Consider the following 288,358-nt stretch of genomic DNA (forward strand, 5'->3'; position numbering starts at 1 on the left):
TCATTTAAAAATTCAGCTGTGGATTTTTATATTGTCACCACAGATAAAGTTTGTTCAATAGGTTACTCGGTATTTTGTTTCATGTGAATATCCTAACAGGTATACTGCATGGCTAAACATTCCTTTACAAATTATTGATCACATTGTTTACTTTTACTTTGTAGCCTTTCAAGGACAAAATATGCTTAGTTAAGATTTTTTAAATTCTTCTTTGAACAGTGGGATAGATACTTTTGTTTTACCTATAACACACTTGGTTATTATGCACGTGCTTTAACATATTGCATCTAACACTTTGAAGATACCCTACACTTAGAATTATTTTTTTTAAATTTCCCCCCAGTTTTGGCATAACCCATCATAACATTTGGTTTACCAGTTCATAACTAAATATATTTGACTTATTTTCTTTATTGCCAATGATACAAATTTGTAAAATTTCTACAAGCCAGTGTTCCAAACCATAGATGAGTCAACACTATGGTTTTACCTTTATTAGCCTGGATCTGTTCTTAAAATATAATTATTAGCAGTTTTTATCTTTATCCTTGTGTTTGCAAATCGATGTGTGTCCTTATTAACATGACTGGTCTTATACTAGTCAATAAAACTTGAACCTTTAGCAAAATTTCTTTTACCGTCCAACTATTACCAAGCCTCATACCTATTTCAGTAAGTAAATTCAGGGAATTATAAATTGCTAACTTATTACTTCTTCCACACTTCAATACTTCTTCTCTAAAAAGTTTTCTGAGAATAAGAAATAACATGCAAGTTAAGGAGTTTGGGCAATTTTATAGTGTTATGAAGCTGTGTGAGCCTGCATTTAAAAATTCTCTCAATAGCTATTCCCTTTTCTTGTCTTCTCAAATTGTGACCCATTTTACTTTGTCTATGTGGACATAAATCAAACTAAGTAAAATCTTGCTTCCTTGTAATAAAGATATGCATCTATTTTTGATGGCAAAATAAACACAATACTTCATGCTAGTAATTTAACTTGAAATTGGAATATGATATGATTACCTAAAATTGCATATGAATAAATTTGGGATATAATGTGCCTTCAGGGAATAGTATGTTTTCTGCCAATATCAAATTTAAGTACCAAGAATGGATGCGAAGTGATATAAAATTTGAGTCTTTTCTATATCTTGTTTTCCTCTACTAGAATATCAGCATTTTTTTTCTTACTTATCTTTATATCATCAGCATGGAGCACAGAACTTGAACCTAAGCAACAAGAAAAAAGTGAATATTTATTAAGCATTGCATAGGATAATGATTAGGGGACTCTGGCAGTGACTTACTAGATGTAGAATTTAAGAATATTACTGAATATTTCTTTGTGTTAAATTTGTCACCTGCAAAATGACAATAATAAGAGAACCTCCATCAAACAATTGAGAGGGAATTTAGAGAAATGGCCCAAGTGAATTATTGAGTAGAGGATTAGCATATCGAAATTTTTCAAACTATACCTGATGTAATTATTCTGCAGCTGAAAAAATACTAGAAAGTTTACATGTACCAGTTTATTTACTCCTTATAACAAATCTCTGCAAGGTAAATAAACAAAGTAAATGTACACCTAATATGATACAGGACCAGAAATTAACCAAAGAAGGCTAGCCCCAAAGCCCGGACTGTAATAACTATATTTCATCCCTGTATAATGTAACTGACAAATTAAATGACTAAATGGGTACAGAATTATAAGATTCTTCATGATGAAAAACTAGAATCCATTTGTACCAACAACACATATTTATTTAATGCCCACTTCATGTTAAGCATAGGGTTAAGGAAGGCAGATGTAACTACAATTTATTTTGGAAGATGCAAATCCATAAACCTAAAGCTGCCAACCACAGTTTTTCCCTCCCCTAGGGTCCTGGTGACAAAGGAGACATACAAAGTCAAAGAGATATCAATATATAAGCTTTATCAATGGCCATCTATCAAGAAAAGAATTCGAAAATGAAGCTGGGACTAATACTTTCCACTTCAAAATCAAACCACATGCCTAGTTCTAGATGGATTAGTAAGATAATGGTGGATCTCCCCCAAGTATCTCCAGAAGGATCTCTCGTTAGTGGGAGGCACAGCAGACCCAGAGCACTTACTGTATAAAAGTTTAAAGAAAAAGAAAAAAAAAAAAAAACACTGCATGGGAAAAATCACTCTAAAGATGGTAAATACCAGTTAAGTTGTGTATCTTTCTTACCTTGGGAAAGTGAAAATGGAGGATGCATAGAGAAAACATACATGATTTCCCCAATGATGCTTTCAATGAGAAGTGTGGCAATATCTGATGCGTGTTCTATGGAAATGTGAAAAAAAGAAATAATATTCATTGTTAACTATAAGTTAAAACTTATGTATCATTTTTTCCAGTTGTTTTTTGCCCCCCCCCCAATCAGATATGATGTTCTTTATGTTACACGAATCAGAAGGTATAAAACATATGATCATTCCATGATTCAGGAAGTTAATTTGGTTGGTGGCTTCAGTTGCTAAAAACCTGATTCCTGGAATGTGAAGTTGCTTTTTCCCTATGACCAGCAAACAGTCTGTGAATTAACTTTAGCATGCTGTGAAGAGTGATTTCCTCACTAATATTTGACCTAAATTTTTTAAGCGCTTATTCATGTTAATTTCCTAAATCACTTATTTCATTAGTTTTTGCAAAATGGTGATTTTGCTAATTTGATTTTGCTTCTGCATTCATTAGCTGATAATATTCTGCAAAGAAAAATTTAGTCTAAACAGAACATATCCTTTAAAAACCATAAGCATGAAAGTAAGCCAAAAAACAACTGCACACATACTTAAGTACATTTGATGGTAAAAAAAAAAAAAAAATATTTGTACATTTCAAACTAAAAAAAAATTACCTATTTACTGTTGCTAGCCTTTCCTCAAATTCATTCTTTTAAATTATCTAAATTTAGTGCATGTTCTTTGTATAATAGATCCTATAGACTTATGTATATAATCAAAATAAAATCCACAGATGACTTCATATTCCTCACACAAATAGCCACATGTATATTTATAAGTCAGGCAGTATAAGTCTTGAGACAAGATGTATTTTGAAACATTCCAAGTAACATCATTTTAAAGGATCAATCTTAAAATGTTATAGATCTTCAAATAATTGTGCCTTAAAATCCTGCTGTGGTTAATTATCTCCAGGGAGTGTGTTTATTATTTTAGAAGCATCTGGAGAAAAGAATTAGAAAGGAAAAAATAACTTTCTGAAACCTACTTTGTATCAAAATCATTTTGACAGATTCAGGCTACCTACAGACTCAATTCACCTGAAAGGCAATGATATATTTATGTCAACTGTAATATAAGCAAATAATCAGCAGTGAAGCTTAGAAGAGTTACAGGAAAATATAATTTTTGGTGTACAATTTTCTTACATCAAGTAATGTGAAACTTTCTTAATACATAAGAAAAATTGGAGTGATATTGAAAGTTAGCAAAATTAAAGATATATTTGCATAGTTAATGAGATATTACAATAGTGTTTCAATCCAACTTAAAAAATTTTTTTTAATCTTTATTTTTGATAGACACAGAGAGAGAGAGAGACAGTGCAAGAAAGGGAGGAACAGAGAGAGAGGGAGACACAGAACCTGAAGTAGGCTCCAGGCTCTAAGCTCAGCATAGAGCCTGATGTGGGGCTCGAACTCATGAACCATGAGATCATGACCTGAGCTGAAGTTGGATGTTTAACCAACTGAGCCACCCAGGAGCCCCTCAATCCAACTTTTTAAGCTTCAGCAAGTTATGACTATCAAAAAACACTACTTATCTTTTTGAGGCATATAACATGATCCTATGAGCATTATATAAATTTAGCCCATTTGTAGAGTATTTACACATATTACCTGATAGTTCAATGATACTTTAATCATATTTTAAAAAATTTCTTTGGGCATATATTTTATTAAAATGAGCTACTATCTAACTTAACAATGACAATCTAATAAATATTAATTAGATATCACTATCCAAAAGAAAGAAAGAAAGAAAGAAAGAAAGAAAGAAAGAAAGAAAGAAAGAGAGAAAAGAAAGTGCCACAGAGGCTACAAAAGTAAACTAAATTATGGCAATGAAAGTTGCCAATCCGTAAAGGATAAATGGGATCTCCACACATCTGTAGGAAAACAAGTACATGAATAATGCATATTCTTATAAACAAAATACATGAATACTAAACAAATTATTCTAATTACATCCAAGTTTCTCAATGTTGGAGTGAGAGATTACAGATAAGCTTCAATGATCAAGTGGTAATAGATTAGTACTGAAGACATCAATATCAATTCGGGTTAATATACGCGCAGATTGATACGTGGAAAATATTTATGGATGTGTGTATTTTCACAGGTTAGCATACACATGTATATTTCCTCATGTAGGAAGCCAAGAAGCAATGACACCCCAGCAACAGAAAGCATATCTGGTCCATAGAATTTTGTTTCTGATATCATTCTCTGTTGAAAGAAACCAGGGCTTTTAGAAAAATGGCTGATTCCAGGACTGAAGCAAGGAATATACAATATAAGCTTGGAGTATATTTCAGTGACATAAATTAAGGAAGTATTTACTGAAACATACATATATATATATATATATATATGAGTATATATATATATATATGAGTATATATATATATGAGTACATATATATATATGAATATACATACATGCATATACATGTACATATATACATATATATATGAATGGCAAAAAAACAAGAAAGAGTTGCAAAAGGCCAAAGCTGGGCAATTGGTATTGGACTGTAATCCAAAGTACAAAGTCAATATCTACGAACCTATACTGATATAAGTAAATAATTGATAAATAAGTAAATAATATGAGTGAATGCACAAATCTCCTGCGTAGAATAATTTTAAATAATTTATGGGAAGTGGCTTTTAACTTCGCTCTCATTAAGGGTTGGCTGCATACAATAGCTTCTTTCCAAAGTGTACTGTATGGTAAGGGAGAAAAAAAAGAATAACTTTAGAAAAGGAAATTCTAATAAATTCAGTCAGGTGAGATCAAGAATATATATCCACAGCAAAAAAGTCACGTTGATTGTGTATACTTTTTTTTAGTTTATTTATTTTGAGTGAGAAATAGAGGGCAAGCAAGGGAGGGACAGAGAGGGAGAAAGAGAATCCCAAGAAAGCTGTGCACTGTCAGTGTAGAGCCCCATGCTGGGCTTGAACTCACAAACTGCCAGATCATGACCTGAGCTGAAACCAAGAGTCCCACGCTTAACCGACTGAGCCATTCAGGTGTCCCGATTGTGTATACTTTCGATATAATGTAATAAGAAAGGAATTATACTTCTGTGTTTTTTTTTTCTCAGCAACCCATAAACCAAGTTTAATCATGAGAAAAAGCATAGGACTAATCCGTTTCAGCTACAGACTACAAAATACCTATCCAGTACTCATCAAATTGTCAAAGTCATTGAAAACAAAGAAAGCCTTAGAGACTATCACATCCAAGAGGGGTCTAAGGAGACTTGATGCCTAACTGTAATTTGGTACGTTCTGGAATCCTGACACAGCAAAATGACATTATAAAATAATTAAGAAAATCTGAAAAAGTATGGACTTTAGCTAATAATTGTCAAGCAGGGTGTCATGCACCAGTTGTTGATTCCAAGGGAGGACTCAAAGAACATGGAAAATATCAAAGATCAACACTGTGGCAACTACCAGAAATAAAAGTCTAAAACTGCTGCCCATGGCATCTTGGTATCAGCATCATCAAGGAAAACACAGCATAATCAAACACTGGATAGAACAAGGCTTTATTTATATAGAGAAGAGACAGAGCAAGACCAGATTCAATAGGGGCTGGGTCCCCTGGGACCAGTGATCTCTCTTGTACCCAATTCAAGGCAATGAGTCTATGTGTACCTCTCTCTTGCTGCAGTGGAACGATCCTAATCCTTTTCTGTGGCATCTAAAAATATTGAAACCTGGGGGCATATTTGAGGGCCACTGATATTTTTGTTTTAGCAGAAGGAAGGGATATACCCTGAGCCTGAAACAGAAGAGATATTCCCATACAAGGTGATAAGTCCAGCACAGACTATGTTGTCTCTTTATCTCTTGGTAAGGAAGTGTGCCAGGCCCAAGGACCATTTTTACACAGCCAGTGAAGGTTGAAAAACTGCAAGCATGAGACTGCTTTCTCCAACAATAAAAATATATTGATATTAGTTCATTGATTGTAACAAATATGCCATACTAGTATAAACTGTCAATATTTAGGAAATTGGGTTTGGAATATACAGGAGCTCTCTGTATATTGAGACTAGCCAGTACCCTAAATTGTTTAAGTTAACTCCTTAAAATGAATCTTTTTCTTTTTCTGTGCGTGTGTGTGTGTGTGTGTGTGTGTATAATCTCCAGCCTAATATACATCTTAATATCTATGTATCTATCTACCTACCTACCTACCTATCTTTCCTCTCTCCATCTACCTATCTTTCCTATTGTCTTATTTGTTCTGTTTCTCTGGAGAACCTTTTCTGATACAAAGAATACTAATATTGTTATTCTCTAGTTTGCTGTGGTGTGTGCATATTATGGGATATTCTAATTCTGCAATCCCTGTATCCTTGAGAACCAGGAAACACAGTGTGGAAATAAGGAGACACAGATTCGATATAGAAGAGTTTCAGTAAAAGCCCTGTAGTTTAGTATTTCAATTGAAACTGTATGAACACACAAAATTATGTGTAGCGGGGGTGTGGGTGTGGGTTTGGGTGTGTGTGTATTATATATTTTCCTATATGTAACCACTGAGAATAACTAAAAATGTTGACCAGCATAGTAGCAATGAGCATTCCTAGTGGTCTAATTCTGGTCATAACATGACATCTCATACTTTAAAAATGTAGTGCTTTTTAGAGAAATGAATAATTCCAGTTCTGGGCAAAAATAAATGTATAAGATTAGCCTGAGTTTCCTGTTAAATCAGATATCAAATAGCTATTAATGTTTACTGAGATACTGTCAAAGGCTGGAAAGCCAGCTTGAAAAGGTTTCTGCTGTCAAAGAACAGCATTTGACCCCATTAGGAATAACATTTGCAATGCATTAAAATCTATCAAGTATGTTCAAATTTATGAGTTTACAATGATATTAAAGTATTTTAAAATCTCTATAGGATAATAGGCTACCTTTACAGTATCTTCAATATAGAAAATAAAACACACAAAGAAATAAAATAAAATAATTATACTGTCTTTTCTTTGATATATACCACTACGTAACCAAAGAGTAGAAAAGGGTAGGTGATTATTTATAAAATTATTCCATATGGGGTGCCTGAGTGGCTCAGTCGGTTAAGCGTCCGACTCCGGCTCAGGTCATGATCTCACGGCCTGTGAGTTCAAGCCCCGCGTCAGGCTCTGTGCTGACAGCTCGGAGTTTGGAGCCTGCTTTGGATTCTGTGTCTCTTCCTCTCTCTGCTCCTCCCATGCTCATGCTCTGTCTCTCTCTGTCAATAATAAATAAACATTAAAAAATTAAAAAAATAAATAAAATTATCCCATATGTAAATAAAAATATGTGATAGGATTAGAATATTACAAATTGTCAACCTCCAACAAATTAATGGATCTAGCAATGAACATCAATGTCTTCTAATACTGTGTTCACCTCATTAAAATTCATTAAACTATTTTTTATTTTGTATATTTTTCTTGTATCTGTGTTTTATTAATAATAAAAAAGGTTAACACTAAAGAATATAGTACCATGTTAGTGATTATATCAATTATCTCATTAATTTATTAAAAATTGACTTATTTAAAGGAGACACTTTATACCTTTACATAATTGCAGGGCAGAGATATTTTATGCCCCTCTAATTATTTGAGTTTCACTAGGGAATGTTCCATTAAACATTTTTAAAATCTTCATTTGCAATTATAAAATTTTAAAGCATACTTTTTATTCTTAACTATTAATTTAACTCTCTTCTGTAACTTAGTGTAATTTCTAGGTTCACTTTTTCTGCATTGACTGAGTATTAAATTATTCACCATAAATACCATTTCTATGACAGAATATTTTGGTTTGGACCTACCTATCATCCTAAATTCCTTTTTGGAAATATCTCCTATACGCCCACTCTTGCAGGTTATATGAGCAAACAGTGTCTCCCTCTGTGGCACCAAGCTTAGGACATGTCATCCACATTTAGCCAAGGCAAGAATGAAATCCTCGTATCCAGAGTGTTTTTACTGGTGGAACACCACATAACACAGTATTAGTAAATGCATATAGCACTAGCTCCTGGTCACAGTGGTTATTTCAAGAGTAGACATATTACCTACTTTGTAAGCAAAGTAAACATGATGATTATATGATAATACTAAAATAAAAGCTCTCTTATTCTGCTAGCTTGATACCTAGGAGATTTAGGATTGGGTCTGAGGGCAGAAATTCTGTCATCACTTGATGCTGGAGAAAAACCATTATGAATAGAAACATGAGATAAAAAAAAAAAGCACACTATTTCTGATGACGGTGTTTGACATCCAGATTAAGACAGAACTGATGACAGTTCTTGGCTTTTCATTTAAATAATATGGTAATTGCCTTTTTTGAGTAAGTCAATTTGAGTTGGGTTTTGTGACAATTGCACTATTATATTTGCCATGTTCCATTCAAGTAATGGCATGTCCAAATAACATAATTATTTGCTATGACAGTTGTCCTTGAATGTGTTCGAACATATCAGAGAAAATTGATAAAAATGTTTACTTAAAATATTTTGTCAAACACTGTGGTAGATAAATAAAATTTGACAAGATCACTGTTACATTTAGAATCCTACGTCTTTGTTCATTTCTTTTAAAAGGCTTATCAGGGCACCTGGGCGACTCAGTCGGTTAAGCATCTGACTCTTAATTTCGGCTCAGGTCATGATCTCACAGTTGTGAGATCATGTTCCAGGCTCAGCATGGAGCCTGCTTGGGATTCTCTTTCTCCCTCTCTCTCTGCCCCTCCCCACTACTTAAAATAAATAAATAAACATCTAAATAAAATAAAATAAAATTAAATTAAATAAAAGGCTTATAATCTTTACTATGTGAAGTACATAACACCAGATATAAGACATGTGATCCATGTGGGACCAATTTAAGACTGAAGGGATATAACAGGAAGACATAAACAGTTGAAGAAGATAATATTTGGTTCAAGAACTTTTTGGTCATACACACACACACACACACACACACACACATACACACACACACGTTTTATGAAAATGTTAGGTTTGAAATCGTTACTTGCCTACTTCTTTCCTTTGATTATCTTACCTCTTCCTCTTCTACTACTACCCTGAATACAACCTAAAATCCAATCTCTATGCACACTGGGTACAGAACCATATAGCTTTGACTGGGCTCCCTAGAAGCAGGAGTTGGAACTCAGGAGTTGGAAATTCCTTCAAAAGCTTTAGACGGACACTCTCAGAAGACAGGGAGTGAATGAAACAGGATAGATCAAGGGTGGACAAACTAAGTAAAATTTAGTTCTTAGCTGGGGATTAGTTCGCCTGAATCACTTGAAGTTTTGGAGCACAATTGTACCACAGCCTTACTCCTTCTTGAAAGCAAGGGGGAAGAGATGCTCACCCTATGCCTCACTCAGCCGCTGGTTGAAAACGTCTGCCCCCAGTAGCAGGGGTGAATGTAGCTTCCAGGGGGGAAAGCACTTGGCAAGGCACAAGACCAATTCACTGGAGAAAAGGTAGCTGTGAAATGGTGTGAACCAACACTTGTAGCAATTAGGGACAGATATTATCATCAAAGTGGATCTAGCAAGGCATCCTCAGTGTCCAGGTCTCCATGTCCACGCAGGTTACTACAATTGCAGGAATGCTCTGTCTCCCACCTAGGCTGCCTATCACAGACTGTTGTGCCAGAGAAAGCTGGGCACTGCTAATTTGTTGCTTACACAGCACTTTGACTATGTCTTTATGATCACTTATTGCGGTATAATATAGTAACTTGCTTACAAGGTGTCTTCTCCAGTCTGAAAATTAATTAAAGATAGTAATTAAGTCTGTAATCTCTATTTCCCCAATGCCCAACACAGCGATGTAATCATATGTTATTATTGATTGCACATATGTTAATTTTTAATTGGTTGAAGTTGCTGACAAAACAACAAAGACAAAGCTGAAATTTTGGATACATAGACCAATTGATATAGAATGCTTTTTAGAGGTGACTCTCTGAGAGTAAGTAAACCATTGACCACACAGGCGACCTGGAAGTTCCTTTAACTCTCAGTTTCTTAATGTGAGAAACAAGGATGATAAATATTGCTACAGATCTGTTTCTAGGACTAATTGAGATAATGTGTATAATTGATATAAATGTATGTAATGTACAATGAGTAGTGAATAGTAAGTATTGAACATATGCCAGGTATTATGTAGCTTGCATTTCCAATGATTTTGCTAAAAACCATAAATGATTGTAAGAAAATTTTAATGTCTCAAACTCATGATGAAATTTAATGCTTTAAGTATTTTTTAAAGAGTGAAGAAAAGAAGGGGAAAGGATGAATTTGATATTTTCTGTATCTGTGTTTTATTAGATATTTGAATTTGTGGTACATGACAGAATATATCATAGATATTGCTGTTCTTTCCTGCAGCTACTGGTATCCTTCAGATATATACATATCCTCTCATTGCTGAGGCTAGAATTTGTCCTGGCTGAGGTCAGTTTAATTCATTAATGTCATCATGTTATTGGTCCCTAAAGGAGAATTTCACATTTTAATCTCAAATAGCTCTCTCAGTTTATAAAAGATATTTGAGGGGTGACAGAAAACATGAAAAATAACAAAGACATAACTCCTGCAGCTTTCTTAATTAATTTGATTTCTTTAATCAATTATTCCACAAGATTGTGTTCACTACAGCAATGATTCACTCTGCTAGAGAATTAGCAAAGACCATCCTATTGTTGCTGAGATGGTTTTTGATTGTTGTTTGTTGTAACCTAAAAATGTGTTTTCAAGAAATAAAGGCTCCTGATCCTGAATTATGTCAAGAATATTTCAATTAAAAAAATAATAATAATAAAAAAGGGGCACCTGGGTGGCTCAGTCGGTTGAGCGTCCGACTTCGGCTCAGGTCACGATCTTGCGGTCCGTGAGTTCGAGCCCCGTGTCGGGCTCTGGGCTGATGGCTCAGAACCTGGAACCTGCTTCCGATTCTGTGTCTCCCTCTCTCTCTGCCCCTCCCCCGTTCATGCTCTGTCTCTCTCTGTCTCAAAAATAAATAAATGTTAAAAAAAAATTTAAAAAAAAGAATATTTCAAGATATTGATTATTAGAATACATTGTCACTCTTCTGAAATCTTTACTAAGGAACGTTGTTAGAAATTGAAATATCTAATCACAGATAAAAAGATTATATTACAATTTGTTTTTATGCCTATTTTCATCTGCTTTATTCTTCTTTTTGGCTTTATTCTTTCTTTGTAACTTCTTATTAATCAAAATTTGAGAATATGTGGATTAAAGATGTGATTGATATGTGGAATTCAGAGAATGTTAAGCACTGCTCTCATTTTCTGTTTTTACTAAAAGCTCTGAATGAATTAAACATAGAGTAAAAAAATGTGTTGGATTGAAACATGGTTGGTTTAAAATACTGTAATGTATGTCTGTGTGCATGAACTCTATCAAAGAGCAGAAATGTAGAAAGACCACCAACAATGGAGCTTGGACAAAAATGCATGTCTTTAAGTTGGGTCTCTATATCTTACTTTTCCTTGATTACTATTGAATATCTAGTATATAGAAGAGAGCTTGGCTCTGAGAAGTTGCTTGTTGAATGCTTGTCAACTGATTGACTCACAGATTGACCTAATACGATACGCTTTCATGTAAATAAAAATTAAAAATGTAGAAAAACCATACACTGGTTTTTAACCTGTTAGTCTATTTAGATTTTCATAAATCCATTGTCTAATGCTTTTGTGAAACATGTCAATCTTTGTTTTGGCCTTTTGCAAACTTCAAGGTTAATTGTGCATGGCAAAAAAAAATTTTTTTTTATTCATTCATTTATTTACTCAATCTGGTGACAAATACTTAGTGAATCCTTATTACTTGTCTGAGACTATGATAAATATGGAGTGAAAGATAACAGAATTCTAAATATATACAACAAAAATAGAAGACTATCAAACATTAATAGGCAACATATAAAAATTGAAAACTAATACAGATAATTCAGGTCTACTAACTGATGACTTCCATTACATGACCATGTACGCTACAGTATTAATATCATAAAAGGGTTAAAGAAGGCAGAGCCAACGATGTCACAAATGTTCTAATCCTACCTTCAAAATGCAACAAGCAGAATGGATGTTGTAGAATAGCTTCCGAGAGCTCATTTCTATTCTTGTTTCTCACCTACATAATTCAATGAAATAAAGCACTCTAAAACAGCAGGTATTGAAAGGTGTTTTTAAAGGTCCAGTCATCACAGGTGCATACAATTAAAATACTGAATTCACCAATTTTGGCCCATCCTCCAAATTCTACTTCTCAATTCTCAGAGTTCATATTGTATATCTATCCTACATTGTTTTTGAATACTTTTTATTTCCCAGGTTCTGTTCTGGGAAATATTTCCTAGGCACGTTATGAACAAGATCTATAAAGTTTTTGCTCTCAGGCAACTTGTATTTTAATTGGGAAGACAAAATAAATCTAAAATTAAAACAATCTGAGGCCAGAATGAGTGCTGTAGAGAAAAATGCAGGAAAGCAGTCAATAGTGGAAAGGCTACTTTAGACAGCAGGGATGGCTTGGTAAGGAACCAACATTTAAGGAAAGTCCTAAATGATGTGAATGGGGGCATTGCTTGCTAGGAACATAGTGTTTATAGGCCCTCAAGTGGAAATGAACTTGAAATAAAATAGACACAGGAAAAATGCCCCATTGTGCAAAAGAAGGGAGCCTTGGGGAGAGAAGGAAATAGGAACAACAGTTATCTTGGCTATTGCTAGACCACCATTTATTTGCCTTTTATAAATGAGGCAAGCCTTAAAAACATTATAATATTCTTCCCCTTTCTTTGTCAACCCCAGCATTTTCCCCTTAAATAACAAGTCTATTCCCAAATAGCCCAAAATTTGGGGCTTCTTTTTTCACTGGTCCAATTAGCCCTAAGACCTAGTCAGACACATGGGAAGTCTAAAGCTACTCCTGGATCAAGAAATTACTCTTTCTGAGGGATTTAAAATTTAGTAATGCATAAATCAATGCTTCTCTGGACAGAGAATGTATATTGATATATTTACATTTATATTGATTCCAGTCAATATAAAATTATGTATAAACAGCTCACTTTAAAATAAAATGCCCTACCCCTCTGATCCTTGCAGTAAGATAATGTAGATTTCACTTCCCTTCTTTAAGAGGGGGAAATTATTAAACGTCTGTTAGAGAAATTTTCTAAGCTTATGCTTTTCATCTTCCAAGTGAGATGGTCACAATGGAGCTTCAGATAATATTCTGTAGGAGGCAGAAGAAGACTTCCATTTCTCTGACCACATTCCCAAGAGAGAGTTTTCAGTTAATTATTGAAAATAGAGTCCTTATTCTTCTGTATACTCACAAACTAGAAAAATCTTTGACCATCCTATCATTTGGTCTTTGTTCTTGAAAGATATCCACAAAACATTCACGGTCATGATACTGACACTGTAAGAGTAAATACAAAAAGAAAAAAAATCCAGCTGGAAATAAAGGAAGAGACCCCAACTTTACCCTCACATCCCTTTGCTTATTTACTTTAGAACATTTAAAAATGTAAGTTTTTTCTTTGTGAAATGTATGTAAATCTTTTTAAAAGCAAAATCAGCATCTCCTCAGTTTTAAGACCAAGAAATGTCCTTCTGAAGGACCTGGGAACCTTCTTTTTTTAAACCCAAACATCAAAGCAGATGGCATCCCTATCTACCACTTTCTGTGGGAAGGTAGGTGCCTAACTTTAGTGGGCACCTTCATCCAAACTGCAAAACTACCTTCTGTCACTAAGATAAAAGAAGTTCGGAGCACCTGGGTGGCTCAGTCAGTTGAACAACTGACTCAAGATTTTGATTCAGGTCATAATCTCACAGTAGCGAGATAAAGCCCCACATCTGGCTCCTCTCTGGACATGGAGACTGCTTAGGATTCTCTCTTGCCCTCTACCTCTGCCCCTCCCCCTTCTTTCTCTCTCTCTGTCTCTGAAAAGAGAGAGAGAGAGAGAGAGATTTGTTCTTTCTGGATAAAGCCACTTAGCTCAGAGAGATTCACCCTTATTACCAGCTAGCATTCAGATACACTAGGTGCTATTATTTATATTAGATTTATATTGAGTACACACACATATGTAAAGAGTTGTATGTGCTTAGCTATAAAAGAGTATGATTTCTTTCAGTGTCTGCAATTTCTTAGCACATTGCCTCAGATGTACATCATATTATGGTTTAGTGCTTATCCAACAATAAAACTGCTTTCTTTCTCTTCTGACTTGTTGGCCAGGTTTTCTGGGTTAGGAAAAGACTTTGGTTTTCAGTATATTTCTCCAACAATTCATAGACCACAGATCTGGAGCCAGGGCTAAGATTGAGAAGTTCTGTGGTATTTGGGACTAACAAAGCAGGAGCTGACAGATATTCAAAGAAAAAACAGTCATCAAGTTGAGGAAAGGTATTATAAGAGTGTGAATCTGAAGGTGCCAACACCGGTTCAGGAACTGAGAAATGAATCAGAGATATAATGATGCATTCCAAACTGTGATTTGAAGACTGCACATAAGGAGCTGTAGCAGGGGGACGGCGACTTCAGCTGTGACGAAGAGTGTGGATATTGCTCAGAACATGGTTGAGGCTCTTCTGGGATCTTGCACCTAGTGAAAGCAAAGTCCTTCTTATTTAAATTTTTTTTCCAGGAATAAAGGCCTTTATGTCCATATACTTTTCACACTATGCCAGGGAGAGAGAATTCAAAATTCCAAGATAGGCTCCCAAAGAACTCTCTCTGTTAAATAAGCAAATCTTTGAGTTGATCATTTTATTTTATTTTTTCAAATTGAAAAAATTAAGATAAATTCAGCCAGTGGAAATAGATTTGAAAGTTTATAGTTTTTCTTCTTTCCCCTGACTTTATGTTGGCAAAGAGAAGGCAAGCAAGTATGTGGACATTTCAAACATGTAATCAGTATTTTTCTTGCCATTTTTCCTTTGCTGTAAGGGGCTTAAAATGTAAGTCCTTTAAATTAATAACCTCAAGGGACTTCCACAAAATCAATGTATAAACCACATATTTTTTTTTTCGGAGGGAAAGCAATTATTACCGACATTTATGTCAGAAGAATAGACTTGTGTTCCAGGTTTCTATGGATGGGATTATAAATTCTAAAGGAATATTCTCAAACCATAATACCTCAATTGGCTGTGTATCCTTATTGGCAAGAGAACCACACAATGTAGCCAAAGTCTGGGAAGATCAACAAAAACAGAGAGAGCAAGCAGGTCAAAAAATAAATAGGATTTGTTGTCTAACAGCAGGGAGAATTTGTGCTACTCTCTGGCTGATGTTCCCTGATGTATGAGCAGACACAAATTCCCAGGTGTGTGTGTGTGTGTGTGTGTGTGTGTGTTGTTTCTTTTCTCCACCAGTAAGAATTAAGCCATAGTTGTCCTTATTCATAATAGTTCTACAGGACTGGGATTTCTTGAGGTTTGCAATTAAAAGTGTGACAGGAGATATAATTTGAATAGAAAAAATAACTTTTATTTTCATGTGTGTGTATGCATATGCATATAGTATTTATTTTCTTAAAAGTCAAATAATTCAAAGTTGTACTTAATCCAAGCTCATTATAATTATTTCTATATCTGTCTTGCATACTAAAGAAACAATTTAAATTTCCATTCTTATTTCTAACATCTCATGAAGTAAAAAAATAATAATAATTCAGATTGCTCTAAATGACTTTGACTTTTTCATAATGTGAATATCTTGTATGTATGTTCAATTACCTTATTTTGCATAAATATGACATAATTAAACTTTATTGCTTATAATTTACACCATGGTTAATCATAGCTGAAAGGCCATGCTTGCATTCCACACAGTGCTTTAAAATAAAATGCCTTTCCAAATGAACAAATGTTCAGTATTAATAATTGCATTTGGAAGTGCTTTTATCCAAAACTACTTGTATGATTATTCTAGAAATAGTCAACGTCAGAAAGTGGCGTTTTAATGGATAAATTACTTTCTATAATAGCAAACCATTTACTTAGTGGAATAGAGAAGATTTGGGAAAGTAACTCCCCATCAATAAGTACAACTTTTGCATGTAAATTTGTATATTACAGAAAAAAACCTTGCCATGTTTTTTTCCTTTTAAATAATTGACCGCTTTAGTTTTATATCTCAACATTTTTAAAACATGAAAGTATTTATTAGCAAACAGCTGCACATCTGACGCACTTAAAAATAAGTAAATAATGTGGGTCATGATCACATTTCATTGAAGTATAAATTTGTCATTTGGCAATTTATCTATCCATTATGGAAAAGATACCAAAATAAAATAATGTTATTAATGAAACATTTTTTTGGTTTTTTTTCTGGAATATATGAAAAAATCTGTAGCATACTCGGTTTTAAAGGTATCATGATGTTCATCAAAACGCAAATTTACTTTCTGTAGGCAAGTGGTCAGCTTGTGGTTGCTGCTGAGGAAAGACAAACCTCGGGGAGATGACCAAGCCTTCTCTACCACCGCTTCCCTGCACTGACCCTAGTTTGCAGATAGCAGGACCTCAGGCTAAATCAGCACTGCCCTACTCTCCTATAGTAAGCTAAGGAGGGTAGAGTCAGGAAAACACACACACACACTAATTATTAAACAAAGATAATTGAGTATTGGTGATTGGCTAAACATAACACAGAATTGAAAGGAAAAAGGGAACACTGAAGTATCTGCAGGTTACCCTGGGGCTGTGGAAAAGGAAGGATCTGCATGGCCAGATCTAGAACTGGGGAGGAAGGGCCCTGGGACATAGGATTGGGACCCAGACCTCTGATAAGAGCAGCTGGGTGGTGCCGGTGCCTCTGAAGGGATGTGATGACGAGAGGCCTGGCAGGGCACCAGGAAGCTGAGCCTGGAACCAGTGGCCACTTCCAAGGTAAAAGATTATTGCTATGGCGACACTGACAAAAACCCAAAGCATAAAGGGAGGGAGCCTGCCTTGTCCCCTCCTCCTCTCTTCTAGTCACCATCTATTGTTCCTACTTCAAACCCTGAGGAAGAGCCAGCAGACAAAGGAGGTGTCAGCCCGCTGGTCCCAGCCTAGTATCAGAAGGGAACATTTAAAAGGGTGGGTTTGAAAGAAAGAGGGGTCACTTAATTAGCTCTATTTGTACCTTCCATGAAAATAGATCACCAGAGGGAGTTCCATGCTATAGTCTCAATGTTATATATTTTTGGAAGTGGGAAAGGATTTAAATTGGCTTTCCTAATTCCACTCGCCGCCTTGGGCTGTGGCAAGTCATTTGGCTAAATTGGAATGCACAGACCCAGTTGAATGCCAACAAAGGCAATCCTAAAGCAGTGAGTGGATTCATCAGGACACAGTGTCAGCACCACTAGGAGCAAAGGTCAAACACAGACTGACATCTGAAAGAAAGAAAAAAAGAAGGAAGGAAGGGAGGAAGGGAGGAAGGAAGCAAGAGAGAGAGAGAAAGAAAGAAAGAAAGAAAGAAAGAAAGAAAGAAAGAAAGAAAGAAAGAAAAACATCGGGTGCACAGAGACTAAAACTATCCAATAAGCTGAATGAGCTTGACAGTGGACTCATCCCTAGATCCCACAAAAAGAGGCTGTAACCCTCTTAATTTCAGTCTTGTAAGACCCAGAGCAGGAAGATATTGAATGAATGTTGTTTTAAGCCACTAAACTGGTAGTAATTTGTTAGAGCAGGCATAGAAACCTAATACAAAGGGCCATCAAGGGTGGTACATTTGCCCCAAGCTGGCTTCTTCTTATCACTTTGGAAAGTTCTAAATTTCGAGAAAAGGAAGAGAAACCTCTACTGTAGCTAGCAGTGCAGTAGGCACCCTTGAATTGCAATCTAGCATGTCCCTTCAGAATGAAAAGCTGAACAAGTCAGGCCCCACTATGCCTCTCTTCTGGGCATGGGACATTCTCGCACCCAGCAGTGAATCCATTCTAGTAAAAAGAAGACCAGGGATAAAACCTATTTCCCTCTTACCCTGAAGTGACTATATTCTCTAACTTATGTACACCAGAAACTAACAAACAAATAAACAAAGAGTTGTGTGCTTGCCAGACATCTCTGGGTGGGCCTGCTTGGAAAGAAAGCTCAGAGTCTATTATTCCTAGACCTAGGTAGTACTTTGATAAATAAATCTTCCTTTGAGCACTATGAAAAGGCATTACTTTTGGCCAAGTGATGGTAGATATAGTTATTTTTGGGGTCCTGGATTTTTTTTAAAAAAATTAATGTTTATTTATTTTTGAGAGAGAGAGCGAGAGTGAGTGGGGGAGGGACAGACAGAGAAGGAAACACAGAATCCAAAGAGGGCTTCAGTCTCCCAGCTGGTAGCACAGAGACTGATGCGGAGCTTGAACTCACAAACTGTGAGATCATGACCTGAGCCGAAGTTGGATGCTCAACTGACTAGATAACTTTATTAGATTGTGATTGATGGTCATCTAATAAATATTGTATTTGTTAGGAACATTTGATATCTGATATGAACACTGGGTGTAAATCAAGCCCAGTGCAGGCATACAGACCTTCTGGCTGGGCACATTCCATGAACTCCCACCGACAGGTTTCATAACTATATTTGAGGTGCATTGCCAGGTACCTGCTATAGTTAAACAACAACAACAACAACAACAACAACAACAACAACTTGTCCAGATTATGTAGTTGAAATAAGACAAAAGAAAGTATTTAGTCTTCTCACAAAAGATTTAATAAATGCAGCGGTCTTGTGTGAAACTATTTAATTAGACATCACTGAAGCTTGGATCTCCTCTGTGGAATATCAAAGTTGAAACAGTGAACTAGCCACTGCCACACCGGCAAGGGCTGATGTCATAACTGTGACTGAACAGACTGCTGCCATTATGGTACCTGGTATGAAGCCACGGGCTTTGCCAGCACTTTTGTGTGTGTGCTCTTCCAAAAAAAGATAAGGATCAATTGGCTTCCATGTAGCAAGGCCTGAGATATATCTGGACACTCCTTTCACAAAGTTATTTGAGTTATTCTGCAATATTTCATCAGTGGATCAGACATGTTTTAACACAATATGAGCTACTGATAGGTGTTGAAATGTTCCTTTGCATTGAAGATACTGTGTTGGTGACTCCCACTGAGGAAATTGCTCACCCTGCAGTGATTAAAGGTAGTCGGGCCGTGAATGAGGAGGAAATGCAGAGCTCTGATGTACCAATGTCTCCTATTGTGACTTGAACATGGCATATCCTACTAGGGGCCAACCCAGATCCCTAAGGCCTTGGTCAGTTTTGTTGTTGTTGTTTTTAATGTTTTATTTATTTTTAAGACAGAGAGAGACAGAACATGAGTGGGGATGGGGCAGAGAGAGAGGGAGACAGAATCTGAAGCAGGCTCCAGGTTCTGAGCTGTCAGCACAGAGCCCGACGCGGGGCTCGAACTCACGAACTGTGAGATCATGACCTGGGCCAAAGTCGGACGCTCAACCGACTGAGCCACCCAGGTGCCCCATGGCCTTGGTCAGTTTTAATGAGAGGTGGCAATGCACTCATGAGTCACAGAACTCGTATCACTCACCGCATTACCTAAACTAGTGGTACAAAAGGAACTTGCCTATGAAACTTGTCAGCTATCCAGGGGAATGCTGTGGCAATTTGCCATGAAGATAATAAATATCTGATTGTACATAACACTGGGTACTCTTCATGATGGGTGAAAATTTAGATCCAGGTCTTGAATGTGAAAAATGCTAGCTTGAGAATTGGCAAAACACATATTTACATAGATGCATGGATCGTCACTATTAATGGCTTTGGCTCTCTGATGAGGCCATTGGACACCACAATAGTGGTGAGTAAATACATAGTGATACAATGTGCATATAACTTACACTTCCCCTCACTTGCTCTCATTCTCACTCCATCTCTTTGTCTATCCATCTATATCAATATTCTATCCCTTTACCTACCTACCTACCCCCCCCATCTATCCATCTATCTAACTAACAAACTAACTTGTATTCTCACGCAAAGAGCAACCCCATTTAAAGGAAAGTGGTGTGAATCAGCATATGTCCTCATCATTTCTACTATAGGTTGGTGAATTTGTGCTCAACATCATTACAGTAATTGAATTATCACAAAGAACTATAAAGTTTGTCCTATTTGTCACCCGGGTATACCAGGGTCTATGCAGAGGAATTCTACAGGAACCGTTTTCAGCTCTTTGTTAGTTATACACACGCATCCCCACTCTACCTGGTCTGAGTTCCCAGGTGTCAGGGGTGTGGAATTATAAGATATTTAGAAGATAAAGCGAACCTTCCCTTTTGTTCCTTTTTCATGCCAAACTTTAATTCCTAATATTCTAATTTTTATAACAGCTCCTGACACAATCAGTACTTCATAAGATCTGGGAACAAGCCAGGACTTCTTCCTAATGCACTGGTGGCATTCTTCTCTATCAAAGAGCTACCAGATACATGCATACTTGACTAAGCTCTCAAACAACACCCAACCTGTATGCCCATCAAAGGAAGTATCAACCCTAGACAGATATTGATGTTATCTTGAGCTAAACTGTGGTGCTCTGTGCCCCCAGGACTTGTTTTCTTCTATAGATGGCAGACACTTCCCTGCCTCTCCTTTGAGTCTGAATGAGATTAATGCTGTGGAAAAAATGGTAAAATCTTTTTGACACTGACCAAAAGACCAAACAGTTAGTAATGCATCTCCTTTCACTCTCTGTTGCTAGCACTGTGGCCTCCCTGGAGCTGTCAGGGACACAGGCTTTCGCAATGTAATCATTCCTCATTTGGTAGGTAGTTATAAAAGCCCAGTGTGTGATCTGAGATTCAAGGGACACCCCATGGGAAGTTTGCTGATCAGACAGCCTGGTTCTTTATTGAGAAGCAGACAAGCATTAGTTCTTTGTCCAGATTGTATTAGCCCTGGACTCTTTATGGCTCTCCAGGAAAGAGTATCTGAAGTGTCCAAATATTTATACTACTTTTCAGTCAATACCTTAGCCTAAATTGAGCTCTCAATGCAATCTCTGGAGGAGCAGTTCAGATGACTCCAGATATTCCAATCTTAGCCTTGGTGTGGTAGATTTTATAATATGTTTGCGATCTATCAGATTATGCATTATCTCCTTCAGCCATCCCAGCAGATGTTGAAGCTCCTATGAAAGTCCAAGTGACTATGGTTTAAGACTGGTTTACATTTAAAGGAAAATGTCTGGACTGAATCAGCATATATACCCATATTTAATTCTCAGACTTCACTTAGCTTGTATTTCATAAGAATTTAAGAACTGGCCACAGAGTAGAGTAGAAAAGTCCTTGGGATGAATGGTTCTGCACCTTCATTCCCCTTCCCTTCCCATGTAGTCTGACACAGAGCTGCTTACCTTCATGGAACTAGATTTTAGATTAACATCTAGAATTCTGGCTGATATCAACAAGAGTATACAAATCTTTTCTGCTGAGCTATGGATTTGTTTTCTAGGTCTGAGTCCTCTTGGCATATCTCTTGTTAAATATATATATATATGTGTATATATATATATATATATATACGTATATATATATATAATATATATATAATGTTCCCTACTCTATTTTAGGATAGTCTACACCTATAGCAAGCTATTCCCAGGTAGGATATCCTGTAGTAGAATGAGTCTGCTGTCCCAAGAAGTATGTAGCTCAAGGGACACTGTGTGCTCACATTGTCTATGAGTTTTTAAACACTTTGTCATAAGTGATTTGGGTCAATGTAATAACAATTATACAAAATCTCCATGATTGTGAGGAAGGACGTGGCAGCATATTCTCATTTTCCATTTAGATTATGAGTACCTTGAATTCTAAAGTAGAATTTTATATCTCCTGTAATCTAGAAATGTCCATGCATAAACTGTTTGTAATAGGTATTTCTGGATGAAAATTCTAAATTCATGAGTCATTTACTTAAATTTTCAAAAAATTAAATCTTGTCTCTACAACCTGATTGTATGTACTATTGAAACAGAGACGTTATTTACATCTTAATAATTTCCTGGAATCAACTACCTCAGCTTTAAAGATAGTGGATAATAGGGGTGACTGGGTGGCTCATTCGGTTAAGCATCCAGCTCTTGATTTCAGCTCAGGTTGTGATGTGAGCTTGAGCCCTGCATCGAGCTCTGAGCTGAGTGCAAGCCTGCTTGAGATTCTGTCTCTTGTCTCTCTCTCTTCCCTCCCCTCTACCTCTTTCTCCAAAAATAAATAAACTTTAAAAAAATAAATAAAGCTAGTAGATAATAAATTTATGTTTGTTGAAAGGTTCATGGATTTACCTGTATATTGAACATGTTAAATGTATTAATAGTAGAGTTCGAATATTCTGAGCAATGTATTTATTTGGGGATATATGACATATATCCCTCACACGCACATATATGCAATATATACATATATTCCTTATACAGACAAATGGAATGTACATTGATAATGCAATAAAAAAATCTCTCATATCACTCATTCAGAGTCTCTGTATCCTTTCTTGTTACCATACTTTCTGCTTGTGTCCAGAAATTCCAGAATAAACTATATATTCTACCCATAAATATTATTTTATCCAAATAGTAGCATATAGGCACATTTTCTGCATTTTCCCACTTATTACTGACATATAGCTTTCATTCCATAGGAGTACATATAAAGGTTCAAGTTGCTTCACTCTACTTTTAGTAGGTATGTAATATCTATTTTGTATTTCTCATGAGTGTTTGTGTATACGTGGAAGTGAATTAAATAGACAAAATCCCCACTACCATGAAACTAGCAATCTAGTTAGGAGAGACAGTCATCTAATAAATACATAATAACAAATATATAGTATATTTGATAGTAGTAAGTTATATTCAGACAGAAACGGAAAGGTAAAAGGAGTGTTAAGATATGGTGGGGGAGGGAGTGGGTTTGTTAGTTTCCACCAAAGAACTACTAAAGGTTTCAGTGAGAAGATGACATTGGCAGAGGTTCAAAAGGGATGAAGAAGTGAGCTGTGTTGCTTTCGAAAGGCTTGCACCTTGAAGAATGAGAAACGCAGGTATGGAATGCTGAAAATGTCCCAGCTGAAGCTAGGAGAGGGGAATAGCTGGGACACAGTGCAGGAGAGGATTCTGGTAGGTCAAGTCTAAGAATATACTGGAACCAGCTCAATTAGCAGTTATTGGCTTTTCCACTGAGAGATAAGAGGAGTAATGGAGTCTTGAGTGGGTTTACATTAGAAAAATATCCTGATCTTACTTCACATTCACAGGGACACTGTGCATTCTATGTTAAGAAAAGGTAACATAAGGGTGAGGAAAGAAGCAGAGAGAGTAGGTGGAAAGCAACTTTAGAACTCCCAGAAGAGAAATGGTGGTGGCTTGATAGAGTGGTATCAGTAGCGATAGGGATAATTGGTCATTATCTGTATGTATTTTGCAATTAAAACCAACAAGAAGTAATGATGGATGGGACATGGTAAGTGAGAAGTAAAACAAGAGTCAAGGAAGATCCCACAATTTCCATCCAAAGTAATGGGAAGGAAGGACTTGTGAGGGAGATAAGAAGCTCTATTTAGGGTCTGTGAAGTTCAATATGACTATCAGTTACTCATATAAACTAGGGAAAAATGGTAGTGAAAGCATGAGTGTGGTAAGAAAGAATACATACAAAGTCTGTGGGTTGAGGCATAGCAGAAGGAATGAACTAAAAAGAAAAGAGTGATTGGAAAGGAAGATTGGAAAGGAAATGGAGATTATTGGGGTTTACAGTTATTGGTTTGACTAAGTTACTACAGTTACAGTTTGATTAAGTCATCACTGTGGTTGCTGGTATTTGTGTCAAGTGTAACATCAATGGAGGAGATGAGTCTAAAAACTGGAAGAGAGGCCATTTGAGGAATCATTTTGAAATCAATAAAACATATGAAATAATTAATACAAAATTAAAAATTTAGTTGAATAATACAGCCCTAACTATAGTTTACAATGCAATTGATATAGGGAAAGAATATAGTTGTGTATTGAATTCTAAATGTAGTTAAGAGGGCAAAAATACTGTAGTTTTCAAAGTAGTGTTTTCTGAAAATTAAAGTATAAGGATGGCTTACTTATTTTTTTTTTATTTTTTCCCCTTTCAAGATGTCATTTTCACATTTTGGCATTATGCAAGCACATACTTGTCATTTCTATCTGAAGAGCAGAAGTTCTGATTTCTTCATGGTAATCAACCATGGTCTTACAGTAGCTGAGATTTTTTTAAGTTGTTCAAATGAGGCCTTTTGCTTTTACTATGCCCATCAGTTAACACAGCATCCCGCCTTTCAGGACTGCTTCCATCAAAGGGCAGTTTAATAACATCCGTAATATTTTCATTACCCAAACTTTTATGCATCATTCATTTTACCCCTTTTCTTATTATATTTTAAATACTCTAATTAAACTCCTCTGTAGTGATCATTTAAATGCGTCCTATTTATACACATGCATACACATATGAACACGCACGTAAAAGTTGTGCCCACCCACACCACCCTTCTCCAGTTTTAATATGTTCCTTTATGATAAGGATCCTATCCATTTCTATCAAATTATACAATACAGTTTCCTATTGCAGCTGTGACAAATTAACACATTCTTAGAGGCTTAAAACAACACATATTTATTACCTCACAGTTCTGTAACATAGAAGTCCTGTTTGTCTCATTGGTTCTGCTGGTTTCTCCCCTTAAGGTTGTAAAAGAGGAAAACTGGAACAAAGTGTCAATATCTGCCCACTGGGCTCTTAATAGGAGACTCTGGAAAGAATCTGATTCCATTGACTCCGATTATTGCCAAAATCCAGTGCCTTAAAGGGTATTACTGAGATCTCCATTATTTGGCTGGCTGTCGGGGGTGGGGAGAGGTTACCCTCTGCTCTTGGATGCCTTTCTGGTCATTGCATGTGGTCCTCTACACTTGGAATATTTATGAATTCCACATTTGCTGTATTTCTTCTGCCCCAAGTTGGAGAAAGTTCTCTGGCCTCTGATTAGATTGGGCCCACCTGGATAACCCAGAACGAGCTCTCTATTTTTAGACTTATAACCCAAATTACCTCCACAAAGTCCCTTTTGTGATGTAATGTCATATATTTTCAGGTTCCAGGGATTAAGATATGGACATCTTTGGGGACCATACCCTTCAGAACAGCTTTCAGCTTCATCTTTGGTATTTCATGTTTGATTAGCAACTTCTGCACTCTTCACCAACTCCATTGTGAAAGCCGTCGTGATTAGCTTGAATCTAACTAAACTTTGAAATGCCCACCTTTCTATCTATATCTATATCTATATCTATATCTATATCTATATCTATATCTATATCTATCTATCTATCATCTATCTATCTATATATTTCTCTTCCTTTCCAAGTCTTCATGCTATTAACCTCTTCTCTGTCTATTCCTGCACTGCTCACCCTAATAATTTTCATTGGCTATAGGAATTGTGCCTTCTTATAAAACATTTACTCTTCAAAATATACAATGAAGTCCAGAATCCACATTTGCCTATTACCACTTTTTTTAAAATATATTTTATATTTTATATTGTCAAATTGGCCTATTTCCCTTTCATGGAGGCAGGACATTTAATCCCATCTTGATTCAGTTAAGAGAAGGTCTACACTTGAAATACTTTCTAGCTATGCACACTATCATCCTTTTAAGTCAGTGATCCTGTAGACATTCTCTGTGCCAAACATTGTCAATACTTTGGGTAACATCATGACTTTTTTTCAATTCTAAACTAAATACATTCACATTTCCTTAACTGCTTTCCAAAGTGTGATTTACAGAAAAGTTGCAGAATGTGGCACCAGATGTGTGGGACCCAGAGAAGGATTATAGAACAAACTGCTCTGCATGTGGGACCTGGGGGCAAACAGCAGATCCCTCCATGCTTTTAAGAAGGCCTCCCACAGAGGTCACTGTGAAGACTACATTGGAAATACACATTAAGAAAACTTTACAACCTGGGGCGCCTGGGTGGCTCAGGCGGTTGAGTGTCTGACTTTGGCTCAGGTCATGATCTTGCACTTCCTGAGCTAGAGCCACGTGTCGGGCTCTGTGCTGACAGCTCGGAGCCTGGAGCCTGCTCCCTTTCTCTCTGTCCCTCCCCTGCTCACGCTCTCCCTTCAGCCTGCTCCCTTTCCCTCTGTCCCTCCCCTGTTCACGCTCTACCTCTGTCTCTTAAAAATATATAAATGTTGAAAAAAATTTAAAAAAAAAGGAAACTTTACAACCTAAAAATTACAGGAGCCTTTTCAATAGTTACATTACCTCTTTACTAGAAATCCTAAACCCAGATTCTATCCAGTTTGACAGACTGAAAATGAGAATAACTATTTTTTCAATTATAGATAACCCATATTTTAAAAAATATTTAGACAACAAAGACAAGTAGTATGAACATGACACAACCATCCTTAATATTTTGATGAGTATACATGTGTATAGATATACATGTTTATGCACATGCATGTATATGTGAATATATGAATATGTATATACTCATGAATATATGTGTCTATATATGCATATACACACATACATGTATACATAGGTAGGTATATATTTATATTATATATTCAAATGTGCACATACATATACACATAGCATGCATATTTTATTTTCATTTAGCATGATGTATAATTTTTAAAATTAGTAGCTGTTGTGGCAATATTCTTTAGCAATACGTTCTGAGACAAGTTGCTGTACTTATTGGCTGAAGCCTCATGCCTGCCTGTAACTATTTTGTAGAAATGCACTTTCAGGGGCAATGTATATATTATTTTTAAAAATGTTTTTATTTACTTTTGAGAGAGAAAGAGTGGGAGAGAGGGGAGGAGGGGCAGAGAGAGAGGGAGGCAGAGGCTCTGAATCAGACTCCACCCTGACAGCAGAGAACCCAGTGCTAGGCTCCGTGTCACAAATGTGAGACCATGACCTGATCCAAAGCTGGACACTTAACTGACTGAGCCATCCAGGTGCCCCTGTACATTTTAAAGCTGTAAATTAATTCCTAACATCTTTTTGATGATCTCACTTTAGGAGTCGAGGAAAGAAGATATTATTTTAGTTTGTTTATTAACTGTGAGACCTCCAAGTGGGAAAAGGCAGCATATTTCTAAAAGGACCAAGTGTCATGAGCACAAGAATGTTGAAGTCTTTAGTGTGGTTAAATATTATCTCATCACATTCCTCAATTATAAGTACACCCTTAGTTATAATTAGCAGATCTTCTGAGTAAAGAAACCAATAGAAATCATTCTCCATTTAAAAAATAATTTATCTTACATGAAAAAAAATAATCATGAAAGAAAATTTACTAATTACCAAATTCATCCAAAAAGATAGTAAAAGAATATTAGTGAAAATCCTATCCCTATAAAATTACCACTGCAACAATTTGGTGACTTTAATTTCAGATTCTCTCTCCCTCCCTTCCTCCCTTCCTCCCTTTCTCCATCTCCCTCCCTCCCCCTCTCTCTCTCTCTTTCTCTCTCTTTCTCTCTCTCTTCCTATCAAGTTAGCTTCTGTTGTCACATTTCTATGTCTGTCTCTGACTCTCCTATTTCCCCTCTGTAAGGACCCTTGTGATACCTTAGGCCAGCCATGTAATTCGGAACCTTTCCATCCCCAGATCCTTAACTGAATTATTAATCACTGTTTCAACGTCCTTTTAGCCATATGAGGTAAAATATTCACAGGGTCTGGGGACTAGGATGTAAGCATATTGAGAGGGCCATCGTTCTCTCTAGCACAGGGTCTGCACAGGAATAATCTGTAAAGATGGCATTTTATGTCATAGTGATCAATCTCTAGAGTCAGATTTCAAATCTTACTGTTACCATTTAATAACTATATTAATTTTGGTTATATAAGGCTATATGAGCTTCAATTTCCACTCTGTTCTCATTTATAAAATTTTAAAAAATAATTTCAGAAACATAGTATAATACCTTAATCACAGCAAACTATTGTTATTATTAACCAGAAGCTGAAGTATTCCTATTTTAGTAACTTGGATTTATAAATACTTAATTTATACCATCTATATGGGTGTGTTATAAAGAAAGAACAGTTCTTTCAGAATTCCCCCCCGCCCACCAGGTATCAGCCACTAATTATTTGGAGTTAATTTATTAAATGAAATATTTGGCATAGGTGCGCTAAAGAACCTTCACAGGATTCACAGAAAATGAACAAAGGCAAGAAACTGTCTCTCTTATGTTCTCCCTTTTTTTTAATTTTTAATTTTTGCTATATAATATATTACATATAGGTGATAATGTATTTTCTTCTTTATTCCAGGCCAGGTTTGAGAATAAAAGTGAGGATTATTAGAATTATGCTAAGAAAAGAGATGCAAACCAGGATATTTTGTTACTTTAATTAAATAAAAATAAAATCATATTAAATGATGTCATTCATCCTGTCAATATACAATTTTTAGTGCATATTAATGCACCTGCTGAAAAAACAGAAAAATTCAACTATAGGTTTATCTTGCAATGACTATATATTTGAGGGATTTTATGTTTGCCAAGATGTCTAATGTACAGAGTAGCCTTAATTGACAATCCTATACTTTCCACCACTTTTGTTATTCAAGATATTTCCATGTAACTCTTGTCACTTTTGATCTTGTGTGTCATAATATTCAATCCTGAAATTTATGTTTATTAAGTGAATTAAATAGTAGTGTCTCTATGTCCCTATGATATATATTAAATAGGACACAAAGTTATTGATCTTATCAAGAAATTGAAAAAGCCTATGCATTGTGTATTGTAATAATGGGTATATTTTGAATCTCAAATGGCCATAAGTTTTTTATTCACATTACGGTAGCAGAATCAAAAATACTAAAAATGTCCTAGGTATATGATGTAATGCATAATTTTTTCCAGTGATTTGTGGCAACTCTAATTTATGAATATGTGGACTTTGCCTGGCTTTGTATCAAGATAAAGAAAATGACTTAGTGTAAACAAATTTGAAGAAAAAATACTTTTAACAATTTAAAACACAACAAAATAGATATTATTTATTGGGCCTCTCTCAAAGAGCAACATTTGTCAATTATTCTCTTCTCCAAATTAGTATATATTGGATAAAAATATAATGAAATTTGAGTGTACATATAGAATACAGTTATTTTAGATTGTAATTTAAAAATTAAAACAGTAAAAAGTTGGCATTAATCTAAAGATTGTTTTTCTTGAAAATATATGTAGCTGTTATATACTGAGCTGGATTTTTTTGAACAAGCATATCAAACTTTAAAAAATATCATAAGGACTATTTTTTTCTTCTGAAACATAATGGTTCATGTCTCTGACAGGTAGTCTCTGAGCTTTCCAAGGGCTAGAGCTATGCTTTAAGGCTTTTGTTTCCAATAAACAAGCACAATGCTTACATCATAAAGGTTTATACATAATAAATAAATGAATTTTAGGTATCTACAATTATTCTGCTTAAGAAAACCTTAGGCTATGCTGTTTCGGGGACAGCGGTCTAAGCCAGGGATTTTTGATGTTGGCCCAGAGCTCCAGCAAAAACAGTTTTCTGAATTGAATCTAAATGCTCCCTTGGAAAGATGTGAGGATGTAATCTGCTTAGGTGTTGAGATTCAAATCCACATTTGATAAAGCATTTTGAAAATTTACATGTAAAATCCTCAAATAAATCTGCTATTACATTATCATTCCCAATATAGAAGTCACTTGAAGAAACACATTCATTTCCATGATTTCTCCTATAAATCCAAAGATTTCAGTTATACATCAAGATTTTTATACTTTGTGAACACTATCTATGAGGCAAATTCATTTTTATTAAAAGACAAATCAATAAAATAGTTAAAAACTAGATGACATTTAATTAACAATAATTCCAATTTATATATGCTGTATAATAAATATGACAGATCACCTGTTTTTTAAAATCTTAATTGTATTTTTAAGAGATGCTACTAAACACATCCTTGGTTTTTCATTTTTCTTCATCATCTCTCCCTTTGCTTTAATATGTCTAACAGTCTCTCCAACATAAACATTGGAGAAACACATGTAATTTTTTTTATCTTGTGTTAGTGTTTTGTTACCTGTTATCTCCCTTGATTGACATCTTTGACTTTTTCTCTTACACCAATATACCAGTTATGGTTGCCTCTAACTCAAAATACATCCAGATCCTTCCAGTTCTCATTTCTTTCACTGTTAGTACTACGGCTCAAGCCAACAACATCCCTAGTTTATACCACTTCCAAAGCCTTCTCACTGGTTCCCTTCCTTTTGCACTTCTCCCTATAGTTAGCTGTCTACAAAGCGGCCAGGGTGATTGTTTTAAAACATCACATGGTAATATATATGTATCTGCCAAAACCATACAATGGCTACTTAGCTCACTTAAAGTAGAACCAGAAGTCTTACCATTCCCCCAGAATCATTAAGTGATTTAGCCCCACCCTATTTTTTGGAATGCTCTTCACTAATCCCGATTTATGATGACTAATCTGCTCTCTACTTCTCTTGGCAGCAGACCTAGGTCCTGATCTCCTAATGACCACCCAATAAAGGTCATTATACAGGCATGAGAGCATCACATTCTCCATAAAGTGGGAGACACAATGTTGGGTACAAAATCTTCTCCATTGGTCTCTTGTGCAGTGGGTGTGACCGCATGACCGCCATTGTAATGTGTCTTACCTCCTGTCAGAGTCCCTAAGAGTGTCTAGGAATACTTCTCCAATTCTGGGAGATGCAGGAGAGAAACATCAAAGGAAAAGACTTCAAAAGGGAAGGACTGGAGAAGGTGAAAGGCCTTAGGACTTGTTTACACAGCTGAATGAGGCTGCTGTTTCCTAAGGAATGCCTAGAGCCATTAACATTGCCCAGGGCTGGATCTTCCTTCACACTTGACCCTTCTTAGTGTTATAGAAACCAATTAACTTGAAATTCAACCTTGAAAAGCTAAACCATTACATTGATTAACACACTTGCTTAGCTGACTTTATGCACATAGTCTTTAGCAATTATCCTAATGAAAAGAAGCTTCATTCTGGAGTCCGGGGCCTCATTCCGACTGGAGTATGAGGACCTTCACTTAACTGTACTTTGTGGACTCATGTTTTGCAACTCCGGACATACTCCCTGCAACACTTTTTCTCTTCTTATAGTTGGCATGAAAGGACAACAAGGAGCACTGATCTCACATTAACAATTATTATGTAAGTATGAGATGACCTCTTACTGTGTTGGAGATAAATTTGTTTCTACAAATTTGACCATCCTTTTGTTTCCCTTTGCCTGTTACTTATTTATCATTTCTATTTTCATCCTTAATTTGTTAATTTGTTTAAGTTTTCTTATCAATAGCATAGTAGTATTCTTTTTAATATAGTCTGAGAGTCTGAGAGTATCTTTTAGAGGGTGATCTTATTTATTTCAAGTTTTCACAATAATTGTTACAGTTAATAATTTAAACTTATTTACCATTGGATGTACACTGTATTTCTTATGTATTCTCCTTACTTACCTTTTTTATATATTTTTAGTTTCTTCAATTTCTTATTCATTAGGGTATTTTTAAATGTGTAATGTCTACCTATTTTCCATAGCACTATTGTTACCTTTCTCTATATTGAAGGGTAGCAGAAGGTCTCACCCCAAAATATGACTACAGGAATTCAGAACATGCCACTTCAAAATATACCACTTTAATAGATTGATTATTTTGAGTTCTAGGTACTTGAACAACAGAAAATGCAATGAGAACCTTTCTCTAAATTCCCCTTATCTGCCTAAAGACAGGTTCCACAAAAGGAACTCAATTGTCATAAATACCCTCCCAGGACTTTCAGCAACCAGGGAAGGTCAACTCCACATAGAAGAGCAATCTAGAAGTTTATACCACATCTAGATAATCTTTCCCACAAGCTATCATGTCTTCTACCTATTCTACTAAGGGCCCATTCTTCTTTCATAAAAATTACTTACTCTCCCCGCAAAAGGCCTACATCTGCTCTCCCTTTTATTATTAGAATGGTATTTAAACCTGAATTCTAATGCATGTCAGGGAGTCACTCATTTTCCTCTGTGTATCTCTCACATATACATGAGGAGTACATGTTAACAATCTCATCTGTTTTTCTCTTGCTAATCAGTCCTTTGTTACGGAGTTCTCAGCCAAGACTCAGAAGGGTAGAGGGAAAATCATTTTTCCTCCCTTTCAATATGGACGCATAATTTTCTACTAATATCTGAAATGAAAATATTATTTTAAAGATGCACTGTTTCTTCCTCTGCACTGTCCTTTATCTTGTTTGGAATGAGAGTCATTTAAAATGTGGCCATTGTATCTGGAATTCACGTACTTCTCTACTTCTTTCCATCAAGGAGACATTAGAATTACTTTACATATAACAAGCTCTGCCTCCAAGCTTTAGGTTTTGCTGAGAAGATTTATTATTTCTAGGTCTAGACCATGGCTGGGAATTTTTTTTTTTCTGTAAAGGGCCAAAGAGTAAATATTTCTGGGTTTGAGGAGCATACTGTTTCTGTCACCACTATGCACATCTGTTGCAGTAGATGTGAAAACAGCCACGGATAATACATAAATGAAGGGGCATGGCTTAGTCTCAATAGAAGGTTACTGATAAAAACAGGAAGTGCACAGGATTGGTTTGCTGACTCCTGGTCGAGATTAGTAATAGAATTTTTCCAACAGTGTATCTCTTCATTCTCAAGACTTCTTATCATTTAATCACACATTCCCCCTCTCTCTGCTTCCATCCGAATTTATCATGAGCGTCTTCCCAGTCACTGTTTCTGCATTCTCCTTCTCAAAGTTTCAATCCTGGAATGTTTATATGGTTTCAGTCATACCTCAAATATTTTCCTCAGTTAAGATAAGGTGTAGGGGCACCTGGGTGGCTCAGCTGGTTAAGCGTCTAGCTTCAGCTCAGGTCATGATCTTGCGGTTTGTGAGTTCTAGCCCCTTGTCGGGTTCTGCCCTGACAGCTGGGAGATTGCAGCCTGCTTCAGATTCTGTGTTTCCCCCTCCATCTGCACCACCCACCGTGCTCTGACTCTCCCTCTCTCTCTCAAAAATAAATAAACATTTAAAAAAAGAATAGCTATTCTCAACTAAATAAGTAAATTAATAAATAAAAGATAAGGTGTGATATGTCACTGGGTTTTTTTGGATTATGAAAATACTTTTACTTTTTCTCATTTGTAAATTGAATTATAGGTCACTATAGAATGATTGATTTGGGATTCTTTTCTCTCCAGATTTCTTCTCCGTGACTTTTATCTTTCACTCAGTGGTCTCAGTGGTCCAATGCCAGTCTGTTTTTTTCCCCTCACAGGTAACTTTTTTCTTGATGCTGATTTGTAAGAAATTTCTCTTTAACCTTAGAATTCAAGATTTTTATCAACATATGTCTTTTTTGATGAATCATGCATGAAACTAGATAATCCTTTCAACATAGATCAGGTTTTCACAATGGGAAATTATTTTCTGTCATTCATGACATCATTACCTCTTGATTGTATTTAATTTGTCTCTTTTAAGAATATCACTCACAATATGGGTCCACAGTGTTTATCCCCTAGTTTTCTTATCTTTTCAGCATGATCTCCCAATTAGGAGTTTTACTCAGTGCTTCAAGATTCTTTTCCCATTTGATTTTTACAGGCACCAAAAAGCCTCAATTTACGTACTTATTGAAACAAATATATTTTTAACATATTATTTCCAGGTTTTATGATTCACTTGGATGTTCTTATATATTTTATTATTTTTTTATTGTTTTCAATTTAATTTTATTTATTTTTATTTTTTAACTGACCCAGGTGCCCTTATATGTTTTCTTCTTATTATTATTATTTCTTGTTCAAAATATCATCAGTGTCTTCTATATGTTCTTATTGGAAGTGAACTGTTTCCTGAGTCTTACTTGTCTTTCCATTCTGTTGTGGCTGAACAACATTATTATGCAAGTTAGGAAAGCATAACTTAGCCCTTCGAAGTCTGCCTGTCAAGAGGAGTGGGTTCCAACTGTGCACCTACATTCTAAAAGCTCGGAGTTTTCTCATGCACAAATATACTTCTGAAGGGATGCAAATTTTCATTACCTTGATGGTAGCAATATTTTCATCATGTATATCTATGTCAAGACTTTAAATTGTACTCTTGAGACATGTGTCATTTGTATTATACATAAAATAAGAGTTTTTAGAAAAATAAGGAGTATTTTTTTTTCAAAAATTATAGTTACAGCATCTGTTATACAAATAGTAAGTGGTGGAGATGCCAGTAATGACTAGGAGACCTATCCTGGCAGTGCTGAGGCTTACATATGGCCCGGAGTGTTGCTCAACAACAGTGAAGTCCACACTCAACTGTTTATGCTGGCCGTCTATACTCAGAATACCAACACAGGAAATTTCTTTAGCAGGTAACCAGGTGACAGATGTATGAAATGAAGTGTGCCCTGAAGTGTGTGTGTGTGTGTGTGTGTGTGTGTGTGTGTGTGTGTGTGTATTTAGCCCAGTTTATGTGAAGGTACCCAGAGCATTTGACAATCCCCTGTTACTCTTATCTTTGTGAGACAGCATTTACCATTTTATCTCCATGACCAAGAATCTCTGGTCTCAGATCCTGCACAGACACACCCCTGCCTCTTTCACCTCCCTAATACCTCTCCCTGCCTCCCCATCATATTAGTCAAGGTCTTAGGGAGAGGATTTTCTGGTTAACATTTTGATTAATTAAATTTATTTTTGTCTCTTCCTCAAGGTCATGCAAACTTTTGCAAATATTAATTAGCTGACTTGTATTTTCAACTCCCATACTAGAATGATTTGCATATGAAAGTAGACAGGCACTCCCATCTTTAAAATAGGAATAGTAGTGCCCGCCTTATCAGTTCTCAAAAATTGTTATATAAAACAAAAATGAGATTTAAAAGGATAGTGATTTTAAAACTGTAAAATAAGATTTAAACACTTTCAGGCATTTATTCTACTTTATTAAAGTTTATTAATTTCAAGGCAAAGGGAAAAAGAGCAAGTGGGGGAGGGGCAGAGAGCGATGGAGAGAGAGAATTGCAAGCAGGCAAGGCCTGTCAGTGTGGAGCTTGACACAAGGGCTTGATGTCACAAATCATGAGATCATGACCTGAACTGAAAGGAAGAGTCAGATGTTTAACTGACTGAGGCACCCAGGAGCTCCACAAGCAGGAATTTATATAGATGTTGCAAATTGTTGATGTACTAGGCAATATGAGGCTAGATTATAAAACACAAGACTATGATCTGCATTTTGTTTGTACTAATTTATTGGCATGGAATATGCTTTTCTCAGAAGAAATGAAACTTCTAAATAGAATATCTTGAGTAACTGAAGATATTAAAGATACTATTAAGGGAATGCCATATAATATATAAAAACTTCATTTAAAAAGGTATTTGAAAAAAAGAATAAGGAAAAATTTTGGAGGGTCAGGAATACTTTTTAAAATCTTGCTAATGCTTTTTTAATCTTTTCAAGTCAGGAGAACAGCACATGTAGTTTTAAATTACATTCATTTTTCCAGAAACAGGTAATCCCTATCATCTTAACTCTCTCTTGCCTGTCAAGACATGTCACACTGCTTTTTAACAGTAAAGCAAAGATGATCTGTCCATAGCTATCAATTTTTATCCCATAAGTATTCACAAAGAAAAATGTATTTTTCTAAGAACTCACAGATTAGTCCTGAATCGAATTGCCATTTCCTACAAGCCCTATGAAATTTTATGGTTTTAAAAAATGAAACAATTTCAACCACTAGAAAGAAAATCATGTATCTATCTGAATCTTCTAAGGTGAAAATACATCGTCTCTGTAAAGAGTTTGTTATCCTTTTCACAGAAAAAGAAACTTTTCGTGTTAAGATGATGATGAAAACACAGGGCTGGTACACCTGCAAGAGATCAGAGGCAGAAAATACTTTTATTTTTATTTCTATGTTCTGAGATAAAGAATATAGTTTCAATCTGATGATTTCTTTCACATATTAGAGACAATCATGTTACTGTCTTCATCCTTTTTTTATTGTCCCTAAAATGTTTAAATGAGCCAAAATGTTAGCCAGATTAAGAAAAATAAAATGTACTTTCAGTTACCTAAAAGAGAAAATGTTGGTATGAAACAGAATGTTGTAAGATTCCAAATGGAAACTCTCTTCAAAGTGCTTGCTGTGTGAATACCTATTATATTTTATCCAACATGGTTCCATTGAACCATGAATTTTATAGAAAATATATCTATACATCTGTATCTACCCATCTATGTCTGTATGCTTATCTATCTATCTAATCTATCATCTATCTATCCAAATAACATTTCAATAATTTTCATGATTTTGCTTTTCATTTTTAATTTATTTCTTTGTACAGATTCTCCTTTCTTTTCAGAAAAAAATTATGATATCTATATAATGTACTTTTGGAAACATAACTCTATTTTAAAACCTTTATATTTTTAATGTTATTTATTTTTGAAAGATAGAGAGAGAGAGCACATGCACACACGAGCAGAGGAGGTGCAGAGAGAGAGAATCCCAGGCAGGCTCCTCGCTGTAAGCACGGAGTCCCATGCCATGAGATCATGACTTGAGCCAAAATCAGGAATAGGAGGCTTAACTGACTTGAGCCACACAGTACTCCACATTTTATTTTATTTTATTTTTTAAAGTTTTATTTATTTTTAAGACAGAGAGACAGAGCATGAGTGGGGAGGGGCAGACAGAATCTGAAGCAGGCTCCAGGCTCTGAGCTGTCAGCACAGAGCCCGATGCAGGGCTCAAACTCACGAACTGTGAGATCATGACCTGAGCTGAAGTTGGACGCTTAGCCAACTGAGCCACCCAGGTGCCCCAAGTACTCCTCATTTTAAAACATTTAAATTGTATTCTAGTATTTTGATTCCTACAGAACTAGATAGATTTTTCATGTCCTTCAGAATTTTTCTCTAATTCTTTCAAATGTTTGTGGGAATTGAGACTCTAAATTCCTAAGGATCAAACAGTTTGAAAGAAGTGATATCATGAGATAATAAAAGAGTCTCCGGGAGATACTTAAAGATGGAATTAATGTGAACTGTATATAAACTGCTGTCACCAATGAACTTGCCTCCTGGCTATGAATTTTCATACATATCATGTTCCCTGCAAACTTGTGAATTGTCACTCAACTAAATATACACATACATGTGTATATGTGTATGTATGTGTATGTGCACATGCCATACATATGTGGATGTACACATGCATATCCATAATGGCAATAAAAGAAGGTTTTATGCATATTTAAAGATTTTTAAAAAGCATTGTTAATCATTTTATCTTGAATGTCTTGAAGCATGTCAAAACCATAATGGGATTTCCTGTGGAACAGCCTCCAGAATAGGGTATAGTGGCATGGGAAGCTTCACTACATATATCCTAACACTACTTCGGTATGTGCAATAAAATCTGTGTATCTTTACTATAAAGACATGTTGCCTCCACTCGATGTTGTCCCTCTCAGAAGTTTCAACATTTCTTTACTGACAAGGTACAGAAAAAGGGGAGCTGAAGAGTCACTTTTAATGTACTGCGATCTTGAGAAGATGTTTCATGCTTACAAATTCCCAGGGCAGAGTTTGGTGAGGCAACACAAATGTCTTATACAAAAGTTTTTCCCTACACCAAAACAAGAACTAAAAATAAAATTGTCTGTGAACCCAATGTTTTAGGTAACTTGTATGGTTCTCATTCTTTATACTACAGAGGCACATAAAGTTCACACTAGATTAAATCTCACCTTAGAAGTGCCCGGAATCTTATTTAGCACTAGGGCCATGGAATAAGTTTGGTACACCCCAATTACAAGGGAGACTACTCTATCTTTGTCTCTAATCTGGGGCTTGCATAATGTCTCATGAAAACCCTTTTCTAAAACAACTTTTATTTCTTGTTTATATGTTCCCTAGGTTGAGAGTTATTAAACTTCCATTTAACAAACAAACAAAAATACGGTCATTGGCAGGCATTAAAACACACCATGGCGAAATATCATGGAACTTGGTGAGTTCAATGACCTGCCATTCAGTTTTCCTGTCTTCCCGGTATTGATTTTTTTGTTTTGTTCTATTTTGTTTTCATTTTTCGTTGGTGTTTTTTAAACTTCGTATTAGGGGACTTGTGCATTACATCCCACCGGTTTCTTTTTTCCCCTATTGAATAGGAACTATTTGTATTTTTCCCCACATATTTACAACTAATGCTGTAATTTGCATATTTTTCATTTTTTTGTTCACAGATAAATACTAGCTAACCCTTTTGATTATTATTAATATTAGCCCATTAAATATGTATCCATCTTTATTGCTTTAGAAGGGAGTGGTGCTCAGGGTGCTCTTGGTGGCGCTAACTGCTCCCTCTTCACCATCACAGGATCCTGTCTGTGCAGGACAGTGTTGGCTCTGTGAATGGCAGCCAAGCGCAGATCTGGGCAGTAGTTGTTCTTGCAGATCACGTGCTTGATGCGGCTGAAGGGGGCGGAGGCATTCTCGTGGTTGGTGGTCCGCACATAGCAGGTGATAGGTTTCGCTGGCCGGATCACTTCTTCATGACCACCACTACATCTTTAACTCGGGCCCATTGCTCCATGCCCACAGTCTTTCTGTGAATCCGCTCGTTTTAGCGGAAGAGGTCGCGAGCCTTCAGGTTTTGGGGTGTGGTGCTTGTATGTCTGCTTGTTCCTCTTGACTAGAAAGCTGGGGCTGTTCTGCATTGATGCGCAGACTTTTTAAGTAAGAGGCAAAATAGAACTTGAGCGGTAAGTAATCTTCAAAATCATCTAATCCCTGTTCTACATATTCTATTTCATGGTGCCCTAAAGCTAGGGTATTTTAGATGTAAAAGTTCCACTAAAGGTAGTTATTGAGGAAAGGATTTTTGCATTTCGGTAGCTTAAAACGTCTGAGTAAACCATTTGATATCTTCTGATTTTCTTATTGTACCATTAAGAAACTTGAAGACTCCTGAGTTTTGTAAATCATTGGTCTCTGTCTCATTTATAGCCACTTACTAGCAGAAGTTTTTGTCACAAAAAATAATAAAAGAACAGTTACTAATATTCTTATGTAGAGTAAATTGAATATTGACATATCGTCTGGTTCCTAGCAAGCAGATATATTTAATTTTTTGAAGAAATGATCATTTTATTTCAATTTCACTTTTATGTGTATATAACCAAGCATTTATGTGCCTAACTGTTGCTAAAAGCCAAAATATAAATTCACTGAAGCAAACACATTTTTCACTTTTACTATTTGGAATCAAATTGAAAATTTCTTGGCGCATCATTAAATATACATTATATGCAGGCCAATATTCAGAATTTCCACAATAGCAACTAGGAGGTAGTCCTTAAATGTGTACAATGTAAACTGTCCATTTGCAATAAAATAATGTTAGTCTTATAAATGGAGGATAATGTCAAGACCTGAACCAGTAGCAAGAATTAGGAAGAATTGTATAAATGTAACTGCGATTTCTTGCTGTCTACTTTTCTAATTGTCAAACACGTATTCTATTTATTGTGGACATCCATTTAACCATGCCTCATTTTTTTTTTTTTAGATTTTTGAGTCATGAGTATGTGAGTTTGTGTGTGTACCATAATTGCTACAAAAGAAGCTACCAAGCATAATTTAAAAGATTTTGTATGAAGCACTTTTAAACATAGTTCAAAAAATATTTGGCTGTCATGACTGGTTATTACAACACAAATCATGTGTTGGCCTATAGCTGTTGAAATCCCTAGCTGCTGAATGTCCTAGAAATTAAATTATATTTTTCTTTTTCTGCACTCTAAAGAATTTGAGTCTGATCTCTGAGGTTAAATCACTTTTTTGACCTCAAAGATCTTTCAAGAAGTATTCATAAGAAGCTGTCTCTGGAGCCTTCCACTTTAAGGTAACAAATGATCTTTACTGTGTAGCTAGTGGGGTAAAAAAAAAAAGGCAAGAAAAAGTTTCTCTAATAGAATTTAAGCTCACATGAATTAGATTCCTTTTACCAAATGTTTGTCTTTTATTCATTTTATTTATAACAATTGTATAATTTCTTAGCAAAATAAAATAATAGTAGTCCATACTTTAATACCTCGGAAAGATATGGGATTACACTTGAAGTAGTAACCTTAGCTGGTAGGAGAAATAAATGTCTCTTCCCTGCTTTCATAAAAAGAGGTTTCGCTTCAACACCCATGAGCTTGATTTCAAACAGTTACTTCTCTGGACAAAGATGATCTGAGTCTTCTGTTAAGTGTTAACATGTCTTAATTAGTTACAACTAGTTTTTTGCAAGTTCTGCATGTAGGCAAATTTGTCTGTCTTTTTCTTCCCTATATACATGTGGTAAGTGATAATCTTGGTAAAAAGATCTATTCTGCAAATTTAATTTTTCCCTCTAATTTTCCAAAGATGTAGACTGGAAGTGTGATTATATTTTTTCTATCACACTAGATAATTTTAAACCTAAGTTTAATAAGTAATATAGGTGATATTAGGGTTTACTATTTTTTTTTTCATATTTTTAACTAATTCTATATTTGATTAGGGAAGTGGTCTGCTTCTTCTTCACTGGGTCCAATCACAGACATTTATCATCATAATAATGAAATATTTACTTAATTATTCATAAGCTTTATGGTAAAGTTTAAATGTTTTTGGTTTTGTTTTTTTAGAGAGAGAGCCAGTGTGAGTAGGGTGAGGCAGAGGGAGAGGGAGAGAGTCTTAAGTGGGCTCCATGCCCAACACAGAGCTGGACATGGGGCTCAATCTCACTACCATGAGATCCTGACCTGAGCAGAAAGCAAGAGTCAGACATTTAACCGGGGCTCCTGGGTGGCTCAGTCAGTTAAGTGTCCAACTTTGGCTCAGGTCATGATCTCACGGTGCGTGGGTTTGAGCCGTGCATCAGGCTCTGTGCTGACAGCTCAGAGCCTGGAGCCTGCTTTGGATTCTGTCTCTCTGTCTCTCTGTCTCTCTCTCTCTCTCTCTCTCTCTCTCTCAAAAATACGTAAACATTAAAAAAAAATTTTTTTAGAGTCAGACATTTAACCAGCTGAGCCACCCAGGTGTCTGTATGGTCAGTTTTAAATTACATAAACCTATTCTCGTTTACTCTTAAAAACACTGGGTAAAACGTTTGCTGAACTTTTCTTTTCTTTTCTTTCTTTTTTTTTTTTTTTTTTGGTTTATTTTTGAGAGAGAGAAAGAGAGAGAGAGAGAGAATGAGCAGGGGAGGGGCAGAGAGAGAGGGAGACACAGAATCCGAAGCAGGCTCCAGGCTCTGGCAGGACAGAGCCTGACGCGGGGCTCGAACTCATGAACTGAGAGATCATGACCTGAGCTGAAGTCGGACGCTTAACCGACTGAGCCACCCAGGCGCCCCTGAACTTTTATTTTCTTAGAAAAATGTAAATGTCATAATACTTTAAGTAATTTTATTTTATTTTTTCTTATTTACACATAATGACTCTTCTTTTTGTAGATTTAAACAAGAACAAAAATCATGGAAAGTTCTAAGAGGATTCTGGGACTTGGTTCACATACTGTAAAAGAACATGAAGTCAGTAGACACAGCAATGGCTAGGTAAAGCTTTTCTGACGCAAATATGACAAACATTTGTAAATGTAACTAAGTATATAGTAAGTATATATAAACACTTGTGAACTATGAGGCTAGAGTAACAAATATGATATAAAAAATCTACTGAGACAGTCTAAAAGCTTCCCAAATCCTATTTGCTTAAAGAGAATTCAGGTGGAGTAGCAGACTATTTTTACCAAAGGGGCTGCTACTAAGTCAGTCTTCTGAAGGTTGTTAGGAAAAATGCCGGATAGTAGTCAAGGGAATACGTCTGGTGAATTATGTATTTTTAATTTGGTACACGTGAAATATAAACTATATGTGCATGTTTATTTGTGTGTGTATCTGTGTGTATCTGTGTGTGTATGTGTGTGTATTTGTGCGTGTATATGCACTATAAAATGAGACAACTCTATCAAATCCCCTTGACATTTAAATTTAAGAAGTAAGGGTGCAAATGATTAGGAGAAAAATAAATAATGACAATGATTTTTTTTAAATGCTGACTTTGACAGGGGTGCCTGGGTGGCTCAGTTGGTTGAGCTTCTGACTTCAGCTCAGGTCATCTCACGGCTCGTGAGTTCGAGCCCCACGTTGGGCTCTGTGCTGACAGCTCAGAGCCTGGAGCCTGCTTCGGTTTCTGTGTCTCCTCTCTCTCTGCTCCTAACCCACTCACGTTCTGTCTCTGTCTCAAAAATAAATAGACATTAAAAAAAAAATTAAATGCTGACTTTGACTATATAGAGCACAAAACAACACTACTACTACTAATAAAATCAATAAATCAATAAATAATAAACGAGCTGTCAAAGCAGGTCCTGTCTCTTGAGGGCAGCATGGTACTTTCTTACTGACTGGCACTCAGTTGGGCTTAAGACATCCATTTGCCAAGCACTGGCCTTCCAAAAATATGGATGAACCTCATCATTTTATCGTAGTTCAGCATACATCACTGAGGCTCAATGTGTTTTTTCCAAAAAGAGCACCACAGTTTTGGCTTTCCTGCTTTCCCCAGTGTGTGTAAATCTATCAGATTAGGGGCTTGTATTGAATTCTCCATTATGAAAGAGCAAAAAATAATGACAAAAGGAGACAAAAACCTTCTCAGCGTGCCAGCTGTTGATGGTGATTGCCCTCTCTAGGTCCTCATGCAGCCACATGGCCCCAGTGCATTCTGGAGGTGTGGTGCAGGTAGGCAGTTTTTTATCTTTGAGCTGTCGATGTTCAGTTCTTTGGCTGCGATATACCAATCGGTTTGGACTGCTTATGTGGCAAACATAGAAATTTTGCTTCTGGAAATCGGGTCTCGACATTGATATCTAATTTACCACCTATTTGGGGAAATTCAGAATTTCACTTTATGGATAGTTTTCATAGTTTACACCTGTATTGATCATGACTTATGGAAACCAAAATAAGACTATGGGCCCACTTGTTTTGCTCATTATGTAAAGCTAAGAAGGTGTTCATTGGAGTTTCTTTATTCTTGTTTAACATGGGTTATGATAATCAAAATCTCTATACCAGGAAAACACTGACTTAGCAGATACGCAAACTGCTTAAATAACATAGAAAACAATGTCCCTTAATGAAAAATTATATCTAGGGGCACCTGGGTGTCTCAGTCAGTTAAGCGAATGACTCTGATTTCGGCTCAGGTCTTAATCTCATAGTTCTTCAGTTGGAGTCTGGTGTTGTGCTCTGCACTGACAGTGCGAAACCTGCTTTGGATTCTCTTTCCCTCTCTCTCTGCCCCTCCCCCCTTTCCCCTTCCAAAATAATAAAAAAAAAAAATATATATCTAAATCTGTATGAAGTAGAAGAGGATATTAAAATGAAAGTTTGAAGTGTAGCACAATAAATGGTTTGAGGTGATGCGATAGAGACTATAAGAAGTATTCCAATATTTTTCAAAATTTTGCTTTATTATTAAAACTCCTGAAGCTATGCTAGGTTACAATTTTTTAGCTTCCCTTTCTTTTAGACATAATCACATAAACAGGTTCTAGTAAATGAGATGAATGAAGAACTGGAATGGTGTCAAGTTGTGGAAGAGGTCCTAAAGGAAGGAATTATGTTCTCTTCCTTCCTTTTTTCTCCTCACTGTTGGATTTCCAGATGCTCACTCCCTAGAGTCCTCATGTGGTCAGAAGGCCAAAGTGCAATGTGGAGGTGTTACACTGGCATTCATTTCTAGACTCAGGTTTTTTATACTGAAGGCTAATGAGGCTATATTATGTTGCTAATGGAACTGAGAGATGAAAGAAACCTAGATCTTTGGGGCATTGTAGAAATTGACTAGTGACCTTGTGACATTTTACAAGAGTTATGCCACAGGTCTTCAGCTACCATTTAATGCTTCTGGCAGATTGCAGTACTTACTAAATTTTCTCCCAGCTAAGGGCCCTTTATAAACCGTCCAACCAGCCTCTCTCTGTCTTTCTCTCTCTCTCTCTCTCTCTCTCTCTCTCTCTCCCTCCCCCCACCGCCCCCAACTTGTCTTTCCAAAGTTCTTTAGCCCTGATGAAAGCTGAGAACTGTCTTTATTTTATTCCTTCTACCTTTTCTGAAACCCTTCATCCAAGTTTCTATGGTTGAGTAAAGGATCTGGACATTTTTGAAAATACTTTCCAACAATTCTTTTTGCCACTTTATATCTCTTAAAGGGTTAATTTGGGTCTGGAAACTAATTTAAAAGCTAATTTTGGTGAATTTATTATCAGCTGGTATTAGCCAAATATACATTAGCTCCTAGATAACATTATAACATTTAAATCATCCTTCTGTTCATTAAAAGTAAAGGTCAGATTAATAGTGTGAACATTTCAGGCAACGTGGGTTATCAGTAGCAAAAAGGGTTCCATTCCAGCATGGAGGTGGCTGCATCCTCTTCCATGTATAAGTGTGGAACCACCATAAAGCAGGTGCACATTACTACACAATGTTAAATATCTTGCAAAAACATACATCATTTGCCTCTCACCTCAGAAACAGATACCATTACTCTACAAGCATTGAATTCTCATACTTCATATATACACTGTTGACTGGTACTAAGTGAAAAGTCAAAGAGAACAGGTTCCAATCTGACAGCCCAGATGATAGGAGAAATAGTCAGTTTACTGTGACAAAGTAGGCAGTTCTAACATAAATAGCTCCCAGCTATGCTTTGGAAGGAATATTTCCCATAGATGACTCTGTGGAAACCTCTGTGACAAGCTGTTATATCTTTTACAAATCTGCCAGCTACTTTTTATGAGCTTCAGTAGCTCTTTATGACTATAATAAAAGGAAAGTAGCAGCCATGTGTGTATCCAATGGTCCCCAAAGCAGGCATCCTTATACAGAAAATGTAATGAGATCTTTGGATGTTCTTTCCCTTCTGCTGGCTGGATGCTATCTTGACTCTTCTTTCCAAACCATTCCATTGTTACTGTAATAAAAATAGTATGTGTGACTATGTTTGATGGTTCTCACTTCAGTTAGTTAACCTAGTAATTGTCAAAATAAAATGTCCATTATCAAAAAAGGACATATAAATCAGTAAATTAGAATTTTCAATAATCTAAATGGTACCATTATACCCCTGGTAATAAATTTACTTAAAATGTATTTATTCACAGTGCAATAAAGTTATATTTTCAAGCCTTAAATTGAGATTGTAATAGGTTTAAAAGGACCTAGTTAACATAACAAAATGTGTGTAAAAATATAAACTCATATTTCAAATTATTAAAATAAACTCACACATTTGTAACTTCCTTTAATGCTACTTCTAATAGATGACATAGAATTTTAATTTCTCATAGAATATTTACCAAATTAAACTTTGCCCTTAAAAAGGTCGATGAGGGGCGCCTGGGTGGCTCAGCTGGCTGAGTGTCCCACTTCAGCTCAGGTCATGATCTCACAGTTGGTGGGTTTGAGCCCTGCATCGAGCTCTGTGCTAATAGCTCAGAGCCTGGAGCCTGCTTTGGATTCTGTGTCTCCTTCTCTCTCTGCCCCTCCCCGTACCCCTCCCCGACTTATGCTCTGTCTCTCTGTCTCTCAAAATTAAATAAATGTAAAAAAATAAATAAATAAAAAATAAAAAGATCGATGAAAACTATGCCAAAAAATGTGCAATGTGCTTCATAGTCACTATATGCCATATATATAATATGTAATATATTATATATTAATTTTAAGTAGGCTCCACGCCCAACATGTGGCTTGAACTCATAAGCCTGAGATCAAGAGTCACATGATCTATCAACTGATCCAGCCAGGTGCCCCCAAATGTATTATCTAAATTACCACAGAGAACTTATATCAACTAGGTCTGAATTCCAAAAATTGGTGTGGTTATTTTTTAAATTTGTGTGGATTTTGTGGATACATAAATAAATGAATTTATACATATTTTATGGACTTAATTTAGTAATTTTTATTTCTTTCATCTCTAGAGGTGTCAGCGCTAGTTGATCTTTAAGATCAATTTGCTGACATGCAGAAACTTATGATGTGAATTATGAACTCTGTATCCCTAAGTAGTTTTATTTTTTTAACTTTATATCCCTTCCTCTCAATTTCCTGTTTATTTCTATTTTTTCCTTGTGTTTTATTTTATTGTTTTTAAAAGTTATAGCAAACATAGAATTATGCATTTTTAGGGGCCCTTGGGTTGCTCAGTCCATTAAGCATCTGATTTTGGTTCAGGTCATGATCTCCCAGTTCGTGAGTTTGAGCCCCTCTTTGGGCTCTCTGCTGGAAGCCCAAAGCCAACTTTGCTTCCTATCCTCTATCTCCCTTTCTCTCTCTGCCCCTCCCCTGTTCACACATGCACACTCTCTCGCTCAAAAATAAACATTTTTTAAAAAATTCTAGAATTATACATTTTTATAAATCATTGTAAGTTTTTTCTGAATGAGGTATTATAAAGCAAACAAACACGTAAGCATTCAGTGCCTCTTACTCAAGACTTTTTCTTTCTTTTTGAGGTCAGCCCTGTGGTTTTTATTTCTGTCTCTACATATTTCTACATTTTTTCATAAAATGAAATCTAAATGTAATAATTGACATACAAGTACCTTTATGACACTCTAGGCCCCTTTGTTACTACTACAAGGTTGGTGTTAACTTTGTACTTCAACATCATTAAACTGTTTTTTAAACTAAACAGTGAATTTTTGCCTTCTTGTTGCACCCTCAAACTATAATGCTTTATCCACTTGTCTTCATCTTCCAGAGTTCTATCTTAATATATCACCTTTTCTACTAAGGATGTTCTTGACCTTCTCTTGAGTACATTTTCTTGGGTACATTGAGTATTTTTCTGCACTGCTCTTGCCTGTATGTGATCGTTTCTTCCACATTAGCTGATACTTAAATATTGACCTCCTTAGCTGATCTCATCACCATTGCCTAAAATAGTCAGGTTTTGATGGTTTTTCATTTGTTTGTCTTCATTCTTGTTTTGTTTGTTTGTTTTTTACCTTCCTGCCTTTTCTCTATTACTATTTCTATCAAGGTGTCTCCATTCTCTATACTTTCCTGGACCTTAATTGTCATTCACGTCTCATCTTATCCATAAACAATTCTAGATATCTAAGATTTTTCAGAAACTTCATTCCGCTGAATCACTATAGTCTTTACTGGTTATACCATGCAACTGGTGTTTTGCATGTACTACATGTTATATTGTTGTTAAATATTGTTAATTGCTCAAAAAAACATGTTCTGCATTTTAACTAGCGTGAAAGTTGAAAGCACTGACTCTTAATCAGAAACTTCAAAGCACCGGATCTTAATCACAGCTCATCTGTGGCTGTCCATCAGAAGGTCTATGAACTTTTAAAATAAGAAACTGTATATATGTACATACTTATAAACTTTCTTTTTTTGAAGGAACAGTGTCTGTCTTTATGAACTTAAAGGCACCAATGTCTGAAGTCCATCTCTCGAAATTGTAAGAATCATTGTTGCAGGGTGCATGGGTGGATGGGTGGCTCAGTTGGTTAAGTATCCCATTCCTGATTTTGGCTCAGGTCATGATCTCACTGTTGGTGAATTCGAGCTCCACATTGGGCTGCATGTTGACATCATGGAGCCTTCTTGGAACTCTCTCTGTCTCTCTCTCTCCCTCTCTCTCTCTCTCTCTCTCTCACACACACACACACACACACACACACACACACTCTTTCTGCTTCTCCCCTGCTCTCTCTCTGTGTCTCTCAAAATAAATTAATTAATTAAAAATAAAAAAGAATCATGGTTGCATTTATTATGTTCTCTTCCACCAGGCATATAAGTGGAATGTACTTACTAAATATTTGTGATTAAGTACCCAAACCCTGGAATCTCAGTTTGGAGTCCTAGGAAACCACTCCCTAGGAATGGAGGAAAACCAGAGATAAACCAAGACTCACAAAAATGCAAAAGAGCCATGAATTAGCTCAAATTCATGTTGGTCTTGTCTCCTATTGGAGACATTATTCTTTTAAGCTTATTTTTAAACATTCATTTTATCACAAGATAAAAGGTACAAAAAGAAATTTTGTAATATATATATATGTATGTACACACAAACACACACACACACACACATATATATACATATATATAAAGTACTAATTGAAAAGAGAATGCCAGTGTAAATGCCATGAAGATTAGGATGTAGAAAATGGCTTATACCCAAAAAGTCCTTTAGAAGATCCTCTATGTAGGAATTCTCCTATTTACTCATAGAGATAATGTGTATTTGAAATCTAGATATATTAAAATAGAAATAAATGAAAAGTGAGATATGCTATACTCCCATGGATAGAGAGATTCTAGTTGGGAAGCAATTCTTCATTGATCTCGCATGTTTCTGCATGTTTTCCATGCATTCACAACTCATTTTTTTTCTGGAATATCTTTTCAAGGATGTTTGTATCATAAACAGCCTTGGTAGACACAGATACAGTGTCTCTGTCCTTTGCAAAGGGAAAGTTTGTTTACTGTCCAGTGCAATAAAGATAATATGTCAGTCTTTGGCAAAGGCTAACCAGACTTATTGTTCAGTAAAAGTATGTGCTTCCTAGACCACCATTTGTAAAATTGTGGAAAGTTAACTTGATAGCTTACATGAAGAATAAAGTTTCAGACCCCTGAAAGTTCTTGACAATTTCATCTTATAAGGATATAATTTCTCATGAATTTATATGTTGATTCAATGTAATCTCAATAATATCATAAAGGATTTTTGTTGAACTCAACAAATGTATTCACATATAGTATAATTAATATACTTATATAATTTACATGCATATAAAAAACAAGAATAGGCAAGGTATTTTTGAAGAAAAAGTGGAAGGAAGTAATCTACAAGTTATCATAACTTTTCATACAATCAATGTGATAAAGACAATGTATAATTGGTGCTGGCATTGGAAAACAGACATTAGAACTGAAAAGAGAGCCCTTAAAATAGATTCACACTTGAATGGACACTTGATATGTGAAAGACGTCATGGCAGGTAAATGAGGAAAGAACAGACATTTTAATAAATGGAGATAGTACAACTTCACATCAAATTAAGAAAAAGGAAGTGTTGTCTTACACTATATCATTTCCAAAAATTAATTCCAAGCTTACTAAATACATGAATGTGAGTGGAAAGATACTTAAAACTTCCAGGCACTTAACATAGCTTATATTATCATTAACTTCTCTGGACTTGGGGAGGATTTTTTAAATAACTTGTGAAGCATAAACCACAAAGGAAAAGATTTATGAATATATGATGGTTAAGATTTTGTTCATCAAAAGACACTATTCAGAGGTTGAAAACACAACCCACAAAATAGAAGGTATTTGAAACTTCTATTTATGTATACAGTAAAGCACAAAATAATGAAACTGAAACCAAACATATGCAAACAAATATTTTATAGCATGTTATTATTTTCAAATGATAAAAATTTGAAAAATTTGTAGGAATGTTGATCAGAACTAGATGATAGTGGGACATTCATTAGCTACAGATGCTGCCAAAAATAAATCACAACAATTTTTATTAATAAAATAAAATTTAACTTAAGGAAGAAGAAAAAGTGAAACAGAAAGCACATAAAATCTTATAGCTATAAGGAAATTGAATTATACTTACCCAATTATAAAGCAATCGAATAACAAATAATTCATTTATACAAAATTTATATTAATTCAACAACAGCAACATTAAAAACCTTTACCACAAAGAAAAATAGAAGCTCATATGATCTCCCCATGAAAACCCAAAAAATGCTAAAGAAAAAGTGAGATACTTAGCTTATAAATTCCTGCAGTGTGTAGACAAATGGGGAATATATCACAAATCCTTTTATTAGACTTATGTAACCTTTACATAACTGACATGACATCACAGGAAAACAAATCAGAGGCAACTCTAATTGAAGAACGCAAATGCAAATCTTAAGCAAAATGTTAACAAACTGATAAAAAAAAGAATACATCATAGCCTAGTTGGTTTAATCCCAGTAATACTGGATTGATTTTTACATTACAAAATCAATTATTGTAATACATTTCAGATATAGTGTGGGAAAAATATGTCTGTCACATAAAATGCAGAAATAGCTTTTGATCAACTGTAATATATATTCATGATTAAAAATACTCCCGGAAAATTAGAAATAAAGGGGAATTTTTGTAACCTGAAAATAGTTATTTCCAAAAGCCAACAACAAACATCATATTAATTTTGAAATGTAACTTTTCTTTGAAATCAGCAAAGAAGCAGAATGACATCAATGACGTTTTTATTTAACAATGGGCTAGAAGTTTTGGCCAGTGTCTCAAATGCTCAACAGCTTAGTCACTATCATTTTACTACATACACACCACTCAAACACACACACACACACACACTCACACACATACATATTTGTCAAATAATAGCATTGATGTGTAGCTCATTGCTTTATCTAGATGAACTTGCCCATTAAAAAAAGCACTTGATTTTTTCCTTCAAACATTTGTTGATTAAATACATCCATTTCCTGTATAGCTATATTTCACTCAGTTCCATTGATACAAAGTATTACCTTAATATATCCCAATTTATTTTCCATGCTACTTTTGATGGGAACTTGAATCATTTTCAGTTTGGGGTTTTTATTAATAATGCCTTTATAAACATTTCTGACTCCTTGGCACATATGTGCAGTAGAGCTAGATTTAATTCAGGTACCTATCTTTAATTGAAGTGCTGAGTCATACCATATGTGGATTGTCAACATTGACAATCAGTTTTCCAAAATCACTGTGCCATTTTACACTCTACAGCAAAGTGGAGAGTTTCATTGCTCTTATGGTATAACTCACAATATTTGTTATACTCAGATTTAAAAATATACATATCAGCCTTGAATCCCATTTGAAATATTTGTTGGCAATTGAATAGGACTTTTTTAAGTATCTATTGAAAGCTTGCTCATTTTACTTTTCTTCTTGTCATTATTTTGAATTATACATTGTATTCACCCACATATATGTATTTATGGTAGGGTTGCACATATGTATGTTTATATGAAGAAGTTGAAAACACAACCCACATATGTAACATAAAATCAAATGTATATAAATATTAGGTGTTCTTCATGAGGTTCATATCCTTTAATTTTTTTTTAATGTTTATTTTTATTTTTGAGACAGAGAGAGAGACAGAACACCAGCGGGAGAGGGGCAGAGAGAGAGGGAGACACAATCCGAAGCAGGCTCCAGGCTCTGAGCTGTCAGCACAGAGCCTGACATGGAGCTTGAACCCATGAACTGTGAGATCATGACCTGAGCCAAAGTCTGAGGCTCAACTGACTGAGCCACCCAGGTGCCTCCATATCCTTTAAATGCTTACAGATTTTTTATTTGCTTGTTTTCCAGGTTACAAAGGTTATTAAAATTTCCTAATATTATGTATCTGTCTATATATCTTTATTTTTCTGTTTTTTATGTTTATATATAGAGGTAGTATTAATAGGTTCATAGTAATTTAAAATCACAATATACTTCATTTCTAAAAATAAAAACCCTCTTTATATCCACTTTTTACTGTTTAATGTAAAATCTCATTTGTCTATTGATAATACAACAATAGTATTTTCATTCTTACATATTGAATGTGTACATATGATATATGTCTTTTGTAATTGTAAAATAATTGTATTTATTTTTAGTTGACTCACTTTTGTCTCTTAACTGGACACTTTAGAGTCTTTATTTTAATACATTTACTGATATTTTTAAGTCAAACTTACTACAATTTTGCATTTTTTGTTTGTCTTTTGTATGTCGTTTCTTTTTTTTTTATCTTTTATGTTATTTTTATTTTTTAATGTTAATTTATTTATTTTGAGAGAGAGAGAGAGAGAGAGGCAGAGAGAGAGAGAGAATTCCAAGCAGTCTCCATGCTGTCAGCACAGAGTCCAACATGAGTTGTGGCTCCATCCCACAAACCAAATGGTCATGACCTGAGCCAAAATCAAGAGTCAGACACTTACCCGAATGAGCCAACCCAGGTCACCCTTATGTTATTTTTATAATTTGACTCTTTATCACAATATTTTTCTAGCAGTTTGTAAGTAGCCTAGACAAGTGATGTAGAAGTGTTCAAGACCTGAGTGAATCCAAATTTATAGAGGAAAAAATTATTTACTCATTACCAAGGTTTGGGGCAAGAGGAAATGGGGACTTACTGCTTCATGGGTATAGATTTTCTGTTATGGGGCTAAAAAAATTTTGGAAATAGATAGCAATGATTGTTGCACAACATTGTGAATTAATGCCACATAATTAATGCCAATGAATTATTAAAATCGGTTAAAATGGAAAATTTTATTATCTGTTATCAAAATAAGAATTATAAAGTATAGAACTATAATTTAATTTTTGTATTAATTTTTGTTATTTGTAGAAGTTTTTACAGTCTGCTTTATATTTTATATATTTTCCTACTCTCCTATCATAAACATTTAAATTTTTCTCCAAATATAGTGTCAAAGCTATTTTATAGTGTGGTGTAAAATTCCAAAGACAATGCTATTCTTTTTTTTTTTTTTTTTTTTTTTTTGATGATTTAAGGCTTGAAGTAAACTCCTGGTTAAAATTGTCAACCTGAAAACCTGATTTGCTTAACTACTGATATTAAGCAAGAAAACTGTATTAAGGGGGTTTTGTGAATGGTGAAATTAAGGCATCTTCCTCCACTGAGGATTATGGAAGTTCATGTTAATAATCCAGGCACTGAATGGTATTGTCATTCTGGGATAAGTAACAAAATTTGTGGCTTGCAGAGTTTGAATCATCCAGGGAAGTGATTTTGGAGTTGTCATTACACACAGGATTCAATTTCTAGTTCTATTTCTCAGTGACTCTTTCCTCTTCCTCTGTTCAGTAGCAACACAACTTTCCTTTCAGATTCCTCTGGGTAAAGGAGTAGGCTTGTTTACTTCTGGCTCTCCTTGAAGTTACTGCTATTTAGTGCCTGAACTTGAATAGAAATCTCCTAATAGGAACCCCAGCCAGGACATTCCTGGAATTTTTATTTCTATCTTGTTCTGCTAGTTAGTCAATATCCTCAAGGAGTAAACAGTTTGGTGGCTCACTTTCCTTTCCAGAGTTTCAAAGACTTATGATTTTGGTCAGATAATTCCTTATCATTTGACATAACTTGCACATTTATAAGAAGATTAGAAACCTATTTTCCCAGTGCTGCCTCTTAAATTCAGTCAGGTGATTGACCCAAATAGCCAAACACCATATTACTGGAAATTTCCCATTTTTTTCTTTTTAAAATAATGTTCCATTTTTCCAATGATCTAGGCATATACATATTCATATGTATACACATACATATGTTTGTATACAATTATGTATGCATGTATATATACATGCAGACATGTACATAATTATATTTACCACTTATTTTAATTTCATCCTTATACTATTTACATGAGGATATTTTCTTTGTCCATCCAAGCTTTGGAAATAGTTGCATTTATGTCTGTGTTTGATGTGTATACACTTCTTTCACACTAAAACTCAATCCTTATTTTCTTGCTTGTTGAGCAGTATTTCAGAGACAGAGGCAGACATGGAACGTTTGCAATGCTAAGAGGGTTTTGGAATTTTTGAAGGTTTTAACCATGTTACTTTGATTATAGTTCATTTCATGCTTGCTTAATAATATGCACGTGTTTTTCTATAATCTTCATTATTTTTCAAATATATGCATGTTATTACTTTCTTATAATATGTTATATAAATGATATTTATAACTAGGTCATTTATAGCCATTGATATCATGGTATTAATGAGCAATTTAAATTCAACATTAAAATTATATTGCTTTCAAATTTTATGAAAAATCCATTGTTCTTAGCTCCAATTATTATTAATCCATTGTTATATATCTTCAGTAACTTTGAGGATAACAGTTATATTTTATAGTATGGATTATTACTCTGTCTCTTTTGAACTCTTTTTGTTTATTCTTGTCTTGTATTACCTTCGAACCCTATAGAAATGCCTTTTTTTTTTTTCTCAATCCAGCCTTCATTGGGATGTAGTGAAGAGGAAACTTCTGTCTCTTGTCCCACCCTTATATCTTGATCCACAAAGATCACATATTTTTGCCACTATTTGTGGGGCTACATTGTGTCAAAAACAGGAAATAGACTTTACTTAGTTTATCTGATGGATCGATAACAAGTTCTCTTCAACTTTTTTCTTCCATGTAGTAGGTATGCTAGGAAAGTCACCCTGACCTCCAAAGCAGGGACTACAAAGAATTATTTTGCTTTACTCCTTGAGAATGGTGGATGAGTCTTACCAGGTTCTTCCACTTGACCTGTGGCATAGAAAGACCTTTCCGATTCTCCACAAGCCCTGAAAGTCCTACTATTTGAAATCTCACTTAATTATTTATTATCAGTTAAAAACCAGAAGGGTGGAGGAGAGAGACAGTGGCTCCATAACACTGAAATCTAATGACACATTGGTTGGGAAATCTTGACACAAATTTTGAGAGCAAACAAACCACAGCTGGCTGCGCAGGTGCAGTCCAGGTGAGTCTTGGCAGATGACTTTGTACTGTATCAATTTTTGCTTTTATCATCTGGGCTGCTGCTGATATTGTAGATTCAACTAAAATAGTAAATTACTTGGAGATGTCATTAATTTCCCATTAAGATTCATTTCCAAAAGGTAGCTGTTCAGTCTAAAGATTAGTTTTCCAAATACAGCCAGAGTCCACATGCTTTAAAGTGTGCACTCACGCACACCAGTTGTGCACAATTTTTGGAGCCATTGGTAATCAGCTTTATGAGAATAAAATCATCCAGTGACATTTTGTCTAGGCTTACAAGGAAATAAATGCTATTAATTCCAAACTCTGAAAGCAAAAGAATTACAAAACATTTATGCAGACATCCTGTCCCAAGAAGGTAAAGCATAAGTCCTCATTCATTACGTGTGAGCTGCACAGAGTGACTTTACTCTAAAGAGGAAGATATGAATGGGAGAGGTAATGGAATCAATTTAAAGTCAAGAAACCTGACAAATACTATCTCAAACCGGTGATCATGGTAAACGTCAGCAGTAATAATTCTTGTTTATACTATGTATTCTTGATATCGTGTGAAGAAAATGTCAGTTCATCTCTGTGGGCCTTTCTCCCCAAACCTATGTGCCCAGTTTACTCATGAGATAAACATCAAGTAAATCCCAAGTCAGGGACATACTACAAAATACCTGACCAAGGCTCCTCAAACCTGCCAAGTCATCAAAACAAGAGTCTAATAAACCATCATAGCCAACAGGAGCCTAAGAGACATGACAACTTTGCAATATAATATAATATCCTGGATGGGACTTGGGGACAGGAAAAGAACATCAGGAACAATGCAAAGAAATCTGAATAGTAAGGACTTCACTTAATAACGAAATATCAATATTGGTAAGTATCAATATTGATTCATTAATTGTGACAAACATATTAATATTGCATGTTAATAATGGGGGAAACGGTGTGAGATATATAGAAACTTGATGCAATCCTCACAATTTATCTCTAAGTCTAAAACTATTCTAAAAGAAAAAGTTATTTTTAAAAGCATATTTATAAACAACAACAAAAAATGCAGCTTCTGAATCCAGTAGATGTGGATTGGAGCCCGAGACCCTGCAATTCTTTCTTTCTTTCTTTCTTTCTTTCTTTCTTTCTTTCTTTCTTTCTTTCTTTCTTTCTTTCTTCTTTATTTCTTTATTTTTTTTCTTTTTCAAATTTATTTGAGAGATGGAGGGAGGGAGGAAGAGAGAGAGAGGGAACCAGCAGGGGAGGGGCAGAGGAAGAGGGAGAGGGGACAGAGGGTCTAGAGTGGGTTTCATGCTGACAGCAAGCAGAGAGCCTGATGTAGGACTCAAACTCATGAACCATGAGAGCGAGATCCAAGCTGAAGCCAGATACTTTACCAGCGGAGCCACCCAGGCGCGCTGATCCTACATTTCTAATAAGCTCCCAGTACTGCTCATGCTGCTGGTTTTGCTCACCTTGGTCTAATGCAATTCCTCTCCAAAAGTGGTCCCCACACCAACAAAATCAGTATCACTTGGAACTTGTTAGAAATGCAAATTCTCAGGGTGCCTGGGTGGCTCAGTTGCTAAACATCTGACTTCATTTTAGGTCATGATTTTGCGGTTTGTGGGTTTGAACCCCACATCGGGCTCTGCACTATTAGTGGAATTCTCTTGGAATTCTTGGAATTCTTGGAAAGCTTGGAATTCTCTCTCTCTCTCTCTCTCTCACTCTCTCTCTGCCCCTCCCCTTCTTGCATGCGCTCTATCTCTCAAAATACATACATACATACATAATGCAAATTCTCTTTTGTTTCACTTGCCTCTGTAGACATGTCTGGTAAGAAGTTGCCGTGGCCAAGGTCAAAGAGGTTGCTGTTTGTTTTCTCCTCTAGGACTTTGATGGTTTTGTGTCTTACATTTAGGTCTTTCATCCATTTGGAATTTATTTTTGTGTAATGTTGTTAGAGAGTGGTCCAGGTTCATTCTTTTCTGCATGTCCCTGTCCAGTTTTCCCAGCACCATTTGCTAAAGAGAGTTGTCTTTTTTTTCCATTGGCTATTCCTTCCTGCTTTGTCAAAGATTACTTGGACATACATTTGTGGGTCCATTTCTGGGTTCCCTATTCTGTTCTATTGATCTATGTGTTTGTTTTTGTGCCGGTACCATAGGGTAGTTCTATTTTTAACATTTTGATTAAAATCCATACTATTCTCCAGAGTAGCTGCACCAGTTTGCATTCCCACCACAGGGCAAAAGGGTTCCCCTTTCTCTGCATCCTCACCAACATCTGTTGTTTCCTGAGTTGTTAATTTTTTTAGTCATTCTGACAGGTATGAGGTGGTATCTCATTGTGGTTTTGATTTGTATGTCCCTGATGGTGAATGATGTTGAGCATCTTTTCATATGTCTGTTAGCCATCTGGATGTCTTCTTTGGAAAAGTGTCTATTCATGTCCTCTGTCCATTTCTTCAGTGGATTATTTGTTTTATTGGGTGTTGAGTTTGATAAGTTCTTCATAGATTTTGGATGCTAACCCTTTATCTGATATGTAATTTGCAAATATCTCTCCTATTCTATCATTGCCTTTTAGTTTTGTTGATTGTTTTCTTCACTGGGTGGAAGCTTTTTATGTTGATGAGGTTTCAGTAAACAGAGCACTTGCTGGGATGAGCACTGTTATATGTAAGTGATGAATCACTAAATTCTACTCCTGAAACCAATACTACTATATGTTAACTAACTTTAATCTAATTTTTTAAAAAAAATGCAAATTCTCAAATGCAAATTCTCCCATTACAGACCTACTGAATCCCCAAGTTGGGAGTTGAATCCCAGCAATCTATTTTACAGCAAGCTCCCCTGGGATTCTGACCATGCTGGCCTGGGACCATCTTTTCTGGCCATGTCCATCCACCAGAGATGAGGCAAGAACCTTCCACAGACTTCTTCGCCAGCACCATTGTGCTGCCCCTGGTTCATAGCATTTCTCTTATCTTCTAATAGCTTCTTTTCCCTGCATTTACTTCCTTTGCTTTTGGCAAATAGGTAAGATCTTATCTTTAAAATAAACCTCTTTTTTCTATATTACTCACATTGGTTCTGATTCCCTAATCATTCCTAAATAATACACTTAAATTCAGTCTAATCCATAGATTATTAGTCCACATAGAACTGATAGTCTTGTATGAGATGAAGTAAAGATCTCTTTTATTTTTCTAAAAAGATAAATAATTGACCTAGTATCACTATTAAGTAGCTCATCTAATGTAATATGCATGTGTCTGTCTCTATTGTTTTCATTGCTAATTTGCATCCCTGGAACTATTCCACACTGTCTGAATTGATACATTTTGTAATTTGTAATTGTGAGGTATGTTGCTATTTAATAGGATATGTCATACAAACTTGTTCTTCCTCTTCAACAATGTCTTCTTTATTTTTGGTCCATTGCCATGCATATATATTTTGGAATAAGCTGAATTTATAGGTTTTTTTCCCTAAAGAACCTATATGTTTATTTTTCCAGGTCTTACTACCCATTAACATGGTATATAGCTCAGTTTATTTAGATCTTTTATGTTTGGAATGTACATCTACAAATGGTAGATGTATTTCTATAACAGATGTGGATTTTTTCTATTTTACATGATTTTTTTTATGTTTCCTATTATAGTTCTTGTGTAAAAATGTAATTATCTTGGGGCACCTGGGTGGCTCAGTCATTTAAGCTTTCGACTCTTGATTTTGGCTCAGGTAATGATATCACATTTCATGAGTTCCAGCCCCATGTTGGGATTCCTTGCTGGCAGTGCAGGCCTGCTTGGGATTCTTTCTCTTTCCCTCTCTCTCTGCCCCTCCCCCGCTCACGATCACTCTTTCACTCTCTCTCTCTCTCTCTCTCTCTCTCAAAATGAATAAATAAAAACCTTTTAAAAAGTATGTAATTATCTTTCCTATATTGATCTTATACCACAAAATTTGTTAAATTATCTTATCCCTATTTTTTTTTAGATTTTCTTGGCTTCACTAGTAGAAAATAATAGAATCTGCAAAATTAATAAGAATCAATGTGTCTTTCCAGTCTCCCTATGTTCTTACCTCATTCTTATCTTATTCTTCTGGCTAGTGTCTCAGTATAGTGTTATAGAGAGGCAGTTACTATGAGCACCTTTACACAATTCCTAATTCTGGAGGAAATGCCTTTATTGCAGTTTTACTGTAGATACCTTTCATCACCTTAAAGATGTTTCTTTCTACTACTAGTTGCTGTTTTTGTAATTTCAAATGAGAATTGACTTTGACTCCACCTCTCAGTTTGATCCATTGCCCAAAAGAAAGAATAAAGAGAATGGGAAGATGTAATATGCAAAGATAAAATGGCTATGTGGATGATCAAGAAAAGAGTGCCCTTAGAGGAGGCACCCAATGATCAGATTAGATGTCCATCATTGTCTCTATGTCTCTTAAGTTCTTTTTAATTTTTTTTGTGTTTTTTTATATCTTCACTTTGTGTGTTGCATTCCAGATGATTTATTTATATCTATAGCCACTTAACTGATTTTCCAGCTTTGATTAATCTGCTTTTCATTTTATTCATTGAACTACTATCCACGATCATTTTTTTCATTTCTAAAAGACCAACTTTTCCTTTCTCAGATTTATCTAATCATCTTGATTTCTATCACTTGCTCACAATGTCAATCTCTTTATTCCTTAAAGTATTTTAAGTACACATATTTTATTTTATTTGCATTACAGTTCTAATATCTGAAGATCTTGGAGCCTAATTCTGCTGCCTAATCTTATTTCGTGGGAAGTTTACAGGTCTGGGTCAAGACCATTTTAATCCAGTGTTTACAATTTAATGCTAAGTATCAGAGAATTATTACAATCTGGAATGTTTTAAAATTAGTTTATTTGCTTGGAGGTTAATTGAATATGCAAGTAGTTAAATTTCGGTTAGTGGATGATAGTAATGTGCACTTTTCTCTAATGGGTTGTACTAATCTTCAAAGGTCATAAGAGCTGGGGATAAACTGGCTTTTACTTTTCTTCTCCACCCAAAGGGAATCATTTAGAAATGGTGTATCTTGTATTCAAATTCAAAATTTCCTTAGGTGGGTTGTTTCAAGGACTTAAGCTGGGAGGTTGGTTAGGAAACAGGAATTCCAGTTTAGTCCTAACACCAAGCTATTTTTTGTATATAATCCTTCACCAGTTTTAGAGTATGTATATTGGCTATACATCAGCTGACCTTGTTTTCTGGAATCTCAATTGGAACAAAATTCAGTCAGGCCAAGGGAATGATAAATATTTGTCCCCTTTTCATGTCTCAATAATGAGAATGACAGATAAACATCAAGATTTTTCTTTAGACACATAGGTAGGGGCATGCAAAGTTTCTTCTGACTATAAAGAGCTACCAAAAGTGAAAAATGACCTTTATCAATATTCAGATAGAAAGTTATTTTTTGTAGAGAACTTATGTCTGATTTTAGCCTTGGGGTAAACAACAATGCTGGGAATCTCTCTGACTGGGTGGTAGTACCATGTATAAAATACATCACAGCTAGTTTGTATTTTTTTTCATTATTATCCTTATGAATCTCTGCAACATATATTGTTGACAGTTAGGCTTGAAGCATGAATCTTCAGGTAAATGACATTCCCAGGAAACTGACCATGGGCTATCTTGAGTTCTAGTTCATCCTCCCTGTTATCTCAGTTATTGACTAGTGTCATTAGCACATCTTCTGGTCAGGCACATAGCCAGAGGGAGTCTATTGGAGAGTTAGAGAACAGATGTGTGTGTGTGTGTGTGTGTGTGTGTGTGTGTGTGTGTGTGTGTTTTTGTTTTGTTTTGTTTTAATTTGTTTTAAGCAAAAGTGGTAACCAAAATCCCTACCCTGACTAGGGAGTTTAATTTCTGGAAGGACCCATTGAAGTCCAGGTGGCTTGCTCCTTGATTGGGATTTTCACAGTGTTTAATAACCAAGTCCTTTAAAGAACTTGAATCTTTTGTCTATATTGTTGGTGTCTTTCAGTTATTGATTCTGAGAGATGTGCCTGATAATTTGCTCTCTACTAAAATTTGCTTACTTTTCCTACCTAGGAACTTTGATTTCAGAAACTACATGGGCTATTCTGGGAACAATGTCAATTTCTGCTGTGGACTCTGAGCATGAAAACATCTTTCTGTCATTTATACTTTAATCAAGATTTTTGGCCAACTGATGATACCCTTTGTGTCCAGGGATTTTATGAACTTGTGCATTTTTCCATGCGTTTACTGGACGGCAATTTACTTTGAATGGGAGAGTAGTCAATATCTTTAATTTGCTATTGTAAACAGAAAGCCCATAGTAAACCGACTTTAGATTTCTCTGAATTTGTTAATTTTTTCCCCAGTTTCATCCATTCTTTGAACAGAGAAACCTCATTCCTGGCTCAATAAATTTGCATTTTCTATTCTGTATAACTGGTTTAATTTTTTCTACCGTTTTGATTTGAATGGTCCCTTCTCATCATGAAGGCTTTAGCTTAAATGGCATGTTTCCTGTCTAGCTTTCCATGTTCATTCTATCAATGTAAACCTGTATTACTTTGTTGGTGCACCTGACCATTATCTAAAATTATTTTTGATTGTTGCATGCCATTTCTTTCCTCCCCCCACCATTATGAAAATTACTGGCATATTTACCTTGGCTGGCTTGGTCATCATTTCATCCCTACCTAGGACTATTCAAAGCATACAGTCAGCATTAAAATCATTATTAGATGAATGAGTGAGTAATTGGGTTTAACGTCAGATTTGTTTCAGAAGGCAGGTATCATTCAGAGTAACTATAAATTTCAGCTGTGCTAGATATAACCATTTAATTATTATTAATGACAGCACTTTTCATTTTCTCATTATTGACATAGACTATTTTGAGTACTGGCAAATTTGAACCTGAAATATCCTATTTTCTTTCCTTTGTTTTCTATTCTCTTTCCTTGAGCAGAACATTAAGGCTATTCTAAGGGCCTGACTGACTGGGAATAAGAGTGGAATATAAATTCTAATACTTGCATAGTATAGGAATGCTTTTATTAATCAATTATCATATGAATTAAAAACATGCTGGGGATTTTCTAATTTGTGTTATATTGTTAATGCAGTGATAGCTGGTATGTTTTTGAAAGCATTAAAACATGTTTCAACAAATAATCAAAATAACAATGCATTAATTCACATTTTAGATATAGTAATGGGGTTAATTCTTTTCCATGGAACTAAATTTAAACGCATCTATTGCAGAATAAACTCGGAATCAATCTCAGTGAAACCAGGATTAAAAATTTAATAAGGGCCGACTTTTATACTTTAGTTTTTTGTGGAATTTAAACCATATTTTCATGTTGCTTACATTATTTCAGGATATTTTATATGGTTTATTATGGTCATTTTATAATCCCCTCCAGTAGTTGTGCATTCTTGGTTTTTAGTAGATTCTATTATGACCATTTGCAGACCATTTTGAGGGCAAAATGAAGTTTGTGCAACTCGTCCCCAGAGCATTTTGGGGCCACAGGGAACAATTTTAAGAAGGTGAGAGCAGGGCTCCTTTAATATGTTGATTTCCTAAGAGATGACTGCAGGCTTAGTTGTTGACTTCATTAGGGTTAAAAGTGATTTCCAGAATAAGTTTTAATAAAATAAAAGCTATTTTTCTTTCATGTTTGAAGGGCAGAAACTGGCAGAAGTTCTTCAATACTCAAGAACACAAGTTCCTTTCAGTTCATCAACCTGACATCTCTGAGCTTGATTATCATGATCGAGGATGGCTACTAGGGATTCTATTATTTCATTTGCATACCAGGAAATAGGTGGAAAAAGGGAAAGGACCAGTGGGCCATGTGTGATACCAAATGCTTTTAATGAGCACATGACACTTCCATCCATCCTACTGACTAGAGCTTGGCCACATAGTTTCACTTTCAAGAGAGGAAGACTGGGAAATCTTGTCTACACACCAGGTAGTCATTTACCATTTTTAAAAGGAGGTGCATTACTCAGGAAAAGAGGGAGAAAATAATTTAGGGTAGACAACTAGCAGTCTAGACCACAGTTAATAGAGCACATGGTTTTGCAGAACAATAGGTTGAGGGAAATTGGCAAGGAACTCCTTTTTGGCCATCTGAACTTTCTTTCCTTGAGCTATAAAGCTAAGACCCTCACCTTCTTGAGACATTTCTGGGAGTGGACAAAATCTGCTTCTGTCTTTCTTTTAAACTCCTTTTTTATCCCTTTTTATGGAATAGCTAATCAAATTGATAAATATGATATTCTTTGAATCATGTTTTTATTAATGTCCACAAAATATTGTTGTTAAAGCAAAAAAATAACACTACTTAACTTACTTCATGAAGTGGTAAGAGCAACAGTGTCATTTTCCCTAATTTTTCTCCCCAAATGATAAACATAATAGGAAAGGAACCCACTTGCAACCTTCAGATACAATATTCAGAGGACAGGAAGAAAAAATGGTATGTAAGATTTCCAAAGTTCACTTAAGTTATAAGGCAAAACTCTGAAGGTTGTCAACCACATTTAATTCTAGATTAATTTCAGTTATTGGTGATTTGCAGTTTTAAGTACATAGGAATTTTAAAACATACACAAAAGGAATTGTTGGTATAATTCAAACAAAAGTCATACACCATTTAATTTCAAAATGAATATGTGGAGCATTATAAAAAAGAAGCATAAGCAATTAAGAGAATAAAATCTGAAAGCAATGAAAAAAGCATATTTATGTTAATGTGCTGCTGTTAGTTCAATTCCATAATCGTCATAGCATAACCACTAAAAATTTTATGACCAGTTTTCTAAACTAAAGATTATCTCTTGAAATTACATTTCATGAAAAAAAGTTGTTTTATATGCATAAATCCAAGCTCATATTTACAATGAGTGTCTTACGAAAATGGGCACAGTTGTGTGGCTTCTTGCTGACCGTCCCTGCAGTAATTCAGTCTCCAGGTTCTACAATACAGCTGTGAAGTCAGTAGGGAGTCATTCAATTCTTTGTGATTTTACACATCTGTCAGTTAAATCTGAGCATCAAATGCAAAATTGTACACAGAGGGACATTACCGGGATTTGTGACTTTCCCTGGAGGATGTTGGATCTGTATACCAACAAAAGATCTATAAATGATCCTTTCTGTCCATAAGAAATGAATATTCCTTTTCCACTTATGCTTATGCTCTGCCAGCCCTAAGAATTTTTGAAAATAGAAGGAGGTCCTATAATCATGAATAAATGAAAATAGATCTTTCAGAGTAAATTTGCATCTTCTTTAAAAAATATAAGATTTCTGAATCAGTGTGGAATCACAATGGTTACCACTCCTTAATTTTAAAAGTTTTACATGACCATGGCCAGGGGAAATAAAATATTGGTTGAACATTTTTCACATCCATATGAGTTTGTGTGGCAGGTCTGAAAATGAGCTAAGTCTGTCAGAAAGTTGGGAGCATACAAAACACCCAAATATATCTCATGACCACACAAAAGTACTTGCTGTTAGTGTAATCTTCGAAGTGTCATCTCAATTTCAGAGAGAATAGCTATGGTATTTGCTATTCTTATAATTTAAAATTTTTAAATAGTGTATACTATGAAATGTTGTTTTCTGTGTAATTATGAAAAAAATATAGATGATTTATCTATGGTACCATTTGAACACTTCCAGATTGTAATTTACTGGAGTTCAAAGGATGCCTTGTTTCCAATATATAAACTTTAATTTTTTTATCCGTTTTGGTATGTGAATTCCCTTTATGTATTTCGCTCATTTCTTATCTTCATTTCTTAGTATCATGCCATAAAAAAGACCATTGGACAGAAAATTTTGATTCTAGCCTTCTGCTCAGTAAATTTAGGATTTACTTTCTAAGGTCAATTTACCTCATGAGACCAATTTCTTCACCTGAATTTTAAGAGTAATGATACAGCTCTTAGCATAGCTGTAAATAATGACAAAATATGTGTGTGTGTGTATATATATATACATATATGTGTGTGTATATATATATATGTATATATTTACCTATTGATAAGTAAACTGCTACAACTGCTGGTGTCCCCCCCTTCTTTAGTTAATATACAGAATTTATGTTATTTTATTGGAGACTTTCTCATGATTAGATTATGTCACATACATAGACATGACACCATCTGCCTTTTACTCCAAAATAAATAACCCATCTATAAAAATGCAAGAATTCTATACTTTTAAGAAGTTCTTGCTGAAGAAACCACCACAAGTTTTTTAGAAAATAAAACACGTATGGATAGTACTTACTAGAGATCTTAGAACACAAAAATGACTTCTATTAATGAAGAATCTTTTCTTTTCTGGAACTCTGTTATTGTTAACCATTGCTACTGCATATGACTGGAACGATTGCAAATATTCCTAATAGCATGGCTAATTTGGAGCTAGGTGGCGGGGAGATTCGGTCAAGTATCTCCCATGAAAAAGATTGGGACATCATGCCCCAATTTGATTTAATATTCATTGCAATTATAAAATCAGATAAAGGCAATGGGCATACAGACCAATATCTCTAGTCACATTTTCTAATTAAAAACTTGACCCACTCTGAAATCTCTTTAACTCTATAACTGCATAAACTTCTGGTTTCAAACTCAGAACATCTCTGTTGCTCACAAATAGATCTTCCTATATATTGAGCACCAATATTTAGCAAACTTAAGTAGTCGTGGATAACACTTGCTCCAAGGTTCTTAAGGGTATTCGACCTAAATCTTTGAATTTAGCCTATGATGTCACATTAGGGTTGGAAGAACAGATTTTGACCCTTCAGTTAATTTATTTCAAATACGATGACTTTAACTAGGGGGATAAATTTAGTCACTATTAAAGTGTCTCTGTTCCAAATCATGATTCTCTTAATTAGATTTGGGTTTCTCTAGATTATAATAGATTTTTTGAAAAATATCTTGATATTTTTAAATGTGGTATGGTATCAGTGTGGCCACTCTATCCTACAAATTTTGATAGTGGGCTTTCAAGTCCTCAGTAGAAATCCTGTCAATTTCCTTTTTTTTTTTTTTCCACCTCTTTCTTCAAATTTCCTGAATTTTGTTTCTACCCATCAGCTCCATAGTAGTACTAGGGTCAGTTAGGTCCCTAGTAGTAGCAGTTACTACTAGGTTCCTAGTAGTAGTTAGTTACTACTTCCTGAAATGCCATTCCTCTAACAAAAGTACATAAATATCCTAAGACTGGGGAGTCCTTATCACAGCATTTATAATAGTTTCCTTCAATAACATTGATTTAGATGTGTCCATGTGGCCATCACAAAGGCAGTCTTGGGACATCTGTAATTTGAAAGGTAATTTCATTTGTAAGAAGATAAAAGTGTGTGACTGTTACCCCTTTGAAAATAAATCTGCCAAATCCCTGTGTTCCCTCAATATAGCTCATCAGCTGTCATATGACCAGAAAACATCTGTTCTCAAAAAATTGTACCTACATGGAGGTCAGATCTCAAGCCGAATAACCTAATTCATTTAGCAGTATTTAGAATTATCACTGGTTTTCCATGATCATTAATCCTAAGAATCTATGTTAATAATTGTTCAACAGGCTTCTGCAAGTATCCCTCTGAAGTGTCTTAACTATTTAACAGAATGCACTCAAGATTCAGTGGGCACATGTCCTTGATCCCCAGTTACCTGAATATCTTTAAAACATAATCAGTGGTCATAACTGAGTTAATTTATGAATAAATATTACATCTGCTCACTGGGATATAACATATGCTTTTGTTCTACTACTCATGTTTCTTCTTTTAGAGATCCAGTTTTTACTGGTTCTACTAAGGGCAACCACAGAAAATATTTTTGTCTGAATCTCCCTTTTGTTATGTGCTGCATATTTACCTACTAGAAGTTCTCTTGGATCTATTTCCTCCAAATTCCATTGATAAGATTTGTCACTCATAATTTGTTCTATAGCTTTTATCATTTTTTACCAAAGATGAGAAGGAAGCCATCTTGGCATCAAGTTCTCATTGTTTTCCCATTCCTTTCTTTTTATTGCCCCCAAAAGTGCTTTAGCTATTATAGTGTATGGTTCTTAAAGGAAATCTGGGACACACCTGAGATAATACATAGTTAAATCGCCAAATATGATTCACGGGAATCAGTGTGAAACTTGTCCTGCTTTGTTTCCATCTCACAAGTAATCGAGATGCAATGGCAGAGTGGGAAAAGGCTCAGGACCACCACCAACAGGTTGAAAAGGCTTTCATATATAACTAGAAAATTGTATAGCAAAATTCAATTTTTCCTACAAAACCAATGGGAGTAATTGGGGTGGGAATAACTTTCAATTGTTTGAATAGTTAGGGTATTTGGCTTGATTCCAGACTCACTGTTCGGATTAAGGAAATGGTTATAACAAATGTTTTTACTCCTATGAACTGCTTTTTTGACAGTTTTCTGGCCAGTAGGTTAACTTGATAGTTTTATACTGTAAGCTGGCTGATACAGTTAATTGTAGTCCTTTGAAAGACTATGGGCAATTTGTTACTAGACATGGTCAAAATTGCTCTCATTAGGCAGACCTCAGATAATTCTAAGGCAAGAAATACTAATCATGTTTTATGTGATGTTAGAGAGGTATTAAATCAGGGAAAAAGCATATAAAAAAGTCTCTTTGTAGGGGCACCTGGGTGACTCAGTTGGTTAAGCAGTACACTCTTGATTTCAGCTCAGGTCATGATCTCACAGTTTATGAGTTCGAGCCCTGCATTGGGCTCTGCATTGACAGTGTGGAGCCTGCTTGGGATTCTGTCTCCTTCCCTCTCTGCCCCTCCCCCACTTGCTCTCTGCATCTTTCTCAAAATAAACTTAAAAAAAAAATGTTTCCTTGTAAAGTAGTATAGTCAGAAACCTCTAATAAGACAAATTTGGCAAAAGGGATCACCACATACACAAGTAAATTGCTTAATTGCCCGTGGGACCACTTATAGCGTCAACCACAAATCTCCCTGTCGCCATTACTGTATGGTCTGAAACTTATGTTTTGTTCTCAGAGCAAAAAGCTGCCCATTTAACTAATGAAAGTATCTGTATTGAAAATCACATTGACTTTTTGGAAATCAGAAAGAATGGGGTCTACTGGCCCCATTGGAATGAATAAACAGAACAAGTTGGACTGACAGCACTCAGGCAGACCCATAATAAGCAAGGTTTAGAATCTGTTCTAAACCAACTGGGATTCTAAGCCTTACCTGATAGCTGGAAGGCTAAGTTGAAGATAGTATCAAGCTGTGATCTCAATATATATAGGTTTCACCTGGGAATCTCCATTAATTGTAAATGACAGTTTCTTTCCAGGGATATTATGTGTGATCTTGGATTGTACCTCTCACATGGAAGCCAAGTATTAACTTCCCCCGCTCCTTCGCTGAAACATGATGACTTATTCCTTAGGGATGATCATAGGAGACATTCAATTGTTGAAACACCATTAATAGATCAAGTAGCCCACAGATAATTGCAAAGATCTTTACAAGGGCTACACTTGGTTAATTTGCGGAGTTTTGTGTGGAGATTACTGATTTACTGCTGTGCACCCTATCTTTACAACAGAAGTCATCCAAGTAGAGTTTTACTTCTGACTTTAAATGAAATGATAAATGACACCACTTTGGCCGTGAGCACAGTTAGCTCATACTCAGCTTAGTTTATAAGGTTGTCAGGGATGAAAGAACTATCTTAGACTTCCTTCCTATCGAGCCAAGGCAGAATTTGTCCCATTGTTAATATATCTTGCTATACATGGATTAATGCCTTTAGCCCCATGGATAGGTCAACAGAGAAACAGGGAAAAAGGCATCTGGCTTTCTAAGATAAACCCATATGATCTAAAAGGGAATATGTTCAGTAATTTGGTCTGAGAACCCGGAATGCATGATTAAAGTCAGTAATGAAGGTTGACCTTCTGCTTTTTGGAGACCTCTTGGTAGTAGACTTAATTAAATGCTTTATTGGACAAACTGAATGGATTTTGTTCCATCTCTGCAATACAAATTACAGCAGCCAACAGAATGATATACTCCTGGAAAATTCTCCCAAAGCCAAGACAGTATAGCAACAAAAGTGAAGTTTGGGAGAGAAAATTCTACATGGACCTTTCTCATGTCTGCATCTTTTACAAGTAAGGTACCAAAACTTTTTGCTCTATAGAGGCTACTCAAGAACATTTGTATAGTGAACTGTCTTGGAAGATAGCATTTCTCTCAATAATCAGGGGAACATTTGCTTTTGCCTTGGAGATAGAGATAATGTAACCCTTTGGAGCAAAGTTTAGGGATGCTTACATTCATAATAAAATATTCTGATTCCCGAAGATCAGAATTCCTCTTCTCTCAAACAAACCCCGTGGCAAGGAAATGTGTCATCTGGCTGTCCTTCCATCATCCTGTAGGAACTTGGGCTCAGGGAATAAATTGCTGAGAATAATAACCTTTCCTTGTCTCTGACCAAGGAGTCTGTTTTCTACCAGCATCCAAGAAATTGTGGCAGATGTTTTTGTTGCTCAGAGAGTAAAATTTCTAGTTATTTAGAAATATTTACAACTAAAAATTCCAGCAAATGATTCAGAGAAAAGAAGCAGCCCCATTCCCACCACCACATTCCATGATCTTAACTACATGGAGTAGTAAGATTGACTGCTTACTGCTGACTAGAGCTACCATTAAGTTCTCATCTATAGGTCTTGAGCAAATAAACTAATGGGATGACTAAGTGTACATTATACCCATCAATAGTGCCAGAAATGTGCTTAAACCCTCACTCAGGAAGGAACTGATATTCTAAATAGTATGGAAAAAAATGCCTTTAAAGGTTAGAATTGCTAAGAGGTAGAGGAAATGGTCATTTACGGGAACACTACAGTCTCAGAGCAGGACATTTCTGGACAGTTATCTTTCTTCTCAGGTGGCACTGGAAATACAGATTAAAAAGGGAATTTGACTTCTCTATGGAGAAGCTAGTTGGAATTGGGCAGAGAAGGGAATAACTCCATGTTATTATTAAAAAAGGTTGATGAGTAGTGATAATGTATCACATGAAGACACTATCTATAAAAATGTGTTCTAGATATCTGGAACATGGATATGTTCACAAGCTATTACAATGTAGAATTACTCATCACTGACATCTAGTTTCCACCCAGTCTTGGAGAATATGTAATTAATGGCCAAAGGTAATTTATGCTGGGAAGAAATAAGAATCATATTGTAATTTTAACTGAAGTTTAATGTATGAAATAATATTTTTCATCATTCTGCAATATGTAGGTATAATAACAAAAGGGTTATATGTTCATTGCTAGAATTAAGTGAAAATCAAACTTATGTAGACAATCTCTCATAGGATGAAAGAATATTTCTGGAAGCTCATTTTGAAGCCTCTAATTAATATCCACTTATAAGAATTACTGGCCACAACAAAAATTTAAAGTAAATATAGAAAGGTTACATAACCTAATACGATCTTACAAATGTTCAAACAACTTTGGATAACAAAAACAAAGTAATGGAACTTGAAATAAACTGTTAAAAGACCTCAGAAATACTATAGCCACTACCAACATTTTTAGTAGCAGTAATTCATGATGCCCATTTATGCTTCAAATCCAGATGGTCATTGGGGTGTTAAGAGGCTTATTCTTTTGAATGAAATATTGCAGAGACTGTTATAAGACAAATCATAAAAAGACAACTGAGATGTATACGTCTCACAGAGAAGTCGGAGAGTGTACTGAGAAGAAAAGAATTACTCAGAGATCTACAATTCATTCTGGTCAAATCTCTTTGAAACTATGCTAATGAGGAGTGTCTGGGTGGCTCAGACCTGGCTCAGGTCATGATCTCACAGTTCCATTTGTGAGTTCAAGCCCTGTGTAAGGATCTCTGCTGTCAGTGCAGAGCCCTCTCTCTCCGCCCCTACCCCACTTGCACGCTCTCTCTCTCTCAAAAATAAATAAACTTAAAAAAATATGCTAATGACAAATATTTAACAAATGCATTGATGGTGTTTAGTAAACAGAATGTGCCTGGTTTGGCTAGGATTGCTAATGAATCACATGCAAACCTGTATCCATAGATGGGGTTGACACAGAGCTCCCTGGAATATGTCACAGAAGCTATGACATATAAGCTGGATATGTCTCGCTATGAAAATAGTTATTTATTATGTAATTGAAGGTGACATACGTTACTTAAAAACTCATATATTATATCTGGAACTCAGTATTTCCTAATGAGATAAGTATGAAATTGGGAAAATTGGTCTATAGTCTAGACATATTACTGCTTCACCTGGTGCTTCATGACTACTTCTGCCTTTGAAATTTTAATTAAAATGTGATATTGTGGAAGGTCTTAGATTTTTCTATGTGATTTGATCTTCTGAAATGTCATGTTATCTCAGTGTATAATCTATTGAAAGGATGTATACACTCTACCTGAATGGCATAAGCTTTAAATGGAGAATTTTTCTTTTGTCAGACAAATCAATAACCTAATTTATTTTTGAAAATCTATTTTATTATAATATACTAAAAATTGACTCCTACTTATAAGCGAATGAGTCTGACTTTTTTTAAAAAAAGGAGAAGGGATACTTTTTCCTATGCCAACAGTTTTAAAACAGTTGCCTTCCATTTTGCTTATCATTAAACAGAAAATTGGCACCTGATAAAAGAAGTTGTATTTACTTTCCTTGAAAGAATTTCCATTTGGATTTCACTGAATTACCTGAAGCAGCACAGCATTTTCAAATGTAAAAATAAAACATTTGGGTACATCTCTGACACCAGATTAAACTCCTCCTCTTCATGTGTTTAACACTTTACAAGACTGCCAGCTATAGAATTTGGTTCTCTCTGTTTGATCTGATTGTTAACTACTGTTTACCCAAGAAAGTTGATTAACCTAATTTTTCTTTTCTTGGGAATCACTTATTTTAGATTAGACAATCCAAATGCAATCACCAAGTCACTAAGTATATTGAACACAGTGTGTTCAGCACGAGCTCCTTCCAGATCCTAGTGTTGTGATTCAGTCATTGAAGAAGAAAAGAGAGAAGGAAGGGTAGAGGAAACAAGACAAAGATGGCAGAGAAGCTAAAGGCACAAACTCTCCAGCTTTTGCATACATCCTACAAAAGTAGAATTGTGGAGTTTTATCTTACATCTCTTTTTATATGCTATTCCTGTAATAGATGAGCCTTAGAGCACATTTCAGGAGGTTTGGTTATTTTTCCCTAGACCCTGAATTAAGGGCCAGCACAATTTCATATTGCATAAAACTGCCACCCAGGGCTCCAGACTCTTCTTTTTGTGTCCTTTCCCCAGTGAGAGGCTCACATTTTCTGCTTCACTCCTCTCTCCAGATACCTTGGCTGTCATTATTGATTCATGCTTTAGATGAAAAGCATGATCTTTCCTCCCCATTCTCTAACAAGATTGTGCTTCTCTCAGTTAACTGGAGTCTAACTCTAAGATGGAGACTTAGAGTAAAATGGGTCTAGTTACTTGTCTAAGCCCAGGGGCAAGAAAGGGAAAATGGAAGACTCAAAAGTTTCCTTCCATTCACACACATTCAGTTTCTTGACCCAAGAATAGCAAGTTTTTGTTTTTGTTTTTGTTTTGTCTTGCTTTGTTTTGTTTTGTTGGCATGAGAGGCTATCATGCAATAAACAATCATGTGGAAAATATGCTAGCTAAACCACCAGATTAGATGCTCATTTCTTGGAACAAGCAAGGAATGGAAAAAGCTGTACAACAGAACTGCTGAATCTCCCTTACCAGTTTCTAGCCACAGAAGCAATTATACCATTTAATATAATGATTTCCTATGATTTCTTCTTCTATCTGAAGAGCCTTCCTGAAAGCACTCACAATTTTCCTGGAGCCTGGTGATTAGGCCCACCTTGGCCTTTACCATACTTTGTTACTCTGGATCATATAGTGGGTGGAGCATTCATCCCCAGTCTTCACTGTGTTGTGTGTTCCTTGAGATCAGTGAGTCTTTTACCTCAAAGAAGGTCAACATTTGTGGTTTGATTAAATAATAAAAACTCTTTTGAGCTTTTATCAGTAGTTAACATTTAAGTAAATTCTGTCCCCAGTGTGGAGCTCAGCCTCATAAACCCAAGATAAAAGGATCAAAACTGAGCCAGCCAGGCACCCCTCTTTTCACAAATATTATCCTAGGAGGAAACCCACCCTTCACAAGACATCTTAGAGGTTTGTTGGGACCTCACGAATTTAGGCCTACGAATAATAAATCAGGTCTTGGTAAATTAGTGACTACAAAGGCAGGGGGGTGTGAACAAATCTTACATACAGTAGTACCTTCTTATCCATGGTTTTGCTTTTCCACTGTTTCAGCTACCTGCAGGCAACTGCAATCCAGAAACAGATAATCCTCCTTCTGATGAATTATCAGAAGGTCAATAGTAACTTAATGCAGGGTCACAATGCCTATGTCACCCACCTCACATCATCTCATTATGTAGGCATTTCATCATCTTGCATCTTTATAAGAAGAAGGGTGAATAAAGTACAATAGAGAGACAGACCACATTCACATAATTTTTATTATAGCTATATTATTATAATTGTTCAATTTTATTACTTATTGTTCCTAATGGTTCTCTGTGCTTAGTTTATAAATTTAACTTTATCATAGGTATGTATATGTAGGAAAAAAGCATAGTGTCTACAGTAATCAGGCATCCAACGGTGGTCTTGGAATATATCTGTTGCAAATAATGAGGGACGTCTCTATTGACCTATTATGTGCCCAACCCTTCATACAAGCTCACTGAAGCAATTTAGCTTTACCAAGTAGTCATTTTATTATTAGTAATGGATGAATTGACTGTGTGAATTGACTCACAGAGAGTTAGAGTTAAAATTGCATTTTAAGCCTGTAATTGCCTCCAAGTATATATAGTCATCATTGGAAATAAAGTTAGAGAATAAATTCACTAATAGAAACGTATATTGAGCAATTAAGTATCTTTAAGGAAAATTCTTATGATTAATTAAACAGGAGTTCACCATTGTTAAACATGTGTATTAAATTGTAAAAATTGTGGGTTAATTGTAAATATTTTATTGGCAAAAGTATTGAAGTAGGGCCATTATCTGGACGATTATTAAAAAAATGAACAAAAGTCAAAGTGCCATCTCCTCTATAAACAAAGCAATAAACACTTTGCTTCTTTTAGGTTATGTCAATTGACCGCAAGTGCTCAATGAAATAGTTTATGAATGCTGAGTGAATAACCTGGGACTGCATAATTCCATTCTCTGATGGAGCTCTTTTTATATTTCTTTAGACACATTTTTGAAAACATGTATTTTTATTCTTAATTTATTAATACTTTAACATCAATGTAGCTGGTCATTTACAACAACTTCTGTAGTAGGATCATTATTCCTGCAACTTCTAAAACTCAAGTAATTGGCAAAATAGAAGTTGATACTAAGTCTAAGTCTATAAGGTCAGAAGTTACATTTATCCTTTACACCTCCCCCAAATCTATGTGTCTCGTTTGCATTCTTAATGCTGAATGCCCTCCATTGCCATTGACAATTGTTTAAATGTAAGTTCTACAACTACTGCAAACCATGTATTCACTGTCTTCCACATTTTGTCAGTTCATCAGACAATTTCCTACAGCTCAAGAGCCATGAAGTAAGCCACTAAAGTGTGCAGCTCTTCTTTTTTTTAAAAAAATATGGTTAAAAGTAGCTTCAGGTTGTAAATTATATTAAAAGTAGATGTAAGGAGGTATATAAATTTATGATGCCCAATTAGCTTTATGCAAATTTAAAGTATTACAGGAACTGAATTAAATCTAGATTGGACACAGATGAGTTAATTATCTTTATTCTCCCTCCATAATGATACTAAAATAAGAGCATTTAAAAAATATATAAAAACACAGTGACTGTGCCATCCATTAATTCTTTCTAATATATTTTTATATGTAATTCAGAAAGAAAGAAAGTTATCCCACAAAAAGGATTAAAAGTGTGTGGTGCATGCCCCAAAACAATCTGTGAGTGCGTGGGTAAATCAAAATACATGTTGATATTGCAAACGTGAAATGTCTCCATTAGTAACTATAAGATGAAATCAGAAGAGTGGACAGTAATATATGTTAGTGAGAGACAGGAGAGGGAAATTCTTAGATACAGTATTGTGAGGACATTTAATTGTTTGAAAAGGGGTTGGAGAAATTTATTCACTTTAAACTTTAAGTGAAATAAATATGATAATTCCAATAATAGCCACTTAAAAGGTAAAAAATAGAGGATATCATTTCCAAAATGTTAAGAAAAACATGTAATGAATATGAAATCTGCATAATAGGAAAGAAAATAATAAAATAACATGGAAATGAAAAATAATATGGGAGAAATAAATCCTAGTATGTAATATTTCCGTATTTGAAAATGCAAAATTACTTAATACTGAATAATAATGCAAATACTACTGATGTAGACTATGGGATGCCACCCAAATGGTACTTAGAAGAATATTTATACTTCTAAAAGTTTCTATAAAAAAGAAAAATGTATTGCACTTAAGTGATTACATTTGAAAAAAAAATAGTTTAAATATTAATGAAATAGAAATCTGATTTAAATAGCAAGAAAAAGATTGACTAAACCAAAAAAAGAAGGAAATTGTAAATAAATTATTGAAAAGAGCTGAAATAGAATACAGATACATAATGGAGATGATCAACAAAACCAAAGACTTTGAAATAAAATGAGCCACCAGTGATTATAAACAGTAATTTTATGATGTCATTGTCAAACTATTTTTTTTGCCGATATTCTTTGGGACTCAGATGTGCCAATAACATTTCATGTTCCTCCATCACCATGCTGTCATAGTGATGTAGTCCATCATTTGTAATACTCTTTGACCTTCTGGATTGAAGTAATGCAAACAGCATCATTTTCTGCACACCTACCAAACTTCAAGTATATTTCCTTGAAGGAAGAGATCTGAGATGGAGTCGAATGCAGAAAGCATCCACTTTTGTTGCGAGGGGTATATGCCAAACTACTTTATCAGGCATTTAGACATAAGTGATCTAAATCTAAGCTGATAATTGAGATACTGGATTTTACATTCTACAAGGAGGCAGCAGTTACAAAATAAACTGGCGAAAATACAGGGGAAAAAGAAAGGGCAAGAACATTTATAGCATTGCCAGTAGCTGAAACCACAGTAGAGTTGGTTCTGACTCCTAAGTTTTTAGCGTTCACAAGGCTTCAAGAAATGGAGTAAATTGCCTAAGATGACAACCAGTAATTCACAGGATGAGGATTCTAAAGCAAATCTATCCAACAATGGAGACCTTGCTTCTTCATATGAAATACCTTTAGAGAACAGGAACCTGATTTTGATGTTTGGTATGTTTTGACTTGGTCTCATGTAAATGACTCAGATTTAGAAGGCTTCTCTTTTTAAGATTTCCCAAAAAGAATGCTTGACAAGTTAGACAGCAAGCATGTATCTCATTAGCTTCTGGCAAATGTCAGATTTATTTACACATTCTGAGAGTTAATGATGCATTTCTGGATGGTTTCTTGTAAGTAACTATTTTCTATCTAATTTTAGAACACCATGAAAGTTCTGTTATTTGTGATTTGTGAAAATTCAAATCTTCTAATGGTTTCAGAAAACAAATTCTCTCTGTGTAGAAAATAATATGTGAATATATCTATTTGTGAACACATGGAGAGTAATGTATAGTATTACTCTGTCTACCCTACATGCTGTGTACTTTATATACTCTTTACCATATAATCAATTTACTCTATAAACTATATATTTTATCTATACTCTATGCTCTATGACACTATTACATGTATATAATACTTCTCTGACAGTTGGAGGAGATATCCATGAAAAGACTTCATATGACAATGTAAACCTGACTCTTCTTAGAACTGTGATTAATATAATACTTCTTAAGCATGGGAGAAATTACATAACAAAAATACCATGTTATAAGTTACTTATTTCCATACAACCCATCTGTCTCTTATCCAATCTAAGTAAAGAAAAATGAGCAGATTTTTTTTTTTACCATTACAATTGTGTTTAGCCATTCCCTTTAAAAGAATAGCGATCAGCTCATATTTTCCTAAGCAGTTTTATTAGGATAAAGACTAAACTGCTGGAAAACAAACAAGCAAATGAAAGACAATGCCTTAAGTTTGACTCGTGCACATGGAACAATTTAAAAGTCCAAAGAGCCTATGCAAGTGAGGCTTTGCTCTGTGATCTTCTTCTATGGAGTTGTCTTCTTCCCGTGTAATTCTCCACCATCCTCACAGATGTTGCCTTCCTCAGCGTGGTTCACGATGTACTTCTGCCACATCAACATATCAGTCCCTAGGCAGGAAAAAAGAGAGGAGGAACAGGGTAAGACCTTTTAAATACCTCTCATTTCAGTATATATTTTATTGATGAGAACTTGAGTACAGAAGCAAATATAGATGTAAGTCTGGGGATGAGAAAGGTAGTTCACAGCTGTGCAGCCATGTGCCCAAAAAGAAGAAAATAGATTGGAGGCGGGGCGGGGGGCAGCTAGCAGATGGCCAGAGTCCTTCCTGTGGCCACCACATATCTTCCAACAAATTGAACTAACGCACACTTCTTCCAACAAATTGAACTAACTCTCTAGCTGAAGGACAAAGCCCAAGGTCTTATCCTATGACCACACTCAGCTCAAAGCCCGTAATCTGTGCCAAAAGGACAATCCTATCCATTATGTCCAGTTGTGGATTCTATTACCTGGCAACTTACAAACTAAGAGAAAAATGATCTGCCCTCCATAATCATCCTCACTGTCCACACACACATTTGCCCCAATATTTCCGGGGACAGAACCCTGATTACAAATGGAGGCTTACCTAACATGTACCTAAATATTAAAAAATTATAATTCAAGCAAATAGACTGTTAACTAAATAACTTTCATCTACCCCTTTGAGAAATTCAGAATTCTCAGACTCATTTTTCCATCTATGAATGTGGCAACACATTATAAATGCCCCACCTCGTAACCTTTTTGCCTTTCTTTCTTTTCACACCTTTCCTTAATGGTCAATTGTGTGACACCTCAGCCTACAAGTCCAAAGTACCCTCAAAGCTCCTCTGAATAGCTGCCCATTAGCGAGCTCTTGGGCATAAGCTAAGGCCAACAGTGGAGCAGGCAACTCTCAAGAGATGATGAGAATGAAGAGCCTGTGAAAAACCTGGAGGTCAATGTGGAACTGTTTAGACAGGGTGTCCTGAAGTCCCAGGTGTCTGGAACACAGCACAGAAGTGGAATGTGGGCTCCAGCTGGGCATCACTGCCACTTGGCCTGTAGAATCTTCACCTTGATGATGGGGGCAAAGCTGAATAATGAAAGAGTCAGGCCTGCCAATGAGGGGTGCCCAAGGCAGAGCTCCCTTTGCCTGCGTCCAAAGTTGATAAGGAGAATAACGTATTAGGTGAAACAGGAACAAACAAATGCTACTGAAAAAAAGAGTCCATGTAGAACATAGAATGAGAAACATGTCCATCAGTCCATGATGATGCTGAAATTCTGGGCAGAAATGATAAAGGCTGGTTTTGCTGAATGTTGCATAAGTTCATTGGTGAGAGTCATTCTAATCTGTGAGAAAAACCATCTTTTCTTCAGTTTTCCTTGGCACTTGACTCTGATTTCTGGGAGTTTCTTCATTGCGTCCATAATCTTCTGTGGCCAGATCTGAAGAAAGTTGATATTCTCCTTAGAAATGCACTTTTATAAACTATTTCTAGCACTTGTAATTCTAGGAGGCTGAAAACTGTTCCGGAGAAAAACAATCAGATTTTTATAGGCCATAATTTCTTTGTAATTACTCTCTCAAAAGTTATTGGACTTCTCATCTATTTACTTTCCCTCAGTGCAGTATTTGAGAAACAACGCCTGATGTAAGATTTTATTTTGTGTGACCATTTCTCCCTAACTTTGAGAAATGAAGGTAACTTGAAGAGCTCTTGATACAATAGGCTGGAGCAAAAGGCAACACTCATTCTCTTAGAATCACCCCAAGCTTAGGTAACCTTTCTTGGCTGAAAAATCATAAAGAGATGCCTTGATAAATGTTATGAATAACAATTTTATTTTCCTGGTCTTGAGGAATACAAAATGAGATTTTTCAACTCTGCAAAACCTCGTATTTCTGGCCTTTTCCTTTCTTCTTGTTTTGAAAGTAAGTAAAATCTTGCTAGAGGTGATTTTTTATTGTAATAATTTGCATAAAGCAGCAAGAATCAGGCAATATACACTCACATTATAGCTTTTTACAACCACTCCCCTAGAGGTTGGCGATCAAAGAGGTTCAATAGCCACGTATTCTGCTTTGTAAGTCATCAAAGACAATGGGTTTACCAGTTATGATAGCATAACGAGTCAATCTTTATGGGTCCAGGTTGCCTAACCACCAATCCAATGCCATGTACTTTAGGTTTCTGTTACACAGCAGCCTACTTGGAAGTTTAAAGTCTGTTTTATTTTGACTAAAGTTTATATATTGTCTAAACAATAGAAGTCCCCAAATATAAGAACATAAATAAAAGAACTATAATTTCTAGTCTCGCCAGCAGCCACGTGCAACCATGTGCCCAGGAAGACTGGGGGAGTGTCTTTTGGGGTAACAAATGGCATAAAAATTCAACTCTAAAAACTGAAATGCCATTATCACTGCAAAAAGTACTCTACCAAGATCAATAATGGTTGGTCACTTAATGATTAAAATCAATAATTTCCTTTTGCCCATATCTCCTTTCCCCGAACTAATTTCCTACTCTTTAATTCCTCTTTCTTACAACAGTAATGCATTGGACAATAACCCTCATATCTTGAGCATCTGTTCTCTTTTAGTTCATCATAGATTCAACTCCTTTAAGTTTCCTCTTTTTCACAGTTTTTGCCCTCTTTTTTGCAAGCTCAAGATCTCCTTGGTTGTCTACTTTTCTTATTCTATGTTCTATGGTCAATCTTTAATATTTATCTTTACTTCCTAGATTTCTTTTAAAATCTCCACTCCCTAATTCAGATTGTCTGCAAGATATCTCTACATAAGATCCCCATTTTTTTTCAATTCAGTCTTCCACTTTTCGTCCAGTATCAATTAAAGAACACTGTCTACTCTTTCTCATCCTGACTCTGTACCGTTCCTCATGGTATCTCATTCTTCGTTTTGCATAAAATCTTTGTGTTACTATTTCTTTTTGTCAACATGAACATATTATTCCATGTTTATGTCAAATGCCCAAAATAAAATGCCCATAGAAAGGCTATATCTTCTTATAAGACTCATACATTAACCAAAGTTCTTGTCCTTACTCTCCTCTTCAAACGTCATCTTCCCAAAAGATGTACTGTGGAACACTAGGATTTGTCTGACATCATTCCAGGTACCCACTATTTTGCAACTCATGCTCCTCTTCCCTGTTTCTATCCAAAGTTGAGCAAGTCCTTTCAGAGCAAATGCTTTCTGAGTCTTCTCAAAGTGATGCAAGTATCTCTGAGAAGATGCTAGTGGAGATGGTGAGGTGGTCAGTTCACTTTCCTGTCTAATGTGCACAACAGCAATGTGTAAGTTTGTCATATGTCCAAATTTTGCAGTGGTTGCATAATTTGGGAAAATTAAATTATGAGAGAAAAAAGAGAAAGAAAAAAAATTAGAATTTTTACATTCATAGATCATAAAAATGCATACAAGTAGATTAAAACATTAAATACGATTGCTGATGCTGTCAAACGTCAGTTTCAAGACTTGTGTTCCTTTCCTTGGGTTCCTTATCTTATGTCCAATGTATATATTCTCTCTTAGGTGATGAGTCATCATTGGTTTGATTTTGTCTGTTTGTTAGCTATTTTTGTTTAATTCAATGACTACATTTTTGTTTATAGATTTTTTTCATTTTACAGAGTTTTTATTATTTGTGCTCTTTTTATGTGATATTTTTTGTCACAGTTTGTAGCCCACTTTTCATTTTAAATATTTTATTTTATTTATCTATTGATTTATTTTTTTTATGGAGAGAGTGAGTGGGGAAGAGGCACAGAAGGAGAAGGAGAGAGAGAGAGAGAGAGAGAGAGAGAGAGAGAGAGAGAGAGAATCCTAAGCAGGCTCCATGCCCAGCATGGAGCCCAACACAGGGATAGATCCCACAACCCTGGAATCATGACCTGAGCTGAAATCAAGAGTGGGATGCTCAACCAACTCACCCAGGCACCCCTCACTTTAAACATTTTAAACATGCTTATTTTAAATGTCATCGTTCATATTCTTTATTATATCTCTAGTTCTTTGTAATTATTTATTGTTTATCATTGTTTTCTGTGGTATCTGAGAGCCCTGGAATGAAAAAGTCTTCCTATAAAATATTTTATTTATACCTTGGAATCCATATGATTTGTCTACATTCTTTTTTTTTAATATGAAATTTATTGTCAAATTGGTTTCCATACAACACCCAGTGCTCATCCCAACAGGTGTCCTCCTCAATGCCCATCACCCACTTTCCCCTCCCCCCACCCCCCATTAACCCTCAGTTTATTCTCAGTTTTTAAGAGTCTTTTATGGTTTTCCTCCCTCCCTCTCTAACGTTTTCCCCCCTTCCCCTCCCCCATGGTCTTCTGTTAAGTTTCTCAGAATCCACATAAGAGTGAAAACATATGGTATCTGTCTTCATTCTGATCACTTTTTAAAATTAATTTTTGATCTTGGGGTGCCTGGGTAGCTCAGTCGATTAAGCAACCAACTCTTGATTTCAGCTCAGGCCATGATCTCACAGTCTGTGTGTTCAAACCCCATGTCAGGCACTGTGGTGGCAGTTCAGAGCCTGCTTGAGATTCTCTCTCTCCCTCTCTCTGCCCCTCCCCTGCTCTCTCTCTGTCTCAAAAATAAACTTCAAAAAACTTAAAGAACAAAATTAATATTTTTATCTATAATTGTAAATTCATTTGTGATTAATAAGCATCCTGTTTCCATGCTTCATAGCTGAGCCACTGAGATAAACATTTATAGTCTCACATCAAAGATAAGCCAACATTTCCTCAATGCTGATCTAATGCAAGATGCTCAGTTTCATCTCCCTGTGAGATGTGCTGACTGTGAAGGTCTATGGCATGGCCAATTTTCTGACTGGAACTTATGCACATATCACCTTCTGATACCCACTGAAATGTTTGGCTCTAGTTCCTACTCACGGTTCTTCTTCATCTTCTTTCTCCTTGTAACTTGGAATTAGTTTCTTTCTTTCTTTTGATTAAGTACATATTCTTAAAACATTGAGAATTTTAAAAAAATGTTTACTTATTTATTTTAAGAGAGAGAAAAAGAGAGAGAGAGGGAGTGGCAGAGAAAGAGAGAGAGAGAATCCCAAGCAGATTTTGCGTTGACAGTGTGGAGCCAGACATGGGGCTTGAACTCATGAATCACGAGACCATGACCTGTGCCAAAACCAAGAGTTAGATGCTTAATCTACTGAGGTACCCAGGCTCCCTGAATATTTATATGTTTTAATACAAGGACCTATTCTCATTAGTTCAGTCCACTATGTTCACAAGAATCCCCTCCTTCCCATCTGAGTGCATTATTTTTCAAACATACAGACATTAATCTTGATTCTTTAAGAAAAAATGTAACCCTTACCACATAGCTTTATTTTACTTCGGGCTCTAGGTCCTTGCCCTCATTAGCACATTTCAGCAAATCTGAAATATACACTCAAGAATAACATCTTATGAGATCTAATAGCACTAGGCTGGACTTGGTACTTTAAGGTACATGGAACAATTTAGGAGGGCATTGTAAGTGCCATCTCTTGAAAGATTTCTCTGTCAGCATGATAGCACAAGTGCTTCCTGACATTTTTCCAGATGAGACAACAATTAATCCAATAGCCATATACACAAATATTAGAGCACAAATACTCAGTCTCTGATGCACTTCCATATAAAATCACAATGACAGAAATATTTTCTTATCTGTCCAAAGTTCCTGCTATGGGGGTATGATGGAAATTTATTATCAGAAAAATGACAAAGATCACTTCTTTATTTTTTTAAATGTTTTAATGTTTATTTATTTTTGAGAGAAAGAGAGATAGAGCATGAGTTGGGGAGGGGCAGAGAGAGAGGGAGACACAGAATCTGAAGCAGGCTCCAGGCTCTGAGCTGTCAGCACAGAGCCTGACGCGGGGCTCAAACTCACGAACTGTAAGATCATGACCTGAGGTGAAATCAGTCGCTCAACCAAGTGAGCCACCCAGGTGCCCTACTTCTTTGTTTATTAATGTTTTCATGCTATGTCTCTCTGGATAGGTGTCCTGAATTTTACTTTTTAACCCACCAATTGGTTACCAAAAAGTTGGTATTTTCAAGTTAACCACTTATGTCATTCTGGATCAAACCAAAATCTGAGATCAAGCACCATTTTCCCATACAAATATTTAGATAGAGTAATAAAAGCAGATACTATGAGTCAGTGGAGCTGGAGGGTAGAAATCATCATTTTTATTAATTCTGATCTTGTGTGTAAATTTGGGGATTTTGTCTTAACCAAGCTACTACATTGTAAGTTTTTAAAAATATAAAGGAGGTTTTCTGACACTGTGTTTTCTGGATGTTAGTTTAAAAATTTTTTAATCGGTTAATTAAAATTTAATTATAGTAATGTTAGTTTAGAGCCACATTAACTCCACCAGGCTGAGAATTCAAGCCCACAGAGTGTCTTTTGGTGTGAAAAGTTCAGAGACTTTTCATTAGGAAACCAGATATATTCTCGGTGTCTACCTATATGTTACATACTTGATCTAAGAATAATTACTTTCCCCCACCAAAGTCTAAAACATTAGTAGTAGTACGTAATATTATATTTGCAATCTTTCTTTACTGGGAGATAAAGAAAATAATTACATAAAAAAATATTTGTCAGACATTCTTTTTAAGAACCTATGCATATTGTTGAAGAAAAAAATTCCATTGGCTCAAAAAAAAATCTTTTGAAATTTTTATGCCTTGCATTCATTTTGGTATAAATCCATGAAAATCAATCATACATAGAGAAATAGTCATCATTCTTTACCTCAGTAAAAATATAATACCTAAATGGAATAAATAGCTAGTAGGCAGAGAAACTCTACTGATATTTTTACAAAGAAGACATACAAATGTCTGACAGGTATATTGGGTGGGGGTTGAGGGAAATTGGTGAAGGTGTTCAAGAGATAAAAACTTGCAGTTATAAGATAAATAAATTCTGGGAAAGTAATGTACAGCATGGTGACTGCAATTAATATTGTATTGAATATTTCAAAGTTGTTAAAAGATTAGATCTTAAAACTTCTCATAACAAGAAGAAAAATAACTATATGAGGTTAATTCAACCTATTATGGTAATTATTTCACATTATATACATATATCAGATTACTATGTTTGTACACATTGGATTAATACAGTATTATTTGTCAGGTGTATCTCAATAAAACCTTGGGGAAAAACATAAATACTTAACATTAGTAATCTCTAAAGTCCCAAATTGGTAATATTAAATTTGATTGATTAAGATAGTATGTGCCAAATATTTCCATTATGAAATTTAATCTTTTGTTCATTTTGTTAATATTAATCTGTAACATGATAATTTCAGACTTTTTGAATACCCCAGCACGTACAATCTAGTGATTTCTCATTAACTTATGGATTTTGCCTGAGTCAGTTATTACCATAATGATCACTAAATGGTGACTTTTCTATTACTTCTTCTAAATTTTTAGTAAGTATTCTTATATAAATAGGACACTGTCCCCCTTTTAATATTTTTAATATGAAGTCAATTATGTGCTATGTGATAAATGCACTGTAACATAATTATAATATGTTAATTTATGTAAAAGAAATTTTGATTTGTTTACAAAAGTGTTATGTCCTAGTAAGTGTACTTAGTCCATCATTTTACCATGTTCCTCACATATGAGATCTGTTTATGTCAAGAATATTTCTAAATCAGAAAGTTTGAACTGCCATGGAAATTCCACGAAATTTTACATTAGCGCAAATATAAATTTGCAAATACCTAGGAAGTTATGAGCATGAGTGTATACTTTTTTAAATAATAATTTGGAAGACTATTGAAATAATAATTGGTGGAACTTCCTGTTATGGAGTGAAGTAAATTCTTCAGCTGTATTGAAATGAAAAAGTAATATCAAATATAATTTATTGAACCTGAACAATTACTTTCTGACACAGAGGCAATACCTCAGAGATACTGTGGGTTCATTTCCAGACCACTCCAAATAAAGCATATATTACAATAACGCAAGCCAAAGAAATTTTTTGGTTTCTCAGTGCAAATGAAAGTTATGTTTACACTATACTGTAGTCTATTATATGTGCAATAGTGTTATGTCTAAAAATGTGCACCCCTTTATTAAAAAATACTTTATTGCTAAAAAACGCTAACCATCATCCAAACTTTTAGTGAGTTCTAATCACTGATCACAGATCACCATAACAAATATAACAATAATGAAAACGTTTGAAATATTACGAGAATTACCAAAATGTGACACAATGACGTGAAGTGAGCAAATGCCAGTAGAAAACTGGTGCTGATAGACTTGCTTCATGCAGAATTTCCACAGACCTTCAACTGGTAAAACAGGCAGTATCTGAAAAGTGCTATAAAATGAGGCATGCCTGTAGAGATGAAATAGAACAAGCACACATGCTGGGGAGCAATAGCCTTCAGGAATTAGACTCATTTTTCTTGGGCTCAATTGAATGCAACAAAAGACGTTTAGTTATTTCCTTACACATCCCCGTTCCAATTAATTTTTGAACTGCACACATGTTCCTTCTCTCACGGTATGCACTATAGTACATTTATGGAGAGGCTATCCTAGAGATATTAAGACTATCCTAGAAACATTGCATATCCAATAAGTGTTATGTAGCCTAGCAGCCTGCCTTGTGAATGATCTTTGTGTACTCTCTGACCACATCTCTGTTATTCTCAGAGACATCACAAAGTACTAGCCTAGATCACTTTGAGTTTGGTTGAGGTCTACTACAGATCTTTATAATACTTTTAAAGTTACATCAATAAAGGTATTGTTTGATACAGGTTTTAACAGATACCCTTTCATCAGGTGAAGGAACCTTTAGCTAATGATTTGAGAAACGCTTTGTTTCTGTGTTTATTTTTATTCACGAACAGGTGCTGAATTTTTATCAAATATTTCAATGCAATATTTGATTAATTTATTATTAATAAATTATTTATTTTATTGAGATTAATTTATTATTTGTTAATATGTTTCAATACAATAACAGATTAACTTTCTATTTGTTAAAGTATGCAAACACACTGTGACACTTTATGATACAAAGTTCTTTTCTATTGCTGGACCGAAACAAATGTAAATGTGATATATTTTATATATATACACGTTGCAGGTTTCCATTTGGTAAGAGTGTATTCATGCTTTCTGCATCAATGTTCTTAAATGAGTTTGCTCTACAATTTTATTTTCTTGTACTATTCTTGTCCAGTTTTATAATTGAGGTTATACGGGTCTAATAAAATGTGCTGGGGAATCCTTCCTCTTTTTCTATTCTCTGAGAAGCTTTTGTAAGATGAGGATTGTTTGTTTACTCAAAGTCTTCTTAAAACATCTCCAAAACTATTGGCGATCATTTGTTTTTTCCCTAAAACTTTTTGTAGGAAGAATTTTTGGCCATTGATTCATATTTTATATGAATAGCTACAATTTCATTTATATTAGTTGAGGATATGTTTCCTAAAATATCCATATTACTCCTTTTCAAATATAATGCCATTAATGTTTTCATTGTCCTAAAAGTTTTAGATGTCTTCTACTAATCTATTCCATTTTCTAAAGTTAATTTTCCTTCTTTGTGCTTTTCTTTTTCCCTAGTTTGCCTTGGTAGATCATCCTGTATTTTTACACTTCTAAAGAATCAACTTTGGGCATTGTTTATTATCTCTATAGTCCCCTCCCCACAAGATGTAACATATCTGTTTAATAATGTCTGATTCTATTATTTTCATTCTCCTACTTTTCTTTTTATTCTGTACATTTTTTCCTATATTTTGAGTTGAAAATAATATATTAGTACTAACAATAAGAACATAATAATTCCTTTCATGAATATTTGAGCACTCACCAAGTGAAGACTTTGACATGTGGTGATACAGTGTTTTGAAAAAAGAAAAGAGCACTAAAACATTAAATGTACGAGGGCTATTTTAGTCAGTGTTGTAGTGAATTATAAATCAATGCTGTAAAGGAGAAAATAATTAGTGGAGATGGAGAGATGCATAGGACACTTTGTTTAGGCAGGAAGGTAAAGGAGTTCTTTGAAGAGATGTAAGGGTTGGCAAGAAGAGGTAGGTCCCGTAGGCACTGGGAACAGTAGAGCCATGGTGAACCAGAAGATGACCACAAGAGATTTGAGTTTACAGCAGAGTTAACATAGGAGAAAGTGGCCCCCCAAAAAGTTGGAGAAATAGAAGACAGATTTTCTAGGACAAGGCAGGGAGTTTAGATTTTGTAATAAAGCAATACAAAGCCTTTGAATTGTTTAAGCAAGGAAGCTAAACATAAGCTACCTTATGTTCTGAGAAAACCATGTTTCCTCTTTTGCAGAGAATAAACAAGGGAAGAGAAACCATAGGAGTGGAAACACAAACAGGAAGCTGGTGTCATTATTTAGGTGAGACGAATGGTGGATTGAACTAAAGTGATATCAATAGGAATAAGGTTATAGTGGCAGATTTGAGTAATATTTTGAAAATATTATTGATGAGACAGTACTCATATTTCTACAAACTGAACTCAGGGGTGTGCAGTGTCTACAAAACTTTTTCCTTTCTCATCTATCACTTTAAATATTCTGTCAGATCTTGCCTTCTTGCCCCTGGATAGTATATTCAGATTCAAAACCATTCTTGGTTACTTTGGGTATTAGGAAACCCATTTTTAGATATTGAAAAAAGCCTAGCTAAGATTAGTGTCAAAAATATGACCAATTATCCAATGTAAGCACATCACCTTCTTTGGCCTGAGTCTTGCCTGAGAATGTTGCAGGGCATCAACGAAATGGTGCACTATCATTTCCTGTCATTGCTTTTCTCCCTTGACCATGCTGCCTCTGGCTGCCCCAGCTGGAGAATGGGGCAGGAGATGAGACAGTGGGGGTGGGGAAGGTACAGCTGAACTGGTGTGTTTGTAATCCACCCCTGTTGTCTTCTGCATGGCAAATCTACTCAAATCATTATTTTCGTTTTTACATGGGGTACATTGGGGCTTTTTGGATGCAAGCTTCCTCTGTCATGGAGACCTCCAACACTGCCATTTCTTTGCAGAGATGTTGGCCTTTCAAGTTAACCACTGAAGACACAGATTTTGTTTCTTCCCTTGATCACAGAAATGGAACATAGCCTCCCACCTGCATCAGGTCCCTCTGCTCTGCCCACAGGTGAATCCAGCCAAACCAGTCTAGCACCTTGAAACTTTTCCAGACAAAAGGGACAGGTGTGTTTTTGCCATGATCAAACTTGCCATATGCTCATAAAACCCCTCTCAGCATACTTCTGTTTGACAGCAATCTAGACAAGCCAAAAATTTTGGGCTCAGAAAGCATCTGGCAGGAGCGGCAGCCTTGAGTCCTTATATCCCTCCACCCCTTCTGACCTCGTCAAATCTCTTGGAACTCCCTGAGCTAGTCTCGAAATAAGGAAAAGCCTCCACCTTTGCAGAAAACAAAGGAAGGTAAAAAGCCTAAGACTGATGATCTTTTTCAAGTCCAAGTCACCCTTCTCTCTCAATCCACTGGATCCTTAGTTTTCTCTACAGAAACTTAGATGTATGTGAGGAGGTCAGGACGCAGAGCTGGGTAGTGAACACCTTTTAGCAAATACTGAATATGCACTTCTTCTGACATCTTTTTGCTTTTCTTTTGTTAAAAACAATGTCCATCCTTTAGCACTTATCTTCTCAGTTTAGAGAAGCAATAAAATTATCAGAAATAGCTGAAAAGCTACTTAGTATTATCATTTAATCCTCAAATTAACTCTATAATTTAAGCTTATTTTTTTCTATTTTTCAGAAGGGGAAAATGGTACACAGGAAATGTGAGTCACTGATGCATGTTTACATACCTAACATGTAGTAAGCAAGGATAAAATCAGACTATTCAGCCTTTCTGACAAGAAGAGAACTCAGAATTCTACAAACTTGGTTTCAAATACTAATGTAATATCACTGAAATATGAAGACCTATGTTCAAGAATATGCTTTGTTTCCTTAAAAATCATGTGGTCTCAAAGCGAATTCTTATTTTGCTATTCATATGACTCTTTACAAACAAAAAATTGAACCAATTATTCCTTTTTTTACTTATATATTAAATCTAGTCTTCTTTGAAAATGTGCAACTGTTTCTGACTTTAGAAATGTCCTTTACCATACTCTTATTTGTGTTTTCCTCTAAGTAGAATCTAAGAGAAGAAATAAGTGTATTTAATGATAACCAACTATAATTGAATTTTATCTTATACTCAGAAAGGGGAAATTATAATTTAATGATTGTCTGATGAAACATTTTGGAATTTTTCTCCAGAGAAAATAAAACATAAAGGAATGATCTTTTACAGAGGTTATCTGTAGCCAAGGTATCTAGTATTGCTTTCTGTTCTCTTTTTTGAAGAGGGGCTGGCATTTAATTCCGAAAGACTGTATGATGGCCAATCCAAAGGGGAAAAAGGGAAAAAAAGTAAATCTAGCCATTATACATTCTTTGTTCACAAGAACTCAGTGTTCTGATCTGAAATACTCACCACCCACTCTCACATGTCACCAGAAGGAAAGCGTCTGCTGCACTGCTAGAGAAATACTTGTTCGGCTAACCAACAATCACATTTTTTCAGAAGCCCTAGAACAAAGAAAAATAGAATTTATACCCTATTTGAGCACATGTATTTTATTTCATTCAATCCCTGACTCATTTTAAAATGTGAATTTGGGGGCTCTTCCAGATATCGTGCTTTGTATGCCCCAGATGATGCACTAAAAGCTGGTGGCTTAATATTTGATATTGAGAATATTTCCTTCTCTCAGAAGAGGATTTAAATATTCTCATATATCCAAAACTAGAGGAAGTTGTATAATAGGAACCAGCAAAGACTTACTATCAGAAACTCTGTGTAAAATATGCAACCCTGCCCTTAACTACCAAGGATACTTTAGGAACAGAAAATTTTTTAGAGCTGTAATATCTTCATTTATAAAACGGAGACAGCGATAGTTATCTCTTGGGTTTACTATGAGTACAAAATGATAGCACTTTTACAATTCCTTTGCAAACTAAAAAGAATTCGGCATTATTAAAATATTTTAAGAAAGTAAATTACATAATTTTTGATGTTTTGTTAACTATTTCTGGATACTGAAGTATCATTTTGTGTCCTAAATCAACAGTTTACTAGATGGTATTTTAGTGGTCTGTTTCCAGGGAATAACTTTCACATGGGTATTATCCAGTTGCATATAATGAAATGTGATATATAATCGAGCATTACACATTGAACTTATCATCTGGGAAATTGGAATTGTCAGTCCCTGAGAAAATAATTAAAACCCATGCTTCCACAGAAATATATTGAAATTCATTTCTTGAGTAAAGATACATGTGGGAGAGAAAAAAAAAGATAAAATTGTTTTCTCTCTCTCTCTCTCTCTTTTGTAATGTTCAGGAATAAAATCTAATTCCAGGAAGAATATAGTGTAATGTGTAAGGAACAACACAACTGTCGATGCTTGAAAATGTTATTTCAGCTGCAATTAGAAAATAAGAGAACATTCTGAAAAATGGTCTGAAAAGTAACTGTTCTAAGAATGACAACAAAAGAAAGACTATTTGAAAGTATGATATTTAATGAATTACTAGTCAAAAGGACCCTCAGCCATGTGAGGCTACATCATTTTGTAGAGTTCCAACCAAAGGTGGAACTCTGAATAGCCAAATATGTTTATATTCTTTTATAACTCCCAAGATGAATAGTTTTTCTCCTAGGACCGTGGACAGCACAAGAGTGATGGAGCCATGGTGAGTTAAAGTATGTCTGGCCTTCTTTTTAATTCTACTGAAATTTAATTATGCATGGCTAAAAAGAAGTGGGTTGGGTTGCCTCTTAGCCTTCAATAATTTACTGTAATTTACAGTACAAAAGCATAAACTTAAATATAACATAAATTTATTTTGTGTCACATAAGTAATTGGTTTGACAACTAAATTAATTTAGCAAAGAAGTAGTTTTCAAATTCTTGCTTGTTTTAAACATAGCCTATAGTTAAATTGAATCAAATTGTTAGTTTCCTTTGCTTATTGTGGCTTTTTAATTTTTTAATTTTTTTTTATCTGAGAGAGAGAGAGAGAGAGGATAGGGGAGGGACAGAGGGAGAGAGATAGAGAGAAAGAGAAAGAGAGAGAAAGGGAGAGAGAGAATCCCAAGTGAGCTCCATGCTCAGCTCAGACCCAGACAAGGGGCTCTATCCTACAACCCTGGGATCATGACCTGAACCAATATCAAGAGTCGGAAGTTCAACTGACTGAGCCACCCTGGTGCCCCTCTTAGTTTTTAATGTACATTAGTGTTTAAAACCAAGTAACTTTCACTCAGATTGTTCATCAATACTCAGGAAAACAAAATGGGCTCACTCTTGGTGTTGTACATTCTATGGGTTTAGACAAATGTATAATGGCATCTATCCACCATTAGAGTAGCATACAGAGTATCTTTTTAAAAATTTTTTTAAATGTTTATTTTTGAAGGAGAGAGAGACAGAGTATGAGTGAGGGAGGGGCAGAGAGAAGGGGACACAGAATCTGAAGCTTGCCCCAGGTTCTGAGCCATCAGCACAGAGCCTGACACGGGGCTTGAACCCATGAACTGTGAGACCATGACCTGAGCCGAAGTCAGATGCTTAACCCACTGAGTCACCCAGGTGCCCCTAGAGTGTCTTCACTGCCCTAAAAATCCTCTGTTCACTGTCTATACATCCCTTCCTTCCCCAGCCCCTAGCAACCACTCATCTTTGTACTGTCTCCATAGCTTTGTCTTTCCCAGAATGTCATGTTATCGGAATCATAATGTATATACCCTTTCCAGATTGGCTTCCTTCACTTAGTGATAAGCATTTAAGGCTTCTCCAAGTCTTTGCATGGCTTGATAAAACATTGCTTTTTAGGACTAAATAATATTTCATTGTCCAAATTAGCAGATCATTGATCCCTTCACCTCATGAAGGACATTTTGCTTGCTTCCATTTTTAATAACTATGAATAAAGCTGCTAAAAACATCCATGTGCAGGTTATTGTCTGAACATCAGCTTTCAACTACTTTGGGTAAACATCAAGGAGTGATTTCTAGATGGGTAGGTGAAGGGTCTGTTTTATTTTGTAAGAATAGTCTACTGTTCTGAATTCTATTTCTCTATGTCCTTTACAAGTTTTTTTTTCTTTATTTCTTTTCAATTTCTTTGTGAATAAATAGTATAATGATTTGTAATGATATTTTTTCTGTCCATATCAAGCTGGTATAAAAATATGGGTAACAATAAAGAAAAAGTCTTCCAAATAGTTTTGAGGCTAATCTAACAAGTGTGAGATCTCTGAAACATTAAGTTCTCAACTATAAATTCTCATTTAGGATCTTAGAAGAATGAGTTTCTTCTCTCTCTTTAATTTCCCTGACTCCCTATAAGTCTGAGTTCTTCTCCCAAATATAAATAACATGCATTCTGAATTTTTCACTCTAAGCAAAAGGTGTCACATTGACATTGTTCTGTTTGATCTTAGTTTCTAATTATTTTTGATCATGCTAATACCAAAGGTCTACTTATGGATTTTGTTTTCTATATTCATATGACTAAATAACACATGACTATAAGAACATAATAAGATGACCTAGGTATAATATGGGCTTATCACCTGTCAGCTATATGGTCTTGACCAGAAAAATAGTACTTACTTCAAAAGATTTCTTGAGGTAGCAATTTAATACTTGTCTAGATTGCTTAGGACAGTTGAACACTCAAAAGACTAATGAAAAATTAAAATTTACTGGTATCATTTTTTGCCTTTTATTTGTTATTATTTTTGCATTTCCTAATAATATTGGCAAATTTTAAATTTGCTTTGGCACTTAGAGTTGGTATGAGTTGAATTGTGACCCCTTCCAAATATGTACAACTCCTAACTCTCAATACCTGTGAATGTGGCCTTATTTGGAAGTAAGGTATTGCAGATTTAATCAAGTTAAAATAAAGTCACTTATTCCAATATGACTGGTATCCCTATGAGAAAGGGGAAATTTAGACTCCACAGAGAGAATACCATGGTAAAACACAGAGACACACAGACACAAAAGGAAAATAGCCTTGTGAAGATGAGGGAGAGAATGGAGTTACACTGCCATAGCCATGAAATTCTTAGGGCTACTGAAAGCTGGAAGAGGAAAGGAAATACCTTCCCCCAAGAGGTTTCAGAGGGAGCACTTTCCTGCCAACAGCTTGATTTCAGATTTCTAAGGCTCCAGAAATGTGAGACTAAATTTCTATCATCTCGATCCACTCACTTTGTAGAACTTTATCATGGAATCCCTAGGAAAGGAACACAATAGCCTTGTCACTGACTATTGCTCATCTGTCCCTGAACTTTGCTTCACCTGAAGCATTTGTATCCCAAATCGTCTAACAAGGAAGAAAAAGATGACCCTTCTACTTGTGTAACAAATCTTTCTTTTGACTTCTCCTTTTACATTTTCATAGTGTCCAGACCCCTTATGTCATTTGATAAATGTGTTCTACAGACTACATCACGGCCCAAAATGAAACCTACCTTAGTAGGCTGTGTTTCTCTTTACTGTGCCTCTGCCTCTGGTCTTTGTTAGAGATAATAAAGACTCAGTCTCACCACTTGTTTTAGTCTCATAATTGTCAGATAAGTGTCAGCTCCATGTTTTTCAGCCCTTGCACTGCTCAGAAGGTCCGGTGGCCATTATTCAAAGAGAATCTGATCTTATTTACTCTGGTATGCCAGAATTCTCACTGTAGTCCCTCTTAAGGTCCCTGTTTCTCACCAAATGCTTACTACTACAGCCTTGTTAAAGTTCTAACAAATAATAAATGAACCATAAGCCTAATTTGCCTGCTTCCATGTTTTTGGTCATTCTGCTCCATTTACTTTTATTACAAATACTCAAATCCCTGCCTGCCCATATTTCATCTGATTAATCCTAACCATTATCATATTTCACATTTTTTAGTACTCTAATTTCCACTTTCATTGTGACCTACAATCTGGTAATCTCTGCATTTGGACATGGCCATCAAGTCTCCCCACTCTCAATTATATAAAGCATATCTGCCCCTGTCAGGGTTAAATCATTCCCACCAACTGCAATCGTTTTCCACTAGCACTATGAGGGGAGAGTGTTCTTGGTCCTTACTTTTGTAGATTTAGGGTTGACTCCCTGGGGGAGGAGTAGAGATGATGGAGTGGAGTTTCACAGGTGGCTTCTCCTTTCCTGTAGTCCATAGACTCTGATCTTCCCTGTGAGCCCCGAGCAAGGGAAAGAGAGCAGCCCTCCTATCTATCTGGCCCTACGTGGCTCCTCATTTGTTTTCTGCCCAACTTTTATCAATTTGACTTTTAAAAAGTGTGTCTTCTTAATGGCTTACATGGTCTTGAAAGATCAGTCCCAGGTAAACAAACTCTTGGCCTTCTCTCTCTCTCTCTCCAGGTTTCAGATTACTCCATTACACTGTAATTTCAGTTTTCTAATATTTTCAGGAAAAAAATATCTAATTTTCAGTTTGTTCAGCTCTTGGTCAGTTGTCAGAGTGTCAACAGTACTCACTCTAGCTCCCTGTTCTAGCTGAAACCTAGAACTTGTCTGGATTATTTTAGAAAATTATGTGAAATCTGTTTCTTTAAGAATTCTTCTCATACACCATCCCATATGTACTTATTAACAGCATAGGTCATCCTTCATTTTCTTTTCCAATGCCATGCCATAGCATAATTGATAACCCTTTTCCCTATTTTTTGAATAATATTATTTTAATATTTTTGGGAAAACTAGTACCCTCCTTTCACCCAAGAGCCTCAGAGAAGGGTATTTTGCTTGTCTTCTTGTTTTTTAATTAGGCCAACATCAATGATTATTGAGGTAAGTTTGACTAGTAGGGGAGGAATTTAATTTCTTTATGCTTTGAAGCCAGGTATTATTGTCATTGTGTATTTGTATTTTCCTCTTCTAGATTTGAAAGAAGACTTCAGCTGCCTCCATTTGACTTTCTAGATAGGTTCTTCTTTCTAGGTTGTCTCTTGTTCCAGGTGGAAGACCCTGATGGAAACTGAAACCAGCCCCTCTAGCAATAAGAACTGCCCTAAGCCAGCAAGACCCTGCCTGTGTTGACTCCAAGGCAGGGATCATTTGCCTTTCAGGGCCTATCTGCACATACTCACCTACCTTTGCCCCACAGTTTGCTTATCTGAACCTGGAAGTCTTTTTGGTTCTTTGGAGACAATCTTTGAGACACTAGTATGCTGCCTTCCCAGGGTTCCTCACTGAAATAAATTCCTTTTTGGTTTCACCACCACCCCTTTCTCTGCCTTTGGATTTTGTCAATGATCAGTAACTGAACGTGGTCTGTTAGGGACCCAGAGCTGGGCGCTCTTGCCTTCTTGCTACAGATTTAAACTCCTTTGAGAAAAGCAATTATTCCATTTTTAAATTCTTTACTATGCAGTGTTTTCTACAAATTAAGTATTAAATAGGTATTGAATTTATTTAGTTTGAGTACTTACAAATCTCTACTGAGACCAAAAGTCCCAATAACAACTACTAATAAGAATATTCATTCCACTTTTTCTGCCTATCTTTCTTTTTTTTCTTAGTTTGAACACCTACAAGATAAATAGATAAACATGTGATAAAACTCAAGTAAATTATATAGATTGAGTAAATAGATGACACTGCAAACATGAAAGAATCAAGTATTCAGTAATATTTATGGCATATTAAAATGTGGCTCTCATTACAAGGACATCTAGCACAAAATAAGAAAATAAAGAAATTTATTTAATCTACTCCATTTTTCTTAATATCCTCTCAAGAAATTATTAAAGTTAGCTACACAGGTATTGTCAGAAAAAAGATTATATAATGTGGGTCCATGTGAAGCCAAATAACCCTACTTGAAGCAGAATGAAGAGATTACAATCAGCCAAAAGGCACCTTGAGTTCGGGCTGTAAATTAATGAGGGCAAAAGGGTTAATAATAAATAAAGAAAGGAATAAAGGGACAGATAGAGTGACAAGAGAAGCAAATTTCATTTTGTTTCTATCAGGGTCAGCTTTCATCCTGTCCTCCTAGCATTCTACTTCCTTTCTTACTAAAAACATAAATAAGGAAACAGACTTGAAAGAATCATAAACAGGGGTGTCCAGGTGGCTCATTCATTTAAGGGTCTGATTTCAGCTCAGGTCATGGTCTAATGGTTTGTGAGCTCAAGCCCCACATTTAACTGTGCGCTGACAGTGCAGAGCCTGCTTTGGATCCTCTGTCTCCCTCTCTCTCTGCCCCTCTCCCACTTACTCTGTCTCTCAAAAATAAATGAACATTTAAAAAAAGAATCAAAAACTGATTTTGTGGTTTGAAAAGCCCAGTGGTGATGGTATATCCACTAATGGAGGTGGGCAGGGACAAAAATGATCCCAGAAAAAAATATATTTAGTGAAATAATGTGGATATTTATATCAAGTGTTAAAATTATGTTGCCTAATTCAGCCACCTTTCAAGGCATTCTAAGACCAGATTTGTTTCCTCAATACTGATTCCCAGCTGTTCTTAGTACTCACTTTCCTCCCAAGCTGTTTCTTTACATGAAAATGATTAAGGCGAATAATTTGCTTACATAGAAGTAAGGCCAATAAGTGTTCCTGGTCTTGAAGATTTCCCAAATATGTTTTTTGCTGACTTCTCTTTTTTCATGTTGATTATCTACTATATATATATATATATATATATATATATATATATATATATATTTAATTTTTTTAATGTTTATTTATTTTGAGAGAAACAGACAGAGCAGGATGAGCAGAGGAGTGGCATAAAGAGAGAAAGAGATAGACAAAGGGAGGGGGACAGAGAGAGTATCCCAAGCAGGCTGTATGCTGAGCAAAACCCAAGTTTAGGGCTCCATCTCACGACCATAAGATCCCGACCTGAGCTAAAACCAAGAGTCAGATGCTTAACTGACTGAACCACCCAGGCACCCCTACAATTCATATTTTTATGTCTATTAGAAAAATTTTCTTAGGCAATGTATAATGTCACATACTCTTTAGATGACCCAAAATTATTTGCACGCTTAAACATCAGTTTTCTCTCTTAGTAACCAAGGGAAAGTGAGAAATTTTAAAGTCCTAGATTAAAGAAAAAAAATACAGGGGCGCCTGGGTGGCTCAGTTGGTTGGGCGGCCGACTACAACTCAGGTCATGATTTCGTGGTATGTGAGTTCGAGCCCCGCATCGGGTTCTGTGCTGACAGCTTGGAGCCTGGAGCCTGCTTCGGATTCTGTGTCTCCCTGTCTCTTGGCCCTTCCCATGCTCATGCTCTGTCTTTCTCTGTCTGTCAATAATAAACGTTAAAAAAAAATTAACAGAAGCCCATCATCCCAAAGGCTATCTTATCCCATGGTGCTGCAGTCTTTTGTGTAACCTACTGTGCAGCATGCTGAGATCAGATAGGGAAACAAAATACCATAAGTAAAACCAAGTGCTATGATGTTTGGGCACCTAAACAATTAAATGATCATCAGTATAGGACTTTTTCATAGTTAAAAGAAAGTAAGGAAATATGAGCATGACTACAAAGAAAAAAGAATTTTCTTTTGGTTTTCATGTTGAAACCAGAGGGATTCACCTTTATGTAATCCTTGGGTTGCTACTCTTCTGTGTTTTCACACAAGGGGTTATCTTCTTTGCATTTGAATTGATACTTCTTCACCAGATCCTCCTCAATTTACATCTAAGACTTTCAAGTGAAGTTTTTCAGTCATACTACAGGCACGATTTTCTTCCTAATGCCGGGGCTATTACTGTTCTAATAACTGTATTTTTTTTTTCTTTTTAAAAAATGTTTATTATGGGGCGCCTGGGTGGCTCAGTCGGTTAAGCGTCCGACTTCAGCTCAGGTCATGATCTCACGGTCTGTGAGTTTGAGCCCCGCGTCGGGCTCTGTGCTGACAGCTCAGAGCCTGGAGCCCGTTTCAGATTCTGTGCCTCCCTCTCTCTGACCCTCCCCCGTTCATGCTCTGTCTCTCTCTGTCTCAAAAATAAATAAACGTTAAAAAAAAGTGTATTATTTTTGAGAGAGAGAGAGACAGAGACAGAGAGCAAGCAGGGAAGGGGAAGAAAGAGGGAGATACAGAATCGGAAGCAGGCTCCAGACTCTGAACAGTCAGCACAGAGCCCGACATGGGGCTCAAACTCACAAACTGCAAGATCATGACCCGAGCTGAAGTCGGATGCCCAACCGACTGAGCCACCCAGGCACACCATTGGGCTTCTGTTAATCAGTGCTTGCCTCCTTCTCTCAAAGCCTGTGGTCTACAGTACTACTCTACCTGGAGAGCCTTTGTGATTAGGCAAATCTCCTGAAACCAAGATGGGGACACAGGCCTGAGTATCACCATTCTTCTCCTAAGCAGATATAACCAAGCTTTTGAATTCCCTAAATTCCCCACAGGCAACTTCTGAATTCTTAATCATGTTTCCAGTCCTATCTGGTTCTGAATCCCCCTCTCCTGAAAGCTAATTTTGCTGAAACTCTTGCAAATAAGTTTTATGTTATGATTCAAAATCTGTAAATATGTAGTAATCCATATCAGCATGGTTATTGCCCAGTGAAATGTGGTACATTTTCAACATGATTATGGATATTAGTTTTGAAAATACGTTTTACTGGGTTGAAGAAAATGGTCCCATCAAATTGAATCAATAAAATAAGAATGGAACACAACAAGTAGATCTAATTTTTAACTGTACTCCTCCCTTCATACTCATGCCTAGGCATTAGCACTATGATTTCACGGTTTAGCCTTCCCAAACCCATCTATGTATATTTAATTATCACTGTACCTCTTGTAGACAACATTAATTTGCATCTTTAAAAAGGCTATTCCTCTTCCTGAAATGCTCTTTCCATTCTCTCAACATATGCCAATGCACCTTTTTTTCTTTAGTTTTTTTCAACATGTGTTTCCTTCCTTTCCTGAGCTACTGTATTAAATAAATGATTTTGCTTTTCAAATAATTGTACAGAGCGATAGTATAGGGTTGCCATTATTTTGTTTTCATTTAAAGGATAAGGAAAGTAGCAACCAAGAATAATAAATGCCATTTCTTCAGCAAATACTCATTCATTCAAATTAAATCTTCAATATTTTGTTGATGAATATCTATGTAACAAGTATGTTGTGCTTTTTACTTTAATTTTTTTGTGCCTGCATTCACTTTGCATTCACATTATGTTCCCACCTAAAGACACATCAAGTACTGGAAACCAGGATCAGGACTCAGATTTGCTTCCCACATTTGCATGTAATGAATTTATATGTTCTTGATAAACATTCTCTGATGGACTGAAGAGAAGCTTTAATATAATCTGGAAAATAACATTGAGAATCACTAAGTGTTTTGGTTATCTTCCCAACATTTGAGTGAAAATCATTTCATTGTACTTATTACTAAGTAAATATTTAGTGCTTCCCATATTCCAGACAACGGGCTGGGTACAGGGAGTAAAAATATGAGTAAAATAGGACTCCTGCTTTTGGGACTTCACAGTCTAGTAAAACGAGACAGCATGAATAAAAATATTTCCAGTGCTGTGAAGTAAGTGCCAATTAGTGTTTCTATAGTGGCATGGGAGGCAATGGAGCAGATGCCTGTACCTGATGGCCTCAAGGCCTCCTCTCATGGAGCACCTGAAGACAATCCTTTCCGGCATAAGTAACTTGGAATCTCAGATTTCTTGAAACTTGTGTGAAACCAAAAACTTAGCCTTATGTTTCTTACCCCCTGACATTTTTTTTTTCTCCATGCCTAACAGGTTACCCGGAAGACATTAGATTCAGAATAAATATTTTTAAAAAATAATAAATATTTTATGAACACAGGCTTATCATACAAATAAAATATAAAATGGGGCACCTGGGGGCTCAGTCGGTTAAGTGGCCGACTTCGGCTCAGGTCACGATCTCGCGGTCCGTGGGTTCGAGCCCCGCGTCAGGCTCTGTGCGGACAGCTCAAAGCCTGGAGCCTGCTTCAGATTCTGTGTCTCCCTCTCTCTGCCCCTCCCCCGTTCATGCTCTGTCTCTCTCTGTCTCAAAAATAAATAAATGTTAAAAAAAAATAAAATATAAAATGCCTGAAAAACCCAATATTTTCAAAATACTTACCTCATCTCTAAACAGACCATGAATGGCCATAATATGCTTCATAATTGTTATGTATCTCTCTTAGTGTGACTGCTATATAATTTGGGTAAAGAAATATTCATGGATTTGACTAGAGGGTACTGCCCAGAAGCAATTTAGAGTGTTACATAATATTTGTATAATGTATACTGCAACACCTTTTTTGCATTATATATAAAAATATAAAAATAGATAAGTACCTTAAGTAAATAACATAAGTAAATTTCTAAATAATATAATTACATAAAAGTAAATTATATTTATTTTATATTTATAAATCTAATACTATATATGTATTTTTCTATATGTACATGGATATATGTACATACGGATGTATGTGTGTATATATATTGCACTTTGAAGTCGATATGGCCCAAGGGACTCAGAAGATAAAAATTTGTGTTCTATGAGTGAGCACAGTCTGCCCAAATAGAACTTCTTTGAATTCTCTTCAGGAATGGCAACTCTTGCCACATCATTTTCCTGCTAGTTCACAGCTGTCAGTTTCAAATCCAGGATCAATTGCAAGACAGGCCCATATAGCATTCTGAGAAAAAATGAACAAAAGGACTGTTAAGGAAGGCAAAGCCGCAGGTATTTTAAAAATTGATTTGTAAGCGAACTGTGGGCTACTTTAGGGGAACACATACAAAAACTGATGATAAACCAACACCTCTGTTTACCTGAGAAACAGACACACTCAGGGAAACGTATTTGACTTCAGTTCAGTGGCTTTAGCATGAAGCTTGGGTATGAATGAAAAAAGGAGACTTTATACAGCTAGTCACAGTTTTTCCTGACCATCTTTTTTGCCATTGTCATATTTGCATTGTCCTAACATTTATTCTAAATAAGAAAATGCATCAACTTTTTATTTTATTTGATATTTTGTATTTTGTATTTTAATATTTTATGTAAATAAAGTATTTCTTTCAGATTTTAGAAAACTGATCAAATAAAACTACTATCCTATTAGTAAACATTAATTAACATCATGGCATTTCATTCCAAAATATGTCCTTTAAATTAGACTCCTAATATGCTTACTCTGAAATTGTATTAATCTAAGAAACATTTGTATTTCCTTTGCTGTCCTCATCAGTGACAAATTTTAGAAAACTATCTCCAATGGACCTTGCCTGTACGTAAATTATCTAGATAAAATACTGGAGTTTTTCTCCTTATGTAATGGAATTTGAAGACTTCATTTTCTCATAGCAAGTTACAACTGCAACTTTTCTTTAAAAAAGAAAAAAAAAAACAGAACTAACTCCTTGGGTCCTTTAAAAAATTAATCTTGAGAATTCAATTTCTTTTACCTCCTAATGTCCTAAATTTCAATCATCTCTTTCATTTTTACAGGACAAGAACAGCAGTTTTCCTTAAATTGCTAAGTTCTATCTAGTTCAATACATTTTCTAGCTTAGGCTTTTCCTGAGCATCCTATGATTACTAAGTTGTAAAAAGAATAAAATGAGACTTTTACTTCTTGGCTGGGTGAAAACAATAAGTCATTGCACTCTGGCTTATTGTCAACCCTTAGCAAGGAGGAACAAATAGCAATTGTCTCTTGTGATCCAACCTGACACCTTCCATAGATTTCTAAGGTCAACCAAAACAACACCTTATTCCCTTTCCACACTGCATTATACCTAGGCTTAAAATTTAACTTAAAATTCTATCTAAATAATTCCAACTAAATACAAGAAACCCCAGTGGGGGTGGGGGGGGTGAATTTGTGTCTTGTGAGGTAGGTTTTTATTTAAAGTTTTTTTAAATAGTAATAATATGGCAAATATGAATTGGAAGTAGAATTAAAAAGTTCATTGCAAGTTCTCTATATCATAACATATTTAAAAACTGCAATCATATATTATCGACCAGTATCTTGCCCTTATTTTAATGCTACTGCAAATAGAGTTAATACAGCTTAGGATGTGACAGAGAAAATATAATGTGCAAGCCAAACAGATAAGAAATAGTGTACCATCTGATGTAAGAGAGTTTGTGCCACGTAAGGTACTAAGAAAGCATACAGTAATCTCCCTTCAGATAATGTATCATGCTTGTAACTGTATGTGAACTTCTGTGATTATATCTTATTATCTACCAACTAAACAGTAAGTTTCATAAGAGTAAAACCTGTTTTAGAGTGATCAACATTTTATCAGCACAATTTCTGATAGTATAAGGTACACAGACGATAAATATTTCTTCAGTGAATAAGAGTCCTGAAGAATTTGATCAGCTTACTAAGGGTTCTATAAATTTTGCCATATCAGAAGATATCAGAGATATTGAGTTATATATTCTGGAAAAGTAAGGAAAAGGTACGAAAGAATCCATAGAAGTTTGTAAATGTTTGAAGTTATATAACATAAAAGACAAAATAGATCTGTTTTAGTCTCCGTGGGTAGAACTGTGATAAGAGACTAGAAGTTTTAAAATGAACTTTAAGTAAACATGACGGAAGACTTGCCTAAAAAGTAGGAGAGTTTACAATATAATAAGCTGTCAAGTGATATATATCAAGCTCCCTAAGAGAGACTTACAAAGAGAAAGGTAGCTACTAGTTCACAGCGAAGACAATTTCCACATTAGTTGTGAACCTGGATTTTATTATTTCTAAGATCATCCATAGCATGGAGACCTTATGGTTGGTTGATACCATCATCTAGCTGCAAACAAGAAAAGGAATTAATGTAATTCACCAAACTTTTTAAACAATTAACTGACGTATTCGATTAACTGAATATTTTTGGAGAGTATACTAAAATTAAAAGTATTTTTATAATTTACTTAAAATAATTATAGAGTCAAAATGACTTCATAGCAATAAAAAATCAATTAGTAAATCCAACTATAATTACATGTTTAGTTAAAAGGAGGACTTTCACCTTGATGGTATTCAAATTCACTAGCGAGTCACAAATCTTTTGAGTGCATTCTCTCTTATGTCTCAGACAAGGGTCCTGAACTTAGTCAACATTTTCTCCCACAATGGCGCCCTGCCTAATGCATTTCCTAATTGGTTCTTTTCATCCACTTATTCTTTTAAACCGTGACATTCACACACTACATCACTGGCCCTTATATTTGAATAAAAATAATTGACAAAAGTGCTTGTGTGTGCAACTGTACAGAAGGAGCTGCTATAGCCTCTTATCATTCTGATAAGTCCTTCTGGAGCTCATATTTCCGAGGTATATTTTGCCCTGCCTCTGCCTCTGCCTCTGGCCCTCAGACTTACAATGTGACAGAGATTTGTTTCAAACTGACAACCTAATTTCAGAGGAATGATGATAAACTATGTTTTTCCTATTTCTAAATCAACTGAATTTTCTTCATCCAAATGTATATATAAGTTCAGAAGCAGTGGTGGTGATTGTGAGGTTGAAGCAAATCACATTGCTATTGGCCAAACACGTTGGGGCCCTTGCCTCAAAGGCACGGTGTCTGTGCCGCTGAACTCGAGCGCTGTCATGTGACTTATTTTCAGCAATGTGTGAACAGAAGTGGTCTTTGTCAGCTAAGGCAGATATTTAAAAAGCCAGGACATGGTTCCTATGTCCTGCTCCCACAAACTTGCAATGTTCTAAACCGAGGCTACTCCATTAGCCTTGCACCCAAAGAGAAGACATCATACAACTATTACTCAGACAGTAGTCAACCTGAAATTGGCACTGAGAGAAAATTGTCCTGTCTTGTCGTGAGCCACTGAGACTCAAAGGCTGTTTCACACCACATGTCCTACTCTATGCTGATTTATACAAAGTTATAAAGTCGGAGATTTTTTATCCCACAAGTATGACAATTATAAATGAATTGTGACTGGCATAGAAAACGATGTGGAGAAGCAAAGTGGGCAGGAGATTCTATTCAAAAAGTCTGAACGGGAAGTCCCAGGGTAAGTCAAAAATGAGTTCAACTGCAGTAATGTCAGAAGTAACTTGCAAGCAGCTTAATGTAAAATGTGTAATCACCTTGAATGGAAAATAGGAACATTATTTGCCAATTTATGTGGTTTAACCACGGAATAAATTTTGAGAAGAGGACACGCTGTTGTACATAAAAATGCTAGGATGGGGATTTTTGTCTTCAGGAACAGAAAGGAAGTGACAGCTTTTAAAGACAGGAACAGGAAGAAATAACAAAATTTTGAAATGTGTTGGATGAACAGGCTGGATGTGGGAGAAAATAAAAAGAGTAAGGTTTGTCAGTGATGCCAAGGTAAAGTGATTGAAAAATGGATATGCCACCAAATGGCAAGAGGACAAAAAAAAAGAACACAGATAAGGAAAGACAGATGAATGCAAGGAGAGAGGATGGCAGATAACTTTTGCTTGTGTGCAAGCACTGGATATAATGAGTTTGTTGCAGTAATTAACATGTAGTCTGTGGTGTTGCTTCTCTCCTTTGTATCTAGAAAAGAAGGAACGGTCACTGTTTAGTATCACTTTGAAAGTATTTACTTAATTAGTTATGCAGTCAAAATAGCATAGCATTTGAAAGAATTCCATATACATATCGTTTATGAGTAAGTAGAAATATTTTTTAAAGTTGATTAAATATTAAGAAAATACCAACCTTCACTATTTCTAGGGACACCATTTCAAAACCATCAGTAGGACTGTGGTAAACTGAAGGTTTTTAAACAATAATCTGCATTTATCTGCATAATTCCTCATGTGAATATGATAGTTTACATTTTTATTTGAAGTTAAACATAAATGTTGCTTCAGCCAAGAGAATAATAACCAGAGGAGCAAAATAATACCCAGAAGGTGAAAAAAAGAGAAAGACTAGAATATCTTTTTTGACTATGATTTCATGACTCTAATACATAAAAAATGTAATACTAAAATATAATTAATATGATTAAAATAGATAAATAGTTGAATGAAAAGTTCATGACTCTACATAAACATGTTTTTAATAAATTTGTGATAACATGTTTTAATTTACAATTTTATATTTAAGGGATGATTTACGCTTCCTTGTTTTAACTGACATTTGTTTATTCTACTCAATCAAATAGACTAGGTGGATTTATGCTAAAATTATTCGTAGTCAATGAAAGCAAATTAATAATATATTAAGAGCAAAAATAATGGATAACTCTTGAGATTTTACTATGTATCAGGAATTTCATTCTGCATTTTACATGCATATGCTCTAATTTAATCCTCGTAAGAGACTTATAAAAAAAACAATGTACTGGTTACAATTTTGGGCTCTAGAACGAATTGTTCATGATTGTTTTACTGCTCTGCTGTTTATAACTTGGGTAACACCAAGCCTGGACTATTTATATTTCATCTTTTATCTTCAGAAATCTCTATAAATGGAGGAAAATAATGCAAAGCCCTTAAGTTATTATAAGAATAAAGTAGCTAATGTAGAACAATCTGACACACAAATAATATTAGGCATTATTATGATCCCCACCCACTCAAAAATGAGGACACTGAGATTCAGAGAGGTAACCTCCTTTGTCCAAAACCTCCTGTGTCCATAACTACCATACTTTTCACATTCAGACTCCGATTCAGGTCTATGGCCTCTAAAAGCCAAGTTCCTCATTATTATTATCCCATTTAGGCAGTCATGATTTTGAATAGTTGCTTTCCAATTTATACATCCTCAAGGCAGTTCATTTGGAACTTTGCAATCCATGGGTGCTAAAAAGGATAGCTAACAAAAAAATTTCCTCCCTACTTCCTAGAAGATTAGAATGACTGTTTAACAGAAATGAATATCCACAATATTTGTATTTTCAATAAGTACATACATCATCCCATATACACAAATAAATGCATATTTTGGGTAGCAAAATCTTTATACTAACACATAGCCTCATGATCAAAGTTCAATTTCTGAAAACTGAGATCAGTGTACCAATTTAATGCAAAGCAATATGTGTTTCTAAAATAAGTTTGAACCAAATTGTGAATTACCTGAATGTTGACTTGAGAAAATGGTCTAATCAAGAATGGATACACTTAACAAACTTGTGAACATGAAATTAAAATAGCTGTTCTGATCCTGAATGGAAATATTCCTCTGATTTCCAAAACTGGTGTACAGAATTCCTGCAGTTTAAATAAAGATGGTTTAGAAGATGCTCAATCTTTTCAATTCAATTCCAGCAAATCCTATGAGTTATTCATTCGTATGTTTATTAATATTAATGTATATTAATTAAGCACGTCATGTATATATATTCATATATAACTATAATTTTTACCTATTTTATAATAGTTCACCTCACATAAAACCTATATGCTGGATTAAAAGTTGTGTGACTAACTCATTTATTTTGAAATAGAGCCAATAATGAGCTGACAGTGTAGAGTCTGCTTAGAATTCTCTCTCCCTCTCTCTCTGCCCCTCCTCCCTTCCACATGTGTACACACTCTCTCTCTCTCAAAATAAATAAATGAAACTTAAAAATATATATAATAGGGCCAATAGCATCATAATGGTGACAATGTCTGGATTTCATTAATTATCAATCTAGGTTAAATAAGTTTTAAATTTGTCATTTCTTTTAAAATGTATTTACTCTAGGATGATTCTTTTTTTGCAGTAGATTTTGTGGTATGGTTTTGTTTCCAGTCCAAATTATTAAATATGTCTGGTTTTGAAAGCCGTGAAATATTTTCTGTTTATTGTTTGGTATTAAAAACAGGAGGAAAGAATAATGAGTCATATTATCTGCTTGGGAGAACTACATAGAGTAATATATATAGTTATAATTTAATATCATCAAAAATATGCAAATATTCAAAGTTTGAAATTATTTACATATGTGTTAAGGGTAAATTAGTCTTATCAAAGGATTCCTCCAAAAATAAACATTTTCAAGATGGTATGCCTTAGCTTTCTATCTAAATACTAAAAAGAGTAAACACACACAATTTCGTTCCAATATTAAATAAAGAATTCAACGTGTAGGTTTAGTAGTAAAAAAACATAATTAAACAATATATTAAATGTATTCTTTTCACCTTCATATTCAAATGTATACTATACACTAGTGAGCAAAGTGAAAATCAAAAGATCATGTCTTCATATAAATAAAAATTCAAGGGGCTCCTGGATGGCTCAGCCGGTTAAGGGTCCAACTCTGGTTCAGGTCATGATCTCATAGTTCTTGGGTTCAAACTTGGCGACGGGCTCTGTGCTTAAAGCTGGGAGCCTGGAGCCTGCTTCGGATTCTGTGTCTCCTCTCTTGCTGCCCCTCCCCGGCTCATGCCCTCTCTCTGTCTCTCAAAAATGAATAAAGGTTAAGAAAATTTTAGCTAAATAAATATTTGAGATACATAACCTGACATTATTTCTAATAACACACAAATGATGTACAAATAACTCTATTAGTGTTATTCACATTAATGGCTTAGAGGAAATCCTCTAGAATTTTAATTTTGATAGAGAAGAAAGGTATTTATTTACAATATTTAATCATTTCATGAAGTAAAGATGGAGGTAGTTGAGGGCACTGGAAAAGAATTAGTTTGTGGTTTTTTCGATGCCTATGTCAATATGCCTGAAATGAAAGAAAAAAAAATGAGTTACATAGTTTGAACGTCCTAGAACAATAGAATCCACTATTTATGCATTTATGTCCACCACATTTAATACCTAATGATTTAGCAATGAATTTCTGCAATTCCAAGAAGTTTCTACTTTAAATACAAAGGTAAAACCAGGTGTTTTTATTAGTGTTCCCAGACGTTGTTCACTACCAATCATACCGGGGAACTGTATAATATCTCTCTCTTACACACACACACACACACACACACACACACACACACTCATGCGAGCACATAAGAAATAAATGTATATTATTAAATTAATCTGTTAAAGAACATTCAATTAGTATTTTTTTCCTTATTGTAACATGTTCTTTTTTCAAATTGTTCTTTTACTTTTTCTCCCCCAGCTTGAATCTTGTGAGGAAAACATAGCACCTAAAAGGTATATTTGAAATTTGTCAAGACCAGGAAAAAAATTCCCTTTTCTGTCCCTCTGCCTTTTTGTGTCACTTTAAGCCCATTTTCATTACAAGTTACAGGGAATAGGTTTCTAAAGAATTCAGAAGTATTAATACATCACAAAATGATTGCGTTCAGTGCTCTGGCCCTCATGCTTTTCTGCTATGTGTAGGCAATGGTGCATAAGAAGAAGTGTAAGAAACACACAACACAGTTACTGTTACCATAGTAGTGTAGTCCAACACTCATTTTTGCGCATATAAAATTTCTTAAGCACCGTGATAAATGGTGATCTATAAAGATAAGTAAGGCATGATACTTTTTTCTTTAAAAAGTCAAATGTTATACTAATAATTTAACCATGTTTTGTTAAATTTTAAGGTAGGGCATGAGACTTTAGAAGAGTAGGAAATGAAATTTTACCATATTAAAGACGCTAATATATAGAGAGACTTGTTACACATCATCTATCATTACTCTTACTGCTACAATGAGGATAAAAGCCACAAACTAAAGGAGAGAGAGGAGTCTAAGTCCTGAATGACCTTTATGTTCTTTCCACCAAACCTGAGCTGCAGACTCAAAACATCTTGGTGCATGAAATAAATAAACCTCTGACTTATAGGCTTATTTAAGCCATTTTTTTTCTTTTGGTCAGGTTTCTCTGTTATATGAAGAAAAATGTAATCTTAATTGATAGATTGATAGATAGATACTAGTATAGATATCCATTCTGATACATAAAAAATATTTTAAAATATTTCCTGAATCAGTGCAATTGAAGTATGCATCAGCTATTACTTATCTGCTGTTATTACCATGTAGAAAAATAAATGATGTATAAATACTTCATTTATTTTGTTGATTAACCTTGTTACCTGGTAACAAATCTTTTGGTAACAAAACATTTTCACCTGTTTAGTCCCTTTATACATTTTGTAAGCTATAGATTTTATAAGCTATTTCATACCAAAGCATCACTTGGCTTTTATGTAGAAAATGACAATACTTTGAGATGTTCAACAAATTACTATCGTGTGTGTGTGTGTGATTACAATTTAATATATGCGGGGCGCCTGAGTGGCTCAGTCGGTTGAGCGACTGACTTCGGCTCAGGTCATGATCTCACGGTTTGTGAGTTTGAGCCCCGCATCAGGCTCTGTGCTGACAGCTCAGAGCCTGGAGCCTGCTTCTGATTCTGTGTCTCCCTCTCTCTCTGTCCCTCCACCACTCATGCTCTGTGTCTCTCCGTCTCAGAAATAAACATTAAAAACATTAAAAAAAAAAACAATTTGATATACACAACACAAAAAACCTGGTGTGGTGGCTAACCTATTTTACAAATATTGATAAAAAAATGCTTCTATGCAAATTTAAATCAATCTTTAATAACTGATAAATAATGGCTAAACATTTGTTTGAGTTAAATGTATTGATTATTTTAACTCCTACATTTGGTTAATAGCTCTTTATTGACTTATGGCTGGTTAATAGAAGTAAGTTGTCTGTATTCCAATAGATAATAAACTGAGAACATATGAAATAGTAGAAAACAAACTAAAATTTAAAATTTTACTATAGTTAATAGCAATAAATAAAAGTACATATTATAAAAACAAGAGCGTTACATCAGTTTTTGTAATCATAAATTTTATTCTATTTGCATATTAATCACATAACATTAATCATATTAACAAATTTTTGTGAAATTATTTTAAGCTTCTACTGTGTACATTTGACCGTGTTGCAGGAAGTCCTTGATAATAATTGCAAGCATATATTTGGCAAATGTTCAACATTTTCTTGAATTGGATAAGAAAGGAAACATTAGCAATGTATAATGGTCCTTCCAATTTAATGAGATATTTAGAAAAATAATATTACACGATGTCATTTACTATGCAACATCACATGTATGCATTTTATATGACTGCATATTAAACTTACAGAACATAACAACAATGTTACAAAGTTGTATTGCTATTAAAAAGTGTATTTACAAAAGTTACTTTACGATAAGAAAACCATGAAATGTTTCATATATATTCAAAATTCCTTTATGAAAATCCAGTAAATAATTTTACAAAAATTATATTCAGATATTTTTGTTGTATCAACCAACCACTTAAATTAAATAACATGCATTATTTGGGCCAATATCTAGTTAGGAAATCATCAAATCACTTACCCAAATATCAAAAAAAAAAAAAAACACATCAGGAGAACATACTTCCCTTGGAATGAGATGCAAGAGTACAAAAAAAGACAAGATTATTATCACTCAATCATTTAACTGGACTCACAATGCATGAAAAGAAAGCCAGTACTTCAACATTCATATCAGTTCATTATCCCCACTTCATTAGTTACTCAGTTCCCCAATTTCCTCCTCAGTCATGGCTAAAGAAGATCTTGGAAAGGGAAGTGGCTCCTAGAAAGTGGAGCCAAAGACTAAATATTATTGAACTAGTCAACTGCTTTTAAACATGAAAAAAGAAACCTAAGCTAGTACAGTCTCTAAACACAGGGTAGAAGGAACTGGAAACATCCACCCAGCAACGTTTCATAGTTGCTAGAGACCACTGAGTTCTCTGAGGCTCAGCTCTTTCTATTTTCACCTGTTACAATCTTCCATTTATTCCACCCCTCTTCTTGTCTCTATTGTTTAGTGTATTTTTAGTTCATAGGTGTCTGTACAAAAGAAGAGAAGAGAAAAGAAAAGAAAAAAGAAAAGAAAAGAAGAAAAGAAAAGAAAAGAAAAGAAAAGGAAAAGAAAAGAAAAGAAAAGAAAAGAAAAGAAAAGAAAAGAAAAGAAAAAGCTAAATTCACATTGTAGATGACCACAGATCCTGGAAGTCCAGCCCACTGCTGTAAATAGATGAGCCTTTTAGTGTGTCATGGGCAGATGCCTATAAATTTTGCATACACAAGAAAATCAGATGTTATGAACAAGAGGTTAGACTGTAGCAGAGTGAATTGCCTTTCTACAATTGTCCACTCCCCTCCCTCTTCCAGAAGGATCTGTTCTCCCGAGAGTATTATTTTCCATTTAGCCAGGTAATTTGATTTGCACATTCATGTACATATAGAAGTGATATGAGCAGAAATTATAAATGAAGTTTGCAGTTTGGGCTGATATCTTTTGCTCCTCTGATCTACCATAAAACCTGCATGTTCCATGTGGCTTTGACCCCTTCCGCCTAAGCACACTTGAAAAGGACTTGACTCCTATGCAAAGTCAGGTTAACTGGCACCAAACCCTGAGCAGCCCAGCCAAACCAACTAGATCACAGTCTGGAGCAGAGCTTCTCCAAGGAAACCGCTGTACACAGTGAACAAGGAGGGGGGGGGAATGTTTGCAATAGAAACCACTAATGTTTGGGCTGGTTTGTTACACAGAATTATTATTATTTAACCTAAAGAAGATTTTTTTCTCCATGAAGTATAATATAGTCAATTGTGAAACTAGGATAATGCCTAAGAACTCCTGGATTAAACTCTTAATTATTTATTTTGTTATGTTCCACTATCTTTATTTATCTCTTTTGTGGGGGTATAATATTTCCTTTAAAGAATATAATGTGATGGAAAATACATTATTATCATTTTGATGAATTAATTTATTTGTTATTTAAAATCATGGTTATTTATTTAAGTTATAGCATCATTAGGATTATATGAAAATTGTTAGCTTAAGTTTGTGGACCACAGTAAAATTACATAGGAAAAATGTACTTACCATAGCTTATTTATGATACAGAAGTATGGATCCTACAATTTAGCAGAGCATTGTAACAGATGGAGACTGTGGTAGAATTATTTTTAGAATTGGCTTACAGTGTTCATTTTTGGAAATATTAGATACTGTTATAACTTCCATCTGCAAAAAATTTTGTATCTGAATAGAAATTGTTTTATTTCTTATGGAAATAGGTTCTAACTTACTTCATGTGAAAGGGTCCATCAACACAATAGTCTCATTTATATCCTATCTAAATTTTGCACTGGTTGCATTTAGATCTCATACCTAAAAAATATTCAAATGATATATTAAATAAATAAGTTTTCTTCTTAAAGCCTAAGTTGAAATAAGGCTCATTAGGTGATAGTACTGAGTTGAGACTTCCTGTTTCAATTAGGATGGACTGAGGAGCCTGAGCAGAAAAAAAAACCTTCCAGGGAGACGGATCATCCCTGCATTGGAAGTACTCATGTAAGCACAACTAATAATTTGGAGGGCATTAGCATCCCCCCTCCTAACACCTACCATATTTTTTTTGATATACAACACTGATATTTTCTCCTTCTTACATACATTGTGAACAGAAGTATGTTCTAAAACATTGTTATTTTGCTAATCTGAAGAGCCATGTGCCAATGCTGAAAACTCCACTTTATTTATTTATTTTTTAAATATTTGTTTATTTTTGAGAGGGGGAGGGGTAGAAAGAGGGGGAACAGACGATCCGAAGCAGACTCTGCGCAGCAGCGAACCCGATGTGGGGGCTCAAACTCACGAACTATGAGATCTTGACCTGACTTGAAGCTCAGCCAACTGAGTCACCCAGACATCCCTGAAAACTCCACTTTAAATCTATGCTATTCCGTTTACTTCCAGATCTTAGACCCTATGTTTCTGACAGGGAAATTCTGTTGCCTCTAATTAGTGTAAAGCTTGGAGATTCAAAGGCAGAGGAATTAGAGATAGTGGCTGACATTACATTCCAGTAAGGTTGGAGGTAAATTGCACATAGGAAGAAGTTAAATAATATGTTTTTGCAGCTAGGTTTTGGAGCACCTGAAGATCCATGGTAAATAATATTGTTCTATTGGCATGAGGGAAAATTTCAGTCTTTTGTAAGGGAAGAAAATCATCGGAATTGTGAATTGGGGAACTATATCTTGTGACAAAGTAAGTGATACATTTGTGGATAAAAACTGGATGCAATAGAACAAGGTAGGAATTGATCACTATATAGGAGGGACTGAAGAAAGCTTAGTGGAATTGGTGGTGCAAAAGAGGAGTAATGTGAATTATGCAGATGATTGATTCTACACAACTTGTCATCAAGAGTGGAGAAGAGGAGAAATAATTTTGAATGAAACTGAGATGCTCAGGTAGCTTACCTCATCCATATAAGACAAGAGGTTGGGATGTAGTCACAAAAGAATGGTGCTGAACAATTGCTTTATTTGTATATTACTCAAACATCTATAATACAAATAAATTACATTGTCAGAAATTATGTAATCATTAAAAGCATTTAATTGATGTTTTCATGTATCCAAAATCATTCAGTTAATTCAAATATTCTGTAAATGTGAATTTAAATCCTATTGAAATTTATTACAATTCATGAGATGAAGTATTCATACACTGATTTCTTAAATACTACTTTAAATTCATAAAGACTAAAACAACTTTTACAAATTTGATTTCAAATCAAATTATACATCTTCATCAAATTAAGTGGTTAGATTTCTTTAAAAATTTTCCTTAAAATTATGTTTAAATAGCATTTGATACATTAATGTTATGTTCCAATATGATTAACTTTAATACTCTTGAACTAAATCCATTTCAAGGACCAACATCTATGTGTGGAAGAAAAGAATGGTTAAGAAGTGTAATTCCCCCCCCCCAATTATACCCATGTGAAGGCTTATTTCACTACTAGCAGAAGACATGCATCAAATAATAAATGACAAGCTACATAGATTTTTGTTTTATACATTGAGTGTTTGGGTTGTTGCTTGTATTTGGATTTGGTTGTTTGGTTTTTGCCACATGAAGCTTCCTTCCTTATTTGGCATAAGGGACAGATGAAAAAAAGAATCTGTTTAGTCTTTCATATTATCCTAATGTTCATCTGATTATTGTTAAAAAGCTGGGGGAGAAAATTAATAAAACAAAATCTGTATAGTTAGTATATTGGGATTCAAAAAGGAATTGATATTTTCAAGGGGAGATGGATGGATGGATGGATAGATAGATAATTTCTCAGTGAAATTATTACAAAGATCTTGTTCTCTACTTCTCATTATTTAAGCCTGCAAATGATTCATGTACCTCAAGTTGACCAGGCTTCTTTAAAATGAATACATTGTATTATAATCACTAGTGATTGGTTTATGATTCCGATAGCCAAAAGGCTGACAACTATGTCCTAAATCAATGAATGCTCTTGCCCTTTTTGTTTCCAAAGAGGAGCCCCAGCATAAAACAGATGAAAGGGATAAGTGTAAATTTGAAATATTTATTCCTATGGTTTCCTTCTTGTGGCATTGGCCTCTACTGAAGACCTGTGCTCCTTTAAATTCTACTGGAATTACCCTAATTTGAGAGTTCTGTCTGTTCTCTAATTAATCATTGGCTGATGTATTAATAGGTACTGGGAAAGTTTATGGAAAATAGACCCACAAAGTAGGAATCTGACATTGGACTGCTTGCATATTAAAGATCCCTGGGATAACTTCCTTGACAGAGAAAAATGAGAAATGGGTGATCCATTGCATTTAGTAGTATCGTAGTAGGTCAGATTATCACTACTTTGGCATAGGAAGTAGCAAAGAGGCAATGAAAGGCATTAGGAAAACAAATGTATATGGTATTTGATTGTTAGGGCAATGAGTAGTGATCATTTCTAGCTACCTTCAGACAAGAGGGGGTGTTTGTTGATCAATGAAATCTTGGATTTATAAATCTGTACTCCTTAAATCTATGAAAAAACTCAGTCTTGGATTCTTCTTTTGAGGGCTAGCTTCATATGATCTCTCCACTAAAAATGCCATATCACTCAGTGTTCCAGCAGCAAATAGATGGCACAGTACTTCTAAATCTCCTGGAATTATAAACCTCCTGAAAATATATCCCTATGTAGGTGAGGTCATCCAGAGTCTCTGACATCCCTAGAAATTATACATTAGAAAAAAGAAGAATGAAAAGTTTTGCATAGGATTTGCCCTTATCCACATAGGATAGAATAGGTAAAACTATGCCATCAATCCTCCTTGTACCAAAATAAAAAGAGGTAAGTTGTGTACCTCATACTTTTGAGGACCTGGGAGAACTGTGGTAGCAAAGAATACTAGAGTAACTAATACTCGAGAGAGAGATGACCCTTCCTAGATGAGCTGAATCATCACATACTCATAAACCAACTTCCAAATATACAAATTTATGAACATTTTATTAAATTTAGTTTTCACTTAGCTTCTTCCCACAGTATGAAAGTAACAGTCACTACACCATTTTATTTCAACATACATCACTAAAAATAACGACTCATTGAAAATTAAATTGCAAAACCTCTAGCATGTTAAAAAATAAATAAATAATGTTCCTCCTTTTAATTAAGCCATCAAATACCCAATTGGCTTACACTATTCCAATTGGCTTACACTATTTAGTTGGCTTATTTCATTGGCTTGTTTGAATGCAATAAAGTATAAGAGTTGCACTTGAATAATATGTCTCACTGCATCTTGGTTGATGTGTTTCTCGCTCTCTCGCCTTTTAATATAAATCTCATTATATCCCTTCCCTACTTTAAAATTCTCCAAAATTTGTCATTGCAATTAAAATACAATTCAAACTTGTACTCATAGTATGCAAGAAACAAATCTTTTGATTTGAACTTGCACTCTCCAACACCCCATTAAGTTAGCCGCAGCATTTTTTCCCTTTTTCTTTCTTTCTTTCTTTCTTTCTTTCTTCCTTCCTTTTCTTTCTTTCTTTCTTTCTTTCTTTCTTTCTTTCTTTCTTTCTTTCTTTTTCTTTCTTTCTTTCTTTCTTTCTTTCTTTCTTTCTTTCTTTCTTTCTCTTTCTTTCTTTCTTTCTTTCTTTCTTTCTTTCTTTCTTTCAATTAGAACAACACAACTTTAAAGTATTAGAATTCTAGAGGTCAGAAATCTGAAATCAGTTTCACCAGGACAAAAGCAAGTTATTGGCAGGGTCATTTCCTTGCAGAGGCAGTGAGAGAATAATCCATTTCCTTAATTTTTTAGCTTCTTGTGACTGCCTGTATTCCTTGGTTTGTGGCCACCTCCCCCTCCTCCACCTCCTCCTTTTCTTCCTCCTCCTCCTCCTGCATCACTCCAATCTTTGTATTGTCATACTGCCTTATCATCATCTCTAGTCAAATCTCATTCTTCCTCCCTCTTGTAAAAACACTTGTGATTACATTAAAGGCTTTCCTTTCCACACCCTGTCCTGTGCCTCATTATCTGTTCTATCTAGAATGTTCTGTTTCCCAGATAAATAGGGTGCATGTATGGTTCTTTCTTACCAGTCAGGCCTCAGCCCAAATAACACTTCTTAGTAAAGTGTTATCATTTTAACTGTCATTGTATCTATTTTCATTTTCTGGACTTTTAAATCTATGTATACATTAATTAGATTTCTTCTCTGTATCCTACAATGAAAAGATAAACACAGGACAGAAATCTTCTTTGCTTGGTTCCCCATTGTTTTGACAGCTTTTGGAGGAATTCCTTGGAACAGAGTAACTTCTCAATAAATCCTAGTTGAATGAATGAATAAATACATTGTTTAATGCATGAAAACAATACTTTTTTGTGTTTTCTGAGAATCTTAACATTATTTATAACATGGCTCATACAGACAAGGAGTTGTATCTCCTGGTATAACAACTTACAAAAAAGTATTGAATTCACATATATATATCACTGAGATACATAATACACTATTATACATTTTTTAGTCAAATTTCTATTTTTAAGGTCAACTTCCTACATCTCAAAAAATATTTAACTGACAAGATGCCTCTTGGCTCAAAATCAAACTGTGTAAAGTGAAACAATGAACTAAGTCTATTTCCAATTCTTTATAAATTCATCCTTAATAATATATGTTACTTTAAATATCTTCTATGTTAGATATTACAATGAGAATGCAACACATATATTAAAATTACTTTCAAAAAGTTCTCTTTAAAAATATTTTTCTAATTACATTCAACTATAAAATGACTTCAATAGATGATCCAACTGCAATTTTCAAATTTTCTATCAAGAAATAAATTCCTTTTCAGTAGGAAATAAAAAGGCTTATTAAAAAGTTGCCAAGTCATTTGTTAAGGATGCATTATTTCAAATAATACTTTCAAGAGAAAGGGGGAAATGTGCTATCTGTTCTTTACATTCCACTGCATGTTAAATATTTCAGAGGGAGAAATGACTTCAAAAATTTCATTTATGTTAAACTGTGAATGAACAAAAAGTAACTGATAGTTAAATGATTTTTATACATATACATATATAATTAAAACATTATATATACCTATAAGTATATACATACATAATTAAAACATTATATATATTTGTAGAAGCACATCACTGCTGTTTAATTTAAAATAATATCTTGAGAGTCAGTATAGAATAGTGAGTATAGAATAGAATTCTAGGACTTAGTTAAGGGCTAAATTCAGGCTATGCTTTTTCAGTAGTGTGTGAATCTGGGCAAGATCTTGCTTCACCTTTCTGCATTCCACTTTCCCCCTCTGTAAATTGGGAATAATTTTACTATGTACCTCACTGGATTGTCTTGCAGATTAAATGAGTAATTAATTATACAGAAAACACTAACAACAGTGCCTGGCATGTGGTAAGCCCTGCATAAATGGCAGCTGTCAAACTACTAGCAGTTGCCATTAAGTGTTACCATTCACACCAGCATCCTACTTCAGATAATAACAAATGCTAGGGTGGAAAAAAAAGGAGTGTAGGGAATAAAGAATGCTGAGGGGAGGATACCTTCAATATTGTTTGATTATTAAGGAAGTTGGGGCGCCTGGGTGGCTCAGTCGGTTAAGCGTCCGACTTCGGCTCAGGTCATGATCTCACAGTCCGTGAGTTCGAGCCCTGCGTCGGGCTCTGTGCTGACAGCTGGGGGCCTGGAGTCTGCTTTGGATTCTGTGTCTCCCTCTCTCTCTGACCCTCCCCCGTTCATGTTCTGTCTCTCTCTGTCTCAAAAATAAATAAACATTAAAAAAATTGATTATTAAGGAAGCTTCATTAAAACACGTTAAGATTTCTATTGGAATTGAGATATAGCTAAAATGAATAAATTAATATGATCAAAAGTGTTTAGACAAGTTGTTTACACAATAAAATAGTATTTAATTATAATAAATATATAATAATAAATTTATTTATGATGATTTTCACATCAAAATTTATAACATCCAGATTTGCATTTGAATATCACTTCCTCCAATTGATAGCGCTAGAATATCTAAGATATGTAACCTGAATCAAATTATATATTAAAATATCCACCTTACAGGATTGTGGTAGAGTATAAATAGCGACTCGAAATAGACAAACATGACCTGATTAATATCGAAAATTTTTTGACAATTATTTTTATATACATACATACACATATTTATGTTTGTTTAATGTTTTGTGTATCTAGATTGTAAAATACACTCTATCACAGTGTATATTATTAATATTTCTAATATATAACTGAAAATTTTAATAATTCTGCCAAGTTATTATGATATTGTAACACGTTAAATCAACATGATACCTGGAAGATCTGCTACAAATAAGTAACAAATATCTATCCTGTGATCAAGAAAAGTCATTTATCAACTAGACTTCTGTGTTTTATCACATTTGCGTTCTCAAATCTTTTAGGTTCATGCATACACTGAGTTGTCCATTCTTAATCCAAATGTGAAGATGAAATGTTGCTGTTGTCACTTAAATGCTGTTGTCATCATAAATGTGCAGTGGGTAGGAGAGATTTTTACAGAAGGGTTTTGAGATCATATATAAGCAATGGGTTTTATTTTTAACATTATTAGTGTTATTTTTATCTTAACAGCACTGAGAATTAGATGAAATGTGACAGATAAAATCTACAAATTTGCATAAGTATTTTTCACTAACTTGTTTAAGCATGAACTAATGATTGAGAATTTATATTATTTTGAAAAATAAGTGATAGAAGATATATAGAGATAAAGTAATGAAAGCAGTTCAGCACATTCTAGAAAGTGGTCTAATTGTACTTTTTGACCAAACTAATAAAATAATAGAATGTATTCATATTGTTATACTATTAAGCAGAAGTAGCCTGATAACATGAAAATAAAATTGTATGATTCCAATAGAACACTCAAAATAGACATAAAAGCATAAAATTATTCAAAAAGCCAATTATCATCATATTCCATTATGGAGTATTAGGTCTCCAGAGTTCCATTAGAAATGCACTTATTTTACTTGCTAATTTTATTTTTGAGCTTCTGAAATCTCATTTTGAACTTCAAATTCACATTAAACAGACATCTCAGCATACATTACTTATCCCCCGGCGGGTAACTTTGGAAGAATGAGAAGATCCCAAAGAAGAAGAAGAAGAAGAAAAAAACAACCAATTTTACTACATTCTAATTTGGTAATACTCTTGAATATCTGAGGACTTTGTAAAACAATTAGAATCTTAAATTTACATAGAACTATTTGTCAACCCTCGTTCTATTCTTCTGCCACCATAATATGTTGCGAATATCTTGTGCCTAGTTATCGGACTCTCTCCCAAAGTTTGTCTATGTGATGTTTACTCTGGTTTGGTGTGCCCTTCATGTTACTCCTTAGTGTACTATCTTCTTGCTCAAGTGAATACTCCCTACTTCATAGAAAATTAAATCTGCGTTCCTCCTCAGGTTTTCCACCTTCCAAATCTTATACCCATTCTCACTTTGTGCTTTTATTACTTACCAACTAAAACTCTATTCAAAGAGGCCATTTTTCTTACTGAGGCCCATCTTTAACAATTTTTTCCTACTCTTCCCTCCACATTATTTAAATATTCTTTTGTACTTAGCCAAACCACTTTCCTACCCGTCTTAGGCTCCTAGTTTCTATTAAGACTTGTTCTCTTAGGATTATCTATTCCCTAACAGAAGAGTAGAGATGCCAAAAAAGTAAATATGTATCTGAAGAATGTATCCATCTGTAAGAAATCCTAAGTGAGATCATTAAATTAAACACAAACTAAATTACCGTCATGGAAATAGACTAAATTTCACTCAGTGTTATAGCTACAATTTATGATGTTTTCTAATATTTTTAATATTTTACTTAATCATTTATTCATTTAATCATTCATTAAAAAGTATTCACTCAGTTATTCACAAAAATTACTTAACAGTAATTTATCCACTAGATTCCGGAATATATGTATAGTTTTCGTTTGTTTGTTTTTCCACAGCTTAAAAGTTGGGAAGTAGTCCTTAATGCAGTAACTATTTGCTGGAGTACAGAAGGACACTTTTGGGCCCTGCTGTTTTTACTCTGTTCTTTGAACCCCACCCTTTTAGCTGAGCAGCAGTTTTACTGTTGTGTTCATTCTGAAGAGATAGCTGAGCACAGTCATGGAGACAAATGTCCCAGCTTGGGGGTCAGACCATAAGCAAAATAAGGAGAGCACTCACACATGGGGCTAACATAGTGTGGATGTCAGGGCTTAATTGGGTATGGAAGGTTACAAGTTGGGAGAAGGCCTGGTCAAGGTAGAAGAGCCCAAACAGGCTGAAGGAGAGCCTGGTGTGAAATGCGGGAGCCCAATCAGTGTGAGAAGGTTATGCATAGAGGTCTGCATTGTCAGATCCAAAGGACAATAAAGAGGATGCCCAGGTACAGAGACAGATGCTGTGTGGGTCCCTATCAGAGCCAGGCCAAGTGAGAAGGACTTCTGCATGCTCTGGCATGAGTGAGGCATGGGATATCATCCCCTCGGGCATGGGGTGTCAGAGTCCAAACGTGGGCAGGAAGGCGTCCATGTGAGGGGGCAGAACATAAAGCCTGAAATGCACTCACACCTACTGAAACGTGATATAAAGCAGAGTGGACACTGACGGTCAGTGGGGAGAGGATGGACGATTTAAGAAATGACCCTGGAAAGACTGGACTTTTGTATGAAAATGAAAGGAAATGGAATTCTTATCACACATCATAGTCAAAGTGATTTAACTCTCAAGTGAAATAATATAGATTAACAGAAATTAATGAATATGATTTGATAAATAATATGTATCGTATAGAATTTGAAGTATCCTTTAGAATAAATATTGGTGATAATACAAATTACCCTTTAGATATTCCTGTTTCTCTGTAAGGAAAATGATTATTTAATAAGACTAAAAGAAAATTGACTAAAATAAAAAATAGAGCTATATTAAATTTAGGAAGTGTGCTCCTAAAAACACACATGAAAAAGTGTGAGAGGAAAAAAGGGGGGGGGCACAAATTAGGAAATAGTATTTCAACATAATTGTTTGCTGAAGAATTAAACCCTGAAATATATAAAGAGCTCCTAACAATCATTTAAGAGAAAGGAGAAACAGCCAAGTAAAAACATAATCAAAATCTGCCAAACATCTTACAGAAGAGAAAATACAAGCGTCTTGTAAATATAGGGAAAAATGCCAAATTTAAAAATGTACATTAAAATAATAATATTCCATATTATTGGGAAAAAATAAATGTGCAATATCAAATTTTGAATTGAAATGTTGTCATTTTCTGTACAAGGGTACATTGATTCATGAGCCATTTTTAAAATAGTTTAGTCTTCTATAGCAGATTTGAAGATGGACAAACTCTGTGACCCAGAGATGCCTGTCCAAGGTAACACCCCCTGAAAACAGTTCTATATGTATCCAGGAGACTTGCACAATAATATTCATAGCATTATATTTGTGTAACTTAAGCATTGGATAAATCCATAGCACAAAGGATAAATATATTGTGTTGTGATACTGCAATAGATTACTATGCAGTAAAAATCAAGAATATTATAAGCAAAGGCTTCACCATGAATGATTCTGTACATCATAATGCTAAATACAAGATGATACATTGTTTAGGGATATATATATATATATATATATATATATATATATATATATATATGAAGGAAAAAGCAGTAAAATTTTTCACATAAAATTCAAGAGAAAGTTTGATTCTGGAAAGGACAGAGGGAAATGTTGGTCTTGTTGGAAAGAAAGTTTCTAAATTACTTCTAATATTTTATTTCTTAATTCAATATTTTAATCATTCAATAAACAGTTCAATATTTTTTACTAACATTCATATATGTATATATATGTATGTATTAAATAATGATAGAATAGTGTGTGTATATATATATATATATATATATATATATATATATACAAATTATATGTGTGTGTTATATTTAAATATATCATAAAAGAAAACTTAAAAGCACAATTGTGTTTTTTTCAATGTTTATTTATTTTTGAGAGAGAGAAACACAGAGCGTGAGCAGGGGAGAGGCAGTGAGAGAGGGAGACACAGAATCCAAAGCAGGCTCCAGACTCAGACCTGTCAGCACAGAGCCAGATGGGGGGCTCAAACTCACCAACCGTGAGATCATGACTTGAGTCAAAGTCAAGCGCTTAACCAACTGAGCCACTCAGGCATGCCTAAAAGCACAATTGTTTAAGTTCCTATCTTAATTCCTTGAATATAGTATGAGTATGAGTTGATACAGCATGACTCTTTTTGGAAGTAATTTATTTTTAAACCATTTTATTGAAGTATGATTGATGTATAAAAAACTGTGCATATTTAATGTATACAACTCAATGAGTTTGGGGATCAGTACACACCCATGAAATCATCACCACTGTCAAGGTAATAAACACATCCATCACCTTGCAAAGTATCTCCTCACCCCTTTTATTATTATTTGCATGTGTATGGTAAGAATACTTGATATGAGATCTGCCTTCTTCGTAAATATTAAGTATACCATTCAGAGTTATCAACTTAGAGGCACTATGATGTATAGTAATTTCACAAGCTTTAACAATTTAGAAATTGCAGGATTCCACACTGTCACTAGTCAAACAACTTAAGGAACTTGGAGTGTATTACTAACCAGTTCCATAAAAGGAATGCCTTTTTGACTAAATACCACTGTATAATTGGATAAGGTTAGAAAAGGCTAGTCATAAGTTATTTAATAATAAAGTAGGCCAATCCTAATTTGTTAATGATAGATGGTCTGTCAGCAATTATTTTTAGCCCAAAACCCATTTTGTTGCTTAGGAAACCTGGTTAATTTAGGAAAAGTGGTTAAATAAATGATAAAGTTCATATAATCAGGCACCAGAAAACAGGGAGTGAAAAAAATCAATTTCTTGACAAGTAGTAATTCAACAATGGATTATAGCAAAATTGGTAAGCAAGAAAACAACCTTATATTAAAAATAAGCACTGGAAGATACATTGGAAAAATTATCAGAGCAGAAAAGAAATTTCTAATCAGCACACAGTTTAGTTTTTTGTACATTCCTAAAATACGTGTATTTTGATAACACTGCTAATTGACGAGCGTAAGGTACAGCACTAAACATTTCTATTTGGTGTTTCTTCTCATTCTTAGGCAGGAAATGTGAGATTATAGGATTTTTATGCACATTACATTCAAAATTTCTCCTGAAAGAACTAATAAAAATGTTATAGGTTGTAGAAATTAATTTATGGATGATTCTGAAGGCAGAAAAGCTCTAAATTAACCTTGCTTGAAGGAGAACTCAATGTTCTTATTCATTAAGGCCCCCAGCTGTGCTCAAGTATAGTGCAGTAGATGTTCCTGCTCTTTCAGATGAGGACTCCCAGTACAAACCTCTTTTCAAAGTTCTTTATTTATTTATTATTTCTTTCCTCAAAGGAAAAGAGGATACTGGCAGTTGCTATAAAGTATTTTTCTCTTGATAACATCTAACTGATGATATTCAGAAATTTTCATCAATAGTATTCAGTTATATCATGTTCCTTCCAAACCTAGAGGACAGTTTAGCATCTATGAAATCAAAGCAGCAACCTCAGATATAACGCACGGGAGCTTTTCATTCGATTTTTGTAATTTAAATTTTCTCCTTGGTAGATTAGGCTAAATACCTATTCCACCAAGGAACAGGTTTGTCAAAAAAAAAAAAAAAGTCACCGTCAGAAAATAGTGTTTTATATAATAAAAATTGATAATGGATTTTTTTTTTTAAATGCTTATTTGTCTATTTTTGAGAGAAAGAAAGAGGGCACACACAAGGGACAGAAAAAGAGGGAGACAGAGAATCCCAAGCAGGCTCCACACCGTCAGTTCAGAGACTGACGCTGGGCTCAAACCCACAAACTGTGAGATCATAACCTGAGCCAAAACCAAGAGTTGGAGGCTTAACTGATTGAGCCACCATGGTGCCCCAATATGGATTTCTACATTTGGGTTTCTATTATACATGGCTTAATGAAATGCAGACTCTGGTTTAGAATATTTTCTTGTTTTCATAGTAATAAAAACATAAAAGAAAGTCTAGACTGTGGTTAAAATGGGAATTTAGAAAAGTTTCTTAGTGGAGAAAGAGTAACCCTGTATCTTACTTCATTAATTTATTTAAAAGTTATGTGTTTATATATAACTTACAGCCTTATGGGCCAGTGAATATAAAGCAGTAAACAGTATATACATGATTCCTGCCATCCAGGACACATTCTCTGGTTAGCATGACACTAGTGAGCATAAGTTGAGTCTCATTTATGAAATAGAATTTAAAAAACTATCTTCTGGGGCGCCTGGGTGGCTCGGTCAGTTAAGCGTCTGACTTCGGCTCAGGTCATGATCTCGCAGTCCGTGAGTTCAAGCCCCGCGTCGGGCTCTGTGCTGACTGCTCAGAGACTGGAACCTGCTTCAGATTCTGTGTCTCCCTCTCTCTCTGCCCCTCCCCGCTCATGCTCTGTCTCTCTCTGTCTCAAAAATAAATAAACGTTAAAAAAAATTTTTTTTTTAAAAACTATCTTTTGACTCATTCATTTAAATAGACATGTATCCCATAGGAAATCACCAGACCTGATAGGTAATGTCACTACGATTACAACAAAAAAGTAAGAAAGCAAATATTCAATTGCAAATTAAAATATGGGATATACCTAAATGAATAGGGTAAAGAGATGGGGAACAATTGAAGAAAATTAAGACTGAGAGATGAGATAAAGTAATCCTGGAAAAATAACTTTAAGACCAATTCTTTAATTTTAACATCTTTAGGAACATATAATTGACATAAATGTACTGTGCATATCTAATGTATTCCATGTCATGAGTTTGGACATAAGCAAACACAAGGAAAGAAAACAGCCAGGAAGGAACAATCTCAGGTGTGAAGGCCTTAAGACAGCAAGGTTTATGTGTGAGAAAATGGAAAGCGACCAGGCCATCTAGAACTAAATGGGCAAGAAGAATGATAAAACTGTAGGCTCTTACAGAAAGGGTCATTTAAATAAGTTTTAGTTTTAATCAACGTACACTGAAAAGTAACTAAAAACTTTTAAGTGGAGTGATGCAGTGCTCTTTTTTTTTTTTTTTTAAGGTAATTCTGCGTATCATGTAGAAATCGGATTAGAGAGTACAGGAGAAAAAGGATGACAAATTAGGGGAGACTGCAGTAATCAAAACAATACTGACTGACTTATACAAGTTTAATGGTGTGGACATTTGGAGAAGTGGATAGATACCATCACACATGTACACAACTTCCCTAGGAATTGTGGGTAGAGAAATGGAGAGCATGGAACCAAGCATAATCTCAGTGTTTTGGCTGGGATCGTGGTATCATTTACAAAGAGGGTGGGACAAATGATGATATTAAAGTCGCTCGTGTTGAAATGGTTGAGAAAAGTAGCAAACATCTCTTCTGGAAATGCACTGTTTGTTCCAGGCTGTTAACAAAAGCAGTTTCTGTGGAGGATTGCAGCAAAGGTGGACGGACAGAGGAGAAGCAGAGGTAGGGAGCTCTTAAGCTGATCATGAGAAACAAACAGCTTAGTAGGTGGAGGAGTATTTGGAGCTGAGGGAAGTGTTTTTAGTTTTTTCCCCTCCCAGGTTAGTATGTGATGAGGGAGATAGGATAGTGATGATGATTATAATGGTGGTGACGGTGATGGTAATGTGATGACTGTGATTATGTAATTGTTCACATACTGAGATGGTAGTTTCTCTCATTTAAGTTAAAAAACAACATATAATCTGTGTCAAACCCTCATTTTCTACCTCTTGAGGGAATCTTGTCCCTCACGTCCTTCACCTCCACTAAATAATTACCAGCAACTGTTTAAAAATTAACGAGAATTGTATTTTTAAATATTTTAGAGCTATTTAGGAAGTTAATGAGTACAGCTTTTATATAGTTCGCTGGTCCCTTTTATAATTTAATTGCAAGTCTCTGTAATTCAGCAATAATCATTTAAAATTTGAAATGTCAGTGTCACTGGCATTAAAAATGTGTTTCATCCATGAGATAGAATTTAAATTTATTCTGCTTACAAGACTAGAAATAAAAATGTGCTCCACAGGAAATCACCAGTGCTGACAGGTAACTTCACTATAATTACAACTGTTTTTCTTATTTATCTAATATCATGCTTACTTAGAAAAATACCTGGCAGAATATGTATCTTCTATAAGCAGAGAATTGAATCTTTTGTTTTGAGGTACAATTTGTCTAAATGGGAGACCATCTGTTCATATTGAATGAAATATAATCTGGAAAATAGGGGCAGCCTTTGAATCATTATGCTGTTCATTCACACAGCACTAGGTTTAAGTTCAAGTTGAAGATGCAAAAACTGGCATATAGGCAATTTTCTTTACAACTGCTGGTCTATGTTACATGCTTATCTATCTGGTCTTTTGTGATGTCTCAGTATCACTATTTGTGAGTCTTGTTAAACATTAGATAGCAATACTAAATTAGCAGCATGGTCACATATTGGAACTTTCTTCTCACATGTTTGGTTATGTATTTATTATGGAACTCTTCATTTTGGTTTTTGTTAATGGCTTTTTATTTTCACTTTCTGTTTTGTTTGCTAGTCTAAAAAATTACTGTAAATATGTATTTTGAAGCTGGACATTGACCAAGACCGTCTTACTGCAACCCTCAGTTTGATTATACTTTAGCAAGACTCTTCCTGACTGTAGGCCCCTTCTAGAAAAAGGTTTTCTAGAAAACTTAATTTAGAAAATGTCCAAGTATAAATTCATTTTTTGAATGACTGAGATATAAATCTTCTCCCAATTTCTTGCTAGTTTTACAACCCTAGAACACCTGTCCTATGGATCAGAGAACTATGTCTTTGAACATAATCTTCAGGAATAATAGCACCCATGTCTCCCAGTTTCTGTGGGAGGTTAGGAGCCCAACTTCCATCACCTCTTACAGGGATCATCGGTTGACCCAATCACATTGATCAACCTCCTCCAGTACTATTCCACCAGCTCACCCCAGTTCTTAGAAACTCTCCTCCCCTCTGTGTTGGTGTAGTTGCATTTATTTTCTTTCCCAATTTGTAATAATCTTGACCCCTATTATAATAGTCTTGAATAAAGTCTTCCTTGTCTGTTTAACTCCGTCTGGTGCAAATTTTCTTTGACTATATAAATAACCTTTAGTCTCTACTGACATTATTTTAAGGAAACTCATTTGTTTGAGACAATGTACTTTTTTCCATATCCCGGGATACCTAGAATCTCTCTTTTTCTAATTTAGTTTTTTTTTTTTTTTTGGCTTAAGACCAAAAAAAGTGTACTATCCCTGAAGGCATATAGTGTATTTATATTTTACTTTTATGAAAAGTAGTATTTATCTATTACAAATAATAAGGAAATTAATTAATACTATTTAAAAGAATGCATAAAATAATGAATGAATAATCAAAACACTAAGTAAATAAATACATAAATGAATTTGGTTAACTGGAGTTATGTGCCACAGCTACAGTTCTTAACCAACTAAATGTAACACTTTGTTCTCTCCCTCTCTCTCCCCCCTTCACTATCTCTCTCCCTACCACACTCCCTTTCTCTCTCTCTCTCTGTTTCCCTTTTTCTCAGTCTTCCTCCTTCTCTTTACTAGAATGTAAACACTATTGGACTTTAAGTCCATTGAAGACCAGGATTATATCCTACATTTTGTAACTCTTCTGGTGTTGAAGTAAATATTTAACAGCTGAATGTTTGTTGAAATGAACTATTAGCTACGGAATTCAAAAGTATTTATTTCCTTTGCCTGCTTTATATTTTTATTACAAACAAAACAAATTATGTTACCCAGTTTTGAATCACAGAAAGTAACAGTAAAATTAGGTATTAACCCTTTAAATTCTAAAGTAGCAAGTTATGTATTAGAAATAGTTTAAGAGGGGCGCCTGGGTGGCTCAGTCGGTTAAGTGGCCGACCTTGGCTCAGGTCATGATCTCACGGTCTGTGAGTTCAGGCCTCGCGTCGGGCTCTGTGCTGACAGCTCAGAGCCTGGAACCTGTTTCAGATTCTGTGTCTCCCTCTCTCTGACCCTCCCCTGTTCATGCTCTGTCTCTGTCTCAAAAATAAATAAACGTTAAAAAATTTTTTTAAATTAAAAAAAGAAGTAGTTTAAGAATATTTTTAATAATAATAACTAACCTTACTATATTGTGTAGTACCTGCCAAGCACTCTTCTAATTGCTGTGCATTAATCAACTTCCATCTCCACAACAAACCTAAGAAATTGATAGTATGATTATTACATTTTACAGATAAAGAATGGAAACTTCAGAGCCTGATATACCTCGTTCAATTTTACAGTTAGAAATTGACGAAGCAAGAACTTGAACTGAGACCCTCTGTTTGTCTCAAAGTCAATTATTTTATCTAATTTTGGATCATAGTATTGAAAATTGACCTTTTTAAATTCACTTCTCTCAAGGCACTTATACCATTTACCACTACCCTAAATCTGCTGAAAATAACAAATAGAACTTTTCTTTAGTTGGGAAAGCACGAACAGGTGCCAGCACAACAAGTAACATCACAACACACTGAGCCCACCAGAATGAAAGAAAGTACACAAAGGCCACCAAACACTCCTCTTGTGTGAAAATCTCAACAGCCTCAGGGAAAATACATAGTGGACAAATTGTCCAAGGGCCACTGCCCACAAGTAATACTGTTGGTGTGCATGTTGAAAATAGGGGGCCATGTGTGAACACACAACACAGAATCCCTTTTGTCGCTGTGGATCAAAACTAGCACAATCCCAGCCGCACAACTGACTTTCTCGTTCCTTGGTCATCAGTACCCAAATGTTGGCCAGACTCAACCATAAGGTCTTACAGGGAGGGCCTTCCAAATAAACTCTTGGCCCCAAGACAGCAGCTTCACTGAAAACAAAGGGGTGGGAAACAAACAAACAACAACAACAACAACAACAAAACCTCTGCATGTAAACAGAGTTTTCCTGCTGGGAAACATCAAACTCCTGACCACTAGATCCTTGAGGAAATTCACATCCAATTGTAATTCAACGTGATATCTAAGAGGATAATTATAAAGCAGCCTGATGAATATGGTGAAATACAAGTTGAAAATGCCTTTTATGGAAAATCCAGGTCTCTTGCCCAAGTTGAATAAATAAGTAAAAACTTAAAACACCCAATGATGCATGTGGTGGAGATTCCAAGAACAATGACAGACAAAAGTATCAGCTATTTTACGGCTTTATATTTGTTCTTTAATTTTGAACGCACAACCTGAACAAAGGTATCAGATACCTACCTTCAGCATGCTACCAAAAACATGCGCCTTCACCATCCATCAGTTCCTATGTGCTCTCCTTTAAATATAATTTTCAGTAGATAAGAGAATTCAATAGTGAGCCTATTCACTGTGGATTTTGTACTTATGTTTGGCTAAAAACTGGCCTGTTGACTTAATTTATAAAAAGCTTCTTAAAATGTCATAATTATGATACCTGTGGTGGTAATGTCTGACTAAACCAACTATTGTAGTAAATAAAGGATCTTGCTGACTAGGTTACATTTTTATCAACAGGATTGTCATAGCAAGGCCCTTGGACAAGCCACACAAGTAAAATCACTTATTTCATTCTTACTTTTCCTTGGGAATGTCATCAGAATAACCCACGTTGCTTTTGTTTTAGATTTATAAGTATGCCAATGCTCTCTGGAAAACAAACTAATCATTGTCCATAGCACAGTATTTTAAACACTTTTTCTAAGTTTCTACTTTTCTAGAATACTATTTTCTCTTATTACTTACTGTTACAGGAATTTAATATGAAATTTTTCAGCATTTATTACTTTTTAATTTTTTAATAATTGAATATTGGCAAAAAGATTAAAATACAGTAATAATCCAAATTTTCAAAAATAATTTACACAAAGGTATTAAAACACAATTCTAAGAGTTTAGGCAATAAATTATGTAGTCTTAGCTTCATCACTAGAGATAAAATACAATGTAAAGTTCAAATATGAGTACTTCAAAGGTCAACACTACCTTGGTTATATACGTTCCCTTGAATTCATTAAAATTTTTCATGACTTTAAAAAAGTTAATGTTTATTTATTTTTGAGAGAGAGAGAGACATAGAGCATGAGTGGGAGAGGGTCAGGGAGACAGAGAGAGAGAGAGAGACAGAAACCGAAGCAGGCTCCAGGCTCTGAGCAGTCAGCACAGATCCCAATATGGGGCTGGAACCCACAGACCACGAGATCATGACCTGAGCCAAAGTCACACTTAACCGACGGAACCTACCCAGGTGCCCCAAAATTTTTCATGGCTTTAAAATAAAAATTAGTTTTATTTTTAATGTAAACTCTTTATTGAAATATAACAAAAGGAATTAGTGTGCATTGTCCAATGAATTGTCAACGTTAACACAATTGTATAACTAACATCCAAATCGAGAAATAGAACATTATTAATATCCCAAAGTTGTTTCTTGTGCACCATTTCAATCTTAAAATACCCATCTTGAATTCATACACTATAGATCAATTTTACATTCATTTTAACTTAGTGAATGTAATCTGAAGTATGCACACTGTAGTATCTGGCTTACTTTGTTCAAATTATCTTCGAGACATTCTTCTCTGTCAATTCCTGTAGTCTTTGTTCTCATTGCTCGTGCACTAGGTTATACATGAAACCACTTCTACGGTAAATAGGCATTTTGTGTTGTTTCAACTTTTGAGTATTATGTATACAGCTGTGCTGAATGTCTTGTATGTCTTTTGTTAAATATATGTTAGAGAGACACGAAGGGGTCGAATGTCTGGGTCAAACTGAATCTTTATATTCTATTTTTATAAGATACTGCCTAATAATTGCAAAAGTGATCACACCAATTTATGCCAGTTTTTCCACATGTTTAACAAAACTTGCTATTTTTTGACTTTTCTTCATAGTCATCATTGTGGGTGTCTAGTGATAGCATCTCATGATTTGCATTTCTTTGATGAGAATGAAGTTGAAAGTTTTCATATATTTATTGATCGTTCCAAAACCCTGTTTTATGAAATGCCTGTGCAAGACTTTTGCCTATTTTTCTGTTAGCTTACCTGTTTCTTTCTAATTGTTTCTTTTTCATAGATGCCACTGTTCTGGTGAAATTCCTTATTTTTTCCCTTTATTTTCTTTAACATATTTATCAAAGTTATTTTAAAGTTTTTGTCAGTAATTCCAATACATGGATCACTGCAGATTAGAGTTTACTATGCTTTTGTTTTTCATTCTGGTCATACGGTTGGGTCAGATAAATATTGTGTTTTAAAAGTCACCACATGATGAGCTTCCTTGACAGATGATTAAGCCTTCCCTCTGCTGGGCAGATGGAGCAGAGGCTGACCATCTTAACCCAAAGAGGGATTGTGTTCAATCTGCACTGGAAACCAGGACAGTTGTCTACATTTGATGCATAGTTGATCATCTAGGATTTCATTTTATTTATTTATTTTTAATGTTTATTTTTGAGAGAGAGAGAGTGAGAGGGGGAGGGACAGAGAGAGAGAGAGAGAGAATTGGAAGCAGGCTCCAAGTTCTGAGCTGTCAGCACCAAGCCCACGCAGGGCTTGAACTCACGAACCACGAGATCATGACCTGAGCTGAAGTCAGACATTTAACTGACTGAGCCACTTAGGCACCCTTTGATCGATCACCTAGGATTTTAAACTCTGAGCCTAGTGTCTATGAGGGCCCCTCCCTTGATCGATACCTGATTCTAGAATTTTCTCACAAGACTGAGAAAATGCTGCCTGAGTTTAAAACTCAGTTTAGATTTTTAGGTTCCTTCCCTGTAAAAACCCAGACTGGCACGCCCTGCATGCTGGTGCCCAAGTTCCTACCAAAAGCTCTATGTCCACACCCAATAGCTTTCTGCCAACACAAAGGTTCAGTTCTTGGACATCTGTTCCTGCTTAGAAACAGTGAAGTCTTCTAGAATAAAAGTGGCTGCAGCTGTCAATTCATCTCTCAGAGGTTCTTTCATCCTTAGGGTTTTAGCCACCACCACTCCCCCCCACCACCCAGATCTCACTGACACTGAAAATTTCTGATACTTTTAAAGAGATAATTCCCTATTTTAACCAGCTTTTTAAATTTTCTTCGGCTGGAATGCTCATGCAAACTATTTCATTCTGTAGAGAAGCAGAAATTCTTAATCACAATGGATTTTAAAATATATATTTACATACATATATATTTGTGTATGTATGTACTCATATATGTGAGTTAGATGTGAGTTAAAATGTTTTGAACTAAAGAAAATTACATGTAAACCTAACATTTGGGTTTTGAGACTTTAAGAATAGAGAGAAAGATGGACATATGTATAACAGAGCTACACTTAGAGTTCTTCCATGTGCAAGTTTGAAATAGTCTATAATCTACATTTAACAAACACCCACTGTGTAGCATGCACTCATACAGATTTTGCTTGACTTTTGCTATAGGACAATAGATAGTCTTTCTATTATATTCCTTTATAATTTCATCAGGCAATTCTTATTTCTGGGAACAGATCTAAAAAGGAGGATGAAAATTATTTGGTTTATCCCACCAGGGGCGGAAAACAGAAGTACGAATCTAGAATCAAAGTCAAACCATAAAGGCAGACTGAAATGGGAATGTATATAGATGAAGCAGAGAAAGAGAAGGAAAAGTAAATAAATCTAAGAAATCAGAAAATGGCTTTAGCTAAAATTTTTAAATTAAAAAGACAGAAACTGTCCTTATTCAATTGTTTCTTCTCATTAAATAAACATTATGGGGGCACCTGGGTGGCTCATGTGGCTATCTGTCCAACTTCGGTTCATGTCGTCATGATCTTGCGGTTGGTGGGTATGAGCCTCGCATCAGGTCTGTGCTGACAGCTCAGGGCCTGGAGCCTGCTTGGGATTCTAGGTCTCCCTCTCTCTCTGCCCCTCTCCGACTTGCACTGTCTCTCTCTCTCTCTCTCTCTCTCTCTCGCTCAAAAATAAATAAATGCTAAAAAATTTTTAAAAAGAAATAAACTTTATGAAGTTATAAGATTTGATTTTCATGTTGACTCGAAACTGGTGATGAACCATCTTGCAGGGTTCATTTCACTCCAGTTTTTAATTTAAAGTTCAGTATTATCCTTTACTTAAACTTTCCTACACTTTTATTTTTTCGGATGCAACTTGCTCAATATGCTGCCTTTCCTGGTTTTGTTTCGTTTTTGAAAAATTGTAGCATTCTTATGTTTCATGTGCTACTTATCTCTTCCGACTGATCATTAATAAAGATATTATTGAACACTTTCTAGGAATTATTTCAGGCTGCAGGGCAAGTTAAGTATGTCCTACATTATCTTATAAATTGCTAGCTATACAATTCTCACAATGTGTTTGATTCCCCACAAAGTCACCATTTGATTTTGTTAGTTTCTCTAAATGAAGTCTGTCTGCGTATTTCTAGCAACCTTTAGGCTGTGAGAGTTAGAAACACGATTCCTTGTTCTTCCTAATCAAAATGCTCTTAGGCAAATGTTAAAGCTTATTGCCTTTGCTTTACAATCCATCCATTATTTCTTTTCACTTGTTAGACATCAAGGAGTAAACTTAACCTAAAGTCATGTGTCAGAGGGAAGTTCTGCTCAGCCGTAACAATTTGATTTAGTTAAATCACCTACATATTAAACTTGTCAATGTATATCTATAAATGTAATATACTTGGATTGAAACTTGAACATAAATGTTATATTTTAAGGTTACACATAAGAAACATAGCTATTTGAAATATGCTTGATTTTAGTATAATATTAATTTCAAAAAACCCATGATAATATTAATTCTTTACTGTTGTTATTGTTATGCATGATTGCTGTTGATGATAATAGAAATATCTAAAAGCTATTCATGTAATATTTTAGCCAAAGCACCCACTTTTATACATGATAAGAGGAGCTATTGATTTTACTAATATTTTCATAAGAAAAAACTGTGAAAGGAAATGTATTTCCCAATTCAGAGTCAATATCCTCATTTTTTTTTACAGATACTATAGAATAAATTAATTGGAGGAAATTTCTTGACCTAAAAAGTCCCAAACTTTGTATTGGAACACAAAACACATGCTATCAATAACAAAGCATCTGTTTCTTGGCTTTCCAGTTACTCTTCATTCACAGATATAGTTTACAAGATAAAAGACAGTGAGTTTTTGTATAATACTAGTTATAATTTGACGCCCCACATCTAGGAAGAATCTTACAAGAATCATTAACGTAAAGCATATATCTTTACTAGTAAAACAAACATAGTCTACAAACCTGAAAGTTCCTGAATATTGAGTTCCCAAATCTGTTTCAAAAGCGTTTTCTCTATAATAAGAATAAGCTTTCCTTGACATAGTAAAAATGATTTTTTACAGCTACAGTTGTATTATGAGTCAGTAGGATGAATCTAGAATCTGTCTAATGAAATTCTTATACACAGAAACAACATTTACATCTGCATATGTAATACTCAGTGATAATTTTTTAACAAACAATTCTAATTTTCCCCTGAAGGAAAACAGAATTTCAGAAACAAGACAAAACTATTTGGTACACTTTTCCATTCTCTATTGGCTCTTGCAATGCAGCACATTCAGTTTATGACTCAAAGTGGAATTCCTGATTGTTTTGTAAAGTTGTCCTATTAGATATTTGTCACAGGACTAACCCAACCTTAACACTTCAACAAGGACAATTTCTAATTAATTCTTAAGAACTACCCTAGTGTAGTGAGTTGAATAGTATCCCCCTGAAATTGATGGTCATGAACCTCAGAATGTGATCTTTTTTGGAAATCGGAGGCTTGCATATGTAATTAGTTAAGAATCTCGAGATTCAATCGTCTTGAATTTAGAGGGAGCCCCGAATCCCATGCCCAGTATCCTTATAAGAAGGGGAGGGCACAGGGGTGCCTGGGTGGCTCAGTCGGTTAAGCGGCCGACTTCGGCTCAGGTCACGATCTCGCGGTCCGTGAGTTCGAGCCCCGCTTCGGGCTCTGTGCTGATGGCTCAGAGCCTGGAGCCTGTTTCAGATTCTGTGTCTCCCTCTCTCTGACCCTCCCCCGTTCACGCTCTGTCTCTCTCTGTCTCAAAAATAAATAAACGTTAAAAAAAAATTAAAAAAAAAAAAAAAAGAAGGGGAGGGCACAGAGCTACACGGAGGGGAGAAGGCTAGGTAACGATGGAGGCAGAGAATAAAGTTATGCTGCCACAAGCCAAGGGATGCCTGGGGCCAACAGAACATGGCATAGGCTAGGAAGGATTCTTCCTTAGAGACTTCAGAGGGAGTATGGTGTACACCTTGATTTCCAATTTCTTGCCTCTGGACTTGTAACAGCACAAATTTCTGTTGTTTTAAGTCATCCAATTTGCTGTCCTTTGTTATAGCAGCCCTAGGAAACTAATACACCTGGTGTGGGTTGCTTTGAAGGGCAGCCTTACAAGAGACCCTCTAGAGAGCTGTTTTATTAGTGTTACTATAGCAACTTACAGAGCCTGTGTATAACAGAGAAAGGAACCAGTCTTGGGCAAAAAATGAGAAAACATAGCCTACTAGTAGATGTTGGAGCTAATGCAAGTGGGAACAAAAAACAAGTTATAGAATTGTACAATCTGTATTCAACCATGAATATTCATAAAATAAGTATTTCTAAGAACCTAGTTTATGCCAGGCAACGTGCTAGGTACTAAGGATATAACAGACATTAAAAAAAAAGTCCCTGCTCTTATGGTGCCTTCAATTTATTGAAATAAGGAGAAAAATAATATGTATTTCATACATGTCATTAACTGCTATGAAAACAATACACACAAAGTGTTACTGGGATACGTCAAAGTCCCTTATGCCATCCAAAACAATGGTTCTCAACTTTAACTACATTGAAATCACTTAAAAAGCCTTTAAAAATCATATAAGCTTACCTCCTTCCTCAGAGATGCTGATTTAACTAGGGTGTTTCTGTTTGCTTGTTTGCTTTGCTTTTGTTTTTAAATCTCCCTGGTTGCTTTCAGTGACAAAACTCTGAAATTCTCTGGGAGTTCAGGCTTTTTGGACTGATGCTCTTCTTACCTCATGGTAATAAGGTGAGAAAATGGGTGCTGTTCCCTCATGATACAGGCTAGATTGTGCTGGATCCCTGGCACAATGACTAATGGCTGCTCCCACAGAGAGCTCAGTTCTGTGATCTGAAGGGGTAGCCTGTCCTCTCACATTCACATGAGACAGATTCAAATCCTAACCTACTAATGGTGGGAATTCCATGTTTTCTGGTTCCATTAAGTACCCAGGAGAAGTTACTTGTCTTTTTAACAGTCACACCAAGGTCCAGGCTCTTGGCTTCGGTTCTCTTGGTTTCTTAATGTTTTCACTCTTTGTGAAACAACGTGGCCCCCGTATCCACTGTGTTCAATGGAAAATATAGAACTCATTTTCCTTAATACCCGAGGTTAAATGGTTAGAACTAAGACAAAAAGCAAAGGGCGAGAGAGTTGGAGGACACAAAACAAAAGTCCCCTATCCTATGTTCTAAACTCCAGAAGGGGGAAAGAAAGAAAGAAGAAATGGGGGAACGCTGACCAAGATCGGAATCATGGAAGGATAAATTTTAATAAATAAATGACAGGAGAGACCTGCATAATTGTATAGAATGCTATTATAAAGCTATGATTATCTACATTATTAATAACTAGGTATATCATAATTAAATTTTGTAATTGTTTGGGATAAAATGCTGCATTTTTCTATCCATTAAGCTTTCACCAAATCAAACACAAATTGGAATCCAAATTCTTTCAGTAGATACGTGTTCTTTGCCTGCCCCGTGTCTCTTCAAGGACCAGAAGACTCACGAAGTATCTTGGTCCAAGACACCATCAGTTCTCTGCTGGATCACTCAGTGTCCTACTAACTGATCTCTGTGCTTCTCTGCCCATCTGCAGTTTAGTCTCCACAGAGTAGTCAGAGTGATCTTTTTAAAATATAATTTAGATTATGTCACTCCTCTGCTCAAAATCTCCCAAAGGCTGCACATTTCACTTAAAATAAAAGTCAAGGTCAAAAATGATGTACAATTTCTGACCTCATCTTCTCACTCTCTGGTTATAACCACACTAGCCTGCATGCTATTCATCTAACATGTCAGAGAGGTCCCTGTCTTAGGCCCGGAAGGAGAGCTACTCTCCTAGATATCTTCACTGCTAACTTCCACACTCCATGCAAGGCTTGTTGTAGCTTCAGTTTCTCAGGGAATCCTGCCCTAGGCACCTTATTTAAAGTACCAACTTTGATATATCCCAGATCCCAGTAGTATCAAGCTCTTTTCTTCTACTCTAACCCCTATCATTTTTGCAAAGTACGTCTCTCTTCCTAAAACATACTGTACATAATGTACTCATTTTTATGTGTATTATTTATATTCTGATTTCTTTTGCTCCATGAGAACAGAAATCTTTGTTTCTTTTTGCACTGATGTACTTATAGCAGGGTATCTGGCTCATTGTTGGTGTTCACTAAATACTGGCTGCAGGTAGTCTTTGACCTGCTGGTGGATAGCAGTATATCCCATTTGTGGAGAGTGGTTTATCCCACCAACTTCTCCCACCACTCTCCAGTGGTAAAAGTGACAGAACTGAGTTAGCTGAAGAAAATAGAACAGGGAATTTCTTGTCCTTAATTAATAATTCATATGGTGGCATTTGTCACTTGGTTGGAAGATAAGGCTTGATGCTAAAGGTAGGTGTACATTCCCACCGTATGGAGAGAACCTCACAGGAAATGAAAGCAACACAAAGACAGAAACAAGCTGAGGTTTTGAGAGAAGAAAAGAGAGGTACAGTTCCCCAATAATATGTTTGTAATGTCTGGGTGGAAACTTGCCCTAGTCTAATTCAACCTCTTTTCAAAATCACTTATATGGAACAATAAATCCCCACTTTCTTTTTTTTTTTTTAATTTGTTAAATGTTTATTTAGTTTTAAGAGAGAGAGAGAGACAGAGCATGAATGGGGGGAGGGGCAGAGAGAGAGGGAGACGCAGAATCTGAAGCAGGTCCCAGGCTCTGAACTGTCAGCACAGAGCCTGATGTGGGGCTCGAACTCACGAACCATGAGATCATGATCTGAGCTGAAGTCAGAGCATAACCGACTGAGCCACCCAGACGTCCTGAAATACCATTTAATTTTAAAATTATTTGATTAAACTTTGGAATATCTGAACGTGTGGAAAGAATCATTTGATGGGTTCATATATTTTTTTTAATGTTTATTTATTTTTTGAGAGAAAGAACCAGAGCATGAGTGGGGGAGGGGACAGAGAGAGTGGGAGTCATAGATTCCAAAGCAGGCTCCAGGCTCTGAGCTGTCAGCACAGAGCTTGACGCAGGGCTAGAACTCAGGAACCACGAGATCATGACCTGAGTGGAAGTCAGACGCTTAACTGACTGAGCCACCCAGGTGCCCCTAAATCTCCACTTTCTACTCACCACAATTTAATTGGTGTTTCTGACAACCATACCCCCCAATATCTCTGACTCATTCTGTAGAGAGCAGGGAAGCTTTATGGCTTTGTTGTTATGTTTTTTCACAGTGGCTCCAGCCATCAGTCATGATGTGTCTAGCTTATTTTTCCAAAATGCACAAATTGATTGTGATAAATCATGTCTGATTGATTCCATATTCCCTGCACATTTTAGGATGACCTAAAGGCTCATTAAAATAATTTAGAGACTTCAAAATCACAATTTCTTCTTGATCTGTAACATTTTCAAGCTCCGGCTTCTAATCTCATTTACATCCCTTTGATCACCATCAACTTTTCCTGATCATTTTCATTTAGAAAGCTCAGCTTACCTCCACTCATTTTATATCTCTAAATGTGCCTGTGGCCATTTTTCCCAGTACTCTGAAAAGTATGCTTTTTTCCTTAACTTTGACTCCTTTTAAATTCACATTTTGTTTGCTCTGAAGTAACATGGACAGATCTCAACTTCCCGTTTTCTAAATTGTGCAGGAGCCTTTTGTTCGAATCCGTATTACACTAAATCTCATGCTTGCCTTCTCATTTATCTCCGATTTCCTTTTAGCTCCCAATCCATTTCATGATCCAGTTTAAAATGCCTATCTCTCTGAAACATACAGAGAGATGTGCAATCTCATTTAATTTCACTCCCTATTCATCTGCCCCGTTGCACAATGTCACAACGATTGCTTATAGGAGAACATTGTCTGCCACCTCTAATGATAACTTTCAGGGTCTTCTGTTTAGTCAGCAATCTGTGTCACTTAAAATTTAGTGTAAAACAGCATTTTCTTTGTTTCTTTATATACTCCCTTACACCCTGTTTTATTTATAGTTTGTTTTATAAATTAAAAACTCTGAATCATGCTAGGTTCTATAATTGCACCGTTGTAATATTGACTATTTGTTAGTACACTTGAACTTTAAACGTCTCCACAATTTCACTTTCACAATTCTCGATATTAATGACAGAGACGACTTTGGTATTAGCCAAAGTATCATTTTCACACTTTAGTCAATATTATACATGTGCTTCTTAGTGTCTTTGATAGTTCTGATTACACTAATTCATAAAAAAATCAGCATGTCTCTAGATTGCTATCGTTTCCATAGCTTTACAAATATACTGCCATTTGTGTATTCATTTTCTATAAAATAGAAACTTTATTAGATTTCTCTAAAGTAAAAAAGAGAAAGGTAGAATACATGTGAAATTGTTACAAATTTAAATCCATATGCATAATTATGAATGTATTCCTGTCAACCAAACATAATTTTTCTAGTAAACATCAACCCCGAAAGAATGTATTAGCTTCTATTACTCACAGTAACAGATTTGATGTTGAGAGGTCTTGTTCTAGAAAGTGAAATAGCACATCCTAGCCTCACCTCATGGTGAAGGGATGCGACTAAAATAAGAAATGGGTGGGGGAAAAAGTGTGAGAAGCATTTAAAAGCCGACCTCCACTACTGCTTACCACTCAATTCTCCTCCAAAGAGTAACACAGATTGTTCTGAAACTGATCATTCCTGGAATAACTGAACATTGGGTACCACTATAGAGTAAAAAACTTGAATGCTGAATGCTGAAACTTCTGATTCTTCTACGTCTCTGTTCTTTCAGAATACTGGAAGCTATACATCACTCTCCGAACAAGAGTTGGGAACACTCTTTCACGCAAACATCGATCAGTCGAGAAGAAAGACTCAAATATGCTAGAATGAGAAATGACCCATTAAACACTCCACTCAGAACAGCTGACAGTAAATTCCAAGCTTATCACGCTTCAACCTGTGTTCAGAATTTTATTCCTAAATAAAAGCTGAAATTAAGAACTATTGGATATCTGAGGAAAACCTCTAACCTGACAGAAAAGAGAAAATCAACAGAAAGGAAGCCTATTGGGGGACACAGAAATTATGCAGGAATTTAAAATATGTTGTAAATATCTTCAGAAATGTAAGAAAAGAGAGTGCAACCCAGATATCATAATATAAGAAATATTTCAAGAAATAAGAAAACAAACTTTTGGGATTTAAAACACAGTAATAGAAATGAAAAAAAAAAAGCAGCGTTAATAATAAAGTTGAAATATTAAAGAAAATTGAACAAAGAGATGAAGAATATGAGATTAAAAAATTATATTAGAGGATTCGACCAGATAATCCTGCATCCAGGTTTTAGCACCTCCATAAATGGATTACATGGAAAATAGAATAGAGAAATTCATAAACAAATTTCCCCAAACCAAAGAATGCACACTGTCAGATTGAAAGCTATCCCTAAGTGATAACCAAAGTTGATGAAAGTAAACCAACATATTTCACTGCAGAAAGCACAAGACTGTGGAATATCAGAGCACTATGCACAATGAGAAGATTTGAGAAGCTTCCTGAGAAAAATGCTAAAAGGTCACATAGAAGGATCAGCTCAGAATGACTTGAGATTTCTCAATAGTAACTGGAAGCAAGAAGTCAGTGGAGCGATAGCTAAAATACTTTGATGGAAAGTGATTTCCAACTCCAAAATATTATACCCAGAAAATGATATATGAGGATAGAATAAGAATATTTTCAGACATGGAAGATCTCAGTAAATTTTTCTCCCAAGGAGCAATTTTAAATATTTTCAGAAGATGTGTTCTTCAAGTAAGACAGTAAACCAAGAAAGAATTGGCATAAGGAAAACAGATCAAGAATAACAGAAAAGTGGGTAAAATTCCCCAGAGGATGCTAAATGGAGAACCCAGGCTGAATTCTTTGCCCCAGATATGGAGGACAATGGAGAATTCAGACTGGACAAGTTTTGTGACACAGAAATGGTTGGTTTTAATACTGTTGAAGATCTTCACTACTATTATATCATATCCTGAAAACCAAATATTCAGTTCAGCAAGGCCAGGATATGTTTTTGCACTTTGCTTGTGTTGACTATGCATTAATAAAGTCTCAATCTCTCTCTTTACACCTACTGCCTTACATTTCTGGAGGTCACTTATTTTATCACACAGAAGATCACACACACACTTATTTTATCACTTATTTTATCTGCTTTTTCCTTCTCCTGAGAACTGAAGGTAGGCCATGGTGAAGTCGGAGGCAAAAATATATAGAGAAATTCATTTTCATTGATGATGTGTTTTCAATCATGAAAAGGATGAAAAAAATGATCCAATCTGTGGTCTTTCCCAGTGTTCTGACCCTGCTAAAGCCCCATTTTTTAAACAACATATATATATTAACTTTCCTAAGCTCATACTTTCTCACCTCTGAAATGAGAATAATTATAACTCCTAATACATAGGGTTTTATTTTATTAAAACAAAAAAAGACAATACAAAAATACACACAAACACACATATCTCATACTTGATACACTGGCAGTACACAATACAGTTGTTAGATGTTCTTATTATCATTATTATCCAAAACAAAAATGCATCCACATGTTTCCCTTTCAAAGCCTCATTTAAAACCACCTCTCCTCCCACTGCATTATACAAACGCTCTTCAGGATAGCATGGAGGAACCTCTGTGCTGTAGACTCTACTTCTACAAGGGCATCTCCTGCAGCTTCCTGATCATATGTGACTCACAGGAAAGGCTACATTGATTTTTCTGGAATGTCATTACTTTCCCTTCCATCCCCAGAAACACCAATTGTTCCTTTGAAATTCAGGTGAGCTGCTGTCTTTTACAAAAATCCCTGTCACATATGCACGAAAGTTGGATGAGGAGCCTCTAAGAGTTCTCCTGTGCCCTGTGCAAACTTCTAGTCCCACGCTCACGGCACTGCGCTCATGGCATCCTGATATAATTGTCATTGCCACCAAACAGAGCTCCTAAAGCCGGCAAGACCATCTTGTTCTTTGTAATTTTCACTCTATTTTCACTTTTTAGCTGATTTCAACATATATTTATTTGTTATCTCCTGTGTTTCAGGCTCCCTTCCAGTTATTTTTTTTAAATGTTTCATTTGTTGTGAGAAATGTATCCAAGGATTTAAAAAAAAATACAAACAGTACTTTCCAATGTCCTTTCTTTCTATTTCCCATCTAATTGGTTTCAGTTCAAATCCTCTTCCTGTATCTGGAGCTGGAGGTCAATTGATATATTCTGTTTCTAGCCCCAAACACTGGACCATTAATCCCTTCTGCATTCCCTTGGGTATATCCAACTGTGTACAGAAAAAAATAGATGAAAACCTTTAAATTCCAGAGTGTATCACTTGCTTTTGACTCCAAACCAGCACACCTGGATTTACTAGTAGATTCTGAAGATCCTATTTTATACTCCCATCTTTTCCTTTGGCCAGTCTTTTGCTGGGAGTTGCAGTCCTCCAATAAATGTGTAACGGTTCTTACATATTGATAAGCATATGAATAAACTTGAGGTCTTATTAAAATGCAAATTCTGAATTAGTAGATCCAGGAAAGGACCTACATTCTGAATTCTAACTAACTCCAGGTGATACTCAAGCTGACAGTCTGCAGACAACACCTTAAGTAATAAGGGGCTACTGGAGAGATAAGGGGTTTGAGGCACAATAGTGGTGGTGGTAATGCTGGTGGAGATGGTAACCCCAGATTTCTCCAAAGGTAAATTCTTAGCACTGGAGCAAGAGAACTTCAATATTCTGGTGCTACAAATGTGGGTTTCTTAGCCAATAGAGAAAACATTGAGAAAGGGATTATATGTCTCAATAGTCTTAAGCAAATGGAAATGTTCTTTCATAATAAGAACTTGACTAGTATTAGCCCCCTTTAGCTGAGCACTTGCTTTACGCTTAGTGAGTCCTATGCATTGCATACATATCAAGTACTTTATATTCATTTCTAATTTGATTCTATTAATACGTTTCTTTCACAGATAAGGAAACTTACCTCAAAATCAGTAAGGTAATAAATGATGATCCTTTGGTTTGAATCTAGTAAGTCTAACCACAGTACTGATGCTGCTAAACAACTTCTACAGATTACAGAATTTAGAGTCAAAATCTGAATAGGCCTATAAGAGATGAGAACCTTCACCCAACCATAGAAGCCAAATAATTGCAACTTTGATTAATTCTAACAATTGGTTGTTAATTGATTTTAGGTTTTGCTATGTTCTTCTGTTTTTTGAAGGTCCTTACTGTTTTTAAATAGGAAGTTCAGGCTGGATATTTCAGAGATGCCAGCCATATGGCATTAAAGCAGAAGTCTTATGAATTATTTGGAAGCTTCTTTTGATCTCGGATGTGAAAACAGCATGATCTCATTTTGTGTCAATCCTCTGGATTTATTTTAGAAGCGTAGCCTATTTAGAATAACTTTTGTTTTCTTGGTTCTTAAATGTCAGCTTTAAGAGGCCCTAAAATTTTTAATACTTGACACTTGACAAAGTAAGGGCCTCTGATTTTCACTCTGGCAAAAATTATACAATTAAAGATGGAAATAAACATTTAATTTTTTTGTGAAACATGTTTCTTCAGAAGAAGCAAAACATTTTATTCTGCAACAATAATAATATAGAAGCCCTCACAAAGAAAGTGCTGTCCTATTATATCCTCAGCTGGTGAGACATTACCTCAGGTATTATGTTCTACTGGAAGCATACACTTTCAAAGGGTCATTTGAAAACTAAAAAACCTCCAGAGAAATGTGTCAAAGATGACAAGAGGATTAGAAACCTGTCACATTAAAAGTATTTAAAAGCATACACAATCTTTCAAGTGAAGAAATAAATGAGAAGGGAAGCTGTATTCAAATTTGAAGCACTGTCTGATGTGTGGAAGAATTAATCATTTTCTGTGTGACTTCAGAATAACAGGATAGGAAGACATGCCCCAAGGCTTCAGGGTGTCTGATTTATGACTATTTAAGAAAGGCAGAGATGGGCCCCCGGAAGAAGCTGATTAAAGCATTCACGCAAAGTCAATTTAGCCATTCATTGATTCTTTTCCTCCTTTTTCAGAAGCTTTCTCTGTGGCAGGCACTAGCATGAACGTGATAAGCTACCTTCATTGAGATTTTCATCCAATGCAAAAGTGAAGGTAGGGTGTAGACAAAGTTGAGGAAACATGGTAATATAATAAAAAGTGAAGAGTTCCTGGGGAAGAGGTGGCCAGATGCTGGCCTTAGAAGGCCTGATTTGTGAGTGGAGAGCTAAAATATGAGAAGCTACCTGTGCAAAGCATAAGATGAACCAAATAAACAGACTACAAAGTGAAGACCAGCTTGGAATTTCAGAGGAATTAAAAGACCAAGGATGAGGGGCGCCTGGGTGGCGCAGTCGGTTAAGCGTCCGACTTCAGCCAGGTCACGATCTCGCGGTCCGTGAGTTCGAGCCCCGCGTCAGGCTCTGGGCTGATGGCTCAGAGCCTGGAGCCTGTTTCCGATTCTGTGTCTCCCTCTCTCTCTGCCCCTCCCCCGTTCATGCTCTGTCTCTCTCTGTCCCAAAAATAAATAAACGTTGAAAAAAAAATTAAAAAAAAAAAAAAAAAAAAAAAGACCAAGGATGAATTGTAATGAATGAGAGGGAAAGAAATATGTGTTCAGTCACACAGGTGACTACCTGTCTTATACCTTTAACAGTGAGGTAAACTCTTGGAATACCCTTACTAATTCATATCCTATAAACATCCAAAACTTCAGCCTCCATATTACAATTATTTTGAGGGGTAAATTGCAATGTTTGCATTACGTAAGCAGGGTGAGTAAAATTCCATTGCCCACAACGAAGTGAAATTTAAATGAAAATTCAGATCCCCCAGGGCAGATTGTAGTTCCAAGATGGTGGTAACCAAATCTTCGCCCTACCTGCCTTTACAGTGTAACCTTGACATATGGGCTCTACACATCCACTATTGGAGTCTCTGTACTACAGTGTAAGTGCTATCATATGACTTTCAAAGATAGTTCATTATGGAGGATACATCTTCAGGCTGGCCCTCTTAGTATACTTATTCTAGAAACTCAGCTACCATGGTGTGAGGAAAACTAGGCCAGGCAGAGGTACAAGAGAGAAGTCTTTGAGACAATCCAGACCTAATCACCATCTGACTGGCACCACAAGCAACACCCTAAAAACCACCCAACTGAGACCAATCTCCTTCCAGGATCATGAAAGAGAAGACAATTACCATTGTTTTAATCCACTAATTCTGTGGTGATTTTTTTTTTTAATGTAGAAATAACAGGAATAACCCACACTAATTCCCTACAAAAGTAATACTTAATGAATATTATCTAATTTAGCCCTGTGATGTGTTTTAGGACCCAGATACTTTTTTTTCTCTGGTGGCTCGAAAGCAAAACCATTTCCAAAAATTGTTTTCTAAATTGCTTCAGAAATTTATGTAATTTCAATATTATTTTCTCTTGTCAACAGTCTTATTTTAAACTTTGCCATTATTGTTTGGGATTTCCTTTGTCCTTTGAAGCAAATTTGCAATGAATATTTGTTATACCTCTTTAGTATCACTATGTAACTCAAGTGGATTTTCCTGTAATCACCTGCAATTGTATACTATAATCCACAGCTATTGATTGCTTTATCCTGGTTTATGTACTATGCTTTTCTTTTGTATTGATTCTTGCCTTTTTACTGCTAATATGACCTGATATGATTTAGATTTCTTCATTCCTTTCTTATTCCATACTCCGAATTGCCGTGTTACATATACTCAAGAATTTCAAATTGTAAATATGAATAAAACGAAAATATAAATGGAATGTTTCTAACTCATTTAATGTAAGTTATAAAATAGTGTTTTATATTTAAAGTATTTGAAAACTAATTTAAAAAGCAATACAAGTAATTCAAAGCAAGTAACAGATACTTAGTTTATGGTGAAAATAAGAGTCATCTATAGGGTGACTGAAATGTTTGAGGCCAGAAAGATTTAATACCCTGTGACATTTCTAAGACAATGTTGCAATTACTTAGCTATGCATTTTAAAAACTATGCAAATATAGAACATTGAGACCAAATTGTGCTTTCTCTTCCTCCTGGAAGACATAATAGTTAATCATAATGTATCTGTAACTCAAAATGTATTTTCTCTCCAATAGAAGAATGTACAGAGAAAGATAGGACTCTAAAAATCACACAAGAGAATTATAATCTGCTGTTCTTTATAGACTCACTCTCAGGAAAATAGAATTTAGAATCCTGATAAGGCCACAAGACTAGAATAAAGCCTAAACTTTAAGGATAAGTACTCCTTCTGTAACTAGAAGACTAACATTCATATATGCCTAAAGTAAAATGGACTTAAGGTTAGAGATAATAAATACTGAAATCTAATTAGAAAAGTTCAGATAAAGAATATGAAAATATTCTGCCATATTACATTTCACTACATCAATGGTTCTCAACGTTTTCTGGGATCAAATGAAGGCAATTTTTAAGTACCGATGCCTGATACCCAACCCCCACCCCCTATTCCCCGGCCAAAGATTCTGCTTCAACTGGTCTACATTGAGTCTCAGCATCATTTAAAGAAAGAAAGAAAGAAAGAAAGAAAGAAAGAAAGAAAGAAAGAAAGAAAGAAAGAAAGAAAGGGAAGAAATGAAAAAACACTTCTGGTGCTTTTAATATGTAGCCAGAGCTAAGAATTTCAATTTCACATTGTCATTGTCCCCAGTATATGGCCCTTTAATCTGGGATTCTAAATTTGTTGTGAAAATATAGGGGAGTGAGTTCTATTTATAAGTTAAGAAAACTCTGTTTATCAGGTCACAGATCTTCCTTCCATTCCCTCCCTTGCTATGACTTCACTATGGATAAAGAATATTTCCTCAGACCATTGATTCTGGGCTCTGATTGATGAGTACAACATATACCACATCCAAGCAGAGGTTTTTATATGTGTGTGTGTGGTTTAGCATGGCCTCTTGTCTCCTGTCATTCACTTTGAAAAGACCCTACTCTGATCACATTCTGCTCCTTTCTCGGGTCCCAGAAAGAATGACACTTGAAGTGACTAGACTCACATCTAACTGACCCTAAGAGTTGTGAGTGAGAAATACATAGTTATTGGCTTTTTTTGAGAGGAAAAGAGAAAGAGCATGAACAGGGATGGGGCAAAGGCAAAGGGAGAGAGAGAGAGAGAGAGAAAGAGAATCATAAGCAGGTTCCATGCTCAGTGCAGAGCCTGACCTGGGGCTCGATCCTACAATTGTGAGATTATGACCTGAGCTGAAATCAAGAGTACAATGCTTAACTACCCAGGCACCCCGAAATTTGGCTTAAAAAATGTAGCATTATCATAGCATTAGCAGACCAACACAAACTTAAACAGTGTTCTTAAGTCAAGATTCCTAAAACTGTATAATAACGTCTTTATTATGCATTTTTCAAGAGAGTCCAATAGCATGCAATTTCACAGAATTTTATTTCATTACAGAACTTTTGTTTCAGGAATTATCTCAACTTATTTTCAGCAGAAAGTACTATGGGAAAATGCAAAATGCATACTGAACAGTAAATAAAATATTGTATGGAACTCAGAGTCATGGATGATAGTGTTATCAACTAAAATTTTTCCAATTGGAGATAAAGCTTCTATCTTCTCATTATAAATACAGATGTAATAACTAGAAAAGCAGGGAAAAGCTGAATAGCTGGGGGACTGAAGGCATCCAAAAATTGTGGGGGCCACATAGTGGGTTTGTAATTAAACTAAAGATGAATAAAGATAAAAATCTAAGTTATTAAATAACCTTATTGAGGAATAATTTCCTCACATATCATATAGTTCACATATCATATAAACCATCCCCTCTCAGCTATATGATTCAAGGATATTATAGTAAATTTACCAAGTTATACAACCAGCACCCTAAATCAGGTTTAGAATATTTTCATACCCTTGAATAAATCTATGCATATTTACTGTTGATTTTCCTCTACCCTTTTCCAGCCAATCACTAATCTACTTTCAGTCATTAAATATTTGACTCTTCTAGACATTTAAAATAAATAGAACAAAACAATACGTGCTTTCTTGTATATGGCTTCTTTCACTGTGCATGCTTTTGATATTCACTCATATTGTAGCATGTATCCATAGTTTGTTATTTCATAGTTGAATATTGTTTTATGATATGGTTATAACACATTTTGTTTACCCATTCAACAATGCTGGACAGTTGGGTTATTTTCACTCACTGGCTATTATGAATAATGCCAGTAAGAACATTTCTGTGCAAGTCTTGGTGTGGATGTATGTTTTTATTACTCCTAGGTAGATCCCTGGGAGTACAATTTCTGGAAAGAAGTAATCTAACTTTATGGAGTTTTTGTACCTTGGAAAAGACAAACACTAGAAACATAAAATGGTGTGATAATGACTGTGATAGCGGTATACAATACATTCAGTGGAAACAAAGCGTAGGTTCAAAAAGTAATAGTTGAATTGCACACATAAGGGGAAATAAAAAATTACTAAAGAAGAGAGAGTAGACAGGGTTTCCCAAATTGGTGATGACAGGAAGAGTAAAGGCATTATTTGTGAAACAAGATGACAAATACTTCAAAAGAAGTCAGGAGATACTGAGACATGAGGAAATGGAGGTGGGCCCACTGTTCAGGGTCACACCATGAAACTGGCCCCTGAGTATTGCAATCTGACACAAGGCTGCATCTATTGCAAAGTAGCAACTTCTTTTTTTTTTTTTAAGCACACAGATACCATTAGGTGAGCCTGCTGTCCACTTGGGGTAACTTATTAAAATTGTCTACTGAGAGCTAAGGGATATGCTTTTAAAATTTTGTAGAAGCACATTCTATGGTGTAGCTGTGTATGGAAGCACTTATATGTCATTGACTGAAAGATCTTTCACTATTTTGGTTTAGAGCTTTCCACATTTATTCATGTCTAGTAATACATAGAAAATGAGCAGGTTCACATGATGAAATAAGGTAAGCATGTCGCTTCTGGCTGGAGGCACTACAGAAGTCATGGTCCTCTTGTTGTGGCCTTGAGAGGGGATCATCAATATCTAACCACATCTGTAACCCCTTCGTGAAGCATGGGGACATGAGGAAGAGGGATCTTTATCAGTAGGTTTTAAAAAGCATATCTTAGCTATTGAGCAGCACGATAGGTTGAGGTAGCCTGGCCAAAGGTGAGAAAACAAGTTTGAAGATGTCAGAACATGAGAAAAGAGGTCGAATCAAGAGATTGAATCTCTAATCCAGGAAAGACATGCTGAGGGTCTATGCTTTTATTTAAGAACCATTTAGGAGACAAAATTGGCATGGATACTGAAGAAAGAAAGAATCTAATCTAGAATGACTCCTAGTTTGTTTATTCGGTAGCTGAGTTTAGGAGGGGTAGCTTCAGTAAGATACAAACCAGAGAAGAAAACTGACATGTGATAGGATATTTTGGATGATAAATGTTACAACCCATAGGAAAGAATAATTCTGCATGTCATGACCTAATCTTAAGTATTAATAATTTCATATGCAATTGCAATTGAGGAATTTTAAAACATCAGAATCTGATTCATGGACTAGCATTAGCAAGAGGGTCAAATATGAGTTTTCTATCATCATCATCATCATCATCTACCATCATACCATCGATAGAATACTGACTCTGACAACCACACATGGACAAGAATACCTTTGTGAGAATCTGTGAGTCCAGTGAAGAAGTTCTGGGTCACCACCACTAGGCTATAAAATCTGAGAATAGATGCATTAAAGAGCATTAAAAGCACAGTTTCACTTTATCTACTTTACACTAACAATAGCAGCACAGCTTAAGTCCAAGAGACACTCCCTAAGGCCAGAATTTTTGCCACGGGGAAAGTAAACGTAAGGAGTGCCTGACTTCCCCAGCTGTATGGGACATTGCCCAGAAGAACTACTTTTTTGGTGCCCCACAAGAATATTAATGTGATGGGCATGGGCTGAGAGTTTGGCAAAAGCTGGGAGCACAGTAGCCAGGACTCAGAATTCATTAAAGGGCCATGGATCTTACTAACCGCTGTGCAAACTCCATCAGGAGGCCTGCCCATAACAGCTTGGAACACTTTGCCTGCAGATCTCCCCCAAATGGCCATGAGCACCCCCTTGCCCATCTCCCCAACAGCTGGTCTCCTGCACTGGCTCCCGTAGACAGTGAGAGCAAGTCTTTACAGATAGCTCCTAAGCATTCACAGAAATCCAATCCAACTCTGCAGGATTAGAGGAAACAAAAACATCCAAAAATCCAGTAAGAATTAGGAACGGTAAAAATTCACAAAACATTTTGCTGTGTCCTAAAATCTTCCTCTAACCAAATTCATACCGTCTTATTGTGTGGCTTAGCAAAAAAAGAAAAAGAAAAAAAAAGTGTCTTGCAGTGAACAACACCCATCTTTTACAGAGAACAGTCACAATGGATCTTTACAGCATTATTCTAAAGATCATCTGGAAGAAGCAAGTGGAAATAGTCAAAATTATTTTTGAAAAATAGGTGCTATGAAGGATGATTACAGGCTCTCACTAGTTATTAAAATACATATAATAGAATAATGCTTTTGAAATAGTAAATGATTTCTTTCTGTCTCAGGTATGGGCATGACAGAAGAGTTATTAAATTTGTCTACAAGTCTCCGCCTTTGAATTTCCAAAAGCCAAAACTATCCATTTCCAGAAGTCAGGGCTGATATAAAAGCAATGTTTGTGCAGCAGGTGACAATAGATTATACTCTTTCACTCCATCCCTTATCCTCATGCGTTTGGAGCTACGTAAATCCCTTGAACATAGCAACTGCTCTGGGGAATGAAAGAAGAAATCCTGAATTTACTGAAATAATTTATCTGGGAAAAAATAAGAGATTAAAGTAGAAATCCAGTCTGGGGAAAAATGAGGTAGTGTAGGTGAAAATAATTATTGGTGCAGGCAATTTATTTTTACATTGGAGACTCTCATTTACTGATTCAAACAGTGCCTGTGCTGTCATTAAAAGCTTGGATGGTTTGTCTTCTTCCTTGAAGGTGGCACTTCTCCCTAGCTCACTTCCATCCCACGTGTAGAAACTGAGGCACATTTTGGAGAGTTGGACATCATTCATCACCTTGCTTTACCCAAGACTGGGCCAAACATAGTGTTGAGTGAAACAAGCCAGACACAAAAGAATGCATGCCCTATATTCCTATTATTTAAAATTCAAAAACATGCAAGACTGGACTACAGGGTTAGAAGTCAAAATAAATCTGTGAGGTAGAGGCAGAAGTGGGTAGCAATTGGAAAAAGGCATAAAGAAGCTTTTGCACTGTCAGCAATATGCTATTGCCTGATATGTTGTAGTTACACATGTGATTTCTTTGTTATAGTGTTTTTTGAACTGTACATGTATACTTTGCTTTTTTAATTTATGTATGTTAAGTAAAAGAATACGTATGTAAGTAAAAGAATATGAAAATGCAGTTAAATTATAGAAAATAATATTTATATATTTTATTTTATAATGTATATATTTATATATTTCTACAAACATAAGTTTGAGAGTTAAGATTTATATGTGCCACACATAACATATGGCTGCAATGATTTATCCTCACTCAACCTTATACTCCCTTGTTAAATAACTGTAACATTAGGTAATACTTAGCACTTCCTATAGGGAAAGCACTATTCTGAGGACATTACAAATATCTACTCATTTAAAGCTTGTGACAACCTAATGAGGTTGGAAGTCTTATCCCCTTAATAGATTAGGAAATTGGGGCACCTGGGTGGCTCAGTCAGTTGAGCATCTGATTCTTGATTTCAGCTCAGGTCATGATCTCAAGATCTTGAGATAGAGCCTTCACCTGGCTCTGCACTGAGCATGGAGCCTGCTTGAGATTCTCTCTCTCTTTCCCTCTGCCCTTCCCCTGCTCATGCACGCACATGTGCATACATGCTCTTTCTCATTCTCTCTCTCTCAAAACAAACAAAAAACCAGATTAGAAAATCAAGATTCAGTGACATTACATAACTTTGGGGTTGAAAATCTAATTAGTGTCCCAGTCACAACTGATATCCTGGCAGTTTGCCTCAAGGTTAAATCTGTTTTAACCACTACATTGTCCCCTTAAGTACATCTCCTAATCATCTCTCTAGAAGCTGAAAAAAAGAAAGAAAAGTGAATAGTGAATTTTTTTTTTTTGTTTTAATTCTCAAGACTGAATTCTAATTCAGAGAGAAGCTGAGTAGTTGAGGTAAGAGGCAAAAATGTCTTGGCCTGGACTAGAAAAGTCTTGCCAACTACAGAGAGTGTAGATGGCAGGAACTCAATATTTCTCTCTCGCTGTGATATAAAAAAAAAGAAAAGGACGCTGAGAGTGAGCAAATGGTCTAGAACAACACAAACTCAAAGAAAGGCTCGGTAAAGTATTTTGGCTGAAGCTCAGAAAGAACCCCTGCAAAGGGAACCCCTAAATTCACCCTTCCCACATGGTTTTAAGGGTGTGGCTATGAAAATTTCAGGAAATAAGTCTTATATTTTTCAAAGTATGACAGTATGCAGAAAATATCAGTAAACTCTCAAACTCATTTCATGTACCTAGCAGACCTCTAAGCAAGATATAGAATCAAAAATAAAAATAATAAATACATAAATAAATAATAACAATATTTTCATTAAACACACACATACATATACACACACAGAGTTCACAAGGCACCCAGAGTCACTCACAAAATAAGAGCTCTTTCTAATAAGCAATACCATAAATAACTTAAAATATGAGTAAGTGCAGACTTGGTGGAAGTGCTTTAGTACATGAAATAGAGAATTAATATGGATTAAATATAAAGGGCAGCTTAAATCACTTCAAAGGAAATTAAAGCACAACTGAAATGAGACAAATATATGCGTATAAATTAAAAAATATATATAAATAAACGGAAATAACAATATGTAAAGGTATTCAATTTCAAAGTAACCAGAGTAATGGCATTTAAAACCATAAGGATGATATTTGCAAAAATTTAAAAGATTGATAACATCCATATTATCAAGAGTGGGGAAAGTGGAACTCTATTCAGATGCTGGGAAGAGGATAAACCCTCCAGCCTCCAGAGGATGGTTTGGGAGTATGAGGAGAATTAAAACCTTGTGAACCCTTAGACACAGCATTTCCACTTTTAGAAATATAGCCCACAGAATTATGGCTTCGTGCACTAAGATATACGGTGTGCACTCAGGAAGTCTGTCCCACCATTACTTGCAGAGTGATGTGGCATTTTATACAGGGCTTGAGTTTTAAGAGAAACACATGAGGTGAATATTAAATAATAAGAGCATTATTTGTGAAAAATCTCAAGGCAAGTTTCATTTAAAGGTTTACATAACATCTCTCAGTCAGTCCTGCAAACACTGTACTTTCCTTTAGCTTTTAAGAAATAGGTTTTCATCCAATTGATCACCAAATGAAGTAGGGCTCTGGAATTTAAAACCCTGGTGATACTGAAAACTTATCTACAAACATTAGAATCCCACTCATCATGATGGCAAGATTCTCTTACTATTAGTTGGATATTAGTAGGACTAGAAGTAGGATTGAGACCAGATGAGGTAATGAACAACTCACATGAAAATTCATATTCACCTCTAAGCATATGCAAATTAATTAGATGGTAGTCAGCATTACCTGTAATATTTAAATTAACTTCTCCATCATTATCGATGATTAAATAAACCATGGTACATCTATATCACTAAAAAAGATGAAGCAGTTAAAAATAGAACTATAGAATTATATACATGCTGAAAAAGAAAGCTTTCCTCATCATGTCATTTACAGACCAAAAAAATTGCAGTTCAATGTATAGAGTACAATACCTTTTTTATAAACACAAGTCCCAAAGCCCCAAATCAAATAGCCAGTCTAAAAGCTTCACAAACGTTCTGGAATGGTGAGCTCTCTAATGAGAACTGAGATTGGGACAAGTCCACTTTCACATTTTTTCTCAAGATAACTCTATATTCTGTTTTTCTGCATTCACTTATTCCTTTGGTAATCTCATCCCAGTTCATTAGTTTAATTTTTTTTAACGTTTATTTATTTTTGAGAGAGCGAGAGAATGAGAGAGAGAGAGATTGAGAGACAGCGTGAACAGGTGAGGGGAAGAGACAGAGGTAGACATAGAATCCAAAGCAGGAGCCAGGCTCCGAGCTGTCAGCACAGAGCCCAACATGGGGCTCAAACCCAAGAACCATGAGATCATGACCTGAGTCGAAGTCAGACTCAATCAACTGAGCCACCCAGGTGCCCCTGCAGTTCATTAGTTTAAATATTAAGCATTGAAATTTCCAAATGTATATCTCCAATACAGTCCTCTAGCCTTAGCTGTAGACTTCTATACCTAAATATGCAATTGAGACCTCCCACTTGGCTGATTGTGTCAAACAATGTGTCAAAAAGGGAAGCTGAGTCTTCCCTTCAAAACTTGCCCCCTGTAGTCTTCCCCATTCCAATGTCTTTCAATTTCAAAGGAGAAAAATGTCCTAAACTTCCTTGGCTTATCACTTTCCCTTTCTCCATCCTATGGTCGGCAATTCCTATTGGTTCTACTTGTTATCGTGACTTTAAAGAACTACAGATTTCTTGACTTTGCTGCCCCTGCAATTGGAGTGTGCCTCTCTATTCCTTCTCCCTACTTTATACAGGATGCATTTCTTTCAATTCTTGAAACTCACTTACCATCCTTATTTTCAGGACACTCAACTAATTATTCTTTGAGATTGTAATGTCTTCCTTTACACCAAAATTGTTTGGGTAGCCACTCTCAAAGCAATCTGTGATTTACACAGAAAAGAAGACATGTTCACTTTTTTGTTCAGTTCAGTTATTTGCTTAATACTTATGACCTTGAGAGCATTATGCTAAGTGAAATCAATCAAAGACAGATACTGTATGATCTAACTTATATGTGGAATTTTAAAAAATAGCAACAACAACAACCAAAACCAAGCTCAAAGATACAGAGAATAGATTGGTGGTGGCTAAAGGTAGAGAGTAGGGGGTGGGAGAAACAGGTGAAGGGGTCAAAAGGTAGAAACTTCTAGTTATAAAATAATTAAGCCACTGGGATGTAATGTACATCATGACTATAGTTAATAGTACTGTAGTGCATATTTGACAGTGACAGTTGCTAAGAGTTAATCTTAAAAGTCCTCATCGCAAGAAAAAAATTGTAACTGTGTGGTGATGGATGTTAACTGGACTTATGGGGTGATCATTTTGCTATGTATACAAATATTAAACAATTATGTTGCACACCTGAAGCCAATAGGATATTATATGTCCATTATACTTCAATAAAAATAATAAAATAAATAAGAAAACAATAACAAATATACCAATACAAGGAATCTGAAATTTCTGAACCAATGCTTTGATTTTCTTATCAGAAAAATGGGGCAAAAAAAGAAAAAGTGTTAATAATAGCAGTATCTTGGTCAATAAATTGCATTAATAAATACATAAATAAACAAACAAACATAAAGTGTTTTGATCAGTGATTGGCCATAGTAATTACTCAGTAAATAACTAAAATAATAATATATACACATAACATATATACATTCCTTGCTCCACTATGACTCCTAACAGAGTGAAGATAACATCAGTTTTATGTGTGACCATTTCCAGCATTTATAGTTAGATTTCAATAAATAGCTTCTTAAATGAATAATCTAACATGTCACAAATATATGCCACTGTATCTATAGGTAGATAGATGATGGGTAGGAAGATAAGTAGATAGATAATTAGCAAGATAGATGGATCAATATAGTCTATCATGTCTCCTAAACTACTATATAATTTGCCTACTTTACATTTTTTTAAATTAAACATTCCTCTCCCTCCTGGAGTATATTAGATTCACATAGACACTGAGTTTGGGGTGTTTTCATCAAGAATGAATTCAAGCAACCAAAGCAAGAATATACTCCGCACAAACAAAAATTTATTGAATGCACAAGAGGTCAACCCAGTTGCATTACTTTGAACTTTTTAACAATGGCATCTTTTAATACATTGTCCTTTGCAACTAAAAGCATACTTTCTTTTCAATTATAGAACTCCTAAATACTATAACACTCAAAACCCAAATCAAATGCCCTGTGTACATGATAACCTGTCCAATGTACTTAACTGTTAAATAATAATCCTTTATGAATTCCTACAGTAATTTATTTGTACCTTAAATGGGACCTTCACATTCACCACGTTCCTGCATAAGATAAGGATCTAAAAATAATTTTTAGCTAAAAGGGCTTAGAGCAAAACTGAGGAGTGAGGATCAGAAAATAACTGAAAAACTGGAACACACTAATGGGATAGCGAAAGTAGAGCCAGGTATGAAAGTAAGATCAGGACATGTGTAAAGAAAGGATGCCAAAGACAGAAGTCTCATGCGCCAACCTGAATAGAAGGCAATGGAAAAAAATCAGACAACTGGTTTTCTCCCTGTGTTTTGTCTCTTCTTCTTTCATAGAAATATACTTATCTAGACATTTGACCGACCAACTAAAACCTGCATTTCCTCAGTTTACTTTCTGGCTAAATGTGCACATGTGCTTTAAGCTTGGGTCAATGGTATGAATGGGTATGTCACATGCTATGGCACATCCACAGCTCCAACTTAACATCTTTATCCATTTCCCCCTTCTCACGTGTGCTGGAATGAAGATGTGGAAGCAACTGTTTTGACCGGGTACATAATGATACAAACTATTGGACAATAGTTCCCAGGAGGAAAATAACCTGATTCCTGAATATCTTTGTGGAGAAAGCTGCCTAAGAGCCTGGACTGGCAGGATTATTCTATTAGACAGAAATCGATTTTACTTATTTAAGTTACTAAAAATCTGTAGGTCTTTTTGCTACAGAGAGGAAGCTACACTTTAATTTATACAGGAGGTGATACCCCAAATTTGAAAATGGAATTTTCCTGGAATCCAGGACTATGCATGAGAGATTCAAAGAAAACGGAGAAAGGCCTTTTACTCATCCAGGCTCAGAGCAAATGGTTTTACAAAGGAAATTTCAACTTACCCAACCTACTTTGGCAAGTTAAAACTTATCATATTTTCAGATCTTAGACTGAGCATCACGTACTTGGAAAAACCTGTCCTACCCTCTCTTCATCCAAGTAAAGTTTAATCAAAGCCATTAGCTAACCTTCCTTCCCTTTATATCCCAGCTTGATTCTTAGTCTCCCTCACACAGTTTTGTTTTTCTTCCTGTATCTAGTAATTGGTAAAAAGATTTATCTTCTTCCTCTTTTCAGAAACACTAAAACTGTTTCCCCTAATAAAGGCTGTATTGTTAAAAACAAATTCAAATGTGCAATTCCTTAAAATTCTTTAAGTTAGTGCTAAAGTCAACCTTGTACCCGTCTGGTTTGGAATGGTATTGGTGAAGAACATAATGGATTATCTTGCTTTTCCACACTCATGTAAATCTGTTTTATGGCACTTTTGGTCATTTACTCAGCTTCCCAACCTCTCTCCCAAAAGGGAAAGTGGGCTTGCCTAGGTCTTCCCTTTACCAGTCCATAATATGAAGCTATATCATACAGTAGTCGTTACCACTTATAATAAAAATAATACACAGCGAGAACCACACGTAAGAATTATTATAAATACTATATACTGTACTATATAGTTCTTATATTCCTTTTGCATATGAGGCTGGAGTTTTAAATACTGAACAGGATCAGTTTTAAATGTATTTTGTAGTCAATTTCATATTTAATAACTTGACTTAGATATTTTCTTCATGAATATTTTTAAGAATATTATTAAAATATATATTAATTTATGTTGACTTCTCTTTATTGGAGATTTGTTTATTGATCCAAACTTGTTAGCACTGTCTATATTTCAGGATAACAGACCTAATGAACTCCTAGGGAATATTGTAGTGACAACCTCTGGCAGTAGAATCATTTGTTTCTGAGCCTTCCTCTAAGCTTCTTTTTAGCTCTTATGTAACTTCTGGACAGCGTTAAGGGAAAACAAACCAGGCTTTCTGCCTGTTGACCTAGGTCTGACTTCAAATCCTTGTGTTTTCCAGATAACTCCTTTTCTATACAAGTGTATTATAATAAGAGTTTATTTTAAAATTACGTAATTTCATCCCCACGTGCATTATATAAATAATGATGTTTGGGGTGCTTGGGTGGCTCAGTAGGTTAAGTGTTTCTTCATTTAAGCTCAGGTCATGATCTCACCGGGTTTGTGCATTGTCAGTGCAGAGCCTGCTTGGAATTCTTTCTCTTCCCTCTCTCCCTCTGCTCTCTCCAGGCTCCTCCTTCTCGCTCTCTCTCTTGCTCTCACTCTCTCTCAAAATAAATAAATAAACTTTAAAGAAATGAAAAAATTATGTTTTAATATTCCTTTACAGATAGAGCAAATTCATAAAAACATGCATTCTGCAAAGTTTCACTATGTTAAGTATGCAGTAATATTTAAAAATATTTTGGGGCACCTGGGTGGCTCAGTTGGTTAAGCATCTGCTTCAGCTCAAATCATGATCTCACGGTTGGTGGGTTTGAGCCCCGCGTTGGGCTCTGGGCTGACAGCTCAGAGCCTGGAGCCTGCTTCAGATGCTGTGTCTCCCTCTCTCTCTTCCCCTTTCCTGCTCACGCTCTGTCTCTCTCTGTCTCTCAAAAATGAATAAATGTTAATTTTTTTAATGTTTCAAAGATAGGCCCATTTATCTCATTCTGAAACCAATAAACCTATCTATGTGGAATATAATGTTATTTTTGAGGGCAAGAAACTAAAACTGCCATTCAGGCATTATATATGACTTGCTACTATAGCTATAACATTTCCATTTTTGATCAAAACTCCCAGAAGCTTCATGACAACTAATATTAAGACCATTGAAGCAAAAGTTTATATAATTTTGAAATGGATTTTTAATAAATCAGTAGGGATTTTCTATTACTTTATCTAAAGATCTGACATCTTTTGAAGGACTTAGTTATTTCAATTACTAAAGTTAGCGACCTTTTCTATATATTTATTTCTTTACATTCCTTCAGAAAGGACATATAGTTAACCTTATATTCCACCTGAAACAACCTTCCTCTCCTAACCCAAATATATTACCACTACAGACTCAGACAATTGTATCCAGTGAGGATAACACACAATTGGTTCTTTTTTCTAGGGAGTTTATACTGGAGACAAAACAATGCTGTGTCACTTAGCTGTGCAAGATTGACCTGTTAAGCTATCAGTGTATAAAATTCCCATTTTGGGGATGCTTTCATTTGCCACAAGCTAAAATCAGGCAGCCATGTACAGAAACAAGACACGAATATATGCACACAGAGAAAGGTAAGAATCCAAGATCTTAAGAGAAAGACAGGTGGTTTTCCAGCCATTGGAAAGCCTAAACATACTTTCTAAAATTAAGTTCCATTTTATTTATCTCTACGCTTAGAATAAATTTAATTTGTTTCTTTCAGGTTGTACCTAAATGTATATACTTTAAAACCCATATTTTGAAAATACGTTTCAACTTTAAAATGAAGAAAAACTGTTTTTCTTTTCTTTTCTTTTTTTTATTAGGAAGACATCAATTTTATGTCCTGGTTTTTGACTGCACAACAAATGGAGCACCAAGCAGGAGGGAGTTGGAATATTCTAACAAGGGGAAATAAGTTTCCAGTGTTAAAATAGGAAATCTTCCAATTTTGGACAGACATTTATTTTCCAGCTGTAACTCTAAAGTATACTATAATCCTGGGTTTGAATTTCCCCTCTGATCTTAAATTCAATAAAGATAGGGATAAATTAATTAATCCCCACTAATCAACAATCTCCAAATATTTTATAAGTGCCAATTAGGTGCAAATCATGGTATTACATACATTGACAAACAAAAGAAACAACATTATTTTCATTTTCAAGAAGTTTACAACTTAAATAAATAGTAACTATATAAACATCAAATAGTAATAGGAGAAAACAGAATGTCACAAATCCATACTGCAGTGGTCCTCAAACTTATCTCTCTTGGGTACTCTTACACTCTTAATTTTATGGAGGACTCCAAAGAACTTTCTTTAATGTGAATTATATTTATTGATATTGCTGTGTTAGAAATTAAAACTGAGAAATTTAAAAATATTTACTAATAAAATGTCTCAAATGGATGATATAGTATCAACAAATAATTTCAACCATAAACTTGAAAAAAATTCTTCTAATTCAGTGAATTTTCTTCTCTTTTCTCTTTTATCCAGCAAATATGAAAGTGAAAGAAGACAAATAATTCAATGAACAGTTTCTCAAGCTTGAAGAATGTATAGGCCCCATTTTACATTAAAAAAAAAAAAAAAAGATCCTAGGTGATCTCTATATCAATTTAAATTACATTATGGTATTAATTAAGTACTTGAAAACATAAATCTTGTCATAAACTCCAAGTTATTCTTGGGATTTATAACTGTAAAACCAAAGGGAATTTACAAATTAGGTGCAAACATAATTATGAAACCCCTAAAATTAAAATTAACAACATAAATTTAAGGTAACAGATCATGTTATGTTGCTACCAGTAAATTTCCTACCTTGATCTGAATGTGAAATGACTTCTATGGTAAAATGCTTTGAGTTTCACAAGTGTGGTCAACCTTGACCCATGCAATGATTCAATTTCTTTTTCCTCACTCTAAAGTGCCACCAAATCTTTGTTTCTGTAGTGTTCTGTGGCTGCAATTTGACCTTCACGAGGGACAAACACATTGTATTTGTGACTTTTCTATCTCATATTTTTAAATTAACTTGTCATTATTGAAGTGCTACTCGGAGCCAATGAATTCATAAAGCTAAAGGGAACCATGGCATGAAATGATAGACCTGTACTTGGTCACATAAATGATAGTGAATATGGTTATATAAAGTGATGATTAAATTACCTTTAAAATGAAAAGATATAATTAAAATAAAAAGTTTAATAAAGAATTTGTGGGACCTAAAAATATGTACATAGATCACTCTGTGTCTATAGTAAAAAGTTGGAGAAACACTATACAGAAGGAAAAACACCATTTGTCATGCAAATGGTATTAGAAACTATTTCAGTTGTTAGGAACCTAAATTTTAGTTTTACCAAAGAATTTTTCTAAGTTGATTAATTAGAAATGCGATGGGGCGCCTGCATGGCTGAGTCAGTTGAGTATCCAACTCTTGATTTGGCTGAGGTCATGATCTCATGGTTCATGGGATAGAGCCCTGCATTGGGCTCCATGCTGACAGAACAGAGCATGCTTGGAATTCTCTCTAAACCCCACCCCCAGCTTGCGCACATACACTGTCTCTCTCCCACAATGAATAAACTTTAAAAAAAATATGAATCCACTTTTTTTCCAGAAGAGAATGGCAAAATAATTGTTTTGAACTCAAACCTTTATAAGACAATTTAACTTCGTAATTTAACTGAAAACTTTGCATTTTCATAAAGATAATAGAAATCACTTCAGCAAAGTCACTACTTTATTTTCAGTATATGAATATAAATTATGTAAATTGCTTTACAGCAGTTTCTCAAAGTATTGCAATAATAATAATTAAACAAAACCTCAAGAGTAATATTTGATTGGGTATTTTTTAAATTAATGTTGAATGCAGGTGCTGGAGGAAAAGTAGATTTAATTATTGAAGTAGGAGGTTCAGAACTTTGTGGAAATGTGAAAAGGGACTGCTTTCAGTTGGGACCTTAAAATACTCACCTTACTAGCTCTTGATTAGTCCCATTTACTTAGAAACTCATTTTTCCTTAATGGTAATATCTCCTAAGCACTAGCCTGAAGCTTATTATCTTTTACTGGAGTTCCTATTTTAACCAAAGAAGAGAAATAGTGTGCGCCATTTTTCACTTTGTCGTTTTCTCAAATCACTAAGGAAATTTACTTTTTTGGGCATCTCGAATATTTCTGTTTACATAATGGGTATTTCCCCCCTAATATCAAAAGCAAAACATGTTTACTGTAAAAATTACAGATAATATAGTTTAATGGAATTTTACCATTTATGAATTGCATTATCTCAATCGTACCATTTTACCTCAAGTCAACCCAAAATGAAATAACTATTCTGGTTTTTTTTTTTTTTCTTTTCTTGATCAAAACGTCAATGTGTTTCATGTAAAGGGTAAATTTTTTCTACATGACTGTAGCCTATACTTCCACAGGTTATGGAAATCCATAGGTCATTAAAAATTTTTTTTTAACATTAATTCATTTTCAAGAGACAGAGAGAGAGCAGAGTGCAAGTGGAGAAGAGGAGAATGAGGGAGACATAGAATCTGAAGCAGGCTCTAGGCTCTGAGCTGTCAGCACAGAGTCCAATGTGGGGCTGAAACTCATGAACCCTGAGATCATGACCTGAGCCAAAGTCGGACTCAACTGACTGAGCCACCCAGGCGCCCCTATTTTTTAAACTTTGTAAACATAAAGTCACTTTTGTAGTAATAATCCATTTTTTCACTGAATTTTTCTCCAAGGAACCCTAGGAAGTCTACACCTTTGCAGATCTGTTTTGTTTTGTTTTGTTTTAACTCAGGAGACATTTTTGGGTTCTCATTTTTGGTATGTTCAAGAAGCTTCCATTCAAAATCTTATGTACTTGTCTACACAGCAGCTTCCGAGCAGGACTACATCTGCTGGACTCTGTTATTGCTTTCCTGGCATGTACCATACTGTTAAGGTAAAATTATAATTTTAGGGAGAAGTCATTGCTTCTTCCAGACACAGCCACCACTTGCATTAAGTGTAGTCATATATATGAGTTATTCTTATTACCATGACAATGTTGAACTTTACCTGAATCCTGTACCCCTAGAAAACAGTGAAGGTTTAAAAATCTCCTCAAGTTTTGTGTTTCAGGAAATGGCTCGCTGGAATAACCAGTCTTCCTCATGTGACTTAGAGAAGATTCACAGATGTTCCCTTCCCCACCCCCATTCACCTATGAGTAGGCCAGACACAGACCTTCAGAATTATTATTCTTTGCCCCATAAATAATTACCTGGGCAGCAGACCCATCCTTGGTTGATGGCCTTAGACTCCGATGTCATAACCTTACTCAAAAACTATTTTTTGTAAATAGAGGGGGAAGAGTTTGGAATGCAATTCAACTTTTAAAAAATGTATCTAGTATGTTTTTTTTTTTCAGCATTTATTGATGTACTTTACTTAAGATGGGGGGCACCAATATAATTCAATAAATTATAATCCTTGAAAGTTTTATATCCAAACAGCTATTTTAAGTGAGTAAGTGGCATTCTAAAAAGAAGAAACATATTTAAACGAAATGGAATAAAGGATTTTTCTCTCTTTTTCACAGCCATAGCTACAATGTGTCCAAAGGCTGAGATATATTCAGCATTCAATATGTATTTATTGAATAAAATAAGGAAGCTGGTATATAAAACAATAATGTAATATGCTTCAAAAAAGGACATCAATTCTAAGTTAAAAATCTGAACATGTACCACTCTATTTCATAAAGGGAAAGAGAGAGAAAAAGGGAGGGAGAGAGAAGCTGTGTTTGCTTTAGATTAAAAGAGATTTAAAAACTAAAATGGGCACCTGGGCAGCTCAGTCAGTTGAGCATCCAGCTCTTGATTTTGGCTCAGATCATGATCTCACACTTGGTGGGATCAAGCCCTCTGCTGTCAGTGCCAAGCCTGCTTGGGATTCTCTCTCTCCCTCTCTCTTTGCCCCTCCTCAGCTCATGCTCTCCTTCTCTCTCTCAAAATAAATAAATATTTAAAAAATAAAAATTAAAAAAATTAAAGTTAAACATCCAAATACAATAATGTATGGTCTTTGATTGACTCCAGGTGTTAACATATCAGCTATAAAAGACACTTGGAATATCTAAATATTCTCAAATTGGCATTAAATAGTAGAATTGGCATTAAATAATATCAGGTAATCTGTCTCGATTTTGTTAGCAGTGATATGGTATTATGGTAAAATAGGAGAAATTTTTGCAGGAGAGATGCATACTTGAGGCATTTGGGAATGAAATGTCAAGATATTTGTAATTCATTTTACAGTGTAAATATATACATAATACAATAATACAAAGTAAATATACATTGTAAATATATGCCTGGCTAGTGAAGCAACCGCAGGAAATAGCAACACTTTTTGAAAACAGATTTTGGATATTTGCTCATTCCATTACGTTTTATACTTTTCTAAACATGTAAAAATATTCATACTTATATTAAATGTGAAGAATTGATGGAAAAGAAAATATTTAGATAAAGGGGAGAAAAATAATGTAGTTACACCCATAACTCAAGCCATTTCAGAAAGAAAAAAAAAAGTTTTCTTAATAAATGAGAAGCTTCCGAAAGTAAGGGAGAAAGAAATACCATCTCTAGGGTAATGTGTGAGAAGGAGAGCTCCAGAGATATGTGCTCAACCAAAGGGACAGTGGGTGGTGCAAGCCAAGGACCAAGGTCAGCATGTTCCCATAGGTTAGCATCCACTTTTCCCCCAAATTTATACCAAATTAGTTTAGGCCCTTAACAATATACAAAAGTTACTTTCAATAAAAAAAAAAGAGATTTACTGTTCTCATATTGATAGATATTTTTATAAACTCAATATATCTTTACCATAAAATTTGATCGTATAGGTATTTGTGTGAAAGGGAGAAACTTCACAGTTATTTCCTTAGGTTAAAGTCCTACTAATAGAATTACTGGGCCAAAGATCTCAACATTTTGAGGGTTCTGAATTAAGATTACCAAAGTCCTTTCTAGAAAATATAGACATGATCATAAACTATCATCATTATCACTACCACTAATATAATTTCCTACATGAATATTGTGTGCTTGATTTTCTCACTCTATGCAATTGTTCCATTAGGTAAATATTATTACCCCAATTTAACAGACTGAAAAGGTGATGCCTAAATGGTTCAGGTTATTTACAAGTGTATAGAGAAAGGAAATTATACAAATTCATTTGTGTTAATTCTTTCCACCAAAACATATAGATACCTACCAACATTTTTTACAACGTTCATACGAACCTTCCCATCAATGGATCTATTATTTTTTAAAGTCTCAGAGAATAGGTAAAAACAACATCTCATTGTTTAAAAGGTTGACCATTTTATTGCTCATTTACATTTCTTCTTTCATAATTGTCTTTTCCCTTCTTAAATACATTTTCTATTTGGACATCCACCAAGTTCTTATAATTTATAATCTTGTATGTAGATATATTAACCTCTATTTGGTTTATGGTTAAAAACACTTGTCCCTACTGTGAATTGAAAAGAAATCATATCTTCTAAAGAAACAGATCTATTCACCTAAATCTAAATTTAAATAGAAAAAACTTAACTCAGCATAACTCATGAGAAAAAAATGTAGAAAGAGACTCACTTACTGATAAAAATAATACTCAAATTAAACTACTAGGGTTGCAGTCCAAATAATGATTTTATAGCTGTCCATTGCATAGATTTTTCTAATCTTTAATATTTATTTTAAAGCAACTTCCCAAAATATGGTCAAACTGCTTTAATCTCCTAATCATTTTGTATCTGTTTCATGGTTTTATTTCCTTATAGCAAAGATGGAAAGGTACAGATGAACAAGTTGCTAATGTATCCGGACAATGCAACTATTCTGAAAAACTTGTTTACCTTACAGCCTATTTTTCTTTAACTGAGTTTTTAAAACGCAGTTGGCTATTACTGGTGTGCAGGTCAAACTTGGCATCCATTTTTGCATATTTTAATTAAGGGAATGAATTTAGTTTACTATCTAATCTTTTGCCTTTTAAGTATTATAAATGTGTCTTTTTTTAAATGAAAGTGCACTCAACCAACCAATAAATTGTAATGTACAAAATGGATACATCTTTTTAAACATTTCAACCACATGTAATTAAGTGCAACTATAATTTTAAAAAATTAGTTGTAGGGGCGCCTGGGTGGCTCAGTCGGTTGAGCTTCTGACTTTGGCTCAGGTCGTGATCTCGTGGTTGGTGTGTTTGAGCCCCACAAAGGGCTCTGTGCTGACAGCTAGGAGCCTGGAGCCTGCTGCACATTCTGTGTCTCCCTCTCTCTCTGCCCCTTCCCTGTTCTCTCTCTCTCTTTCTCTCATAAATGAGTAAACTTTAAAAGTAAAAAAAAGCTGCATAGGGTGCAACACGAAATCTCTATGTAACTTATTTAAACACATCTGTATTTTGATAAATGCCCCTTTACTAGCTTTCATAATATATCAAATGCTAACTTTATACCTGTATTTTCACATATGCCATAGAAAGTCTATAAATATAGAGACAAAATGAAAAGTGGAAGTAATGATTGAGCTAAGTTGGGAACTGCTGCTACTATTAGGGTAAATATTTTAAAGGTTTGAATCATGCAGATTTGCTCTTTTCTTTGAGAGGTATCAGCAGTGAATAAATAGTCATCTAGGCCATATTTATTATGGAACCCTATCTGAAAAGATTTGTAGTATTGTCAAAGAGCTTTCTGGAAACAGTAGTCATTAAATAACATTTCTAAGAAAGAACTACAACGGCATAACCAAATGAATATCATTCTCAGTTTAATACTACTGTTGGTATATATTTAGCTAGACTACTCATAAATTCTCAGAGGATATGAAGTAGATAAAATGAAATATAAATGATAATTCAAAGAGGTTAATTTTATTTTATATTATCCTCCAAATTTCATAGAAACTATTTTTTTTCCAACATGATACCTCTGATTTGCAGACCTATCCTTTGAAAAAGGTTCAGGTGCAGTCAAGCAGTTATAAATGTTCTTAGGATATTTCATACCCTAGCCTAGAAAACTGCATCCCACTAGACTAGTCATTCACTTGAGTAATAAATTCTTTAAGGGACATTCATAAGAAAAAAAGCCAGGATGAGTGTTATTCTCTTCTGTAACATTATTCATATTTCGCAAAAGTGAACTTTTGGCTTTCTTTTGGTCAATTTTATTACACTTTAGGCAAGTTGCATTGAATCCCATGCTTCACACCCTTGATTTGAGAAGAGATATGGAGTTCACTTCAGGAGAGAAAAGCACATAAATCTTGATGAAGTCTGAAACTGAAAGAAATAGCTAAAAAAATAGGTTTACCACAATCGAGCCTTATTTTATTATAGGCTGCATGTGTATCTTTTTTAATCTATGAGAAATGTATTTGGGAGTATCTTAAAATAAAATTTTTCAACAACCTTTGCTATAAATAATTATGTCCTCAGAGTGAAAAAAAAAAACAGGCTACAACAATCCTGCCAGTCTTATGTCAAGTCAGTCAATGAAACAATTCGAGTTCATGTTGTTTATTAATTATTAAAACTCATACTTTTTGCAACAACATTAGTAAACCATGAAAGAAAGAGGAATGGCATTTAGAGGAATTCAGGGTATGTGGTTGTTATACTTGTGACAGAGCCTCAACCTAACCTATTACTCAGCTGAAGTGGCAGGTGGGGAACAAGTTACTTGGTTCTAAAAGACTTTATTTGCCTGTTACACCTCCAGCACCTTGAAAAGATGCCTTTTCATCTCCTATTCATACCTAAATCCCACCTGCTGCAAATCTGTATCTCCCCCAGCTCCAATTCTTCAGGACATGCGTCTTTTTCTCAGATCCAGTGAAACTATGACAAATTTGGAGTGAAAAGAGGGCTCTCTTTTATGGATGCTCTCATTTGCTGCCACATAAGCAACTTCATAGAATATGGAAACCACATATTTTTATACCCCAACAGATTAAGTCCCGTTCTTCTACTTACTTACATATGTCATACTTACACTTGTCACTAAATTTATATTAGACTCTTAGATATCTTGATTTTGTGAATCGCCATCCTTATTCTTTAGATTTGCTGAAACATTTAACATCTGCATGTTATTTCAACACTGAAACTGTATTTGGCTTCTACATAAAATTTATGAATCCTCAACCATCTGTTTTCTAAAACCATAGAATAAATAAACAAAAAAAAAAGGAGATCACCACTATATATAGACAGATAATGTCCAGGTTATATTACTGACCGTGGCTTTGGTCCAAGGCTCAGTGGCTTCATGAGTTGGGTTAGTCAGTATACAGCTTTCAGAACTACCTTTACCTAAGCCACTGGCAAGCCTAAGGGCAACACTAAAGCAGTACTAGTGTGTTTCTTGGCCCCTTTCCCACAGTCCTCTGCTCTACTCACGGTTCTTTAAATACCATGACTCCAATGGTGAAGACAGCAAAGAGCTCTTCCTAAGAAAAATTCACCAAAGACAATAGGGAAAAAACAATGCATGTATAAGGCCAAGAGCTTCAAACTGAGTCACATGTTTTCAATCTTCTTAGACAGGCCCCTTCCCTGTGGTATTATACAGCCAGAAGTGTGTTCTAAAAGAGAAGTTCACAGAGAAAAACTCCAAGAAACACACCTAATGATCTTTAGAAGAGTTCCAATTTTGTACAAAGCACAGAAGTTACATTATAGGCAGGATAGGCATTTAACAACAACAACAGCAAGGACAAAAACCTTGTAACTTTTTTAAACTGTTAGCGGTTTGATCTCTTTGTTAGAGTAGTTTAGTCTGAATTCTAACTGTGGCAGGTTGTAGTTTTCCAACATGACTGTAGTACTGTGTCTTATTCTGCATACTCTTCTTACAATGTGACTCTGCCCACCTTCCTGTGAAGAGGTGGGATCTATGCTCCGTTCTCTTGAATCCTGGAGGTTTTATGTCTATGACAGAAACAATGATATGTAACTCCAAGGCTAGGTCATAAAATTCCACATTTTGTAAACCAGCAAACGTGCTGTGACAAAACCGAAATCAGTCCTCGGGGAGAAATAAGATGGAGGAGGCACTGACACTAAAAGAAGACAGAGACAGCCAGTCCTCAATAGTCCACATGCTGTCCAGCTCCTCACCTCTGACTGCAAGTGTATGAGAAATGCCAAGTTAAGCAGCTATTATTACCCCCATAGAGCCTCACAAGGATCTCAAGTTAGAATAAAGCTTATCTCAGCAAGATTTGTGGTTGTGGTTTCTACTTAATGGAGTAAATATCAATAAAATATACAGAAAGCCCACAGAATTGTTCTGGTAGAAGCACCAGGTTGGACTGAAGGAACAGAGACAGTCCAAAATAAAAACAGGTGTTTGAACCCCTGAACTTTTATGGGGAGAAAGCAGGCTACTCAGCTCCAAATATCAACTACATTTTATGGGAAGAGAAGGACATTTCAGAAACCAACATCCCCCCCCCAAAAAAAAAAAGCCCTAAGCCCTAAGGAATCATTCCCAGGAAGCAGCAATGTGACTCAATCAGTAAAGTAGCAACATTTTGCCAACTAGATCTAAAGCCTATTATGGACAAATGAATGCTCTGTGTTTCCTATCCACCTCATCTCCTTTAATTACTATTGCTGTTATCCCATCCTGTCCGAACACTGAATGCTGGGCATGTGGGAGGTGAATAATGTGCCCCTTTATCTTCCACAGTTTCATGTCAAGTCTTGCTGTATTCGAGAAGTAACCAAGGAACAATGCTAATGAGCCTCATCCACAGCTCTACATGATTTAGATGGAGAGATCTTCTTCCTTGATCTTGTTCCTGATGCTATAATGAGATGAAATCTCTGGGACTTTTTGGACAGGATGAATATATATTGCATGTGGGAGGAATGTAAACAAGCAGTGGCTAACGGAAAATGTGGCCCCCAAATTCCTGTCATTGAGAAACAGTCTATGCGTCTCCCTCAAATCTAGGTTCTATACACAATAACCAATAGTATGTGGTGGAAATAATATGCCAGTTCCCAGAACTGTCTCCTGGTTCTTCTGCTACTATGCTGTAAAGAAGTCCAAGCAGCCCAGCTGGGAGGCCGGTCTGGAGAAATTCACATGGAGAGGGTCAGAAGCCCCTTGCTGTCATCTCTAGCTAAGTTTCCAGCCAACTGTCACTATTAACTTGGAGCCATAGAAGAGATAATTTTTACAGTGGCTCCTCCAGCTTCCATTCGAGCTGCCCCAAATGATGTCATATAGAGCAAAGACCAGCTCTCCTGTCACCAGCACCAACACTGTTGTTTTATGCCAATAAGCCTGAGGTGGTATGTTAGAAGACAACTAATTACATACCCTTGCTTACAACCCTCCAAAAATCTCCAGATGAATTGGGAAAACAAGCCACAACCTCAGATTACTCGCCAGGGCCTAGTAAGCCCTTCTTGACTGGAACTCTGGTCACATGGCCAACCTCATTTATTTCCACATTTACCATCTCTCACTACTTTGCAGGTCCAAGAGATTCCTCTGTGGTCTTCCATCAGTCCAATACCCTTTCAACTGAAGGCCTTTGTTCTTGTGTTTTTGTTTGTTTTGTTTTGTTTTATTGGATATACTTTCCCTGATTTATGTGGATCCTTCTCACCTTTTAGCTTGAATGCCACCTCCTCAGAAAAGACTTACCCAATCATTCTAGTCAAAATTGTTCCTCTTGTCATTCCTTCCTCCTACAGTGCCCAATTTTATTCCTTTATAGCACTTATTACTATTGAACTAAACTACATTAGTTTATGTGCTTATTATCTGTCTCTGCTACTAGATTTTAACCTCCAGGAGCTAGAGACATTGTATTCCTGTTCTTTGCAGATACTCCAAATTTATAGGTGACGCATCTTAAGTATTAAAAATATATGTGAAATGGACACTGATTGAATGGAAAACAAAATATATATTTTTTCTCACTTACTTGTCACCTTTCCCTGTCACCTGATGACATTAATAACTTACTCAGATTAACAGTAAAATAAGAATATTCTATAATTTTCCATTGTGACTTCATGGTTCCATACATTTACTAAGGCCCCAAAACTGTGTTAATTAAGGGAACAATGAGTTGGGTTCTACCATGTATATAATATTTAGATATAACTTAAATTGAGTAGAGTACATAAAAAATAATTTCTTTGCTTTATTCTGAACTTTTAAGAAAATTAAAACTAGGTACCTCTAAACGTACAATAACCAGGACACTGGGATAGGCACAAGATAGAGGTCAATGGAACGAAATAGAGACCAAAAATATTTAGGTTTCTTAAGCTTGTCCATTTATGAATTTTAGATAATTGGATTAATAAAAAAATTATAAATATAGATTTGAATCAAATGGACTATATTAGGCATTATCTTTTATTTGCCAAATGATTCTGAACAAATTGTAGATATTCATCTCCCATTACTGCATTATTCTCTCCCATCAGTTGAGTCCAGGACTTGGCCTTCTTGCAAGACACCTAAACTCATGATAATGTTTCTACTTCCTTCTTACAAGCTGCTTCACATTCTTTTAAGACCATCTGGTTCCAGAACAACTTAATTAGAACAAAATTTCACCCCAGACCATATGTAAATACAGATGTCACTTTTTGCTGCTGTTTTAGCTCAGATTGATTGAGCACATACATTGCAAGAACTATGCAAGGTGTTTTGAAACACCTTAACTGTATTAATAAAATTAATATTATTTCTCCATGAGATGCTAGAATATAAATGAACAAACTGAAGCATGGTGAGGCTAAGTACTGGATCTCAGACAAAAAAGAAATTTAAATGTGACTGAATTGGAATTTCTAAATTTAATTTTATAGATCTAAATTATTTATTAATCTGACATGGTTCCACTTAATTTTCTTCAGGATATCTCCACTTGCATGCCCTACAGCCAAAAAAGAAAAACTAATGTACAAACTTGACTTCATGGTCTATCCCTCAAAATGAAAAAAATCTGTCCCTTTCTTATATTTCACATGAGATGAATACCCATTGCCATTGCTAGAAATCTGGACGTTCTTCTCTTCTGACACTCATATTCGAATCTTCTACCAAATTCTATTGATTTTATCTTCTTAATAGCTCCCTAATCAATTCACTCCAAAGCATTCCCAGATCTATCTTAATTTCAAGTACATGTTATTTGTAGAAATTATTGTAACATACTCTGAACTAGTTTCCTTTATTTCCCTGGTGTTTTGATTTATTTCAGACAATGCTACAACTGCAATATACCTAATAATCAAATCTGATCATGCCAACAGAGCTAAATAAAATGTTTCAAGGATTCTCTACAATGCATGAAATTGGTAATTTATTTTTACTCACTTTGTCTCTTTACCAGAATGTTAACTCTTTGAAGGCAAACTAGATCTTCAATCTCCTGGCCCACTGTCTGATACTAACAAAATATTTTTTTAATGTTTATTAAAACTATATATATATATATTTTTTTTTCAACGTTTATTTATTTTTGATACAGAGAGAGACAGAGCATGAACGGGGAAGGGGCAGAGAGAGAGGGAGACACAGAATCGGAAACAGGCTCCAGGCTCTGAGCCATCAGCCCAGAGCCTGACGCGGGGCTCGAACTCACGGACCGCGAGATCGTGACCTGGCTGAAGTCGGACGCTTAACCGACTGCGCCACCCAGGCGCCCCTAAAACTATATTTTAAATGAAGAGGTTAATGACTATAACTTGTTTTTTGTAAATACTGTAGAATTTGAAAGCAGGAATCTGGCTTATACTTTCCCTCTATTTTAATTATTTTTTGGTGATAACAAGTAAAATAACACTTAAAACGAAAGACTCATATGGGGTGCCTGGGTGGCTCCCTCGGTTGAGCAAACGACTTCGGCTCAGGTCATGATCTCGCGGTTCACGGGTTCCAGCCCTGTGTGGGGCTCTGTGCTGACAGCTTGGAGCTTGGAGTTGGCTTTGGATTGTGTGTCTCCCTCTGTGTCTGCCCCTCCCTCATTTGAGCTCTGTCTCTCTTTCTCTCAAAAATAAACATTAAAATTTTTTTAAATAAATAAAATGCAAGATTCATATGAATTTGAAATGATTATCTTTAATGTGTAAGGATTGATTTTCTTAACTAAATATATCTGCAAACCCACTGAGAGCATATCAGATGCTAAAGTTACCCCCAAAGTGAAAACCTTACTATTGCTTCAATGTTAAAAATCAATAATAATATTTATTAACATTATTATGAAAATCATCATTATCAAAATAAGTTGGGGAAGAGAGCTCTGCTTACAAAAAATCAGAAAATAATAGAAACATAATAGGTATGAAAATCAGCCAGTAAAGGCATTGAGTCCTTAAAAATAAACTGAGCATTTTATTAATTTAAGAAATACCTAACTGGTTTCACTTATTTTGAAGAATTAGAAGAAAAAAAATGTTATCTCAATTGTAAAATAAACATTTAAATTGTCTACTTGCTTTTTATTGACATAGATCTGAAAAGAGGCCATGATTCCTTGCTTTGGTTTGTTATGGTTGCTTGTTTTTTTATTTACATGGTTTCTTTCTTTGCTTCTTCCTGCCTATCTTCCTTCTGTTCTTTAATAAAATAATACTTTATCCAGGTATTTCATTATGTTAATTTTTACATGATAAAAAAGTAATAAATAATTTTAAAAATAAGTAATAGTAATAATAATAAATAATTTTTACGTGATAAATAGTTATTTGGTCATGAAAAGTAAAAAATAATTTATCTGCTTTGATCATTATCACAAAAATTAAAATTATTGACAACTAACCCAGTGAACTTTAAAGTTTTTCATATATTTAGCAAACTTTAATTGGATTAAACATAAGCTTAGCATAATAAACAATAAATTTAGTTGTACAAATTTAGGAAAGATAGGAAAATGATATAATGTCAATTTTAGCAACATTATTGAAGCTAACAAACTAAGACTAACAAATGTTTCAGAAATTAAATTTCTGTATATATTTCTTGTATATGTTAAATTTCTTGTATATATTAAAATGTATAAATTAATAAAGTAATAACATTATTTTATATAATGTATTCAATATTAGGTAATGTGAATAACTCTGAATAGAAGTATATGTAAAATGATACACAAAAAGAACTAAAATCTATTAACATAGTATTAATTAAGTAGAACTAATTAAAATAGGTTTCCTGTGAATATATACCCTTGCCTAATTTAAATATTTTTAAATGTCATCAAAGAGTCTTTTTAAAATACTTATTCAATGTTTAATCTCAATTAGAACCAGCATATACAGCACATCAGTTTTTCATATTTGAGAAGGCTATTAGTAATGCTTTCCCGTATACTTAATTTTACACAATTGTTACCAAGGTAATGATTAACTTAATTTTATTCTACCTTAGTTCTCTTTTCAAATCTAAATTCTTCTTTGTGAAGATTAAGAAGAAGAGGCAAAGGAGAGATTACTATTTAAAAATACTGTGAAGATTAGTGTCTGTGATAAAAGCAATATATGAATTGTAGCCTCCAGAGATAATATCAACTGTCTTAAATCTCTATAACACTAATTGGATGACTGATCATGTGGTAATTTTTAAAATATACTCCAATATGTATGTATGTAATTTATATGTGATCTATATGTATGTACATACATGTCCATTTTTAAACATTTTTTTTAAATCTTTTTTATTTATTTTTGAGAGAGAGAGACAGAGTGCAAATGAGGGAGGAACAGAGAGAGAGACACAGAATCCAAAGCAGGCTCCAGGCTCCAAGCTGCCAGCATGGAGCCTGATGCAGGGCTTGAACTCACGAACCGTGAGATCATGACCTGAGCCAAAATCAGACACCTGACCAACTGAGCCACCCAGTTGCCCCATACATGTCTACTTTGAAGAAGTACATGGTTCTTCACTTTGTGTCTAAATGAGAAATTAGGGAACTTCCAAATTTCTAAATTTAATGTTTATGTACTACAATATTTAAAAAAATTATGTCAAATGTATGAAAATCCTGAAGGGCATAGGATGTCCTATTGCTATCCTATGAGACCTCAAAGCTGCAACTAGACTGGTCAGGAAAAAAAAATTTTTCTCTGAGTTTTAAAGGGTGAATGAAGTTAGATAGGAGACAAAGAGGGACAAATATTTATGGGCAGAAGTAAGAAAGCAGGAAGGTGAAAAATGCATTTACAGTGTTCCGTACACTAGTTTGATGGGTTCATATACATGAGTAGTTGAAAGTAATTACAGATATTAGTGCCAGATTATATAAGGCTCCCAATTTCAAAAATACTTGGAATTTATCCATTGGTCTTACTAGATATAGGTGGGTGTTTGATCGCAAAAGTCACATGATCAAAATCCTGCTTTGAGACAATTCACCTGAAAGTAATATATTGGATACATTGAGAAAAGTTTGAAGGCAAATAAATCAGATAAAAGTTTACTGTAATTCTCTGGATGAAAGGTCATGGGACCCTTGAGGCAGGTTTGCGGCAGTGGTAATAGAAAGGAAGGGACAGATCTGAAGCATTGTGTAAAATAAATTGAGTGAGCTTTGTGAACAATTGAAAACAGAAGTATAAAGAAAAGTCACGTCTCCATGATGGTGCTCTGGGGTGCGTTAAGGTGAGGGACAGCAGGAGGCTTCAGCTCCTTATAATATCCATCAACTTTCCCAAGTCATCTGAAGTACTAATGTTAATAATACTCCTAATAATAATATAACATTAATTGATATTTTCAGTTTTATATAAAATATGAAAGAAAAAAGCTGGTTAAATTTGTATTAACTTTTATTTTTTAATGTTTATTTATTTTTGAAAGAGAAAGTGTGAGTGGGGGAAGCACAGAGAGAGAGGGAGACAGAGGATCCAAAGAAGGCTCCCAGCTGACAGCAGTGAGCCCGATGTGGGACTCAAACTCACAAACCGTGAGATGATGACCTGAGCTGAAGTCGGATGTTCAAATGACTGAGACACCCAGTCACCCCATAACTTTCATATTTTTAGTAATAACATATAAAATAGTTGCTTTGGAAAGCTAAGAAAAAATCTACCTATGCTCCTTTTTCCTCTGATGTCATCAAGCCACTCCCTGTAATGCCTTCATATACGTAAATTCTGGAGCATCACAGACAGGGTCTGAGGCTGAATATCTGAGATTAGTGCTAATAATAATAGGACAATCATAATAGCAAGGACTTTATATCAAGGGAAATGTGGAACTGTCTTAAAGATATGCAAATTTTGATATAATGAGATATAGAAATATCCAGGAGTGACTCAGTCTGTTAAGCATTCAACTCTTGGTTTCAGCTCAGGTCATGATCTCATGGTTCCTTAGATCGAGCCCCACACAGGGCTCTGTGCTGAACTTGGAAACTGCTTAAGATTCTCTCTCTCTCTCTCTCTCTCTCTCTTTCTATCTCTTTCTCCTTCTGCCTCTCCCCAACTTGTGCTCTCTCTCTCTCTCTCAAAATAAATAAACAAACTTAAAAAAAAAAAAAGAAATATCCAGCAGGCAGCTAGAAATGCAGGACTGAAGCTCAGTGAGAAATTAGAGGAGACTTAAGCAATTAACAAAAGGGTTAAATGTATGAACTGAATTCAGGGCACAGAAATAGAAATGCAGATGATACAAGGAATAAAGTACAACAAGGCAAAGCATAAAAACCTGTCAGAGAAGCATGAAGAAGAGAATTTTGGCATAAAATACCATAAGCTCCCAAGAACACAGTTTCAAAATGGGGAAATACAGATCAACGTAAAGTGCTGCAAAGTCAAGGAAAATGGTGAGGGCACTCACCATGCCTATGTTCAACAGATATTACTAAATATGTTGAATAAATGAGATATCTTGATGACTTTTGAGAATAGCTGCAATGAAGGAGGACAGACAGAAATCCAATTTCAGGTTTTAGACAAGATTATGTAGTAAAATACAAGTCCTCAAGGTCAAGGATGTTAGAATATGCTTTGCATTCTAACTGTAGTATCCACTTTGATGTCTGGAAGTTATGGAGGTTAATGAATGAATAATTGTAGATCATGATGATAAGTGGAGAAAATAGAATAGATTTTTTTTAATTTTAGAGAAAACCATCACTTACTAAATAAATGTACCAATACTATGGCAGATGTTTTAAATACATTCATTAATTTAATTCTCATGAGTTCTAAATCCGTTCTATAGATAAGGAAAAATGTGTTTACACACTAAAGGTAACAGTTTAAGGTTCAAAGAGATCATGAGTATTAAAATCAGATTTTAGCTTCCCAAGTTTTTTTTTTTTTTTTAATTTTTTTTCAACGTTTATTTATTTTTGGGACAGAGAGAGACAGAGCATGAACGGGGGAGGGGCAGAGAGAGAGGGAGACACAGAATCGGAAACAGGCTCCAGGCTCCGAGCCACCAGCCCAGAGCCCGACGCGGGGCTCGAACTCACGGACCGCGAGATCGTGACCTGGCTGAAGTCGGACGCTTAACCGACTGCGCCACCCAGGCGCCCCGCTTCCCAAGTTTTAAAGGCTTTCTTCACATTGTGTGTGTCACATTTTTTCAGGTGCATAGTAAGATCCAAATGAAGAGATGAATAGAGTCTGGGGAAGGTTTTTGAGCAGGTAGTTGTGATAAATCAAGGGCAAGGAAAAAGTATAGCTGCCTAAAAGAAGAAAGAGGCATTTTCATTAGTAAGGACCTATAGGGAGACAAGCATAGAATGGAAGAAAGAAGGAAGACAGAGATCTGTGTGAAACTGTCATAATGTATAACCCAGAAATGCTCTCATAAGTATGGAGTTCCACGGACAAATTTGTTTTTTTAAACCCACATGTAATACATCCATATACATGAAAGTTTAGGAAGAATGCAATAAATGTAGACTCTTAGAAAAAGAAAAAACAGTCATAGACAGAACAGTTAAGGGAATGTATGAAAAATTTTTGAAGGAAGGAAGCATAGCACACTCCATATGTCCTTCGTTACGTGATTTTCGTGACATGTGAATTTAAGTTAAGCATGGAACTGAAATACAGACAATGATCAAATAAGCCTTTTAATTGAAGCACACATTAATCTATGTCTTGTAGACACTTAAATAAAAAAGAAAATGGCACACTTCCTCAAAGCCTGCTGGCTTGCCCTACAATGCTGACATATCGGCATGGACTAGGATGTTAGATGAAAGTATATATTTACATTATTCAGTATAAATAGTGATAATGATCTCGTTTCAGTATAATTTAATTTTTGTTCAGTGCAAATATAGAGACGTTAAAGCATTGTATCTATTTTAAATATATTGATAAATAAAACATGCAACTATGGATTTCTCTATCATTGCTATTCCAGCAATTGTTTCAAATATTTGTAACTATTTTATAAAACTAAACATAAACTAAATAAAATCATGAAATACATTTTCATATCATAATTAGAAAAATATGATACTGATATATTGATACATTGATAAATAAAATATAAATTCTAGAATTATTATTATTAACGCACATTTACTTTGCCTGAATAAAATGACATCCTGGATCCTTCTTCTGTCAGTTTAAAACTGGGTAGCATTCGTGGCAATGAGAAAGAATGAAATATGGCCTTTTGTAGCAACGTGGATGGAACTGGAGAGTGTGATGCTAAGTGAAATAAGTCATACAGAGAAAGACAGATACCATATGTTTTCACTCTTATGTGGATCCTGAGAAACTTAACAGAAGACCATGAGGGAGGGGAAGGAAAAAAAAAAGGTTAGAGAGGGAGGGAGCCAAACCATAAGAGACTCTTAAAAACTGAGAATAAACTGAGGGTTGATGGGGGGTGGGTGATGGGTATTGAGGAGGGCACCTATTCGGATGAGCACTGGGTGTTGTATAGAAATAAATCTGACAATAAATTTCATCTTAAAAAATAAAAATAAAAAAAGAAAATAAACATTAAAAATTGAAAAAAATAAAACTGGGTAGCATTTTTCATTTATTCAATGAAGATTATATTGTAAAATGCAAAAGTAGCAAATTAATTGCCTTTCAGACTCTGTCTCTGCAGTGGAAGGTGAGTAGAGAAAGAATCAAGTTAAGAAAGGACAATGCATTTTTTTTCAAAATCTTGGATTCAGTAGTTAAATATTGTGAATGCCTATTATATGGAGATTTATTTTCTTTATGGTTGCTGTCAATTCCAATCCTTCCACAAAATATTACATAAAAGATCTACAAAATACTGTAATGCACTTGCATAAACTGTAAATTGATTTCCATTTCATGCCTTCTAAAGAATTAGGAGATATATATATGTATACCCTAATAACAACATGCATGTATATATTTTATGTATAATACATGGGTCAACATAGAATATATTATATATGATTATACATAACTACAAAGAGTTATAGAACATCATATTTATTAAAATGTTATATTTAAGTATTAAATTATATGGTTTAATTAGCAGGTGTAAAGACCTAAAAGCAAGAGAGACCATTTCCAGATCAGACAATGCAACCCATGCTATGGGACCAGGGTACCCTGGCCTTGAGTTTGGCAGATGGCAGGTTTGGCAAACGTAGAGATGAACCTGGACAGACAAGCAGGGGAGCAAACTGATCTCTCACATAGGGGATAAAAAACTCTGAGTGATCCAGGTATCTTCCCAGAGCCACACAGATCACAGGTGGTTGAAACTACAAGTTGATACGTCCTGAAGCCCAGACCAAGGATGTATCTTATATACTCTGAAAAAACATGTTTTCCCAATTAAGTGTTCCAGTAACTGTTAAAAATAAAATATTATGTATTATATGAAAATCCTAAGAATTGTTGTATGAAATACAATAAAAGGCATATGCTTATCTTACAAAAGGCATATGCTAATAGTTGTTCAGAGTACATGACCTGAGTATTAGCAGGAGAATGATTTTCGGTTTTTTTTTTTTAAGAAATCTTCAGTTAAACCATACTTTTTAAACACCGTAGTATCATTACCCATGTATCTATAGACTGTGTAGTTTTTTAAATACTAAATACCTCAGATATTGATAAACTGTCTCCAGCTTTCTTCCAAGATTTCTCATGTTCTGAGCCTTGCAGTGGTGGTTGAGTACATCGATACCTTGGGGCATTCAGTTAAAACACTTCAGTAATTAACCAGAGCAAGCTGTCAATGAAGTCAGCTCTGATTAACTAAAGGGATCCCAGAAAGGTAAAACCTGGATTTAGATAAAAATGTTAATACAAAGTAAGCAAATATGATGAAAATTACCTGTTTACTTTGTCTTTATAAACTTTTGCCAGCCATTTGACAACTCTGTCTAATCCACCTTATACACATACCCTGTGCCATCAAATTACCTGAACATCTCTCATGTGAACAGGGAGAACCCAGGTTGTAAGATTCTCATTTTCCAGTCTTCTTATTTTTTTTAACTTTATGGGTCCCCAGAGAGCAAATATATAACATCTTATCAATCTGAAATTTCCTATAATATTATTGTGATATAAGCAATTACAAGGAGCTTTAAGTAAATATTTATAATTTAACAGGGTTTTGTTTTTTTTTTTTTTTGAAGCAACACCTTAAAATAAATTACTGAAATTTTTGGTCTTAATCCAGGATGTGGGGGGAAATATCTGGAGGCATGGACTTTTTGACCCTTCAAATTCTGGTGTTCACCTTTACAGCAATGGCCCTTGATTTTTTTCTTTTTATTTTGTCTTCAGTAACACTGGCACGGAGTCTTCACCTGGTGAGACAGCAGAGGTGTAACAACCAGAGGCCACGGGGCGTTTGCAGTTTGCACACCTGCCTCCTTGATAAAGGAGAAAAATGAATTCCATGGGGCAGTTTCATACAATGGGGATGTTGAGGATAGCCGACTTTCTAAATGGTTATCCAGCTAAGAAAGTTCATCCCTTTAGTAGGAAATCTAAAAGGAGAAATTCCATCAGCCTTAAGTGACATTTTTTAACCATGAGATGACATAATATTTAGGACAAGTGATTACCTGTTATAAACACATTTAAGAGGGGCAGAATGACAGAAACAAAACCTGTGCCTGGAACTATAGCTAGCAGATTTCCCTAGAGCACACGTCGAAACCGTCGAAACCGCAAAATCCTGGTGCGCCTGGATTAGTGGCTCAGCCGGCTAAGCATCCCACTTTGGCTCAGGTCAGGATTTCAAGGTTGGTGAGTTCAAACCCAGTGTTGGGCTCAGAGCTGACAGCTCTGACCCTGCTTCAGAATCTGTGTCTCCCTCTCTCTATCCCTCCTCCCCCCATCTCAAACATAAATAAATAAACATTAAAAAAACAAACAAATACCTCAAAATGCTTGTCTTTCTGGCCTCTAAGGAAAACCCACTGGAAAACACACTGTAAGAGGTCCAATGGCTTCTGCTAGTGTGGATATTCCCAAAGCCACATCTCTGAATTACAGTGGTTAAATTCCCTCTAAGTCCAGATGAATTCACCCGATTAAATATTATTTGGCTAAATATTTGTATCTCTGTGCTTTTTCTGTGGAAAAAAAAGTAATAACTATTCTGATATCTGCTATGGGTCCAGGAAATCAACAACTTGCCTAATTTTACAGAGTTAGTATATAGTAAGGAAGACAAAAATCTCCTGACTCAAACCGCTACTTGATTGCTAATATATCCTATTGCTTTTTATTAGGTATTCTGAAATTTCAATTTCTGTTCTCTCTTATCAGGACATCTGGATTCTAATAGAAACTATGCCATCTACAAGCTTTATGAGTTTTAACGTATCTTTGGATCTCAGTATCATTATCTACAAAATATGTTGATTAAACTATACATCTGAGAAATATTTAAATCTACAGTCCAATTTTTCCTTGCTTTTTTCATTGTTTCGGTGAGTTTTCAAAATATCCATATTAGCCTCTCAATGTAGCTACTCTTCTAACAAAAAATACAAGGAAACAGGGAGCATTTTAAATGACACTACAGAAGGCAATCTGTACAATCCAGATTAGGAGAATGATCCAAATTCTTCATCAGATATTTTACCAGAATAAAACCAAGAGGGAGAGGGAGAGGGAGAGAGAGAGAGAGAGAAGAAAAGAGAGAGAAAGATTGGGAGAGGGAAGAAGGCAGCAAGCATGAACATGCTGTAATAGGAACATAAAATTAAAAGAGGCTTAAAACCATATTAACTGGAGCACCTGCATGGCTCAGTCGGTTAAGTGTCTGACTTCAGCTCAGGTCATGAACTCATGGTTAGTAAGTTTGAGCCCCACGTCCTGTGCTCAGAGCCTGGAGCCTGCTTCAGATTCTGTGTCATCCTCTCTCTGCCCGTCCCCTGTTCACACTCTGTCTCTCTCTCAAACATAAATATTTAAAAAAATTTTAAGTATATTAACAAATTGTTATATATGAATATTATTTGGATCTTAATTTGAAAAACAATAAAATTTGTGAAAAATCAAGGAAACTTGATTGGTTACTTGAGAGCATTAAGGAATTATGGTTAATTTTAAAGCGTGAAATGATTTTATTGTTATACTTAAAAAAAATGAATGTCTTAGAGGTGCACTCTGAAATATTGTGGCTAAAACAAAATGTTGAGTGATATTAACCACAATATAAATCTGGGGATTGAATGGGTAGGGGTATACAGGAAAAATTTATTATAAAAGTTATGAGAATTATGAAAGACCATGGGCTACAGATATACGTTCAAATTTGTAATAATGTTAAAATACACTACATTATTAAAAGTAAATATTGTTGGGGCAACTGGGTATCTCAGTCTGTTGAGCTTCGGACTCTTGATTTAAGTTCAGGTCACAATCTCAAGGTTTGTGTTTATGGAATTGAGCCCTGCATAGGGCTCTGAGCTGTCACTCTGCACTGACAGGTGGAGTCTGCTTGGGATTCTCTCTTCCTCTCTTTCTGCCCCTCGCCCACCACCATGCATGCTTGCACATGCTCTCTCTCTCAAAATAAATAAACTTTATTATTTTTTTATTTTTTTTAACGTTTATTTATTTTTGAGACAGAGAGAGACAGAGCATGAACGGGGGAGGGGCAGAGAGAGAGGGAGACACAGAATCGGAAGCAGGCTCCAGGCTCTGAGCCATCAGCCCAGAGCCTGACGCGGGGCTCGAACTCACGGAACGCGAGATCGTGACCTGAGCTGAAGTCGGACGCTTAACCGACTGCGCCACCCAGGCGCCCCAAAATAAATAAACTTTAAAAATAAAAGTAAACACTGCTGATAAAGATTGTATATGGAACTGTTACCTTAAAGATAATTTCAATCTAGTTTAATAAGTGATGAATCTGTTTTATCTATGCTAAACCAAAGGCTTAAAAGACAAGGTCTTTTGGCACAAATACAGCATTTATGTAAGTAGTGCTTCAGATTTCATTGACCCTAGATTGAACATGACTTTTTACATATCTTGTTTATTTTTCTCATTATTAACCTGTTTATCTCAATTTGCACTTCCTCTGAAAAGGCCAAGGAATCCTTACTGCCTTTAAGATACAACCAGAGAATCTTTACCACCACCACCTCAAGATAAACACAGACTAGACCTTAACGCAAACAAGAAAGGCTACATTCTTTCTCTAATACTCATTCAATGGATCCCTAGAGGTCTACATATTTGCTAGTACAGAAATGCAGACAGGGGTTTCATTTTTAGTACTTAAATTATGGTATAGTTTCCAGAGATATTTCTCAAGGGAAAGTAAAATCTTTCTACTTACAAATAATATTAAAGCTTCACTTTTGTAAAAAAGTTCATTGAAATTTTTTCTAATTTAACCTATTGACAGCTTTATTTATGTCATATTTTTTTTAAAGTTTAGTTTTGAGAGAGAAAGAGAGAGAGAGAGTGCAAGCAGTGTAGGGACAGAGAGAGGAGAGAAGGAGAGAATCCCAAGTAGGCTCCAAACTGCCAGCACAGAGCCCAGCGCAGGTCTTGAACCCATGAACTGTGAGATCATGACCTGAGTGGAAACCAAGAGATAGACATTTAACCAACTGAGCCACCCGGGTATCCCTGCATATATCTTGATACGATTTCTCAGATATAACAAATTTTTAAAACTGCAAGTCAACATATAACATTCATAAACAAAGATATGCCATCAATACCAATTATCTCTTCTGGTGATTACACATTTTCTTTTGTGGCAATAATATCCTTCTAAATTTTGGAAAAAAGTTTCTTTACTCAATTTTTAAAATTATACATTAGCTACAAAACCTCCAAAATATAAATTCTAATCAATCTGTACTTTTAGACATTTCGCCATGTCATTCTATAATTTTTATATTAATATTGTTGCTTTTAATGATAAGATAATGTCATTCATGTTGGAAAATGTATTATGGACCCACATTTATTAATTCCTAAAAGATAAACCAGGCTGATGATTTCACAACGGTTCCATAGACTGTACCTGCATGTCCTAAGGAATAATTATGAAAGAACATGTTTATAATTTATATGAAACTTATAATGAAAGCAAAATTATTCACTGTTTGTCTAGTAATATATATGTGCTTTTATGTAGGTGAAAATATCAGGAATTATCAGAGATATTACTGTTTGCTTACAAATACAATATTAATCATAAAAATGTTTATGTTATTGACATACATGTAAGCTAAGACTTAAAACAGAGAGAAATTGGGAAGACAGATGCTTATAAACTTGTGCAATTTTACACAGTTTTTTAGTTGAAGGAAATATTAAATTAGGCCTCAGTTAAATTATGGAAAATAGGTTAAGTAATATCAAACATTTGGAATTGTATATAAAATTATTGTTTATTAATTAAATGAAGTCCCAAATCTTGTGTTGATATATTCCAATATGATTTTTAGGCCCAAAATTTATTCTAAAATAAGCCTTACATGATGGAATCCACTAAGAATAACTTCTAAACATGTATCCATTTAAGATTGTACAATATCCAGGTTCACTGCCATGGCTATTTGGACATAATTGTCCAACATTTATGCACGACCTAATTTGCCAAAACATTAATTCTCAATATGGCTTCTTCTCAGGGCACCTGGGTGGCTCAGTCAGTTAAGCGTCCAACTTCGGCTCAGGTCATGATCTCGTAGTTTGTGAGTTCAAGCCCCGCATCGGGCTCTGTGCTGACAGCTCAGAACCTGGAGCCTGTTTCAGATTCTGTGTCTCCCTCTCTCTCTCTGACCCTTCCCCGTTCATGCTCTGTCTCTCTCTGTCTCAAAAATAAATAAACGTTAAAAAAATTTTTAAAAAAAATATGGCTTCTTCTCCACTATGTTTGTTCCTAAGCCAATAATTGGTGTGTGCTCACTTGATGTCGTGTAATTAAAAAAGAGGTGGCACAATATTAGGTTTGAACAATGGAGAGAGCTTTTGGGCTAGAATATGGAAGAGGTGGGTTTGAAGCCTGACCATTATTGAACAAGTCATTCAACCTCCCTGACTCTCCATTTTTCTTTTTTATGATATATCGATAAAAATATTTAACATTCATAGATTTCCCTTATTTATTGAATTTTTATTCAGGTAATATTTACCGATCCTTTATTATAAGCTGCTGACATATGATACTTGATGGTAGAGACACAATTTTTATTGCATTTTAAAGTTCAAATAATTTAGGTTAGAATAAGTCCCTAAGACAAACCAGTCATCATGTCCTGGTGTGGTAAGTACAATCACAAAAGTATGCACAGTTTCTCGAAAGCAAAGGAAAGGCAGACAGAAATTCTGTGGGATAGTCAGAGAAAGACTCTCCAAGGGAGTTTATCCTTTTAAGTTTTGAAGGACATTGAACAGAAGAATAGCTAGATCAAGATGTAGCAAGAAAGTACAGACAAAGCAGAAAGCCTGTGAAAAACATAAAAGCCTTCCTGTAGAGCCTGAGTATTAATTCCTAGCTTAGATTCAACTTAGTTATAATTTTTATCAATTACAAGATATATTTTTTTCACATTTTTACATCATGGAAATGAGGGTTCATTTTGCAGTCAATAATGTCTTATAATCACTATCAGTCAGATGACTATTAAAAAATTGTGTAAAAACTTCCATTGATGTCTTCTGTTAAGATCAAGCAAGAGTCAACATCAATTCCCCTTAGATTTGGTGAAATACACATAGAGAGAGATGATGGAGACGGAGATGGAGAGGGAAAGTGTGGGGGGAGAGGGAGACAGAGACAGGAGACACTGAGGACAAGAGAGAAGAGGTATCTGTTGTCTCACTATGAATTTCTATGGATTTCGTACTAGATTTATTTCATTCCTTCGTATTTACACTGACTTACTTTTCAGCTACCATGCACAAATAGCTTCTAACACTTGGGTATGATGTTCACCTTAAATTACTTACAGAGAAGAATTTGGTGTACCCTCAACAAACTATAAATCACAAATTCAATGTGCAAAATAAATCACAAATTAATTTAAAATGCAAGTGAAAACTCTGTCCCTTCTAGAATAGTGATTATGCATCAAATCCTAGATGGTTCCAAACCTGTCAAAAGCTAGAACTCTGCTTTCCTAAAATACCCAACCCCAGAATTTATTCTACACTAAATTTATAGCAGAATAAAGCAGAATAAAGAGTATTCTGGTTCTTCCATTTGTTCATAAATTACTAGAAGACTTTTGGGGTGCCTGGGTGGCTCAGTTGGTTGTGTCCAACCTCGGCTCAGGTCATGATCTTACAGTTTGTGAGTTCAAGCCCCATATCAGGCTCTGCGTTGACAGCTCAGAGCCTGGAGCCTGCTTCAGATTCTGTGTCTTCCCCTCTCTCTGCCTCTCTCCTGCTCGCACTCTGTCTCTCTCAAAAATAAATAAACGTTAAAAAAATTTTTTAAATAAATTACTAGAATACTTTTTAATAATTAGAAGTCTAATGAACATTTGCTGTTAACTCACAATTAAGTTAACTAAGAGTTAATTATATTTTTTTACTAAAAGTACACAGTTTACTACATTTTAATATTTCTTTTTTTGTATGTTATCTCCAGTAAACTGTGAATTCTGTAAAAGTGAGATCTTATACTTCTTGATGCTATTTGTTTTGAAAATTGACAAAGAACCTTACACATGTTAAGGGATTAGTAAATGATAGTTAAATACTTAAGTATATTAGAAAATTTAATATTTGAAAATATAAGCACACACACAAATAAAACTCATAAACACATATTAATAGTATACATCTAATCAAATCCCTTAATATGGAAGATAGATATCAAAAGATATCTGACTCAGAAAAAAATAGTATTAAATACAAGATATTAAATTTAAAACTTTCACAATTTGGAGGCACCTGGGTGGCTCAGTCGGTTGGACCTCTGACTTGGGCTCAGGTCATGGTCTCGTGCTCAAGTTCGAGACCCACATCAGGCTCTCTACTAGGCTTGCTACTGTCAGAGCAGAGCCCGCTTCGAATCCTCTGTCCCCCTCTCTCTCTGCTCCTCTCCCGCTCACGCTCTCTGTCTCAAAAATAAATAAACATTTAAAAAATAAAGCTTTCACAATTGCACTTAATTACAAAATAGGAAGGGAATAAGACAAAATACAAAAAATAGCACATGGATCGTTGATTATGTAGCTTTGACATTATTCCCATGAACAACTATAAATAAAACCTGCTTATATTATTAGCATAACACATATCTTGGAAGGGAAGGAAGGACCCTGATCACTTAAGATTTATATTGAGGAAGTGAAATAATTATGCATGTAATAATGAAGTACCTATATTTGGAGGGTGGGGATCTACATGTGTCATTGCATGCTAAGAGAAGTTCCTGTATAATTTATGTTGAAAAGCAAATATAAGAAATGAGGTCAGATGACGGGTGAACTGTGGGGGGTTGAAGATAAGCCTGAGTTTCATAGTAATTTTCTTTAACATTTATTTATTTTTGAGAGACAGAGAGAGACAGAATGTGAGCAGGGGAGGGGCAGAGAGAGGGATACACAGAATCCAAAGCAGGCTCCAGGCTCTGGAGTGTCAGCACAGAGCCTGACACGGGGCTCAAACCCACAAACTGTGAGATCATGACCTGAGCCGAAGCTAGACACTTAACTGACTGAGCCACGCAGACGTCCCAAGAGTATGATATTAAAATCAGATGATGCAAAAAGTAAAATCTCCACACGTGTCCCATTCTAAGTTAGGCAGTTTGCATCCAGCTCTTTAGGAATATCAGGTTAGAAAGATTAAATATTTATCATCTTTAATTCAACTAATTTTTGAGCATTTATATAATTTGACTAGTGAATTTACCCAAATGTACTCTTTTTAATAATCATTTTGCTCTTAAATTTCATTATCTTTTACTAATATGAGTGCCGTAGATAGTTTTAAAATAATAATATATCCACCTACTGGTTATGCTTCCCCTTAAAGTGCAAATTTCTTCATAAAGTCTATACCTGTTGGCAGACACGCAGCTCTCATTTTGTATCTCACAATCAGAAGAGTTTTAAAACAAAACAAAACAAACAAACAAACAAACAAACCCAAATCCATTTCAGAGTGTTTTATTTTGTGAGATCATTCATCAGACTCTCCTAACACTACACACTGCAAATTCAGGAACTTCAGAGAACAGAGCACTTTAGAATCACCTTCGCAGACAAGAAAGGACTTCTAGAAATAACTGCTCTAATAGCTGCCTGAAGGATTCTGCAGTCTTTAAAGCTAGCACAGAACGGCTTCAGTGGTCGGCTTCGACCTGCCTCGTCAACCAACCAGGATTTACATAGCTATATATTTCCGAGAGGTTTCTTCTGGTCCAAGCCCCCTGCACGATTAAAGGGGTCCTTGGGTCCCAGAAGTTACATCTACTGTGACCCCAGGCTCCTCTCAGGTGTGCTCAAGCTCAGCCCTGGGTATTCTGCATTCTGCGAGAATATGGCTGGGGGTGTAGGGAATAGAATTATAAACAACAAAATAAAAACAAACACACAAATCCTTCCACTCAGGTTTTAGAAAATAGCAACAGATAGATAAAACAGGCATAGGGACTGTGTCTAAACAGCCCTTCTGAAAACTTCCCTAACATATGACATTGGTTTACATAAATAGAGCAACATAATATTTATAAACATCTAAATTCCCAACACTCAGTAAAATCTTGAGTCATCAGATTTTCTCCCAGCAAAAAGTACCTATTAACTGACATTTGGATATATTCATATAATAATCATTATTTGAAATGATAGGCAGATGTAGCAAGCAAATCACAATCTTAATGTGAAAGTCAAAAAGTAGCATAACTACTGGGAGATATAAATATTAGCATAATAAAGTTACTACCTACCATGGAGAAAATTACCAATTCTTGTGAACACATGAAGAGTATATTTGCATATTTATGGCAAGTGCCTGTTAAAATTGGCAGCAACTTTTTTAAATTTACTGTTTTCAGGATGACATTCAAGGTGAGTGCATTTTATTATGCTCTGATATTTGAAAATTGAACGCACCATATATAGTATATACATTTATCATTTTCACTCACTGTCTGCTAGTGTGTGTGTGTGTGTGTGTGTGTGTGTGTGTGTGTGTGTAACCTAGGCTATGCATCTCCACAGCTATGAAAGCAGTTATTATACGGCTTGCTATCATATCAAAAATAATATCTGTAAGTGAAATGCACCAAAATCAACCTTTGTAGAATCAAACACAATACCCATGGTGAAAATATTTTCTTCAAGAAGAAACAAGTTATTTTCTTGTATGTGACTTTCAAGATCATACTCATGGATTTCAGAATTGCACCTTAACAAAAGTTCTTTAATAGGGGCGGGCAGTTACAAAAAAACCCCAAAATATTGAATAACAGAATTCAAAGTTAATAAGGTTGTGTGCTAAAATATAAATTCAGGTATGACAGAAATCATTCAAAATATACAAGCAAAAAGTATGTGTATGTATATATAGATGTATATATTTAAATTAGCAATTAAACAATAACATTCCTGATATATATTTACATAGATACTGACAAAAATTAATAGATGATACAGCAGAGCACTAATATGAATTAATGGTATGCATATATAATGTTCTATATGTATGATAAACTAATTTACACTAGAGTTTATATTTGTAGTAACTTAAATTGACAGTCCTGTATTTTTCTACAAAAGCAACTTTCACTTTCATATGTAGCTGTTGACTGTAGTGCTACAAACTTATTTTAAATAAATCTAAAGTATATATTCTTCATGGAGACAGTTATAAAAATTGCTTTATAATTTCTTTAGTGTAGTAAATATGTTTCATATTCAAACCTGACTTAATTTTCCTTACAATTTACTAGAGTTTTTTGTTACTTACTTATGCTCTAAAGTCAGGATACAAAAAAAAAAAAAAAATAGTTTCTCCTCTATTTTGTCCTCCAGGTCTTTTGGAACAATGTACATGCATGAGTTTTCTAAAATTCATCACTAGGAAGTGCTGTCTGGCAAGCATTCCCATTTTCTTATTCCGGTAGCCAAAAAGAGCTAGTGAAATCTGCAAGCCAGCAACCACTTAATCTATGGCAGACTCTTGGTGCTATAAATCCATAACTAATCAGGATCAGCTGATAATGAATGCAACTTGTCTTGAATATCTATTCTGGGAAAAAATCTTTCCTGCAATCCCATGTAGGCTTCTCCAACTCTTTGATTTAGAGAGTAGACTCAAAGCATGTTTTTGCTTTTAATAACTAATAATATAACATGAAACAACAGCTAACACTTATTCAGTGCTTACAATGTGCAAAGAAGTATGCTAAACATTTTGTATGAATTAACTCATTGAATCCTCATGACAAATGAAAGTAATTACCTGATGTAAATAAATTCACAATATTTTAAGCAGTCATTAAAAGGCAAAAATGGAACTGATTTACCCAAACCTCTGTTTTTAATCACTGCACTCACTATCTTTGAAAAAGTCCCTCACACGGTGAAAACTATCAATGCGATCAAAAAGGACCCATACCTCTGTGTTCTAAAACAGTAGATGAATATATATTCTAAACACATTAAACCTGTTTGTCTCCTAAACAATGATTTGAAAGGAATAAAAGAAACCTCTATACACTTCAGATTTTTGTTCAGTTTCCTCGTTTAAAGTACCTATCTGAATGACATTGGGGAAAATATTCCACATTTTAATTATATCTTCTGTCAAAATGTTATCAAATTCACAAAAACCTCCAAACTATGATGCCCTGATAGTACATTAGTGACATCAGAAATGTACAGATACAAGGTCTCTGATAGGAATAAGGGTACCCTGAGCATGCTCCAACATGCATAAATTAATATGCATGTGGCCAGATTTTTAGGGCACTGTCATCACTTTATTTTTCCCCATAAAGTTAATCAATCTTTTGGCTTCATTTTTTTTTCTGTCAGTGAACACACATGGTAAGAATAGTTTCATAGCTTACCTATTGCTCTCATTATAGAATGAAGTTTTTCAAGCTTTTTTTTTTTCATGATAATCCATTCAGTAGATGAAAGCCTTATGCAAATGACATGAAATGCTGCCAAAGCAACATGGAACCTGAGGTTGTTAGTGTCTTATTTTTATTTTGTGCTTTTCAGAATACGTTAATTATCAAGTTAACTCCACTTCTGTTCCTTCTGGTGTACACTAAGGAGTCAGAAAATTGGGAGTCTAATTCTCCAATAACCAGAGGTGCACTTTGGTTCAAATATTTACACTGTCTGGGTCCTTTAAATAAGGAGATAGTACCCCACGTTTTCCTTTTAAAATTTAATGTGATTAGCTTTCTATTTTTCTTCATTATTTCTCATTCCACAACTCTGAAAACATACTTAAAAACTAACATTTAAAAAAAGCTAATTGTTTTTGCTTTTAGATGTAATTTTAAAAAGTTCTTTGAAGTAAATCTTCAATAATTCACTAGATTTTAGGAACCAGATCTTTATATTTAAAGACTATTGGCCTTCTAAGTGACTCAATAATTAAAAACTGATAAACTTTCAAATGGGTTTCTCCATTCAATCATAAAGTTGAATAGTTACCAAAGATGAGCTAATCCCCTTACCTCCATTTGGGCCTCACCTAAACCATTCCAGAAAAGGTTTTATAACCTTTTTCAGAATTTTTCATATATGTTCAAAATGTATTATATTAATTTTTTTAAGTAACTCAAAATCTGAATGACTTGTTATCACCATATGGGCATAGAGAGTATATGCTCAACATTTTCAGCATAGTAACCATTTGTCCTGAATCATCTGATCATAAATCAGGATAAATCATCCCACATTGAAAACCTTATTTGCAGATGTAGCTTGCTTTTCTATTATTCTGCTCAACTGTATTACACATTTCTGGGGGGAAACAATTCAGCTTATTCATTTTATTAAGCATAGATGGAAAGACAATATACCTGTTCATGCATGCATTTCTTCAGTTATGCACGCTCTCACACACTCACTCAGAGCCAGTACTGCCTTGCAGACTTTGGTTTATGCTCCAATTTCTATGGTCCCGGATCTGAGGCACCCGCTGCTAGCAGGTGTCTGCAGGTGTTTGCCTACAAGACGTTCATTGACAGTTTATTGCAACCAGCGTACCTTCCCTGGTAGTGAAAAACAGCGGCAAAAGCACTGCAGGCTAAGTAATGTAGGACAATGATGCTTCATGTACTGTGAATGCATAATCATTCATTATCAGTTGGGCAAAGATTAATCATTCTTCTGTGATATTTTTCCCATGGAAGAACTAGTTATCAAATTCTAGTTTCCACAGGCATTGTCAGTGTATTGGAAGGACTGCAGCTGTACTATGAGTCTCATGGACATTTAACTTCTGACAGCTGTGAATGCTTCTTTGTGAATGCAGACATTGCTCTTTGACTCAGAGTTTCTGGAAGAACTCCAAGATGCATTCTCAAGGGCTGCTGCAGACTCCCCGCGTGCATGTTAGGAGAAGGTGGTCAGAAACGTCATGAACTGCTAGCATGGACAGAAACCTGTATTTTTTCTACATATATTTATTTCATTATAGCTATAAGTAGATGCAGTAATAGTCAATGATGAATCTAATATTTATAAATTTTCAATATTTGAAGACGTATCATACTTAACGTCAAATCATTCCATGTTCAACTTTACTTACATTGAGGAAGTACTAACATACCCCAAAACTCAAATATTTTCTTTGAGTTTTATGGAGACACCTGTGTGACATTCATAACAAAACTGGGCTATTAGACATGGAAGATCAAAATATTAAGGGTCAATAAAGTATAGTTATTTATAGTGGGTTTTAGTAATTTGTGATTAATATTTTCATGAACCTAAGTGGTTTATCAATTATTAAGAAATTTCATTAGGCAATGAGATTATCTCATTTATGTACTCTTTGGAAAACTTAGAAACTATGTGTTATGCCATTTTAAATTTTATATGATTTCTATAACAAATTCATATGCCAAAGGGCTATGGGTTGTATCCTTAAACTTATGCATGAAAGGGTTGGTATGAGTGCTCTTCAAAGGAGCCATTTTAGTATTGTATTATTTATTTTGTTAGCAGGTATATAATGCTTGCTTTGACTACTGGTTTACTAAATATGAAATAATAATTAGTCAAAAGCTCAAAAATAGAAAAACCTTCTATTATGGACATTTTTTTACATTAGAAAAGTACACTATATGTATTCAAAAATATTGTTTTATGAACCTTATGTATTCTAGTTGCTGTGACAATAACTCCTGGTAGCTAATAATTTTTTTTTATTCTTAAGGTAGAACAATATATTTGTAAATATATTTAATGATCAGTTTAAGATATATTTTATTTGTAAGAGTAACACTATGTATTAATAATTTGAAAGGTATTCTTACTGCTGACTTTCTCAGAAAACATTCAACATTATAGAAATGATTAATCACTTAGAAGGTATGCTTATTAAAGCTCATTACTAAGTATTGCTAGACATTATTTTCACTTTTCTTTTAAACTGAAGTAAAAGTCCAAAAGTGTGCATATAAATTAGCAAATTTTTAAAAAAGAAAAAGAAAAAAGATACTAAAAGTCCCTGTAATTCATATCATGGCATGGTTCTGCTCTATACTGTCTGTATGAAACATGGAATATCACCAACTACCTTGAGGCAACATGAAGTTGTTTTAATAATTACATGAAAGAATATGACCATCTCACAAAATAGCAGGCAAACAGAAAATGAATGTATGTTGTAGGCATGCATACATTTTAGTTGATTGATTTTGAATTATAAATGATGTTAGAATCGCTTGTTGATGCTTGTGTTAACTGTGGCTGGTAAATATAATTACAAATTGAAAAACCTCGTCAAATAGATTCCTATTCTTTGGGACAAATCAATTTAAGCTTCTCTCTCTATAATAGATGACTCCTAAATGCTATTGTATCAATACTATAATGAAAACTTTTTAATATAAAAATACCTGCAAATTTTAGTATTTACATACAATCAAGTTGCAGTATAGTCATTGATCAAAGTCTGTCTTCATAGCAGTCACTATCCATATAATACTGCAGTTAAGGACACAGTTGATTGTACAACGAAGCATGCCTCTTATACTAGTGATTCAAATCCAAATTGGTTATTTGTTCATTGGGATACGTAACAATCAATTAAAATTGCAGCATACGTTATAATAGGTCACATGACAATAACTGTGAATCTAGTTTCACTAGAGAAGCATCATTAGATTGACAGAATGCTTTTGATCACAGGATAAAAATGCATCATGTAATATTAAATAAAAATTAGCTGCCTTAGATCCATTTATCACAAAATGTACTCCATTCTTATTATCATTCTATTATTAATATTTATTTAAATGAAAATAACTTTACATTTTAGGATAAAGTGAATCATTTAAAGTCTACATTTTGGGTAATAATACTACCTTTCTTCCAGGGACATTTTAACACTTATCATCTGATTAACCAGCGTGTTTTTTTTAAGGTCCATTGAAAAGAAGCACAGTAACTTTTTTATATATAAAATATGTGATCTACCCAGAGTGGTTTCTGCAGAAATGCAAGTGTATAGTTGTTGCCAAGCCAGAATCAAGAATGGTGTTGAAGTCTCTGAGAGCCACTGTACTGCTATGGATCAGATGGCTTCCTCTCAATTTTGGACTTAAGCTCTCAAGCAATTCATGCTTCTTTTGAAGCTATATTGATTTTGCCCAAAGAAGAAATACAATAATGGAAATATAGGTCAATTTTATTATTAATATTTTAGATAAGCTGATCGAAAACAAATAAAAATTAATCTCAAATATTATAATAATTTGTAATGAGGACTGGTTACCAAGCTATTACATCTCTGCTTCAAATATATAAATATGAATTTACTTAAACTGAGATTTATTCAGATCTTCATGGAAATTAGAGGACATATTTGCATTCTATAAATTCATTAATTATAATTTCTTGTCCAAACTCTGCCCACTCTACTTGTACAAGACAGCACTGAACTTCAAAATAGAGCTGTTGTATTCAAATGGTGGAATGTAAGAGTTCAAGTGCTGTTTTGTTACTGACTGACAGACTTCTCTGTACAAAAAGCCTATTCCAGGATAGTTCCTTGAAGCAAAATACCCTCTTAGGACTTTCTTCTCCAGTTCTACTAATATCCCACTGTGTGATCTGAAGAAAAGCACCTTAGAGAATACTTCATCATACATAAAAAGGCACTTATCTTCTAATAAAATTCTATTGATATAAAATAATCTACCTTGCCTTCTTTATAGTGGTGTAATAAGGATGTAATAAGGAATTTTGAAATGCCTGTAAAATGCCTTGAAATCTTTAAAAGAATGGCAGGAGTCTTCAACTGAATGCAATTTAAATGAATTGAATACAGACCCTCAACAGAATGCAAATCAGGCCCCTTGCCAAATGTGAATCATAATTGTCCTTATTTATTGAGAGTGTCATAATCACCATCATTACTCATGAGTACAGCTGTTCATACTGATTGACTTTCAAGGTATCCCAGAAATTGTGTGAGAAACACAGCTGCAGCCTTCTAGGGATTTATCCTCTAGATTTGTACTGTCCAATATGGTAGCCACAAGGCACATGTGGTTACTTATATATAAATAAGCTAAAATTTTAAGAATTAAAATTGTATTTGCTGTGTCAGACAGACCACATTTCGGTTGCTCAATAGTCACCTGTGGCTAATGACCATCATATTGGACACTGCAAATAGGGGTTAGTTCCATCATCACAGAACGTTCTGTTGGAGAACATTTTTATAGAGGCTTGGCAAATATATGTTACAAAAAATACTATTCAAGTATTCAACTTATGCAATAGTATTTTTTAAATTATTTTAATGTTTATTTATTTTTGAGAGTGAGAGAGAGACAGAGTGTGAGTGGGGAGAGGCAGAGGAAGAGGGAGACACAGAATCCGAAGCAGGCTCCAGGGTCCAAGCTATCAGCACAAAGCCTGATATGGGGCTTGAACTCACGAGCCGTGAGATCATTACCGTAGCCAAAGTCAGACGCTTAACTGATTGAGCCACCCAGGTGCCCCTATGCATTAGTATTGTTATATATTATATTCCACTTATTTTGACTGGAGAATGCAGGTGACTTGTCAAAAAGTAAAAATGACCCAGAAATCCTTCAACTACCCTGATATGAGTCAATTATTTTATATCAAACATAATATGGTTTAGGATAATATATTTAGCAAATAAATATTTGTTGAATGAAAAAATTCAAAATTGGACATGCATTTATTGTGTATACAAAGAGTCTTTTGAAGCTCAGTTTTCCACTGTTTGAGGGGTAAGAAACTCAAGTTCTTTGCTCAATAAGAAATGATAATCTAGCCCAGAAGAAAATGGCAACCTTAATCAGGAAACAGAACATCGTGCTAGGCAAGTGCTAGATAATGGAAGAAAATGTTCAGGTAAGGAAGTCTTCGGTGTTGGTTAGAGTGGACAGAAAGGAATTTTTTGGTGAAGAAAGGATTTACAGTAAATTCTCTAGAACAATAGCTGAAAGAAAAGGGAAGAGCCAGTTAGATGAATGAGCAGTACAACAAAACTTTTGGAGTTGGGAAAGCTGATTTGTTTTGAGGGGATAGAGAGATTATGGGAGTCTCCCCTTGAATGAAAGATCCTAGTTGATAAAAGTTGAATAAAGTATAGTGAATTTAGACATTCTCCTATAAACAGTCCTTCTGAAAATTTTGTAATGAAACTGTGTTTTAGGATGGCTCATTGTTTTTCTTTGAAAACCTGAAACAGGATACAGGAAATACAGATATACATAATGCCTGTTTGGATTTGTTTCCTAAGAACGACTAGAGATATGTGAGACCCAAGAACTGATAAACCTTAAGAGACAAATCCTATCTCTAATAGAAAGATACATAGAAAAGCTATTCTAGCTATATAATAAAACTGTTTCTTTTCCAGTGGACTATGCATATCTCAATGCGAGTATAAGCAGAATGGCATCAGCCTTTGTTCTAACAGGGCCTGATGATAGTTTGTATACTTAAAATATGTCACAATTACACACTCACTCATCTTCCTGCCGATAGCAGTAAAGATCTGCTGCTGACAATTTTGAGCATAAGCACTTATCTTCTTTAGAGAACGATTTTGATCTTTCCTTCACCCACCACAGTATCAAATAAAGGTAACGTCACCAGTACCCAGTATGGTTCTACACAGGGAAGAAGGAAAGGGAAGCCAGCTTCTATTAATTATTATTCTAATAGTTAGGACTAGCAGCTAGAATTCAATGTCACATGTTACAGCTACAAAGAAAAAACATTTTAACTAATTAATTTATAGTCACATATTTAGAAAGATATTTGGTGTCTTCACTGACAGCAATGTGTCATAGAAAAAATAGTTTTGAGAAGTGCGGGACAGAGATTAACTTGGTAACATCATCTTCAACTCTCTACCACCTCCCATATCATTGTTCCAAATACAGATTTCCCTTGACTTACAACAAGGGTATGTCCCGATAAACCCATTGTAAGTTGAAAATGCATTTAATATGCCTAACCCACCAAACTTCACAGCTTAGCTTAGCCTACCTTAAATGTGCTCAGAACACTTATGTAGCCTATAGGTGGGCAAAATCATCTAACACAATGCCTATTTTATAAAAATAGGCTGAATATCACATGTAATTTATCGAATACTGTACTGAAAGTGAAAACTGGTGGCTGCATGGGTACAGAATGGTTGTTAAGTTTATGGGCTGTTTAGCTTGTGATCACTTGGCTGAGTGGGAACTGAGGCTTGCTACTCCACAGCCCAGCATCACAAAAGAGGATCGTACCACATATCCCTGGCCCAGGAAAGGATAAAACTCAAAATTCCAAGTAGTTCCCACTAAATGTGTATTGTTCTCAAACCAGCATATAGTTGAAAACTCCTAAGTCGAACCATTCAAGTCAGGGACCTTCTGTAATATCCTTATTTTTCAAGTACATGTATTTTGAAAATTTTTATTGGAAATATGCATGTAAATTGAAATTTTGAAAAAATAAAAAATAGAATGTAAAGTGAAAAACCTTCATCCTACTAAACACTCCCTAGTCTTCCCCCAAAGGGCAAACTGCGTTACTGAATTTGTGTATCCTTCCAAAAAGATTCTCTCCTCCTCCCCAGCAATGTACACAGATGGATGCTATGGACGCTATTAATAATGACAGGAACATATACTTACATACACTGTTATGAAAGGCAGAAGAGCATTCCAAGGTATAGATAGATATGTACCACTTTTCACTTAGACTCAGTCACTTACAAATGTGACTATTCTCACATATTACATTGTATATTACATGTATATGAACATTACAGGTACATTATATTGTACATGTACTTTTTATTTTGGTACACCTGTAGCCTACTTTCTGAAAATATAATTGTTGAAAATATAAATGCATTTTAAATTCTGGAAGATATTTCCAACTTGTCCTCCAAAGACAGGGTTTTAACACCTAATCTATCAAAAGACTATCAGAGTATATTTATAAGTAAGTGTAAGAAGCAAGGAAGAAAACTGTCTATTTTATGTACATCTTTCTCTTATGCCTCTGACGGCAAATATCTAAGACTATAAAAAACAAACTAAATCTAAAAGTGAATAAATAATCTTGCTGAAATTAATCAGCTTAACTAGTCATTTGAATTTGATAAATATCACTGCATGATAATTTCAATTGTTGTAAATCCAAATGTACCAAACTGATAAAAAATATGCTATACTACAGTTATTTAGCTTATCAATTACACAGAGAAACAATCATAAGAGATGACTCATGTTTTCCCTTCGAGGAGAAACTTTTCTGCTTTTAGGAATATGTGATATATATAATTTAATTTCAAAGACATTAAAAAGATATATATCTGAAAAATGTGTTGTTTACCAAACAGGGCTGTATAGACCTTTAGCTACACTGTCACAAAAGTACTCTTATTAGAGCTGATTTTGGAGGAGTCTGGAATCTAGCATTGGATTTTATAATCTTAACTTACCAGTTAGGCTAACAAGAAGAAATGCAAGTTCTACTTACTTTAGATTTCAATAACGTTGGTTAGTATTTATAAGATCTCATCACTATCACGAAAGAATTTCCTTGTTTATAATCTCTTTTAGGTTATTTCATGAGAGACCATAATTCTTGACTTAGCATTTTAATATTCTAAAGAAACCACACAACAATACACAAACATAATATGACGAGATATCTTAAGAAATTATTTAATATAAGAATTCATCCAAAGAGTTGATAAAACACTAAAATGATAATTCCAGGTAATAATGAATATTAATTCATTGGTGAATTCATATTCACCAAGATATATGGCCAATTTCAAGTGATAAGTATGCTAGTTGTGGTTTGAATTTAAATTTTATTAGGGAGGTATCAGATTATGTCCATAATTCACACTAATTATTGCCAAATGTATTACCATATATGAAACGTATTTATGATTATACTAGATCATTAATAACTATAATATGCACACGTATGTTCACAAATATTTAGACACAGATTCTCAACTTTTCACATCCAACCGACTCAATCAAATAATGTTTAATTTAGTATCATGCCCTTAATTCAGGAGGGATCTATTTGATCAATCATTTCATTTTCTAGTTCCCCAAAGTGTTTATGAAATCCTGTGCATTCTTTGGAGTATTATGTGAAACCAAGCATACATCTCATCTGACTATATTGTTTAGTATGGACTGAAACATAGATATGTTTGCTCGTGTAGGAGAAAGTCTTGGCTTAAATTTGATCCCTGTTACATGATTAATTTATTTCTTTTCTGGCCATAGTCAATATTCAAAGAAAATAAGAGTTCAAAGACTAGCAAACGAGGATTTTCCTTATTTCTGTGATGTTTTTCCTCCGGAATTCTGTTTGGTCTCTGCATGTCACTGTATTTTCTCCAAATTCACTTTCCTGCACAGCAGTTTACAGAGACACCTAGCGGTAAACCATCATGATGGCTTCTCAGGCTATCCTTAATATTGAGTAAATGGTAGAAAGTTGTCATCACTTATTTATTTGAACCACAAGAAATAAACTGGAATATTGTTTCTAACAAAACTATAACCTAAATTAATTGCTACCATGTTTAAAACTTTTTAGCTCAACAAATTTATTTTTAATTAGGAAATAAATCCTTTAATTCGAAATCAAAAATTAAACTGAATTGTGATATTAAATACAATTTTGAAGATTTATGAAAGCAATAAAATAATGAACTAAAACTATACTACAGCTATTTTGAAAATTCCAATAATTGATTAAACCATGTTATACCCAGAATTTCTATGGAGTTTGTCTACATCAAAAATTATGTCTGTGATAGAACTTAATATTGATATGCCAAAAGTTTCCAAGTTTAAGTAATATGTAATTTTTAAAACATGACAATTTAACACATTCATTTAAAAATATAAAAGCAATTTCATACCTTAAAAATAAATTTTCTAAAATATATAATGTTAGAAGATGATGACTAAATAAAATATACGGTAACCAGACTTTAGTGGATGTAGTTTAAGTTCTCTGTTTATATAAAGTACCTGTGGCAAATGGCTCTCATTCCCCAGCCAAATGTTTCTAAATTTACAGGAAGTTCTGTTATAAGATTTTATTGTGTTATTCAATGATGTTACAGATTACTTTGTTTCTCCCTTTCTTGTATATGCCTTGAATTTAAACAAAGTATGTATGGATTAACAAAAATATTTGCAAAACAGATTGAGAGGAAATTTCAAGAAATGCTGCAAAACCTCAGGAGGCTGCAATAATCACCACCTCTAGAAAACTCCTTCTAATTCAACACAGAGAGAGGATGTGAAAAGATGTTTGTGTGTGTGTGTGTGTGTGTGTGTGTGTGTGTGTTTATGTATATACATATACATATATATATATATATATATCAGAATCTCTATAATCCTATCTTTAATCAAGATATTATACCACAATAGCATCCCAAACGTTACCAAGAAGGAGACAATATCAATTATGTTTAAGATGATCCCCAAAGAACATTAATTCATAATTAATCCCAAAATAAAATAGATGAAATATATTTAAATGGTAAAACTTCCCGGTTATCATGGAACAGGCACATGTTCACTCAGCCTCCATTGGGCCACTTATTATGATCAACTTTTTTTCTATACCTGGGAAGGACTGCAGGTCTAAGTATTACAAACACTGGAAATATGCTTTATGAATGTAAAGACCCCCCCTCTGGGGTGGAGGTGTCTGGTTTCACAGGCAAGAGCCAGGAATACTTACTGTAGAGATGATGCTAGTGGAGTTTAGCAGGTGACTCTTCAAGAAACTCGCTTTCTATCGATACTGCATTTATTTAGGGGTCTCCAGCTTTTTAGTACACACCAAATGTATTCACAAACATTCTTTCTGAAAGTCGTTAACATTCCCTTGCATCGCCCAGACATACCTATAAAACGTAATTCTTAAAGAAAAAAAAAAAAAAAAGCATTAGCGCCCTTGTTTGCAGCTAGGATGAACCACTCCCTCTTCCAGGGTCCTTTAGAGTTAAGTACAGAGACAGAAGCAGGGGCAGTATCATTCTAAATGGTGGGAGGAAGGCAGGCGATCAGCACAGGGCTGGAATCATCTGTCCCTGACCACCAACAAGCCTGGCACTGTCGGGGTTATTTCCACTCCTCCCTTTTTCAATCCAAGGATTGCACAGTCCCACGCTCGAGTTACGCACAGGTTCCAAGACTCTTCGTCTCCCACGAATGTGACATCCAAGGGGGCTCCGATTGCGCCGCCCGAATCCAGGGACGCCTTCGCCCTCGGCTGCCATCTATCGGCCACCGAGCGCCCGCTTCGCCCCGGGCCCATCATGTCTGCTGCAGCTTGGCTCGCACCAGCGGCGCGACAATAAACAAGTGCATTGGACGGGGCCCTGCGCCCGCGCTGGAGCAGATGTCTCAGAGACCCCGGTGATGCTTACCGTGTTGCCACATCTTCAGCGCCCGGGAGGGAAGAAGCGATTTTCTCTGAGTATTTTAGAGCCGCCAGGCTGCCGGGACACGCCACAGGCGTAAAACAACGCTGCTCCTGTCCCCCCCCAGGCCCCCTAAAGGATGTCGGAGATAGAGAGTTCCAAATAATGACGATCGTGCGCCGCATCTGGGGAAAGGATGAGAAAAACCTCTGCAAACACCGGGAGCGATGAAACTGCCAAGAGGATGCGGGAACCGTACAAATACTAATTAGGGGCCGCCGCGGCGGTGGACAGAGAGAGGGGACAGCGGCGGCGGGATCCCGGCGCGGTGGTCGCCACTACGCGGGGGGTGGAGGACGGCGCAGGAGCCGTAGCCACCCCAGGAGTAGCCAAGGGGCCGATGCCACCTTTGCTCGCCCCCTCACTACCATGTACAGTGTGCGCTGCAAGAAGAAGGCGGGCGATGCATGCACACCCCCGCGCCCCGCTCCCTCTGGCTAGTCCCCAGGCGTGCGCCACTGACCAGGGGGGAATGTGGTGAAGACGGCGAGGAGGAGAGCTGAGGGGGGAGGGGAGGGGCGGCCAGCGCGAACCCAGGCCCGAGGGTTCGTGGAGTCGGAGGCTGGAGGGGGCGGCGGCTGCTGCTGGCTTGGAGAAAGTTGCCCCTTATGCAGATGGCAACTGTAAGTACCCGCCTGGGGAGTGCCGTGTTGGGTGCCCGGGACCCTGCGATCGCGCGGTGGAGCGGGTGGGAACGAGTGTGCGAGTGAGTGTGAGTGTGAACGGGAGCGATCGCTCGGCGGGGCTGACCGTCACGTTGGAGGGGCCGGCGGTGCCTGGCAGCCTTCACGTCCCCTCCTCGGGTTCCGCGCCTCCCCCCCTCCAACAGCTCCCTCCCCGCCCCGCCCGGCTCCTGCTCCCGGCCCCTACCGCCAGGCGCCTCTACAGCCGGTCCTCCGCCGCCCCCTCCTCCTCCCTTCCCTATCGGCCGCTCGCGATCGCCCCCTTCTACCCCCCCCCCCCACCTCGCTGCCCGCTTCGACTACCGCGGAGATTGCCGGGGAGAGCCGTTTGGGGAGCCCCGGAACCCGCGGTCGCCACCGCGGCGGCGGCCCCGGGCTGGCGGCGTCCGGGCGCCTCTTTCCTCCCGCCGCTCGGACCGCACAGCTCGCCGCCTTCTTGCCCTGCCTGGGCTCCGGAAACCCAATGCACACCCCAAAGAGGTATTTTTATAGGGGCGGCTATGATGAGTGGGCCCTGGAGATGTGAAACGGGGTAAGTCGACCGTTTACTTTGCAAAAGAGGCTCGTGTGTGTGTGTGTGTGTGTGTGTGTGTGTGTGTGTTCGTGTGGCAGCGGGAAGGCTAGCATTCCCTCTCCTCCCTCCCCTCCTTCCTTCCCTTTCCCTTCCTTCGCTTTGGGGCGGAGTGGGGGAAGGGAGCCTCGCGTCCTGGAACTCCGGGTGCTTCTGCCTGGGCCGCTGTGGGAGCAGCTGTGCCCAGAGCCACGGGTCGGGCCTGGGTGCTGGGCTCCAGCCCACGCAGCCCCACTCTGTGTAATGCAGGGATGTGCAGGGCGATGGTCTAGGGTATAAATTCTTTGGGGGCAAATACAGTTCCTCCGCCCCCGTCCTCCAAAAAAAAAAAAAAAAAAAAAAAAATCAGATAATCTGAGAATGTGCAACGCACTCGCGAATTTACATCGGAGGTGGGTTTCCCAGTCAGAATGTCAGCCCTCCTCGGCTCATTCAACTTTATTTTCTCAAATTTTCGGGTTCCTTTGATGGCAAGGGGGAGGGGAAAGAGAGTGGGGTGAGAGGAAGCTCTTGGACCCCGGCTACCCAGAACTGAATTAAAGTTGTAAACGCTCGAGTTTAATACCGGCTGGTCACAATTTGCGATGGGCTGTCTGAAAGGGAGGGAGGTGAATGGGGGCGGGGAAGTCGAGGGAAGGAGGGGGAGGGGACCCAACCCCCGCTGAATGGATGTGCAGATTTCATCCTGTGGAGAACTGAATTTTCAAGGTAAACGTTTTGCTTTCCATAGGGGGTGTTTTTTCCGCTTTTAAGCTAGGAGGCGTTTGCGGTTGCGTTCGGAGGTTGGAGATACTTGTGAGGCTTATACACTGTGATTCCGATTCGTCTCGACACGTCTGGGTTGGCCACACGTGAATGATTCTCAGGCACACTTGCACATGAGCGTGCGAATGCAGGGGCTCTTAATAACGCGGGTCGGAGTCGGCCAGGGGAGCGAGGCTTGAACCCGTGACTCAGAAACGTCTTGGCTTTAGTTTTGGTTGTGATTCGACATCAGACTTCGGTGCTGATGAGGCAAAGGCCAGGTTGACTGGAGAAGAGGCATGGGTTCCCAGAGCCCAGCATTTTTACCCAATTCCCGCCTCCCCCAACCCCCCCCCCCCACCCGCCGCAGCCAACACAACACGCACTCACACACTCTGACCATTTGTGTCCTTTCCCTTCTGAGTACCGCTGTCGACCCGAAGTAGCAAGTCCAAGGAAGCCTTTCAGAGGACAAAAAGAAATCCAGAAATAAAAGGGGGAGGGGGTCAGATCGATTCCTTGAGAAGATGAAATTCGGATATTAAAGCACAGACCTATGTTACTTGCTGTTCTCCCTCCCTTTCTATTTCACCTTTAATCAGCCCGAGTGCCTTTTTCTCTTGGGGGGGGGGGGGGAGAAGAAAAGAAAAAGGAAAAACAAAGAAAGTAAAAAAAGGAAGGGGAGTAAAACACTGACACTTAAATGTAAGAAACAACTCCAAAGATGCTGGCGATGCCGGCGAGGTACTTAGTTGAGTCCAAATCCTGCTAATCCAGGAGCGTTAGTGTTACATTCCGTGGCAAACCGACGCGGAGCGGGAGGTAAGGGAGGTAAGGATGGTCCTCGGTTTACTTTTAGCTGATTCCCGGTAAGCGGCAGGAACGTCCTCTTTAAACTCCGGGTATCGGGAGGTGTTCCGGGATTGCGGATGCCTTCGCTGAGTTCTTTGTAATCCTTCGTGCAGAACTATTTCTGTGGCTTAGAGATGCGGTTTGGTAGCGTCGCTGACATGATCAATGAGGAGAAGTGGACGCAGGGCGCTCTCAGAGAAGCGCTGCTAAGTGGCACCGTGCATGCAATTAGGACGCTGATGTGCTTAAAAGCGTGGTAGTGAAGTCCACCATCAAAGGAACGCGCTCTCCTTTTTCTCCACACTCAAAGCTCCTGAAGACAATTGGTGATTTAAGAGCTTCTTCTGGGTCCTTTTGATGCATTATCTTACATCTCTTTTTTGCCTCTGAAAAGTGTTCTTTAGGTTCCCACCCTGGCATTTCCAGCGACGGTTTAAAATAGCCCAAGTATTGTGACTCCTTGCTTTTCTGTGAAAAATGGGAGACCTTCACGGTGAACTGTTAACTGAGGAGGTTCTGAAAGAAAGGCAGACGGGTTTGCTATAGGTGAGGTGGGGAACCTTGTAAAATGGTGTTTCTTTTCTCTTAAATTAGAACCATGAAACTGAACTGACAGCCATTTTATGTATATTTATGGATTGGTTTTGAAAAGAGGGGGGAGCAGGGAAAACACTAAAATGGGACTTTATCTAACCTGCCCTTCTCTTGTAAAGGGCAGCATATTTCTGTTGTACTCATTAGGAAATGAAATCAACCTTTAAATCAAAATGAGTATCAGATAATAATAAAGTCTGGAGAATGTCGGTGTTCCACTGGGGGGGGGGGTCATTCATATCCCCTCCTTCTGGATTTCAGAGAAATAGTAGTAGGGAAGAGAGAGACTTTCTTCCCAATCCCTTAAATTTTTGTCATATTATGTTGTTTCCTTTTCTCCTCTCTCCCTTGCAGGAGGTAAAATGCACACTTGCTGCCCCCCAGTAACTTTGGAACAGGACCTTCACAGAAAAATGCATAGCTGGATGCTGCAGAGTCTAGCGTTTGCTCTAACATCTCTCGTCCTTTCGTGTGCAGAAACCATCGATTATTATGGGGAAATCTGTGACAATGCATGTCCTTGTGAGGAAAAGGACGGCATTTTAACTGTGAGCTGTGAAAACCGGGGGATCATCAGCCTCTCTGAAATTAGCCCTCCCCGTTTCCCAGTCTACCACCTCCTGTTGTCTGGAAACCTTTTGAACCGTCTCTATCCCAATGAGTTTGTCAATTACACCGGGGCTTCAATTTTGCATCTGGGTAGCAACGTTATCCAGGACATTGAGACTGGGGCTTTCCACGGGCTGCGGGGTTTAAGGAGATTGCATCTGAACAATAATAAACTGGAACTTCTGCGAGATGATACCTTCCTCGGCCTGGAGAGCCTGGAGTACCTACAGGTCGATTACAATTACATCAGTGTCATTGAACCCAATGCTTTTGGGAAACTGCATTTGTTGCAGGTGCTTATCCTCAATGACAATCTCTTGTCCAGTTTACCCAACAACCTCTTCCGTTTTGTGCCCTTAACGCACTTGGACCTGCGGGGGAACCGGCTGAAACTTCTGCCCTATGTGGGGCTGTTGCAGCACATGGATAAAGTTGTGGAGTTACAGCTGGAAGAAAACCCCTGGAATTGCTCCTGCGAGCTGATCTCTCTCAAGGATTGGTTGGACAGTATCTCCTACTCGGCCCTGGTGGGGGATGTGGTTTGTGAGACCCCCTTCCGCTTACACGGCCGGGATTTGGACGAGGTGTCCAAGCAGGAACTTTGCCCAAGGAAACTTATTTCAGATTATGAGATGAGGCCACAGACGCCTTTGAGCACCACGGGGTATCTACACACTACCCCAGCCTCGGTGAATTCCGTGGCCACTTCTTCCTCAGCTGTTTACAAACCCCCCTTAAAGCCCCCTAAGGGGACCCGCCAACCCAACAAGCCCAGAGTGCGCCCCACCTCTCGGCAGCCCTCCAAGGACTTGGGCTACAGCAACTATGGCCCCAGCATCGCCTACCAGACCAAATCTCCGGTGCCTTTGGAGTGTCCCACCGCGTGCACTTGCAACCTACAAATCTCCGATCTGGGCCTCAACGTCAACTGCCAGGAGCGCAAAATCGAGAGCATCGCGGAGCTGCAGCCCAAGCCCTACAACCCCAAGAAGATGTATCTGACGGAGAACTACATTGCGGTTGTGCGCAGGAGCGACTTCCTGGAGGCTACGGGGCTGGACCTCCTACACCTGGGCAACAACCGAATCTCCATGATCCAGGACCGCGCTTTCGGCGATCTCACCAACCTGAGGCGCCTCTACCTAAATGGCAACAGGATTGAGAGGCTGAGCCCGGAGTTGTTCTATGGCCTGCAAAGCCTGCAGTATCTCTTCCTCCAGTACAATCTCATACGTGAGATTCAGTCTGGGACTTTCGACCCGGTCCCAAACCTCCAGCTGCTATTTCTGAATAACAACCTCCTGCAGGCCATGCCCTCAGGCGTCTTCTCAGGCCTGACCCTTCTCAGGCTGAACCTAAGGAGTAACCATTTCACCTCCTTGCCCGTGAGTGGAGTTCTGGACCAACTCAAGTCACTCATCCAAATCGACCTGCATGACAACCCTTGGGATTGTACCTGCGACGTGGTGGGCATGAAGCTTTGGGTCGAACAGCTCAAAGTGGGTGTCTTGGTGGATGAGGTCATCTGCAAGGCGCCCAAGAAGTTTGCGGAGACCGATATGCGCTCCATTAAGTCAGAGCTGCTGTGTCCAGACTACTCTGACGTGGTGGTTTCCACGCCCACGCCCTCTTCCATCCAGGTCCCGGCGAGGACCAGCGCGGTGACCCCCGCGGTCCGGTCGAACAGCACCGGGGCCCCCGCGGGCTTGGGCGCGGGGGGAGGTGCGTCGTCGGTGCCCCTGTCGGTGCTGATTCTCAGCCTGCTGCTGGTTTTTATCATGTCCGTCTTCGTGGCCGCCGGGCTCTTCGTGCTGGTTATGAAGCGCAGGAAGAAGAACCAGAGCGACCACACCAGCACCAACAACTCCGACGTGAGCTCCTTCAACATGCAGTACAGCGTATACGGCGGCGGCGGCGGCGCGGGAGGCCACCCGCACGCGCACGTGCACCACCGCGGGCCCGCGCTGCCCAAGGTGAAGACGCCCGCGGGCCACGTGTACGAGTACATCCCCCATCCACTGGGCCACATGTGCAAAAACCCCATCTACCGCTCCCGAGAGGGCAACTCCGTGGAGGATTACAAAGACCTGCACGAGCTCAAGGTCACCTACAGCAGCAACCACCACCTGCAGCAGCAGCCGCCGCCGCCGCCGCCGCCGCCGCAGCCGCAGCAGCAGCCCCCGCCGCCTCTGCAGCTGCAGCCGGGGGAGGAGGAGAGGCGGGAAAGCCACCACTTGCGGAGTCCCGCCTATAGCGTCAGCACCATCGAGCCCCGGGAGGACCTACTGTCGCCGGTGCAGGACGCCGACCGCTTTTACAGGGGCATTTTAGAACCAGACAAACACTGCTCCACCACCCCCGCCGGCAACAGCCTCCCGGAATATCCCAAATTCCCGTGCAGCCCCGCTGCTTACACTTTCTCCCCAAACTATGACCTGAGACGCCCCCATCAGTATTTGCACCCGGGGGCAGGGGACAGCAGGCTGCGGGAACCGGTGCTCTACAGCCCCCCCAGTGCTGTCTTTGTAGAACCCAACCGGAACGAGTATCTGGAGTTAAAAGCAAAACTAAACGTTGAGCCGGACTACCTCGAAGTGCTGGAAAAACAGACCACATTTAGCCAGTTCTAAAAGCAGAGAAACTCCCTGGGAGCTTTTGCATTTAAAACAAACAAGCAAGCCGACACACGCGGGGAACGCATTTGATTAATTGTGTTGTTTCAGCGTTTAGGGTGAAGTGCCTTGGCACGAGATTCTCAGCTTGGGCGGAAGATACTGAAAGGGTGTGCACTTTCCTTTCAATTTTTACACGTGGGGGAGACATTTGTGTAAACTGGGCACATCGATTTCTCTTCTCTTCTCTTCTTGTGGGGGAGGGGAGCAGAAGGGTTTACGGAGGGCCGTTTGCTGCGCAAGTGACTTGCTGACGGTGGCGGTTGTTCTTGTGGTGGTTGGAAGTGCCATTAAGAACGGTGGAAGATAGCAGCGCAGAGATTCTACTCTTCCTCTTTTGTTCCCTTTCCCTCCTCTTCTTCCCGCGCCCCTTTAAGCCATGGGTGGGTCTAAATGGCTTTTGTGGAGAGATTAGCACACCCCAACTTTAGTAGAAAGTTTGTTCTCTCTCTGTCCTTCCCCCTCCCCCTCCTCTCTCTTTCTCTGCCTCCCTGCCTTCCTCCCTCCTATCTCATTACTTTTCCTTTCTTTTTAAAGGATGTGTTTGTATGCATTCTGGACATTTGAATTAAAAAACAAAAGTATTGTGATCTGGAAAATGATCACCATAGATGTGGACAAATCATTAAAATTACAGAGCTATATGATCCATAATTGATTAGTCAAAATAACTTATTGATGAAATATACAAATATTTTATTGTAGCACCTATTTTTATACACACATTTAGCATTTCTCTTTCCTTCACTATTTAGCCTATGATTTTCACAGAGGTGTCGCACTATATTAGGACCTGCATTTCCAAAACAGGAGTGATATCAGGAAGGCATTTTAAATCACTAAAAATGTGGAGAACTTAATGGGAAAATCGTAAAGCCAATGCAACCCACCCGATTGGATCTGTCATTTAAAAAAAGAAAAAAATAATAACGGATTGTATCCCAATGTATAAAGGAAAAAAAAATTAGGGCAATTAATTGGGCCATTTGAGTAAGAATCGTGTGCAAGTTTCTGGTTTTATTAGAGAAGATTTAAAAGTATTTTTATTAGTCAACCAAAATGATGTATTGATTTGACTACTATTGTAGCCGATTTTTGATTGTTTAACCAAACCCAGTTGCATTTGTACAGATCCACATGTACTGGCACCTCAGAAGACCAAATGATGGACTGTACAAATCTCTATACGATGTCTTTATCCCTCTGGGCAGCAAGCAATGATGATGACCACAAACAGGATCTCTGTAAGATGGGGCTACTGTTGTTACAGTCTCATATGTATCCCAGCACATGTAATTTTTTAAATAGTTTCTGAATAAACACTTGATAACTATGTCAAATATGAGGGACTGAAGTAATGATTACTTGAGGTGCAAAAGACGTAGTTACGTGTGATTGACTGAATCTCCATTATTAACAATTAGGACATAGTAGCTAACTTTTATTCCTAATATGAAAAAATTTCCCCAATTATCAAATTTGAATATATGTATATATGTAAAATTCTCCTTTGCAAATTCAGGGAATTATGTTTTCCTAAAGGTGGCATTAATGTCTTTATTAATGAAACTTCAATTGTATACTTTCTTTCCTTACTGAAGTATTCTTCTAATACATGGACCGTGGTAAGTAATATATTGCCTATTCGTTTTTCTCCCAATGATATATATTTTATGTCAGTATTATTTATTCAGTCTACAATGCTCATAGTTTCCTAATTTCCCCGTATTCCCATAGTTTTCCTAATTTTAACTTGTGTAAAACTACCTTCAATGATTATGATGGGTACTTTATCTCAAGTTGATCTATATATCCTAAATGTTCGAAATGTTGGTGGGTGTAAGCTGTTCACCTCTGAGGAAGGTTTGCCAATGAATTTAGATTAGTATTTAAGAGTAGGAAATGTTTGAGTGAATCTGAAACTTAAAGAGCCATGTGCTTCATCGCTATTAGTGGATCTTCCCAGAATCTCACCTGAAATGTGTAAAATATCAAGGGCTGTTCATGAACTTTCTGTTTAAGGAACACTTTCCATGGCATTCTGCCACAAAGAGGCAGCATTCACCCATGAGTAAATTGACAGTAACTGCTTGAATTCAGATTGAACAGGTGGTAACAATTTCCCTGAGGAATTAAAAAAAAAAAATTACTAATGCTACATCGGTCAAGTGAAGTAAACTATCCCCATTCTGTGTAACATCTTCCCTTTCCCAAATTTTTTTCAAAGGGGAAAGGAACAAGCTTAATAATGCCATGATATTATCATGGGGAAAAAAAAAAAAAACAAAAACAAAAAACCAGTACCTTACTCTTCATCTACCTCCTCCATATTTAATCCAGGACTAGAAAAGAAAAATAAATTATAGCATTTGACTTCACAATTGGGGTTGTTCTTAATTTTTCTTCACAGTGGGACTTATTTTTTCAATGTCCAAATCACTTCCTCAATATTATTATATGTAGATATGACAGTATTGTATAAATTATAAACTATTAATACAAAGTGGAATCTTCACTGTAAGTTTTATTTCTTAATTGATGCATAAAAAGTGAGAGATAAGAATTACATGAAATTCAAGATGTAGTTCTGAATGATGTAAGTAGCTTCCAAAGAAAGTTTGTTGATGCATTTTTCAAAGATTCACAAAATAATGTTATTAATTCAAACCAGCGCCATCGTCCATAATCTTGTCACAAATACTTCTTTAGGTAGTTCATTTGTACTTCTACTCTTCCTAAGGTGTCCAGCCTTTTTTATTTTTTAATTTCAAAAATAACAATCATATGATTTATGAAAAGAGGTTACTTCTAATTTTTAAGTTATCTTTTTCCCAATTGTATGAAGGGGATAAGAGTAAATTCACTCCTGCTCTAATAAACTTGAAAATTTTTAACATGTAGAGTTATGAAACTGTGTAGAATTAAAAAACTGAATTCTTTCTCCTTATTCATTGTGTCCAGCCAATACATTAACATATACAATAGAACACGAGTTGTGTGGTTTTGAGTATTTGATTTTTGGCGTTTCAGGTTGTTCACCGAGTAAATAATTAAATTGGGTATATCAGCGGTACATGATTGGATTAAGGAACCCTGCAAATTCTCTCCATAGCATTTTGGTGAACAATATGTAATGTTCCAGGCATCAATTAAAATTTGGATGCAAACTAAGCTTACTCTTTGTGCTTTTCCATTTGATATGTTGCATAATCTCATACAAATGTATTTCCAAATAGACATTGCAAAATCTTATTTTTATCTATATATGAATATAGTGTAAATACTTAAATTATCTCAGAGAAAGTAAATATATTCTATGTAAATGTGATAATTGGTACGCTCGCATTCAAAATTATTTACAGCTAAACTGTTGGTTGAAGTTATGTGTTAATCAACGTTAGCATAAATATACTTGGAACACATCTTTTGTTTAGGCGAGATTATCACCTTTACACATGTGAAGTGTGAAATTTGGGTAAATGTCCTGTGTATCCGGGTCTGTCCTTCACCACTGTTTCCTCAGCCTCAGTAAGAAAATCAAACTATGTGCAATGAAAACATCCACACATAATGTGGAAAAGGTTAGAACTTAAGAAGAGAATTGAAGATACCAGTTGCTTGCCCTATATCATTAATTCTATTCTTATTATTATGTTGTTAGCAAATTATTCAAATTAAGTATGTATAGTTTCTTTCCCTGTTTTATTTTTCCAGACTCTTGTCCTTTTTGCTTACATCTCCCTCCTTCCTCCCTCCTTCTCTTGTCTTATCCTTTCTCTTGATTATTTTTCAGTAGGGCAAGGGGGAGAGCGAGAATAGTTCAGTCCTTGTTTGAAATGCCAAAAACTAGCTACTTAATTTCAAGAGCTCAATGGATTGTTCCCAGAGTCACACAACTCCAAATTAATGAAAATAAAACAAACCACAAATATGCTTCCAATTCATTTGGGAATATGCTCTTGTAGCACTTTTCGGGTGGCTCCAAATTAAGATATTTGCAAGAGGTGGCAAAATATTTAGTATAACTAATTTTAAGACTAAAATTTAAACAGAAAGAAGAACTAAAAACAACAAAAGAACTGATTTAAATGTTAGAAGGGGGCATTTAATTAATTGATTTTCAAAGGGAATAAAAAGTTGTTAAAAGGGAATTAAACTGTTATCAAATTAACTATTTCACTTATGGATAAACTTCTTCAGACCCCCCAAAGTTCTCTGCTTTCTTGTAAATACAAATATATGTATTTTTGTAAATACAAAATTAAAGAAGGTGGGTGGACATTAGTCCATCAAAGAATTATCTAACATCTATATCCAAAGGAATCTTATGTCATTGAGTATTGCATTTGACAACTGTGCATTTTATCATTAATTTTATTTTAATTTAATTTAGTGCTTTTCTATAATTATCCATTGATAGTTCCATCAGTTTATGTAGCATGTATATGGTATACAAAAATACATATTATCAAAGAGAGCACTGCATACTTAATTTTCATCTGGAGTTCTTTATATTTCAAATTTTTACATTATTTCAAATTCTACTTTTATGGTCTATGCTTTAGGCATGTTAGACTGGGGGAAAGAAAATGATTTTATGCACTGTAATGTTTCAGTGTGACTATAGTATAATACCCTTTTCTTACTCTGTTTACAGCAGACTATTTGGCTTACAAGACACAGGTCAAATATTTCTCATGGCAATTGTACCAATATTATAAAATGAATAATTTTATACTCATTTTTTTAAAAAAATGACATTTAACCTTGATTCAGTTTAAAGAGTGACTTAGATTACTTCTTAAAAAATTTCTGAAGATCAAAACAGAAATATTTCATAAAGAATTGATGTAATGCAAGTATGAAATCATTTTACTTTCTCATTTTCTATTTACTGTCAAAATTAAAATGTAATGATATATTGCATAATGCTAACTATATAAGATACATTTTTATTACATATTAGGAAATTCATTTTATAAAAGAAGAGTAATGTTCATAGTGATAATGTTGAATGGAAGTCTTCCAGAGTTTTCTTCTTAATTAGGTCTTTATCAGAACATGAAGGAATATTGTATATTTATAATACAAAATAAACATATACATGTTTAAAAATTACATGTGTTTCTAAAAGTGGAAATTATAAAAGTGTTATGAAGGATAAATTGTTTTCTTTTAAAAATTTAACCTATGCAGAAATGGAACTGCGACTTTATTAAAGGCTCATTAATTTCTTGGTCTACTTATTTTAGACAAACTTATTTAGAGACCATTTTCAAAATATCATGATATAAATTGAATTTGAATTTGTGGTCAATATTGAATCATATAAAGACAAGTAGGAAAATTCGGTGACTTTTCAGTGTTCTGGAATATGCACTGTAGATTTTCTTACAAATTTACTTCCACCACCAATAATAATTTCCAGTGGTTCCAACTAAAATATTTTTAAGAATTTTATTTTATGCTTCCTTAAAAATAACACTTAATATTGGATATTGAAACCAAATTTGCTATATTTTTTCAATTTATAATTAGATATGTATCTATTTAAATAAAACATGAAGGGTAGCCATAAACTTATGTTAATTGATTAGCAAATTGTTTTGTCAGATACTATAATAAAATTTTTGACCAGCATGTTTTATCCATGAGAGATTCACCAGGCTCATGTAGACTAAACATTTAAATATTAAATATAAAAATATGTAAAAATGATTATTTGATCAACAAAATATTTTATTTGTGATGATGTATCTATTTAAATCACCTGTATAAAAATCCTGCTTTTTATTATTACAACAATAGAATATTTTTACTATGTTTATGTCCAAAGTCAAAAAGGTGTTTCACTTCTGAAAATACTAGTAATAATGGGGAACATTTTTCTATCAAATTTATTTAAACCCCGAGTTTTAATATCAACTTTAAATCTCCAGTCCTAATTATAAAGTTCATTGTACATGTTTTTCTCTATATTACTGAACTCTGCTCCTGATAAAGTTCCCCTAAAGTATACAAATAGCCATAGTGTTTTTCTTGTTTCATATTTAGGTAGCACATATTAAAATAAAGTTATGAGCTAACACTGTTAAGTTTCATTTCACTTAAATAGTACCTTTCAATTTTACAATTATCTTCAAACTTTTAAAGCTAGTGAATAGTATATTTACATAGGTACTTACAAAAGTGAACTTTCAGATCCAGAAACTGCTCATATATGTCAAAATATATTCAATATCATTCACCTTACTGTCATCTTAATTCATTCAATCAGTGCAGTGATATTTTTGTTACCCTGTTAGGATTAAAGACCCCCAAGTCTTAGATGAAAATTAAGTATCTCCTTGGTAATTAAGAAAAAAAAAAAAGTAAAAGATAAATGCTGAGTATTTGGATTCTAATCTTAAAATATCTTCTTCAAAACTAACAAAATTGTATATACAGAAAACCATTTAGGAAGGGTCTTTGTATAGAATTATGCATTTTATGCATAAATTTATGCAATTTTGAAATTGCTAATTCCATATGGTTTACATGATCTTTCGACTTTAAGTTAACAATGAACTGTCTTCATTTAAGAATTTTCGTCTGAGGGAAGATATCTTTCACAGAGGATGCACTTGAATATGCTTGTTGTCACATTATAGCTTTGACCTACTCTTTCCTTTAAAAGCTCAATTTTAACCACATTGAAAATGGTCTGTATTATTATGTTTAATTCTTGCAACTCAAACCATTTATCTCCCACAATTTTTGAAAAGAAAAACTTGGTATATTTCTTCAGTTTGCTTTCATGAAGTTTAAAGGTATCCTCAGATTAATGACATCCCCTCAAAACATTAAAGACATGATTACTCAGATTTTTTTCTTGGTGTAACAATCCAAGCACTATGTAAGCATGACTTAATGTGGGAGTGTGAGGATGTGGATATTAAATTGTCACTGTGGACTCGTCACTCATTAATAACCATCTTTAATACAAAACATGTAAAGATGAGGTGAAGTGTTTCTTGGAATGCTAATGTACTTAAAATTACACACACTGATTAACTGGGTAGCACGTATAGTTTACAAATGCCACTGTTGTGTGCTTGTAAATACTAAAGCAATGCTTGCCAAGTGGTAAGGCACAGTCTAGATTCTGAAAAATCTGTCTTCTATAAAAGATAACATATAATAATATACCTTATAATAAGATAAAAAATAAATTTGAATTCTAATGCCGTTAGGCTAGATAAGCACTCTTCATATTGTCTTAACGTAGCAGCTTCATATAATAGATCTGCTGGACCATGAGGGCATTTTAGCTTTTAAGAATGTTTAAATAAAATTTGCTCCTGCAGTATTATAATTTATGTATCACAATCATGGATTTTCAGGCAGTGTTCTCTAGGAGCTCAAGAGTTTATCAATGCTTTATATATATGAAGTTGCAAATTCTATGTAGGTTGATGCTATAAAGAAATTAAAATTAAGTGTAGGAAAAAAAAACAGTGAATAGTTTTACAACCAGAGGAAACCAGTTTACTACATATGAATGTTCTATTAAAAATGTAAATACAAGATTTACAGCCACTTGGAGTCTCCAGAGCCAACTTTGCAAACGGCCCTGACTCTGAAGGACCCTGGACATCCTAAGGGGAGCTGCAATAGTAACTTAAGAGTGTGTTATTACAGAGGGAAAATTATAATCACAGCTCACAACAGAAGCTTTCCCCCAAATGTCTAACTGCTGATGTGCTTGAAAACAGTGCAAAAGGTCAATTCAATGAAAATATGTCAAACATCAAATATTATGAGAATCACTTCAAGGATGGAAGATATAACTTGGAAAAGCTGGTCCAATAGATTTAGGAGCAAAAATTTTTAAAAGAGGGAGACAGAATTGCCAAGACTATTTTTTTTCACTATGTTAGAAGAAAATAATGAGAACAGATATTCTTTAGTATTGCTAACTGTGCCAATGATAACTTGTTTGTAATTGGATATATATCTAGAGGAAGCAAGTTGATGTATATTTAGAGGAAGTAAAAGATAACATAATGAGATTCCCAAACTTTCTAAATGTGCTTCTCTTTTAAATTTTTTTAAGACTAAACACTGACATACTTTGTAAAGAAATTTTGAATTTCATCTTCTCTGTTAATTTTCTAACACAGTGTGAATTAGCTTTGATATATTAATATACTGTCAGTTGGACTTTTATTTTTATTCTTGATTTGGTTTGACAATCATGTAATCTTAATTTTTTTCTTTGTAGAAAATTTAATAAGCTGTGCCTGAAATAACAAAATAATAGTTTCACGTTATTCATTATGTTATACCACAAATGGTAGCCAATGGCAACAAGGCAGAAAGATGATTCTAAAATTCTGAAATATGTTCCTTTTTCCATTACAGATGGTTTGTCCTTTGGCAACTTTCTTTGTATCTCAGCCTTATTTACAATTTGTAAAAATTAATACAATGTGTGTGATTTGTGAACACCTTAAAAAAATTAGCTTTCCGTTGTCTCTACTGGGTGTATGTCAACTATGATTCTTTCTAAAACTAACATACTAATTATCGTTGCTATTTATACTGTATCTATGAAAGATATATCTTTCAGATAAAAACATCCTTTCTTCTCTTTCTAATATTATATTAGTTTGAAATGTATTTTTTCATTTCTCCATTAACTGTGGGATTCTTTTTATAATATTAAGTCATCATTGGTAGATATTTTACAGTACATTTAAAGGTACAACTTCTTTAAAAAGGAAAGAACTTGGTATAATTTTATTGACTTCATGACATATTCTTACTCTTTGAAATAGTAACACTGAGTTTTCGGTGTATTTCAAAAATATATGATTAATACTCATTTCTCAAAAAATTGAGTTCTGTTTCTAAATTGGGTGGCAATTTTTCTTACATTGGCTTATATTGTTTGCATTTAACTAAAACGTTTTGAAATTATGTGTGAGGTAATTTCCATTATTTTGGTTTTAATTCAAACAATCTTGGGCATACTTATTTTTTGTTAGATAATATTCCATAATAAATATAGAAAGATGCACCAATAATATGTACCATGTATAATATTTAATGATCTTTGACTTATATTTTTGTAGCGTTAATTACAAAAGATGGAATAAATTGTGACATAGCATTCATCATTTTAATATTCTAAATTTACGGCTCTTCTACATAATGATTAATAATATAGATAGTACTAAGTTTATTTTATCTACTGTGGTATGAATTTGGCTGTTAATCCAATAATGAAATTGTTTCCATTCTCAATATTTTAAAGTACTATTACCACTGCTATTTACTAGTCTCACTGACAATCTGAATTCTTCCTGAAATGCTCAAAGAGTCTTTATAGAATATTATAAACAGAGAGCTCTAATGTTTAGAATTTAAAATGGTAGTAATGACAAATCTACTATAAACATAATAATTAAATCATTACTTTCTCCATTAAGAAGAGAACAGAAGCTCAAGTACATTAAAATAATGTCTCGAAAGATATTGGAAATGTAGCAAGCTGACATTTATACCTAATAAAAAATCTTATTAATATCATTGTAGAACATTTATATTGTTTTATATAAATACTATGTTTCTATTCAGTGTAACAGAGGATTAGTCCAGAGTTATTTTGATCACAATTTCTGTCTGTTACTTGCTTGCAAAATTCGTCTAGAAAAATGGATACTTGTCATAATAACTGTATCTATCACGAGGCCATAGAACTAAAGGTTGCACTTATTAGGCACTCCCTTATTGAGTTAACAAATAGGTATTTACAGATGTCTACAAACTAATGTGAATTCAGTGAACACTATAAACTTCCTAAATTGTTTATCAGAACACCATTTACCTTGGCATAAACTTCACAGGTGACTAAAACATCAATAAGAACATTAAGTGACTCTTTAGTACCTTGGCATGCAAATTTATATTAGAAAACCGTTGGGGAATGCTAGTGAATTTTAAATATATTTACAATAATAAGCACTGTAAATATTTTCCAGATGGCTTCACTTTTAGTCCCCTTCTCTGGTAAAGATCTGATAGTTAAGGAGAAATGGAAATAAATCTTCAGCACTTAGACATAAAACTTAACCCAATTTTAAATTGCAATGATTAATTTTGGGGTTTTTTGGAATCATTGGCTACGTGTTTCAATAATTAAGAAAAGAAATGATTGCTGTACTGCACTTATATTACTGTTCAGAGCGTGCCTTAATAGAGGTACTGGTAAAATTTGCAGGGATTTTGGTGTTTTAAGCTGGTGAGGTATTTATCTATTTAGAAAGCTTTTCTGGGCACTATGTGTTTTCCCCTGGGTGTGAGAAAATCAGTTCATCCTTTTAATGAGAATGTTACCTCCAGGGAAAATGCAATCCAGAAGGAATAATACTTTCCTTCCAGCAGTTGCCTGCACAGGGACACATTTTTCTCTGGGGCTGACTGCGTGTATATTTTAGTTAGAAAGTTTTAATATTTTAAAATATCACTGCATTTAGTCATAAGGCATCGTGACCGTAGGATACAGCATTTTTTGAATATATATTGACATATTTTTCTGAGCTTTTAGATATATAATTATAATTTAGGAAATTTTATTTATTGTAAAAATTTTAGCTGTCTTCATATTTGAGATACAATAATTATTTATATGTACTTTACATATTTTGTTAAATTTAGAGACAGAGAACAAGGGGCTTAAATGAAGTGGCTTTAGAATTTCACTAACCACTCCAAACAGCACAATTTTAGAAGTCTTTAAGCTGTTTTGATGCCAATACGTAAACTCTTTCTCAACATTCAAACTTATTTCATTTCAACTGTGACAAGCACTTGGAGGATGAACTAGTTACTTCTTGTGATTACTTCGAGTGTCTTGGAGCATTTACGCATTAAGAATGTGAAATTGTTTGACTCTGCAGCCACATGTTTTAATTCTTCAAAATTATATTTAATATTCACATGTTTTAAAATTGTTTTTGGTCACTGTTTTTGTCCAGTAAAGACTACTAGAACACAACTGCATAACTTTTTGGATTTTAAATACTTAGCTATTAAATTTTTTCTTTCACAAATTCTTATAATTTTCTTTCCAAATAAGAACCAATTAGCTATAAAAATATATAATACTAAAACATTAATATGTGTTGATATTTGCTTTTGTTTGTAAAATATATACTTTCATAACCATCAACTACAGTAAATTACTCCTTCTTAGAAGATACATCAGTATTCAAACATTTCAATAGAAATCTGATGACAGATATGAAAAATGAATTTCGCTTTAAGAGTACCAGACACGTGCAATAATGAGGAATAAAAATAAAAGGAGCACCTTTTCAAAATACTGAATATTATCAAAATGAAAGTTAAGTTTTTGTATTTGGGAAAGTTCTTCTCCTCCTATTACTTTCTCTCATTTCATAATACCAAATCAGTTTTCCTGTTACTAATGTTCATCAAAAATTGCCTCACTTGAATTGCTATTTATTATGTAAAAATAAAATCCCAATTTGTTTTTAATAGGTAGTGGTATTTAATAATAAGTAGACTTATTCAAATAAGTAAGTTTGATGTAGCTATTTGTGTATTCAAATAACTAAAATTAAGATGATTTATTTTTGAAATGAGTTTCATAAATTAGAAATGTAAAGCTTATTTCTATGTTATATATCAAAGTTGTTTTATCATATGCTTAAACATAGTAAATACTTGTAAAGAGGCAAAAAGCAATCATTTTTTAATACTTTGAATCTCTTTTAAATATTTGGACTGTGATTTTTTAGACAATATTGATGTGCAGATTTCTGTTTACTTGTCTTTTAAAATGGGAATGTGGGTATTCATATGCATGATTTAAATACTGCCTTAATAGTTTAAATTACATATTTGTTTTTGAATTGGGAAAAAATGATATAACATCTAGACAACTAACTGAGAAAATTTAAGATCATCACATTGGTAAAAAATTAAATCATCTCATATTATGCACATTTTTATAAAGTAACTTGAAAAATACAACCACATACGTATTGACAGAAACTGAATTTTTGTATTAAGGTTAAACCATGTGTAAATATTTTACTCAATTTTTATGGTGAAATTTCTATTTGCAAAAATATTTTAAATAAAGTTACATTAAAAGTTAGTGTATTATATGTGTTACGAATAATACTAAAGGTGACATTACTTGCAGTGCCAGAGAAAGGAAACAGTCTAGAAAAATAAGTAATTTTTATTTAAAAATAATTAGAGGGGCGCCTGGGTGGTTTAGTTGGTTAAGCGTCTGACTCTTGATCTCAGTTCAGGTCATGATCTCACAGTTCGTGAGTTTGAGCCCAGCATTGGGCTCTGAGGGAATAGTTTGGAGCCTGCTTGGATTCACTCTCTCCCTCTCTCTGCCCCTCCCCCACTCATGCTGTCTGTTTCTCTCAAAATAAATAAACTTTAAAAAATTTTAAAAAATAACAATTAGAAAAAATAATGTATGTGGCAAATTTTAACCTATATCTGATCTTTGGGTGTTTGCATGGTGGTTCAGTTGGTAGTGTGTATTTTCACATACTATCTATTCACTTATTTCAAATAATGCCAATATCGATATACATGCTAAAGATAATTCCTTTAAATATGCTATTTCAAATGAGCAAACAACAAAAGATATTAGGCAATTATTTATATGGAATCTGTACCACAGCTATGACAAATTTGTAAATGTTCCAATGGAAAGAGCAATGTTTGGTTTAGTTTTGTTTCCAACTTACTATATTTACTACTATAGATCTATGGATATCCTCTTCATTTGAAAATCTTTCTACAAAACAGGAAACTTCCCATGCAACAATGGGATGGGGCCACAATGAAAGAAAGGAAGATAATACTGTGGTTATGATCAAACTAAGACATTTTTCAAAATAATTAAGCCTAATTTTGTTTTAAGAAGTTCCAAATTTAGTATCAATCAGGTAGGAACTAAATATATAAATGCAGTAATTACATAAAAATTTTGAGTAAATAACTTTAAAGTAACTCTTAATCCCCTTACATCATAGCTGTTTCAACTTTGCTATTAGATTCATATTTGAAATGTTAGAAGTCTTAGGCAAAATTCCATTTGATGTCATTTTCTTCTAACGAATCATGTTGCTATTACTGCTGCTGTTTTTGCCCTTTAGAAACATTCTATCATTGAAACCCTATGTAAGTCTTATCATCTGGAACTGGTGTGGCACTGGATCTTCAGGTACTGTGAAGAAGATCTCCAAAAAATCAATAAAAGTGTCTAAACCAAATATTTATTCAGTCATGAACTCTCAATATGTAGGTATATTCATATGTATATTCATATGTATATAATATATATCTTTTTGTATTTGGATAGTTTCAATGTTTTGCAACGTGAATCACTCCGTTGTATTAACTAGGATTTAGGGCTTTGCGGGGGGGGGGGGTGGTGTCACAGTTTTCCCCTTAATTTTTTATTTCCCCAATGTGTATAGAATTTTGGTGTAAAAGTTTCTATATAATGAATTATTCACATGAACCAGATTCATGCTTGTACATTATTGTTAGACTACATTTCATGATACATTGTTATGGTTTATATTGTTTTAACTGAATGTAATTCATGGATCTTTTAACAATTTACCTCTTTGTCAAGATTACCCTATTCCTTTTATGCATTTTGTCCGATAATTTTTTTTGTAATGCAATGAGCCAGATAGAGTTACTAGCCTATTTAAGTAATATAATGATATGGCATCTCTCTACATAGGGAAGTCAAAAATATTTTAAAGTGATTACTGATCTTTTTACTTATTAACAATATTCAATTCAGTGAAAACACTGTACACTGTGATCACTCTCTATGAGTTTTGACAAATTTTTGAATTTACATTGTTCTAGTTGTTCATAACTTTAAGAATCTGCTCAAACTGCTTGGATTTAAGCTAAGAAAACTATGAAGTAGATAAATAACATCTCTCTTTCAGTTTTGTTCTCTGTTTTGGCTTGCCTTTTAACCTGTGGTTCACCAAGCAAGTTACAATCATTTTCCTTTCAACTTATTTTTTTCTGGAGTGTTAATTTGTTCCTGACATTTTGCCTCATGAGAGTCACATTATGATTAAGGTAACTCAGAGATCAAAAGGATTTTCAAGGCTGTTATACATACCTCTACCTACAGAACCCAGGTTCCCTGACAGCAATGATAGAGGTTAGTGGGACAGGAAACCAAACTCAGCACCAAAGACAGATACTATGCAGATTAGCCCACTCAGCTAAGACTGACAATCACATAGAAAATATAGCCACTTAAGGGAATAACTCACCTGCCTCTTTGTGGTTTATATTTTCTATCTTAGATTAAAAACAAATTTTAATTGGGGAGGGTACCAAGACAAGGACATTTTAATCACCAAATCTAATTAATTCCATTATATGTCAATACGTTTTTAAAAACTTTTGTTTTAAACTCTGTTTGTCACATCTGGGCGCCTAGGTGGCTCAGTAAATTAAGCACCCAGCTCTTGGTTTTTACTCAGGTCATGATCTTACTGTTTGTGGGATTGAGACCCATATCAGGCTCTGTGCTGACAGTACTGAGCCTGGTTGGGATTCTCTCTCAATCTCTCTCTCTCTCTCTCTCTCTCTCTCTCTCAAAATAAATAAACATTTTTAAAAATTGCCAAAGAAAATATAGTTTTTTAGTTAATTGGCTAATATGACAATTATGTATATTTACTGAATAAATTATAAACAGTTGAAATATATTTTGGTATTATATTATTCAGTTATTATTAATTTACTGGTATAATAAAATATATTATTTCTTTCTCCACACATATAATGCAATTTCATGAGAGAAATGTTCAAATGCACATGTACTCATTCCCTTTTAATTCTAATTTAAATAGCTTCTTCAGTAAAAGCAGAACTCCTCAATAGTAATATAATTCTGTGATTCTTTCCTGAATAAAACAGATTTTGTGCTTATCTTTTTTAAGTATGATCTTAATCACAGAAGTGCTTTTAGTCTTCCAATTGGGATTTTTAAAAAGAAAACCCAAGGGTGTCGAGGTGGCTCAAGAGGTTAAGTGTCCAACTCTTGATTTCTACTCAGGTTCTTATCTCACAGTTATAGCTCATGGTTAATGAGTTTGAGCCCTGCTTTTGGCTCTGTGCTGACAGAGTGGAGTCTGCTTGGGATTCTCCATCTCCCTCTCTCTCTGCCCCTCCCCTGCTCATGTGCACCCATGCGCTCGCTCTCTCTCTCTCTCTCTCTCTCTCTCTCTCAAAAATAAATATTTAAAAAAAAAAGAAAACTCAAACTCAGGGCATTAGATGTCTTTCCTATAAAATAATATATCAAGTAGGATAAAATAATTAAGTACTCCTTATAATTTTAGTATTTCAAGATCTTTAGTATCTTTAACCTATGTTAAAACACTCCAATAGGTAACTGCTAAAGAAGAATTTGCATGGTCAGCAATTTTGAACTGGATCATTAAACTTATCTTTTTTGTATACAAAAATAAGAGAACTAAAGAAGCAAGTAATGTTTCCTTTCAGGACATTTTTTAGGTTATGATGTGTGTGTGTGTGTGTGTGTGTGTGTGTGTATGTGTGTGTGTGTGTGTGTGTGTGTGTGCACGTGATGCAAGTTTTACAGGAAGGCTTGCTGGTTTCATCAATTTTTGCTTGTTTCTCTTTTATTTTATATTTTCTAAGCCATTGTAATTGTTTTCATTATAAGCTACACATACAAAAGCATGGTGAAGATTTGAAGGAAGATTCCATAATCTTTAAGCAATTCTTTTATCCCATCAAATCACCAGCAGAAAATAATGCCAAGACCTGTGAGCTATACACTTCATTGGCCAAGTCCTCAAAACAGAGTGGGGCTTGCAAACGTTCAGTGGCCAGCTATGCCTTGTTAACTGCATATATGTTTGTTATCTGATTTGGGGGATGGTAATAAGCTGTTAGGAATAACCACTTATCTTCAACTTTCATTGTCAAAGACCAATATTTCAAATGACAGTTTTGGACCAGAAAAAAATTTAGTAAGATTTTGAGTGAGTAAATAAAGCCACATCTTCCTTACAGGACTTTTTTAATCTCTCCGTTCTTACGCTTTTTTACAACTAAAGTAAAACTAAGTGTCATATAATCAAGATAAGACAAAAGAGCAAAGCCATTGAAATATTGAGCTCTTACTGTGAATTAGTCTCCCTTTCTAAGACTTTCTGTATCAAGTCTTGCCTTGTTTGATACAATATATTTCTAGCATTGTCACCCCAGCATTATTTTTGACATTCTTTTTTGAATAGTCATTTATTTGCATATTTCACATTTTCTCCTCTACTTATCTAAAAAACCCTAATGTTTAAATTACTGAGGTATCTAAAAATATTCCTTATTATATAATTCCAGATCATTATCATTATTTGTTTTACTCTATACAAACTATGCTATTGTGAACAATGATTCAGTGTATAAAATACAGGTCTCCTTTCTTTTTTTCCTGCTTTGCATTTTGGTGTCTTCTTTTTTCCTGTTTTGCATTTTGGTGCCCTACTTGCTATGTACTATTTTAGTTTTCCTTTTCCTTGATATTTTGCTTATGTGGAGTTCATTCTTATTATAAGATTTACATGATGATCTGAAAGTCCTTAGTAAGTTAAAAAATGTAAAAAATAAAATTTCAGAACCATGCATTTTTTAAAAAAGATTTTACTGTTTTACTTGTGCCCTGATTGTGTGTGTGTGTGTGTGTGTGTGTGTGTGTGTGTGTGTGTGTGTATAAAACTAGAATTTTGAAAATTTGGAAATTTTATTCTTCATTTAATTTTATTCCTTCAAGTACTCTTGAAGCCTGACACAATACATAGGGAAATAATATAAAAGGTTTCATGTACAAGTGAAAGTTCCATTATATATTATGCAAGGATAATTCATTTGTGTATTTTTTCCCTAGGTCCTTTTCTGTTATTTTATTCCCCTAACCTCCTAAATTTAGTTAAATTTGGATTACAATGACTATTCATTTGGATGATTGATTTTTAAAACTATGCTAAACAGGGGCACCTATGCTGACAGCTCAGAGCCTGGAGCCTGCCTTGGTATTATTATATTATATTATATTATATTATATTATATTATATATGTCTTCCTCTCTCTCTTCCCCTCCCCCACTCATGCTCACTCTCTCTCTCTCTCTCTCTCTCTCTCAAACATAAATAAAAATTTAAAAAATTCACAAAACAAAGAACTACCTAAGATTATATACTCTGACAATTTCAATTTCTGAGTCACTCAAAGATCTTACTTTGGAATAGCCACCTAAGAAGTATCACCACAGTTAGATGCTTTTGGACTCAAGCGTTTTCTGCTGCTGCACTTGAAATTGCCTGCTCCCCTTGCTCCATCATCAAGGTTGCTGCCCAGGATTCTTCCTTTGCCTTCTGCACATGCACAGATTCCTTGGGCTGAGGCAAGGTGGAGCCATTGGTGGTGAAATGTAGGTAAGAGGAAACTGAGGCGGGGGGAAGGGGAGGCTGGGAAAGAAAGGAATTGGAAAAGGGAGTTCTTTCTACCACTCTTTTCATCACCCCGAGGACTATACATGCTTGCTTTCAGATGCTTGCTCCATTTCTCCATTTACAATTACCAAAGTACCTGATTGTGGTGAGTGCAAAGCTCTGGGCCTAGTTTCTGTGATATTTTCTCGATATTTCCTTCTGACATGTAGATTTTTTTGTTTTTTTGGGTTTTTTTGTTTTTTTTTTTTTTTTTTTTTTTTTTTTTTAGTTCGTGTATTAGGAACTTTGTGTGTGTGAATGGATATGTTTGACTTTATTACTCTTTCTATACCAAAAGAGGCTGGAAGGTTAAAGGAGAAAAGTGAAATTTAACTCTATTTCCCTAACACTACCAATGATGATAGATAGATAGATAATAGATAGATAGAAGATCAATAGATAGATAGACAGATAGACAGTCTGTGGATTTGTTGAGGTAGGTGAGATACTGTGTAGTTGTAGCTGTTTTCCATTACAGATCTTCCTGGACTTACAATAGAGTTATATCTCAACAAGCTCATTATAAATTGAAAATATCGTAAGGTGAAAATGCATTTAGTTCATCCAACCTAGTGATCATTATTGCTTAGCCTAGCCTATTTTAAATGTGCTCAGAACACTTACATTAGCCTACAGTTGGGCAAAATCATCTCACACAAAGCTTATATTATAATAAAGTGTTGAATATCTCATTGTAACATATTGAATACAGTATTGACAATGAAAAACAGAATGACTGTGAGGGCACAGAAATGGTTGTCAGTGTATTGGTTGTTTACCGTCATGATCATGTGGCTGCTGCTGCTCTAAGCATGACCAGAGAATATCCACTGCATGGAGTTAGCCCAGGAAAAAAGCAAAATTCAAAATTCCAAGTATGGTTTCTACTGAATGTGTTATCTCTTTGGCAGGAATATAAAGTAAAAAAAATGTAAGTCAAGCCATCGTAAGTCAGGATCAATGGAGGAAAGAAACTCTGATTAGAAGTACAGAATAGTGGCTGGGGAAAGCATTAGTAAAAGGAAAGAAATTAGACAAACGCTAGTTGACCTAGGTAGGATGCGTTGCTTTATGAGTATCATTTTATTCTCCACTTCCTGGAGCTGCTGATCATTGAGCTAAATACTCATCTCCACTCTGCCAAGACTTTCATTTCCACTCTGCCAAATTCACACAATCTACCTACCTTGAATTCCTTCTGCAGGCCTTGAAAGGTATAATTACTTTGTTAGAATTGGAGAAGCCCCTCATGTCTTTACCTTTGGAGAAGGCAGAACTTAACAACCGTGATCTGACTGGTAACTTAAATCATTTAATGTTTTTGAACATTGTCACATAGACACATTGTAATATTACACATTGTAATATTCACCTAGTGTAATAAATACTTAAGGGATATTATAGATTAGATTACCTTTGTTAGTAGTATACAAGTATGTTTTATAGTTTGATTTATATCAGAAAAAGTACCAACTTCAAAAACAGACAATGGCTGATAATGTTTCAAATCTCCCCATTTGTAATTTCATTTTTATGTATTTCTTAATCAATTCACAACTTTGTATTTAATCCAGTATATGAGTGACAAAAATATATGAGAAAAATGTATGTAGAGTTTAAATTGCTAATGCTTTTCATTTAGTGTTGAAATGCTGAGGGGTTTTGTGCGTGTTTTCTTTGTTTACTTTTTTGTAATCATTGGTGATCAGATGAAGCCAATGGTAAATTTAAGAATGCACAACCTTAAAGATACCCTATCATTGCAAATAGATATGGTTGCAACATTTCATGCAGCTATATATAGATTCCAATAGAGAGATTTGGACACTTGCTACAGGTACCTTTTTTAAAAGTCCACTAAGAACAATCTGCATGATTTTTTTCTGTCCAGACTAACACATACAAATCTAAAGAATATTGCATCTCTGAGAATGGCTTTTTAAAATATTGATTTGATTTTTAAATGAAGGATATATTATTAAGCATTCATTAAAACAAGCCTCTACTTCATCAGTTCTTCAGAAAATATCACGGCCTTGGACATTTCTAGTTAGGGAACATTTATTTCATTCCAACATCCTTACTGTCTAATGATTTGGTCAGGTCATGAATAAGTCAACCCCTTACTCACCAAGATGGATTGTGAATGCATTTCTAATTAATTATCTAATAATACTATGAAATTATATTGTTTCTATCATGTGAGTGAGGCAGAGAAATTGTATATTAATGTTTTTCAGCCTAGTTTGAAGCAGAAAATATATGTCTTTGAAGTGACAGAAGCAGACAGATTTTGCTGACAAGAAAGAATCTTTGCATTTGTGAGAAGTCACTGTAGAGACTATGGTCTCTACCATAGGGCAAAGAGGAAGAAACTGCAGATAGGGACATGCCTTCTAAAAATGAGAAGACAGCCACCACACCGCAGCAAACCATGTAAGGCAATAAAACAGTCATGTGACAAGTCCAATGACTATCATTCTGGCCACTTTCAGAAAAAGCAAAAAAATAAGGCAACTAGAGGGTATGGTACGTTCAGTACTTACCCATTACTCTTATTGTTCAAAGTATCCAGGTCTTCATATCAGTTGGGAAGTGAGGTCTCTGTAGAGTAAAGTAACATGGCATTTGTTACTTCTCAACAATGGACAGAGGTCCTTTTTAGAAATTGGCCAATTTTGTTTGACCTTTGAATACAGTGACCAGATTTTGTTTTCTTTTATTTTGAGTAAGCACATGAATGAATAGATCTTGTCTTGCTAGATTGACATTCACTCACTGAGCATCAAGGAAACACTCTACAGGCACGCAAATTAAAATACTGATAGAATAGAACTAATCATTTTTTTCAATACATTATCTAACTGGACAGAGAAACATATCAAACAGATAATTTCAATATACCAGGATATAAATTTATAATTTCTTATAATCACTTTAAGTTAGGAATCTAGCCAAAAGATTTACATCTAAAATAGAAATCAAATATTGATTTAAATATTGATCATTTTGGATAATTTTTATTTTAAAGATTTAATTAATCAGTACATATCACTGAACCATACTATGTATATTTCTAAGTTTTCTACTCATGCTCTGTTTGAATTCATCTTTGCCAAAAATTTAGTAAAAATTCCTCTCTACTTAAATTTATAGAAAAACCACTTTTATATGTTTATTTGAACCCATTATTTATCTTAAGAATCACAGTTCTTGGGGTACCTGAGTGGCTCAGTTAGTTAAGCCTCTAATTCTTGATTTCAACTGACGTAATGATCTCCCAGCCTTGAGATCACACCCAATGTTGGGCTCCGCACTGGGCATGGAACCTGCTTGAGGTTCTCTCTCTTTCTTCTTCTTCAGTACCTCCTCCTGTTTATCCTTTTGCGTGCTCTCTCTCTCTCTCTCTCTCCCTCCCTCCCTCTCAAAAATATCACAGTTCTTTTGCATATTTTATTTTTTTCTCTTTTACCCATAAATAATTCAGCTTATTTGGAATGTAGTGACTTTTGGTACACCAAAAGTGATTACCAGACTTGGAAATTATCACAGAAATTGTGGCCTGGACCTCACACTAAGTAATTAATATCTGGAAAGCAAATAATCATCTAGACAAAAGATATTAGTTTCTGACAGAGGTAAAAGTGAAAGTGTTTATTCTCTTTCTTCCCCTCCTCCTTCTCCTTCTTCTCCTCCTTCCTCTACTGTGTTACTGCAAATAGTTGATTCCAGTTATAAGAACAGTTTACAACCAGATAAGACCTCATTAATTGATGCATCAGGATTAATAAAGATGATTTACTAGGTGCTTTTTGCAGCTAAACTATTCAGACTGAAGATAGTCTAGGTTCTTTGGAATGTTTCATTTGTGATTTCAGGTCTCTGCCTTGAGCTGCATGAGTATAGCAGATACGTATTATTTTTTAATGAATTTGCCAGAAAGTGTTTGGTTGGTCAAATATATTTGATTATACTACTCAATTCAATGAACATTAAGGTATTAAGAAATTGTTAAATTCCTCCAAACCTGAGGGAAAAAATTCAAATTTCAGTTCTGTTAATTCATACAGACTCAGCCTGAATCTATATCAAAATTCATAATGGTTAATATCAAATAATAATGAGAATTTTATTTAATAATAGAAGGTGAACAATTGAAAATATATCAAACATTTAACAGAATCTTAGAATTTTCCTTCATATGTGTTTGATATTCTAGAGAGATGAGCTTCATATACAAAGTATTCATTATTACAATTTTGACTAAATTCTTAAATTAAAATAAACACTTTTTATTAAGAATCATGAGTTACCAGGGATGATACTAAATGACTTTTTTGATAGTTTGTATCCAAAGTTGTGTATGTTTATAACAAATGCAGACTACGATATTCTTGCGGATATAATTAGAATGCTTTACTATCTTTTGCCAAAAAAGGTTCACTCTCTTAATTCCCCCTGAAAATACTACACATTAATGCACTTGTTGGCAGTGGAAATCAGTAGAGTAACATAATGTGGTATCGCAGTAAGCTGCATTTTTATATTTATTAACACTCATCTATACTCAAAGTCTTATTTCCCTTGGATTTGGACAATTTCTTTTTATGAGATAAAAGAAAATGTGTCATAAAGTTAATTTCCACATCTAAATTGCAGGATTGTTGGTCCCTGAAAAATAAGATTCTTTTAATAGGAAATTTACCTATAGCAATAAAGCCTTAAAGCTTTCATTGCAACTAATTTTTTAGAAAGTCAGCCTTAAGGAAAATGATTATAGTAAAGCAGCATTAAAATATACTATATAGGTTTAGTCAATATATAATGCAATATGATATATCTTACTTTTTTTTATGGATTCATATAATACCTCCCTTCCTAGGAAGGGGAAACCAGAGGAAGAAATGAAGAAAAAAATAATTAAAACAAAAGTCTGTTTACAAGCATCTAGATTCCAAATTTTATACAGTTTTGTTTTTTGCTTGAAATATTCAGGTTTTATTTTAATATCCAGCATTTAATAGTCATGATATATGTTGGCAATAAGCTTTGATATATATCAACATATTTTATAAAGATGTATTCCATTCCTAATACGAAGCAGGCACTGTGAATACAACCATGAAAAATCATAGAGTTGTCTCTCCTCCAGTGTTTCAGCCCTTATTTCTCAAAGTGTGCTCTCCATGTGGACGCTAAAGCCTTATCGATTTGTACATGCATGATCTCTTCTCATTTAATAAGTAATCTATTCTCACTTTGTGGTGGTAAAATGAGTGATAGAGAAGATAAATTTTTCAAGGTCACCCAGCAAGTGATTAAGTGACGATTAAGAGGTGATCTCTGCCTCCAAATTCTTTTCCTTTTTTTTTTTTAATTTTTTTAATGTTTATTTATTTTTGAGAGGAGAGAGACAAAGACAGAGTGTGAGCTGGGGAAGGGTCAGAGAGAGGGACAACAGAATCCGAAGCAGGCTCCAGGCTCTGAGCTGTCAGCACAGAGCCCCACATGGGGCTCCAACTCACAAGCCGAGAGATCATGACCTCAGGCGAAGTCTGACGCCCAACCAACTGAGCCACCCAGGCGCCCCTTTTTCTTTTTTAATTCTATGAATGCTAAAACCTAAAAAAACATGTAGAAAAGTACATATAGGAAAAGATAACTGTGAAATCCCTTACAGAAGTGGAAAAGGAATTTATGAGAACACAAATGGGGCAGATACACTACATTGGGGGTTGGCAAAAATATCATAGAGCTAGTGATATTTTCAAATACTTCAAAAATAGGTCACCATTTTGACAAAAGAGAGTGGGAAATTCTGATGTGTAGTAATAGCCATAGAATGGAAGCTATAAACCCCGGGGGGAGACGTGAGAGTAGGCTACTCAATATTACTATTAGTATTAGTTAGTATTAGTGTAGGGGTGTGATCTGCAGAACATGCTGGAAAATCAAATTATTTTTCAAAAATGAGGAGCCTAGAAGCAATGTTGGGGAATTTCCAGAGAATGAGGAGCAATTAAAAGATTTTGAGCAGAGTTTTGACATAATTTGGTTTTTCATTTAGAAAAATATGTCTTGTAGAAGAGGATAAACTGGCTAAGAAAGGAGAAACACTGAAGAAAAGAACACTCCTTGGGTACATATTTCAGTAACCCACGTGTGTGTGTGTGTGTGTGTGTGTGTGTGTGTGTGTGTGTGTGTGAAAGAGAGAGTAAAAGGAAATGAGAAGGCATTTCACAAAGACAGTACATAGAAAGGTTTGGGCAATAGAGAGCATTTATCAGTATTTAAACTCTATGAACAGAAAGCAATTCTTGGTCTCTCCTATATCCCCAGCCCTCAGATAACAATCTGGCAAAAAGGACCAGGTAATCAGGAAAATATTTTATAATTAATAAATGTAGTGGGTGAAGGAGAGAGACTAGTAAAATATAAATGAACGTGGATGACACTTTTGACACAAGGGGTGAGTTGTTTTAGAAATATATTTTTATGATCCCAAATTTTGATGTTGGGAATGTTCTTCTGAAAACTCCTGTTTGCTGATCAGTTTTTCAAATTGTCTCTGTATTTTGATGGGTTTGTATGATTTTACCAAAGACAGGAAACAAAGAATGGCAAATATTTTATGTGTTATTTTTGTAGTTTTTACATAGTTAACTATTACCTTAGAAGTTCCATTACTGTGAATTACAGATCAGAATACTAGATTGTAAAAATACACATCGGATATGTTTGTAGTCTTAGCTGCTGGTAAAGATACACATTTGAAATTTGCATGTACTTTCCCTATAATGGAGAAAGCAGATTAAAAGATAGGTATTTTCCACTGAGTGGAAAATACACCACACATGTTCAATATAGGGGCCACTTTGATAAACCACACTGTCGCTTTGGTGTGTGTGTGTATGTGTGTCCTTATAGAAAATGCACATTTCATTTTCCTACTCACAGTAATTAGCTTAATTACTTGAATCTACCAATCCTCCAGTTGTATTACCCTGAGCAGGATTCCCATGTGTCCTATGGGAGACATTATTTCTAAATTTCTCTAAGGCTGTCAAAATGTTAACATACACCCTTGGGTTAGTGCAATTCCTTCACTGTTCTTTTGGGACTTAACCGATTTAATGATTTAATTCCACAGAAGAGTTCATGTAACATAATCTATGTTTTTCTAGTAATAGAAGACTTCCTATATCAAATTTCCAAAAACTAATTTCCTAGTTAGTATTTGATAGTCTGAGTTGGATAGGTCCTTACTTCAGCTGCTCCCATTCCTGAAGAGGATGGACACACGGTGACATAATTTGTTCATAGCTCTAGAGGTGAGGTTCTCTTTTGCAGGCTGCTTGCTTATTCAGATTTCTGTTACCCCCAAAGCGTTGCTCAATCTCTGTGCAACCTGTGTGTTACAAACAAAATGACAGTCGAACCAGGATTCAGCACCTGGAAATGAAGCTATCCCTGCAAAGACCTTATGGTTTCTTGTAGGAGATGTGGATATAATAGTTGTGCTCAGGCTAGCTGGCCCCATTTTCACTCTTCACTTGGAGCAGAGCCACATATGCAACATTTCCTTTCTTAGTGCATGTATAGATGTGCCCCTAGGCACTCATCCTGAGAGAGGAAGCAAAATTAAAAATGGAATATAAATTTTCCCAGGCTTGTATTTGAGCCTCAAACTGAGGCAGAAAGGGCAGCAAATTCTGGAATGATTAGAAATGTTTAGAATCTAAATTTCCAGAATATCTACCTAAAATTTGAAGCACAATGTACTTGTTGTCATAGTCTCTTGGGACAGAAAATGATAATGAGCTGAAATGTTTTCATTTTTGCCTGAAGAAATTTGTGACTTGGTGCATACACTGTCCAGGATTTGAATATCTAGGAGAGACATTTGTGTAACAGACACTTCCAGTTCAAGGTCAAGTGTGCTTTGCTCCTTGGTTGTAACACTAATGTTTCATCTCTCTTCTCTTCTCTCTTCTATGCATCTTTTTACTTTTTCTACCGAATTTCTACTTTCAGTCCATAAACAGGCTCACATCCTATTTATACGAATTTTAAAAGCTTTATTTACTTATTCCTCTAGCTATTGTCTCTCTTCTCTCTGTCCTAATTAAACCTTATTTTTAAACCATGATCTGCCTTTTACTTCTTAATTCTTGTCAACTGATTTGATTTTTTCCTACAACCTGGGTCAATTGGATTTGTGATTCTATAGTTGTTTTGATAATACCCCTGTTAATGTCACTAGTAATAGGCTGTTTCTTTAAAACCCACTACACTTGGTTTTTACCTAGTGAAATTCCCTGCTGCATTTGACACAGCTAATTGCTCCTGTGTTTCATGAACATGTCTGGTGCATTGCCAGCTACCTCTTATGATTCATCGTGCATCTGTTTGGTCACATTTTCCATCTCCACATTGAGTATCACTTGTCCTTCTTCCCCTTAATGTTCGTGTGCTTCAGATGTCTAAATTTGTTCTTCTAATCCTTCTTTTCTCTCCAGTTTTATGGCTCTAAATATTTTGAGTCATTTATGGAGTTAATTAAAACCTAAGATGCTTTGGAGAGCCGTCCTTTCCATGGTCATCATTTTGGTTTATCAGGTCGGCAGCTCTTTACACATGAGAGAGAACCCCATGTACCTTCTCTGGTATGTGTAGACCACCTCTGCTGAATATGTACAAGGAGGCCAGTAAAGCAGAATCAACCCATACTGTTGAAAATGTATAAGGAGGAAGATAAAGTAGAATCAACCAATACTAGATATTTTCGTTTACCCTTCTTTCTTCATATGCTGCCATTTTAATTTTTGTTTTTTTTTTTTTTCAACATTTATTTATTTTTGGGACAGAGAGAGACAGAGCATGAACGGGGGAGGGGCAGAGAGAGGGAGACACAGAATCGGAAACAGGCTCCAGGCTCTGAGCCATCAGCCCAGAGCCCGACGCGGGGCTCGAACTCACGGACCGCGAGATCGTGACCTGGCTGAAGTCGGACGCTTAACCGACTGCGCCACCCAGGTGCCCCTAATTTTTGGATATTTCTCAAATCACTCTCTTTTATCTTTGATAATATTGTTCATATTTATGGAATACATTTGTATTAAAACTTACCATTTAACCATTTTTAAGGTAAATTTAACCATTTTTAAGGTAAAACTTACCATTTAACCATTTTTAAGTACATAATTCACTGGCATGATGTACAGTCACATTGTTGTACAACCATCCCACCGTGCAACTCTCAAACATTTTTCTTCTTCCCAAACTTAAACTCTATACCCATTATACAGCAACCCTATGTTGTAATTCCTTATTTCCCTTAGCCCCCTATATCCACCATTCTACATTCTGTCTTTATGAATTTGACTACTCCAGGTACTTTGTATAAGTAGAATTATGTAGTGTATGTCCTTTTGTGACTTGTTTATATCACTTAGACTAAGCTATTCATAGTTTATCCATCATAGTTTATCCACATGATACAGCATGTGTCAGAATTTCCTTCCTTTTTAAGGCTATCTGGTAGATATGTGGTTTGCTTCCACATCTTGGCTATGTTGAATAATGCTGGTATGAACTTAGATGCACAAATACATGTTTGAGTCCCTGTTTTCAATTATTTTAGGCATATACCCAGAAGTAAAATTGGTGAGTCGTATGGTAGTTCTATTTTTAATTTCTTGAGGAAATGCTGTTCTGTTTTCTGTATCATCTACACCAATTTCCATCCCAACCATCAGGGCACAAACCTTCCAATTTATCTGCATTCTCACCAACATTTGTTATTTTTTATTTTTATTTTTTGTTGTTGTTGTTGTTTGGATGGTAACCATGTTAATGGGTAAAAAGTGGCATATCATTGCGGTTTTGATTTGTGTTTCCCTAATGTTACTGATGTTGAACATATTTTCACATGTTTATTGGTCGTATTTAAATTTTCTATACAGAAATGTCAATTCAAGTGCTTTACCCTTTTTTAATTAGGTTTTTAGAATTCTCGAAATGCAGAAGTTCATTATATATTCTAGATAATAATCTTTTACTGGATATATGTTTTGCAAATATTTTCTCCCATTTCATGGATTGTCTTTTTACCTTGTTGATAGTACCTTATGATGTCCTAAAATGTGTAATTTTGATGTAGTCCAGTTTATCTATATTTTCTTTTGCTGTTGGTATTTTTGATGTCACATTCGAGAAATCGTTGACATATTCAATACCACGAAGATTTCTCTCTATGCTTTCTTCTAAGAGTTTGATAGATTTAGCTCCTACCTTTAAGTCTGTAAGACATTTTAAGGTATTTTTGTTTGCTTTTGTTTTTGGTATATGGCATAATGGAAGGGTCCAACTTCATCAATTGTAATATTATCTACCTTCATTTGTCCTTCCACACTTCTATCAGAGTACTTTGTACACATTATAAATCTGATGATATCATTCCCATGATTAAAAAAGCTCTTTGACATATTCCCTTTTCCTATGGGAAAGAGGCTAAGATCTTTAAGATGGTAAATGAGATTTTCATCAAGGCTCTTACCTCACTTCTGTACATACTCTCCAACAGTATTAACATATAAGATGCAGTTTATTGATTCCCTGTCCTTTCCCTAGTGTTCCTTTCCCTAGAATGCTATCTTTCTTTTCATGTTCATACCTTAGGAAGCAAGTCCTTCCTTAAAATCCATCACTTTCTTTCTTTGTTTTTTTTAAATCTTTTTAATGGTTATTTATTTTTGAGAAAGAGAAAGAGAGAGTATAAGGGAGGTGTGAGGTGCAGAGACAGAAAGGGAGACACAGAATCCAAAGCAGGCTCCAGGCTCTGAGCTGTCAGCACAGAGCCCAACGCGGGGTTTGAACTCATGGACCACCAGAACATGACTTGAGCCAAAGCCGGACACTTAACCAACTGAGCCACCCAGGTGCCCCCAAAGCCTCCACTTCCTAAGCATCATATTTAAACAGGGTCCATTTCATATGTACCATTAAATCGGATGCCTATCACAATGATTTTGTCAGTCCTGTAATAATAATAATGGTTTTCTGTCATTTTTCCATGCTAGAAGATGAGCTTTTCCATGAGAGGACCTTATATTTTATTATAAAACATCCAAAATGAAGTAGATCGTTATTTTAAGTATCAGTATAACTAAGCAACAGAAAATACCTGCCACTTTAATAAATCAGGGAAGATACTGGGAAGATGGTGGCGTAGGAGGACGCTGGGCTCACCGCGCATCCTGCTGATAACTTACATTCCACCTACACCTGCCTAAATAAACCAGAAAACCACCAGAAGACTAGCAGAACGGAGTCTCTGGAGCCAAGCGCAGACGAGAGGCCCACGGAAGAGGGTAGGAAGGGCGGAGAGGCGGTGCCCGCTCCACGGACTATTGGGAGGGAGCCGGGGTGGAGGGGCGGCCTGCCGGCCAAGCAGAGTCCCTGAGTCTGGCTTGCAAAAGCGGAGGGGCCGGACGGAGTGTATTCTGACATCAAGCGGGACTTGACATCTGGAAGGTTATAAGCTAACAGCTCTGCTCTGAGAACGAGAGGGCTGGAGGACAACGGGAGGGAGAGTTGCTGAGCCCCGGGACTACAGAGCTCAGTTTGGTGGGGAACAAAGGCGCTCTCCAGCGCTATCTCCCTCCCCCATCCCCCAGCCAAAATCCCAAAGGGAACTGGTTCCTGCCAGGGAACTTGCTTGCACCTGCAAAACCCAACGCAAACACCCAACACTGTGCTTCTGTGGATCCATCCCTCAGGCGGCAGGTCTGACTCACTCCCGGTGCCACAGGGCCACTCCCGAAGCGGATCTCCGAAGGAAAAGGGAGCTCTGAGTCTGCCCCTCACACCCCTGTGCACCTTGCCTACCCACCCCAGCTAATACGCCACATCCCCAGCACCACAAGCCTGGCAGTGTGCAAGTAGCCCAGATGGGCCATGCCACCCCACAGTGAATCCCGCCCCTAGGAGAGGGGAAGAGAAGGCACATACCAGTCTGACTGTGACCCCAGCAGTGGGCTGGGGGCAGACATCAGGTCTGACTGCGGCCCCACCCACCAACGCAAGTTATTCAAGACAACACAGGGGAAGTGCCCCGCAGTCCCCCACCACTCCAGGGACTATCCACAATGACAAAAGGGAAGAATTCCCCTCAGAAAAACGTCCAGGAAATAACAACAGCTAACGAACTGATCAAAAAGGATTTAAACAATATAACAGAAAGTGAATTTAGAATAATAGTCATAAAATTAATCGCTGGGCTTGAAAACAGTATAAAGGACAGCAGAGAATCTCTTGCTACAGAGATCAAGGGACTAAGGAACTGTCAGGAGGAGCTAAAAAATGCTATCAATGAACTGCAAAATAAAATGGAGACAACCACGGCTCAGATTGAAGAGGCAGAGGAGAGAATAGGTGAGCTAGAGGATAAAATTATGGAAAAAGAAGAAGCTGAGAAAAAGAGAGAAAAAAAAAACAGGATATGAGGGGAAAATTAGAGAACTAAGTGATGCACTAAAGAGAAATAATATACGCATAATTGGTATTCCAGAGGAGGAAGAGAGAGGGAAAGGTGCTGAAGGTGTACTTGAAGAAATCATAGCTGAGAACTTCCCGGATCTGGGGAAGGAAAAAGGCATTGAAATCCAAGAGGCACAGAGAATTCCCTTTAGACGTAACTTGAATCGATCTTCTGCACGACATATCATAGTGAAACTGGCAAAATACAAGGATAAAGAGAAAATTCTGAAAGCAGCTAGAGATAAACGTGCTGTAACATATAAAGGGAGACCTATAAGACTCGTGACCGATCTCTGTACTGAAACGTGGCAGGCCAGAAAGGAATGGCAGGAGATCTTCAATGTGATGAACAGAAAAAATATGCAGCCAAGAATCCTTTATCCAGCAAGTCTGTCATTTAGAATAGAAGGAGAGATAAAGGTCTTCCCAAACAAACAAAAACTGAAGGAATTCGTCACCACTAAACCAGCCCTACAAGAGATCCTAAGGGGGATCCTGTGAGACAAAGTACCAGAGACATTGCTACAAGCATGAAACCTACGGACATCACAATGACTCTAAACCCATATCTTTCTATAATAACACTGAATGTAAATGGACTAAATGCACCAACCAAAAGACATAGGGTATCAGAATGGATAAAAAAACAAGACCCATCTATTTACTGTCTACAAGAGACTCATTTTAGACCTATGGACACCTTCAGATTGAGAGTGAGGGGATAGAGAACTATTTATCATGCCACTGGAAGTCAAAAGAAAGCTGGAGTAGCCATACTTATATCAGACAAACTAGACTTTAAATTAAAGGCTGTAACAAGAGGTGAAGAAGGGCATTATATAATAATCACAGGGTCTATCCATCAGGAAGAGCTAACAATTATGAATGTCTATGCACCGAATACAGGAGCCCCCAAATATATAAAAACAATTACTCACAAACATAAGCAACCTTATTGATAAGAATGTGGTAATTGCAGGGGACTTTAACACTCCATTTACAGAAATGGATAGATCATCTAGACAGAGAATCAATAAAGAAACAAGGGCCCTGAATGAGACATTGGATCAGATGGACTTGACAGATATATTTAAACTCTGCATCCCAAAGCAACAGAATATACTTTCTTCTCAAGTGCACATGGAACATTCTCCAAGATAGATCACATACTGGGTCACAAAACAGCCCTTCATAAGTATACAAGAATTGAAATCATATCATGCATACTTTCACACCACAATGCTAGGAAGCTTGAAATCAACCACAGGAAAAAGTCTGGAAAACCTCCAAAAGCATGGAGGTTAAAGAACACCCTACTAAAGAATGAATGGGTCAACCAGGCAATTAGAGAAGAAATTAAAAAATATGTGGAAACAAACGAAAATGAAAATACAACAATCCAAATGCTTTGGGATGCAGCGAAGACAGTCCTGAGAGGAAAATACATTGCAATCCAGGCCTATCTCAAGAAACAAGAAAAATCCCAAATACAAAATCTAACAGCACACCGAAAGGAAATAGAAGCAGAACAGCAAAGACAGCCTAAATCCAGCAGAAGAAGAGAAATAATAAAGATAAGAGCAGAAATAAACAATATAGAATCTAAAAAAACTGTAGAGCAGATCAACGAAACCAAGAGTTGGTTTTTTGAAAAAATAAACAAAATTGACAAACCTCTAGCCAGGCTTCTCAAAAAGAAAAGGGAGGTGACCCAAATAGATAAAATCATGAATGAAAATGGAATTATTACAACCAATCCCTCAGAGATACAAGCAATTATCAGGGAATAATATAAAAATTATATGCCAACAAACTGGACAACCTGGAAGAAATGAACAAATTCCTAAACATGAACACGCCTCCAAAACTCATCAGGAGGAAATAGAAAGCTTGAACAGACCCATAACCAGCGAAGAAATTGAATCAGTTATTAAAAATCTCCCAACAAATAAGAGTCCAGGACCAGATGGCTTCCCAGGGGAGTTCTACCAGAAGTTTAAAGCAGAGATAACACCTATCCTTCTCAAGCTATTCCAAAAAATAGAAAGGAAAGGAAAACTTCCAGACTCATTCTATGAAGCCAGTATTACTTTGATTCCTAAACCAGACAGAGACCCAGTAAAAAAAGAGACCTACAGGCCAATATCCCTGATGAATATGGATGAAAAAATTCTCAATAAGATACTAGCAAATCGAATTCAATGGCATATAAAAAGAATTATTCACCATGATCAAATGGGATTCATTCCTGGGACGCAGGGCTGGTTCAACATTCACAAATCAATCAATGTGATACATCACATTAATAAAAGAAAAGATAAGAACCATATGATCCTGTCAATCGATGCAGAAAAGGCCTTTGACAAAATTCAGCAAACTTTCTTAATAAAAACCCTTGAGAAAGTCTGGATAGAAGGAACATACTTAAAGATCATAAAAGCCATTTATGAAAAGCCCACAGCTAACATCATCCTCAATGGGGAAAAACAGAGAGCTTTTTCCCTGAGATCAGGAACACGACAGGGATGCCCACTCTCACTGCTGTTGTTTAACATAGTGTTGGAAGTTCTAGCATCAGCAATCAGACCACAAAAGGAAATCAAAGGCATCAAAATTGGCAAAGATGAAGATAAGCTTTCACTTTTTGCAGATGACATGATATTATACATCAAAAATCCAATAGACTCCACCAGAAGTCTGCTAGAACTGATACATGAATTCGGCAAAGTTGCAGGATACAAATCAATGTACAGAAATCAGTTGCCTTCTTATACACTAATAATGAAGCAACAGAAAGACAAATAAAGAAACTGATCCCATTCACAATTGCACCAAGAAGCATAAAATACCTAGGAATAAATCTAACCAAAGATGTATGCTGAAAACTATAGAAAGCTTATGAAGGTAATTGAAGAAGATATAAAGAAATGGAAAAACATTCCATGCTCATGGATTGGAAGAATAAATGGTGTCAAAATGTCAATACTACCCAAAGCTATCTACACATTCAATGCAATCCCAATCAAAACTGCACCAGCATTCTTCTCGAAACTAGAACAAGCAATTCTAAAATTCATATGGAACCACAAAATGCCCCGAATAGCCAAAGTAATTTTGAAGAAGACCAAAGCAGGAGGCATCACAATCCCAGACGTTAGCCTCTACTACAAAGCTGTCATCATCAAGACAGCATGGTATTGACACAAAAACAGACACACGGACCAATGGAATAGAATAGAAACTCAAGAACTAGACCCACAAACGTATGGCCAACTAATCTTTGACTAAGCAGGAAAGAATATCCAATGGAGAAAAGACAGTCTCTTTAGTAAATGGTGCTAGGAGAACTGGACAGCAATATGCAGAAGATTCAAACTAGACCACTTTCTCACACCATTCACAAAAATAAACTCAAAATGGATAAAGGACCTGAATGTGAGACAGGAAACCATCAAAACCCTAGAGAAGAAAGCAGGAAAAGACCTCTCTGACCTCAGCCGTAGCAATTTCTTACTTGACACATCCCCAAAGGCAAGGGAATTAAAAGCAAAAATGAACTACTGGGACCTAATGAAGATAAAAAGCTTCTGCACAGCAAAGGAAACAACCAACAAAACTAAAAGGCAACCAACGGAATGGGAAAAGATATTTGCAAATGGCATCTCGGACAAAGGGCTAGTATCCAAAATCTATAAAGAGCTCACCAAACTCCATACCCGAAAAACAAATAACCCAGTGAAGAAATGGGCAGAAAACATGAATAGACACTTCTCTAAAGAAGACATCCAGATGGCCAACAGGCACATGAAAAGATGCTCAATGTCACTCCTCATCAGGGAAATACAAATCAAAACCACACTCAGATATCACCTCACGCCAGTCAGAGTGGCCAAAATGAACAAATCAGGAGACTATAGATGCTGGAGAGGATGTGGAGAAAAGGGAACCCTCTTGCACTGTTGGTGGGAATGCAAATTGGTGCAGCACACTCTGGTGTAGAGGTTCCTCAGAAAATTAAAAATAGACCTACCCTATAACCCAGCAGTAGCACTGCTAGGAATTTACCCAAGGGATATAGGAATACTGATGCATAGGGTCACTTGTACCCCAATGTTTATAGCAGCACTCTCGACAATAGCCAAATTATGGAAAGAGCCTAAATGTCCATCAACTGATGAATGGATAAAAAAAATTGTGGTTTATATACACAATGGAGTACTACGTGGCAATGAGAAAGAATGATATATGGCCCTTTGTAGCAACATGGATGGAACTGGAGAGTGTTATGCTAAGTGAAATAAGCCATACAGAGAAAGACAGATACCATATGGTCTCTCTCTTATGTGGATCCTGAGAAACTTAACAGGAACCCATGGGGGAGGGGGAGGAAAAAAGAAAAAAAGAGGTTAGAGTGGGAGAGAGCCAAAGCATAAGAGACTGTTAAAAACTGAGAACAAACTGAGGGTTGATGGGGGGTGAGAGGGAGGGAAGGGTGGGTGATGGGTATTGAGGAGGGCACCTGTTGGGATGAGCACTGGGTGTTGTATGGAAACCAATTTGACAATAAACTTTATATATTGAAATATAAAATAAAATAAAATAAAATAAAATAAAATAAAATAAAATAAAATAAATAAATCAGGGAAAACAATCTGAATTGTGGTATTATGTTTAAATTATGTTTTCAGAAGAATACTCTGGAGTTTCCAGAATTGGAAGATTTTATCTAGAATAAATGTAGCTTGAGAGTAGTATTGGATTAAATCACCTGAAAACCAAGAATCCCCATCATTGTGTTTCTTTTCCTCTGTTATTTTAATCCTAATGTGTATGTTATATAAGAAATGAGTCTCGACTCAAATGGGTGCTGAGTGGCCTAATGGCAGTGTGTCCTTTCTTCTGAGTACTTGCAAGGCTGACTCAGGATTTATTTTTTCTCTCTGATCATAATTTCCTTGTTTTACAGGTAATACATCCATGGTGCTGCTGCTGACCAACTGCCACTGACAGCAAGTTTTGTTTCCTAATAGGGAGGTAGCTATGCCTATTTTTGAACACTTTTTTCTCCTTGGCATTTAGCCCAGAAAGAAATACGTTATTTCCTAGATGTTCTTGACCTCCAAAGTCAGATGACCCTCCTCAAAATTTCTCTGATCCCACATGTATATCCATTCTCTTGCCTTTCTCGAGATTCCTTACTCATGGGCACTGAACCACTCTCAAATGCTCCCTGAACTCTTAAACTTTGTCCTTCCTGAGAATCCCATCTTGCAATAGTTCCTCCCATCCCACTTTCCTAACTTCTTTCACCTCAACTTATCTCAAAACTACATGCTTCTCAAGTTTCCATTTAGTCAGCCACTAATTTAAGATTCAGCCTAACATTGTATAAGGCATGGGGGATATAAAGGTGAATAAAACGTAGTCCTCTCCTGGAAAAGCTCATCTTCTAGCACAGAAAAATGACAGAAAACCATTATTATTATATAGGACTGACAAAATCATTGTAAGAAATAGGTATCTGATTTAATGGTACATATGAAATGGACCCTGTTTGAATATGATGCTTAGGAAGTGGTGGATTTGGGGGTGCCTGGGTGGCTCAGTTGGTTAAGTGTCCGGTTTTGGCTCAGGTCATGTTCTGGTGGTCCATGAGTTCGAACACCGTGGGGGGCTCTGTGCTGACAGCTCAAAGCCTGGAGCCTGCTTTGGATCCTGTGTCTCCCTTTCTGCCTCTGCACCTCCCCCCTGCCCATACCTTTTCTTTCTTTCTTTCTCTCTCTCTTTCTCTCTCTCTCTCTCTCTCTCTCTCCCTCCCTCCCTCTCTCAAAAATAAATAACCATTAAAATTTTTTAAAAAAACAAAGTAAGAAAGTGGTGGATTTTAAGGAAGGACTTGCTGCCTAAGGTATGAACATGAAAAGAAAGATAGCATTCTAGGGAAAGGAGCACTATCATCAAGGACAGGGAGTCAATAAACTGCATCGTAAGCGTTAATGCTGTTGGAGAGTATGTACAGAAGTGAGGCAAGAGCCTTAATGATGAAAATCTCACTTACCATCTTAAAGACCAATGTTTTGTTTTGATTTTTTTCTTTTAGTTTTGACTTTGAAATTATATGGTCATATCCAGGAATATCAACTCCTTCTATAACATTCTTAGTTGGCAAAAGTATAATATTTACCTTATAGTTGAGCCAAGGACTATATTGAACTTATAATTGTTTATTATGTACATATAATCTAATTCCAAAATGAACTAAAGTACTGAAAAATAGAAAATACATACATAGCCTTCATCATAGAATAGATTGGAACAATAAAATCACATAAGATAATTTTATTGCATATTAGGTCAAGTATTCAATCTTCCTTCATTTACCAAATCCTATATAAACTTCAAGAAATGGCATACTTCATTGGGCTACCTCTGTGGTACTTGCCAAGTGACTTGGAATATCTCCAGAAAATCATGTTACTCTATCATTGTCTTCTAAAAGTGTAGAATTACAGTGCTTTCACTTCTAACATTTTACCAATAATTCTCACAGTAATATGAGTATATCTGTATGCCCCTTAAATTATTTAAGTAATTTTAATCTGCAATATTTGATTAATAATAAGTATTTATTTTTGTTGTCATAATATTGCAGTATATTTTTTGAGAAAAATTTTACTTCAAATTTTTTAACACTCTATAATCCATAAGATGGGTCCAAAACAAACTGTATAAAAGAGTATAATCCATTAGTCACACTAGTTTGCTGTAGCCAACGGCTATTCCAGAGCAGTATCTGTTAAGCTGTCTGTACAGTCCCTGTAGCTACTTTTTAAAAAAAAATTCATGTTAGTTAGCATATAGTGTAGTATTGGTTCCCGGAGTAGAATTTAGTGATTCATCACTTACATATAACACCCAGTGCTCATCCCAACAAGTGCCCTCCTTAATGCACTTCATCCAATTAGCCCTTTCCCTCATCCACCTCCCCTCCAGCAACCCTCAGCTTGTTCTCTGTATTTAAGAGCCTCTTCTGACATAGTAGCTTTATTTTGTCTCCAAGTTTTGTTTAGTTTCAGGTGTAGAATTTAATGGTTCATCACTTACATACAACATCCACTGCTCAACACAACAAGTGTCTTCCTTAGTACCCATCACCAGTTTAACCCATTCCATTCTCACCTCCTCTCCAGCAACCCTGTTTTTTCTTCATATTTAAGATCTGTTTTATGGTTCGCCTGTCGTTCGCCCTCTGTGTTCTTCTGTTTTGTTTCTTACATTCCACTTATGAGTGAAATCATATGGTATTTGTCTTCCTGTGACTGACTTATTTCACTTAGCATAATATATTCTAGCTCCATCCACATCATTGCAAATGGCCAAATCTCATTCTTTTTTTAGGGCTAATATTCCATTGTGTATCTATATATTGTATATCTATATTTTCTCTATCCACCTGTCAGTCCATAGACATTTGGGCTCTTTCCATAATTTGGCAATTGTTGATAATGCTACTATAAACATTGGGGTGCATGTACCCCTTCAAATCAGTACTTTTGTATTTTACTTTCTTGAGGAACCTCCATACTCTTCTCCAGAGTGGTTGCACCAGTTTTCATGCCCACCAACAGTGTAAGAGGGTTCCCCTTTCTCCATTTCTTCACCAATACCCGTGTTATTGATTTTAGCTATTCTGAATAGGGGTGAGATGGTATATAATTGTAGTTTTGATTTATGTTTCCCTGATGATAAGTGGTGGTGAGCATCTTTTCATGTGTCTGTTTGCCATTTGGATGTCTTCCTTGGAAAAATGTCTACTCACATCTTCTGCTCATTTTTTAATTGGATTATTGACTTGGAGGTATTGAGTTTTATGAGTTCTTTAGATATTTTGGATACTAACCCTTTACAGATATGTCATTTGCAAATATCTTCTCCCCTTCCAAAGTTTGCCTTTTTGTTTTGTTGACTATTTACCTTGTTGTGCAGAAGTTTTATATCTTCAGGAAATCCCAATAGCTTATTTTCACTTTTGCTTCCCTTGCCTCAGGAGACATATCTAGTAAGAAGTTGCTAACGTGGATCATAGAGGTTATTGCCTTTGTTCTCCTCTAATATTTTGAGGGCTTCTTGTTTCCTGTCTCATGTTTAGGTCTTTCATCCATTTTAAATTTGTTTTTGTGTAGGGTTTAAGAGAGTGGTCCAGTTTCATTCTTTTGCATGTCACTGTACAGTTTTCCCAATACCATTTGTTGAAGAGATCTGTGTTTTTTCTGTTGGATATTCTTTCCTGCTTTGTAGAAGATTAGTTGACCATATAGTTGTGGGTCCAATTCTGGGTTTCCTATTCTGTTTCATTGATCTATGTGTCTGTTTTTGTGCCAGTACCATACTGTCTTCATGACTACATCTTTATAATATAGCTTGAGGTCTGGAATTGTGATGCCTCCAGCTTTGCTTTTCTTTTTCAAGATGGCCTTGGCTATTCAGAGTCTTTTGTGGTTCCATACAAACTTTAGGATTGTTTGTCCTACCTCTGTGAAAAATGCTGATGGTACTTTGACAGGGCTTGCATTAAATGTATAGATTACTTTGGGTAGTATAGACATTTTAACAATATTTGTTCTTCCAATCCATGAGCATGGGATGGTCTTCCATTACTTTGTGTCATCTTTTATTTCCTTCTTGAGTGTTCTATAGTTTTCAAAGTAAGATATTTTACCTCTTTGGTTAGATTTATTCCTAGGTATCTTATGGCTTTTGGTGCAATTGTAAATGGGATTGATTCCTTTATTTCTCTTTCTGCTACTTCATTATTGGTGTGTAGAAATGCAACAGATTTGTGTACACTGATTTTGTATACTGCAACTTACTGAATTCATGTGTCAGCTCTAGCAAATTTTTTGGCTGGGGTCTTTCAGATTTTCTACATACAGTACAATGTCATTTGCAAATAGTGAAAGTTTGATTTCTTTCTTTGGATGCCTTTTATTTCTTTTTGTTGTCTGAAGGATTGCTCATGCATTTGTGCCTATATTCATTTTTTCTATGAACATTATTTGGTTCATGCAATGTGTCAGATAGTACATTGGGAATTAGAAAAAAGAAATCAATAGCAATTTCTAACCCCAGAAGCTTGACTAATAATACTATCATAGACATAAACAAAAAAACCCACCTTTTTTTTGTGGTTAATAACATGGAAACCTAATCTACTGGGTGTAAAGGAAAGAGGAGAGAGAAGAAGGCAAAAGGAACTTTGTGGAATAGTTGGTTTTTTTTTTTTGTTTGTTTTGTTTTTTTGTTTTTTTCAACGTTTATTTATTTTTGGGACAGAGAGAAACAGAGCATGAACGGGGGAGGGGCAGAGAGAGAGGGAGACACAGAATCGGAGACAGGCTCCAGGCCCTGAGCCATCAGCCCAGAGCCCGACGCGGGGCTCGGACTCACGGACTGCGAGATCGTGACCTGGCCGAAGTCGGACGCTTAACCGACTGCGCCACCCAGGTGCCCCAAATAGTTGTTTTCTGACGTACATCTTGAACAAATAGCAAATCTTAGTAATTTTGGACTTTCTGTGACCGTAGTCTATCTTTCTTCCTGTCTATTTCTTTCTCTCTCTTTCTTTTCTTTTCTTTTTTTTTTTAATTTTGGAAATGTTCATTATATTCTTGTAGACACTTTATTACCAGGCTGAAAAAGCATATAATTATTTTAGTGTCTTACACTGAGTAATCCACCTTATTGAATTATTTTATTTCTTTAAAATTTCCTTAAATGGGTCTTTTTTTAAAAATTTCCTCTGGTACTACATTGTTACAAATGTTCAAATTTTAAAATATCAGTTGCACAAATGGATGTCAAATCAAGTATAGTGAAAGAATAGAACCTGTTATGAGCGGCCTGACCTCTACCTAGTCCTGGAAGGCCCAGGCTAACTGTAATTAAGGTTGTATCCATATGTTGTGCTCACCTACCAATATCCATACTTCATTATTCAACATAAATTTCCATTTTTATGTTACCCATATGATATTCTGAAATTTAAAAATGCACGTAATTCAATATTCTTTATTTTTAGATTATATGTTCTAAGCATATTATCTGTGTGTCATGCAGAACATTGAATGATGCGATGCAAAACTAATATACATTACGTGCCAAGATATTTTAATTTAGTTTTACTTGTAGATGACACAGAGTATCACTTTAAGATAGTAACAATTTTAAGAATGCAAGCTTCTTTTTATTAAAAAAAATTTTTTTTTCAACGTTTATTTATTTTTGGGACAGAGAGAGACAGAGCATGAACGGGGGAGGGGCAGAGAGAGAGGGAGACACAGAATCGGAACAGGCTCCAGGCTCTGGGCCATCAGCCCAGAGCCCGACGCGGGGCTCGAACTCACTGACTGCGAGATCGTGACCTGGCTGAAGTCGGACGCTTAACCGACTGCGCCACCCAGGCGCCCCAAGAATGCAAGCTTCTTAAAAAATTAAGCCAATTTACTATAGAATAGTTCACATCATATAGGTAAGTGGCCTAACAGGTATTGGGCATTTCTCATATATCAGAAAACATGCCAGGTGCTTTGCCAAGCTATTTTATTTTATTCTTACAAAAACAGTAGAAATATATCTACTGTCTCTGTTTTGTAAAAGAGAACTTGAGAGTTCAAGAGGTTAAACAACAAGAGAGCCAAGGTTGTGGTGCAAACTAAAGCTTTTGGCTGTAAAGCTCATAATGATTCTACTATATGAAAAATCGCCCAATTAGAAAATAAACTTTTCTAGTTAATGCGAAACTACTAAACATACTATGCATAAGTGAGAACTATTTATATTTAAGTTTTTAGATTTAATAAATTGGGAATAATTGTGCAACTGTAGTGACTATCATGGGATCTTTACCTTTGTTCTGGGAAACTGTATTGTGTCTTGCAGTATCTAACAGTGTAATGGACCCTCAATAAACATTGAAGTAGAGTCCTAATTCTAACTGGCAGATATTTTCATAGAATGCCAGTTTATTTTTTATGGTAGTGATATTTCACATACTTTATACTTTAAATTTTTTTTTTTTTTTTTTTTTTTTTTTTATTTTTTTATTTATTTTTTTTTTTTTACGTTTATTTATTTTTGGGACAGAGAGAGACACAGCATGAACCGGGGAGGGGCAGAGAGAGAGGGAGACACAGAATCAGAAACAGGCTCCAGGCTCCGAGCCATCAGCCCAGAGCCCGACGCGGGGCTCGAACTCACGGACCGCGAGATCGTGACCTGGCTGAAGTCGGACGCTCAACCGACTGCGCCACCCAGGCGCCCCACTTTATACTTTAAATAATATTGACTGTGATAAACTAATTAAGGCTCTCTTTAGCCCCACTGAAGATATCTCCATCCTGATCCCTGGAATTCGGAACCTGTGAATGAACTATTTTGCCTGGTTGAAGAGACATCCAGTTACAATGTTTGAGATGGAGAGATTATCCTGGGTTCTCTAGGTGGGCCTTAAATGTAATCACCGATGTTCTTATAAGCCCGGGATACGAAAAGTAAAAGGAGGGACAAGGCAATATAAGGAGAGATGTGGATTGGAGTGGTATAGTCAAGAAATCCTGGCACTCTCCAGGAGTTGCAAGAGGCAAGAATTTTCCCCTGGAAACTGCAGCAGGAACGGGGCCTATCAACAATTTGATTTTAACCCATAAAGACCCCGTGTGGACTTCTAATATTCAGAACTGTAAGAGAATAAATTCGTGTTGTTTTAAGCCACTAAATTTGTGGTGATTTGATACAACAGCTATAGGAAATGAATACATATTGGAAATATGATTTAACTTCTGTTTTCTGATATTAAATATTAGATAGCCTTAAGTTAATTCAAAGTCCAAATGTTTTATTATCTTTAAAGTAGACAGGGTTGAGAGCCAAAGTAAGCTGTAATAACAAGGGGAAGTATTTATATTTAACTACTATTATGAAAGACCAATATCCTGCTGCAAGAACCAATCTCAAAGTTTGGAGGTAACTTAATTGGAACTATTTGTTGCAATAGTTATCCAGTGCATTGAAGAATTAACTGATATTTTAAAATAAAACTTGTATTCATTCATTAGAAGAGATCCAAAAAGGATCCTAGGAACTACAAACTATATATTTAATTTTTTTCTGGGATAACTTCAAGATTCTGTAAAATAATTGAATAAAAATATAATAATTGGTGGAAGTTCAACATAGTTTCATAAAACTAAATTCTTTTAAAAAATTGTAGTCATTTAAAAAAGTTAATTATGTATACATTTGGTTTTTGGGATGAAATATAATTTCAATTCAAAATCTTTCTTTTGCAATATTTCTAAAAGCTGTTTCATTAATAGAGTCACTCTATAAATGAGAAAACAAATTTTTTTCATTTGTTTTCAAAATAAAAATCTTACAGTAAGAAAGGAAATCGAGGTTGTTAGAAGTAGTCTGCTTTTCATGGAGTTGGTGAAGACACTTTAAAAGATTACTACAGTGGGGCACGTTGGTGGCTCAGTTGGTTAAGTGTCCTACTTCAGCTCAGGTCATGATCTGGCGGTTTGTGGGTTCGAGCCCTGTGTTGGGCTCTGCTGACAGCTCAGAGCCTGAAACCTGCTTCAGATTCTGTGTCTCCCTCTCTCTCTGTCCCTCCTTCTCTCTCTCTCTCCCTCTTTCTCTCTCAAAAGTAAATAAATATTTAAAAAACATAAAGACTACTACAGCATCTATAAGAAGAAATATACAGGGGAATTTTCACATTTGAAGACAAATAGTAGTGAAACACCAAGTCAATAGGTCAAAATGAAGAAAAATAATAAATAAACAAGGCAGAGTAAAACTCTACTGGACAATTCCTAAAGTGTAGGAACAAGAAAAATTTAAATAAGCTCTTTACTATAAGTGAGTTAGAATTGAGAAACACTGGAAAATGTAAGGAAAAGGAGGTTCTCAGATACATAAAACCAATTTATAAGTGGAAAGAAATAAAAAAAAATTAAAGAAGTGCAAAAATAAATGAACAAAAACAATAAAATCTGCAAATAATGCAATATTATTCCATATACATACACAGAATGAGCCAGAAAAAAAAAGGCCTGTGTTTTTTAGGAAGAATATATGTATTTCCATTGACAATCTATATACCCCATTAACTTCTTATTTAATTTACTGTGGTTTGTCGTTACATTTCTGCATTGCATAGTAAGTGATTTTGAGATATATGTGTCCTTTACATGTCAAATTCAAGCCATTATATACAGGGAGCTGTTTCTTGAAAAGATTACATGACAAAACACCTCATCAATTCTCTTTAAAAATTAGGCATTAACTCAAATGGAAAGGGTTAAGCAAAAAGGAAGAAAATTGGAAAAGGTTGTGCCAGAGAAGCTTCTTGACAAGCCATTCAATCATCTTCCCTGTCTCTGTGGGATCACATTAAAAATAAGATCTCCAAAATCGGGAAGGGTGATTTGTATTAGGTACAAGTTTTGTTAATAAGGTTGTCATCCATTCAATACCTTCAAACAATTGTTGGGAGGTGGTTAGTATTACTAAGGGGCATGAAGGCAACAATTTAGGAACTGAACATCATTCTAAGTTACTGCCCCATAACATTACAGTCAGCAGTAATGCCTTCTTTAATTTTTAAAGTATATTTATAAAATTTTATGATAAAACATATTTTTAATTACTCTGCGCCATTTAGAAATTAGCAAACAACTAAGCACACGTTCCAATCTCAAAACCTCAATCTAGTGAGGATGTTAGAGTCTATTAATAAATCGACACAACTTATAACAATAATTATTGTGTTGAAATCTATATTTCTTGTCTTTCTTAAGTGGCATTGTGTTTTTATGAAAGGGGCTACAAATAAATTTGAAACATTTAAATCACTTTTGAACACAAGTACTAATTTAGCTAATAATTATTGAGTGTTTGCCAAGTGCCAAATACCATTCTAAGCGTTTAAATTCACTATACAGTTATAACTATTAAATAAGAAAACAATCCAATAACAAAAAGAGCTATTATTATCCTCTTTTCCCATTAAACAACTTAGAGACAGTAAATCATTCTCTCAAGTTCATGAAGAAATTAATTGGCAAAGCCAATGCTGAAACCCACATCGGCCTGTCCCAAATGTTCTGCTTTTAAATACTTCATTATATAGATGTCAAATTTTATTTTGTTTTTATCATCCTGCCTACATGATTTTTTACTTTATATTGCTACCTTTCTGAAACATAAAATTCCATTTCATATAGATGAAGGCAACAGAATTGATGAACTGCCAATGAAGATTATGCCAAAAAATATTTTCTCCCTAAGAGTGTATAAATTTGTACTGCTCTTTCCTCTGTCATCAGTGTTCTCTTTGTGACCAAGGGCATAAGTTAGAAGTAGACTGCCTCATGTTATATTGAAGTTTATAGTTCTGTCCATGACTGGTGAACAATGGACATTTAATTACAATAGAGTTGGAACTCAAGACTTCAATTATATTAACATTGTGCTCTAGTCTATGGGGACTTTTTTTAGTACAAACATTCACTACAAATGAAGAGACAAAGTGTTGTTTCCTGAGATAGCCTAATCTGATTCTATTTGAATTAAGATACTCAAAAAATTATCTGATTACTTATTAAAACAAGGATAAAGTATGTGGGGTACACAGAGCATCATCATCCACGTGTAATCATCTTGTATATACTACCACTGGATTTCAATAATATTTTTGAAATGTTAGAAAGAAAAATTTTGAGAATTTGCATGTTTTCTAGATCAGATAGCTTTATGAAGGAAAGTTTCATACATTTCCAAAGCTCTTAAAATCTGAACTTATTCAAACAAGTATATTTTATTCAAGACTATAAGGTTGGATGAAAATGTAAAAAAAAAAAAAAGTCAGATATTTTTAGTGATTTAAATATTCATGATTTAAAATTAAATGTTCAACTTAATTGCTTTATACTCCATAGGGATTTTAGTAATCTGTACATTACTTAGTATCTTTCTGCATCCCATAAGGCAGTCAGAAAAACAACAACATGAATACATCTTGGTCTTGTATATCCAAACAATTCCCAATGTTGCTGGAAAATATTTGTGCCTCTAACAATGAGTTGTAAAAGAAAATATTGCAATTTTCCTGAAATCTGTTAGAGAATGATCATACTGAAAGGTTCCAAACCTTTAAATTTATCTTGGTGTTTGATTTGAACCACACTCTGAAAGGCAATAAGTTTCATAATTTACTACCTGCTGTTAGGTAATATTTGTGATTTTCTTTCTTTAAAACTTCAAGTGATTTTCTTTATTTTTAATATTTTCTAAATCACGTTTCTTTCTTCTTAGCCAGTTTTTTAAGCTACTGGAATTTACATGAAGTATTTATATATTCTGTCATGACTTGTCTGTCTTCTTCCCACACCTGTCACTTGTCTGACTAGGTGAACAGATGACTTTGTCTTCTTCATTACCTTCTAGAACACCGTCAAATTCTCCTAGAATAACCTAGTGGGTTTGCATCAATCTGAACCATGTACCGTTATGCACTCAGCTGCTATCCCCAATTTTCTCTTTTACCACCCATTTTCATTTTCTTGTTCTCTGTATGGAGTCTATTCTTTCTACAAAGACATTACTAACTCTCTGAAAATGGCTCTGGTCTTAATAATTTAAAACCCTTCTTCTTTTCTTCCAAAATTGAAACATTGAAACTAAGAGAAAAGTAAGATTCTCTTAAAAAACAATATCCTATCTCTAGTTCACATTAGAAAAGGAAAAAGAAAGAGAGAATTCAAGAGAATTCAGGGCACAGAAATTTCTTCTATTATTTGATATAAGGACAAAGGGGCAAGTAATATATATATATATATATATATATATATATATATATATATATACACACACACACACACACACACACACACACACACACACACATATATACACATATATATATGTATGTATTGTTGAGCCTTATTATACATATCTACATATATTATAACAGCTTCTTAAAAGTAATACAAGTTAAAATATGAAAACATAGGCAATTCACTCTTTAATTAGAAGCAAAATTATACATACTAATCCTCTTTTCTTCTTCAAATATATATTCCCACTCATTTCTTGTAATGATTTTTTTCTTTTTACAATGTAATATTTTCTGTCTTTCCTTGTGTATTTTATTATAAACTGACTTTAATTTTTTAAATATTTATTTATTTTTGAGAGAGAGAGAGAGAGAGAGAGAGAGAGCAAGACTGGGGGAGGGGCAGAGAAAGAGGGAGACACAGAATCTGAGCAGACTCCAGGCTCTGAGCTGTCAGCACAGAGCTCGATGTGGGACTTGAACTCATGTACTGCGAGATCATGACCTGAACCGAAGTTGGACGCTTAACCAACTGAGCCACCCAGACGCCCCTAACATAAACTGAGTTTAATTAAAAAACTACTTTTCCAGGTTATTAAAAAAGTATCTAAGTAAAAGATTTCAAATGAAATCACAGGAGTAAACTAATCAGAATTTAGAATTTATCATTTTCCTCTAGCACAATTTCATATTTAACTTTGCTGCTGTCATGAAAAGTAATAACATAAATCACAGTAAAAATGTTTAATAAGTAATATTCTTAGAGTACATTTCATGATCAAATGCAAATATATAAATTTCTAATATGGGTTAGTAGAACAAAAATCATCTAAAAACTAGGAGCCTACTTTCTAATATCTTTATGATGTTTATTGGATTAATTGATCAAAAAACATAAATCTACATTTAAATATTTTAATAATTCTGTGTGTGATATGAGACTATAAAAATAATTTTATGGAATTAAAATTTACCACCTTATGAATATTTTTATTGATGATTATAGATATAATTACACAATTAGATAATTATACCATAAGTATAATTTGATAAAGTTATTGAACTCCTATATGAGAGAAATCAGTATTTGACCAGATTTAGAAATATATATGCTTTAAAATTTATGTCATATTCATATGTATACCAAGAGCTTTCCTAAAGCATTTAACTAAACTATCATTACTGGTCATGGACAAACACCGGTTTTCTCTTTGAATGTTCACAATTTACTGGAGACATACTGTTATATTAATTTTTTCATAGCACTGACTCTTTTCCCTCAGCTTTCATGACATACATCACCAGATTATATCTGAACTAAATGTTTTGTGGCATAAAGTCAATTGCCAAGGGAATTGGCAATGATTATATTTTTTTCCTTCCAAGGAAAGAAGAAATAGAATACAAATAAGGGAAAGAAGATGGAATGCTGATGGGTTTCAGTGGTGTGAGAACATTCACAATTGATATGGCCACTGGTATAGTAACAGATGACTGAAGTGCCATTAGAAATCTACGGAATCAGCAACGCATAATGCCGAGTACTCGTGACTTAAAGATTTTTGGCATCAGAGTCAATTGCTTCTGTTGATCCCTTAGTTTAATGTGTTGTTATTTCATGCTCAGTGTGATGGATATTTATCTCAGGAGCCCAACTGAGGTCGAAAAGAGAAAACAGAGCTACCAGGTATTGGAGTAGCCAATTGAAACATGTCAAAAATGAAACAGTTAAGTCTTCAACCACTTGCCGCAATGGTATAAACAGGAATCTAAAACCAGAAGAAGTGTTGACTCCTCTTATTCCATTTTTCTCCACAGAATGGCATATAGGTTGAGGGTCATGTAGATCCACATGGATGGAGGAGTCAACCCAATGTTGAGGCAGTCCTGAACAAGAAGTTTCAGCAGTTTTATGGATTCAGGAGTGGGAGCAGTGGGGAGGGGAAGGGAAAAGCTAGGAGTGAAAGAATATTGGGTGCTGAGGTGAAAGAGAATGTCTTCAAGACTTTACCCCTCTCTCCTCCATAAAGAAGCCTCGACAGAGGTACTCAAGAAGACCTCTACCCAAGACCTAAGGTAAAGAAACCTAGGAATGGAGCCCAGGGGCAGGGAAGGCAAAGCTACCTTGAGCCTGACTGGCAGAGGGCCTGAATCCTTGACTACAGCACCCCTCTGAGACAGCAGTGTACCCTGCTCTAGTCTGGTGCAGGGACAGCTTTTCCTCTTTATTATTTCCTGTAGTTGGGCCTGGAAAAAACCCAAAAAACAAAAAACAGGTTTCTAACCAGTAGCTGGACTCCCCCTTTACATTAGTGATATCTGTCTGATTGTGAGAACCATGTGAAATGTAACTGTTAGCCCTATAGAATGGTATGGTTGACAGCCTGCTCCAGAGGCGTCTCCAAATGACACTTTAGAAGTGTGGGTCCAAGTGAAATCCTTACAGATAAAAGAGGGCAATTAAATAGAAAAATAAAGGTATCTAATAAGTTGTATATTTTTATGCTTCTAGATGCATGGGCTTCTCTTTCAATTCTCTGGAAAATCTAGGACTGCCAGTAATTACTCCACATTGCCTCTCATTTTTGAGAAAAAGATGAGAGAAGGAGAAAGGAAGGGAAACACACCAAGGGAAGAAAAAGTGGATCAGGAAGTTAATATTATGATTGTGTAGGGGTGCCTGGTGGCTCAGTTGGTTAAGTGTCCGAGTCTTGATTTCATTGCAGGTAATGATCTCGTGGTTCATGATTTCATGAGTTCGAGCCCCATGTCAGGCTCTGCACTGACACCGTGGAGCCTACTTGGAATTCCCTCTCTCCTTCTCTCTGCCTCTCCCCCACTCTCTTTCTCTCTTTCTCAAAATAATTAATTAAAAAAAAAAAGATTGGGTAATAAATTATTTTCAAGTTTATGTTAAGAGAGAACAAAAGGAACCAGGGCATGCTATATTAGATAGGCCATAATTTAAGAATTGATAATAGTGTGAAAAGGATTCTATACTAATACAAATAAATATCCAGTGAGTGCCCCTGAGTGCAAGAAAGTTACTATAGAATTGGTTTTTTATTCTCCCTTTTATAGTAACTTTCTGAAGTCTATGGGAAATTCATTAAATATGAGTTCAATTGCCTATGTCTTATGTTCAGGCTCTTGGTCACCATATAGTTGAGTGACAGTTGGAGAATCCTTTGTCCAGACATAAGAATCCCAAGAATGAGAATAATCATATGCACTTATTATATATGTGTGTTTATAAATATATATCCTGGTTCCTATAGCCCCACACATGGGATGGATAAAACAAAACAGAGCTTCTGGTGGCCGCTGAAGGGACGTGGATTCTAGGAGAAGAGAGCCAACAAGGCTGCCAGGGCATCCTTTGAGGCAGGCTAATGCAAATTTGGACGATAAACTCTATTTTCAGGGAGTGGGGGCATGGAGATCATCTATAACAGCCAGTACAGTTGAATCCCGCTCTGAGGACATTGCCCACCTGCATCCCACTGTTGCCTAGGTGAACGACTAAGGATTTGGAAGTAGCTTGTCTTCCCTGGGGAATCTCCACTGACAGGTGTTACTAAGTTACGGAGAAAAGACAACCAGAAATGAAATGAGCCTAAGGGATTGTTTTTAAAAATTTTTTAATGTTTATTTTTGAGAGACATAGAGAGACAGAGCATGAGCTGGGGAGGGACAGAGAGGGAGACACAGAATTGGAAGCAGGCTCCAGGCTCTGAGCTGTCAGCATAGAGCCTGACACAGGGCTCAAACCCATGAACTGTGAGATCATGACCTGAGCTGAAGCCAGATGTTTAACTGACTGAGCCACCCAGGCGCTCCCAAGGGATTGATTGTTTTTAAATGTTTCCACAGAAAATCAGGATAAAATACAAATTAATTTTATATTATTTTTATAATAATCAGAACAATACATTTAGCCTTATATTGACCCCAACATAAATACTTAAAATTATTTAAAATCACCTTTTATGAAATGCTTTAAATGGTTTTAAAAGATTAGAATATATCATATTTAGTTTGATAGGTGCTTCGTCCTATGAAAGTGGATCTTTATGTAATGGTCTGAAAAGCTACTATTCCACCATTTTCAGTTTTTGGAAGATCAGCATTATGAATAACTTCAACAGATGAACAGTGATATTTCAGTCTTATACACTTAGGCACCTTAAGTACTCTTTCCAAGAGTCTCAGTCCTGTTCACCATCTCTATAGCAATGAGTATGTGCTGGCTTATAGACATTCTTTAGGTTTATTTCAAAACAGTACATTTAACATAGTTTTGTTTTCTCTCTCCATATTGCTCTTTTTGTATTCTATATAACACAAAGTTTGAGTACATCAGACATGATGTAAAAATATGAAACAGGTTATATATACTAGTCAGTGCCTTGAACTTTTTTGAAGAATTTACTTGTATAACGTACAGAGAGCTTTCTTTTTTTTTTTTAATTTTTTTTTTTCTTAACGTTTATTTATTTTTGAGACACAGAGAGAGACACAGCATGAACAGGGAGGTGCAGAGAGAGAGGGAGACACAGAATCTGAAACAGGCTCCAGGCTCTGAGCTGTCAGCACAGAGCCCGACGCGGGGCTCGAACTCACGGACTGTGAGATCATGACCTGAGCCGAAGTTGGACACTTAACCGACCGAGCCACCCAGGCGCCCCCAGAGAGCTTTCTAAAATGTAAGATACTTCATATGATATATGGAAAAATTTATGCAATTTTATTACAAAAATTAGCAGTTTACAGACTTAAAAGTTCCAGGAGTAGTTCTAAACCTGAGTAAAGCAGAGGAGCAAATATACTAGAATAAATTTCAAATTGGCGAATGACCTTAATTTTAAATGTAAAATCATTAAAATAACACAGGGAAAAAATAAGTAAATATTGCTTTAATTTTTCTAAGCATGACTCCAAAAGCAAATAGCATGAAAAAGATAAGCTATATGTAAATAAGCGATTTGTGGGGTCAAGCCCCGTGCTGGGCTCTGTGTTGACAGCTCGGAGACTGGATCCTGCTTCAGATTCTGTGTCTCCCTCTCTCTCTGTTCATACTCTGTGTCTCTCTCTCAAAAATAAATAAACATTAAAAAAACACATAAATATGTGTTTCCTTGATGCAAAAAATCTCTTCAAATCAGTAAAAGTGAGGCAACCAATAATAAAACACATAAGTTAGATGAATAAGCTATTCCTAAAAAATACATGAAACTATTTTAAACTTAATTTTTCAAAAAAAGTAAAATAAACAACACTGTCATCATTTCTTCTTCCTATCATATTAAATATTGGGTATTAAATACTAAGTGTTGGGTATATATATTAAATGTTGGGTACAGCTCAGGTGAAGGCCCATTTCATGTACAGACATGGAAACATGAATATCAATGCAAACAAATAAAGAAGTTTGTACATTCTTATATGTACAATTTTAAGAACATATTGTAAAAATATAAATAAAATGTTGACAAAGCCTTAAATTTAGAGATTTTCCCATCTTAATGATAATCATCGTAGCAACAAAATACAAGTTTCTTAAACAAATTGGGAGTAATTTATAAAACAAATGATGGTATTTCAGGGTAATGAGTCTTTAAAAGTGGTTGGCAGAAGCATTCTCTTTACATGGAGTATGTTAACTGATTTTATATGTACTTTGAGTTAGAAACATATTACAAAAAGTTATAATACATTTTTTGTCTATAAGTATGACCTATGCCAAATACTATCAATGTTTCCATACATAGTAAATTTATACTGAATTTGATTTTTTTTAATTCTGTGTTTTACAGTTTGTCTGCAACATGTTTTCTTTTACAATAAAATGTATTTTGGTCCAAACAACAACAAAAGTATTTAGTGTAGATTATCCTTAAATATTTTTAAATGTATTAAATAAAAATTTATTGAATTACTGTTTTAAAATCAGACTGTGCCAGAGAGCTAATTTTTCAAAGTAGGTAACAGGAGAAACATTACACTTAGAATTTAACTGTTTAAACTGTAGGCATTTGAAGATCATTAAATACGGTCAGAAAGGGGTAATACATAAAAACTCAGTGCACTAATTACAATCAGTACAGCCACGCAGCAATCGCAAAGAACACGCGCTATCACTTTTTGACTGAAAAATGACGAATATGGGCCTACCATAAGTGTCAATCCTGTAGCTAGGACAATTTTCCTAACATAAATAACTATGGATATTAGCTGTCCTTAATACTAGTTATCAAAAGTGACACAGGCCTTGTGTGTACAAGTGGAAGGGGAAGATAAAAGTGCCTGGTAAGGTAAATTATATCACACGTAATAAAAAAAGATAGATTATTGAGTTTACTGAAATAAATCAAATGAAATCATATGATTTCAATATATGTTTTGTTTCAGAAAGTAATCCTGTTTTACCATTTGTAAAAATAATTTATTGAAATACAACTATTCCCTGTGAGGGCAAGATAAACATTGAAACGTTGTTTTAACAACACAAGTTTTCAGGCCATTTAGTAATTCTCAGATTTTTATTAGGAAATTGTGTGTAACTGTTTTTTAAAGGAATCAGAAAGGTAGAATAACTTAAATGCTCATTAAACAAAACACCACATTGGGGTACCTGGGTGGCTCAGTTGGTTGAGCGACCAACTTTAGCCCGGTCATGATTTTGAGGTTCATGAGTTCCAGTCCTACATTGGGCTCACTGCTGACAGTGCAGAGCCTGCTTTGGATCCTGTTTTGGATCCTCTGTCCCATCTGCCTCTGCCCCTCCCCCACTCACGTGCCTGCGTGCACACCTTCTCTCTCTCTTTCTCAAAAAATAAACATTTAATAAAAGAAAATAAAAAACAATGCATTCCATACTAAAGCCTTGAAAATTAAGTCTTAATGTACAGTACTTTTGGTCTATTTGTCATGGTTAGGAATATTTCAAATAAAATATTTACATTGATTTATTCATTTATAACAAACCTTTACACTTTACAGAATATAAAAATTTCTTCTCTGGCTATGTATCCCGGTGTATTTTAAATATGCTATTCTCTATCTGATTGCTGAGTGCATACAAATCCAAGCCTGGCCAGGAGACTCCCCATTTTATACCTGTTGAACTATTCTGGATGTATAATTTTAGCACTCACCCATCTTCGTTTCAATTTAATTGTCTTAGTATTAATGTTGCATTAAAATAAACCAAGCTGGGTTTGGTAGAATTCTGCTTTGTTAAACTAGCTTCTTCCATGGTCTTTTCTAGTAGTCCCACTTCATTTTATTTATTTATTTTGTTAATATATGAAATTTATTGTCAAATTGGTTTCCATACAACACCCAGTGCTCATCCCAAAAGATGCCCTCTTCAATACCCATCACCTACTCTCCCCTCCCTCCCACCCCCCATCAACCCTCAGTTTGTTCTCAGTTTTTAAGAATCTCTTATGCTTTGGCTCTCTCCCACTCTAACCTCTTTTTTTTTTTCCTTCCCCTAATAGTCCCACTTTAAAACTTAGCTACATTCATAAAATTACCTGCGGCCACAGTTCTCTCTCTCATATGATCCCTTACAGAAAAAAGTGACCAACATTTCCCTTGGAAATATGGCCTGGTGGATCGCTCACTGGTCAAAGTGTGGACATAAAGAACAATACATTTTTTATAATAGTTGTTTTTTATCAAATATGTTATAAGGTAATAATCAATATAAAATATAGTCATTCAAGATATAAATGTTTTATAGTAATATTTTCTTTTTAAAAGCTGTTAGATTTTCAAAACTTAGCTAGTTGATAATAAATTATATAGTTAACCCAGATCTTACTATCATAAAAAAACTGACATCTTGTTTTTCCTAAAGTTTGGTGTTAATAAAAATCTCTTATAAATACGTGACTACTCTTCAAAAATGAAATCAAAACTTCCTTAACTGTATTATCAAGGTATGTAGTTATTGGCATGATGTGATATGTAATTAAAACTCAAAGTAACTTATCTGTTAAAATGTTTCTAATTTTTATAATTTTAAAATTTAAGTTGTTTTATCATAACTTTTTATATTACTTGGCAAATACACTAAATGTCTGGTGTTATCTGTTCTTTTGTATGATGATTGAAAATGAACTAAGCTTGGTACCTATTTTTTTTTCATGTCTTTAAGTACAGGGAGAGAGTTAAGACCTCTCTCATTCCTTCACCTGAGTTTTATATAAAAATGTTTTTATTAAACTTGCTTTTATTAATGTATCTTTCCATTTGTTGGAAATGAGCAGTGAGGTGATTACAAGACAGGTGGAAAAGAGAAGAAGGAAAAAAAAAACAGGTTCTGATTAGAACAAAAGAATCTTTTTTTTATATTTTCGGGGGGACTTTGCTCTACATATCAAATTCCTTTTAGAAGTAAATGACAGAGCAATTTAGAAAAGCAACTCAAATGAATTCCTATGACCTCTAACGGGCTGTAGAGAGCTAATTCAAACTGGGAAGAATTAAAGAGAAGCAAGATATAACCTTCAAATCTTGAAACTAGAAAATTGATGCCCAGTAAAATTTGGAATTGATGATAATCCGATGTGTGGGATGCATGCCTAATGTATTTGTCATAGATCCATCTAGGATATTTAGAACAAAGTGCAAAAGCATCGCTGTGAGTGGGGAAGGAGCAAGAGACGGAAAATGATAGCATCGCTTTGCAAGAATTTAAGCTTCTGGAATGACTTCAAAGAAAGCAAAATTAGCAAACTATTACAGTAATCAGGCTTAGTTTAAGTAAAAGATTTTCCCATAGCAAGGTCTTCATCCGAGCAAAATGAATATTAGTAAGATAGTACATTTCCTATTATTTTTGCTACTAAGTTGCTATTGTCATCTTCCTCATTTTGGAAAAGGACTGGAAGTAGAACATCTGCTTTTGATTAAATTGGTGTGCCAGAATTTCTGTACAAATACCCATCATAATTAAAGGTTGCTATTCCTATCTTCTCAAAAGATGTTTTGAAAATTACATCTCATTTAGAAAAATTACTTTCCTTTTTATCTAATAGTTATTCTTCTTTTTGTTTCTCAAAAATAAAATAAAATAAAATAAAATGACCCATTCTGCAAAGGTTAAAGCCATTGTTCTCACTACTCTTCTCCGCATGACACAATTTTTTGTGATAGCTGTCTTGGTAAGTTTAGCTAATAAATGAGTCTTCTAGACAACTTTCATATGCTTTTCTGCCTGAAAGTTTGTCACACTGCAAACTTATTCAAGAGCTTAGTTCTTTGATTTGTGTTTAATAGTGCTAGGGGGGACTCTGCCAAATTTAAAAGAAAATGAGAGATAAAAAAAATAAAATGAAAACTTTCTATTTGCCTTTTTAGATCTTTCAAATGTAAATATGGTCACAACTAAATGCTTTTCCACTTTTTCCTCAAACCTGTGCATTTCCCATTACCTCATCCCTCTTCCATACCTGTACTTAACAATGTTGAGAAATATTCTAAAAGATTCTGATTACTTAGCAACATCTAAAACAAATGGCTTGACATCTCCACCTCTGATTCTTACTATCATCTGAAACTCAAAATTTACAAGATGAAACACAAGTTCAGGCCTTTTTCTTCCTACATTTCTCATTTTAGAAATCATCCCCTCTATCCGTCTAGTCATTCAACAAAAAGTAATGAGTCACTCTTATAAATCAAATCTTCATTGTCTCTAGGCTTTATTTAGTTAAGATGATCATCAGTTCTTGGCTAGACTATTTCAATAGCCAGCTAACTATTTTCAAGATAATATATCTAGAAAACAAACTGAATTATCTCTTTACTCAGATTAAAGTCCTTCAATGACAAATCACATTACTTTTCCTCTGCATATATACTAGAGAATTTCCCTTCACACTTCATACTTAGCTCAAATATCACCATTCAGTAAAGTGACTCCTGAGTCATCCCTAAAAACCAATCACTACCCCGTCAGGGAATGTGCATACATTACTGTCATTGTACTAAATACATAGTTACACAGTTGTCTTTTCTCAACTAATATATAGAACACTGTTGCATAACTACCTTCCTACCAGCATATGAAGGTGGGTCTACTAAATACAAGCACTTGTGAAATCAAGTGAAATAAGGCACAGTTGATTTGTGGAAGAGATACAGTATAGGCTTAGGTCTGTTAATAAAGCAAAATGTGAGCATCAAAGGGCTTCCTTGGAAATATCAAGGAAAAACAACTCCTATAACCAAAAATCAGGCAGATTGGAAGGGAATGCACCAGACTTAATTGTAAGAGAGCAAGGAGACCAGGGAAGGGGCAATTTCAGCTCAGGTAAATTTGCTATGCTGGAGTAGGGTCCTGACAGGGACCACCCAAAAAGTGGGACTTTGAGATTTAGAATAAAGATCTGTGTGTATGTACTTGAAAACCTTGTATACACAGTTGCTTTTAACCTCTGGTCCTTCAGAAGTGGCTCATTGCATCATATTGAAAAACAGAGACTTTCTTTGATTGAAGACTACGGAAGGCTTCAAATAAGACAGGTACTTTACAACACAATAAGTTCCCTCTTCAGGGTCTATCTCCATTTCTCCCTTTTCTCTGGCCATAATTAAGGTGAAATTGCAGCATTATCAGACTGAGAAGGTGCTGGGCCTGCTAATGGAGAAAAGCATTAGACACAAAGTGACTTTAGTACCTCCAAAGTAATAACAATAACAATGACAACAACAACAAGGACAACAGATGGGATTGCTCTGGAGAGCTTGAAAAAGGACCAATCCCAATTAAATGAAGCAGAAACGCAAGAACTTCAGTCACGATCTCTGAAGAAAAGGATCAAAAAGCTGAGAGAACTTAGTGTACTACAACGGGGCTCCTAAAAAGACACGAAACACACACACAATGACATTATTTCTTGAAAGGGCGAAGAGCCCACTCCATTTACCAAAGCAACAAGGAAAGCAGTGTCAAGTGTTAAGCTCAGTAATGACTATCCTCTGTAAGTCTGTATGGGTGGTAGGAGAAATTAGAGAGCTGGACTCCTGTTAACACAGATGGTAACACTTAACTTCCATAGGAAATGTTAATGTAATTAATTGGACAGCAAGGTCAGAATGGTACTCAGGTTGTTGCTAAAGGAATATAGAGATGGCTCAGGGCAAGACAGAGAGCCAAAAATAACTGTACTGAATATATGTATTTGTATATGTAGGTATATATAGATATATGTTTCGTATATTTATATTTAAAAATAGACAAGCAGAAAGCTGAGGTCAGCCAACCCAAATGAAAAAATCATGATCCCTTGTGCTTAATTTATAGACCTGATCCTGTTTTCAGAATCAGAAACAATGTCTGAAAGAGAGAGAAGAAGAAGAATGCACTCAAAAACTGTATTAAGTAGTGATTCCCTCAGTTCTTCTCTGAAGAGGCCCAATGTCATTTACCTGTATAACCATACTATAGGGAAATCAGAATACCCAGACCTTTCCAGACCTTTCAAGAGTTGGTGAATACAGTGCAAATTGACAATGATACCTGAGACCATAAGGCATCATCAAACCCATCAGAGGAAAGGGGCATACAACCTAAGTAATAAATTGTGAATAAGTCACAGGAACAAAAGGTAGAGCATAAAGAATACAGCCAATGTGGGGCGCCTGGGTGGCGCAGTCGGTTAAGCGTCCGACTTCAGCCAGGTCACGATCTCGCGGTCCGTGAGTTCGAGCCCCGCGTCAGGCTCTGGGCTGATGGCTCAGAGCCTGGAGCCTGTTTCCGATTCTGTGTCTCCCTCTCTCTCTGCCCCTCCCCCGTTCACGCTCTCTCTCTGTCCCAAAAATAAATAAACGTTGAAAAAATTTAAAAAGAATACAGCCAATGATACTGTAATGGTGATGTAATGCGATGGATGGTAGCTACACTTGTGGGGAGCATAGCATAATGTGTAAACTTGCCAAATCACTATATCCTACACCTGAAACTAATGTAACATTTTGTGTCAATTACACTCAAATAAAAGAAAGAAAGAAAAATAAATAAGTTGTGTCCTGCACCAGGTCTAAGTTTTAAAGAAAACTCCAGCGATGATTTCCCTACTTCTAAAATATAAAATTGGAACAGACATATTTAGCAGCTGACAGAGCCCTCACGTTGTTTTCTTAACCTGTACAGTAGAAGCTATTATTGTGGATAAGGCAAGGTAGAGGCCACTGAAATGATGCAAATCTTCCCACTCTGATCAAGGTAATAAACTAAAAGCAATATTATATCTCTGGAGAAATGGCAGAAATTGTTGGCACCCTCTTAGACGCAAAAGATGGAGTTGACCCTCTTAAATCCCTATTTAATTCAACATCTGGTACATGAAAAAAATATCACACGAATAATGGTAGGAGTTAGTGGATTAGCACAGTTTAACCAAGTAGTGGTCCCAATCACAACACCAGTGTGAGTTGTAGTATTCTTACCAAGTAAGATTAGCACAGTTTAATCAAGTAGTGGTCCCAATCACAACACCAGTGTGAGTTGTAGTATTCTTACCAAGTTGTAATATTCTTACCAAAAGATCTGCAACTTTGATCTGTAGAATGTTTTCTCTTGCATACTCATCAAGAAAGATTAGAAGCAGTTCACATGTATACACTCTACACTAATTCTCTTCCCCCAGTGCTATGTAATACATCTGCTCACCTTCCTAAAATAACCCAAAGGAATTCTGATGTGCTGGATACCCCTCAGAACATCATATTGGTCCACTCTATTGATGATATCATATTAATTGTAACTGATGAGTAAGATGTGGCAGGCATTCTGAATGACTTGGTAACATAACTTTATTCTAGAACATACAAGATAAAACTTACAAAGATTTAAGGTCTTGCCACATAGGTGAAGTTCTTAGGGTCCAATTGTCTGGGGACATGCTAGGACATTCCATTCCAAAGTAAAAGGCAAGTTATTGTACCTTGTACCTCCTACAACTAAGAAAAAGTACAAAGATTGGAAGGTACTTTTAGTTTTTTTTTTTTTATTTAAAATTTAATTTAATTTATTTTTGAGAGAGAGAGAGAGAGTGAGAGAGAAAAAGCGAGCAAGTGGGGGAGGAGCAGAGAGAGAGAAGGAGACACAGAATCTGAAACAGGCTTCAGGCTCTGAGCTGTCAGAACAGAGCCCTATGCGGGGCTCCAACTTGGGAACAGCGAGATCATGACCTAAGCCAAAGTCACACACTTAACCCAGTGAGCCCCCAAGGAGCCCCAAACCCCTTTAGGTTTTGATATAAACATATTCCATACTGTTTACTAGTAGTGTAAGTACTACTAGATTTGAATGAGGGGAGAATTAAAAATGGGTTTAAGGCAGTTTTAGGCTGTGATGTAAGAAGCTTCACCATTTAGGCCATTATAATCCTACAGATCCAATGGTATGTGAGGTATCAGTGGTAGAAAAATATATCATATGAATTTACTAAGTAATTCTAAGACTGACAAGTCTTAATAAAATAGTCACGGTGTAGACAGACACTGGAGCTCTGGAGGAAGGCAATGATTTCTGTAGCAGAGAACTCTGCAACATTTTAACGCCAGCTCTTCGCATGCTCCTGAGCAGTAGTAGAAAAAGTGTCTGACTACGAGACAGCAACTGATCATGTGTCCCAAACTTTCCACTATGAAGTAGATACTGTCAGATCCACAAAGTCCTAAGTGTGGGTGGGCTTAAAGTCAATCCATCATAAAATAGAAGTCCACTCAAGCGTATTTAAAGAGCATAAGTAAGCTCTGCAAGTAAGCTGGTCAGTCCCCAGTGTCACCTGCCAACATTGCACTAATGCCTTTCTCTTTTGGTTGTTAACTATAGCTTAATGGCCTCCCGGGGAGGAGGTGATGAAGGATGAAAACGCATGAACTTGTTTCATGAATAGCCTGGTATGAAGGTGTAAGCTAAAACTTATCTGCATTTTCACTGAAGCTCTTCCCAAAAGTGGCCCTAGAAGAGAGCAGTGAAGAAATTCTCTCAATGAGCATGGGTTAAGGTTGCTTAAGTAGAGAGAGAAAAGACCTTAATAAGTGTATGCATACTCAAGACAACAGAGATTAGCTTAGTTTTTTGGTTAGAGGACTGGAAAGAGTGAAATTGGAATGCTGATGACAAGGAGACCTGGCGAAGAAGTAGGCAGATGGGCCTACAGACATGGGAACAAAGCACAGAGATCTTTGTATCACAAATGAGTGCCCAGCAGAAGCATCACTAAATAAGTAATTAGACAACAGATTTCAGCAGGTAGACTTCAGTCCATCTCTGGCCTATGCCAATCCAGTTATGTGTTCCATTATGCAATGGAATCATGAAAATCAATAATATAGTGGCAGAGGTATTTGAGATGTATAGGCCCAATAGCATGGGTTTCTTCAAACCAAATACTACCTACTGGTGCTGCTGAATAAACAACTTGCCAGCAATACAGTCCCCAATAAGTCACCATCCTGAAGGAAAAGAGCCAGCTATTTAATAGCAAAGCTGATTGGCTCAGGTCCCTTCTGCCTTGAGCAGACAAATTTCCTTATTGAGACTGACTCATATTCTTGGATTAATTTGCCCTCTCCTTTTTTTTTTTTTTTTTTGCTGGAAGTGCCCATATCCAAGGGCTTCCAGAGAATCTCATCTACCAACACGGGATCTCACATAGCATCTCCTCATACAAGAATCCACTTTACAGCAAAGGAAGTGTAGTGAGCACACTACACTTCTAATGTAAAATAAAATCCATTAGACACATCCACATAATGCATTATCAAGTTGCTTCTTACTACAGCAATGGAATAATAAATGGCCTTTTGAAAACACAGCTGAGAAGCCAGAAAGGAGATGACATCTTGAGAAAATAGGTTCTATCTTTCAAGATAGAATATATGGCCATTGTATGGTGCTATGTCCCCCAGAAATACAATCATAGGTTTGGGAAACAATAGGTATAAGCCAGAGTGACCTCATGACACCATTTCCAGTGAACTGCTTGAGAAACTTGCAGTTCTCATTTCTGGTGCTTCCACAGGGTAGGGCACAATAGGAGTCCCACTGAACCTTAGGCTAAAGCCATCATCTAGCCAATTTGAGTTTCTCTTGCTAATAGAAAAGAAAGGAGTTAATGTTCTGGTACAGGTAATTGACCATGATAGCCATGAGGACATAAACTGACACCATAAAAGGCAGAAGGAGAAATCACTTTGCCCTTAGGTGACCCCTTCAGAGCATCTCTTGGTGCCCTTGGCTCTGGTTCTAACTGTAAGTAGCTAAGTACCATAATCACAGCTTGATGAAGGCATGGTATCCAGTGACTGGCCCTTCCTAAAGGTTGGGTCAAACCAACTGATAAGCCACCTAACAGAGTAGACGCACTACACTCCCAACAGAAATATAGACTTAAAGGAGAATCCAAAATGGGTGGTGGACAATGGCAATAATGAGCAGCAGAAAAGACCTCAATAGAAATTTCAGCAAAAAAGGCTATTGGTCCCACTCTTCCCCACCTTGTAAGTTTTCCTAGACATTGTGATAAACCAGAATTAAAAAAAAAAGGCATTATCAGAATTGACAAAGTCAAGGTAAGAAACAAATGGAGTTGAGTACACAAAGTACAATGCCGCAGGCTGCTTTTGGGTTTGTTGGCCAAAAACAACTCACAATTTCCCTCCTTCCCTAGAGAATTGGCCACACTACACAGGGGCCACCCTATCTGAGAAGCTCCATCCCACTTCTGAGGTTAGACCTCAGGCAGGGACTGACTGAAGGCAATGAATGATGGTCTGAAGGCGGGACTAACTCTGTGTTGCAGTTCTGTCCCCAAAGCTTTCCTGTGTGATACTAGGTAGTGTCCATGTAAAAACTACACTCTTTTGTTTGTTTTTTACCCTCCCTGTCTTACTTTCCTGCTTCTCTTTCTCTTGAGAACACATTCCAGAGAGAACACTTGAATTAATAACCCCATTTCATGTTCTACTTCTAGGGAACTCTACCTGATACCTGGCCACGCTTTTTAAAATCTCAGTGTCACTGCATATGTTGTTTCTTTTATCCATATGTTGTTTCTTTTATACATACTCCTTTTATTTACCTAACAATTTTTTTACCTTTACCACATGTCAGTTAAATTGCCCTCTATTCAGGGAAGATTTCCTAGATATTCAGTCAGGGGCCCATTTTCCTTTAGTCTTATAGGGCTGTCTCCATTTCACACTGCCTCATTGTATTATAATTGTTTGTCTCTTTCAGTGAAACAAGTATCAATTGAAGCTCTTTTACTTTTTTTTAATGTTTATTTATTTTTGAGAGAGAAAGACAGAGCATAAGTGGGGGAGGGGCAGAAAGAGAGGGAGACACAGAATCAAGAGCAGGCTCCAGGCTCTGGGCTGGAGCACAGAGCCCACATGGGGCTCGAACCCACAAACCATGATATCATGACCTGAGCTGAAGTCCAACACTTAACTGACTCAGCCACCCAGGCACCGCCCCCCCCCCTTTTTAAATAGAAGCTTCTTTAAAGATTTACTTTATTTTTTTATTTTTTTAAATTTTTTCTTTAACATTTATTTATTTTTGAGAGACAGAGAGAGGCAGAGCATGAGCAGGGGAGGGCAAGAGAGAAAGAGATACAGAATCTGAAGCAGGCTCCAGGCTCTGAGCTGTTTGTTAACACAGACCCGATGTGGAGCTTGAACTCACAAACTGTGAGACCATGAGCTGAGCTGAAGTCGGATGCTCAGCTGACTGAGCCACCCAGGCACCCCTATTTTTATTTTTTTAATGCCTTATTTATTTTTTTTATTTTATTAAAAAAATTTTTTTTTCAACGTTTATTTATTTTTGGGACAGAGAGAGACAGAGCATGAACGGGGTAGGGGCAGAGAGAGAGGGAGACACAGAATCGGAAACAGGCTCCAGGCTCTGAGCCATCAGCCCAGAGCCCGACGCGGGGCTCGAACTCACGGACCATGAGATCGTGACCTGGCTGAAGTCGGATGCTTAACCGACTGCGCCACCCAGGCGCCCCAAATGCCTTATTTATTTTTGAGAGGGAGAGAGATAGAACTTAAGTGGGGGAGGGGCAGAGAGAGAGGGAGACACAGAATTTGAAGCAGGCTCCAGGCTCTGAGCTGTCATCACAGAGCCTGTCGTGGGGCTCGAACACACGAACCATGAGATCATGACCTGAGCTGAAGTTGGACACTTTACCAACTGAGCCACCCAGCTACCCGAAGGTTTACTTTTAAATATACTTTTTTCTCTTATTCAATTAATTACAGGTTTGTGAAAAAAATGAAATTTTGATTCTTAAAAAATAACTAAGTCATTTTAATAAATATATATATCTATGGGATATACTGGATATAAGTTAAATAAACATTCCAGGAAATATTATGACACATAATTTTATTTAAGGAATTATATTTTCCTTTCAACTCTCATTACATGTTTAACTGAAAAAATTAATCCCTAGGCACAGAAATATCACAATTTTAAATATATACAGAAAAATGAATATTCGGGGATACCTGGGTGGCTGACATTCGGTTAAGCATCTGACTCTTGATTTTGGTCCAGGTCATGATCTCATGGTGGTGAGATGGAGCTCCCTGCTGGGCTCCCTACTGAGCATGGAACCTGCTTGGGATTCTCTTTTTCCCTCTCCCCCTGCCCTTCCTCTGTTCACACTGTTCTCTCCCTCTCTCTCTGTCTCAAAATAATTAAACATTAAAAAAACATGATAAATACATACATAAATACATAAACAAATAAATATTCAGTGAAGACAATCGCCGAAATATTAGCAGTACATCTCAAAATACAAACGATGCTAGAATACTACCATTGACTTATACTGAACTATCTTAAAATAATTAATATAATCCTGTTAGTGGTTCTCCACTAAGGGAATATATATTTATACAGTGATATGTATGGATATAAAATAAATTTCTTAGGGGCGCCTGGATAGCTCAGTCAGTTAAGCACCTGACTTCAGCTCAGGTCATGATCGAATGGTCAGTGATTTCTAGCCCCACATGGGGTTTTGCGCTGACAACTCAGAGTCTGGAACCTGCTTTGGATTCTACGTCTCCCTTTCTGCTCCTCCCCTGCTGTCGCTCCATCTCTCTCTCTCAAATATGAATAAACATTAAAAACATTGTTTTTAATAAATTTCTTAGGTAAGGTAACCAATAATTTTCTCCATTACATTATGCTTGATAATTCACAATGTGCCAATAATTGTAAGTACAACTTAACTTTTTTTTTTAAACCTAAACACTTTGCTCTTATTAGTATTTTATTTTAAACTACTTAGAGACGTCTTCATCGGTGAAGTATCCAGATTATCTCTGCCTATACAATCCCCATTCACTTACTCAATGAAAGGGAAATCAGGGCAGAAAATGTAATAATTTCAATGTACACACTTTACCTGTGGTTGGGAGGATTTCCTCCAGATACGAAGAATAGGTGGTTCAGCATTTTTCGATCTGAACACAATAAATACATTGAGAGAAGTAGCTTGCACTGACTATTCACATTTTAATCCAACAGTATGCACAATGAAGAATGGCATGAGGGATTTCTCACCTATTCAAGTGCTGTTATCTTAAATCCACCTGTATCTGAGTCTAATTAGACACTTGCAGGGAGTTGGCATATATTAAATATTTGTCATACAATAAAAATTATTAATTATATTAATAAAAAAGGTGATAACTTCTATTATGTTTAAACAGTAAAAAAAAAAAAGGGGGGTCCCTGGGTGGCTCAGTCGGTTAAGCATCTGACTTTGGTTCTGGTCATGATCTCGTGGTTCATGAATTCAAGCCCCACATCAGGCTCTGTGCTGACCACTCAGGGCCTGGAGCCTGCTTCAGATTCTGTGTCTCCTTCTCTCTCTGCCCCTCCCCTGCTTGTACTCTGTTTCTCTTTCAAAAATAAACACTAAAAGTTTTTTTTTTTTAAAACAATAAAAAAGCTACCCAGATAAGCTGATAATGACAAAAACTATGTAAAAATAGAAATGCATGAGCTTTGTCTATGTACTGGAGCAAAAGAATATAAACATTTTAAAGATAACTGAGCTCCTCAAACAAATAAACAAGAAAATAAGAATAATAGGGGAAAATGGAAAAAAATAAAATAAAAATTTCCCCAAAGGCTCTGAGGCTAGAATATTTTTTAAGACCAGTTCTTATCATTTTGAAGAGACAGGAAACTTCTGGGCTACATAAGTTGAACTAGAGCATGAAAATGATTAGAGTGATCCCAAATAATTGTAAAATATTGCTATAACTCTATCAGACTAATGTTATACATGCATGTCTATATATATATATATATTTAATATATTTTATATAAGAAGAAATTAAATAGTATCTACACTTAAGAAATATTGCTTACCTTCATGGAATAAAAATATAAAGATAATATTCTATCAAGCTCTTATCCATCAAGTCATTGTTATAATATTAATAAAATATATGATATGACTGTTAGAAAAAATGAAATATGTAGCATCTGCTCTGCTGAATGGAAAGTAATTGAACAATTTTGGAGAATTATTTGTTCAAATTCATTAAATTTTAAAATGTGAATATGCTTTGAACCATCAAATTCAGTCTAGCTACACAGAGGGTTATACATAACAGGTATTACTTACAACAAGATTTGTGAGAAAAATAATGAAACATATTAAATCTCCACTAATACAAAGTTGATTATTTTTTATCTTCATAAGTTGAAATGTGTGCAGCTGCTTTAAAATTGAAGAGAATATTATTCATATTTTGAAACACATTTAACTATATATATACAACTATGTATTATATATAAACATATGTATATACAATATATTTGTAGATATTTATAGACAATGTTTCTAAGATAGAGTTTATCAAAATAAGCTGTAATTCATTATGTATTATATTATATTAATTTTATAAATTGTTAAAATAATACATTACAGGGGTGCCTGGGTGGCTCAGCTGGTTCAGTGTTTAACTCTTGATTTCAGCTTGCATTATGATCTCAGGGTTATAAGATTGAGTCCCACATCAGGCTCCATGCCGAACAAGGAGCCTGCTTAAGATTCTCTCTCTCTCTCTTCCCTGGCCCCTCTTCCCTGCTCTATCTCTCTCTCTCAAAAATAAATAAATAATAAATAAATAAATAAATAAATAAATAAATAAATAAATTACAGTATCTATTGATTTCTAGTGGGAATGATTGATTACTTTCATAATTATTAATAAGGAAACAACATATTTTATAGTTTTGATCTAGAATCCCTTTGTAAGATATCAATGATAAGAAAATAGCCAAAATTTACCAAAAAAATTATGTTCAAAGATTATTCTATCAGTGTAATTTTTAATTGCAAAAAATGGATCCACCTAACATGTTTGATTGCAGAAGAACAGTTAATAAATCATAGAGCATTCAAATAATATAATATTTTAACCATTGTAAATATTTTAGAATATAATTAATGATCCTAAGACATGCTTACCACATAATTTTAGTGAACAAAGAAAAGCTAAGATTAATAAAACATATGATCAAGATTCTGTTTTTAAAATATTGCATTCATATGTGCATTAAAATTGGTGATAAATTAAGAGGTAAGAGTGAGAATGACAAATTGCCTTATTGGGAAACTCCTCCAAGAGATAAATAGCTTAAGACAATGGAGAATTGAAGTGGAAGACAGGGGTTATGCAAATCAGAGAGAATCATCTTCCTGGAGTTTGAACATTAGGAAGTTATTGAGAGACTGAGTTTCTAGAAGAATGATTAGTGTTCTTGGGGTCTGCAATATAATGAATATTGTCACATATCAAAACCCCCATGTCTGTATGAGGTCTCCTGAAAAGTCACCTCCCATGATCTGAAAAAATCTTCAATAAACTACAAATACAATGACATATCTGGTGATTGAATTTGATGATGGCTAGGATTATGCTCTGAAATGCAGTGTGTATGTGTTGATGGGGTAGAAGAAATCAAATTCCCTAGGTAAATGCAGAAGCATGAGGTAGCTCTGTGGAAATTTAAAAACAAAACAAAACAAAACAAACAAAAAACAGAAGCTATAAAATCTGAGGGAGAGCACTGAATTGTCTCTGCTGGTGAACTTGAGAGTTTGAGTCAAATTGTACTAAATCCCCAGGGTATGGAAATCCCAAAGCAACATTTGAGCAGAGGAAACACACACACACACACACACACACACACACACACACACACACACACACACACAAACATTTAGAGATTACTTTGATTTATTTAGAGACAGCTAGTGTAGGGTTTTACTTAAATCTTATAAAATGTCAATGTTTTCCTATATTAGGTAGCCATCAGTATTTACCTATTGTATTAGTTTGCTAGCACTACTGTACCAAAATATCACACACTGGGTGCTTTGAACAACAGAAATTTATTTTCTGGCAGTTCTGAAGGCTGGAAGCCAGAGGTCCAGGTGCTGGCAGTTCCGGCTTCTCCTGAAGCCTCTCCCCTTGGTTTACAGTTGACCATGTTGCCACTGTGTTCTCACATGACCTTTATTCTGTGCATGTGTTTTTCAGGTGTCTTCCCTTTCATATAAGGACACTGGTTATATTGGATAAGGGCCCCCCTTTATAACCTCATTTAACCAAAAATATCTCTTTAAAGTTCCTGTCTCCAAATCCATTCACATTCTAAGACATCAGGCATTGGGGCTTCAGCATAAGAATTTAGAGGCAATTTGGAACAATTTTATTCTGTAAAAACATAAAGACAAAGACCATGACTGCAAACTGGTGTCAAAATGAAGTCACTCAAATCCTTAATTTGCAAGTTTGACAGGTGCTTTTCAATCGGATTAATTTATGCCTCCATTAATTCCTTATAGCCAAATATCTGCTCATTGATGTTTCATCAAGAGCAAGTATGCATTGTTTAATAATCTCCATTAAAAATATAATAAAATTTCCAAATTAATTGTTTTTCATTAAGGAAGTGAGAAGAAAAAAACAACTAGCAAAGTATAGGTATAATATTCCTTTGGAGAAGTTTCTTAAGTACATGGAGGATGATTTCAGTCTGGAACAGAAGAATGCTTCAAGCACCTACCAGAAGAAAGGGGTAAATTATTCAAAAAAAGAAATAACTAACTGGGAAAATAAAGTCCAGGTCCCTTATGGCATAACCTAATGTGAAGAGGGATTCTCTGAATAGGTAGCTTTCCAAATGAGAACTGAAAGAAAAATAGAAATTAGAGGAGAATGAAAAAAAAAAAAAAACATTCCTAAAATGAATAAGAGAATAAGAACAATCCAACTAGTACCTTAAAACTGACAAAACAAATTGCCTTTTAAACCAAAGCATCATTTTTCCATTGCAAAGAAAAATGTTCCTTTTAATCCTTTTGATTTAGATACAATAGAATAGCATCCTCACTTCCCTTTTTTTACTTTATTAAAAAACCTGCGGTGTGAGTCCACATCATTTCAGTTATGGCCTAACTAGTCTGATTCTAATTTTCTGTGCTTTCTGTAACATATTCCTTAAATAAATGGTACTGATATAAAAACAAAACAAACAAACAAAAAACTCTACGAGTCTCTCATTTTTGTATAATGTTAGGTATCATTGAACTTTTCATATCAATATAAAAGGGACTGAAATATCTAAAATGAAAGCAAAATTGCTACGGATTCCATGAACACAAACACTAACAGCTCATTAGTTTGGTAGCATGTTATACTGAGAACATCTGGCCCATGTCAAGGCTGTGAGCATACGCAAAGTAATGGTTTCTTTTTGAGTAATATGTCAAGGAGAGTTAACTATTAAGTTTAGCATATGTGTGCAAGTTAACCAATTCATTGGACACCTTGACCTCTAATTATATTAATAATGTCATGGAGCTACAGAACAGAGCCTGGGACACAGTGGGCAGTGGTAGTGGGGAGAGGGATATGGTAGGTCATTCAAGTGAAACCAGACATATATGAGTTGTTTTCATTTCTTTTTTGAGCTTCCTTTACCTCGTTCCTTCAGTATAAATACACTTAAAAGTGAATTTGGTTGAAAAAAATTTTTATTCCATATCAATTGGCACATTTACAAAAGTAACTGAATCATTCTCAATAAATCAACTGCCACAAATCTTTTTAACCTATATAACAAAGATAAATGCTGAACTAAAAAAACTAAATTAGGATTTGCTCATTTCTCCAATATCTATTAAGAAGTACTCTTTGGTTTGCCTTTGGGGTAGCTCTGTTTGCTGCTGCATATACCCATTGACAGAATTTTGCTGGTCCCACCCAAGGCACAATTTAATTTTCTGTCCCTTATTTGTAGTCTACGTCTGACTTGAAAATCTCAGAGATTCAATTTGATACCAGATTTGGTGTGCGATGGTGGTGCAATCTCCTGGAGTTGTAAATATACCTGTAAGATTTGGGAAGTTTATTTTGGCTCTTGCACAGAGGTCTAGAGGATACTAGATTTTTAGTTTTGGGTTTTAGGTCCAGGAGGGTGGCTTTATATTGACAGTTTAAATTTTGTTACTCTTTCCCTTGTTGTGGAATAAAATCCTGTCTCAAAAAGAAAACTGTAGTTGGAATAAATAGCCTCTAGGATTGCATCTGGCTTTCTAGAAATCTGTCTAAGGTATGCTTCTTCTGTGCTATGTCAGCCCAACTTGGCTGAGGATTGTTTTAAATCAGTGGCAATTATAACAATAGATGTTACAGACCCAGATTATGGGTGTTGCTGTGTACATTATTAATTAAAAGATGTCTAATAGTCATCCTAATTACATAGGAACTTTCCATATTCTTCAAATAAAGCCCTCAAATTTGCTAAGAAGCCTGCACTTGGAATTATTTGGTTTTTGAAAATCATGGTAACACTAATGTGCTTGTAACACTATTGATGTAGCCATTTATATGAATCAAACCAGGGACTGAGGTCCATTTAAAGAATACCGCACAATCAGGGGAACTAACCAGTAAATAAAAACTTAAGTGAAAAAGTCTATACTTTTTATTCCAGTGTTTTATAGGATAGCAAAAGGATTTAATAAATAACCCCTGGGAACAGTTTATATCTGGTTTCCTCCTCTCCCAGAATCTGATATACCTCACATTCTCTTAAGTCTCTCATTTTCCCAACTTTCCCCACTCTGGAATCCCAGCCCAAGCCACTATGACTGAATCTTCCTTCCTTCTGTCTACTCAAGGTCCATCTGTTATTCCTTCTTTTGTGTCTGAGTATGATTTTGGCTCATTTTCTGATTTGCATGAGGAATAGGTAGGTATGACAGGCTCTCCTGCTTGAAGGTGGTGGAATTTAGAGATAGGTTGGGGCTTGTGGAAACTATTACACAGTATTTAACAAGTTGAACAAGGAGGAAATTTTCTTTTTCTTTTCCAGCTTCATTGGAATATAATTGATATAGAATACTGTGTAAGTTTATGGTATACAAAAGTAATGATTTGAGATATGTATATATTATGAAATTATTGAGGGTGTTTTTTCTTCATCAATTTTTCTTTTCCTCAGTGGGCACAATGAATACAAAATTTTAAAGGTAGAAAAAACTATCCTATAAGAGAATGAATGTGTAGGTCCTTCATCCTTGAATATGATAGAAATCATCATTAGTTAAAGTAAAAAGGAGACTTTGTAATGAAAAGATAGCAAGTTTTAGAGAATAAAAAATATATATGTGGGAAGAAAATGAGAGATATACCAAAGTAAAAATAACAACAATGGAAGATGGCCTAGTCTTTTGTTTATTTATTTTTTAATGTTTATTTTTGAGAGAGAGAGAGAGACAGAGCAAGAGTGTGGGAGAGGCAGAGAGAGAGAGAGAAGAAGACAGAGAATCTGGAGCAGACTCCAGGCTCTCAGCTGTCAGCACAGAGCCCGATGCGGGGCTCAAACTCAAGGACAACAAGATCAGGACCTGAGCCGAAGTCTGATGCTTAACTGACTGAGCCACACAGGTGCCCCAAGTCCTTTAAATATGGGGCTGGGAGAAGGCAGATATTTAGGTATAAATTGTGAGCTTGATATTAACAGCAGGTTCAGGGAAGATTCTAGAGAGTAAACTGACTCAGACAGATGGTTACAATAACTTTTGAAAGTTGAAAAATAAACCAATAATGGAATCAATTGGGGAACTTCTTCCAAATGGGTGAAGCAACCTCATATGTTTGCACCAATGAGGAATATTTAAGCAAACAATAAACAGCATTCGTCAGGTTCTATTTAGTGTGCTCCAGTGTGACACAGTTTGTCATGAAGTCGAGGGAGAGTAAGGATACTTACTCATACTTTTTTAGTGAAAAAGTATGACTAGGAAATGTATGGATTTACTAAAGGGAAGTACTAAGAAGAAATGTACAAAAATAAAGTCAAGGTTTACTTGAGATTTGTATTAGATACTGTATGTACAATAAATAGGGTAATTATATAATTTGTTTTCCAAATGTGTACTCTTGCAGTTGTGAAAGGTAGTTATGTAAACACAATAAATATAAACCAGGACTGGGGTGCCTGCGTGACTCAGTCAGTTGAGCGTCCAAGTCTTGATTTTGGCTCATATCGTGATCCCAGGGTCATGGGATCAAGCCTCATGTTAGGCTCCATGCTGAGTGTGGAGTCTCCTTAAGATTCTCTCTCTCCCTCTGCTCTTCTACCCCACTCGCACTCTCTCTCTCTGTCTCTTTCTCTAAAACAAACAAAGATTGACCTGGGCAAATAAATTAAATATGTTATCCCTGCAGTAACATAGGCTGCATTTTGGATTAAATTATCCTTCTCGATGGGGTATCAGTGTGTATGAATTGTGCAAATAGCACATATTTTTGGCAGCCAAATAACTAATTGACATTATAGTTCTTACTATATCCATTATCCTGAAAGGAGGAGGATGCTAGGAAGATGCACTTACTATATAAGAAGCACAGAGAAAGAAACTGTGGCTATGTGTCCAGTTTCTGTACTAAGGATAGGTCTACCAGATAGATCTACACACCATTTAAAAGTAAAGGTGAAATAATGTTGATGCAAGGAGGTGGACCTTCAAAACCCAAAAGCCATTAGAGCCGGATGAAACGAGAACACACCTGGAAGTATAAGTGACTAGGACTGTCAGTAATGTGAAGCCATGAAAACTGCCAGGTGATCTTCTCACTATGAAAATGGTCTATGATGCTCTGAGAAGAAGAGGATTTATTGAGAACCAATCAGCCATGCTATCTGGATAGAGCAATTCTAAAATTTTAGATGTAACTTCAGTTTATTACAGTTTACAAGAAAAAAAATGGTAACACTACTACAGTGAGCACAAACATCAAAGGAAAGATGCCTCCAATTTCAAAAGGTACAGAAATTAAAGTGACATATTTAAAGAAAATAAGAAGTTTAGGAAATTAAAGCAAAACCAGATAAAAGATTAGATCATTTCCACACACCTGAAAAGTAGATAGTTTCATTAAAATAGCTTTTCTATGCTATTTCTGGTTCTTACCGTGATCAGCTTATACTCCAGGTGATGGTCAATTATCAGATTCCTTGGAATTTCGTTATTAGTACTTGGGTTTTCATTAGTTTCAGTCTTCTTGGAATTTATGGCCAGAGGGAATGAGAATACTCAATTTATAAGAACTACTTTACATATAAGATGGGCAAGACTGTCATCAATTGAGTTAATTATATTATTAAAGAACTAATTAAAATAAATGTCATTAAAGAATTTTTCAGTAGACTAAGATGTTCAGCATTTAAGAAATCTGCAGTAGCACCAGTAACCTATTCCTATACTTGTGGTATCAGGATATGTATGGGTGACAACTGATATATTTATTTGGGCAGTCAGCCATCCAACAGACAAAACATCTGAAAGCCCTAGGCCAACTGAAAGCCACATAGGTAACTGCTAGAGATCTATTATTATCCCCAATTGTTCACCTCTCACCTCCCTATAAAAAAAAAAAAAATTACATTATCTTCCATTGCCATGTGACTTGCCATGTACCTATTCCCTGTAGGAGGAATCAACTAACTGATACCTGACTGCATTTGGCCAATGGAGTATGAGCATACAAGAATGATGTCATTTACAAATAAAAGTTCAAAGAGCCAATCTCCTTTCCCATGAGAATGACATGTTCAGAACGTAAGCTGCTCCTTCAGCACAGAGCTAGAAATGAAGCAGAGTGACAAGAGCCAAGTTACAGGTACTGGACAGTGTCATGTGAGTTAGAAAATGATGTACACTTGTTAGGCTGAATGTCAGGTGCAATGTAAGCCAGTGAAGATTTGGGATCTTTTTCTTTTGTTTTGTTTGTTTGTTTTACCAGAACAAAGCTAGCTAATACAAATAAACCTCAAATGAGTGGTACATAGGAGTAGGTTAATTGAAGTTCAAAGGAAAAGGAATAAAAATATCATATTTTTAAATTTTGTATTGATCTGGTGTTGCAAAATAAAAATCTAATAATGCATAGAGACTTACGAATAAATATAGTGAGCTTAAAAACCTACCAAGTCTATTTGCCCTTACTGTCATAACCTAGACATACCCACAGATGTGGATTCCTGGCCAATACTCTTTACTCTCTTGGATTAAAAATGAAAAATCAGTTCTACTCCATATCATTTAGGAGAAGTTGTCAGTGCAAAGTTTTGTCACATTAAAGATAGGCAGAGGACATGAAGAGTTCCATCAGAAACTTTAGTTATCTGAACACTTTCAAGAACAGAACTACCATATGTTAATTGAAAGCTTTGATGATGTCTTGTTAATACATGCCAAACAGAAACCACAAGAAGATCAGAAAGTAACAATCCTCACTTTTGAGGCATTTAAGAAAAATAATTGCTAGTCTAACTTGGAGAGCATCTTTCTCAATGGGAAAATAAGCTGGACTTCAGATGCAATGTACTAAGTTCAGCTAATTTTCAGTAACGATCAGCTATGAAGAGAAAAGCATCAGCTAATATGGAAATTAGTGAAAGACTTTGCTTGGCCCCATGAACATCTGATGTAACTTTTAATCTTCATGCGATAATAACTGCCAATATTATGATGAGTATAATTAAGTGCATGAGAAAGACCCCTGTAGTATATGTCTGCTGAGGGTTTTGCTATGTGGAAATGAAGTGTAGGTGGTCGAAGACTCATTGCTTGTTGCAAGGGAGTACCATAAACCTAGAACTTGGTTGATGGTGGTGGTGGTAGGGGAAGCAAACTTCGGGATTCATCTTACTACCTCCATTAATGGCCTAATCTGGGTAAATTTTTCGAAAAATCAATCTGTGGGTTGTGTGGGTGGCTCAGTCAGTTGAGCATCAGACTCTTGATTTCGGCTCAGGTTATGATCCCAGGGTCATAGAATTGAGCTCTACATCAGGATCTGAGCTGAGCATGGAGCCTGCTTAGGATTCTCTCTCTCTCTTCCTCTGCACCACCCCCCTTCCCTCTCTCTCTCTCTCTCTCGGGGAAAAAAAAAAAGAAGGACCTATTTATAATAACCCTTGCTTAGTGGAGCTATCTTTATGAAGCTATTGGAGAAGGCTGTGGTCTGATCAGGGGTACTGTGATCACATGAGAATATTTGCATACCATCATAAATGCAATTCATCTACAAGTAGGAAAACCTACTGATAGGAATTTAAAATTTGATGAGTACATAAGGATTTCAGAAGTTAAAGTCCTTAAAATACCCAGGAAGGAAATCATGTATCCTTGGAATTCAGTGGGCTTATGTCAGGAGGCTGAATTAGGTGTTCTATAATTTGGTAGTAAAGGAAAATTGACCTGATGAATATAAAAGTTTCTATGAACTTAGGGGCAAATGCTATTCTTTTTTGGTGAATCAATAATCAATTTGTAACCGAAGATGTGTTGAGCATAGGGAGTAAGATACAGGATATAACTTCAACATCACAACAAAATACAAGGTACAAAAGGTATGGGGCATGTTAAGACAAGTGTGTGGATAGGGAAACACTGATAGAGCAGCTTTTCTATTGAATTATAAGGAGGCCTAATTTTCCCAGATTCTTTTAGGACAATCTTCTATCACTAATAGGAATAAAATCTGGCCTTGCTTCAAAAAAAGAAGAGTCCACAAATACGCCTTCATCCGGGCCAGTAGCAATCAATAATCACTTTCCAATTCCTCAAAAGGGAAAAGGCATGTGGTCTACAGATGCATTTTTGGATCCCAAATACTTTCATATTCAGAGACAAATGTAGGGGATGAAATTGACAAATATGGATATTAGCAGCTGAGAAGCTGGGTTGGGGGAGCAGACAATCCAAAATGAGAGCCTCTCTACCCTCTGCAGCTCACTGATTTTTAGGAAAAATTAGATGAGCTGAGGCTAGAGATGTCAGGACTCTGATAACACATGTAAAGTATCTTCCCACTGATAAATTGAACCGGCATTTTCTTTTTATAACAGCAGCAGTTTCTTCAGAATGAATAGAGGTTTCCTCACCAAAGATTAATCTTTTAAGATCACTGCAGGGGTGCCTGGGTGGCGAAGTCGGTTAAGCGTCGCTTCAGCCAGGTCACGATCTCGCGGTCCGGGAGTTTGAGCCCCGCGTCAGGCTCTGGGCTGATGGCTCAGAGCCTGGAGCCTGTTTCTGATTCTGTGTCTCCCTCTCTCTCTGCCCCTCCCCCGTTCATGCTCTGTCTCTCTCTGTCCCAAAAATAAATAAACGTTGAAAAAAAAAAAAAAGATCACTGCAGAGATTCTAGCCTATGGACTCTCCTATAGAAGACCTTTTTCCTACAATTATTCACTTAAACAATGGGTCCACCTTTAGAATAGAAAGCTTTAGGGGAGTAATTATATATATCATTATATATTGCAGTGAACTCAACAAGCAGTTGCGAAATTAGAAAGTAAAATCATCTCAAAAGGGAAGAGTTGACCCCTTGAACAACAGGTGTTTGAACTGTGCAGGGTCCACTTATATGTCAGTGTTTTTCTTCAATATAGTACAGTACTGCAAATGTGTTTTCTCTTCCATATGATTTTCTTAATAATATTTTATTTTCTTTACCTTATTTTACTATAAGAATACACTATAAAATACATGTAACATACAAAATATGTGCTAATTGACTGTTTATGTGAATCAGTAAGGCTCTGGCCAACAGTAGGCTATTAGTAATGGAGTTTGTGGGGAGACAAAATCTATGCAGAAATTTTCAACTGACCGAGGGATTGGAGCTCCTAACACCCACATTGTTTAGGGTCAATTGTATACAGTTATACCATTTTGTTTTTTATGAAACCTAGAAAAAAAAATCAAGCTATTCACTTTATGAGCTGTTTGGAAATCTTTCCCCATTGTTCCTTAGATAGTCACAAGTTACAGAAAGTCTTATCAAGAGATGTTCCTAAGGTGGCTATACAAGAAGAGTATATACACAGGCTCAGTTGAAGCCATGAAAGAAGTCCATTTTGTAGTCCTTATGTCCTTTATTTCCCTTTAGCAACTGAAGCATCCCTTAAAGAGCTATTGAATCCACTGAGTTATGATTATTTTCTCAGTATATGTGTATACATATATATATATATATATATATATATATATACACATACACACACGTATGAGAATATGTATTCTTATATGTTACATATATACTATCATATATATATACATATATATATGTATATATACACCATTGTACTCAAGATATATATAAAAGAAATATAATAAATATTGGCTAAAATCAAAGAATTAGTACATATTCAAAAATGACAGCAAAAAAACATTTTATAAACAGGCCAAATAAAAGTTAAACATAGTGCTCTGGGAGAATAATATAAATAGAATATAAACTGGTGGTTATTTGGGTCATAGAGATGGTGCTATCATTTCTACAGCCTACAAAACCTTCTTCATTTCTTTTCTTCCTATGTAATTTATCTCACTTTTCTACACCAATCTATGTTTTTCTGTCCTCCTCTTTTCTTCCCATTGGGGTTTACATTGTTTCGATTTGTTACAAATTGGTAAAGAATGAAAGTTAACTTCAGGGTCATTGTCTTAGCAAGTGGACCCCAAATCTTGTTTTTATGTGTCCACAGCAATTTGCCATTGTTAAGGATTTCATCTCATTGCTTATGCCAACAGTTAGGATAGTGCTAGTCACCTGAAATTGAACCTCTGAGATTC

At 35.6% G+C, this 288,358-nt stretch overlaps 1 protein-coding gene, 1 long non-coding RNA gene and 1 pseudogene across 8 annotated transcripts; 1 reads left to right on the top strand and 2 right to left on the bottom strand.

Moving 5' to 3' along the window:
- Window positions 1–38,880: 38,880 nt before the first annotated feature.
- On the bottom strand, window positions 38,881–39,267 carry LOC123609875 (annotated as a pseudogene).
- Window positions 39,268–77,493: 38,226 nt separating this feature from the next.
- On the bottom strand, window positions 77,494–204,357 carry LOC123599199. 3 transcript variants are annotated; one of them, XR_006713033.1, is made up of 6 exons: window positions 203,622–204,031; window positions 108,448–108,541; window positions 106,950–107,084; window positions 104,976–105,414; window positions 103,545–103,670; window positions 101,325–101,539 (listed from the first exon to the last, which is right to left on the bottom strand). It is a non-coding gene; the product is annotated as an uncharacterized LOC123599199 (long non-coding RNA). The 3 variants fall into 3 exon arrangements; XR_006713035.1 differs by lacking the exon at window positions 104,976–105,414; XR_006713034.1 differs by lacking the exons at window positions 101,325–101,539; window positions 103,545–103,670; window positions 104,976–105,414; window positions 106,950–107,084 and adding exons at window positions 77,494–77,754; window positions 90,276–90,370 and having other exon boundaries at window positions 203,622–204,357.
- On the top strand, window positions 204,357–213,358 carry SLITRK5 (SLIT and NTRK like family member 5). Of its 5 annotated transcripts, none has more exons than XM_045480449.1 (3): window positions 204,357–204,989; window positions 207,611–207,762; window positions 208,165–213,358. In XM_045480449.1, the coding sequence occupies exon 3, from the start codon at window positions 208,173–208,175 to the stop codon at window positions 211,047–211,049; it is 2,877 nt and encodes a 958-aa protein (XP_045336405.1). In that variant the 5' UTR covers window positions 204,357–204,989; window positions 207,611–207,762; window positions 208,165–208,172; the 3' UTR covers window positions 211,050–213,358. The 5 variants fall into 5 exon arrangements, with proteins under 5 accessions (XP_045336405.1, XP_045336401.1, XP_045336414.1 ...); XM_045480458.1 differs by lacking the exon at window positions 204,357–204,989 and adding an exon at window positions 205,021–205,581; XM_045480445.1 differs by lacking the exon at window positions 207,611–207,762.
- Window positions 213,359–288,358: the final 75,000 nt, after the last annotated feature.

The sequence above is a fragment of the Leopardus geoffroyi genome, chromosome A1, assembly GCF_018350155.1.
Source record: "Leopardus geoffroyi isolate Oge1 chromosome A1, O.geoffroyi_Oge1_pat1.0, whole genome shotgun sequence".
NCBI classification, from domain to species: Eukaryota; Metazoa; Chordata; class Mammalia; order Carnivora; family Felidae; genus Leopardus; species Leopardus geoffroyi.

Coding starts and splice junctions, on each gene's coding strand:
- SLITRK5 (XM_045480449.1), top strand. CDS start 208,173: ATGCACACTTGCTGCCCCCCAGTAACTTTGGAACAGGACCTTCACAGA.